General features: G+C 33.5%; 32 protein-coding genes and 2 non-coding genes across 37 annotated transcripts; 15 read left to right on the top strand and 19 right to left on the bottom strand.

Moving 5' to 3' along the window:
• Positions 1-6,678: 6,678 nt before the first annotated feature.
• Positions 6,679-6,834, bottom strand: LOC125821345 (5.8S ribosomal RNA). Its single transcript, XR_007442579.1, has one exon. It is a non-coding gene; the product is annotated as a 5.8S ribosomal RNA (ribosomal RNA).
• A 1,990-nt stretch (positions 6,835-8,824) lies between these two features.
• On the bottom strand, positions 8,825-11,167 carry LOC125821173 (protein IQ-DOMAIN 18-like). The gene is made up of 5 exons (XM_049500585.1): positions 11,074-11,167; positions 10,846-10,977; positions 10,471-10,689; positions 9,888-10,016; positions 8,825-9,798 (listed from the first exon to the last, which is right to left on the bottom strand). The coding sequence occupies exons 1-5, from the start codon at positions 11,164-11,166 to the stop codon at positions 9,046-9,048; spliced, it is 1,326 nt and encodes a 441-aa protein (XP_049356542.1). The 5' UTR covers position 11,167; the 3' UTR covers positions 8,825-9,045.
• Positions 11,168-15,959: 4,792 nt separating this feature from the next.
• On the bottom strand, positions 15,960-16,032 carry TRNAV-UAC (transfer RNA valine (anticodon UAC)). Its single transcript has one exon. It is a non-coding gene; the product is annotated as a tRNA-Val (tRNA).
• Positions 16,033-16,498: 466 nt separating this feature from the next.
• On the bottom strand, positions 16,499-17,538 carry LOC125821297 (NAC domain-containing protein 43). Its single transcript, XM_049500713.1, has 2 exons — positions 17,346-17,538; positions 16,499-17,256 (listed from the first exon to the last, which is right to left on the bottom strand). The coding sequence occupies exons 1-2, from the start codon at positions 17,527-17,529 to the stop codon at positions 16,499-16,501; spliced, it is 942 nt and encodes a 313-aa protein (XP_049356670.1). The 5' UTR covers positions 17,530-17,538.
• Positions 17,539-35,963: 18,425 nt separating this feature from the next.
• LOC125821305 (uncharacterized) lies at positions 35,964-37,245 on the bottom strand. Its single transcript, XM_049500720.1, has 2 exons — positions 36,769-37,245; positions 35,964-36,169 (listed from the first exon to the last, which is right to left on the bottom strand). Exons 1-2 carry the CDS (start codon positions 37,202-37,204, stop codon positions 35,964-35,966), a joined length of 642 nt encoding a protein of 213 aa, XP_049356677.1. The 5' UTR covers positions 37,205-37,245.
• A 16,878-nt stretch (positions 37,246-54,123) lies between these two features.
• Positions 54,124-60,531, top strand: LOC125821266 (two-component response regulator-like APRR9). Its single transcript, XM_049500684.1, has 8 exons — positions 54,124-54,512; positions 55,962-56,123; positions 56,206-56,336; positions 56,427-56,570; positions 57,025-57,127; positions 57,206-57,608; positions 59,191-59,908; positions 60,406-60,531. The coding sequence occupies exons 1-8, from the start codon at positions 54,377-54,379 to the stop codon at positions 60,529-60,531; spliced, it is 1,923 nt and encodes a 640-aa protein (XP_049356641.1). The 5' UTR covers positions 54,124-54,376.
• A 1,328-nt stretch (positions 60,532-61,859) lies between these two features.
• LOC125821304 (NDR1/HIN1-like protein 1) lies at positions 61,860-63,030 on the top strand. The gene is made up of 2 exons (XM_049500719.1): positions 61,860-62,348; positions 62,581-63,030. The coding sequence occupies exons 1-2, from the start codon at positions 61,938-61,940 to the stop codon at positions 62,851-62,853; spliced, it is 684 nt and encodes a 227-aa protein (XP_049356676.1). The 5' UTR covers positions 61,860-61,937; the 3' UTR covers positions 62,854-63,030.
• Positions 63,031-64,078: 1,048 nt separating this feature from the next.
• Positions 64,079-66,212, top strand: LOC125821308 (protein CURVATURE THYLAKOID 1B, chloroplastic). Its single transcript, XM_049500723.1, has 6 exons — positions 64,079-64,480; positions 65,034-65,161; positions 65,259-65,345; positions 65,450-65,512; positions 65,770-65,807; positions 65,916-66,212. The coding sequence occupies exons 1-6, from the start codon at positions 64,312-64,314 to the stop codon at positions 65,971-65,973; spliced, it is 543 nt and encodes a 180-aa protein (XP_049356680.1). The 5' UTR covers positions 64,079-64,311; the 3' UTR covers positions 65,974-66,212.
• A 2,107-nt stretch (positions 66,213-68,319) lies between these two features.
• LOC125821288 (caffeic acid 3-O-methyltransferase 1-like) lies at positions 68,320-70,917 on the bottom strand. Its single transcript, XM_049500705.1, is given in 5 exon segments — positions 68,320-68,770; positions 69,142-69,191; positions 69,194-69,205; positions 69,432-69,742; positions 70,367-70,917. Coding segments are annotated over 5 exon segments (1,089 nt in total). The 5' UTR covers positions 70,786-70,917; the 3' UTR covers positions 68,320-68,473.
• An 8,369-nt stretch (positions 70,918-79,286) lies between these two features.
• On the top strand, positions 79,287-104,601 carry LOC125821264 (protein LATE ELONGATED HYPOCOTYL-like). 2 transcript variants are annotated; one of them, XM_049500681.1, is made up of 8 exons: positions 79,287-79,622; positions 79,781-79,806; positions 80,090-80,288; positions 80,375-80,486; positions 80,811-80,872; positions 102,096-102,323; positions 102,402-103,841; positions 103,925-104,601. In XM_049500681.1, exons 3-8 carry the CDS (start codon positions 80,250-80,252, stop codon positions 104,336-104,338), a joined length of 2,295 nt encoding a protein of 764 aa, XP_049356638.1. In that variant the 5' UTR covers positions 79,287-79,622; positions 79,781-79,806; positions 80,090-80,249; the 3' UTR covers positions 104,339-104,601. The 2 variants fall into 2 exon arrangements, with proteins under 2 accessions (XP_049356638.1, XP_049356639.1); XM_049500682.1 differs by lacking the exons at positions 79,287-79,622; positions 79,781-79,806 and having other exon boundaries at positions 79,955-80,288.
• A 373-nt stretch (positions 104,602-104,974) lies between these two features.
• Positions 104,975-107,557, bottom strand: LOC125821126 (putative pentatricopeptide repeat-containing protein At5g08490). Its single transcript, XM_049500532.1, has one exon. It carries the CDS (start codon positions 107,555-107,557, stop codon positions 105,002-105,004), a length of 2,556 nt encoding a protein of 851 aa, XP_049356489.1. The 3' UTR covers positions 104,975-105,001.
• Positions 107,558-112,543: 4,986 nt separating this feature from the next.
• LOC125821306 (plasma membrane-associated cation-binding protein 1-like) lies at positions 112,544-119,316 on the top strand. 2 transcript variants are annotated; one of them, XM_049500722.1, is made up of 6 exons: positions 112,544-112,556; positions 116,522-116,548; positions 117,236-117,381; positions 117,842-117,931; positions 118,589-118,673; positions 118,740-119,084. In XM_049500722.1, exons 3-6 carry the CDS (start codon positions 117,271-117,273, stop codon positions 119,066-119,068), a joined length of 615 nt encoding a protein of 204 aa, XP_049356679.1. In that variant the 5' UTR covers positions 112,544-112,556; positions 116,522-116,548; positions 117,236-117,270; the 3' UTR covers positions 119,069-119,084. The 2 variants fall into 2 exon arrangements, with proteins under 2 accessions (XP_049356679.1, XP_049356678.1); XM_049500721.1 differs by lacking the exon at positions 112,544-112,556 and having other exon boundaries at positions 116,367-116,548; positions 118,740-119,316.
• A 1,951-nt stretch (positions 119,317-121,267) lies between these two features.
• LOC125821280 (oxygen-dependent coproporphyrinogen-III oxidase, chloroplastic-like) lies at positions 121,268-129,655 on the bottom strand. The gene is made up of 8 exons (XM_049500697.1): positions 129,007-129,655; positions 127,303-127,378; positions 124,604-124,698; positions 124,055-124,138; positions 122,361-122,448; positions 121,829-121,953; positions 121,633-121,731; positions 121,268-121,537 (listed from the first exon to the last, which is right to left on the bottom strand). Exons 1-8 carry the CDS (start codon positions 129,574-129,576, stop codon positions 121,466-121,468), a joined length of 1,209 nt encoding a protein of 402 aa, XP_049356654.1. The 5' UTR covers positions 129,577-129,655; the 3' UTR covers positions 121,268-121,465.
• Positions 129,656-130,708: 1,053 nt separating this feature from the next.
• On the top strand, positions 130,709-138,375 carry LOC125821296 (jasmonate-induced oxygenase 4). The gene is made up of 3 exons (XM_049500712.1): positions 130,709-131,267; positions 132,694-133,015; positions 138,121-138,375. The coding sequence occupies exons 1-3, from the start codon at positions 130,810-130,812 to the stop codon at positions 138,343-138,345; spliced, it is 1,005 nt and encodes a 334-aa protein (XP_049356669.1). The 5' UTR covers positions 130,709-130,809; the 3' UTR covers positions 138,346-138,375.
• A 3,701-nt stretch (positions 138,376-142,076) lies between these two features.
• On the top strand, positions 142,077-160,127 carry LOC125821258 (endoribonuclease Dicer homolog 1). Its single transcript, XM_049500675.1, has 21 exons — positions 142,077-142,330; positions 142,420-143,452; positions 143,538-143,651; positions 146,515-146,725; positions 147,034-147,428; positions 147,521-147,749; positions 151,198-151,370; positions 151,456-151,578; positions 152,350-152,510; positions 152,601-152,834; positions 152,910-153,060; positions 153,130-153,312; positions 155,982-156,143; positions 156,265-156,360; positions 156,458-157,083; positions 157,351-157,451; positions 157,543-157,742; positions 157,819-158,745; positions 158,857-159,021; positions 159,139-159,506; positions 159,620-160,127. The coding sequence occupies exons 2-21, from the start codon at positions 142,505-142,507 to the stop codon at positions 159,807-159,809; spliced, it is 5,757 nt and encodes a 1,918-aa protein (XP_049356632.1). The 5' UTR covers positions 142,077-142,330; positions 142,420-142,504; the 3' UTR covers positions 159,810-160,127.
• A 646-nt stretch (positions 160,128-160,773) lies between these two features.
• Positions 160,774-163,175, bottom strand: LOC125821267 (probably inactive receptor-like protein kinase At2g46850). Its single transcript, XM_049500685.1, has 3 exons — positions 162,419-163,175; positions 162,167-162,250; positions 160,774-161,858 (listed from the first exon to the last, which is right to left on the bottom strand). The coding sequence occupies exons 1-3, from the start codon at positions 163,173-163,175 to the stop codon at positions 160,774-160,776; spliced, it is 1,926 nt and encodes a 641-aa protein (XP_049356642.1).
• Positions 163,176-167,089: 3,914 nt separating this feature from the next.
• Positions 167,090-168,235, bottom strand: LOC125821286 (probable purine permease 4). The gene has a single exon (XM_049500703.1). It carries the CDS (start codon positions 168,233-168,235, stop codon positions 167,090-167,092), a length of 1,146 nt encoding a protein of 381 aa, XP_049356660.1.
• Positions 168,236-169,780: 1,545 nt separating this feature from the next.
• Positions 169,781-170,734, bottom strand: LOC125821125 (probable purine permease 4). Its single transcript, XM_049500531.1, is given in 3 exon segments — positions 169,781-169,956; positions 169,959-170,575; positions 170,577-170,734. Coding segments are annotated over 3 exon segments (951 nt in total).
• Positions 170,735-173,321: 2,587 nt separating this feature from the next.
• Positions 173,322-174,572, top strand: LOC125821124 (probable purine permease 4). Its single transcript, XM_049500530.1, has one exon. The coding sequence runs from the start codon at positions 173,322-173,324 to the stop codon at positions 174,570-174,572; it is 1,251 nt and encodes a 416-aa protein (XP_049356487.1).
• Positions 174,573-177,842: 3,270 nt separating this feature from the next.
• On the top strand, positions 177,843-182,900 carry LOC125821302 (ycf3-interacting protein 1, chloroplastic). The gene is made up of 6 exons (XM_049500717.1): positions 177,843-178,198; positions 178,282-178,326; positions 179,099-179,212; positions 180,402-180,482; positions 181,698-181,862; positions 182,670-182,900. Exons 1-6 carry the CDS (start codon positions 177,893-177,895, stop codon positions 182,757-182,759), a joined length of 801 nt encoding a protein of 266 aa, XP_049356674.1. The 5' UTR covers positions 177,843-177,892; the 3' UTR covers positions 182,760-182,900.
• A 919-nt stretch (positions 182,901-183,819) lies between these two features.
• On the top strand, positions 183,820-184,743 carry LOC125821300 (uncharacterized). Its single transcript, XM_049500715.1, has one exon. It carries the CDS (start codon positions 183,820-183,822, stop codon positions 184,741-184,743), a length of 924 nt encoding a protein of 307 aa, XP_049356672.1.
• A 4,033-nt stretch (positions 184,744-188,776) lies between these two features.
• LOC125821271 (galactan beta-1,4-galactosyltransferase GALS3-like) lies at positions 188,777-191,927 on the bottom strand. Its single transcript, XM_049500688.1, has 2 exons — positions 190,762-191,927; positions 188,777-189,362 (listed from the first exon to the last, which is right to left on the bottom strand). The coding sequence occupies exons 1-2, from the start codon at positions 191,925-191,927 to the stop codon at positions 189,017-189,019; spliced, it is 1,512 nt and encodes a 503-aa protein (XP_049356645.1). The 3' UTR covers positions 188,777-189,016.
• Positions 191,928-202,372: 10,445 nt separating this feature from the next.
• On the bottom strand, positions 202,373-204,863 carry LOC125821293 (uncharacterized). Its single transcript, XM_049500709.1, has 5 exons — positions 204,392-204,863; positions 204,248-204,305; positions 203,835-203,918; positions 203,594-203,729; positions 202,373-202,932 (listed from the first exon to the last, which is right to left on the bottom strand). Exons 1-5 carry the CDS (start codon positions 204,861-204,863, stop codon positions 202,663-202,665), a joined length of 1,020 nt encoding a protein of 339 aa, XP_049356666.1. The 3' UTR covers positions 202,373-202,662.
• An 8,624-nt stretch (positions 204,864-213,487) lies between these two features.
• On the bottom strand, positions 213,488-218,827 carry LOC125821261 (uncharacterized). The gene is made up of 7 exons (XM_049500679.1): positions 218,084-218,827; positions 217,582-217,697; positions 215,103-216,425; positions 214,224-214,641; positions 213,980-214,133; positions 213,767-213,860; positions 213,488-213,653 (listed from the first exon to the last, which is right to left on the bottom strand). Exons 1-7 carry the CDS (start codon positions 218,825-218,827, stop codon positions 213,536-213,538), a joined length of 2,967 nt encoding a protein of 988 aa, XP_049356636.1. The 3' UTR covers positions 213,488-213,535.
• A 2,910-nt stretch (positions 218,828-221,737) lies between these two features.
• On the top strand, positions 221,738-226,219 carry LOC125821317 (uncharacterized). The gene is made up of 3 exons (XM_049500730.1): positions 221,738-221,924; positions 222,009-222,146; positions 225,997-226,219. Exons 1-3 carry the CDS (start codon positions 221,834-221,836, stop codon positions 226,011-226,013), a joined length of 246 nt encoding a protein of 81 aa, XP_049356687.1. The 5' UTR covers positions 221,738-221,833; the 3' UTR covers positions 226,014-226,219.
• A 1,076-nt stretch (positions 226,220-227,295) lies between these two features.
• LOC125821290 (transcription factor MYB86-like) lies at positions 227,296-228,907 on the bottom strand. The gene is made up of 2 exons (XM_049500707.1): positions 228,778-228,907; positions 227,296-228,221 (listed from the first exon to the last, which is right to left on the bottom strand). The coding sequence occupies exons 1-2, from the start codon at positions 228,905-228,907 to the stop codon at positions 227,296-227,298; spliced, it is 1,056 nt and encodes a 351-aa protein (XP_049356664.1).
• An 11,064-nt stretch (positions 228,908-239,971) lies between these two features.
• On the top strand, positions 239,972-243,371 carry LOC125821268 (uncharacterized). Its single transcript, XM_049500686.1, has 2 exons — positions 239,972-240,051; positions 241,349-243,371. Exon 2 carries the CDS (start codon positions 241,350-241,352, stop codon positions 243,003-243,005), a length of 1,656 nt encoding a protein of 551 aa, XP_049356643.1. The 5' UTR covers positions 239,972-240,051; position 241,349; the 3' UTR covers positions 243,006-243,371.
• A 1,348-nt stretch (positions 243,372-244,719) lies between these two features.
• On the bottom strand, positions 244,720-252,654 carry LOC125821279 (polyadenylate-binding protein RBP45-like). Of its 2 annotated transcripts, none has more exons than XM_049500695.1 (7): positions 252,250-252,654; positions 250,444-250,912; positions 246,014-246,066; positions 245,809-245,939; positions 245,639-245,735; positions 245,373-245,552; positions 244,720-245,135 (listed from the first exon to the last, which is right to left on the bottom strand). In XM_049500695.1, the coding sequence occupies exons 1-7, from the start codon at positions 252,553-252,555 to the stop codon at positions 245,133-245,135; spliced, it is 1,239 nt and encodes a 412-aa protein (XP_049356652.1). In that variant the 5' UTR covers positions 252,556-252,654; the 3' UTR covers positions 244,720-245,132. The 2 variants fall into 2 exon arrangements, with proteins under 2 accessions (XP_049356652.1, XP_049356653.1); XM_049500696.1 differs by having other exon boundaries at positions 245,373-245,549.
• Positions 252,655-253,762: 1,108 nt separating this feature from the next.
• Positions 253,763-260,446, bottom strand: LOC125821319 (tobamovirus multiplication protein 1-like). Its single transcript, XM_049500733.1, has 11 exons — positions 260,266-260,446; positions 258,847-258,937; positions 258,716-258,768; positions 257,868-257,960; positions 257,719-257,790; positions 256,515-256,587; positions 256,367-256,412; positions 256,179-256,242; positions 255,151-255,204; positions 254,195-254,272; positions 253,763-254,119 (listed from the first exon to the last, which is right to left on the bottom strand). The coding sequence occupies exons 1-11, from the start codon at positions 260,395-260,397 to the stop codon at positions 254,027-254,029; spliced, it is 849 nt and encodes a 282-aa protein (XP_049356690.1). The 5' UTR covers positions 260,398-260,446; the 3' UTR covers positions 253,763-254,026.
• A 724-nt stretch (positions 260,447-261,170) lies between these two features.
• LOC125821281 (pentatricopeptide repeat-containing protein At1g61870, mitochondrial) lies at positions 261,171-262,940 on the top strand. Its single transcript, XM_049500698.1, has one exon. The coding sequence runs from the start codon at positions 261,206-261,208 to the stop codon at positions 262,412-262,414; it is 1,209 nt and encodes a 402-aa protein (XP_049356655.1). The 5' UTR covers positions 261,171-261,205; the 3' UTR covers positions 262,415-262,940.
• A 680-nt stretch (positions 262,941-263,620) lies between these two features.
• LOC125821294 (cardiolipin synthase (CMP-forming), mitochondrial) lies at positions 263,621-268,184 on the bottom strand. Its single transcript, XM_049500710.1, has 8 exons — positions 267,622-268,184; positions 266,181-266,247; positions 266,027-266,101; positions 265,737-265,788; positions 264,465-264,550; positions 264,304-264,378; positions 263,965-264,059; positions 263,621-263,888 (listed from the first exon to the last, which is right to left on the bottom strand). Exons 1-8 carry the CDS (start codon positions 268,095-268,097, stop codon positions 263,798-263,800), a joined length of 1,017 nt encoding a protein of 338 aa, XP_049356667.1. The 5' UTR covers positions 268,098-268,184; the 3' UTR covers positions 263,621-263,797.
• A 621-nt stretch (positions 268,185-268,805) lies between these two features.
• Positions 268,806-271,306, top strand: LOC125821285 (probable serine/threonine-protein kinase PBL23). The gene is made up of 5 exons (XM_049500702.1): positions 268,806-269,136; positions 269,769-269,950; positions 270,213-270,402; positions 270,528-270,919; positions 271,018-271,306. The coding sequence occupies exons 1-5, from the start codon at positions 269,019-269,021 to the stop codon at positions 271,300-271,302; spliced, it is 1,167 nt and encodes a 388-aa protein (XP_049356659.1). The 5' UTR covers positions 268,806-269,018; the 3' UTR covers positions 271,303-271,306.
• Positions 271,307-272,726: 1,420 nt separating this feature from the next.
• LOC125821287 (N6-mAMP deaminase) lies at positions 272,727-277,171 on the bottom strand. Its single transcript, XM_049500704.1, has 11 exons — positions 277,022-277,171; positions 275,928-275,998; positions 275,737-275,828; positions 275,588-275,647; positions 274,617-274,859; positions 274,450-274,526; positions 274,271-274,340; positions 274,068-274,181; positions 273,301-273,367; positions 273,071-273,175; positions 272,727-272,990 (listed from the first exon to the last, which is right to left on the bottom strand). The coding sequence occupies exons 1-11, from the start codon at positions 277,096-277,098 to the stop codon at positions 272,866-272,868; spliced, it is 1,101 nt and encodes a 366-aa protein (XP_049356661.1). The 5' UTR covers positions 277,099-277,171; the 3' UTR covers positions 272,727-272,865.
• A 3,349-nt stretch (positions 277,172-280,520) lies between these two features.
• On the top strand, positions 280,521-281,003 carry LOC125821122 (vacuolar protein sorting-associated protein 28 homolog 2-like). Its single transcript, XM_049500529.1, has one exon. The coding sequence runs from the start codon at positions 280,521-280,523 to the stop codon at positions 281,001-281,003; it is 483 nt and encodes a 160-aa protein (XP_049356486.1).
• The last annotated feature ends 6,385 nt before the right edge of the window (positions 281,004-287,388 follow it).

Raw genomic sequence — 287,388 nt, 5'->3', positions numbered from 1 at the left:
CCATTTTCAAGGTCAAACGAGCCCTAGAGCAGGTAAACTATTCATTTTGCCGATTTTCGTATGCTATAGGTCATCATCTTTTTTTGTGATCCAGAATTCCAACCTCATTTTTGCCAAAATTTTACCTGGACGTCCGTTAAGACCTTATCTATAGAGCCAGTTAGCCCTCACGGCCAAAATGGCCAATTTTCAAGGTTAAACGAGCCCTAGAGCAGGTAAATCCCCATTTTACTGATTTTCGTGTGCTATAGTCCACAGATTTTTTGGTGATCCAGAATACCGACCTCATTTTTGCCAAAATTTTACTTGGACGTCCTTTAAGACCTTATCTATGGAGCCAGTTAGCCCTTACGACCAAAATGACCCATTTTCAAGGTCAAACGAACCCTAGAGCAGGTAAAACCCTCATTTTACCAATTTTTGTGTGCTATAGTCAAAGGATTTTTTGGTGATCCAGAATTTCAGCCTCATTTTTGCCAAAATTTTACCTGGACGTTCGTTAAGACGTTATCTATGGAGCTAGTGGGCTCTCATGGACCAAATGGCCCATTTTCAAGGTCAAACGACCCCTTGAGCAGGCAAACCCCCCATTTTACCAATTTTCGTGTGCTATGGTCCATAGATTTTTTGGTGATCCAGAATTCCGGGCTCATTTTTGCTAATATTTTACCTGGACGTCCGTTAAGACCTTATCTATGTAGCCAGCTTGCCCTCACGAACAAAATCACCCATTTTGAATGTCAAACGAGCCCTAGAGCAGGTTAATCCCACACTATATCGATTTTCGTGTACTATAGTCTACGGATTTTTTGGTGATAAGGAATTCCGACCTCATTTTTGCCAAAATTTTACCTGGACATCCATTAAGACTTTATCTATGAAGACAGTTGGCCCCCTCGGCCAAAATGGCCCATTTTAAAGGTCAAACAAGCCCTAAAGTAAGTAAACTCCCCATTTTACCGATTTTCGTGTGCTATAGGTCATCATCTTTTTTGGTGATCCAGAATTCCGACCTCATTTTTGCCAAAATTTTACCTGGACGTCCGTTAAGACCTTATCTATGGAGACAATTTTCCTCAAGGCTAAAATGGCCCATTTTCAAGGTCAAACGATTCCTAGAGCAAGTAAACCCCCCATTTTATCAATTTTATTGGTGACCCGAAATTCTGACGTCATTTTCACCAAAAAATTGCATGGACCTCCGTTAAGACCTTAGCTTTGGAGCCAGTTGGTCACCACGACCAAAACGTCCCATTTTCAAGGTCAAACTATCCCCAGAGCAGGTAAACCACATATTTTGCTAATTTCCGTGTGCTATATTCCACGAGATTTATTGGTGACCCATAATTCCGACGTCATTTTTGCCAAATATTTACATAGTGGAGCCAATTGGTCACCACGACCAAAACGTCCCATTTTCAAGGTCAAACGAGCCTTGGAGCAGGTAAACCCCCCATTTTGCCAATTTTTGTGTGTTATAGTCCACGGGATTTATTGGTGACCTGGAATTCCGACGTCATTTTGTAACACCCCGTAAGTCTAACGTCCTAAACTAGAGCCTTATATGATGTCTAGTAACTTAAAAAGGATAAAAATAATGTTTTAAGTCCTTATCTGATGTAATTAACTTATTAAGAAAGTGTTAGTGCATGAACGTCAAGAAAACGATCATGACATCCGAAAACTAGTAACTTGAACTAGTGTGGTCTTAGGTCTTGTAGTAAGGTTTCGGAGTGATGTATGAGGACTAAATCTTGTAAAAATGGTTTATAGAAGTAGAACCTCATGTTTAGGGTCCAAACGTCTGGGTACGACCCCCCAAGGACCACCCTAGGGGTCCTTGAGAAGGACCCAACCTTTGGCCAAAAAGTTGTTAAAAATAGCAGCACCTATGAGACCCAAACTACTGCCAGTAGACTGGTCTAGGTCGTAGGTAAGGACTTAGCTTGGGGAAGCTTAGCTCCCCAAAAGGGAGCCTCAGTCCCAAACGACGAACTGCACAGCACGGTCCGTAGGTGGAGGGCCGTAGATGCTGCTAGGTTTCGACTTTTAATTTTAGTTTAGGGGTCTTAGTTTTAGTTAGTTAGTTATTCAATGAAGGGTTAGGAGGGGCAGTTAGATAATTAATTACCTTTCTAAATCAACTATAAGACCCTAACCCTAAGACTTTATGTCATTAAAACTAAACTCACAACTCAAATATCAAATACAACTTCCTTCTCTTAAAACCCTCTCTAAGAACTCCATTGAAGAAGGAGACCAAGGTTCATCTAGGGCACCAAGATCTCAAATTTCTCCATCAATTCTCAAGGAATTAACTAAGGTATGGATGCTCTGCACTCTTGGGATCTTTTCCCCAAGGGGCCCTCTCAAAATTGGATTTCAAAGTGCCCCAACTTCTAGGTTTTCAATCAAATTTGTGGGTCTCTTTCTAAAATCGTTTCCATTGATCTATAATGGTTGTTTATGATTATATATGAAGGTTTGTGGATGAATTCATGTAATGTTTATGGTTTTTGAGCAATTCCCCACAAGACCCATGATTTCCCTTCTTTCTCAAATCTAAACCCTAGTATGCTTTGATTGATGAATGAAGGATGAGAATCTCGTATGTTTACATGTAATTCATTATTGTATCATGATGATATCCTATATGATGTATGAATGTCAAGAAATTAGGGTTGAATCTTGAAGAAAAGCCTTGAAGGCTATGATGAGGGCTTTCGATTGGTGAAGGTTCTTATATTGAAGTGTTGATCCACTTATGGTGGAGGTGCTTACTTGATTTATGTATTGTGGAGTTGAATCATGATTTCCTCTCCCCCTACAACCCTAAATATGGTCAAGCATGTTATGCTACGATATGAACATGTATGTTATGTTATGATATGAACATGTATGTTATGTTGTAATTATGATAGTGTTGGTATGTTGAATGAAAGGTAATTCTCATAAACACTATATGACTATGATATGAGGGAACATTCTCACTTGTTCTTTATTCTTAGGATGAAAGGCTTTTCTCACCTAATGAGTCCTTGAGCTAATATGATGTAATTTGGGATGAATGCCTAAGTGCACTCTCCTATGAACAATAAACTTTAGTAAAGACTTAATGTTACTTAAAGGGAATTGTGCTTAGCACCGAGCGGATATGAATATGAGATGGGTTCTTTCATGTTAGTAGTTGGGTTCACATTACGGTGTCTCATGAAATGGGAACCCGCACGCTAGTAGTGCAAGGTTTCTAGTAGCAATCTCCATATCCCTTAACTATGTGCCCACATAGGTTTTAGCTAGTGGATCCACTTAGAAGCTATTATGCATATCCTACCTTAGGCAAGTAGGACACTTTCTTTTCGGTGTGGGAATAGAACACCGGATTCCATGTAGCTCACATGGTCTATGTCGGCTATTGATAATCTCCCTATGTTTAAGGAATATTAACTAAGAAATGAATATGACTTATGAATATGAATATGAACTCTAGCTAGGGCTTCTTGAGGGGTACTACCTGGAATAGGTAAGGGTATGGGACTTTACCTAGACATTTCACAAGTGGATTCTTCGAGGAGTTCTTGTGTGAGTCCTTTATGTATGGAAACTTATGAATGATGTTAAGGTTGGTTTCACCTATTATTATGTTGATTAAGTATGTGACTACACTTAGGTCTTCTTGATGGTTTTACTTAGTATATGTGGGGGTATGCGACTTCATATGTACATTGCACAAGTGAACTTGAAAGGGGGTCTGGGGTGGTGTCTTTACGGTATGATGTTAATTGAACTCAAACATGTAAGATATGAACTTTGGTTAAGTATGATGTTATCTTATGGTATGGATTGATTCTGTATTACTTGAATGTGCATTGTGGCTTTTAACTTGAAATAACATGTATTCAACAAAAGTCCCTTTTATTGCATGTTTTAAATAGTTTTAATTGCATGGCTTCCATACTTAGTACAATTGATTGTGCTAAACCATACTTCTTCCATTTTTCTACTAAGTGTAGGTTCCGGCTAGTAGGTTCTCATTGTAAAGAAGGGAAGGCTTGGATTGCATTCTCCAGGACTTTGATATGTCCTCAAGTTCCGAGGACAACATGATGCCACTTATGTTTCTTTCTATTGTAATAGACTAATAGACTTCTATGTACTTCCTATTATGAGACTCTTTATTGTAAAGGGCTAAGGTCCCTATTTGAGACTTCTATGTTGTACTTAGATGGTTAATGAGACGACGTCTAGACACTCCATTTTCTATTGTGAAAGAGTTTGGCATTGACTGTGAAAATCTTCAAATTCCACATTATTCAATGTCTTTATGCAATGATGATTATGCTAAGGGATCGTATAAGACCCCTTCGGGGTCAACTACGTTGTGTTACGACTAAGGGGTGCTTTCGGTCATGACACATTTTTGCCAAAATTTTTAAAATTAACATCCAAAATTTACCAATAAATATAGTAACCTTAAATGTAACAATTGAGTAAATTTTAATTTTTAAAATGTGATGTAAAACATAATAAACCGTAAAATTAAATTATAAAATGAATAAAAGTCAAAAAAATGAAAATGCTCGAAAACACTTCTTAATATGTGAAACTAATGATAGAGTACATATTTGTACAAATAAAAGATATTTCAATATCGTACGAACCATAAAAGTAATGAAAATTGGTACGAATGAACCATGTGCGGCAGAAACGTTGAGAATAGATGATATGTTGTTATGCATGAAGGGTGTTTCACACTCTTTAGATTTTTGTACGGCATGGGCATCCGCATGTTGTCCAGTAGACCTCGACCAATATCACCGCATGCAACGCGCTCGTCTAACGAGTGCAAGCCATATACTATGCCGGCAGGCGACGTCCTACGTCGACTGAACGATGCGTGCCGGCCACGACGACGCGGCCAGGCCACGTCCGACGTCGATTGACCGATGTGTGTAGGCCACGGACGATGCTCGCAGGCCACGTCCAAAGTCACCTAACCATTGTGTGCAGGCCACTGATGATGTGGGCAGGCCACGTCTTACGTCAGCTAACTGATGTTAGCAAGCCAAGGACGATGCGGGCCGGCCACATCTGACGTCGGCTGACCGATGTGCAAAGGCCACAGCCGATGTGGGCAGTCCACGGCCTATGTCGCCTGACTGATGCGTGCATGCCACAACCTATGTCGTTTTGCTGATGCGCGCATGCCACGGACTATGTCAACTTGACGATGTGTGCATGCCATGGCCTATATCGCCAGGACGATGCGTGCAAGCCATGGCCGATGCGCGCAAGCCACAGTCAATGTCACCTAGCCGATACGCACAGGCCACGTCCTACGTCGGTTAATCGATGCGTGCAGGCCACGGATGATGCGGCCAGGCCCGTCCGACATCGGCTGACCGATGTGTGCAGGCCACGGACGATGCTGGCAGGCCACGTCCGACGGCGGCTGATTGATGTGTGCAGTCCACAGACGATGCTGGCAGGCCACGTCCGACGTCGGCTGACCGTTGTGTGTAGGAAACGAATGATGCGGGCAAGCCAGGTCCGACGTCGATTAACCGATGGAGCAGGCCACAGATGATGCGGGCAGGCCACATCTTACGTGGGCTGACTAATGTACACAGGCCACGGCCTATGTCGCTTGATCGATGTGCATGCCATGACCTATGTCGCCTAGCTGATGCGCGCAGGCCACGACCGATGCTCATGTCACGGCCTATGTCGACTGGCCGATGTGTGTATGCCACGGCCTATGTCGCCTGACCGATGCGCGTATGCAATGGCCTATGACGCCTGGTCGATGCGGGCAGGCCACGATCAATGTCACCTAGCCGATGTGCATAGACCACGTCTGATACATGCAGTCCTTGGCTAATGATGCCTGTCGTTGGCCGACGTCGGCTGGCTGATGCGCACAGGCCACGTTCTATGCGTGTAGGCCTTCGCTGATGTTGTCTGCCAATGGCCGATCGGCGGATCGGCTCGTCATCGTTCCACATCTAATCGGGGCACATCGTCGGCCCCCATCTTCTTCCCTCCCGATAATTTCAAGCACTCTTTGACTCTCTTTTCAGAGTCCTTTTCATCTTTTCCTCGCAGTACTTGTTCGCTATCGGTCTCTTGCCCGTATTTAGCCTTGGACGGAATTCACCTCCTGATTTGGGCTACATTCCCAAACAATCTGACTCGTAGACAGCGCCTCGTGGTGCGATAGGGTCCGAACACAACGGGGCTCTCACCCTCTTTAGTGCTCCCTTCCATGGGACTTGGACCCGGTCCGCCGCTGAGGACGCTTCTCCATACTACAATTTGGACGACAGAGCTGCCCGATTATAAGATTGGGTTGTTCCCGGTTCGCTCGCCATTACTAAAGGAATCCTTATAAGTTTGTTTTCCTCCGCCTATTGATATACTTAAACTTAACGGGTAATCTCTCCTAACCTGGGGTCGCGGTCGGAGTGCCATTCTTAGTTGGTGCAATAAGGGTCTGGGAGTCTGGACGCACGACGGGCTGTAGCTGTGACAACAAGAGAGGGTTGAGTTTCAACCACCACTTATTGTGACGTCCATTGACGTGGACTCACATTTAGGCCAGCCACGCGCTCGGGCTGCACGAGAGCCAGCTTCTGCCCCGCGTGACGCCTTGCGGTGTGCTAGGGGCGACGCGATGTATGACGCTCAGGCAGACATGCCCTCGACCTAATGTCTTGGGGTGCAACTTGCGGTCAAAGACTTGATGGTTCACGGGATTATGCAATTCACACCAAGCATCGCATTTTGCTACGTTTTTCATCGATGCGAGAGCCGAGATATCCATTGTCGAGAGTTATTTGTGTTTAAATAGCAGCACACTTCCCCCCGCACACTCTGCGAACGGGGCACAAAGGGAGGGCTGTCAATTTTTGTATTCCTTGGCGCTTTCCACACCGAGTTCATTGGTCGCTCGACAAGCGTGCGGGCGCTCACGCCGGGGATGGGAGGGAGGTGCACGACGAGCGCGCATCTCCCCCAAGTGTTTAAAATGTGTTCGCAGGTCGTTCTTCTTTGCAGGTTTTGACAATGATCTTTTCGAAGGTTCACCTACAGAAACCTTGTTACGACTTCTCCTTCCTCTAAATGATAAGACTCAATGGACTTCTCGCGACATCGCGGGCAGCGAACTGCCCACGTCGCCGCAATCCAAACATTTCACTGAATCATTCAATCGAAAGGAGCGACGGGCGGTGTGTACAAAGGGCAAGGACGTAGTTAACGCGAGCTGATGACTCGCACTTACTAGGAATTCCTCGTTGAAGACCAACAGTGTCGAGCCTATGTCGCCTAGCGGATGGGCACAGGCCTTGGCCGACGCCTGGTATTAAAATGGACTTCACTTATGTATTAAAATAGTATTTCCAACTCCAAATCCATTTTGTTTAATCAAATCTTTTTCACATACCTATTTAAGGAACAAAAATCCTTATGCAAAATTGGGGGAAATTTAAAATATTCAGGATAAAAGTTATTTATCAGAAAATTGATTATCTAGCATTAAAATTGACATTCATATATGCATTATCAAAGTATTTCGAACTCAAAAATCAATTTTCTTTTATCAGATTCTTAGCAATAAAGAATTACAATTTTCTTCAAAATTGGGGGAAATTCAAAATTGAATGGGTTAAAAGATGTTTTTCAAAAAATCGGCTTGATGGTCGCATAGATATAAAAAAATACCCAAATTAAAAAAAAAAGGCCTGAAAAGGACATCTGAGGCCAAAGTTATGACCGTTTGAAGTTTCACCAATTTTCAACTACTTTTTCAAGTTTCAATCTCTAATTTGGTGAAACTTCAAACGATCGTAACTTTTGCCTCGGATATCCGTTTGATGTAAAAAAAAAATTATCATGGGTATTTTTTCGAGATCTATTTGGGGGCAAATCATTCAATGGATTTTGTTACAAGTGTGTGTATTTTTTATTTAAACAAGCAGAAAACAAAGTATCTAACTAGTAACTACCTTACAGGTGGCAATGAACTAACCAATTGAGTGATGACTAACAAATGGCATTTAATTAACTAATCTAATCTTAATAATTTATACTATAGCGATAAAATAAGTTATCACGTAAAACCAACTATTCTTTTCTTGTCACTATCCAAAATTACCTGACACATTCACCATATCGATCCATACAAAATATGACCATTTTCACTTGCTGATAGTTTTAAAAACAATATTACTATCGATGTATATTGTTTAAATTCTCACAAAATAAACGAGATGGAAAGGCTAGGTAGTCCCTTGTTTGATGCATTTTTTCATGCTATATGTATTAGTAGTCCCTTGTTTGATGCATTTTTTCATGCTATGTCTAATTAATGCTTGCATTAGTTATACACTCTATTGTGTATTGAAGAGTGTATTACTAATACCATGGATTTCTAGGTAGTAGCAATGCGAAGGATTTAATACATACATTATTATGGTTACAGACTCAATGACTCCTCAAAAGCACGTTTACATCTTTGCACCATAATTGTGAAGGATACTTTTGTAAATAAATATTTTTATACAATGCATACTATTTTAACACACCAAACCAAACAATGCATAAGAACTAATCTATGCATAACTAATGCAAGTATAACTAATACAAGCATTACTAATGCAAGTATTATTAATACACTCTATTGAGCATTATTTTTATACACTCTACCAAACGACCCCTAAGGAGAAACTGAATCTAACATAACATGAAAATTCAGACAGTCAATCATTATTATTGGTGAAAATTCAAATTGTTAACCAACTGAGCTATTAAAATCCGCAAGTGTTATTTCACTAAATAATGCTTGAAGAACTAGTTACAATATGTTTGACTAACACATCAATGGGTTCAAATACATTACAAGTTAGGTAGGAAATCTCAAGGAGCAAGGGATTTAAAAAATAACACTCCAAACAAAGCTAAAAAAAATAACAAACAAGAAAAAGGCAGTACAGTTACAATATGCATTAGCATGTACATTATTGATCACTTATTTTTGCCGTTTGGTCATCTAAAATACCTTCGCAAATCGCTAGTTGAAGATGGAGAAATCTCGCCACCAAGACTCTCTGTGTAACACGAAGAATAGTTAGACTGTTGTTCATATCTGAAATGTACTCCACTAAGGCTCTTAAAGCTTGGACTCCTAAGACTATGTCCATAGCCTGATGGGACATTGCCATAACGGAAAGGGACAGGGAAAGAAAGTCGTTTCTTAGCTGATCCAGCTCGATCCCTTTCTGGAGTCGATGGTCTCTGTCGTGGGGCACTTTGTGAACGAATTCTTGACAAAGCAGACTCGGTAGCAGCCATGTAGTTAGGAATTGCTGCAGTACTAGAAGTTAGTCTATTACGTTGGTGTGAGGAGTAGTTATTATTAGACCTCAGGCTTGGAGTTTGAGCTTTTTCGTCTCTTGGACATCGAGGACTAGCAGAGCGGACTTGAATAGGTCTTGATTTGGATGGAGAAGGTGTAACGGGGAATTGAAAAGATGTATGAAGGGGTGAACTTGGTCGTTGGTGTTGGTGTTGGTGTTGGTGTTGGTGTTGGTGTTGATGTTGTCGTTCGTCTAATCTTCTTAAATTAGGAGGTAAAGGTTGTGAGGTATCCATTTCGACAGTTTTAACAGGATCAGTTGATGCTCTGCCTCTACTACTGTCCCATGATTTTGCAGCCGTCCAGTACTGCTCCATCCTTCGATGTTTTTCTCCAAAATCCGCATCACTTCCTATCGAGGAATTTTTGCCACTTCTCCTCGTCTGTCATGTCATGCCATGCATAAGAAAAGAAACGGTTGGCAAAACTAACTTACACCAACAAAGTCATCACAAGATGGAAATAGAGAAACCTGTTGAGAAAAGGCAGTCCTTTGGCATTTCAAAGCAGCTTCTTTTCTCTTTTGCAGCATTGCTTTTACCTCTTCAATAGTATGAGGCCTTTCATCCCAATCATCAGGAATAGTGCTTCCGTCTCTTGACTGGTATATACAAATTCAAACGAAAAATATACTAGCTAATCAATGCTCGTTTGGACGACCTCTCTATAACAACATTTCACTATAACGTCCAAGTTCTCTTTGAAATGGATTTTAATGTTACTAATATGCATTTTGCTATAACAACCAAAATATATTCAAACAAACGAGATTTGACTATACAACTAAGCACACCTATCACAATGCCTATTTGGTGCTAATTAAAACAACTCCAGAAGCAATGCAGGGTCCTTAAATTTTACAATTAAATCTCCGAAATCAACTCCAAAAACCACCAAAGGCGGATTTTGAAACTAATTATTTTTTGTTTTGAATCTAAAACCAATGAAAAGGACATTTTCCTTTCCAAAACCAAAATTACTTTAAAATAATGAACTCCTACTACACTATGTTGCCTGGATATATAGGAAAGTAAATAAATGAGAAATGAAGTTACCATATGTTGAAGATAGTGGTAGCTACTGGTGTCGCTAAATGTTGATTTTCTACTTCCTTGCTCCGATTGCCTAAATCGCTGGTCCAATACCCGCGCTTGAACTCTAACAAGAGCTTGCATGCATTTGAGAGTCATCTTGGCTTGTTTCCTAACATTGTGACCTCTCACTAAAGCTTGCAATTTCACTAGACCTTTTAGTGCTTTTAGAGCCCTTCTTGCCTTGAAAATTCACAACAAATTAGGAATTAGTGGAGTCTGGAGAGCGCAGAGTTTGTTTGTCATACACACTTGGCTTGGCTCAAAAGAATTCAATCAACTCCACAAATGCGTGAATTGTATATATGAACCCAAAATTTATTTAATAATATGACTCACCAAATATCCCCTGAAAGCTGTTTGAATAATAGTGGCAGCCTGATGCAGAGGCAGTGGAGGCACAGCTACAGCAATGGCATGATTAGTAGTATGTTGCTGCTTCCTGAAAAGCCACCTTTGATTTTCCTTCTTCTGAAAACACACAAGAAGATGGATGGATTAGTTAGTAAAAAGATGGATCGTCTAATTAAACTGAAAAAAGGTACTTCAATTATAATTAGCTAGTGCCTTTTCTTCTTCATTAATTTGTTTCTTTGATCTAAAAGCTCTCTTAACAGCACTCAACCAAGAAGAAGATGATCCTTTTTTGTTATTTCCCATAGAATTAGGAAATCATGAAACTGAGAGAGACATTTGAATATCCTTGTTTATCTTAATAATAATTTGTGTAGTGTGTTATCTAATGGTTCAGAGGACAATGACACTAGTGGGTGGGTGGGTGGTGTCAGCCAGCACTGCAGCTTTGAACGCAACATTATTATTTATTACTTTTAAAAATACAAGAGTTGACAGAGACAACTAGTACACTCTCTCTTCAATGTTTTCAGATCTAGGATAATATAAATCACTCGCTCAATATAAATCTAATTCTAAATTAGACAATACTCAAATATTTACTAACTTTCTATCCTAAATCTTGTCCTCCTTACCCTCCTATCCAGAATCATCCACTCGATAAGTTGTAAGTGTGCAATATGTATAATCACCTTTCCGAAATACTTTTTCGGTCAATTTTTATCTCACCCCATGGCTCAAACCGACACCTTCTTATTGGGGTATATGTGCATCTCCTCTCTTCACATGCATGAACCATCTCAGTCTCACTTTTCTCATCTTATCTACCACGAAAGTCACTCTCACCTTATCCCAAATATTCCTGTTTTATCTTATCTCTCCTAGTATGTCAACATATTCATCTCAATAGACACATGTTTTATGTTTTCATCCACATATCGGCAAACACTTCGGCCCCTTATGACATACACTACAACAAAGATACCTTTTAGCAGCAATAAATATGCATCTTAACAAAGAGTGCTAAAACTTTAATCAATATTAGCTAATTGTCATTGGATCCAATGTCACTATAAGTTTTAGGGACATTTACAAAAAGTGTTAAATGTCCTTAAAAAACATATTTAGCAATAATTAAGCTATTGACGTTAATTAATTATTGTTAAAGAACATTTTTTATATAGTGATATATGCTCTGGCATATTATTTTTCTGAGATGTTTTAAAAATAGCACTCTTTATAGTTAGCAATTTTTTAATTTCAACATTAACATTTTATATTATATGTTTAAGATTATAACATTCAAAAAATTGGTCAAACATAATTTATTTATCAAAAATATTTTTCAATGAATTAGTTAAATACAAATCAACTTTTTTTCAAAAACTATTTTGAAAAGATACTTCTAAAAATAAATATTTTTTTAGCAAGCAATGCCAAATGGTCTCAAATTTATCCTAGTGGATGCAGCTTTCACTCTTCTTTTTAGTTTCCTCCTTTCTATTAGCTTTCTTCCATTTCCTTTTCTCCCACTCCTCCAACCATAAAATAAAAATAATAAATCTTGATTACCTCTCATGGTGTCACGTGATGCCACCATTCACCAAAGCATTTATTTACTTATTTTATTTGTTACTTTTATTTATATCCTTTATTTAATTCTGTTACATCTTTCTTTTTTTCTGAATTCTGATTCAGATATGTTTCATTTTATTTTCTTAATGAAGAGTTCTGTTGATGACGTACAAGAATGGCAATTTCCTCACAAATTTAATTTACGCATGTTGTGAGTATAAAAGAGGTTTGATGCACACATCTAAAATATCTTCAATCGTTTTTATTATATGTAGTAGTTGAATATTTTAACTTGACAATTGTTATGGATAGTACGAGAATCTAATTATTCTTTTTACTTCATTTTTATGTAATAATTTTATTATTTTGACCCGTTCAAAAGAGAATGACAGTTTTATATATAAGAAAATAATTTGACATTGAACTATCATATTACTAGTAATTATTATATTTAATTTTATAACTAATTTTTTTTTTTGATATATTTTAAGTCATAAGTTTTGACAGACTTTTTTCTTTTTAATTCTTGTGTTCAAGACTTCCGTCAATAATATCACTTGAAAGAAATATTATATAATCAAACCTATTTCTAATTGTCATTCTTTATAACAGGTAATAACATGTTACTATAACAATTATTGTCATTCTTTATAACATGTAATAACATATTACTATGACAATTAAGTTTTTTTTTAAAATAATAAACAGAAAATTACATTACTATAACACTAACAAATTAGTACAAACTATGAACATCAAACCTCCCTCCCACCTTTAGGTAGGGTGGAAGAGACTTTAAAATGGACTTTAATATTATATAATCTCTGTTTCTTTTTATATGTCATAAAATCAATGCATAAATTATAATATTTTTTCTATTTTTCCTTGTGAGTTATTAGCCTCAAAAATATATATTTGACCAACATAGAAAAATTAAGTGAATAATTCATGTTTATTGATCAAATTAATTAATCAAATTAATTAATTTATATTCATTGATTGAAAAGTTGATTTCAAAAAAAAATTAATAAGAATAGAATAGTAAACTTGTTTAATTTCTTAAGACAGGTGAAATAAAAAATGGTGATATATAAATAGAAATAGAGGGAGTGCGTTATATTGCCATCTTGCTAATTGCCTCGGCAACTATTTTAACATGTCGGTTGATTGTTTCAAGCGAATGTTGAAAAGTTTCACAATCGTGAGGTGTGAGTTAAAGTGACTATATGTTGGTGAGAATAATAAATTTTATGTCGGTGAGAATAATAAATTTTTAAAAGTAATGATGTGATTATAAATTTTATTTAAATATGAAACAAATGGTTAGTAGATATAAATGTGGGGTTGTTTTAACAAAATATAAACTCATAGATCAATTATTGTATTAAAAGATCCCAAATCATGATATGGAATCACCATATAATTCCATATCATGGTTTTTGGAGAATATGGTATCACCTCTCATGATATGGAATCATGAGATGGAATCAGCGTAAAATCGCATGTCCAAACGCTGATTCCATCTCACAATATCATATCGTGATATGGTATCGCATGGCCAAACGCCTACTAAATCTATTTTTCCAAGCTCCAAAAGTCCGTTCAATCACATTGCGCAGATATGAATGCCTATAATTAAATAGTTCTTTGGCATTTTGAGGCTCTCTTTCACTTCCTCGATAATCTTGCAAATGATAGCGTAGTCCTTTGTATGGAACTAAAAATCCTTTTGTGTTTCGGAAACCAGCATCAACAACATAATATTTATCTACCAAAAAACATTTTATAAAGAATTACTAAAAGCATATGTGACGTAAATGAGACAGTTTTGTGTAGATAAATAATATTTATTCTAAGGATGTAATTTAAAGTTACCATGTGGCAAAAATATATAACTAAATACTAATAACTTACACATAAAATATAAATGTGCACCTATTAAGGCCATAAAATAAATTTATTAATGTGATTGAAATTTTACCTTAAACCAAGGCCAAAATCGAGTATTATGTCGAATTTTGGAATGTACACCAGTCATATTTTTTGGTTGTATAAATGTTTGTGCTATCTTACTAATTGGCTTGGCAACTATTTTAACATGCCGGTTAATTGTTTCAAGTGAAAGTTGAAAAGTTTCACAATCGTGAGGTGTGAGTTAAAGTGACTATATGTTGGTGAGAATAATAAACTTTATGTCGGTGAGAATAATAAATTTTAAAAAGTAATGATGTGATTATAAATTTTATTTACATATGAAACAAATGGTTAGTAGATATAAATGTGGGTTGTTTTACCAAAATATAAACTAATGGATCAATTATTGTATTAAAATATCTCAAATCATGATATGAAATCACCATGTAATTCCATATCATGGTTTTTGAAGAATATGGTATCACCTCTCATGATATGGAATCATGAGATGAAATCAGCGTAAAATCGTATGTTCAAACGCTGATTCCAACTCACAATACCATATCGTGATATGATATCGCATGATCAAACATCTACTTAGTATAAGATGGTTATAAAAAGGTTTAACTATTCCTCCGATAAATATAAAATACAAGCACGCAAATCCACGTCTAGTTTTGTGAGGGGTATTGGAATTTTATAAAGTCAAAAGTACAACTGTACTATTGAAGATTGGTCAAAGTCCAAACTGTTTTTTTAATTTAAAATTTTCATATTGGCAAGGCATATTACACTATTTGAGATTCTTGTTATCTGTCAATGAAGTGTCATGCTCATGTTATTATAGAATTCCTTGTTATTAACAAAGGAAAACTTACATAAATATACAACATTAGAAAAAATATTTATCATTTATAGCAATAACATTTTATTTTCATTTGATCACTTTCAATACATTTAATTTCACAACTCTACAGAAAGAGGGGTGGGGTGGATAAAAAAAGTTGGGCTCCAATCCTTTATGATCCAAACTAAGGCTGGAGAGTGGGCCGGAAAAGCCCAATTCTGCCCTGGTCCACCCTATTTTGCCCCGGAAAAGGGATGGGGTTGTTTACATAACCTTAGAGAATACTTTTCCAGATTCCATTTTTTCCTTTTCTGATTTCAATTTTGTGTAACCTCAATTATGAACATTTTGAATTTGAAAAAAGAAAGATATATCTCATTCAAACTTCACACTGAGCTTTTGATATATGCATCCCAGTACTAATCCAACGAAGGAGGATAGTAAAAAAGAAACGGGAATTGCTTAGTTCCAAACGCAAACACAAGCATACGTAAATCACCTATTAATTAATATAGTTATCCAAGACAAGTATGTAATGTTCAATTTATGATCCAAACAAGCACATGGGTGTTTTTAAAATCATCTCGTTGACGTTTTCATAACATTGTTATTTTTTTAGAGCTATTGCTATAATCAAAATCTCCCTGATCCCCTTATCATCACCAAATGGAAAATTCGTAAGAAAAATGATAATCAATATATATATATATTATATAACAAAAATGAAAACAGCAAGACATATTTCATAAATGTTTTAAAAAAATGTTACTGCCCAGGATCGAACTGGGGACCTTTAGTGTGTAAGACTAACGTGATAACCACTACACCACAGCAACTTATATGCCTTGATATTAACTAGTTTCAAATATTATCTCTTCAATTTAAACACATGGGTGTGTTTGGTACGTAACCAAAAATATATCATCTCAAAAGCATTTGTATGTAACCTTGCAACACACTATAGGGGTTGTAGGAGTGGGATATATGGTCACGGCAAGGAGTTGGGATTGTTTGGTGGGTGAGAATTAAAGATATAATAAACATAGAATGTCACTTATAAAACTTGTTTTTCTAGAAAAAAAAATCAAATCTTTTGTCTAAACAAACATGGAAAGTGGCTTATAACATGATGATAAAAGGCACTCCAATCAGCTTTTGATAGACCAAACTTTAGTTGTGTAAAAGATTGTTACTAGATACATGATTAATTAGATTAAAAAAAATAACACATATAATTTCATGATTAAACCTTTTGACTTTAATACACAGGACATGATTATTAAGTATATATTGTTGTCATCCTCAAATCATTCCATTAGACACGTGGCATAACGAGTCATTGGTTGATGAAACTGTTGCAAAACTCCAAAGATCACATTGATCTTGTTGATAATCATGATTAGAAGTGGCAGCTCCCAAAATATTAGTATTGTATTGGTGGTCATAATCATTAATTGTTTGACCATTAAGATGTGAAGCTACAAGACGATCAACGGCAATCCAATTATTCAATCCCCCTTCACATGAATTTGAATGTCCACTTGGGGTATCTAGGTTTGGAAGTTGCATGAATTTGTCATGTAAATTAGTGTCATGATAATTATTCATCATGACATGGTTTTCTTCCTTGCATGTGCTTGATCTCATGTAATGGAGTAGTTGTTCTAAGGGTCCTTCATCATTAGGATAAAGTTTGGTATTTGAAATTGACTGACTTGTTGTCTCGAATGATTTGACATGATTTTTCTTCTTGAATATACGACAAATAACCCAACCTTCTTCTTGTGTGGAGGCAATAGTAGTAATATGATCATCGAATCTATACTCATGCATGATCCAATCAGATTTTTGGCCATGAGGTGCTCTACCTTTGTAGAAAACCAATGTCTTCCTCATACCAATCCTACGAGAATTTGAATATATGACTTTGTCACGCCCCGTAGCTTTCCAAAATCCAGCAGCTGTTGCTCTATTTGTCCTTGTACCCGTTGGATACTTTTTGTCCTTGTGACTAAAGAAATACCAATCATTTTGTGGAGTTGATCCAATTTTACACTTGTCTGTAAATTATTAGTTACACAAAAACAAAACTATATTATATATATTATTACCTTAATGTGTAAATATGTGGGGGGAAAAAAGTACAAACCTTGAATATCCCAAGGCTCAAGCTTATTGAGATCAACTTCTTGGATTACATCCAAATCAATCTTCTCATTTGCAACTTTCTTCTTCAAGTAATATTGTAATAGCTCCTCTTCTGTTGGATGAAATCTAAACCCTGGTGGGACTTGAGATTGTCCATTTACAGAAATACTCATTTCCTCTGGCATACAAATATAATTTAATTTTTTAAGTGTGGAGAGATTGAGCAACGTAACTTATATATGTCAAGAAAAAATGAAGATATGGTTAATTAAAAAAATAATTATATAACCAAAAATAATGTTGGAATGTCATTTTATGTAGTTATGGTGGGGGCAATTTTTACTATGCATAGAGAAGAGCAAGCCACCTGCATAGAAAAAGAGAGATTACTGGTATGGCCCAGAAATAGGTACAATATGTGGGATGCCACAAAGAAAGAAAGTAACAAAAAGTACCACTATATATATTAATTAGTTAGAGACTGGTAGTTTCGTGTGGTACTAGAGTCTTATAGGCTATACTTCTATTAAGGGAAAGGCTAATGTGACTTAGATTATTATATATAGAATAAGAAATTAGACATAAAAATAAATATAAAAAACCCTAACAAATAAAACTCAACTCCTAAAATTCAAATTCAAATAAATACTATTGAATTTATTTGAAAATTTTAAAGTTAAAGTTTAGAGTTGTGGTTGCAAAAAATATATTTAGAAATTGAATTTACTTTTTCTAAATGTGATTAATATTCCCCACCCTCTCCCTCCAATTTCAAAGAATTAGTAAAGTTACTCAACCTAACTAATTTTTCTAAAACATACCATCAAATTTGTTCTAAAACAGTAACATCTCAAAATAAATAGCCAGATATCATAAGTCATAAAAAAATAGTTATTTGGATGTACTTTTTCCTTAAAAAAACAAGAAATATAATTTAAATAGGATCATTTTTATAAAAATAAAAAAGGGTAAATTGAAATATATAAATATACATAATAAAAATGAAAACAATTTTTTTGATATTTTCTAAATTCCAAATATAATTTGACCAAATTCTGATTTTTAATTAAAATGAAAAAATAATTCCAACAAAAAAGAGAATGATTTTCATGACCAAAACAAATATTTCAGTAAGTATTTTAATTATTAAAAATGCATGAACCGTTAAAAAATAAATAATAGGTGCATTACTGTTTTTTGATAATGATAAAAGCAAAATAATCAAAAACAGAAAAGAAGAAGAATATCAAATGACCATGATGATTATTGGAGTTTTGGAGGCACTGAGCTTTCAGAAGGCCCTTTGAGATCTGTTAGAGGAAATATATTAATACTGATAGGATGGAGATAGTTGGATGGTATTGATTGATCTAGGTCAGATTTTAGGTCGATTTCATTTAAATTCAGTATTTTAACGTAATAAATAAAGTTATATATATATATAATTTTGAGAAAATTCAGTTCATGTCGATCCCCTTGTAGCAAAAAAAATTCATACAAATACTCTCTTATTGATAATAGTGATAACTATCAATCATTGAAAATTAGGTCTAAGAAGGTTACTAAAATATACTTGAAACTGTAGAGACTCATAGTTAAAGCTTCTAGATTCTCTATTATCATCCATCGACCATAGTGAATGGAGGAGAGGTCACCCTCCATTAGAATCAACTCAACAATCGTAAAATGGGAAGGAGATCTAGAATTTCGATTTCATCGGAACTCAACACATAAAGATGGTATATTCATATTAAATGATATCATTATAATATTCTAAGTTATTCAATGATACATGGTGATATTACCATATTATATTCATATATTATCATGATATTAAAATAGTGTAATTGAGTAACAACTATTATTTCACAAAACCAATTCTCAATCTTTAATGTGGAACTTCTAAATCCTTAATGATACGGTAACATACTGTTATGATATCATTGAAGAACAACCATATATTTGAAAAAATTGCGCAAATGATATCAACCATATATATATATATATCATAAAGATTTTTCTAAGTCAGTCGATGGTACATGAATGATACCACCACAATATTGATACTGAAATGATTTAATTAAGGAATAACCATTGTTTCACCAAGTCAATCATCAATCATTAATGAGGCGCTTCTAAAATCTTCAATGATAACATAACAATATATTGCATAACACGAAATTGCACAAATACTAAATGATACTATCATAGTATAAATATTACGTGATGATATCATAAAGGTTTTCCTAAGTCATTCGATCATACGTGAATGATACTACCACGGTATATTCATATATTATCATGATACTAAAATTGTATAATTGAGGAACAACCACCCTTTCACCAAGTCAATCCTCAATCCTTAATATGTATTTGTGTGTACCAAATAAAGTAAAGGCAAATTGGGCCTAGGTTAGGAAGGGGGTACGTCGTGTAACGGTTGAAGATGAAGGAAGCTGATGATTGGAACATGTCAAAGGAATAGGTCCAACGAAGCTGACTAACGAGTCTATAGCAAGTGCTGAAGATGAAGGAAGTTGATGATTGGACATGTCCAACGAAGCTGACTACAAGTTTACAGCACTGCTGTAGAATTAGAGTCGCACTAGAATTAGACTACTTATATTAATTAAAATTATATTACGACTAGGATTAGATTACGACTAGGATTATATTCCAACTAAGATTAGATTATTTATAATTATTTTATTATTATAGTAGTAATAGGTATTGTAATAGGACTCTAAGTATAGTTAACTTAAGACTCTACAATTCTCTCCCTATATAAAGAGTATGTACTTAACAATTTTAAACATCACTACAATTCTTGATTTCTCTAATCCATTTCTACAGTAACTACTTGGGCTAACAGGACATAAAGCGAGTTAATTAAGAAGGATAAACTACCTTATTAGACATACATCACTACTATATATACTAATATTATCTTTACTTTCAAACAATTACATATATTATCACTTTTAATATTTTATACCATATATTAATATATTATTTGAATATACAATTAGATTATTAGATACCCACATACCTTAAAACTAGGATTAATTAATTATCTGCTTACTTAACTCTTTTACTCCAAATCAACCACTATCTCTTAATTCTCCCTCCCATATTTATCACTCAATTATGTCTCCTCCTTTATGATTCAGGAATTTCATTGTACAATTTCATTCCAACAATAGTTAATCTACTCTCTTCTTCTCAAGATATCATCACCATGGCCGACAAATTCTCCTGAACCCAAATATTATTTTGTATTGTTCATTTATAACTAGATCAAATCAAAGTAACTGCTACAGAGAAAACTTTAATTCAGAGTGGGTCTTGATTGTTTGTCTCCGGAAGAAATGGATCTTAGTTTTGATTATGTTATGCCACAACGCAAAAGGATCAAAGGGAGTATTGTAGAGAGTTTTTGTTTGCTGGTGTTCTTCTAAGGCTTTCTTTGGTTACCGTGACATGGATTTGGTAGTACCAATATTACTTTGATATAGCCCTTGAAACATGTGTATCCAATAAGTAGTAATCTTAATTAAGATCTGAGTTGTATTTTTAGTAATGGGATGTCTGACCATATATATGTATCCACCATTAAATTTTAAATACATGATTTTTAACAACACGATGATATTAATGATACGACATATACTCTACAGTCGTGATTTGTTCCTAAATTCATGTGATTCAACTACATTTCATATTTAAATACACATAATTAAATGTATATGCTTATTATGTATTTGAGATACATGTTTTTGGATATAACGTATGAAATTTAAATACACATAATTAGATGTATATGCTTCTTCTTTTTGTATATTCCATATTTAGATACATATAATTAGATGTATATGCTTACTATGTATTCGAGATACATGTTTTTGAATATAACATATGCAATTGATACTTGATACATCAAATTAGTACTAGATACATCTAAAAGATACATGAAATTAATATTATATATATATATATAAATAGATACATAAAATTAATACTAGATACCTATAACAAATACATGAAATTAATGTTAGATACTTGTATGATACATATGAATGTACTTGCAGGACACTCATGTATCTAAGTGTTTAGTTTGTTGGATACATCATATATTGATATAGATACATCAAATTAATGAATTTATTATTTTAAGAGTAATAATTTGAAATTAATCAAATTGCATTACCAAGATATACATGTTTTTATCTTATATTAATAATATTAATGAATTTACTATTTCAAAGAATAATAAAATGAAATTAATTATCTATGTATTTTGAAAATCCTCAATTACTCCTCTAATTAAGGAAATCAGTTCCAACCAATTAATTTAAATAAATAAATTTTGTATCTCAATTTTAAAATTCGGCAGATATTGCATGTATCTCATGGATTCAGACTCATGTATCCTAAGCATAGAATATGGTACAGGAAGTAATATTTGAAACTATTGAGAATCTTAATAATTAAGACCTAAACTAGTGGGATTTATGTGGTTTGCCCAATTAAGAATAGGCTATGAGCGAGTAATTAATTTGCTTTGTTTGTCCAAAAAGTGCATTTTTTCCTATAATTTTTCAATAACTTGATTCAAATTCATAATTTAAAAATATGATAAAATGGAGATAATTATTGATAAAGATTGGCCTAGATTAAATAAAAACTCGTGATTTCTAAAAGGCTAAACTTATCAAGAAATATCTAAATTGACACCATATTCCACTTACACACTTCAATTAAGACTACCTAAACACTTATAGTAGGGTATGATTGTGTCATTTGACACCTTTTTTTTATGGGTAAACTACATATATCCCACTACTTTACATCCCAATTACTAGGAATCCCATTAGTTTTCAATATTACTTCCTATACCACTTTTTATTCCTAAGATTCATGGGTAATAATCGATTCCAATACAAGGTTGCAAGATCCGACAAAAAGAGGTTAGTCATGTTTGTTGTTTTAGTGGTTGTATCGTTACTGTGTATCTGATATTATGTGTAGAGTCATAATTTATATTGTGTATCTCGGACAAATAATTTATACCACATTATTTAAAGTAACGATCTAATGTTTAAAAGTAATGAAGATTAAATCATATGGATCCTATTATGCGTGTATCTAATATAATAATGTTGAGCAGATATATGAAAATAAATTTGCCATAATTTTATAGTGTATCTCGAACAACCAAACGACCTGAAAATAATGTAGTACATATGCATGAGAAAAATGTCTACAGATTTTATATTGTGTATCTCGTAAAAATATTATGTATCTCGAATTTGGGTAGCATATATGATTAGTTGGGCATGTATCCTTTTTTGTTGTGAGTAGCATTATAGTGAATTCAAAAAAATGTTAAGTTTCATCAGTTTGTATCTTATATATTTAATAATGTATCTGGTAGCCTCAACTATTGTAAATGAGTGCCTTTGTATGCAGTTATTTTTTGAGATGTATGTTTGAGGAGTGCCAATGGGTATTCAAAGCATCATGTTTGAATAAGACAACTATTTTTCGAGTAAGGCGTTTCAATAACGATCATACATGTCCGTTAAAGGATAAAGTGATGTCACAACGTCAAGCAATAGTTGGTTTAATAGCTGAAATGAGATACAAACTTTTTTTGTGATAGGGGAAGGAAACGTTTAATGAAGAAGAAGAAGCGGTAATGGTGGGATACGTGAGGTATCTGTTTTGGGATTGGGGAGGGAAACGGCTGAAAAGAATAAAGAGAAATTAATTTGAATTGTTAGTGTCCTACTAATTGAGGAGATGTAATTTTAAGATAATTATACATTATCATATTTAAAGGAATTGTGTATCTGATTTTTATTTTTTTTAAATATAGTATATTTTTTAAAAAGTGGTATTCTATATAATATTTTTAAAGTAGAGATAAAATATGTATATGTGGTAGTTAAGTATGTCTAGATAGTTAGTTTTTCCTTTTTTTATATATCTAATTTGGGTGATTTTCTCATCAAATAAGTGGGGTGAAGAGCAAAAAAAAAAAAAACAGATTTTTCATTTATTTATATTCATTTAATTTCCTTCTTGTTGCTTCTTTTTCTCTCTCTTCTCCGCTTAGTATTTGACCACTATCAAACTTTCCAGTTTCCATCATTACTATCTTGTTCACTAAAAAATATATATGAAATTTGTCACTATTCACTAAGAACATCTGAAATATTTTTAAATGAATTTTAAGTTTAAGAAAAAAGGTTTTTTAGCTATAAAAAAAATTTAAAAAAAATTATCCCACCTCATCCTCCATTCAATCTTCTTTTCCATCGATTACCCCATTTTCTCTTCGTAGTAATGATATGAATAAATATGATTTTTTTTTTAAAAAAATTATGGAAGAAACTTTTTGACAAGTATGTGGAGTTTGTTTAGACGGGAGGAGAGGCTAGGTAGGTGGGGTTTTGGGGTTTAGAACATATATTTTTATTGATATTTTTCCCCTCATAATTCATTTTTATTATATTATTTTGGATCAAATTATCATGTATCTTTATTTAATTTGTTATTTTGGTGTATAATGGACCAGTGTGTTACACATTCTTTAATTTTTAAAAATATAATAAATTTAATAAAATGATCAAATTAAAATCTTAAATTCGTTCCGGGACTGATCAGAACCTGCTACCTAGCTTGTCCTAGAGGGCTGCTTGAAACACAACTCCCCCACTTATTTTTCTTGTCATTTTTAAGGTCCCAGAATAAAGTAGTGAGTCTTTACTTGTCTGGTTGATAGTTCTCTTTTCTATTTTCCATTATAGGCCTTCTCATTAAAGGAGTAGCCATATTTGAAAATTAAACTACCAAAAACCAAGGAAATGCAATAATAGGCAAGACCCTTCTTCTTTCTTTTTTTTTTTTTTTTTCCTTTTTTTAAAATAATAAAAATAAAAATTGGGAAGGGGAAAGGGGATTACAATGTGGGAGAATCGAACCCTCACAAACAATATGGGGAATCTAATAAATTTTATTGTTGTCTCTTTTTCTCTATGTTTGTAAACGTTTTTCAAGTTTTTAGTATGTGATAATCAAGACAAATTCTAATAATAGATTTTTGAATATATATATAATATGTGTTATGTGTTGAGTCCCACATCACATGCAGAACAAGTTTCCTTTTGTTTTACATTATTATTTGCTGTTGTATAAGAATTCTTCCTCCTCTTCTTAATTATTGGATAAATTCGTGACACCCCACCATGCAAATTAATACAAAATTCAGTAAGATTTAAGAATAATCAACTTGATGAATAAAGATTTGTTTCCTCAAATTTTCAAAATCTGAATTTTATGACAAGTACTTTTCACAAAAAAGTAACATTGGGGAATAATATTTTATATTTAGGCAATCACTTTGAAAAACACTTCTGCAACGAGGTCAACATCAATTTATGTCTAATCAAGATATTAAAAGTGTTTATAGAGAAAAACTATTCTTTTCACGTTTCTGAAAAGCAGCTTCTACTATTACTCAAAATACTTATGTTTTCCCTAAAACAACTTAATTCTCTAAAACGACGACCGATAAAACACTTATTCTTAATTTCACTAAAAAGTTGATAAACACTTCAACATTTGTACATTCATCATACCTTGATCTATATGCTGATGCTGCCAACTTGAAAATCTGAAGAGTAGTTTGGGAGCTATGGTGTGTAAAGGGCAAAAATTAAATTTTGTCTTCCCTCTGTGGTTCCAGAACTAAACATAGTTTCCACAAGCAATAAAGACATGTATACAAATGAATTTATCATACTACACTACAACAAAAACAACTTTCAACGGCAATAAATATGCACATTAACAAAGAGTGCTAAAGTATTTATCGATATTAGTTAATTGTCATTGGATTCAATGTCGCTATAGGCTTTAGACATTTACAAAAAATGTTAATTGCCTCTAAAAAAAGCATATTTAGCTACAATTAAGTTATTGCGGTTAATTCATAGTACTCAACTCTTTAGCTAAATATGGCCATACATTTAAAAATCCACAAATTTTTGGGAGCTATTTATATGGATCATACCAATTATCTTCCCACACCCACTCGTGGACTCTTTAATTAGAATATACTTAATTAATGCACTACCCTTTTGATAGAATTTAACAATTAGAAAATACAACTTTAAATAAAATAAGAAAGACTAAATTGAATTTAATGCACTAACACAAAATAGCACATATAGAAAAAGGAAAATCCTTTCATTGGCAGTGGGTCATGCAGAAGTTAAATTATTTATGTGAGTGTTTAGCATGATTATTACGAGTTTGATAAACTAAGTTTAGCTTAAACTTTGTGGGCCAAAGATGGTAACACTCTAACAGATGAATAAAGTGGAGTATATGATTGAGCTATATACCTATAAGTTCTATTGGGAAAATTTCACGTGTAAATGCATTTTTGAGTGATCTTCCATTCACATTGCAGATATATATATTGGTACGTAGCCATGGCGGAGCCATAAATTTTATTAAGGGTGCCCAAGAAAATGGTGGGTGACTGTCAAAATAAAACAAAAAAATATTATACTATTTAGAGTTTGAACCTGGGACTCCGTCATTCAAATGGACACCTATTATCACGTCAAGTGTGTCCAACTTTAAATGTATATTCTTTAAATGTAGAATTTGACATGTATATACAACGTAATTTTTCGACGAAGAGTGTCCAATTGAATACCCTGGGATGGCTATAGCTACTCCACTGGACTAGGTAGGCCGAGATACAATTTGAAATTTATGAATTCTCAAATTTTAAAATGTAATTACTTCATCAAAATTTGCCCTAGTCTGACGTTAGGAGTGACATAATCAGCAAGTCATAGTAGGAATGCTCCTATTTTAAGGTAGTCTTTATTTTTGTCCCTCAAATTTGTTCCCTTCAACACTGTCGCACCCTAGCAATCCAAGTAGATATAGGGAGATTAAAATTGGGTGTCAATCAACACTTTAAATAATTAAAATGCAAAAAATACCCCTAATATTAAAAAACAAAAAAACTTTCAAGACATAAAAAAACAGCTCGCTAGGCATAAGTTATGTCCTATAAGACATAATTTTGTTTTAGAACATTATACCTTGAGAAGTTTATACAACCAGATAAGATACATCACGTTATATGTAAAAATGACATATTATCATTTATCAACAGACATCTAATTATTTGAAAATTGCCGACTAAAGAAGAAGTATAAATTGCGTAGAAAAATGTCATTTATATTAGTAGCACTACAACATTTTGAAGCAACTTTAATCCTCTTTTCTTCTTCAGGTTCTTTTTTTCCCAAATAAGAAGTAGCAAACAATTTTTCTAGTTAGTTATGTTGAATCCATTACAAGAAGTTTATGGTTTTGCTTGATATTCCCTCCGTTCCATATTAATTGATCACTTTTTATTTTGTACGATGCTTAAAAAATCATAAATAAGAATTTACTAATTTACCCCTTAAAAGCTTCATGGGGATTTTATAAATAAATGTAAACATTTTCAAAACGAATTAATTGCAAAGGTAATACTCCCTTTGTCCCTAAATATTTGTCCACTTTTGAATTGGCACACCTATTAAGAAAATAATTAATGACAAAGTGAGTTTACCATTTTACCCCTATTAATTATGAAGTGGATGAAAAGTTCTACATTTTTCAAAATAATTAGTCATTTAATTGAGGGTATAATAGGTAAAAGGAATTTATCCTTTCTTGATTTGTCAAAATGGGCAAGTAATTAGGGACAACTATAAAAGAAAAAGTGGACAAGTAATTAAGGACAGAGGGAGTATATGTGTTCTTTATTTAGTAAGGCCGACAATTAATATAAAACAACCATTTTTAGTATAATGATCAACTAATATGAGACGGAGGAAGTAACAAAAGTGATCAAAGTGTAGACATTTCAATTTTCGGCTAAACATTATCTTCTTGGTAAAATGCATGTTTTGGTAAGGGAAGTTATGTAGGTCCAAATAATCAATTGCCTTTAAATTCATTCTTGAAAAAAGAAGTGTTTTCCAACTTCCAATACTTGGGATGTTATCATTAGTTATGTGAAAATATCAAGTTTTTTGCTAGGTTTCTTTCCTACATTAATTTGGTCTAATCTTCTCTATTTCATGCAAGTGAAAAACAAAAACCAAAGTTGTGAAGGAAGAGATTAACCTTTATACATTTTTAGTCAATGGCAAAGCTAAAGGGATTCAATTGAGATCAATTATCTTTGGAAACTAGACTGTATTCCCTCCATCTCATATTAGTTATTAATCACTTTTCTTTTTATACGCATATTAAGAAATCATAAATAAGAAGATAATTTTACTAATTCACCCCTTAAAAAACTTCTTAGAAACTAGAATTAATTATACTCCATGCGTCCCATATCAGTAACCCGTCCAAAGAAAGGAGATTAATTAATCTAAAAATTAAGACAGAATACTATAAGTTAAAATATATTATAGGATAAAATTTTCTTATATGTATATTACAATTTAATTAATCATCTGGGACCCAAAAGTGCAGTGAAGTGTCACAAACGTGAATAATGAGATTTGTATACTATATATTTGCCCATCAAAATAACAACAATTATATATTAATCTATAATATACACAATATATGCATATTTTATATGTAATAATATGTAAATTTTATATGTATAACTAGCAGATATAATTATTTTTTATGGAACAATTAAATATATAACTTGTCTTTAAAGGTATGGTACAAGATTCTTTTTGCTAAGGCCAAATTTCGTAGATCATTGTCCCATTCATTGTCAATTGACTTTTAGCGTTAAATGTTTAGAATTTCTAACACATTTTTCATCCATATGCAATCACTCGAGACAAAAATAGAGAATTGTCTCTTAATTACTAGGAGTCTAGGACCAACGTCTTCTTTAAGACATACCTAAACTTTGATGATTGAATTGAAGAATACTAATTACTAAGCAACAGAGTTTCACATCTATGATCTATATATACTCTACCATCTCACTTGAGTTACACTGATAGTGACAACATATTTTTTATTTACTTTTCTAATTTTAACTTGGGTCAGGGTCAGGATCAGGATTCTTGTCAATTGGGAGTCAGAGCTCGAGTCGGGATATCAAAAATTGAGTCCGGAATCGGGAGTTGGATCTAGATTGAGTTACAGGTCTTGTGGTGGGGAGTTGAGTCCCAGACCGGGGTCGAGAGTTTGGTCCAGGTTGAGTTCAAGAGTCAGGTGTTGAGTCTCGTGTTCAAGGTCGGGATCGGGAGTTAGGTCCCAAGTCGGGAGTTGAGTCCAGGGTCAAGGTTGAGATATGGGTCCCGTGTTGGGTGGGGGTCATGGTCGTGAGTCGGGTCTTGGGTTGAGTTCGGGAGTCAATTCTGAGGTCTAGATTTGTTTTGAAGTGGTAAGCTTGAAAGAGAGTTTTGAAAAATGTTTTTCTTACTTTATGTAAGGGCATTTTTTTAGATTAGTAGAAAATAAGTGTTTGAAAAATATGGTGGGAAAGACAAGGCACTAACAAGAATGTCAGACAGGATAGCAGCGGAATAATACCCAAATCTAAACTTTCCCTTTCAATTTGAACCAAGAGAAGACAAACCAAATCAAGCAATATGAAGAATGGACAACAAGTATATCAATCAAACTAAAGCAACAAGATAAGAATAACCCAATCACACAAGACACAACGATTTACGTGGAAAACCCTTCGATGTGAAGAGTAAAAAACCACAAGACCAAAAGCTCTACTATAAACACCAAGAGTTACAAAATTGTTCTCCAAAATTGGCCACAAAACAAGTGCCAAACAACGAGCAACAACAAATCAAGATTGCACCAAAACTAGAGAATTAAAGAAGAGATTTCACCCAAAAACGCGCTACTGTTCACGCCCCAAAACCAGAAGCTACAGACCTCCAAATCCGATCTCCACCATTGAATTGCAACAACCAGATTCTGAGAACTCCCAGTTCAAATTTGAGCACGATCCAACGGTTAACTAAGTTGCAAACACTGTCTGAAGCGGACTGCCTGAGCAGAAAATTTCCAGAAGCAAAAACGAAATTTTTCTCATTTTCTCTCAATCTCTAAAACAAAACTCTCTTGATTCTTCTCTCTTGTGTTTCTGAAAATAAGACCAAATAAGTCTTATATATGCCACATAATATTTTGGGTTATGGGCTAAAGTGGGCTAGTCCTAATAAGACTTTTATTTATCCACATAAGAAGGGAAAAAAAGATCCTAAACCCAACAATTCTCCCCCTCACAACTATGTGGAGGAGACCGCCATCCCGGCGATCATGCAACAATCCTCAAACTTCCCTCTTGGCAAAGCTTTAGTCATCATGTCGGAACCATTATCATTGGTATGGATTTTTTCAAGTTCAAGCAACTTAGAATCCAACACATCTCGAATCCAATGATACCTCACATCAATGTGTTTAGACCGACCATGAAATGTAGAATTCTTGCCAAGATGAATAGCACTTTGACTGTCGCAATAAAGCACATACCTCTCTTGAGCACAACCAAGTTCCCCCAAAAATCTCTTCATCTAGATCAACTCTTTGCAAGCTTCAACAGCAGCAATAAGCTCAGCCTCTGTAGTAGATAAAGCAACACATTTTTGCAACCTAGATTGCCAAGACACAGCTCCCCCTACAAAAGTAATCAAGTAGCCTGAAGTAGACTTACGAGTATCAACATCACCAGCCATGTCTGAATCAGTGTAACCACAAAGAATAGGCTTCCCTGTACCAAAACACAAACTCAAACTAGAAGTGCCACAAAGATATTTCACAATCCATTTAACAGCATTCCAATGCTCTCTTCCCGGATTAGAAAGAAAACGGCAAACAATACTAATAGCATGAGCAATATCTGGTCTTGTACACACCATCGCATACATCAAACTACCAACAGTTGAAGCATAAGGAACTTTCTTCATATCTTCCTTCTCACCATCACTGGAAGGACAATGTCTAGTACTCAATTTGAAGTGCATAGCTAAAGGTGTATTGACAACCTTAGCTTTGTCCATGTTGAATCTACGAAGTACTTTCTGAATATACTTCTCTTGTGACAGCCACAACTTCTTAGCATCTCTATCACGGACAATCTGCATGCCAAGAATCTGTCTTGCTGGTCCTAAGTCTTTCATAGCAAAAGACTTATTCAACTCTTGCTTCAAATCTTTAATCCTGCAAGCATTATGACCAACAACAAGCATGTCATCAACATAAAGTAAAACGATAATAAAGTCACCATCAGAGAATTTTTGCACAAAAACACAATGGTCTGAAGAAGTCTTCTTGAAGCCCTACTGACTCATAAAAGAACCAAACTTCCTGTACCATTGCCTGGGAACTTGTTTTAAGTCATACAAGCTCTTCTTCAATTTGCAAACATAATTCTCTTTTCCCTTGACTTCAAAACCTTCCGGCTGCTCCATATAAATTTCTTCATCTAAGTTACCATGGAGAAAAACAGTTTTAACATCCATTTGTTCAACTTCCAAGTTCAGACTTGCAACCAAGACTAGAACCACATGGATGGATGCCATCTTTACAACTTGAGAGAATATCTCATCAAAATCAATCCCTTTTTTCTGGCTAAAACCCTTCACAACTAATCTAGCCTTGTACCGTGGAACTGGATTACCATCTTCATGTTTCACCCGGAAAACCCACCTGTTTTTCAAAGCTTTTCGATCTTTAGGTAACATAACCAAATCGAAGGTATGATTATCATGTAGAGACTTCATTTCATCCTCCATAGCATCAAACCACTTTTCTTTTTCTTCACTTTCCATGGCCTCATCAAGACTCTTTGGTTCTCCCCCATCAGTCAAGAGCACATACTCATTAGAAGAATAACGAGATGAAGGTATTTTCACTCTAGTAGATCTTCTGAGAGAACTCTCTGGAGCATAAATAATAGTTGGTTGCAGACCAACCACATAGTCTTGCACTGGAGCATCAGCGGCATACTGGTCATTCTGAATATGATCACCATCTTCAATATCAACTTGATTTTCATCATTTTGAAGATTTTCACATGGTGGAATAGTCAAAGGCACTGGATCAACTTCAACTAGACTGTCACTACTCTAAGAATCAACTTTCTCAACTTTGTCAAGATCTTCAATTGTTTGGTCTTCAAAAAACACAACATCATGGCTTCTAACAAGTTTCTTCTCAACTGGATCAAAGAAACGATAGCCAAATTCATCTTGATCATAACCAACAAAGATACATTGCCTAGTTTTAACATCTAACTTTGATCTTTCATCCTTAGGAACATGCACAAAGGCTTTACACCCAAAAACTTTAAAATGATCATAAGAAACATTCTTACCAGACCAAACTCTGTCAGGGACATCACTATTCAAAGCAACAGTAGGAGATAAATTGATAGCATATGCAGCAGTATTAAGTGTTTCTGCCCAAAAGGAATCTAGCAGCTTAGCATCTGAAAGCATACATTTAACTTTCTCAACAAGAGTTATATTCATCCTCTCCACCAAACCATTTAGTTGAGGAGTCTTTGGAGGAGTTTTCTGATGCCGAATACCCTGCTCTCTGCAATATCTATCAAAGGGGCCAATATACTCACCACCATTATCAGAACGAATGCATTTCAATTTCTTCCTTGTTTGTCTCTCAACCAAGGCCTGAAAACTCTTGAACACATCAAGTACCTGATCCTTAGACTTCAAAGAGAATACCCAGAGTTTGCGTGAATAATCATCAATAAAAGTCACAAAATAAAGTGCACCACCATGAGACCTTACCTTAAAAGGACCGCACAAATCAGAATGTACCAACTCCAGCAAATCAAGCTTTCTTGAAGGTAGATGACTCTGAAAAGAAACTCTCTTTTGTTTACCTGCTAAGCAATGAACACACTTGTTCAACTTTGATTGTTTCACTCCATAAAGCAAATTCTTCTTAGCCAAATTGTTCATCCCCTTCTCGCTCATATGACTTAGTCTTCTATGCCATAACAATGATAAAGTATCATTCTCCACCAAATTTATTGAGCCTCTAAAAGTGGAGCCCTGAAAAACATACAAGTTAGAAAACTTATCACCACGGGCTACAATCATCAAACCTTTAGTAAGCTTCCATTGGCCAGCACCAAGGGTATTAACATAACCCTCATCATCAAGGTATCCCACAGAAATCAAATCCAAGCGAACATCTGGAGCATATTTGACATTATTGAGAACTAGTTTGGAACTATTGTTACTTTCCAAATAAACTGTCCCAATACCAAGAACTGCAACCTCATGATTATTACCCATTTTCAACATCCCAAAATTACCTGGAGTATAAGAAGAAAATAATTCCTTCTTGGGCGTGACATGAGAAGTAGCACCAGAATCCACAAACCAGCTAGACTCATCACGAACAAGATTGACGGCATTTTCATCACAAGAAACAAGAAGATCATCATTAGCAACAACATCAACACGATTTTCATTGTCACCTTCTTTCTTTTGTTGTCTCATATCTCTCTTGTACTTAAAACAAAATTTCTTGATATGCCCATTCTTGTGGCAATAGTCACATGTAACATTCTTGTATTTAGACTTTGACTTACCTCTACTTTTATCTCTGTCACTCTGACCTCTGAACTTGTTTCTCCCCCTATCTTCAGTAACCAAAACATCGGAGTGTGAAGTAGAAGAAGTTAAGCCTTGAGATCTCCTTCTCATCTCTTCATTCAAGGCACCACTCTTTGCATATTCCATGGTCACAACACCACTAGGAGCAGAATTAGTCAAAGGAACTCGAAGAGTTTCAAAAGAGTCTGACAGAGTATTAAGAAGTCATAGTCCCTGTATTTCTTCATCGAATTTTACATTCATTCCAGATAGCTGGTCAAGAACACCCTGAAAATCATTAATATGGTCAGAAATAGGAGTGCCCTCTTTATACCTGATATTCATCAATTGTTTCAATAGAAACAACTTATTGTTTCCAGTCTTCGAAGCATAAAGCGTCTCGAGCTTGTCCCACAAACTTCTGGCATGTGTCTCATTCACAATGTGATTTCGAACATTATCTTCAACCCATTGTCTAATATAGCCACAAACCTGCAAGTGCTCAAATTCTCATTCCTCATCCGTCATGGATTGGGGTTTATTAGAGGTAAACACAGGTAAATATATTTTCTTGACAAATAGAAGATCTTTCATCTTGCCTCTCCAAATATGATAGTTACTACCATTCAAACAAACCATCTTGCTCATATTTGCCTCCATAATTCAAATCAATAATGAACAACAACCAATGATCTGATACCACTTTGTTGGAAAAGACAAGACACTAACAAGAATATCAGACAGGATAGCAGCGGAATAATACCCAAATCTAAACTTTCCCTTTCAATTTGAACCAAGAGAAGACAAACCGAATCAAGCAATATGAAGAATGGACAACAAGTATATCAATCAAACTAAAGCAACAAGATAAGAATAACCCAATCACACAAGACACAACGATTTACATGGAAAACCTTTCGATGTGAAGAGTAAAAAACCACAAGACCAAAAGCTCCACTATAAACACCAAGAGTTACAAAATTGTTCTCCAAAATTGGCCACAAAACAAGTGCCAAACAACGAGCAACAACAAATCAAGATTGCACCAAAACTAGAGAATTAAAGAAAAGATTTCACCCAAAAAACGCGCTACTGTTCACGCCCCAAAATCAGAATCTACAGATCTCCAAATCCGATCTCCACCGTTGAATTGCAAGAACCAGATTCTGAGAACTCTCAGTTCAAATTTGAGAACGATCCAACGGTTAACGAAGTGGAAAACTCTGTCTGAAGCGGACTGCCTGAGCAGAAAATTTCCAGAAGCAAAAACGAGATTTTTCTCTTTTTCTCTCAATCTCTAAAACGAAACTCTCTTGATTTTTCTCTCTTGTGTTTCTGAAAATAAGACCAAATAAGCCTTATATATGCCACATAATATTTTGGGTTATGGGCTAAAGTGGGCTAGGCCTAATAAGACTTTTATTTATCCACATAGGAAGGGGAAAAAAAGATCCTAAACCACATTAATATTCGCCAAAATATTAAGTCAATTAAACATAAAAATTTTGTAAAACATTTTTTACTTTATACCCAGTACAACATTAATAAGTGTAATTTTTTAGAGGTTCCTACACCCTGATTTACTTTAAGGGGAGTGCACTTGATGGATACCCAAAATTTATTCATATTTGAGATGAATAGATTAATTCATATTCAACCCACTTTTGAATAACCATAAATTTTAACCATTTTATCACCTCTAAACTTAACTAAACACCAATTAGAAAGAGTCATCAATGAGAGAATTTTGACGTCCTTGTTTTTTTTTTATAATTCAAGCCAGATTCACCTTGGGCTATATTACAAATTGTGAATTGAATTTGTCGTATATGTGAATCGTTTTAAATAAATAATATATCAAAAAAAAATATTGAGAGAAACTCATATTTAAAATTTGAGTTGTTTAAAGGAAGATTTAAGTTGATGTCCATACCAACATGGGTTGTGGTGCACTGGTGAGAGTGTTTCACCCTTAACCAGAGGTCTCAGGTTCGAGCCCTGGGTATGGAGAAAATCCTGTTGGGAGCGCCACCCCCGAATGGGCCCTGCAGAGCGCAATCCGGATTTAGTTGGAGCTCCAATGTGGGCCCTGGACACCGGGTGAGAAACCAAAAAAAAAAAGTTGATGTCCATTTAAATCCGTCATTGAAGAATTTCAAAGCTCATTTTTTAAAATTCAACCTGCTAAAAATATGTGAATCATTACGAGTGAATAAATATATATATAAAAAAAAAAAAAAAACTCAAACTATCAAGAGAAGCTAATATCTAAAATTTGAATTATTTTAAGTAAATAATATATCAAAGATTCGAAAGATTGAGAAAAGATAATATCTAAAATTTGGGGCAGTTTAAAAAGAATTTGAGCTTGTGAGGATTAGGAAATTTGGTTATTTTATGCCATTTGTTTGTTCGTGTTGAATTCTTTTTTTTTCTACATCGAACTTTTAAAATGGATTTGGGCCCGATTATATTTTTGAGCCATATTGATCAATCGCATGAGCATGAGAAGGTACTTGCAACCCCTTGTGGTGTTTTCTAAACCTGGCTAGTAGTATGGTATTTTCTCCGTTTATTTTTATTTGATCATTATATTAAGAATATATTTTCACTCTTACTTATTATTTTTATACATATTAAAAGAAATATATATTTTTTATATGTTTATTCTCTCAATCATTTTTTAAGACCTAAAACTAAACATCAACTAATATGAATATTACCATAGAATTCTCATCTCAATCACTGCTATATTCACACAAGAACATATAACTTTATTAGCAAAGAAAATAACATTTTTTTAATTTCTTATTTGATAGTTCGATATTTATATTGATGTCTGGCTGAATTTGAATTTACGTTGAGAAATTCAACATTGAAATTAAAACCTATTTTAACAAAGACGACTCGATCTGTACTCGACGGAACTCGAATCCCTGGAAATAACACTATAACTCAAACATGATGAGTAGTCAGATAGGAGTGGCTGCCTTCCAATTATTATTATTAGTGCTAGAATAACTCCATTTGTCTGAGTGAGCAGTAGCCATAGAAGAAGCACCAGAACCACATTTGGCCACTGTCCTAACACTCTCTATTAGTGCCTCTGTACGTGCCTCATGTGACAAAATTTCTGACAATTGTTCAGGGCTAATAAGTAACTTCACTTTCCACACACCTGCATATATATATATACATATAGTAAAGTCAGAAATTTCGTTAAGCGTATTTAAATTTTAATATATGACTTATATTACTTTTTCTATTTTAATTTATGTGAAGAAGTTTAAAGTACAAAAATCAAAATAGTTAATTTTAACTATGTATTTGAATATAGATTCTTCAAAAATTTAAAATAAAATACACATATTTGAAAATTATCCGAATAATACAAGTCAACTTAGCTGATGATTTAAAGTATTTTTAGAAAATTGTAGTCAAGGAAAAATTGTTTGACTCTCTAAATAGTACTAATATTTTTACATAATTATAGGACGGATCATTTATATACATATATATAATATTTCTTTGTCTCAATTTATGTGTTTGATTATGAATTCAAGTATAAGTTCTCTAAAAAATTGTAATTATTAATCTACACGTGCGAAAAGTAGTACAAGTCAACATAGCTGATGATTTAGAATCATATTGAAAAGTTTAAGATGACTAAAAAGTATTATTTGACACTCCAAACAATTACACTTACACATAAACTTAGATCATATTTGACATGTAATTACACGTTAATTATTTTTCGATAAAGGGTGTTCAATTTACCTGTACTATTGTAGGTAGGAAAAACCTCAGCTTCTGATCTCTTTAGCATCCTTTGATTATCAAATGACATCCTATAAGGTGTTGGTTGAGGCAAATTGCTTCGACTACTATCACAAGAAGTAACATCATCAACATCACTTTTTTCATCTTTTTGACCTCTTTTGGATTTAATAATAGGATGGTTTAGTAAAGGAAGGAGATAGTATGATTCACCAGCATGAAGTTCCTCATTAGGAAAAAGTGGTGGAGAGAACATGTCATGGCTATGATAAATGGCATGTCCTGGGAATTCATTAGTGATGCAATGGGCTGTGATGGGTGCATGGAACTCCATGATGCCACCATTACAAGTCACCACTTTTATAACCATCTTGTTGTTTTCTTCTTCTTCATCAACTTCACCAAAACCAAAACCCTTGAACACACAATTCCCCATCTCAACAACCTAATTTTAGCAAAGAAATATGGATTCTTGGAGATATATATGTATATGGATCGATATTACTTGGATGAACGGAGTTATCAGATATATGTGTATCCGTGAAAGGTAGCAAACAAAACAAACCAAGAGATGTTTGCAAATTGAACCTAATACAAATTAGGATTCTTGGAGATATATATGCCTATGTTTTCGATGATCAAAGGTACCAGATATTTATACCGATGAAAGATAACAAATAAAACAATCGAAAGATCAATAGGAACAAATTGAACCTAATTTACAAATTAGGATCCTCGAAGATATGATTATCACTCAGATGAACAAAGTTACCAGATAGTTCTACTGACCGGTGAATGATAGCATATAAAACAACGGAAAGATCGATGCGTGCAAATTGAACCTAATTTTTATATATGTACTAATGAAAGATAGCAGATAAAACGGATGAGCCAAAATATATATGTTTGAAAAGGAAAGACTATGGTTTTTTTTGTTTTATAAATAGGAATATAGAGGAGTCGTCGGTGGGAAGTTTCTTGAGAGTGAGGGGGTTCTTTTCTTTTTGAAAAAACATACAAGAATGTATCTTATGCTATATCATGATGAAGTATCCCTTCCTTCATGGTTGCAAATTCTTATAATAAATATTATGTGTGTAGTGTTTTGCTATTTATGTAAATTGTGAAGTGGTGGACCAACTTATGCTGTCTATCTAAAGAGACAAAAAAAAGGATGTGTTGTGAATTATGTCAAAGAATTTTTATTGGTTCATAATAAAGGTGGTGAGGTTACAAAAATAATACTCCACTTATATGTAGTATATAAAAATAAAATAAAATATACTTAAGCACTCAATCTTGTTTGATGATTCGGTACCGTTAAGATTTTACCTTGATAAGGAACAATTAAATAGGAGTGATTTGAAGACGTTTTATTTTTTGTTTGATTAGGTAATTAATGAATTATCTTAATCATAAATAGGTGATACAAAACGATTATTACATTATTAGTGCGATAAAAACGAAAGAAACAGATCAAAGTAATCGGATTCGGTGATTAATTATTTAATTAAAAAGCTGTAGGATTTCAGTCAACATTCGTCATAATTATGGAGTAATCAAAGATTATGGCTCATGTGAGAGATCAATGGTCAATTGTCGTAATCAATTTGTCCCTTAATTTGTCTTTTTCTTCTTCTTCTTTTTTTGGTATGTGTGAGCATGTCTTTGATATGATACGATAGATAGCAAATATTATATTAAAATCAATTTTCTTAATATCGTTATTTTGATAATATGATAATTGATGTGTTTTTTTAATTTATTTGCTTATATTCGATTTGATATTGCATATTTATAACAAACCTTTCTTTCTTAATCAAGAGTACAATCGAACCCCTTTCTTTGAAAAATATACTTTATACACAAGACTTGATATTTTATGTTGCAATCTAACTTATCGAAGAATCAATCTATTTACATTGAGTTTTGGCCTTGAACAGTCTGGCATGATTATCGAACATAATGAACTGAAATCAACTTTATCTCTTCACCTGTGATTTTACTCAATATCATGAGTGAAGAGATGAGTCAACGGTCTGACATGAATATCGAACATATTATTAGAAGCACTTTTTAAAATCGCTTTTTAAAAAAGTGTTTTGGAAAATTTAAAATAACTAGCTTTTCTTAAAAAGTGTTTTTGAAAAGTAGATTGTGTTTGGCTAATTTTTAAAAAAAAAATACCTTTGAGAGTTAAATTACAAAAAAAAGACAAGTATTAATGCATTTTTAATATTAAGATTGTTAAATAAAGATAATTTTAAAAAAAAAGATAAGTTATTTTAAATATCTATTATAAAACTTTTAATTAAATTTTATATTTAAAAAAAAGTAAATTATAATATTCAAATTTTCAATCAATATTATAATAAATGAATAAAAAATATTTATATAAAATTAACATGATGATTTAATATAATTAGAAATATCAAGTAAAATAAATTTAAATGTTTTCACAAATTAAATCATTACATACGAAAAATTTACTACAAAAATAAATAAATAGAAAAGATATACTGGTAAATATGTATATATATGGCAGGGATATTTTAGTCTTGAAATAAATAATTTTCTGCTTCTGCTTTAAAAGAAAAACATAGATTTTTAGCTTCTTCTCAACAACAGAAAAGATGCTTCTGTTTTCGTTTAAAACTGATTTTACTATTAGTCAAACGCCTTGATTTTTTTAAGAAATAATATTTTTTTCTCAAACAAGTATTTTTAGCCTTCCAACAACAATGTCAAACAAGCTCTTAGAGTCTGTTTGGATTGATTTTTGACCTTTAATTTATAAGTCAAAAATTATAAGCTAGTTATTTTTATTATTTTAGCTTAAAACTAAATGCTTATATAAGCTTTTTTTATTTGTCTAAGGGCCCGTTTGGCCATGCGATATGGTATCATGATATGGAATCATGATATGGTATTATGATATGGAATCATGAGATGAAATTGAAGGTTTGTTTGGACATGCGATATGAAATTTTTGAGTTCTATATTTTCTCATAAGCATAAAAATCCCATAAGTTGTAAAACTATTAAAATAGCCCCAATTGTTTATTCAATCTTATCAAATAAACAAAAAATTATAAAATCGCATAATAAATTATTACAAAGTTATTTGTTCTCCACACCAAAATTTGATACGCTCAAATTACACCTCCTTACAGAAGCATAAGCGATCGTTATCAAGTAAAGAACCCAACTTGTAGATTGGGATTGATCCCACGAGGAAAATGGTTTAGACTTTACTTTTAACCAACAATTATATTCAATTAGTCAAATTATTTCCAGAAACAGGTAATAAAAGGGGGGTTGTGCTTGTGTGAAACAAATAGTAAGAACTTAATAAGTAATCAATAATCAAACTCAACTTTGGTTGTTATCAAAATAAGATAAATAACTAGGGTATACGTGTTCCCCACAATCTCATAACGCAGTAATCCTAATAATAGCAATCATTTTCTAGTGTATTACATGCAAAGTGATAAGTTAAGTATCTCTAAATCCCTGGTCCGGCATCTAGAGACTTTCACCCCGCACCTTGGTCCGGCTACGTGTGTATAATTTACTAACCCTTACATTTACCTCATATTAGACATCATAATCGATGTTTGGCTTAGTTCTTACTTCGCACCAATCGACACTAGCCTATTAGATAGTATCACACTAAATCTATGTTGATAATTCTTTTCTTGTTGGTTACCTCCTTGGTCCAGCAAGTAGCAACAAGGCGAGTTCTAACGTTGGCCACCGTTAAAAAGACTTCTAAACGAAAGAATTATCAATACATGCAACACACTATTCAAAAATTGCTTATTTACTATTCATACTTTGTTAATCAATCATGGTTCCCACAACCCTAGTTGTGGATTTAGTTACTCATATTGGCAAGAACACAATTCATAATTGTAGATGAAGAAATCATGAACTTACGTAAAGAGAATAATAAACCCAGAAATGTTACTTGAATTGCAAAGCCAAAATCTTCAAAACGAACTTGGAAAATCAATAATTGCTAGAGTTGCAAATTAATCTCCAAAGTTACAAAGCAAAAATAGAATAATAGTGTCTAACCCCCAAAAACGAGGTTTACATGTCCTATTTATAGAAAACAAATCCTAAATAAAAAAGGAAACAAATTAAGGAAAGTTTTGTTCAGGTACGCGTCTTCAATCCACGAGACCGACTTACGGACCGTCGATGGATCTACAGTCCGTAAGTCCATTCCGTCACTCGAGACTTAGTAAATATTTCAGCTTCCAAAAATCAGCTTCTCTGAAGCAAACGACGGACCAGCAGTACGGACCGTAGATCGACCTACGGTCCGTCAATCCCCTCCGTAGCTCCATACTTAGAATCTTCAAAAATCAGGTACTGGAACCCTCGCAGTATCACTCTACGGATCAACAGTACGGTCCGTAGATCAATCTACGGACCGTCAATGGGCACCGTGGTTCCACACTTGGTCAGATTTCCCTGATTTGTCCTCAATACCATGCCTGCTGATCTACGGTCATAACCTACGGACCGTGAATTGACCTACGGTCCGTAGATCACCTCCGTAAATGCCCTGTTTCTGCATTTCCTTCAGTTGTCTTTAAACTTCCGCGCCTGAACACCTTTCCTGCAAAACATGATAAAAACACATAAAAACCAATATAAAAAGGCCATAGACACACACAACTTGTAAGTGAAATGTATTAGAAATACCGTAAACTCACGGTATATCACACTTAAGTAATAGTTTCATCTAACTTTAATTTAATAAAAAAAATTGAACATAAATTGTAGTGTACTAGTCTTTAATATAATCCTCCCACATAGTACGGACAATTTCCTCACGTTGAACTTGCATTTCTCGATCATGTGACCGAGAAGACGAACCAATATTGTTACTTTGAGTCATTTGTTGGTCAATATCCTCCGCAACTATATCTTCATGTTCATACACCATAAATATTTCATCACTACTTTGGTATTCTCGCAAATAATTATGTAACAATGCACAAGCTATGACAATTTTCACTTGTGTATCAATATCATAATGGTTCATGCCTTGTTTCAGTATTCTAAATCTATTTTTCCAAGCTCCAAAAGTCCGTTCAATCACATTGCGCAAAGATGAATGCCTATAATTAAATAGTTCTTTGGCATTTTGAGGTTCTCTTTCACTTCCTCGGTAATCTTGCAAACGATAGTGTAGTCCTTTGTTTGGAGCTAAAAATCCTTTTGTGTTTCGGAAACCATCATCAACAACATAAAAATAGTGCTTCCAAGGCAATGCAAAGTCATAAAATAAATATTATCTCTTTAAACAAAGTTGATAGGAAATATGTAACTAAATACTAATAACTTACACATAAAATATAAATGTTCATGTATTAAAGCCATAAAATAATTTATTAATGTGATTGAAATTTTACCTTAAACTAAGGCCAAAACCGAGTATTATGTCAAATTTTGGAATGTACACCAGTCATATTTTTTTGTTGTATAAATGTTGGTGCAATCTTGCTAATTGCCTCGGCAACTATTTTAACATGCCGGTTAATTATTTCAAGTGAATGTTGAAAAGCTTCACAATCGTGAGGTGTGAGTTAAAGTGACTATATGTTGGTGAGAATAATAAATTTTATGTCGGTGAGAATAATAAATTTTAAAAAGTAATGATGTGATTATAAATTTTATCAACATATGATACCATATCACGATATGGTATCGTGAGATAGAATCAGCGTTTGGACATGCGATTTTAAGCTGATTCCATCTCATGATTCCATATCATGAGAGGTGATACCATATTCTCCAAAAACCATGATATGGAATTATATGGTGATTTCATATCATGATTTGAGATATTTTAATACAATAATTGATCCATGAGTTTATATTTTGTTAAAACAACCCCACATTTATATCTACTAACCATTTGTTTCATATGTTGATAAAATTTATAATCACATCATTACTTTTTAAAATTTATTATTTTCACCGACATAAAATTTATTGTTCTCACCAACATATAGTCACTTTAACTCACACCTCACGATTGTGAAACTTTTCAACATTCACTTGAAACAATTAACCGACATGTTAAAATAGTTGCCGAGGCAATTAGCAAGATGACACCAACATTTATATAACCAAAAAATATGACTGGTGTACATTCCATACTCGATTTTGGCCTTGGTTTAAGGTAAAATTTCAATCACATTAATAAATTTATTTTATTGCCTTAATAAGTGCACATTTATATTTTATGTGTAAGTTATTAGTATTTAGTTACATATTTCCTATCAACTTTGTTTAAAGAGATAATATTTATTTAATGACTTTGCATTGTCTTGGAAGCACTATTTTTATTATTCTTACAAACATTATTTTTATGAAGTGCATTCTATAATGCTTCCAATTTATTTTATATTCACTAAACTAATATTGATGTATTTTTTATTTGGTAGGATTGTGTTGCGATTGATGAAACATATATAGAAGGGGAGGTTCCTAAAGCGGTGCAACAAGCATATCGTAATCACAAAGGAAGAACATCACAAAATGTCTTATGTGCTTGTGATTTTGATATGCGATTTACCTTTGTTGATGTTGGTTGGGAAGGTACTGCACATGATAGTAAAGTACTTGAGAATGCACTTGTTGAACCAACGTCACAATTTCCATATCCGCCACATGGTAACTTTAAATTACATCCTTAGAATAAATATTATTTATTTATACAAAGTTGTCTCATTTACGTCACATATACTTTTAGTAATTCTTTATAAAATATTTTTTGGTAGATAAATATTATGTTGTTGATGCTGGTTTCCTAAACACAAAAGGATTTTTAGCTCCATACAAAGGACTACGCTATCCTTTGCAAGATTACCGAGGAAGTGAAAGAGAGTCTCAAAATGCCAAGGAACTATTTAATTATAGGTATTCATCTCTACGCAATGTGATTGAAAGGGCTTTTGGGGCTTGGAAAAATTGATTTAGAATACTGAAACAAGGCATGATCCATTATGATATTGATACACAAATGAAAATTGTTATAGCTTGTGCAGTGTTACATAATTATTTGCGAGAATACCAAAATAGTGATGAAATATTTATGATCTATGAACATGAAGATATAGTTGCAGAGGATATTGACCAACAAATGGCTCAAAGTAACAATGTTGGTTCGTCTTCTCGGTCACATAATCGAGAAATGCATGCTCAACATGAGGAAATTGTCCGTACTATGTGGGAGGATTATATTAAAGACTAGTACACTACAATGCATGTTCAATTTTTTTTATTAAATTAAAGTTAGATGAAACAATTACTTAAGTGGAGAACAAATAACTTTGTAATAATTTATTATGCGATTTTATAATTTTTTGTTTATTTGATAAGATTGAATAAACAATTGGGGCTATTTTAATAGTTTTACAACTTATGAGATTTTTATGTTTATGAGAAAATATACAACACAAAAATTTCATATCGCATGTACAAACAAACCTTCAATTTCATATCATGATACCATATCGCATGACCAAACGGGCCCTAAATATTCCAAATATGCTTAAAGTTTGACTTTAAAATACTTAAAATAAATCAATCCAGATTCTAGGGACCCAAACCAACATAGGTCCCTTTTGAAAAAAAAAGGAATGAATTGAATCTTTTTAAATCCATAATAAATATAAGTATTTTATTATAATAATTATATTCTAATTAATCTATAGTTTTAGGTCTCGTGATTTGGGAAATAAATATCAAGGGTAAAGAGATAATCTCTTGTCAAAATGACAAATAAAAAATGAAATATTTTGTTTTGTTGTTGTCGGTAAGTTAAAATGGTGAACAAGTAGCAATAAAAGTGAAAAGGTAGAGTTATTATGTTGTCGGTAAGTTACTTTCCTCGAAGAAAGAAAAAAAGAGGGATTAATTTATCTAATGTTGTAATCATTAAAGTTTTTGTAGTTACAGTATAGGCCAATTTTTTTTGAGAATTTTAAGCAAATCTTAGTGTTTAAGAAATAATTATATACTATTTTTATTTTTATTTTAAATTACAAAAATCACTTAAATTTGATGAAATCCGAATACATCTTAAAATATTTTGATACATCGCGTTCCAATTTCGGATACATCCTTTAATGTCTCGATATATCACTCGATATATCAAGTTTCGCTTTCGGATCTATCACTTAATATTTCAATACATCGTGTACGCCCTGATACATCTCGTAAAGTGATGTATCCTACCGAGTACCGATGTCAACCATAAAAGAAGATCTTGTCCTTCAAAGATCGATCTGATAAACTTAAGTAAGATAGTCGCTTCTTTTTGCAGTAACCGCAATGTGAGTAGAGCGAATTAACATAAATCTTTCGAATATGAGGAGAAAAGTGAGATCGTTGTCCGGTCTTTATTGTTGAATCCCCAAATGTGCATCTTTGAGTGTTTCAGTTGATCCCCGATCTCCCAGACAAAAATGGTTACAACGGAGCAGCGGATCTTTGTCCTGTTAATCCCCGATCTCGTCAAGGTGAGAGCTCTCTTCCCATAGCAAGCGCTACTTCACCCTTGGCTTCGCAACTGTCGTCTTTTAGCTGATTGATGAGTGTCAAAGATAGACGTGTCACGCCACATGAAGAAAGTTGTCAAGCATTGAATGAAAGGAGAGGGAGGCTCGGGCAAGGTTGTCGGAGAACGTCCGCTAAACTGATGTATCCGAGAATAGGAGAGTGTAGTGTTCTTTGTAATATTTTTAAATGGTAGGAAATTTTAGAGAATATGGTAAAATAAGTTGTGTATTTAAGTATTTTTTTTCTTTTTTTTATTATGATTGTGATGTTTGGGTTAGTTATTGCGCTACTCGACTAATTATAAGAGATATTTGCTATCTTTCATTAGTAATAAGTATTTCCTCCATCTCATATTAGATGAACATCTTACTAAAATATTTGTTTCATATTACTTGATCACTTACTAAATCAGAATAGAATTAATTAAAATTTTCTATTTTACTCCTACAATTAATATGGCATTTGAAAATTTAAACAAACTTTGAAGACTTAAAAATTTCTTTTTTCAAGAGATTAATTTATTTATTTTTGATAAATATCCCCATTTTATTATCAAAAGTAGTTCTTTACGGCTCAAGGGAGAAAAAAATATGCTTGTTCCTCAATTGGACATGCCCAGCTCGGGAATTAGTCTCTTTTCGACTATTTCTTGAGCAAACATATAAATATAAAGGAGAACTAACTAGCTAGCCCGGATAAATCTTCTTCACGACATAAGCCTCTTGTCGCCTTTTTATTTGAAAACTTATGATTCTTTAACATCCAAAGCTTGTAGACTGTAGCAATAAGTATGATTCTATAGATTGTATAAATAAATATAGCAAAATAGTAAAATTAATCAATCTATTTATGATTTTTAAATTATCGAATAAAATAGAAAATGTTCATCTAATATGAGACAAAGAAAGTACCAAATAACTCAATTGTTTTTATCCAATTTTTAATAATGTTTATTTTGGGACTTTTTTAATCTGAATTTATATCAAAAATTCTATTACAGAGGACAAAGTAATTTCTATCAAATATTTAAAATTTAAATTTGAGACTTCTAGCATGAAAAAGTAGTTAAATGACTCCATTGATTTTCTTATCTTAAATAAAAGTTAAAAATAAAAGGTAACTCTTCGTTTAGATCGAGTCACAAGTTACAAAAGCTAAAAGCCTGAGATAATGTTGAATGCATCAACCGAAAAAGTTAAAAATTTATGTATTCCAGTATAATTATATGTATTTTAGCATAAACATATTACATATATATTATTTATTTTTTATATACGTAATATATTTCTTAAATGCTTCCGTTATACATATGTTTTCTAACCATCCCTTTATTTATAGTGATGCCAAAAAAATACTAGTTCTAAAATGGTGTCTTTGATGAATTTGATCCAACAATTTTATCTGAGATCGAGCGCCAATAATGACACGAAAAAAAAATCTGTAATCCTCCATTTGAAGCCACAAGTTGCGAAGCTAAAAGCCTAATAATGCACCAACCAAATAAATAAATAATTAACTCAAGATAATAATATGATAGTTAGCATCAAGTAATAATTGCAAATAATGGCTGTAAGCCATGCTCCACATATTGACACTTTAATTGGTATAATAAGAATAATAATAATAATATTCTCTATGATCTTTTTGAAGAGATTCTAAGGTGAAAGCTTATAGTCACATCTGAAAAAAGTCACAATTCTAGAGTGGATTTTTCACCTCAATTACTACTTTGTAGTAGTGGTTCACAAATCAAGAATATGCCAATGTGCCAACATGCACACATGAGACCAAGTATTAGGCATAACACAGTAACACACCTCATAAAGTATGGACTTCCATATGTGGATATCCTCATCTAGTTTCCCATTTATGATGGGATAAATAAGAAGTACATAGATTAATTATAATCAATAAGAAATTGAACTATCACTATTAGAAATAAAGATTTTTTTTTCATCGTGAGTAAGAAATTTGTGTTATAGATTATGATTTTTCACTCATTTCTCACCAAACCAACTCACTGGAGAAATGCATGATAGAAACAGATGATTTCCATATGGAAATATTATTATTATTATTTATTTATTTTTCCTACAAATTCAATCAAAACATTTATGGGAATAGTTATCGAACATTTTTTAGTCGAAAATTTGATAAAGAAAAATTGTGACTTTTAGCCGTGTCACCTAATCAAATGTAGATTTTTCTTTTCTATACTATTCAATCCTTTCATTAGATAAACGAGAGCAACTTACGTTTTGGATTGAAAAATTGTTACCCACAACAATGATGGAGGCAAAAGTTTCAATTCAAAATATAAAAAAGTAGACACGCGAAATCAAATGAAGTGGCAAAGGTATTACCTAGAAGAGCTTTTTTATTTTTATTCCTAGACTAGAAAGATGAGATTGCTTGGTCACTAGGGCACACATATATAGAATATTCTTGGCTGCTGGTGTGTATGAAGCATATATTTCTTATCATGCCCCATTTCTTTCTATTTTTATCCTTATATCCATCGACCTCTTTTTAAAGTTTTCTGTATTTTTATTTTTACACTTTGCAAGGTTTTATTTTACTTTTGTTTGGTGTTGGAAATAAGTTATTTTAGGATTAATTATCTTAAAATTAGCTATTTCAATTTTTTTATCTTACTGTTAATATGGGATAAAATAACATTACAATTTGGGGATAACTAATATATCTCAAAATAATTTATTCTGCAATTTTATTTGCCAATCAAAATATGAAATAAGTTTATCCTAAAATTAATCATAAAATAGTTATTTCTTTATCCCTTATACCAAACGAGTCCAGGTTTTAATTTTTTCTTCTGAATTAGTTTTCCTTCAATTATTCTAAAAATCATTAATATCTTAAAAAAGGATATAATGATTGAATTACTAATATTGAAATATATATTCAATACTCAATATGTTAATAAAAAAAAAGTATAACTGAAAATTGTGAGGCATGCCGAAGCTAAAAGGAAAAAAATAAACTGTAACGAGCTTGGGGAAAATTTCAATCTTCTTACATTGAACTAAGCTTTGTCAAACGAATTCACTATGGGATGATACGCACAAAATTCAATTTTAAATAGAAAAAAGTTATATTTATCTTTTTACTTTGAAAAATTATTTATATTTATCTTGAAGACATGAGAGACGAAAATGAGTTAAAATCTGATTAATCCATGTGTTTTTCTTAATTGAACATTTTATAATTACTTAACACACATAATTAATTAACATTAAAATTTAAGTTGATATACCTTTAATTTATTTTTTCTTGTGAAATAGAGTCAATTTATTTATTTTTCATATACAATTCTTTTGGCTTTTTCCCATCCATTTGTAGAGCTCCGAGAGAATTATTTTTTTCATTTTTTCTCAAACATTTTACATGAAATATATTCACTAATTTTATCTTGGCCAAATAATTTTTCGTAAGAGCAACTAATAATTATTTTTCTTTGTCATTTTTTGGTGAATAATTTTTTAATCTTTTTTAATCCAAGTCCATCGATCCCAGCTTTCAAATTTTTTTCAAATTAAAGATTCAATTTTGAAGTATTAGCTTCCATAGAGATTTTGAAACTATTTTTTTGAGACTTATTTTATTTGTTTTGTTAGTCACAAACTTCAGTTGGACGTAAAAGAATATTTAAGAATCAAGTTCGTATAGTTTGAGTTTTTTTTTTAGGATTGAAGTGATAATTATGGTAAGTGATAAAATATACGATTGTGCTTTGATTTTTGGAGGTGGAAGAAAGAATTTGATGGTGGTAATGAATCGAATTTGGTGGTGATTAGTTATGATATTTTGTAGTAATTGTTATGATTTTTTATGGTGAAAACAATAGGTTTAGTGGTTATGTAGTGGGTGCAATAACGTATTGAAAGAAAAGAAATCAAATTACATGAAAAATATAATATTATTTTTAGATATGACAATTTATTAATGTGGCATCGATATAATAATGATGTGGAGGCGAGTGTAGAATATCTTTCATTAGGTAAGCTGTTATATATGTCTTAGGGGGAGTTAGGGATGCACTTTTTACACTTTAAAATAGTTCAGGTGGGTAAAATGATCCGCGTAAATGAAAAGTAAATTTCTAAAATTGCAGATATTGTTCAGGAGGTATTAATATATTTGATCGCTAGGAACTCAGATTGTGACTTGATAAAGACAATATTGATGTCTTGATATCTTTATTAATATATATTACGTGAGTTAATTATGAGATTTCGAGATATCACTTCAATGAAATATGTTATTATTTATATAAATGTAAGCTAAGGTTTATAGTAGAGATGCTTCGAAAAATTCTAATAAAGATTTGATGAAACTCAAAAACAAGACTTGAAATATCCATAAAAGAAAACTTCCATCTTTGTAATTTTGTGGCTCCAAACTTGCAGATCTGATTTGTGAGAGAATAAATGAAGGGGAAGTTTGGTTCCACTGGACAATTCCAATTTGTTTGCAATAAAATTTAAAGAGATGGATAATTGACTACAATCACAAATAAAACATGATGAAATAGAGATATTTTATTGTGAATATTTCTGAGTATATTTTGTTCCTTTCTTGATTCTACTCTTTGAATTTTCTCTGTGATTGGAGAGTCATTAATGTTGTATTTCTCCATTGTAGAATAATTTCTTGTGATGCATCTGATCGCTGGGAATATCGGGCAACTACTTTGACAAAGACATTACTTGATACGTTGATTTTTATGAATATCTCATAAGTTTATGAGATCAAGGAAATATGATACCCTTTATATAGGCGCGAGCTAAGATATATGATAGAGTACCCTTCAAGAACTTGAACAAAAATTGGACTTCATCTTGTAGAGTTTAATAAAAAATTTGATGTCTACAACCATGAAAGAACTACTTCACCCCACTGCACATATTCAGAATTTGATTCCTAAAAGCGAAGTGAGCGACCTACATTGCATAGGATTTTAACCACCAATTTTCATTAACTTCTCAAGAGCAACGTTTCAAATTACAAGTATGAATCAAAGAGACTTACTCTAGTACCTCAACTCAACAATTCATTCAAACTGTTCTAACTACTCTCCAAGAAGTCAAACTCGCTTCTTATTACAAATTTCACCCACACGGCTATTCTCTTCAATCTAGAAATTATTACAACTCAATAATAATTCTAGGACAACTCAACAAAGATTAATAACCCTAGCCTTTACCTACCCAAACATCACACAAAATAGCTCATTGATTCACTACGACTGGCGAACTCAATAAAGGCTAATAACTCTCTAGTTTTTAACTGATCAAACTTCAATAGTACGTACTTGAACACAACTCATTTATTTCCTTCTTTGTGACAATCTTCCATATATGTAAAGGTTGTCCGCATTCGCGTCTCAGAAATCTGGTTCTTGATTCACCTGATAGAGTATACATAAGACAACAAATAGTAAACTAGGTTCACTTTGTCAATCATCAAAACTACATACATGTTATCCTATTTCTCAACAAATGATATTATTAAAGACCAAAATAGTCCAATCAGTCTACACTAACATTTTCCTTAGGTCAAATACATTGATTACTCCTTCTAATTTGCCTCCATTTTTTAATTTAGACATTCTATTTTACCCTTCAATCTTATTTTTAAGTATCATTTTAAATATAACATACTGAGTTATGTCTCAATTTTTTTTTATACTCTTAAATTACATTTTTACACTTAGAAAATCGATGAACTTTCTGTAAAGAGATTGTCTACACATGTGACCTTTCTCAAATGATGAATATCTTCATAGGAGGCTTGAAGAGCACAACTTTTTTTTTTTTACTAAGAGAAATGGAGGGGGCATATGTTCTTGGGGGTGGGGGTTGGGAGTGGGGATGGGGGTGGGGTGGGTGTAAAAGAAAATCAAAATGAGTGATGAGAAAATTGCCAACTCATCCTGGCCAATAACAGGACGCCTATTGATCAGCTTTGAATACTCTCTCCTCCTTTATAATAGTTTTTTATTTGATATTAATATTTATATTAAAAAATTTATGATTAATTTAAATTCGTATCATAAACTTTTTCATATATATCAAGATTCATTAGTGATTGGAGAAATTTAATTCCACGTACCACAATATTGGTTTAATTAAATATCTCTCCATCATATCAACATGTGTTAAGATGCTTCCTAATTTTCCATGGCTATAAAGCAAAGTCTATAATTTGCTTTAATTAGAGAGATCACATATCATCCACTAGTTTGCTGCTTTATCTTAGATATTTTCTTCAACAAAACCATCAAATATTGCACTCATCTTGTCTTTTTAATTCTTCTTTTACACAAAGTCGTAGAGGCCGGTTTTGTGGGACATCCACATCTTCCCGTGATTTAATGGGTTCAATACTTAGGGCCCGTTTGGCCAAAAATTTTCCAAATAAAATTTGGGAAAAAATTGACAAATAGTTTTTGTCTATACAATTTATTATTTTTGACAAATAACCTAAATTTTCAAATACTAGAAAAAATTAGTATTTGGGTCAAATCTCATTATTTGAAAATTTTTAATAATTCAAATTCTACCCCAAACTTATATCTTTTACAAGAACACCCTCTATTGTAGTTGTTTGCATTGTTTTATATAATTTTTTACATGAACATCAAAATAGTGATGGAATATTGAGTAAATATGAAAGTGATGATATGGTTGTTGATGAAAATGATAACAATCGGCTTAGAGTAACAAAGTCATGTGCTATGTAATGAAAACACATGGTTAGTTTTGATAGTTTTTTAAAACTTATGGATATAAATCACATTTCTTAAAAAGGTGAAATATATTTCCCAAATACTATGGCCAACACATGGTGATATTTCACCCAAATTTTCACCCAAATAATATTTGCCAAAAATATTTGAAAATCTATGGCCAAATACTAGCTTAATTAGCTTTATTTTACTTGAGTCCATTCCTCCCCCCCCCCCCCCCCCCCAAATTAAGAACAATAGATTGACATATACTTCCTCTGTCCCTAATTACTTATCCACTTTCCTTTTTTAGTTGTCCCTAATTACTTGTCCATTTTGACAAATCAAGAAAGGACAAAATATTTTTACCTATTATACCCTCAATTAATTACTTTGAAAAATGTAGAACTTCTTGAAAATCTTAAGTTTTTAATTCATCCACTCCATAATTAATAGGGGTAAAATGATAAACTCACTATGTCAATAATTGCTTTCTTAATAGGTGTGCTGATTCAAAAGTGAACAAGTAATTAGGGACAGAAAGAGTATTATAAATGGAGTTGAAAAAAGGTAGAATATATATAGGTCTTATCATTATTTAGTGAAAGTAAAGAGGCTGACTTCGGCTCAAGTGCAACAATTTCAGATGTAATGAAGAAGAAAAGAGTGAATAAAACATAAAATTAATTTTTTTTAAAAGCAGTGCAAAACCTACGAGAAAAGATTATGAACAACAAGAAATAATGTAATAGTCAAAACACAATAAACATATGAAATTGGTATAAAAAACTAGAATTATAATAATACGACTAGTACAATTTCAGACACCAACAAGCTTAAACCTTCGAAAGCAAGGCAACACTCCATTATCTACTAACTGTGTACTCTAATATGCGACCTTCACTCCCTCATATCCAAGGTCATGTCCTTAGTAATTTGAAGTTTCTTCATGTCATGTTTAATCATCTCTCTCCTAATGCATTTTCACCCTACCACTACCTCTCTTCATGTCTACTAAAACCAACCTTTCGCACCTCATCACTGGTGTATCTGTGCATCTCTATTTCACATGTCCAAACTATCTCAATCTCTTTTCCTCCAGTCCTACTTGTTTTTCAAATAAATCAAGGGATTCTTGTCCATCACGGAGGTTACTCCTACCTTATCTAGGATGACCTCATTTCTAATTTTATTGTTCCTAGTATGCCCATGTATCCATCTCAACATCCTCATTTTCTCAACACACATCTTTTGAATACGAGAGTTCTTAATTGGCCAACACTTTGCATGTTAATGGTCCAACCACCACTCTATAGAATCCTTAAGTTTTGATTGTACTTTTTTTTTATCACACAAGACTCCGGAGGCAAGCATTCTCTCCATCCGCGCCGTACCAATACGATGTGTGATATCGTTGTTGATGTCCCCACTAGCCTAGATAAGAGACTCAAATTACTTGAAATTCTCTTTCTTGGGGATAGGTTGTGTGTCAAGCCTCACTTCCACGTTTAACTCATGCATCACTATATAAATTCGCACTCCAAATATTCTACATTGATCCTGCTCAACTTGAACCTCTTAGATTCCAGAGTTTGGTCTCCACACTTTCAACCTAATATTACATATCCGCAAATTACATACACTAAGGCACCTCATCTTGAATATATACCACTTCAATTAATCCATCAATAAGATAAACTAAAACGGGTTAAAAGCTTATTCATGATACAACCCCATTTCAATATTAAATTTTATAACAACAATATATTCAATTTGATTTTAGTAGTTAAATACAAATAAGACTTAAATTATCTAATTTTTTATTATTATTTTTATAAAGTAGATTGACGGTTTCCGATAGTGGAATGATGGAAGGGAAAAATAAGAGGTAAAATTATTTGTGGCCAAGTGAAATTTGTAGTATCTACCCACAGAAACGTGGCAATGGTCATTGAAAATATCTGATATTAGTAGGGTCGTTTGAGAAGGCTTTAACACCACGATTTTGAAGAAAATGATTCTATGGAAAATCAAATTTGTGGACCAAAATGGAGACAACTCATCCACTAACCAATGATGACCCGTCTTTAGATTTACATCCCTCAAATAATCTTTACCCAATTTCCACGGACAAGAATCAAGACTCATTTTTTACAAAAACCCCTTCATTCACATCTGTCCATTAGTTTTAGGCGGGCTGTTAAAGATATTTTTTCTTCAAGAAAACCAAAAGGGGTTGAAGTTTTTGACAAATATTGGATTTGGTGGTGTAAAATGGGTGAAGCATTGATGGCAGGTGAAGGAGATGGTGAATGTTTGCCAAAAATGGTGCTTAGGGTTTTATTGGTTGAAGCTGATGATTGCACTCGTCAGATTATTGCTGCTCTGCTTCGTAAATGTGGTTATAGAGGTTGGTCATATGCGGTTTCAACACTATTGCTCCTTTAATGTTCATTTGTTTCCATTATTCTTGATAATTCAGCAACAAAACTTTGTGCAACTTAAAAAGGGGTTCTTCTTTTGAAAACATGCAAGTGATCTGTTAGTTGTTGAGTTCTTCTTTTGAAATAGTCCAAAAGAACAGATTTTTGAGCAAAAACTTCTTGAAAATAGTTAATATAAACTTTCTCTTTGTTTTTAATATACTCATTTTTGTTTTTTTTTATTATTATTTTGGTATGAAGATGTCTTCAAAAAAGTTTAAACAAAAGCCACCTTTAGTCTTGAGCGACTGCACTCATTACATTAAGGTTTTGGGGTTGATAACTTGATACTAAGCTCCCGTTGAGCTATAGATTTTGAAGTTTGAAACTTGAAAAAATGAGTTTATGAAGTTGTGCTTTGACATGCATTTTGAAGTTTTGTGATGGAAGCTTGTTTTTGGTTACTTGAAAATATTTGAAGATTAGATTTTCAAAATCTACTTCCAAGATTCTTTGTGTTAGCTCCAAGTCATGTTAAGGATGGTGTTTGAGTGCTATATAGTGTCCCTTATACATAGAGGTATTCAAAATATTTACTACATAAATCACCAAAAATACATAAAATTGGTAAGTCTCAGATTGAGCTTACTACCTTAACATTTGGGTTGGATTATCTGATCTTCTACCTAAGACTTGGACAGTGATTGTAGTGTGTTTGGATATCAAGCAGATTTGAAATAGAAATGTTTCTTTATTTGTAAGGAAAATATATTTTTGTGTCCTTTTTTCCCCTTGTTTTGGGAATGGATACCTAGGATTTTGTTTAGACTTTTAGCCTGCCCGTGTCTTCTATAGTTTGTCGTCTGTAGAGCCATTTTCAGCATGAGCCTTTCAGTTACTGAGAATACAATCCTTTCTTTTACTTGTCCTCTTATCTTCAGGTTATAGCATGGAGGATATAATATCACGCTCATCCTGCACCTGGAGATTTCTAGTGGTATTATAACTCCATGTATTCCTCCTAGACTATGATTCTGCATTCGCTGATGCCCCCCCACCCTGCACCACCCCTTAAAAGAATATGGACGGATGTAATGTATCTGTTAAATTCCAACCTGCCGTGAATTTCATTGACTGATATCATGGTGGGGCTCAAGAGTATTACTTAACCTTCATATTTGATTGTTGACTAATGAAGACTTAATCTACCACATTTTACCAACCCGACATCCACCCCTTACTTTGTGCGCTTTGTAATTGGTTGCCTGAGAGGCATGTATTAACTTTATGTTTCAGCACACTGGCAATTCTTGTGGCGTGAGTGTGTACATAGCATCTTGTAAATTTTTTACACTTAGTTTTTTGGTACCAAAGAAATAATAAGTTGTGTTTTGTTTTTTGGTACCAAAGAAATAATAAGTTGTTTGACAAAACAGTTGCTGCTGTTCCTGATGGTTTGAAGGCATGGGAGACACTTAAGGAAAGGCCTCATAACATAGACCTTGTATTGACTGAGGTTGAGCTGCCATCAATATCCGGATATGCACTGCTTACTTTAATTGTGGAGCATGACTTGTGCAAAAACATACCTGTTATAAGTATGTTTTCTTGATCTCAGCACTTATTTTAATGTAATATTCACAGGGATCGTAATGCTTAATATGCCTATTTATGATGCAGTGATGTCCTCCAAAGATTCCATTAGCACAGTCTTGAAATGCATGGTTAAAGGAGCTTCCGACTTTCTCATTAAGCCTTTAAGGAAAAATGAGCTGAGGAACTTGTGGCAGCATGTTTGGAGAAGAAAAACGGTATGTAAAGAAAAGAAAACATTTGTAAATGGTTATCAAATTTAACCAATTGAATTAACACAAATTATTTTGTTTCTCTTGAATGATCAGCAAAGTGCTAGGAGCCATCCTCGGAATGAAGTTGTTGAAAACCAGAAAATTGTAGCAGCTTCTGAGAATGACACAGCAAGTAACTATTCTAGCGATAATCTGACTTCTGTTCATCGAGGAAATGACAAAGGTTGCCAGTCACAAGTAAGTGATATCTTCTGTGTTAACCTCATTTGACTGAGATGTATGAGCTCCATCATTTTGCACTTCATAGATTTTGATGTAACATGATTGATTATCTATATGTAATTTTATATGCCAACTTTAAGCTATTTTTTGTTAAAGGTCATCTTTTTTCAAGAAAATAAATTGACTAAGTGAGATAAAATGCTGATCTTCTTTTGCACTCCATGCCATCAAGTGCCTTCAGTTTTTCTGCGGATAGTTGATTTACGTCATTTTAAGTTTGACAAGTAATATACTTTCCAAAATTTATGATAATGATGCATTATGAAACCATGTAAAGAAGAACGTATTTTTAGATTAGACTGGTTTCATCGGGTTTACATAGAGATGACATATTTTGCCAACTGTTGTGCATAACTCTTGTCCCATGCCTTTCTTGTTAGCTGATAGTGTGTGTATGCCAAATATGCAGGGCGTTACAGATATTAGACATAAAGATGATTCAAATATGTGCAGCGATGGAAGACATGAAGAATGTGTTGAAAGATCATTTATGCCAGAAAGTAAACCACTAGGTATGGCGAGCTATCCTTCTTCTATCAAATTTCGGAGTTATATGTCTAAGATTTGAACTGACAAACTATCATATGTAGAAAACATGACAAACTCTGGAATGGGAACTTCTTCCGGCACTACACCTGACAGCTCAGTTGCTATTGGTTCAGAAGATGCCACTCTTTGTGCTGGACCAAGGGTTACGGCTGATGAAGTGCAGCATGGATGTTTTAGTGCAAATACGTGTACTGCTGATGAAGTTGATTGCCAGTTGAATGAACTCTATTCTGCTCCTAATACTGCTGAAGCTATTGACTTGATGGGGAATTTTGAAAATTACTTGGCTCACAGTGACGGCCATTCTCATGACAGTAGAGAAAAATCAAATCTCGCTTCCAGGCTGGATCTTTCTTTGAGAACCTTTAATCCCAGTTGCTTAAACGATGAAGCGTCGTGGGAGCAGAACATGATAAGTCATTCAAAAGCATCCGCCTTTTCTAAGTGAGTTTTGCATTTCTGTTCTTTGGCATTCTATTGTTGAATTGTCCTCTTTGCTTAGCGGATTCCTCAAATATGAAGGAACAGTTCTCCATCGGGACGAGTGCCCCAAAATTGTATCATTGTCTCTGTAGGATAGTAATATTTGTTCTCTTTAAACACAAAAAAGTGTAAATAGAGTGAGTAGCCACATTTCAACTACTGCATACTGCTGTTGCAGCAAGTTGAGATTTGTGACAATTCTTTATCAGGGGATGCTGCCTGTTTTACTGGGTTCACTTTTAACCCAGTATTTTGAGATAAGAGTGTAAATAAACATTTGAAAAATTACTAAAATTTCAACAATTATTAATTTATGAAACCATAAATTCAGTAGTGCAATGAATTCAATTGTAAAAATTTAAAGGTTGAACCAATTAAGTTTAAATTCTTTATTCTCTTCATGAATTAGTCACACTACATAGCTTATGGTAGTAGCAATTTCTCTATGACAGTTGTGATGCAATTCTTGTGGCAGGGCCGTTCATGCATATTATACAGTAGGGAGAAAACTAGTATAAGACATCCATTTAGGAAGCTATATGGTAGGCGTTGTTCCTTTCTGTTGCTCATCCCTGACTCTATTCATGGCTATTTCAGAAATCAACATCTAGAAAGTATCAAATTTACGAAGAATGTGCAGTATATTTAAATTTGAAGGCCTTTATGTGTGTGTTTTTGTTTCTAGCTCTAATTAATGACCAAACCACTGCCCAGGAAAATTTGAAGATTTGGATGGGTATCTCTTAAGGAGTTCACTATCTACTCAACCATAGTGAATGCATGTAATACTTGTATATCGTGATAGGTTATTAATTTTATCGATAGCATGAAGGAAGAAATTATTGTACAAAACTAACACAAGGGACAACCAGATATATGCTGTAAAAGTGTAGTAATTCTTTGTCCAGGAAATATTTTGAGGCTGAATATTATTATCTTGTTGTGGTATATGGTAAGAACCGCTATTAAATTCTTATATTTAAGATATACTAAACCAAGTCAAAGTATAACTGTTTGTATTCACGTTAAACGTAGCTACTCATCTTTCTTTATTAGCACTTTTAAGTTGAAACCCCAAAAGATCAAGATTGGAAATTCACCTTTACTGTTTTGAGTGTAATGAAAGGTGACTTAGAGTGTGTAATGATGCCTTCTACTTACAACGTCACAGTTTTAATGAAATTATCTTACCTTGTCACGAAAAAAGAATACTCAGGATGCCCTTATTTGCTAGTTTAGTTATTTATTGCTTTCAGGCTGATAATCTTTTTTTGAAATATTACCAAGGCTTCTCATATCCTTGATGGTCTCCCTCCCTCTAGTTACAAGTCCAATCGAATGTGTTTCTCTGCATGTCTTCTCTGTGAAAAGACGTGAGTATATTATACCTATATATGAACACTAGGACAGCAGTACCTTGCAGTGTGAACAATTGAGATAATATAGTAATTTATCTGCCTAAACTATCTTACGAAATACCTTAACTGCTTAAATTAGTTTCCAGATGCTATCTGAAAATTGACTAAACCTTCTTTTATGTCAGATATGAAAATAAGATGACGGTGCAACCTCTTTTCTCTGGATTGAGTAGCAATTCAGCTCCATTAAAGGAAGGCTCTAGTGCCTCTACTTGGCAGCATGATGCTTCATTGACTGAGAGTCAGGAAAACGAAACAGCTCTGGTTATGCGCCAACCGGGAAATTGTAAAGTATCACTATCGGGCAACCAAGTAAGCTTCATTCCAGTTGACAAGGTAAGGTTTGGAAGTATGGCTGCCAGTGACATTCACATAAATGCTTCAGTGCACAATACACAATCAGGTTCTCAACAAGTACACAGCCCTCGATCACAGTCTACACTTCCAACAAGTTCTTTGACTTATTCAACTTCCGAAGGTCAAAATATGGAGCATTACAAACAACCATTTGATGATACTACAGTTCACTCTGAGGATAATGCGGAAGAAGAAGATAACAGAAATTTAGTAACAGTTGAAAAGGCAAGATATGATATTCCAATTTGTGAATCTAGTGATTTGGGAAGTGGCGTGAAAAATAAGCTCAGTAGCTCTCATTGTGGAAGTATTTCTGATGAAGCTGTAGAAAGTTCCTTTCCAGTTGCAAGTCCAGAGAGAGCTCCTGTTTCTGAGAGTGTGAATTACAATGATAAGACAAGATCAGAGAATCACAGCACCAGCCAAAGGGAAGCAGCACTCATGAAGTTTCGGTTAAAACGGAAGGATAGGTGCTATGAGAAAAAGGTATATATAACTTTAGTGCTAGTGCCATTATCTTATTCTTCAATTCTATTACTACTACTGTTTCTTTTACTTTGGTCATCTTTACTTTTTTCCTGCCAATACTTTTCTGCCTTTATTATTTTCTTCAAACCGTTTTCTTGACCTGAGGTCTATTGCAAACAGTCTCTCTACCCCACAAAGGTAGAAGTAAGGTCTAGGTACCCCCACCCTCCCCAGACCTCACTTATGAGACCACATTGGGTATGTTGTTGTTGTCGTTGCTAGTGCCATTACTCAACTTAGATATATTGCATCAATTTTAAATGAGTACAGCGTTAACTAATCTCTATATTCTAGGTAGTTTAGTGGAAACGAATGCCATTACTATTGGTTTTTGACCTTTCATATGCTTGAATGATCAAATAGTAGACATAACTACAAAACTATTCAGAAGTAGCCAACATTTAGTTAAGTATCTTCTTTTTGTCCTTCATTATACTGATATCATTTTTGCACAGGTTCGATACGAAAGCAGGAAAAGACTTGCAGAGCAGCGACCACGAGTGAAAGGACAGTTTGTTCGTCAGCTACAAAACGGAACTCAGCCTAAGGACAAAGACGAAATGCGAATAGTCCATCAATGAGAAAAAAAATAGTTTTTAGGCAAATTAATGTAGCATAGCCATTAAGATAGATATACAAGTTTGTAGTTTTTGTGTTGTGTTATGTGTGTATGTCTTGTAAGCCTGAGAATTAGGGGATTGATGATAGTTGCAACCCAAGATGTTTCAATTTTTATTTAGTTATTGGTTTATTATGTACTTAGCTTAGTAGGTGAAACTTGTCTTGCATTTGAGAGAGTTTGAAACGTTTAATGGTGAACTTTGCAAGTATTTGTAGTTTGGGCAAGGCACTTGAGAATTCATTTGATTTGTCTATTATGTAAATATATAGTTGCACAAGAATATTTAAAGGAGAATTCTTCATGTTTTTAATACAGTATTTACCATTTCAAATATACATAAAAAAAAAATCTCTACTTAGCTTTGTCGGAAACCACCTCTCTATTTCACAAAGGTAGGAGAAAGATTTGGAAACACTTCATTCTCTTAAAATTTTACTTATGAGATTAAATTAAGTATATGTTATTATTGTTATTGTTCCAATAAAGGCATAATCCATGAACAAAAATTCAAATTTGGTTATAACTAGCAAGTAAATACATTAATTTTGAGTATGCACATTTAGACTAACTGAACTTGTCTCCGTTGTATCATTGAACACTTTTAACTTAAAAAATGATCATCCACGGCAACTCCAAAACCAAATGTCATGAAACTAAGTAGCAAAAATGGTGACAAATGTATAGCAATTCCATTTTCTAGGTGTCATCACATCATAAGACTCCACCGTTACACATAAAACAAAATTACATATTAGTCGGCAGCTACTAGCCAAGAATCTTCTTCCTAAGCTAAAGTAACAAAAAACAAAAGAATTTGCATTGAAAACAACTAGCAAAGAGAGAACCTAATTCCCTTCTTTTTTTTCTTTCATAGATTCTATCTTTTTATTCCACCTTTTCTCACCACTATCACTCAATTAACAATTCAAACACTTTGTTGTTGGTTTTAATTACACTTGATCATTTTATTGTTCATGTAAGCCTCTCTTATAGTTTTCTTTCTTTTCTAGTGGTTACATTAATGAGGTCTTTTTCTTTTCTTATCATGTATCTAACTTTATATAACAGGTCAACATCGACTTAAAAAAGCACAAATGACTTAATGTTTGGAGCAAAAGAAAAGAAAATTAAGACAAGTATACAAGATTAGCTAGAAGAAATTTTGAGGTGAGCTTTTTTTTTTTTTTTTTTTTAATTTATAAAATCTTCTTCTACTAGTTACTAGTTAGTGCTTTTATTAATTGGGAAAATTTACTTTCTTTTTCGATATGTAAAACTTATATACAGGTCAACATCGACTTAAGAAGCATCAAGCAAGTTCTAAGTGGAACTAATTAATTTGTAGAGAATATTAATTAAGACAAAATGAGTGATTATGACCAACAAAAGATTCAAAATGAAAGTGTTGGTTATCCTCAAAAACCTTCTCCTTTACCATCCTCTAATGATCCAAGAAAATATCCATCATCACCTACAAGAAGTCCAGCCAAAACTTTGTGCACTTTCTTGTTAATTTTAGTCATCTTGGCTGGCCTTGTTGTGCTCATATTATGGCTAGTTTATAGACCCCACAAGCCAAATTTTAGTCTAGTTGGTGCTGCCATATATGATTTAAATGTAACATCCCCTCCTTATATGTCAACCACCATGCAATTCACAGTGTTGGCAAGAAATCCAAATAGGAGAGTTAGATTAGATTATGGCCAATTTTCAGCTATTGTTTACTACAAGGGTCAAGCAATTACACCTCCAGTGGTGCTTCCACCTTTATTTCAGGTACTCTATCCGTTTCAATTTATTTGTCTGAGTTTGACTTGATACAAAATTTACCAAAATAAATAAGACTTTACTTTTTATTGTGACGGAGGGAATACAAGTTGTTTTCGCCCATATAATTATTGTATATTTGCATATAATCATTGTGTATATATGTATATATACCGTGAATAAATCCCTAGCCAAGGCTCGCACAGAACCATGAGTTAATTTTGGACGTATTTAATTTCAGAAAACAAAAAGCACGGTGATATTATCGTCGTTGATAAGAGGTGCATCGGTACCTGTGTCGGTGGAAGTAGCAAATGGATTACTGATAGATGAAGTTTATGGAGTTGTGGGATTGAGACTAGTTCTTATGGGGAAAATGAGATATAAAGCTGGAATTGTAAAGACTAAACACTATGAAGTTTATGTCAAATGTGACATGTTGGTTGGGTACAAAAAGGGATTTATGGGTCAAGTTCCTTTGCTTGGTTCTCCAGATTGTCAACTTGATTTATGAAGTTTTTTTTTTTTTTTTTGAGAATAAAAGAGACTTAAGTGTGTACTATGAACTTGGAGATTTGTTTCTTCTTATATCAAAAGTTGCAATGTTGTAATCATAGTTGTATGTTCTCATTCCAGCCACCCTTTAATTTGTAAGCAAAGTTTCAATTAGTGCCTCTTCTTCTTTTTACAAATTAAAGTGAGCTTTTCTTTAATAAGTCTACTCTTTTTTTAAAAGTTTATTATGCTATTGAAATGTTGGAGGGTTAGTTTGTTTCTTTTTCAACACTTCTGAATTCATTATTTTGATTCATGAATTTAGTTATTTTTATAAGTAAAATTGTAACAAATAGTAGGTGTAAATTTATAATTTTAAAAATCTAATAGGTTCAATATTAAAATCTTAAAGATTGAATTCAAATTCAAATTCTTACTTCAAAAGATAGATGTTGTTGCCTCGTGGCTCTTGTATTTATAACAGAAAATAGATAGCAAATTTCACTCGTCTTTCTTTCATCTTGCTCGCCATTCTCTCATGTATCTTACATACTAGATACATGTGAATCACTTCAGCTACATATAAATACATGTGTCTAGTGTGTTCTAATGTGATTCTCATATGTGATACTTACGAATTTCGCTCGCCTTCCTCCTCAATCTCACTCGTCTCTCCTTATTTTTGTGTATCTGGTAGCAAAAATACATGTTTCTAAGTGTAAGATATGTAAAAAACTCTTGATTAGTAGTAATATACATAATATTTTAAAAGTATAAATAATTATAGTATATATAGTAGTGAAGTATGACTAATTATGTAGTTTTTTCAATATTATAGATGTGTAGATATACTTATCATACATATAAATACAATGTATTTTATTATTATTATGCTTGTGAATACAATATATTCGCTACAAAAATATTATATACGTGCGAATACACTTGTTATGTACACGAACATAGTGTAGTTCACTATTATTAATTTATTATGCACATGAATTAGGTCATATTCTATTACATAGATATTGTATAGACACTAATACACGTTCACTATTATTATGCGTACAAACTATGTTTCGTAATTAAGCAAAATCTCATTATCTTTTTTTAAAAAAAAATAAAATCTAAATAGAAATAATATCAAACAAGTACATTTAAGAAAACCCAAATGTCCAATGAAATAGCACCATAAATTCCCTATCCAAAGCAGATGATGATAGGGTTCATCCCACAAAGGCATAAATGGGTGGTTCTTAATACTTTTGAGAGCTCCAAGAAATCTTACATTTCACTATTGACAATAAATATTTTTCAAAATATCCCAAATTTTATTTTTTCAGAAAAGATATACGTAATATTTTCTTCTTAAAATTCAAAAATTAGCCATTTATTTGGTACTCATCAGGAAAAGAAATCTTGTTTACTATTTTTTTTTATTTTGGGAGTTTTTGATTTTCAATTAAGTGAGAAGCAAATGGCCTCTACAACTTCCCCTTCACTTTCTCTCTCTTCTTCATCGACCCTCGTCGACGGCAAGACAACTCGTCAGTCCACTGCCGTGGCATCGTCGCAATGTGTGACACTACCCACCCTTCCGCCGCCGCCGGCCGTTCAAAGCCGTGCTGCCAGAACCACTGCTTACTGTAAGTAACATTATAACACCACTGGTTATGTTGAGCCATTTCTTCTTAAAATTGAAATGATGCACAACCGAACATTGATTTGCAAATAATATTCACTGGCCAAGGCATGACATAGATAGTAGACAGTCAATTATCTTAAAACTAGTTAATCTGATAGACCAGGAAGAGAGTGCTAGTTCAATTACCTGCTATGCAATAGACGGAGGATCTTCCAATCCTATAATAAGGAAGTAGCTTCTCTGTTGTATGGGCTGCTCCATTGATAACATAGTTTTTAAAATGTTTTGTTTATGTTGTATTATAGGACAATTTATAACAAAAGTTAGTTTGAAATTGTATAAGTCGTAAAGAAACAGACTGGATCAAGCATTCAGAAAGAATGTATAAATTAGATTGGACGAAGTAACTTGTAGTTTATACTAAAAAGTTAATAGTGTCTTTTGTTAGAGAATGTTGGCTACTCCATTCACTCATTGCCTTAAGGTTTTACGTTGGATGTTCAAATTCTTTCATACCTTTGTAATTTCCTTGATGTGGATGTGCTGTGATGCAGGTAGAAAGATTGCAAGGAATGTGGCCGCAATGGCTACATCAACTGGAGAAGTTGCCACAGCAGAGGCCACAGCTGAAACGGCAACCACTGAGCTACCATCAGAGCTTGTCCAAAAAATTCAAGAAGTTGTAAGGACATAATACGTACTACTAGCTTTTTCAACTTTACTTGTTTCTTGATTTTATCCCCCCTGAATATTGATACCTATCTGATTTCTTCTTTTAGTGGGACAAAGTTGATGATAAGTACGCAGTCAGTTCATTGGGTGTTGCTGCATTTATTCTGCTTTGGAGCTCCACTGGAGTGATCTCGGTACTGCTACTAATTGCTAACTTGGCACTTTTTTTAGTTCCATTTTAGTTCAGGTGTTGCAAACTATAACAAACTTGACAAAGGGACTTGCTTAATTGTGGCAGGCAATTGACAGGCTTCCTTTGATTCCTGGTGTTCTTGAGCTTGTAGGAATTGGTTACACCGGTGTAAGTTGAAATATTTTCACTCTTAGCCACTACTCTGTATGTTGTAACCTGAATGCTCTATAACCAATAATTACACTGATAGGGTAAAAAATAAACGTTACACTTAAGTTAAATCCTTTCTTTGAACCATATTGCATAGGCATTAGCATCAGATTTCATCAATGCTTCTTTTGGTTAAGCTTTGAACTATATAATCGATCACCATGTTATCTTGAACTCATTTACACGTTTTTGGGGGATCTTCCCTTCCTCTGCAGTGGTTTGCCTACAAGAACTTGATCTTCAAACCCGACAGGTAATTTCTGATTTTTTGTATATGAACTAGTGGAAGCTAAGTTTATTATTCATTCCTTTGTGTTCATCCTACCTTACCTCTCTTCTTATTACCTTTTGCTGCTAACAGAGAAGCTTTGATAGTAAAGATCAAGGAATTGTACAAGGATATTCTTGGGAGCAGCTAAACGGAAACAGAGTCCCGATGCTGCTGCAGAGACATGATCAAAATAGATTTCAGTTGAGCAATCTTGCAGCTTTGCTCTTCAAAATGTAAACTCTGCTTCGTTCTTTTGCTATCTTTTTATTCTAACAGAATAAAATCCAACTGAACTATGTCTATATTATGTGCTTATCTGTATATTGTCTTTTCATTTCCTCACCTTCAATATGTTTTCATTAGCAGTTGGAAGTTAATGTATATCAATGCTTTCAAGTAAATCCATATCTTTGGTAATTCAATGGCTTAAAAGAACTTGGACAATAAAACATGTTACTATGGTTATTTAGTCAATAGCTATACATTCAAATCGTTAAGAGGCAATGCCTCATCCTAGCAGGGAGATTGTTGACTACGGGCTCAGCTGAACCCAGTAACTTTGGCTCAAACTCTATGTTTGTTTCTGAAGTTAATTGAATTTGTACAAATTACTCCCAGTAACTTAAAAAGATTAGAATCTAGAACCCAACAACAACAATATATCCAGTGTAATCCCACAAATGTGGTCTGGGTAGGGTAGGGTAGGATTGAGTGTACCTAGACCTTACTCGTATCTCGTAGAGATAGAGCGGTGGTTTCCTAAAACATCTCAAAGCAGTTTGAAAAAGGAAATATGAAAATGAAAGTAGTAACAATAATGAAATAATGTGACATGGACAACAGTAAATAGCATACATGAAAAAAAAAAAAAAAGAATAGTAACAACAACGAAATGATGTGATACTGAACCACAAGAAACACAGGTGGCAACAACAATTGAAGAACAAGAAATTACGAGAATAGTGTTAGTACTATTGGCAAGAAAGTAGGAGATACGACCACCTAGCCTATCCCATAGGGAAGAAAGAGAATGCTCAACTACCAACTAACTTTCTATTCTAATTTGCGACCTCCAAACCCTCTTATCTAAGGTCATGTCCTCGGTAAACTCAAGATGCGAGATGTCCTTTTTAATCACCTCCCCCAATATTTCTTCGGTCAACCTCTACCTCTCCGAACACCCACCATTGCCAACCTCTCACACCTCCTCACAATGACATATATACTTCTCTTCATATACCAAAACCATCTCAACATTGCTTCCCTCATCTTGTCCACCGCCACCAAGGAAGCCACTCTCACTGTTTCTCGGATATCTTGATTCCTAATCTTATTTTCTATTATGCCCACACATCCACCTCAGAATCTAGAACCCATATACATAATCATAAATCTTCTATCAATTTGTTTACCAAACAGAAAAACAAACTTGTAAATCCAAATCATGTTTCTGCATGTTCTCTCCTGAATTGGCAGCAAAACAGTACTAGCTAAATGCAAAATTCTGCAGCAACCATGTAATCCTGTTTCCATACATAAGTCAATTTTTTGGATCTTTGTTCTTGAGCCAAAACACAATTGCATTGTGAACGCATAAGTTTATTGGAATTAGTTGGAGTGTCTGCCACAAAACTATGAACAAGAAACATCATTAACTCGTAGATATATTCATTTAGCTTCTCCTTCCCCACGAATGTGGAGAACAAGTTATGTCTTTAAAGCGTTTACTAACTTATGTCTTTCATATACCCCTCATGTGCATGTCTTTTTCTTTTTCATTGGCAAAGCAAATTCTTTTTGATAATAGTTAGTGGGAGACTCAAACATAGGACCTCTGCTTACTCTGATACCATGTTGAATTGTGCGATCATCTCAGCTAAATGTCTTAATGGTTTGAGATAGCACACTCTTATTTACTGAATTGTGTCTTCAACAAGTCTTATATGATGGTTGGCAGATATAAGAAAAACTACTAAGTTACCCTTTCATAAAATATATAAGAAAAGCTTAAGTTACCCTCTCAAACAAAAATATAAGAAAAACTTTTCTTTGATCGTACTTCCTCTGTTCTTGTAATGCTTCTTAACTATAAACCAAACTTTTACTAATTAGACAGCACCGTATGGATTAGTACAATTGACAGGTTCGGATTGGACGCGATCAGTCCAGAAATAACCGCCATAAAAACTTTAATCATACTAGAGTAAGTTGCCATTTTAGTCCCAACTGCCTGTATGTGGATGTGGAGACTTTCTATACCATTACTCCATCCATTTCATATTAAGTACGTGTTTCGGGCACAAAGTTTAAGAAGAAATAATAAGATTTTTAGTATTCGTGGTCTTAAACATATCATGGCATTTTTGTTTCCAAATACAAAAAAAAGTGTTAAATGAACTAAAAATGAAGGTATCACATCAAATGGAACTGGGGAATATATAAATATTACATATTAGGAATACTAGGATATCAATGAAATTTGGACAAAAGTTACAATGACATCCTCTCAAACTAGAGAAACAAACAAGTAGTAATATAAATATTATTAGGAATCAATGTCAAACATTCAAGCTGGGCTAAGTTACAAATTCCAGTCCCAGAGTGCCATAAAAATACATAATCATAAGAGCCAAGTAGGTTGTGGAAATCTACTTGTAAAATTCCATGACCCAAAAATTACAGACACAACATATTAGGTTAACGCCTTTGAATCCAGCTTCACTTGCCAATGCCCGAAACTCCTGTTCAGAACGCTCTTTGCCTCCCGGATTCTGAGCCATCATGATCAAATCACATTGTGAAACTCCAACAACTGTGGTATCAGTATCAGGTTTCACTGGCAGATTGGCCTCCACAACAATCACCTTTCCGTTGTCCGGTAGAGCTTTATGGCAGTTCTTCAGCAATTTGAGGCAGTGACCATCACTCCAGTCATGAAGGATCCACTTTTCATCAATAAACACATAATGTCCTTGTTAATCACAGGTTATAGATACCATTGGTGAAGAACAGGAATGCAAGACTATGCAAGTAGTTAAGTTCCAGCTGACACAAGTTGTATAAGACTTTTTTTTGTTTCACAAATTGGTCAACCCAAAGTTTGTGAACCCAAAAGTATTTGGATTTGGGTCCGCTAATTTGTGAAACAAAAAGAAGTCTTACATAACTTGCATCGGTTTTGTGAGGTACAGAATAAAGTTTCTTGAAGGTGTTTGACTGAACATGAATTCTAAGAAATTAAAGAAAACTTTCGACATGTAAGCCAAATATATGCACGGTACATAAATACTGCCTCTGCTAAAGATTTGGACATTACCTTCATAAAAATAGCATCTCCTTGTGGAACACTTTCAAACATATCCCCCCAACATGATCCACCCCTGCAATATTTATCATTACAAATTCAGTTCATGTTAGGAGGAATTGACAGAGCTCTACCATTTTAGAAAATCTATCGATTAAATAATCTCGTCATTATTTAAACCTCATATTATAATCTTTGTATAACTTATTTGCAAACCAAACGACCCATTGGTTTGTAAAATAAATCTAACATTGAACCAAAGTATCAAAGAACAATAAAACAAGAATTAGGAATGAAGGTACCAGGATAGGAAGGTGCATGTTGAACAACATGAGGCAAATCAAAATTAGTGCCCTTAATTGTGGGGTATTTAGATGTAATCATCTTGAGATTAACTCCGAGACCACCTCCAACATCAACCAAAGTTTTGAGATTCTCAAAACCTTTGTAATTTTCAAGTATTTTTTTCATGACAACAGTTGTGTGGTTGATCATTGCCTTGTTGAAAACATCATTGAACTTTGGGTCCAATTTTGGATATTCAAATGCATGTACACCATGCACCCTGTCAAATGGAACTCCACCTTCAAGTACTGCATCTTTTAGTTCAAACCTGTAATTTAAATTAGATAGAGAGGGTCAGAAATACAACAACTATAATTACGCCTCAGTCTCATATGGAAGCAATTAATTCCCAACCATCTAGCATTCAGTGTAATTCCACGAGTTCGAGATTGGCAACATATATACCCTAACTATATCCATCAATTTCTTGAAATTATATTGTACCCGTGATCTTTGGCAATTGAGTGGACATAGGCTCATGCAAAAGTGTTCTCTTAGCAATTTATATGCTAACTTGAATGATGTATTTGTTAACATGATAATTGTAATTAACTCACAAATTCCATTAGTCTCATGATTTCTCTAAGTTAGTGTTAACTTTGTATCATATATATGAGATCACTTCACACTTAATTAGAAATCTCCAATTCGAGCTAGGAAATGGAGCCATTCACTCTGTAATAGGCCCTATGCATCATGGATTTGCATTAGTCGGCCTAGTGAGTTTTGGATACTGGATGGTTCGACACAAAAGCTCTAATATATTCTGAATTTGTTTGGTTATACTAGGATGGACCACATACAATTGACACGATAAAAATTTGGTTGAAATTTAAGAGTCTTGTGATAAAAAAAAAAGGTAAGATTGCCGCAGTAAAAAGACAAAACTGACCAGCTGTTAATGAATACTTTATCTTGAAGCAAAGCCAACAATGGCCCCATTGATGCACCATCTTGATCACGTACAAAAAATTTCCCCACTCCCGACAGACCATAGCGCCTTTCCATCACCCCATTTCCCTCCTCAACAACAGAGCAATCGAGTAAAGAATAACTAGCTAGGACATAAAGCATCCGGTCTAGCATGGTAGCGGCATCAGAGTTCTTACAGTTAGGAATGTGAGACACAATTTCTAAAGCAGATAGTTTAGTGGCTTTATCTTTTGCGAGTATCTCAAAAACATCCAACTGGATCGTTGAGTGCAACACGAAGGGAAGCACTGACGATGAGAGTAGTTGCATGGCGTACGTGCAATTACGCTCTTCGTCTTCGGATTGTGTTGGTAACTGGATATTTGCTGTGGATCCCATGGCTGAAAAAGCCTTAGAGATGAACAAGAAATATGAGTTAAGAGTTGATGTTTTGGAGTGTTTTGTTAGGCCTCAAGATGATGTATAATGGGGTTAGAGTACCCTTTTATAAGTATCAAACCAAGAATTGTTGTTTTGTCAAAGATTGGTCATCATTGTTTTCTTGGTGGGAATATTGGTTGAATTATTAATGTGTCTGCTTCTCATTCGTTTTTGTTTTTGTTTTGTTTTTTTTCAATTGCATAGTGGTATTCTATTGGTAGCCATATGCAAAGGCGAAAGTATACCCCACTTTAAAAAACAAAGTGAAATTAATGACACTTAAAATTTTGTAGTTAACAAAAAAAATAATTTATGCTAATCTCATTTAGTTATAAATTAGTGGACGGATTATAAGAAAATTTAGCTAGGATCTATTTATGGCTGGATAAATTATATAGCTAGTTTTTTTTTTTTCTTTCTAGTAGTGGTAATGTAGTGGTTCACCTAAATTCAATAGTTCTTTTATTCAAATGTTGAGTACTCTTTCTGTTCCAGTTTATTTTAAAGCTTAAATTGTTATTAAATATAGAAATGTGTTATTCTTTTTGTTATTGATTAAAAAGAAAAGTAATCATATAAATGGAGATAGATGAAGTATATATCGCTCCCTCTATCCCATACTACACTCCTCCATTACAAAAAACATAAAAGTGTCCCTTCTCGGGTTTAGCTCTTCCGATGTGAATTTCAGCCTTTAGGGCAAAAAGCTAGACATACAATCACCTTTTGAAAAAAAGGAAAAAACTTGAAATACACTCCACAATCAGTGACAACTACCAAATACAAACCTCTAAATAAGAAAAAATTTAAAAATTAAGAACTATCCTCAAATATCTTAGCAAATCCACCTTTGATTTTGAAATGGCCTGTTATCAACTTGATTCACACGTTAGCACTTAAGCTACAGTTTGATGCTTGACACAGATTCTTACCAGGGGTGGATCTAGTAAGGCCTAAGGGGTGTCACGTGACACGATTTTGTTGAATTTTTTTGCTATATGCATATATAATTAAGATGGATATCTTATTAAAAATATTTGTCTCATATTATTTTATCACTTACTAAATAAAGATAGAATTATTAATTTTTTCTCATTTTACCCCAATAATTAATATTACCTCTGTCCACTTTTAATTGTCATAATTTCCCTTTTTAGAGTCAAACTATAAAAACTTTGACTAACAATTCACGATGTATTTTTTATCATATTGATAATAAAAAAGATGCAATTTATAGTACTTTTCATATAATTTTTGAATATCTAATTTTTTTGTTTAAAATATCAAATTAATGTAATCTAATTTAACTCGGAAAATTAGTCAAATTGACTTTCGAAAAGTGCAACATAACAAATAAAAGTGGACGAAGGGAGTATGACCTTTGGAAATTTAAACAAATTTTGAACATCTAAGAATTTTTTCATAGAATCGCACTTATTTTTCAGGTTACTAATTAATTTTACATTTTATGAAAGCTAAAACTTATAAGTAGTTATTTTTGTTTAAGAAATGTATTTTAAACCTTATTCAGTTTTAAAAAATTAATTTTGAAACTGTTAATTACTAGTAATATTATTTTTTATCTCACGTTCTTGACTGAACGAAGTAGTAGTGGGTCGCTCCTTTTCCTTCTTCCATTGTGCACAGTTGCTTCCTGTATATGTGAGTTGGTGGTATGTATAGTTATTATCTTTTTGTTTTTTAACTATTTTTTTGTGTTTACTTTTTGGATTAAAAATGCTTATGGTAAAAGAATAATATAATTTGTAAAAAAAGTTAGTGAAGCACAAGGTCCACTAAAAAAAGTGGAGAGTAGGCCACTTAACATGTGGGAAATTAGTTGGTTTACTGGCTGCTTTACTGAACAAGACAATTGTCAAACATTTTCTTTCTTCATATTTTATACCACTATAATATGTTTTCTTCACCTAACCATCATATTAACATACAATTAGTTAATTGACTCTAAGATAATTAAATACATAAAGTTTGTTTTCTCTCTTGACTTTTAATAATAGATATACAGATTCCCATTGTGTCCTCTTTAAATTCTATTTATTTACTCGTCATTACTTTATTAAAATTGTGAAAAATAAATTATGAATACAAATAATATCATAGTCTACTTGAAGTACAATATCGATATTTACAAATTTTATTTCTTTATTATATCGTTTAATATGTTCACGGATAATATGATCACATTATATATGAAGATACATTGAATGTGTGATAGATTTTTTTTTTCCTTTGATAAGTTACTGCTGAAATTTGACTACATATTAATTTACTATAATTGGACAAATATTTGTTGTAAGAGATGAATGTATTACTAACCAACCACTTCTATTTAGTGATGACTTATGAAGATACATTTCAATTTCATGTGTGTTATTTTTTTACCTTAATAAGTTATTGTTGAAATTTGCAAGAAAGAGTCTTCAACTAGACATTTTTCCTTTTTTTTTTAAATAAATAAATTTAAATCTTTGTTTGGTATAACAAAATAACAAATAAAATAAATATATTTATTCTTCTCAACCAAATCATGAAACCTCCTTTATATTATTCTTTTTCAGTCCACTTTTTCTTTGTGATGATTTAAAGTTGTTGCACCTAACATTACTAGATTTGTTTTTCAATCACTTTCTAGATGGAAAGATATCTACGTAAGGATTTTTTTTAGCTCCGTAAGTGACGTTTACCATTTTGAATGATTCTCTCTTGTCACTCTAAATAATCCTATTAATGCTAATCTTTTTTTAATTCTAAACCAAATTCCACAAGAGAAACTTCCTCACGCTACTTATTGTCCCATAACTAACTAGTATCTTGGCTAATGTGCTTCAACAAAATAGTAAAAACACTAAATAAAGAACACATTATTTTTCTGTAAAAATATCCGGCTCACAAAAGATGTAAAAATCACAACATGTACATCTACAACATTTAACCACAACTTTATTTAACCATAATGAGCCTTTCAATCAGAGATTACAAACATATGTAACATAAAAAACTGTGAACTCTAATTCTTAATAACTCACAAACCTCTCAAGATATATGTTCTCAAGTCTTTAAGTTATCCCAACTTGAAGACTATAATCAAATAACACACTAAAACTAAGATTACATCAATATTACACTCAATGAACAACTCCTAATACATGAACGCTAAAACTTTTAGCCTAACTCTACATTAGGACCTGGTTCTTCAATGTGTTCCTTCAATATTCAAACAACATTGGGGCAGTCAATTTGCTAATTGTTTTTGCTCTGTGAATGCACACCTTGTTCTGAGTGACTGCACTTCTATTTAAGCACAACTCTTCAATTCAACACATGTTTGTTTCCTTGACTTAATCAGAAGTAACCATTATTCGTTCATTGATTTTTGTACACTTGTCTTTACTAATATATGATCTTGTTACGGATTCAGCTCCTTGAAATTGTATGTATCTGTGAACTAGCTTGACTTACCCGTTTCATGTCACTTTGTCAATCATCAAAATTTTATATAACCTAGCTAACATCACTTTGAAAATTCAAGTGCTCCTCCACTTTGTATTTTATACTTCTTCTTTTTTATACTTGAATTTATAATAAATTTTATCAAATTAGGTTGCACGATAATAACATGCTCAATGACTTTTACACCGAATTGATGGCAAAAATAAGTATTCTTCCATGCATTTGAAGCCACATAGTAAGTATTTGTTGTGGGACTCTCATTTCTATAAAAAGAAATATCCTTAATATAGTATAAATGAATACAACATATCCAACGGTGATCCTTCTAGTTCCCAGCAAGTTTTAGACACTGCAACCTTATTCTAAATTGCTAAGATGAGTAAGTTTAGGAGTGCACAATGTATCTCAATCCATCAATGCCTATTTGAATTGTATTAATCCCTGACAATATGTAACTCCTATCGTCAGAGGCATACTCATATTCATATTTTTGAGAGAATGGTGCATTATTACAAAATAAGTAACGGGTTACAAAAATCAAAGACCACTAGCAGAAATTAAAAACCACTTTAAAATAAGGCAAAACATGATAAAAAGGGCTTCATTCTTCTCATAAAGTAAGGTCATATGCAATTGTTAGCCCATATTCGCTGAGGTCTGGCCCAATTATGTTGGATTCTATTCCATTTTATTTTGGAAAGTTAATTAATGGCATCATATGGTAACTTAGCTCACTAAATGGGCTCATAAAATAATCTAAGTTAACGAAATTGGCACCCGATAGTATAACTATATTCATATTTCATGCTAAAAGATTAGTATTTCATATGCTAGAACTAAACCCGTTAAAATAATTGTACAATTTCAAAAACAAATCTCTCTTCTAAAGGTTTTATCCAAATACCTTTTCAAATTTTCTCTCCGAATGTCTTATCTTTATATCTGAATTCTTATGTTGAAATTGATGAAATACTTTTTTTTTTTTTTTGGGGGGGGGGGGGGGGGGTAGATTATCATACACTCAATGGATGAATTTTTCGAAATGTTTTCTTTAAGTTCAAATTAATAATGGAAAGGAGATTTGTATCGAATGAGGTTTTCAAATCCTCATCTAATCATTGTAGATAAGGATTATTTTTTAGTAAGGTGATGAAAACGTCTTACGGAGTTTGAAATTAATTTCGGAGGTGTTTAGATATTGACTTGAGGCAGAATTGAGCTAAATTTTAGATTGAAAATTGAGGTAGATCTAAAGCCTTATACATGCATATCAGTGTATATTACATTAGATATATATTCGTGTATGTCCTATATACCATGTGTATATGAGTATATTCATGAATGGGTAAATCACATAAATATGCAATATTACAAAAATATTTACCATCTATAGCAATATAATTTTTCTAACTAAATATAACATTTTTTTAGAATTAAAAAATTGTATTGTTTATCTTCCTTCGCCTCTTTCTCTGCCCTTTTTCTCTTCCTCCTCTTCTTTTTTTATTTTTCTTCTTCTTTGTCGTCTCTTTCTGTGTCATTCTTTCTCTTCCTCCTCTTTTTTTTAATTCTTTTTTAAAAAAAATTTCATTCAAATAACTATTTTTAAATCAGTTTTTGCTCATATTTCACTATTTTTATCCAAAAACACGACGAGAAGAGGAATAGAAAAATAAAAAAATTGTACAATATCATGTTCTCAAATAGAAATTTCAAATCTTTAAAATTATAAAAACAAGAGTTCACCATTGATGGTCATTATAAAGATTTATTTTGAATTCATTATTTGAATTTTACGAATTTGTGTTCAGTTTTTTTTTTTTTATGACAAGGGAAATCCCCAGCCGCTACCCTTTGGGTAAAACTCCCGCTCCTATGCAATAGCTCGCAAACCACATAGGAGAGGTAACTCACACTAGGCAAACCTGGTTTGATGAGCTCGACCCCGTAGGCAAACCCCTTGCTTTCGCTGGCAAGGAGTTTTGAACTTGAGACCTTAGCTTGGATAGGTTGTTCCTACAAATAGTTGAAAATATCGTTTGGAGTTTATATCCCAATTTTAAGAGGGTTTGGTTAAGTTTATAATTGATTTTTGGAGAAATATTAGATTAAAACTCGAAAAAGGTGAAGTTTATGGAACGGTATTGCGATTGTATTAAAGTTGTATTAGATATATTTCATAATTGTATTAAAATCACGAACAATACATTTATAATACATATTACAAACTTCACTCCTTTTTAGTGATATCAACCAAAATAATTTAAATAACACACTTGTAATACATTTATAACATATGCAGAATACATTTGTAATACATATTGCAAACATCACTCATGTTCTTAGTGATACAAACTAAAATAATTTATAACTCACATATAATACATGTTTTATTCATGAATAATACAAGTTTAATTCATGAATAATACAAGTTTAATTCAGTCTATAGATTATTGTCTTGTCTTTCGTTAGTTACGTTTTTCATTTATTGTTAATTTTCTCTTCTAATTCAACTTTAATATTGTATAATTTATTTTTAATGCAAATTTAATTCATTTTGTAGTTTATTATTTGTTACTGTTAGATTACTTGTTTAATTCATTATTGATATAAATTTAATTCACTTTATAGATCATTGTCTGGTGTTTCATTAGTTACATTTTTTATCCATGCTTCATTCAACTTTATTATTTGTGTATGCACTTTTAATACAAGTTAATTCATTTTGCAGTTTATTGGTTGATTTATTATGATTGAATTACTTCTTTAATTCATTATTGAATCAAGTTTTATTCAGTTTACAAATCACATAATGCTCTTTCGTTTGCTACATATTCGCTTCTAATTCAACTTTAATATGTGTGTAATACATTTTTTATTCAAGTTTAATTCATTTGACAGTTTATTATGTTTCTTCATTTGTTACAATTAGATTACTTGTCTAATTAATTATTGATACAAGTTTTATTCAGTCTACGAATCGTTGACTTCTCTTTCGTTTGCGATTAGTTTTGATAGGTTGTTCCTACAAATAGTTGAAAATATCGTTTGGAGTTTATATCTCAATTTTAAGAGGGTTTGATTAAGTTTAGAATTGACTTTAGGAAATATATTGGATTGAAGCTCGAAAATGATGAAATTTACGGAACTATATCGCATTTGTATTAAAGTTGTATTAGATATGTTTCGTAATTGTATTAAAATTGTATTAAAATCATGAACAATACATCCTACATTTATAATACATATTGCAAACTTCACTCCCTTTTTAATGATATCAGCTAAAATAATTTAGGTAACACACTTATAATATATTTATAATACATGCACAATACATTTTTAATACACATTGCAAACATCACTCACATTCTTAGTGATACAAACCAAAAGTAATTTATAAGACACACATAATACATGTTTTATTCATGAATAATACATTTATAATACGTATTGCACACTTTACTCATTTTTTACGGATACCAACAAGAATAATTTAGGTAACACACTAATAATACATTTATAAGATATGCACAATACATTTTCAATACATATTGCAACCATCGCTCATTTTCTTAGTGATAAAAGCAAAGATAATTTATAAGATACATATGATATAAGTTTTGTTCATGAATAGTATGAGTTTAATCCAATTCATAGATCGTTGTCTTGTCTTTTGTTAGTTACATTTTTCATTCATTCTTAATTCTCTCTTTTAATTCAACTTTAATATTGTGTAATACAATTTTAAAGCAATTTAATTTATTTTGCAATTTTTTTATTTATTTGTTACTGTTGGATTACTTGTTTAATTCATTATTAATACAAGTTTAATTTACTCTATAGATCATTGTGTGTAATATATTTTTAATTGAACTTTAATATGTGTGTAATACATTTTTAATTCAAGTTTAATTCGTTTTGCAATTTGTTATGTCACTTCATTTGTTACGATTAAATTATTTATTTAATTAATTAATTATTGATACAAATTTTATTCATTTTACGAATCATTCACTACTCTATGAAGAAAGTAGAGAGAGAAACAAAAGGAAAAAAAAGCAACAGAAAGAGAGAGAAAGAGCAGTAAAAAGAAAAAAACAAAAAAAAAGAAAGTAAGAGAGAAAAAGCAGCAAAAAGAAAGGAGCGAGCAAGAGAGAAATTAAAAAAACTGATAGAGAAAAAAAGAGAGAGGCGAGAGAGAGAAAAAATCTAATAAAATATATAGTATTATTTTATATTGCTATAAATGGTAATAATTAAAGAGTATATCTAAAATAAGTAATTATTTTTTAAAAAGGGTCCACTCAAGTAATTAATTCTTCATGAATCTACTTTTTATATATATATATATATTCTGATACAGTATGATATACGCATATCCTAATACATGATATATAGTATGATACGCGCATAATTGTTACTATTATACATACTTTCTCTATTATTTCTTCTTCACTACGGTAACATTTAGGAAATAATAAGATGCAGGTGTTCACTTATGTTTTCTTGGAGGAAAAAAACAATTCCCTAGGCAATAAACCTAAAAATAAGGTTGGATAATAAATTTGTTGAGTATTGCGTTTGGATTTCATTTTTTATTTTTTTATAAAATAAAAGGATATGGACACTCAAAGAAGATTCGTGAACTAAATTTTTTTCAAAAAAGCAGTCACCAAGTGGCGTCTTGTGCAACCACAATTTCTCTAGTGACAAAATTTGGATCTCACGAACTTCCTAATAAAGTAGCCAACACGCGCTCTACCCGACATTCCACGTCATCCATATGGCCCCACATTTGATTACGTGGCAGCACTTTTGTTACCTTTTTTCCTATAACTGAGCGAGTTAATCCACTCAACTCGATTTCCAATTGAGTCCAACCCAGTTTGTGGTTGAGATTACGATTTGTAACCCTTCCGCTTTCTATCGTTTCGAAAAAGTGCAAATTAGGTCCCATCGAATAGACACAAACCACTCATATACAGACGCGTGGAATTTCTTCTACTTGCTCTTCTCCCTTGTTCATTTTCTAGCCTCTAATTTATTTTCTATTTATTGAAATTGAATCAAGGCAGAAAAATACTAGTGGCTGAGATTTTTCTTTGAGATTTTATGGGAAATGAAAAAGCTGTTACCTGTCATAGTTTAGTGCTACCTTTGCCTCAAACCTGCTTTCTTCATCTTCATACTTTTTCTTCTTCAATTCTTCAGTTTTACTTGTGAAATGGTTTTCTCCGATCTACCATTGTTATTGGATGACTTTTCACTTCATGCATGACCGAAACAACAACTAGTGTTTGCTTACAACATGGCTATCTTCCAAGGTAAATTTTGTTTACAACATCAAATATCTAGGGTTTATGCTTTTTTTGTTGTTAGATTTAGATTTGAACTTGTTCATGATGAATTTTGCAACTAGTGAGTTGATGAGTTTGCTGGTTTGTTTATGACTGATTTGTTTTTGATTTGATTTTCTGTAAAGGTTTAGGCATCATGCGGTTCCTTTTGGTGAGCAATTCTGGATAAAGGAATTTTCTGTCTACGTCTATGCTGGTGGACTCTGATTTAATAAGAAGAATTTTATTTTACATAATGAAAAAAAAATTAATTTTGCAGAAAATAGTACTTGCTGTTATATTTTAGAAATCTGGAGGAAGGTCTGAGATTATTTATGATTTTTTTTCTTCAAATTTTTGAAATTAAGCTTATATTTATAATTTTGATTATGGAGAAAGGCAGGTGGATCATTTGTTTTCAATGTCTGTTTGTTACATGTTCCTCTCTTTTGCAGTAGTGTTACATTATCAGGTTCTTTTGTACAACACCACGGATAGACTATATTTGATAGTAACTGATGTTGTGGGGAGAATCGGAAGAAGATTTGTTCTGTATCCCCTGTTTGTCCCTGAGGATTTGAAGCAGAGATAGCTACCTTTGGTTCCTTTATTTTGATGGACCCTTACTCCTCAGGGGAGGAACTTGTTGTTAAGGTCCCTTGTTTTTTTGTATATGATTCGTAACTTTTGGTTGATAAGCTATTTATACAAGTCTAATGATTGTTGTTGTGTTATGGCAGACAAGGAAACCTTATACAATCACTAAGCAACGAGAGCGATGGACGGAGGAGGAGCACAATAGGTTCCTAGAAGCTTTGAAACTCTATGGACGCGCTTGGCAGCGCATAGAAGGTCAGTTTATGTTCATCCTTCATTTTATTTGTTGAACCACACTATGTAGCCTAAGTATCTTTCTGATAAATATCATTTGTGGTAACCAATATGCAGATAATCGATTAGTGCACGTGTTTGTGAAATACGTCTTTGTTTCTGCCCCCATCAACTTAATCTGATAACTCTTGTGATGTTTCTTTTATCGTTTACAGCTCCATCCACTGGATATCCCCTATTTCAGAAATTGGGGTCAACATTCTACTCGTTTTGCGTCTATGCCTTCTCTTACCTTGAGGCTTTTTTGTGGTTGTTTATTTATTTTGTTATTTTTCTATTGTGCAGAACATATAGGAACTAAAACTGCCGTGCAGATCAGAAGTCATGCACAAAAGTTTTTTACAAAGGTCATTAGCTACCTTTGACCTCATGCTTAATTATATCATTTACTTAATGGTTCCATGGTTTAATTTTACCGTGCATCACACTTACTTTATATACTTAGGTATTATTGTTTATTCTAAATAAATTGATATCTTTTTGTGTGAGTGATATAAATAACTAATATTAATAGTGGCAATGATCTTCAGTCTGATTACCACCTATGATAGAAAAACTTCCACATGCTTGACCCACAATTGTTTGTGTCAGGTTTAAGGGTACATGTTGGAAACTTAATATAGTATAAATAGGATTATGAATGATTGTCTGTCATGCCTGAAAAAGGAAGGCATGACTGTCACTTAGTGCCTTCAAATCCCACCAAGGGAACCACATTAAAGATAGCTATCCCAAATCCCACAACGATAGGTCAACGTAAGGGTCTGACATAAATATAAATTCGACATGAAAGCATCATTTCTTATTCAAAATGTATGTTAGGCCCATGTCCATGTTACATAAGTAGGGAAATGGTAACAACATCATCATTAACATTGACGAGAAATAAAATGATAGTTCCCATGTACACAAATAGACCTTCCACAATGTCATTTGAACCTCTAAGCACATACACGAGAATGACGATAAATTTCTGGCTCATCCTAAAGGGTTCTACCTGTACCATGCACCTTTCGGAGTAAAGGTGGGCCTACCAAAAGTAAACTAAAGGATGGAGAAGACTCCAAGCATGTACCATCCACTTCGAACACAATATGATCTAAAATAATCAAGTAAGTTTCCCCACAAGGAGGTTGAGTACAATTTCTATGAAATCGCACCTTGTAAGTATCATTGATACCTCACAAAAAGGTTTTGAGTAATGTCTTTGAAACTTTAGGATGCAATATAAAATAATATATTAGGAAATTTCATAGCAATGCACTGAATGAAGCTTTAAACAACTCATGTGAGAAATGACATAAGGCGTGAAATGTCAAGATCTGTGAAGGAGATGTTGTTCAGCCGGAAGAGTGGAGCCAAGAGAAGAAGGTACATGATGTGGAATATCACTCCTCTTGCGTTGATGTCGATCATTTGGAGAGAAATAAATAAGAGAGCTTTTGAAGGGGGTGAAGATGAACTTTGCTCAAATAAGGACTAGCCTCCCATTCTCTTATATTTTTTTGGTGCGCCCATGTATATCTTGTTTGTATAGAAGATTGGGTGTCTTTCGGGGAGGACCATATTTTGTAGGTTTTTCCTTTTTGGTATACCTCTTGTATATGGACAAATTTGGCCTTGTTGTTATTAATGAAATCTTTATTTGATTAAAATAAAGGTGAGAATTGGCATAATTTATGTCGAAGAGTAATTTAGCAATTTCTTCTTTAAGTTCAGGAGTTTCTCTAGGCACTGACATTATCATATCACCATGAGAAGTATCGTGGCGGACAATCGACACCTAATTGTAAAGGCAGCCTCACTGTATGTGCTATATGGGTCGACTCTCCGAGGGGCTAACAACCTAAATGTACCCTTTATTTTATGTTGGTACACTAGTAGTAACCATTTTGGTTTAACTACTAGCCTACACCGGTATGTGAAGTTTCAAGGGAAACATTTCAACTTTTGGAAATGAGTGCCCTCTCAATCATTTTAATGTTCTACCAAAAACATTAAACTTCGTCATTTGACCATTCTTTTGGCCCAGAAGTCACCAGGAGTTTGGCATAATTTTAGCACATAAATATAACAACAACAACAACAATATATCTAGTGTAACCCCACAAAGTGGCGTTTGGGAAGGCTAAAGTGTACGCAGATCTTACCACTACTTTGGAGGTAGAGAGGTTGTTTCCGATGGACCATAAATGATCAAACTAAATCATTGCTTAAATATTATCTTGAAAGCAATTTAGTACCTTCAAAATCAAGTTAAACATGTGAACATGAAATGTTAGCTCAACCTCATTTAATCTCATTGAAATTTCTCAAGTCATTATAAACTCATTATTGTGCTATCTCTAATTTCAAGGCAATCAATTAGCCAACATATAGAATATAAGAGATTAAAGCATATGCTATCATAATTATTTCAAACATGGAATGCACAACTTGTTTGTTCATTATATCCATTTGGGGTGGTAGACAACATTGGATCTTTCTCTTGGGTTTTGAATTACAGGGTTGGGACTGTCCCGACTAACTATCTTGGATTGCCGCTAGATGCTTCGAACAAGGATCAAAGAGTGTGTAATTTGGTTCTTGAGAGGGTCGAGAAGAGATCATGGGGGTGGAAGAAGAGGTATTTGTCCAAAGGAGGGAAATAAATGCTTATTATGAGCACATTATCGAGCATTCCCACTTCTCGTCTTTGTTTCATGCTCTAGCTTCGGTCAAAGGAAAGTTGGAAGATATCCAAAGAAATTTTCTTTGTATGCGGCGGACGAGGCAAAGAAGTATTACTTGGTTAGATGGGTGACTGTCACATCTCTAAAAAAAATGAGGAGGGCTTGGTATTGAAGACTTAAGGGTGTTTAATAAGGCCTTTCTTGGTAAATGGCTAAGGAGATTCGGGGTGGAGGTAAATGGTTTTTGGAGAGGGGGTGATAGTTGATAAATTCGAGACAATGGAAGGTGAGTGGAGAAACGAGGCAATGTAAGACGATTGGAGAACTAGAGATGTGGCTATGCCTTTTGGGTGGTTTGTGGAGAAATATCATGAATGGATGGGATGATTTCGAAGTAAATATATCATTCAAGGTAGGAGATGGAAGGAGGGTTAACTTTTCGGGACAAAAGTGGTTTGGGGATACTCTATTGAAAGATGGCTTTCTAGCTTTACTTAGAATATCTTGCCAATGTAACTTGACGATACTACAAATTAGGGGGTCATAAGTTGGAGAGACTTTTTGGGACTTGAAATTTAGGAGGAAGTTCCACGACTAGGAGATGGCCAAGTTGCAATGATTGTTGGCTATACTGTATACACAAGCTATATGTTGATAATCTTGATACTTGTGGTTGGGGATAGGGAAGAATGGTATGTTCTCCGTTATGTCTTATAATGAGAAACTTTTCGTCAGAGAAGAGGGAGTTTTCCCTTGTAACTCAATTTGGATACCTAAGGTGTCGAGGAAGGTGTTTTTCACTTGACTAACTACTAGAGGGGAGATCTTTTTTTTTCGAGTGGGTAACATTTTTGTGTATTTATAGCAAACTACACAAAGGGTGTATAGTCCCCCATATTTACATCCAGATTAGCAAAAAAATAAGCGGCAGAACGGTATTTTCGTCAGTTGGTGTGAAATTGCAAGGAGGCGGGAGAGAACGTGGATCTTCTTCTTCTTCATTGTGGTCGTGGTGGAATATGTTTGGGTAGTTTGGTAATTCCGGGGCAATGCCAAAAACTATGAAAAGATTGTTGTTTAGTTGGAAGAGTGAGTGAAGGAGGAAAATATGTAGATCATGGAGCTTGGTTCTTTTAACGTTAATGTGGGTAGAGAGAGAAATATGAGGGCTCTTTAAAGGGGGTAGATTCAAGATTTTCTCCACTGAGAAGTAGCCTTCGGTCCCTTCTTTTTTGGGTGCACCCATGGAGTTCTCAATTGTATAGAAGATCGGGTGGAGTCTGCAGAGAATCATCTCTTTTGTAGATTCTTACCTTTTGGCATATTACTTGTATACGTTTTTCTTAATGTTTATATATGGAAGTACGTTTACTTGATAAAAAAAATTGATTGTTCGTTGTTACGAAATTATACAAACAGTTTTATAAACTTACAATCATGTAATTTTAGCAAAATCGTCTTAAAAGGAAAATACATGTTAACTTACATTGCTATAGCCTTCCAAACAAGCTCAACAACGCTCCACACATCCCATTCAATTCAATCTACACAATTTTAATTGATTTTTATCAATTTGAGTCTAGTGGAATTCATTTCAACTCATTTAGAGTTTACAAAGTGGCTACAAGCTCTCTTCCAATCCAAGTTAGAGTTTTTCATAATCACACTTGATAATTCAACACCCAACAATTATTAAGCTATTGGAATCATTAGAAACAATTGTCAACTTATATTTCAACTATACAGTACTATTCATCTTCTTCAACCAACACACAACAACCTCCATTAATGGTAGAACCTAGGCTTCATTTATTACCACTTTCCAACCATCAATCAACACCATAATATCATTTACCTTTGTAAATAACCATAATAAATGAACTTGGAGTGGTGTAATCACCTTAGTAGACCAAATCTTGAAAGATCAAACTTTTGGGTGTTTTTGACCAACTTGAAGATTTCAGAAGAAATCTGTAGATTCGAGCTTGAATGATGTTATTACAAGTGTTTAAGAGTAGTATTTATAGGCTTGTACCAGTCAGGGTGCATGCCTTTTATGCTAAAGCGCAAGTATCTCTGTTCTGGCAACTTTTCAGTCAACTTTTCACGCTTATTTACACTTATGTGCTGCCTGTTGACTACATTACTACCCTTCGGCGAAAAGGCCATAATTTTTTTTAGGAATGTCAAAAATGATAAAACGGTTTCAGCCATTGGAATCTAGTCTTCAAGGGCTACAATTTTAATGTATTACTCATAGCCTAATTCCTTGGATATTGGGAGTAGTGCTTGTTTAAAGTTAGACCCTTGGGCAACTTTTTCCATGTTTTGTTTCTGTTGACCTTTCTACCCCTCCAAATCCCCAACACACACCATAACCTTGTTGACACATTCCAAGGATTTTACTACCCTTATGTGGGTCTCGCACACTTCAGAGCTATCTTAAGGACTTTGTTAACGTTTTTAATTGGGGTGAAAAAACCTCCAAAACTTACGGGGCATTACATTATCTCTCCTAAGAGCCTGCAGCTTTTAAGTAGCGGTGAATTCTACTATTTGAGATGCTTTAGCCAGTGCTATTGGTTTGGATGTTCCTACTCTGCATATGTACATCACCTTGCCTTTATGACATGAAGCTAAGAATCAGTATGATATTCTCATCCTTGTTTCCTGGGTTTGTAATGTGCCTTGTCATGTAATAGTATGTATGTGTATGCAAACATTTTCATGATTATTAGAGTAGTCATAGTCTCAAGGTATGTCGAGGCTGAATTATCCATTCTTTTTGCATTTTTTTAGAGCAGTTGTTTGTTTTATATCCGTCCATAGCTTGAAACTATATCTACGATTAGATTTTTGTAAAGTGTGACAGTAAATTAACTTTAACAATGTGGGAACTGTGGGAATGAATTCAATTCATGGAAAACTGCAAAAAACTCCATCTATTCAAATGAAGTTCATCAATTCCAGTGCTCCACCTTAACGTGCCTGCTTCATGATTCCAATCATTTTTTCGGTAGACAAACTTCTCTTTAGAGAGTGACTTGGTTAGTATGTCGGTTAACTATTTATATGTTGTGCAATGCTCAAGTTAAATTAGACCATTTTTCATAAACTTCTAAGATGAAATGGTATTTTATGATTATGTGTTTTTTTCTATCGTGATTACTTTGGTCTCCACTCATGACTATGGCAGATTTCTTCTTACCATGGATCACACTTCATTCGCCGTCTTTTTACACAATATCTTTACGTAGAAAAATAACTCATGGAGTTTTTTAAATAGAAATATCTTCTGTTTCAGAGAATAATTAGCAACAATCTTTACATTTATTTTTTGATAACCAAAAAAATATTCCTCATCCAAGTGCAAATAAAATTTTGGAAGTGCTTTTCACATCATCCTGACTTCCATCCCAATCTCTGTCTGCCTAACTAATCAAGTTAACATCATCTACACACAATAGATATTCCATAGTCGAGAACTTTCAAGTATCTAATGAAATTTCACTTGGTTCTGATGTTGACAGCAAAGTTGCTGCAAATGCTAGGTAAGTTTTTGTAGTAATAAGGTATAACAACTTGTCTATCAGGCTTCTATGTTGAAGTAACTGATCTTTTCACATTATTCTCTTTCGATTGTCATTCAGTTCCTGTGGGGTTTCCGCTGCTTGCGGTTCTCCGTTTTGAGTTGATTAAGGATATTGCTTCATATTCCTATCAGAATGAACATCTTCTCCGTTATTTGAGACACTTCAGTCTCTTGAAAAAATAATGCAGGATTCACATATCTGTCCTCTCGTAAGTTCTCCCCCTGTCGCATTTGTATTCATTCACAGGGCTGGATTTTTACTGAAAGCCAATCATCTACATAGATGCAGAGAATAAGCACCTAAATCCTGTTGATCAAAACATTTAACTTATGTTCAGATTTACTTTATGGAAAGCCTTGGGGAAAATGGAGAAAACAATTATTGTCATTGTATCAACATTTAGGAGCTTCTTTTAACCCATTGCCCTATTCAACCTACAAAAACTATTTCTTTTGTAAGAAACGAGCTCTATACTCTCCTCCTATCACCTACAAACCTTGAGATTTGTCAACATAAATTTTCTAATTGATTTTTTTTTTAGATAATTAATTTCCTCACAAATTCCTAGAAACATGGTTCTTTTTTAATGGAACTAAGATCAAGTCGAGAAGTCTACCATTTATTTTGAGTAGCAATAAATCAATAATCGAATGGCTTCTATCTGCAATAGGTGAAATCAATAGCAAAGTGCTCTGTATTTCCAGGAATTCTCCTGCCACCAGCCTTGCTTTATTATCTGCATAGAGTCATTTTAATCTAACTATATTTTGTATATCCATCATTGCACACTCATATTCTTCTTAAGGTAGATAAACCACCCTGTTGTTTGTTCTGGTCAATTATATGTATCCCTTTGCATTGCCTATTTGCCTTTAAGGCTTCTTCTTTCACTACTTCTGCCACATTTCTGGTGGTTCAATTGTTATAAAAGTTTCAAAACTCATATATTTCACTCAGACTCTCTCATTTTTTTGGAGGAGAAGTTGAATCTTGTTGGGTCTTCTTCTTCGACTGGATTGGAATTTGAAGTTGAGGGAAATAATGATGTTTCTTCAACTTTTGCTTCCTTGCTTGACCTGACCTGCACTTTACATCAAATTCTAATTATCATGCTCATGGAAAAATGACATTGTTGTTAACAACAGGATTCTAGCATCAACATTAAGCAAGAGATATTTTAGTTTCACAAAACTATAGTTACAACTTAACAGAAAGAATCTTCACTTTTCCCATCAAATTTGCTACTTTTTCTCTATATGATTATGAGCATAACATATGCTGTCAAAAACTTTATAAAATAAAAGAAAAACAAATGTGTGGAAAATTCTAAGATGACTTGCATATGGTTTCACTCCACTCTCGCTTTTGGAGTCTCTTTTGTCATAACTTTGGTAGGACAATGATTCAGGATGTAGACTGTTGTGTTTGCAATCTACTGCCGGAATTGTTAAGCCTTTCTAATTCAACATAGCTACCACTAGGTATGGTACCGAGTCGTTCCAGCTTGAGATTTTGCTCAGCTCAGATTCAATTAAATGTTAGCTTAATTTATCTCCGTCTAGGTCAGAATGCAGCTAGGTGCAGTAACTGTTCTTGGTCATGCTGGGGCTCAACCAAGTAAACTAGGCTCAAATTTATATAGCCAAGTTGAGCTCAATCAAAATTTTAATCACATTATAACTTGAGCCTACTTTATGATTGAGGTGAAATATAATTACTTATAAAATACTGATGAAGGTGAAAATTGTTATAATCTTGAAGTTGAGAATTCTAAATTAATGAAATCAACTTATAACAAAACTTTTTGAATTTATTACTAATTTATTTTTTGCTTTGAAAGTTCAGTTTCATGTTTTACATTTAATTGAGGTCATTTGAGTTTAAGCACTATATATAAACTAGTATCTTATAGAGTTCAATGACATGAATTCAAATATCAATTAAACTATAAATCTTGTACTTCTTTGTTCTTATGTCCCATTTCATGTGGAAAACTTTCCTTTCTGTTTTCTGAAAAAGAATGACACATATTTGTATTTTTATTTATTTATTTTTGATAACCTAGAAATCCGTCTGTGACCCGCCCTTTGGACCAATCACAGCTTTCTAAACTCGGTGGATAATGGGCCCGCCCCTCTACCCTTCTCCACTTAAATACCGGGCTTCGCTTTGCATGGTGTGGGGCTTGAAGATAGTTTAACTTTAAACTTCCCATTCTAGCCTTAATCACATGATTTTATTGCCACATACATGCCGTGACATGTTTGAGGCTACAAGTTTTCAAAGGCAGTCTTACTTTGTTTCTTAAACTTCGTACCAGTCAAACACCCTTACATAAAATAAGACAATAAGACAGAGGGAATACACCTTTTTATAAATCCATCATTTTTCTTGTCTTTTCTTAAGAAAACAATTGGAAAAGTAAATTTTCATCAAGTAGTGCTGCACGGAAGCAAAAGTTAAATAGTCGACTTAGACTTAATTATTTTGATGAAGTAAGAAATTTCATATAAAAGGCATCAAGAAGATGCAATAAGGTACAAAAGAGGGAAGGAGAAGTCAACTTGGTACAAAAAGTGCTAAGCTAGAGCAAAAGAGCCGACAATAATTTAAATTAAATTTTAAATATGTTTTCCCTTTAAAGTTGAAGATTTGGGTTGAAGATCCCGAGGGCTAAACTTAATCAATTCCTCATAAGTTCTCCATATTTTCACCATCAAAATCTACGCATGATCACATAATAAGCTTATACAAAAGATTAGAGTCATTACCTTGATGCTTTGGAATGAAATCTCTATTATTTTCCTCCTCTTTTCCTCTCTTTTTCCCCCCTTTTTTTTCTCTCTGCGCATAACTTCTTTGTTTTTGCCTCTGGTTCTTTCTTTCCCTCTCATTGGATGGCTGCTAATTCCATCAGATTTTGATTCACTTGTTTTCTTGGGCTTGACCAACTTGTTTGTTTTTCCTTATTTAATTATTTTTCCCTCTCTCATAGTCAAAATACTATTACCCCAATTTTTAAATTGGGGTAATTACAAATTGGGGAAAAGACTAGGGGTGGATTAGTGTAGAGAAATGTTTTATTTTTACCGAGATATGATGGAGGCACTTGAGCCAAGATCCGTGAGCCAAAAGATGAAGACTATGTAGCCTAACACGAGTAGATTTCCTGGTTGACCTATACAAGTAGTAGATGATGATGATAATGATGATTGCCGTGTAACTATTTGATGCTATAGATAGTCATCTTACTAGCTTGGATCAAGTAATAGAGTGACTAGAGGTAGAACATAATCTTCAATACCCTTCAATTTTACAGAAGCTGATGAGTAAGGATGATTTTTATTAGGAAAGATGAGATTCAACAGAGGATGTTGAGCTAGAATGCAACAAGGCCTAGCCGACCTGAGTCACTGTGCAGAAAAGCTTCGGTTGAACCATGTAGGATGACTTTGACTAGGAAAGAAGATTCAACAAAGGAAGTTGAGCTAGAATGCAATAAGTGGCCTAGGCAACCTTGGTGAACAGGTTACCGCTTAGTAAAGGTTGCCAGACAAGCTTCAGGCACTGGAATGTGAGTCATCAATGAGAAGAAGTGGCATGTGAGTCGAGGCAAGACAAAAGAAGAAGTTGTGTGCTGAAACTGGTGATTTTGAGCTAGAGTGCAACAGGAGGCCTTAGCGACCTTAGTGAACTGGTCACTGTCTAGACCTGTAGTTACATAATTAAGAATATTCACAATTATTGTTAGCATATCACAAAACACTCAATAAGTTATACCCCAGGAGCATGCCTTTTTAATTGAATAAATATGAGAGCTTCATACAGCAAATGGCTTTGGGAGGCTGTACAATTTAAGAAACAAGAAAGACTTCTTCTTATATCAGTATGTCTTTACATCCCATGAGAAGCAGTATTTATACAAGTGAATCCTGAGAGGTTATGGAAAGACAATTAGTTATAATAAAAGAAAATATTATATTCCTATAATTACGCTAGAAAAATGGAAAATAAAGTCTCCTAAAATTATGCTAATTAATTAACACAATCAATACTCCCCCTCAAGTTGGAGCAAAGGTATCGTACTTTCCCAACTTGCAAACCGAAGTATGAAAAATCCTTTTGCTGAGCCTTTTATATGCACATCCGTGATTTTTTTTCTTGATGGCACATGAAGCAAACTCAAAGTGCCACTAGTAACTTTCTCTTTGATGAATTGCCAATCAATTTCAATATATTTTGTTCGGTTGTGTTGAACATGATTCTGAGCTATACTAATTGCAACTTTGTTGTTGCAGTGCAAGGAAAGTTTCCCCTTTTTAGTAATCTCAATTCTTCCAGTAACTTTTGTAGCCAGAGAAGCTCACAAACACCCTGAGTCATAACTCTATCTTCTGCTTTCTCACTTGATCTTGCAACTGCACTTTGCTTCTTACTTCTCCAAGTAACTAGATACTCTCCTACTAGTGTACGCTAACTGGATGTACATCTTTTGTCTTCTCAAGATCCAACTCAATTCACATCTTTAACAGCTTCTCTGTGGAGGTGACCTTGTCTAGAGAAAAGCAAACCTTTCCCCTGAGAAAACTTAGTTACCGTAAAATGTGAAAGACTACTTTCTTATGAGGTTCTCAGGGATCATGCATGAACTGACTCACCAAACTAACAAAATATGTCATGTGGTGGATCTAGTTTGAGACAGATAAATGAGTCTCCCAACCAACCTCTGGGAGAGTAAAATGAGAAGAGTGAGTTTACACTTTTGATGTCTTATTTTTTTTGAGACAAGTAACAGTTCTATTTAATAAAAACTTAGCCACCCCAGAGAAAGGTGCTAAGTTGGAAACTTTACAAGCATCGAATAGGTACTTAAACCCCTGCCCAAAACCCTATACAATTATATATTGCCAATTTAATATACTTTCCTACTTCCCCCAACATTTCTGTTTACACCACAAAAAGAACAAGCTAAGACAATGCATCCTAATTTTCTCGATAGAACTGCTAGTGCCTTCAAAATGTTTACCATTCCTTTCCTTCCACACTGTCCACCAATTGCAAGCAGGAATGATCTTCCACCAGTCCTCCTCCCCACCTCTATTCCCAATACTCCACCAATTGTTCAGCAATGCCAAAGTAGAACTAGGTATTACCCAAGTTATTCCCAAAATACAAAAGAACATGTGCCACAGATTTATAGTTGTCCTGTAGTGTAGGAATAAGTGTTCATTGTTTTCACCCTCCTGTTCACACAAAAGACATCTTGAACAAATCTGAAGACCTCTTCTTTGTAGCTTATCTTGAGTTAGGCAAGCTTTCCTAATCACTTACCAGACAAAGAATGACGCCTTCATAGGGATATTCACTTTCCAGACTTGTTTCCAATGCCAATTCTCCTTTACAAAACCTCTTTTGATTCAACTGCCAGTACACTGATTTTACTAAGAACGCCCCTTTACTGTTTAGTTTCCACTCTAGCCTGTCAGTAGAATCTGTGCATCCACCAAAAGCACCCAATATCTGAAGCATTGTGGCGAAACTCTCTACTTCCCAGTCATTGAGAGCTCTTCTAAAGAGGGTGTGATTGGCATTTTTTTGTTGGTAATCAGAAGAGATCATCACTTTTGAGAAACCAAGCTCTATGAAATTGCTTAATTCCATACACTGTTTTGTTCGGTCTACACACCTTTCCCTGACTTTATTCAGTATCAAATCCATGAGGAATCTCTACATATATACCTCTTCCTCTAGGTCTGTATGAAGGAATGTATTCTTCACATCAACTGCTACAAGTCCCAATCAGGATTAGCTGCACATGACAAAAGAAATTTGATAGTGTTCATCCTTACAACTGGGCAATTGTCTTCTGATAATCAACTCCATAAGTTTTAGTGAATCCCTTAGCCACTAATCTTGCTTTGAATCTTTCATTCGAACCATTTGCAGCCTTAAGTTACCAGTTTCAAAAAAAAAATCCATTTGCAGCCAAACGACCTTTTTGTCCGGTGGTGAAGTAACAAGTTCCCAAATCTCATTTTCTAATAGGACCTTCATTTTTTCAATCAGATCTTGCTTCCATTTAAGATCTACAAAAGCTTCCAGTAATTATGGGGAATAGACACTGAAGAAGTAGACAAGTCAAATGCTTTATAGGAGGGAGACATGGAACAATAGGAGAATAAATTAAATAAAGAATGTTCGATTGAAGATCTTACTCCTTTTCTAGGAATGATAAGCAAAACTAAGTCATTCAGAAACGTAGATGACTCACTAGTAAAAGAGAATTCAGTTTCGGCAGATTGTATAATGGCTTTTTCTACTCTATTTCTCTTTAGTAAGTTATCTAATTAGGTCTATGCAAATTTCTCCCCAAATTCTCTCCAGTTTCACTTTCCCTTGTGGTAGTGGGTTTTTTTTTTTTTTTTGATAACCGAGAAATCCATTTGTGATTCGCCCTTTGGACCAATCACAGCCTTCTAAACTCGGTGGATAATGGGCCCGCCCCTCAACCCTTCTCTACTTAAATACCGGGTGTGGTAGTGGTTTTAACCGTGGAACTAGGGAAAATCATCTCTTCCTCTTTACTGCTCTTTCCTGGAAAAGGCGTAATACCGAAATAGGGTTCAAATTCTCGAAGGGTAAACAACTATATTTTAAAGGATCTCTTGGAGGGAAGATGATAACATTTATATCCATTATGTGTGGGAGAATATCCAGTAAAGACATACTTGAGGATATTAGAATCAAGTTTCCCAGAAAAAACTCTAGTGTGAACAAGACACACACCCAAACATCTTTTTAGAGGATTCTGCAAATTGAGGATTTTAGGTGACATTCTATTGATACGATAGGCAGTAACTAGAATGGCCTCCACTAGTAGTTTTTGGTAGATTCGTGGTTGACATAGGAGATCTTGCCACTTTTAACAAATGCATATATTTTTTCTTTCAACAACCCCATTTTGTGCACTAGTGTAGGGGCAACTAGTTTGATGGATTATCCTATTGAACTCCAGATAAGCACTAAAGCTTTTTATCCATGTATTCTTTTCCATTGTTAGTTCACAAGATTTTTATATCAACCTCAAATCAAGTACAGATCATCTTGTAAAATGACCGAAAGCAAGAGAAAACCTCACTTTTGGCCTTTAACTACACCAAAATAGGGTTTGTAGTATGTTTTTCATTCACAAGCCTCGCCAAACAAAGAAACAAACTAGGATATAACTTTTGTAAAGTAAAAGAGGGTGGCTTCCCCAACTGCTTTCCCTCCTACATTATTTCTTGGTTGACATCCTTATTTCCTCCCAAAAAACGCTTGACCAAAGTATCAAATCCCCTCCCCCCCCCCCCAAACATGAATAAATCATCATGCAATTTACAATAGAAATTGGTTTCGGAGACTGGGCTAAAGAGCCATTGGCTATTTTGGCTTAATTTCTTTTGGGACTAGGAGAGTAGTTTTGTAAGCCTTTAGAGGAGCCTGTCATGTATCCTTTTTTTAATAAGGTAAAGAGGTCTATTGACTAAGTACCAAAAAGGTACCAAAACCAAAAGTTACAAAAAACTGATGGGAATATCCATACAGTCAATTACAACATCTCCCTAGCAACTCCAAAAACTCCTTATATTGATCTATATTATCAAGGAAACTACTTTTACACCAACAAAACAAATTATGTAAACACTTGTTTTTAACTCTAGAAATATGGTCTTTTTGCCCATCAAAACAAGCTTTATTTCTTTCTAGCCAGATCGTCCAGAATATGCACAAAGGTATAGTTCTCCAGATTTGCTTCAAAGCTTTGTGTGTGTTCTCTCGAGCCTGTCATGTGTCTATTCATACAAGAATCAACAATCCAAGAATTAAGGTGAGCAGTAAAGACAGTATCTGATTGCATATAATTAGATGTCGTAGCAGAAGGTGAGTCAAGTTTTGGTTAGAGGAGTTGGCGAAGATGCTGAATTTCTTCCGAAGTCAGTTTCTCTCGAAACCATCTCCCTAGGTGTCTCCACATTCTTTGCAATATTAGCCAGATCCCTTGATGGACCTACGCGCATTTCCCCATGACCTCTGGTTGGTCTGCCATGTAGTTTCAACATGTCTCCTTTGTATCACAATTTAACAGTGCAAGTGATCGCATTTTGTTGTTCATGAGAGACAATTAAGCCAGGCTTTTTGATTGGAGCCTAATACAATATGACACCTCGTCGGAACATAGGAGTATGCATCCTCAAGAAAAGGAAATTGAACTTTGCCAAGAACTTGAACCCTGATCTGATCATACTATTGGTTCAAATCACCCAGAAAATAAAAACCTTTCCTTTTTAACCAATTGTTGAAAGAAAACTGCATCGTTGGTACGCTTTGCTTGTAAATCCTAATAATAGTCCATCTCCTTCCATAACCCACTTAATTTAGAACAATAATCAGATAGTCATCTCACAACCCTGAGGGGTAGCTCAGCTGGTAAAGGCCTGGGACAAAGTCCTTCAGGTCGCCGGTTCGAGCCCCAGCAGGGCCACTGGAGGCATTACAAACCGGCCGCGTCTCCAGGGCCCCGTGGAACTAACCGTGGTGGACCCGCCTTGAAACAGCGGGACCCGGTGGGTACAGCTAGTCGGGTTCGCAAAGCGACGCCCGGAAACCACGGTAAAAAAAAAAAAAAAAAAAGATAGTCATCTCACCTTGCTTAGTGACATAAATTGTATTTCTAATCTCAAATATTTGGGAATCATTATCCTTGCAAGAGTAAGTGTGCTTAGTTGAAGTCCAGATTTGTTCAGCAGTATCAAACTGTAAAGATATGACACTTGGGCCTAACTCAACCCCAAAAGCTAGCTCGTGAGGGGAGGATTGCCCAAGTCCGTATAAGGAGACCACCAGTCCATTCCCAAACCAATGTGGAACTTTTACCCACTCTAACACCCCCATTCACGCCCAGACCCAACTGGAGCGTGGACCGGGTGCCTAAACGGGGATGGACCTGGCTCTAATACCAAGTAATCGAATAGAAGTTGATGTCGTATTCCAATAGATAAGCAAGATATAAATACAATATACTAGGTGCTAATTTAGGAAAGAAAATAAAGAGGGATTCCTACAAATCTGCTAGCTAATTATGAGGGATTCCTACAGATCTACTAGCTAAAAATATGCCTATGTATACTACTAAAATGATGTTTATATACATTTTGTAACACAAACAATAAATATTGCTCAGAGATTTGGGGGTGCATAGTATTCAAAAGTCATGTCATAACAAGTGAATTCTCAAGATCCCATAGACCATTATCAGATGAGTACATTGTTTTCTTCTCTCCATTAATAACCAAGCAAAGTCCTTGCCCAAATAAGATAGTACCAGCTCCATCTAGGTTCACAACTCTGTTTTGTGGAAGAAAATTGTTCTCCACTGCCTTTGTATCCCCCATAGTTTTAATAGGACTCCATATCAGAAAATTTCCTAGAACTCTAGAAAGAGATTATCTTGAAATCAGTCCCATCGAGAAGAATGAAAAATGGGGAAAACCTTTTGGTGGCGCGTGATGATGTGCCAGGTGTCGTTTTCAGCAGCGGATGGCTGGGGTTTGGTCGCCGTCATCCAGAGTTATCAAAAGCAAAAAGCGCAAAAAAGCTCTAAGGTTGATTGGGGCTTTAAGTGCGAAGTGCAAAAAAAACGTGAGCTTTAATGAAAAAAGGTGCAAAGGGAAAGAAGTACAAATATATATATGTTTAGTCCAAGACTTAATAATTATAAGCATAAATGACAAATATATGAACAAAGAAATTGGAAAAAGTTTACGAAAAAGTGAAATATCAATTGTTTGGTGTCTCCCTTTCATAAGAGGTTCATTGGCAAGGAAAAGTACGCCTTAGAACCTTGATGACACCAATGAAGTGTGCATTAAGTGAGGCGAAGCGCTCAACATGTTTTGAGCCTCACTTCAGAGCTTAAGCACGCCTTACAACATTGCCGTCACCTGCTGGAAGCTGTGTTGTTCTTAGATTTTTTTAGAACACTGACAGAAATAGAGTTTTAGTCGCCAGACAACTTCAAGGAGGGAGAAAACCCGACCTCTTTTTTGAAAAAATGAAACCTTAATGCTGCGGGAGAGAAAAGCTTGCCTCAAAAGGCAGCAAACTGATACCATGTAGAACTTGAGAAAAAAAGAAAAGGCTTTTTTATATTTCAGTATGTAAATACATCCCATGAGAAGGGGTAATTATACTAGTGAATCCTAACTGATTAAGGAAAGACAATCTGTTACAATAAAAGGAAATATTCTATTCCTATATTTATGCTAGAAAAAGCAAAAATAAAGTCTCCTAAAACTGTGCCTAATTAATTTACATAATCAACAAAAGGAAATGCCGATTCTGATTTTTTCAAAGCTGTCATTATTGCATAGAACTATCCTATGTATCTATGGGCTCATTGAGTTTTTCACTTAAAAGTTAGTAATGATTGGTACCCAACCTGGGTCAGCCACAACCCGGGCTCTCAATTTGGGCCCACGCCACTGTTCTAAGTCATGGTTTCGGTGTTGATCAACCAACTTTGGTATGAGGTTGAATTGTGTGATTACCTCATTTAAATTGATCCATTGGAACTTTCCCTTAGCTTACTATGTTTTGATGATCTTGTTGCACATGAACTATGATACCACCTTATTAGCACGTTGAATGTCATTCATGTATATGATTTTAGCCTTGTCCTAAATTTTGCAACAAGTCTGACAAGAAGGAAAAAATTAAGTAGCTTGGGAGGAACTTAACGTAGATATTTTAATTCGTGTTGTTCAATCAGAAGCTGCAACATCAGTATAGTTTTTTTGCAGGGTCATCATAACTCTTGACATATGATCCATAATTACGTAGAAGTCATCCAGGGAGCATAATGAATATTATTTTCTAACTTTATAGCAGCAATAATAGAGAGAAGAAGACAAGAATCCACTCTTTGTTTTGGTGTGAACAGAATTTGGGGGTTGGCAATATATAAGTTTTCATCTATTGAATAGGGGCTCCTGTTTTGGTTGTAAGTATATTTTTGTAAAGTTCTTGACTTGGCATTTTTTTCATGTGCTAAGTTATGGTTTAATACAATTGGTTACCTTTGAGGCTTTGACTCAAAAAAAAAAGAATCCAAAGGATTAAATTTTCTATCGTCATCCTCATTAAAATTAAAGTTATTTGAAAAAGGAAACTCAGATAAATGCTGAAGCAAATAACAGCATTAGCCTGCTAGAGCAGAGAACAAAGTACTGACAAGGACCTCAACACCAAGATGATGGGAAGATTAAGGAAAGAGAGAACAAGAAGTGAAAAAGAAAGGTAAATAACTGAAGAATTAAAAAAAGGAGGAGGAGAAAGTGGTGAAGAGAGGAACCTGATCCAAGAAGGTGTTCGTTAGGTTCAGGGTTCAGTTGACATTTTGAGAGTCTACGGATGACGGTGTCTGGAATGACAGGGAAGCCTATTTGAGTCTGGTTAAGTGATAGCTAGCAAGAGAGGTCGTTGAAGTTGGTGGCACATGCCAGGGTTTCCATCACCAATGAAATGGTTGAATTGGTGCCTTTGATGTGCACGTGCTTCTAAAGGCAATTGGAATGCTGCTGTTGGAGTCACCAGAGTGTGGGTTTCTTTTAGGTTGGGAGGTGAGACTTGAAATTTAGCTGGTAGTTACAAATCAAAGCATCATCAATCTGCTTCTTCACAAATCTACGATCTCTTCCAAATGTCTTTTGAATGAAAAGGAAGTTCAATGATGGACCAACACCATGTCTCTGATACCAGTTTGAAAGAAAAGGAAAAGAATAAGAAATTTTATGAGAGTTAATTGTTTGATTATTCCCTCAAGCTTTTGAGGATTAAATACCGTCTATGAATGATGGAAAACCAATATTATATCCCTAAAAGGTTCCTAATTATGTATTTACAGGGTTTAGAAATTTGGCCTCTGCTTGCATTTTAGATATTCTTTCCATATTTACATTCTTGACAGAATCATGAAAGTACATAGCTTTGGAGCTAAGTTGATAACCCCTATAGTTGAGAGAAAGGTCATTAAGTTACAATGAGAAGATATAACGAGTTCTACTTAAGAAATAAAGAGAACCTTGTAGACACATACATTAAGGAAACATTTGTATACGAATTCATTTCTGAAATCAATCCCGATCATCATCTACATACTGTGAATACCACATGTGCATTTTGGTTCCCCCCTGCCATCTTTACTAAGACATGCCTCTCCTCTCCTTCAAACATTCAATGATATCTATCATATCTTACTGTCCGCATGATCTCATTTTCCCCTGCTTCTGCGCCTAAGTTTCCAATGTCCCAACAGTGTCTCAACAGTATTAGGAATCATCCAGTTCACCTCAATAAACTTCAATTTTAGATCTCACTGTTTTGTAGGTAATAGGTGGTCATCTACATATTCCCTCGTCTTTTAAAGCACCATTTGTGCAGATTCTTTTTTTCTTCATTACGAGTAGAACTTTGGTTCTTGATTAAGGAAAAGAAGCAGGTTTATGCCAAAACAAAATTGCACTAGTAGATCTGGCGTTTCTGATGGACTTCTGAGTAGCAAAACAACTGTTGAATTTTAGTATGCTATACTTGACATAGACAAACCCTCTCTTTCCCATAATGGTATGCCTTATCAGAATGCCAAATTAGGAAGTAAAGAAGTCAATTATCTATATATATTCTTCAGTTCCACCAATATAATAAATTTTATATTGGGAGAAGAGGAAAATTCTAAAAGAGAAAACTGAAAGTTGGAGTCTATGGAAAGTGGATATATCCATCAAGAAGATCTAGCAAATGGTACCAGCCTGTATATTTTGGTGTATATAGATGGAGAGAAATAACAATTGTTTTGATGGGACTTCAACTCCTAACTGCTCATTGAAATCTATAAGTTTGATGAATCTTTTTAGTTGGGGCAATCTTTCCCCTGTAAATGATGTAATTTCCCTTTAAGATTCCTTTAGCTTCCTCTCAATGGCTTAACAGCCTTGAGTTTTTGCTACAGGTTTTAACTCCCAGATCCTACTCGTTCTGTTTTGCTTATCTGTAATTATTCACCTATTTTTTCTATTTTCTATGTAACTTTCTTGCATCTTCTTGATGCTTTATAATACAACCACTTCATCCAAAAAAAAAGTAGTGTTAGCCAATCGGACAAGGTAGTTAGATATTCTTTTAAGAGAGGGAAGTTAATGGGGTTGGTTTGGCTGTGCAATTTGCTCAGCCAAACCAGCCCCGTTTTTTTTTTTCTTTTGGAAGGATGGGAGTTAAATAACTTAGACATTTTTAGTTTAGTTAGGACAGCTGCTCCAGTCAAGAGATTAGTAAGACCTCCGATGCCCAAAATTGAAATTGAAAGTATTCCTTCTGTTTCAATATATGTGAAGATGTTTGACTGAGCACAAAGTTTAAGAATGAAGGGAAGACTTTGGAAACTTGTGGTCCAAATAAAGCCATAGAAATTTGTGTGGCTATAAATCATCTCATCAAGGATAAAATGGGAAGTTTTAATAAATTGTAACTTAATATAGAAGGTGTCATTCTTTTTGGTACTGACTAAAATGGAAAGAGTGTCGCATAGAATTTGGGACGGAGGGAGTATCTGATTGTTTTGTTATTTGACTAAATAGCTCTTTCCATTTCTTCTTGGTGTCTACATCCTTGTGGCTCGGAAAGTACCTCAGTTCGCTGGAAAATTATGAAGGTAGACCTCAACTTGAGAAGCTACAATTTTATCTTCATTGTCATGTTTTCATGTCTTTAATTTCAGACATAAAGAGTAAAGACTATCTCCAAACTTGAAACTTCAGCTTTAACGTTTCAAATTTAATGCTTCATGCCTTCACCAGGAATTGGAGCTTCTCTAGGGAAAACAATTTGATGGCCATTGAGTTCCCAGTTAAAACTTTCACAGGTCAATAGATATACTCTTGTCCAGGTGGGGACTCTAGAAGTTGTGGTGCATGGTTGGCGAGTGACAAGGAGGCTGGGAAAGGTAAAGGGGATTGACTGGAGGTGATGGGAGCTGGAGATACAGAAGTGAAGAGTGATAGTAGTGGTGGGGAGAGGGAGTAAGGGAGTGATAAGTGGCCGGAGAAGAGTGGATAAGTGCATGGGAATGGAGCACCTGAAGGCGGAAAGGGAACAGCTGGTATGGGGTTTGTAATGGATTGGAATTTTGTCTTAATCTTGAAGCCTAGTTCTTCTTTCCTTGTTTTCTCTTTTTGCCATTTGGTCTTTTTGGGGAATAACAGTGACGAGGGTTAAATAGGAAACAGTTAGCATTTAACATCACTGCTATATGACTTTTAATATTGAAAGTTAATGACTGCTGAGATTCCTAAACTGACAGTTAGAGGGGAGGTATTATGTATTTCCAATTTAGAGGGGAGGTCTATGTAGTTGCACTAAATTACAAGAAGTAAAAATAATTGGCTGTTTTCTGGTTGCTATTTGATTCATCTAAACATTTAAATCTGAATAAGAGAATCTACAAAGTAAATAGACTATCAAAGACGATTAGATGAAAATGCTTTTTGGATGCAAGCTCTCGTAAAAGGGTGATTTAGAGGCTGCAACTCATGGACATGATTGAAATCTTCAAATGAAGACAATGACAGAGAATTGGCTATATTAGGCATTTGAGTTTTATGACTTCACAATATGCAGACTGTAAGATCCCGTGGTGAGAGGTCATTTGGGCATCTGATAACAGTTTTACATCAAGAGTCTATTGAAGGACCATTGTACATTTTTCACATAGAACTATAAAATTTAGGAGAAAATGTTGATACAGAAAGAGAACCATAGACCCATATTTCTGAAATATATAAATGCTGTTGCCCTGCTTCAGTTTAGGTTTCACTGGAGTGTTTTCACATATATGTTCTGAGGGTAGTATCTGTGCATTTTCTTTTGTAAAAGATCACCATTTCATGTGCAATTAAAAATATTATTATGCGACTTTACATGAGCAGTTTCAGCACCCTGTGTACCACACTAGTGACTTTCTGTAGAGACATCCAGATCCTAGCACTAGTCTCTGTTTTACTTTGGCAGCTATACATGGCTGTCAGAATTTTAGCCAATCGCATGTAGTTAAGATAGATCTATTTGATAGAATGTACAGATGATTCAGCTATATGCAATTCCAATGATCGTAAACCCTGATTGCTCCTCTTTTCATGTTGAAATTCTCATATAACCATTGTTTTAAGTAACTAGTCTGTGGACTGACATTTTAGTTTCCTAATCTGGTCCAGTTAGAAAAGGAGGCTCTTACAAAGGGGGTCCCAATAAGTCAAGCACTTGACATTGAAATTCCTCCTCCACGACCTAAAAGGAAACCAAGTAATCCTTATCCTCGTAAGACGAGCGTAGCAGTTCCCTCATTACAGGTGGGAGCAAAAGATGGGAAATTTTCGACACCTTTTTCTTCCATCTGTGAGGAAAGGAACTTATTTGACCTGGAGAAAGAACCGATTACTGAGGTATGGGTTTCTCTTGATCTTGCACATCTTTTACTTTGTTTTCTTTGAAGGCCTAGTTGTATTCTTGTTCTTTATCAGAAATCTGGCAGAAACGAGAAGCTGGGCAATGTACAAGAAACCCAGAACAAGAAAAATTGCTCCCAAGGGTTCACTCTTTTCAAAGAAGGTGCTTCTGCAGCCTCTCTGTCTTCAGGAAAGTCCTTGCAAACACATGTGGCACCAACAGATGCATGTGCTTTTAGTGAGTCTGTGCCTGTCACCAAAGGAGAGGTTAACCATGATATAGCAAATAAATCTTTTCTCACTGTTGAATCCAAAGAACATCAACAGTCAGAAATACTCGATATCAGACAGTCCTTTCAAGGTAACAGCTCCTGTAACATCTTCGACGGGGGGAAATCTTGCCAGTCGAGTGAAAAGTTGGCACAAGGTGAGAAAAAACATCCACCGAGTCAGCCAGATCATTTGGGGGAATTCTCAAGAAATGATATGCAAGTGCTACACAACTATCCAAGACATGTGCCAGTGCATATTCTTGATGGAACAAATGGTTCTCAAATATCCCCAGATATGTTTAATCATGAATCTACGAGTCAGCAGATAGGTGGGGTCCCGGCGCTCCCAAATTTGTATTCTAACCCTGCTTCATCCGCCACATCTGAGTACCATAGTAATTCTCCACAGTCATCCATTCATCAGTCATTTTCTTGTTTCCACCCCATCTTCACCCCTATTCGTGATCCAGACGATTACCGATCGTTTCTTCAATTATCCTCCACTTTCTCCAGCCTTATTGTTTCTGCTTTATTGCAAAACCCAGCAGCACATGTTGCAGCAAGTTTTGCCGCTAGCTTTTGGCCTTATGCAAATATGGAACGTCCAACGGATTCTCCAACAGATAACACCGCTAGCCAGATTAACTCAGCTCCTGGTATGGCAGCAATTGCTGCTGCCACAGTAGCAGCTGCAACTGCATGGTGGGCAGCCCATGGGCTCTTACCATTGTGCTCTCAATTTCAAAGCAGTTTTACCTGTGTTCCTACATCAGCAACATCAATGCAAGTGGATGCCTGTCAACCTAGAGTAGACAAGAATGAAGGAAGAGAGGGAACTCATAATTCTCCCCATGCTCAGGAACCCGTCCCAGAATGCTCTGAAGCTTTGCAAGAACAACAATCAGGTTCTAAATTGCCACCTTCTCCATCATCAGAATCGGAGGAGAGTGAAGGTAGGAAGCTACAAACTGGGTTAACGGCCACTGATACTGAGCAAGGAGCTGCAGTTACTAAAATTAATGAGCCAAACACAGAAAAGGGCGGGAAGCAGGTAGATCGCTCTTCCTGTGGATCCAACACACCTTCAAGTAGTGAAATTGAGACAGATGCTTTAGAGAAGGACGAGAAGGGTAAAGAAGAGCCTCAAGAATCTATTATTAACCTTCTTGCTGGAGAGGCTGCGATTCGGCGTTGTAGAAATTTCATCAGTCCAACTGAATCTTGGAAAGAAGTCTCTGAAGAGGTAATGAAAGCTTTGGTTCTTGTAAGTCCTCCAGTGACCATTTCTTGCTTTAATGAATTTCTGTCTGTCACCTTTTGTTACAGGGACGGATAGCTTTCCAGGCTCTTTTCACCAGAGAAGTGTTGCCTCAAAGTTTTTCTCCTTCACTTGATCTGAAAAATAAGGGAAAGATCATTCTTGAAAAGTTTAAGCAAAGGCCAGACGAGAAAGTTCAATGTGGACCGCAGTTAGACCTTAATGATCTGGCATCCAATATCTGTTCCAGTCACCAAACAATGGAAGACAATGCGTTATTAATTGGCAACAAAGAAGATGTAGAAAAATGCCTACCAATGATAGAACTTGGACAAGTAAGGTTGAAAGCTCGCCGTACTGGATTTAAACCTTACAAGAGGTGCTCATTGGAGGCAAATGATAGCAGGGTGACAAGTTCAAACTGTCAGGATGAAGAAAAAAGCTCGAAAAGACTTCGATTGGAAGGAGAAGCTTCTACTTAGTGTTGTGTCAATGTGCAATTCTACAAGGGAACCTGTCTTGTTGCACGGAGAGCTCTATTCTACCCTGTCATTATCTTTTCCCAGTTACGTTGTCTAGTTCTAATGTACACGAAACTTATCGTGTAGGTGTGTACCATATTATTTTTATGTTCTGTTTTAATTCGACTTGTATGCAAAGGGACTTTGAAGAATGAACTTAAATGTGGATGTCTTCAACAATCATAGCAAATTTAATGGACCTTGATTGGACCAGTTCCTCGGAAGATTTCGTTTGTGTTTATGTTGACGGTTTTTTATGTGAATTTGGCGGGTCGTAAGAATCAAGTTAGCATATTCCATTAATTTTTCTGTATAAATGCTCAACCAGTGAGAAGACACTTGCATGCCAATGTCACACTTTGACCTCTCTGGGGAGTGGGGAGAACAGTGTACCGAACTGATCTGCAGTTTGTATTAGTACAAAATGTTAACATAGCAGGCCAAAACTTTGAGAAAATCTCTATGCCTATCAGACTTTCTAAATTAAGGAATGCATATTGGAGAATGACAAGAAATTTCACCCTACAAATATAAAAAATTGCAAGACAAAGATGGACCACTTTCTTGTATAATGTAGTGATACAGTAACTAAGTGTTACTTCACATGAGCAAAATATTACGAGGCTACAAGTCATACTCATATAACTCTTTGATTTGTTCATCTAAGACTCTTAATGTTTCATATATGAGTCCTCTCTGTTGGTGAGAATAGTCACCAGCAGCAAATACACTTTTCTTCCTTTCCACTTCAATCCAACTGCAACCAACTGGCTTCTTAAGATCTCTCATTTTCATAGACCTCCTTATCTCTAAGACGCCATCCCATCTAGCATTTGCAGCATACAGATTTGACATGACTATATAATTCCCGATATCATTAGCATTAACTTGAAACAGGCGATTAGCCGCAGCACAACCCACATCAACCTCCTGATGGATTTTACAGGCACCCAGAAGCGTTCCCCATACATCCGCATCAGCTTGAAAGGGCATCTGGGTCACAAAGGAAAACGCATCTTTAATTCTACCTCCACGTGCAAGTAGATCCACCACACAGGCATAATGCTCCATGCTAGGTTTGATTTGATGCGTCTTTTCCATTGAATCAAAGATCTTTAACCCTTCATCCACAAGGCCAGCATGACTACAAGCAGATAGTACTGTAGTTATTATAACATGATCTGGTTTAAAGTCCATCTCAAGCATATGATAGAATATCCCAAGTGCTTCTTCTCCCATTCCATGCATAGCATACCCTCCAACCATTGCTGTAAACATAACAAGATCTTTGACCGGAGATGATTGGAAAAGCTTGTATGCATATTTTAGAGTAGCACATTTAGAATAAACATCTATGAGAGCCCCAATCAGATAAACATCATCATCCAGAAAAGCCCTTATCACATATGCATGGCACTGCTTTAGCAAGTTGCTTGAGGCCATTTGAGCACAAACAGGAAGGAGGCTCAAAATGGACATGGCATCAGGCCTCATTTTGTGATGCTCTAACTCGGTAAACAGACTCACCGCTTGATCAGGACAATCATTTTCAGCATAAGCTCTTACCATCAAATTCCAAGTGGTAAGATCCCTCTCGGTCATCCTCTTGAATATGCCATGTGCATCTTCATGCAGACCATATTTCACAAACCCTGAGATCATTGAGTTGCATGTGATTACATTATTGCTTCCTGATAAATTCTCAAATATTCTGTTAGCATATTTTAAATTGCAACACTTTGCATATGCATCAAGTAAGGCATTAGCGAGAGTAGGTTCAGTATAACTTAACAAAATACCAGATCTTACTGAAAAACCATGTGCTTCTTTAACCTTTTCCAGTCTGGAAATGTTAGCAAAATAGCGCACCACAGCCAGTAATGTGATGGAGTCAGCTTTCATCCCCTCTCTAAACATCTCCTTTAACAAGATAATAAATTGTTCGTGAAGTTGGTTTTCTGCTAAGGCATCAAGCATAGTGTTCCAAGATATCAAGTCTTTATTAAAAGTCAACGAAAATAGGTGACATGCCTCTTTAATGTTTCCACATTTTGCATAAAAACTTATAAGGGCATTAATCACAGAGATATCCTGATGGAGGAAACTATGACGAATTACATACCCATGGATCTGCTTCCCGATCAACACATTATTGAGCTGTGGACATACTGGAAGAATGCTCATAAGAGTAACAGAGTCTGGTCCACTCATCTCCTCTTTAGTGAATTCACGGAAAAAATCCAATGTCTTCAACCATTCACCATTTGCTGCATATCCAGCAATTATTGAGTTCCACGATACCAGATCTTTACTTTTCATATTCCGGAACAAAGTCTCTGCTCCTTCAAAATTCCCAACCCTCAAATAGCAGCTCAAAAGAGCATTGATGACAGTAGCTTCTGACAACAACTCAACCCGTCGCAAAACATAACAATGCATCTGCCTTCCCAAGTGGTAACCATCTATCCCTCCTAAACTAGGACAGGTAGGAATAATATTAGCAATAGTTGCATAATTAGGTAGAACAGAACCTCTCAACATCAACCTGAACAATTCAAACGCCCTATCTGTAAGCTTATTCTCTATCAAACCTGCAATCATTGCATTCCATGAAACAACATCTTTATCAGAAATTCCACGAAAAGTAGCTTCCGCATCTAAAACATTCCCAGATTTCGCATACATGGATACGAAAGCATTTCCTACCAAGGTTTCACATTCCAACCCATGCTTTACCGCGTAACAATGAAGACTTTTTCCAGCACCCAAAGCTCCAGAACGAGCAATCACAGGAACAACAATTGCAAGAGTAACAGAAGTTGGCTTAGGATAACATGCTCTTTGCATTAAATTAAACAACTTTTCCATCTCCATTTCATGTAACGGCGAACAAGCAAATCCAGACAAGACAATATTCCACATGACTGTGTCACTATAGTTAACCGTACGGAAAAGCTTTTGACAATCATCAAGATGTTTAGATTTAGCATACATATTAAGCAAGGCTTTTATAACAAATTGACATGAATGATGACCTAACTTAATAACACAAGTATGTAAAGCTTTCCCCAACATCCCATCTGATATGGAAGCACAACATTTGAGTACATTTGCCAAGATTTGGTAATCAGCAGTTGGATTTTGTATTTTTGGGATAAGGCTAGAAAGTAAGTAGTTCATTCTTCATGCTTAAAAAAACCCCACTTTCATGTTTTGATTATCCCCAAATATCAACATTAACACTCCAACTGTACCAATTCAATCAGTGAGTATTGCTTACAATTCCTAACTTCAAATTCCAACAAACTCAAGTCATAGAAACACTTAAATTCTGCACCCAATTTTGGTGAACTATATTTTTTCACAAATAAATCGATGTAGAGAAAAGTAAGGAACTTACATACATACATACAACAGAGGGAATTCAAAAACACTCCGGTCATACAAATATTCATAAAATTGAAAGAGATTACGGATAAATTAGTTAAGTTGGAGTAGTTTTTTTAATCCTTTTTTTTGTATAAAGTAGAGAAACCGAACAATTCAAAACTTGCGGATATATTGATTATTAGGGATGACAATTGGGTTGGTTCCATTAAATTTGGGCTGATCAAAATGGGTCAAGACAATAAACAGATCAAGACTCAATTCAACCCAAATTTATTTGGACAAAAATGGGTTGGGTCAAAACAGGTTAATAACGGGTCATATCCCAACCCGCTCAATTTTTACTAAGTTCTAATAGCTTTATTTGTTATTTTATAAGCTTCTAGTACCTAATAAAATTATTTTTTTCTTATTATATAACATAGAAAATAAAATAAAATGATTTTTAATAATATTTTGACAAGATTTCTCAAAAATCAATTTGGGTTACATATCAACCCAATTTTTAATGGGCTAAGCTAACAAATGTGTGGGTCAATAGCCAACTCATTTGGCGGGTTGGGCTTGATTTTGCCACCCCTAATATTGATCCTTCTCTCGATATACATAAGTTATGTAGCAGATACATAACTATAAATAAGATTTATACTTATTTAGATTTGAAATAATTAGAGTTATGTATCAACAATAACATTTGTACTGGATATATTGTACATAAATAAAGTTGTAATGTATATGACAAAGGTGGACTGATGTACCGGATGTTAAGAGAAGCAAGGAAAAAGGGATTTTTGTGATTAATTCAAATGATAGAGATTTTTAGAAATTATGTTATCTTAAATCGTGTAATTATACAATTTTCCCAAAAAAAAATTACCTTAAAAGGTATTAAAGTAAATAAGTTATAAGAATTGTTAAAAAAAAATTGAAAAAATAAAGGAAGCAAGTGTAATATTATAAACCACAAGGGAGGTTGATATGACACAACAAAACTTAAAGGAATGTCTATGAAATTGTCCAGTTTTTTTATACAAAACTAGTTATTTTAGAGTAATATAGTATCGTTTGGAGGTGATTTATATTTGTTGGCGGATCAAAATTGAGAATAAAAGTTAGTTCATTAAGGAAGAAAAATTGACTGGTCAACAATACATAACGTATACCAACCATCATTCTAATAAAAAAAATTTATTGCATGTACATATTGATGAGTAATCCTTTCTTGTACTACTTAACATAGTGTAGAACAATTTAGAAACATCAATTTAAGGGGGAATTAAACCACACCAAAATGGGATCATTCGTGCAAATGACCCATTAGCAATCTCCCAAAGAGCTCCTCTATGTGTGTGGGCTATTTTTTTTCCAATACAATCCAATTTTACAAGATAATCACAAAACTATTAATCATAACTCGTACTTTTACACACACTTCACATTACACCATTACATACACACAATCATATAGAGAGAGCATGAGAAAGACATATCACATACTCACATTTCTCTTCTTTTTTTCTCGCCCACCTCACACATGTGATCAGAACTTTCACAAGAAACCTTTGGATATAACAGTCATTAATATTGAAATTTTTTATCTGGCTCGATAATTTGATTTTCGATGATTTATGTTCATCCCTAGTTAGAAGTATACCAAGTCATTTCATAATAACTTCAAAAATGTTAAATTGGTTCATCGAAGAATACAAGCAAAAGTGTGGGGTATATATATGTGTATATTACATTGTATAATTATGTGTCCGCCCATATACCTGTATATATCCCTTGTATATCTGTGTACCTCATATATATATATATATGCCACGAATTTTGTTTATGATATACATTTTATATACATGTGATACACATTATTGCAGTGATGTTTTCCACATCAACTTTATATGATTATATCTGAATTGTTTTTCTTCAGTAACCACTCTGAATGACTTCCAATCTTCCTCAAATTTTGTATAATCTTCCTCAACGAATTCGTAACACATAAAACAATTACTAAGCTTCATTTGAGTCAACAATTTTGTGCTATCAACAAATTGTGGCAAAGTCAATTATATTGTTACAAGTGTTCAAGATTTTATATATATATATATATTTATATATATTTATAACGAAAAGTATATTTTAACTAAGGTAATCAATCAATTCATTGTATGTGGCTACGCCAAGCGTAAAATACCTCTAAGTAGGACTAAAGTAATATCCTGCTACTTGTAATTCTTTAATTGATATGAATAATATTTTTCATATGGAAGATTATTTCCTTTTTCTTTCAGATAAACTCAAACTAACACTTGGACTATACAAATGTTGGATGTCCATGTCACAGAGTTTGATACAAAAGGATTAAGGCACGTAGATGATGGTAAACACCAACTAAAATTTAAAATTTATGAATTTTATTAGCGATTTCAAATAAATGTAGAATTATATTTAAATTCATAATTAATTATATGTAATAAATATTTGAATACATATACATGATATATATATGGACAAAAATTATTAAGTTTCGTGAATCATAACTAACACGCTGAACCTGCCTAGGTAGACAAATGAGAGACACAATTTATGTATCACCATCAAGAAATGAAAGGATTTTGGTAGTTGCTACTAGCTCCCAATTAATTATGTTGTAGATTGATTTGGACTTGGGATTTAATAGACCCTTGAAATTGAATCTGGCTTAGAAATATCCTCGTAAAAACTAAAATCTTCAAAATAATAGAGGTGTAATAGCATTTTGATAATGACTGAAAAATTGTTTTTTATCTGATTAATAGGAATTTCTTCCCTCCCAAAGAATTTATTTAAAATTAGATCGAAAAGTAAGAATTTGTAATTGAAATCAAGATAAACATAATGAGAAGAATTCTCTTCACACATGATGCTAAGAAGCAAGTTTCTATATAAAAAAAAGAAATTTTGTTTGTGTACCACAAATTGGAATGGCTTACTCTTTCATTCTTAATTAAAAAAATTAAATTTAAATTTTATTAAATATAAAATTATTTTTATTAGAGAGCAAATATTTTGATATAAATTTAAATTTAATTGATTTTAATGCAAATATTGTACGAGTGGAAAAAAATGATAGACAGATAGATAGAGTGGAATATATTTGTGAATATTTTTAATTGTTTAATAATTAATTGTAGATATATATGAGTACATTTGGGTTGTCAATTGACATATGGTAATACAAAACAAATGAAAAAATCTAAAATATTTTGTGAATGGCTAAAATCAAGATCGCTTTCAAGATGACAGAAGAGCAATTAATGTGATACTACATAATTCTCCACTCAAATATTAAACCTACACCTCATCTTATTTGAAGATTCCTAGTTTTACATAATAATATTAGGAACTAGTAATTCATGGAGATGTGTTCTTTTATATATATATAAAGAGTCTTTGGATGCAGAAAATATTTTACCTTAGAAAATTCATTTAAATTTCTCTTGATATCACATAAAAAAATCCTTCTCTCTTCTTCAATAAAATTATTCTTTTTCCTATTACTTTTCTGAATAATAATTTTATACAAACTTCAGACTTCTAATCATTTAAAATTAATACACATATTTGGAATCAGAGCAAAATTACTTCTTAGACAGTAACTTGCCACGACACTATATATATATTGTGACAATTTACTTACTATTTTCAATTTTAATTCTATATCAATATTTTGTTAGTTTCCCAAATAATGTCCATAAGAAATGATATAGGGTAGAGTGATTGCTTTAATAATTATGATGACTTGTATTTCCGTTTGATCAACCAAAACAAAAAAGGGGGGAACAACTCAACAGCTCAAGTATATATATGCCTTCATAAATAAACTGGTGGTTTATTAAAAACACATACTGTATAAAAATACTAAAATCCAAAAATATTGAAAAGTTGGTTTTGGTAAGAAATAATATTCATGTGTTCAAGGTATACTCAATTTGCTGTTTACAGCAAGTTTCTCCAATGTATATCACACTTTGTGTTTGTTGGCAGGACTACAAAGACTTAGCTCAAATTATATTCTCAAAAAATTATTCTACTGTCAAAATATATTATTTTGCTACATAAAATCTTGTAGTAAATTTTTGATTTAGAACGAATATCAGTTATTTTAAAAATTAATTACAAATATTGGATGACTTATGATACTTGAATCTTTTTTATTATTAACACTATGTTTGGAGGTTTGCTTATGTTTCATCATAATGTATCATATTATATTGTATTGTATGATTCTAATGAATACAATGTTTGGATCATTCTCCGTCGTCACCACATATCTATAACTTGAATGATAAACCTACAAGAAAGTAGGATATGAGATAGAATTAACAACTATGAAAAGGTTAGATAAGGTAAATGATAAAATAGAATTGTTAAATAATAAGTAAAGACAAAATGAGAAGATAATATTAAGGTAATAACGCGATCACACCAAATCTATTGTTACATAAAATGGTTCTAACAGTGGATTTAAATGATATGAAACAATATAATTTCAGTAACAATCAAAACAAACATTGTATGGATCAAACTAACAATATAACACAATGGGTGTCAACCAATATCCAAACAAGGTGTAAAGCAAACCATTAAAACTATAGTCATTTAGGTGCCAATAAGAGTCGTGGATGAATATGATTCTTTCACTTTAGTTAAAAATTTCAGGTTCGAGTTTTAAACATGAAAAATGAAATCATATTAGAGAGAATGACGTAACTACAAATATCAAACAAAACCAAAAAAAAAGAAGAGAGAAGTTGTTAGGTGTCCTTCCTTGTCATTAGTCCTTGATTAACAAATCAATATTCCTTAATCACCTCTTTTATTTATAATCACCCCCATGTGCTTTGCCAACGTATTATCATCACCTCTATGGCCCTACTTATCAAATCATTAATCAAACATATATTCATCATTCAATTATTTTATTTGAATTATATTTGAATTAACCTTCCAATCAACCCCCATTCCTCATATATAAAACTCTATTTTTAGTCATTACATTTATGTATAAGTAGGTAAAAACACTATTCCTATCAATTATTGATGGATAATCCGACCTGTTTAATTTGTTGCATTTGTTTTAATTAAATTTTCCAATCAAGGAATAAAACCTATTTTTTTTCCTTTTGTCAATAAGTAAATAGGAGTTTGAATATGATTTGGTTGAAATTTAAAAATATATATATACTACTAATTGAAATTAAGCTGGGGAAAAAATATTTAGAAGTTAAAATCGTGTTTAGCCATTAAAATATAGTTAAAATTTTATAGGTGAAACGTGAAAATAGTTGAAAACCGTCTAGATCTTATTTTTAAATTTTAAATTGAAATAACCCCGACAAGACAATTGCTGACACCACAACAGACCCCATTTGGATTTAAAACATTTTGAAGAAGTTCAAAATAAAAACAGCCATTATTTTTTTTTAAAAAAAAAAGAGAGAGAGAGAGAGAGAGAAGTTATATTTGAACAAAATGAAATTTTCGAAGGAAACATAAGAGGTTTCATTAATTAAAGCTGACTCTATAAATGTTGTCGAATAATAATTTCTCCAAATATAATTCTACAACACTTTGTTGTGTTTGACACACAGAAAAATAGTTTTCATGAAAAATGGTTTTGTGAAAAATGAATAACTTATTATTTTTTTTTGCTACTCTTACGAGAGTAGTTTTTTTCTTAGTATAATTGCTAGAGAGATAGACCGATACCATTCTGAACATGTTATACTAACTTTGTTTTCCAAATATTAGGTTCACCCACCTTTGTATTATATATTTTGGACCTATAATTTTTAAAATTTAACAATTCACATTAAGACCTAAAGATTAAACTGATTAAATTTATATCTTAAATGCATTTTTTCGTAATAGTGCATCATCCTGAATACACCTCTGTAAAAAAGTATTCAAGTTAGTAAGAGAGCAAAGTTTGTAGATTCAAACCAACACATAATTGCTCTGGCTCCATGGTACGTAAACGGCAAACTACTTATCCTAAAAATCGTTATAGTTGAACTTGTATATGATCAAGTGAGAGCATGTGTCCTAATCTAACTCTTTTAGGTTTGTTTAGTAGCGATTTAAATATTACTCAATTATCAGTTAAAGCAAAATGAATATGACTAAATAGAGTGATGTAAAGAGCAGTGAATGTAAATCCATTATGTTAATGTGATTAGACTCAGCCTTTGCTCCAAGAGTATCCTTGTATGAATATGTTAGATAAGGTAAAAATAAAGTTGATGCTCAAGAATATTGATGTATATTCCTACAAACAAGATATAAGTTTCATCATTCATGCAAACTACAAACCATTTAATTAACCAACCAACCAAGCAGAGTTGAGTACTCATTAAATTGGATGGCAGTAATGTAATTTGGGTAGAACAAGGAGGGCAGATTTGAAAAGGGGAGATTTGTTTTGACGGCGTGATTTTTGTAGAAACCAGCGAAGCCACGTGAGCAAGTTGGATTTAAGGTCCCACGCCACCTATGATTGACCCATTTGCTAGCTGTCAATTTCTTTTACCCATTTTGCCCTCAATATTCTTTTCTAATTCATCAAAATCACCTACTCCAATCATTATTTCTTCAAATTAGTCAAAACCAACCAATTCATAACATGAAATGACAATAATACCCTTCAAGGAATCGTTTTGGTAGCTCGTTAGAGTTACGCCGATATTAGTAATGTAAGAATTATTTTTATGGGTATTAGTTATGCAAAGATTAGTTATTTCAGTTTTTTTATAGCATAAGATAATACATATATTTTCTCCTAACTTATACATGTATTAGTTATGTAGATTTTCAAACTGCAAACCAAACATCGTATTAATTTTATGCATGAATAATGACCTCCTAACTAGCTATCAAACATGATATTACTTGTGCATGATTCAATACTTACTTAACTGATCACCTTCAAACTAGCTATGAAACGATCCTTTATTATATGTATCTCAATTGTTCATTAGGTTCATGTTATTTTCCATCAGAGCAACTATGACAACCAATGTTTAACCAAATAAAAACTAAATACGTACTCAAGATGGTTTATCTCCGTTGAGAGTCGAATTTTAATATCTCATGGTTTTCATCTACTTATTGACTAGTAAATCACATTCATGTGAGACTTATAATCCAAGAAAAGAGATAGATAAATGATTTTTTTTGTCTTAGTTCAGTTCAGATTTTAAGAGTAAAAAAATTCTTTGACTACGACTTCTAAGTATCTTTAAACATTTTGAATTGATAATTATTATATGATTTATAGTACATTAGGTTGTTTTCAAATGCGTAATTTTTATCTTTAACACAATAAAAATTCCATGTTTAAATTTATGTTAAAAACTAAAACAAATGACTCTCAAAATTCATACCTTCACATAAATTAAGACGAATGAAGTATTTAAATTAATTATGTAAGGGTGAATTTGGTATTTAAATTAATTACTATTTTATTTTATTTTCTAAAAAATAAAAATAAACATGTGTGTTGTGCAAGTATCCAATGCTCAATTCTACATTCATCCCTGTTCACAGAAAAAGCCAGAGGTGAGAAAGCATGGTGGGGTAGGTCATTTTGGTGATAAACACAGGGATATATGAAGTGGTGGAGTCAGAATATTTTTTTTTAGGTCCAAAATATTAATAAGTAAATATATGAAAAATTTAAAGGAATTTAATATCTATTATATATATAATTTTAATCTTAACTATACAATATAATATTTCACACAAAAAAAATCGAATGAACCCCATGCACTCCTGTTGCCTGTGGGAGTGTGCAAAAAATGATTTAACTGATATACCAAGTGGAAAAAAAAAACATGATTGATTTATTGATATTGGGTTAATGGTTTTGTAAAATTTGTATTGGGTTATTGGTTCGATTTTTCAGTTTTATGATTTTGGTTAATGGTTAAATCGATAATTCAATAAGATTATATTAAAATTACTATTTTACTCCTAATTATATAATATAACATTAACATTTTATCGACCTTATTTCCTAAAATTTTAGTATTACTTTCTATTGTAGGCAACACAAACTAGCTTTGATATCTTTTTATTGTGACATTTTCTCTCTTCTCGACACAAACTAGTATTACCTTCTCGCTTCTCAATTTTTATTTGATTATGACAAAGACATACAATTAACATTTTTTCCGCAATTTATTGTATGAAATTTTAGAAGGAATTTGAACAATTTTGTCATAAACAAAAGTGATCAATGAGAAATTTGTATTGCACTTCTATTCTTATTACTATTTCTATTTTATAAGCATCGTGTATATATGACTATATGAACAATTGAACATTATTCTTATTGATTAAATCAAAAATCAAACCATTAAAGGATAAAAAAACCTATTAACCAAAAATCAATAATAAGTACTTTATTAGTTTAGTTATCCGTTTCGCATATTTACAAATTAATAATTTAATAATATATAAAATTGAACCGAACAGACCGATGCAATTTGGCTCCACACCTGGATATATGTGTAAATAATGAGAAAGAGAAGGAGTATTTGTAGTTGAAAATAAGTCTTTGTTGGTATAAGGCCTTGCCAGGTCCTTATATTTGAAGCACAGTTGGCTACAAATAGAAAAGTTATTTTATGAATTGTCCACTTATATATAACAACAGTTATCTGTTATTATTATTATTTGAGAGCAAATATATAATAGCAAACGAAGAAGAGAGAGATTTCAGTTTGCTTTCTTCATATTCATGTAAGTGAAACATACAATACTCAATTCTTTCTTGCTTTCTTACTACAAAAAGGTTATGATCAATTTCGTCGTTAAATTGTTTGTAGCTAAATAAAAAAAAATTATATAGAATTAGCAACGAATTTTGTTGTTTAGCTATAAAATTTGTCATTCGTTAACTCTTACTTTTCAGTAGCTTTTTGATAATATATTGTTAATTCATCGCTGAATAGGATTAGCAACGGATTTTATTGTTAATTAGCTACAGATTTTTTTTATCATTAATTCCTGTTTTTCAGTAGTTTTTTTTATAATATGTTGCTAATCCATCGATAAATAAGATTAGCAACAAAATTTGAGAACAGTAGGATAGACTTGAGGTCAATTCTTTCTTTTAGGTGTTCTATCTATTGTTAATTTCTATTTTTTCAGTAGTTTTTTTATATATAATATACTGTTAATCCATCGTTAAATATGATCAGCAATAAAGTTTATTATTTAGCTACAAAAATTCATCTGTCATTAATTCTTATTTTTCTCAGTAGTTTATTGCTAATTCATCGTTAAATAAGACTAGCAACATATTTTATTGTTTAGCTACATAATTTATCATCCATCTCTTCGTCTTACCTATTAATCTTTTATAGCAAGAATTTTTATCATGTTGTGTATTTAATTATTATTTTTCTTCCTACAAATTAAATATAGATATTTTGTGAGTATTTGATTTGAAAGAAATAAAGATGGGATACTGGAAAGCAAAGGTTCTTCCAAAGATCAAGCAGATCTTTGATAAAAATGGACCCAAGAAGACTGCTGCTGCTGAGGCATGCAAGACTTTTGATGAAGCTAAGGTAAAAAATAAATATATTTATCAAATATTTTAATTTGTTATAACAGATAATTAATATGTCTTTATTTAATGTTTTTTTAAAGCCTGAATAAGTTTATAAGTCTCAAAAAATAATAATCAAGAGAGCGAATAAAGGGTAAAATAGTAAATTATTTATTTTATTTATGATTTTTTAAGAGACGTATAAAGGGATAATTAATATGTGATGGAGGAGAATTATCTCATAAAATCATTTTTTTGTTAAAAAGAATTAGAATCAAGAAAAATATAATATTTTTTACACAAATAACTTAAATTTTATATATTGATGATGATGTAAAAATCCTTTATATTATCACATCATTTAAATAACTTTATTTGCTGGTATACTAATGATATGTAAAAAAAATATTATATTATCAGTACATATAACTTAAATCTATAAAAACAATTAATATGAATTATTGTCTGCTAAATTTCAGGAGGAGTATAGCAAGGAGTTTGAAGAGAAGAAGATTGAGCTTCAACCCAAAGTTATTGAAATTTATGAAGCTGCTGCAGTTGAGATCAAGGTTTTTTTTTTTAATACACTTCATTTATTTATTTGAACTTTAATATTTTGCAAAATTTAGCAGAATTATTAAATAGTATTCTTTTTGTTTCAAAATGAATGTCTAAATATATTTTTTATTAAATATTAATTCTTCTTAATATGCTATTTTAAAAAAATTATCTAATAAATTAGGGTAACTAAATTATACCATTACTAAAAAAAGTCACGATTTTCCACTAGAAAATGTTAATAGTTATTTCCACAAATATTTGAATTGAATCGTTGAGAAAAGAAAAAATGGTGAGGATTTCATACACAAAAATTAGGAAGCTTCCCTTATTTTAGTGAGAATCTATTTCCCCTCATGCATCTTCTTAGTGAGCTGGTTCGATGAAAAATGAGCAGAAGAAAATCATGTTGTAGCAAAAAATCTTTGTTTCTAGGGGTGACCTTACATTTATTATTTTTTAATGGAGGTGAAATGAATTGAAGTGACACTTAATAATTTTTAGAGGAATAAAGTATATACATAGTATGATTCAAGTTGTGATAACAATAATCGAAATATAGAATAAAATTATGTACGATAATAAATCTTAATAATTCAAATCTTACACATGTAGCAAAAAATGAGTGCACTGAACTAGGTCTTTATTATTATGATGATGATATACAGAGTTTAGTGAAGGAACCAAAGGGTGCAGGGCTGAAGAAAAACTCAGATGGGGTTCAGAAATTCCTTGATGAGCTTGTGAAGATTGGTAAGTATTTTTTTTTGTAAATTTAGAAATATATTTAATTGTGACTAAATTTTGGTGTACTTGAAGAATTTCCGGGATCAAAAGCTGTTAGCGAAGCAAGTTCAAACTTTGGGCCTTCATATGTATCCGGCCCAATTCTGTTTGTGTTGGAAAAAGTTTCCACTTTTATAGTCGTCACAGAAGATAAGAAGGGAGAGGAACCCGCAGCTGCTGATGTGGCAACTGATGACGTGCATGCAACAGCCACGTCAACTGAAGAGGTGGAGGTGAAGGAGAAGGAGATAGTTATTGAGGCTGGAGAATCAGAACCTGCTGACGTGACACCTGCAGTCAAGGTGGAAGCACCTGCTGACGTGACACCTGCAACTAAGGTGGAAGAAGCACCCAAGGCGTGATGATCCAATGTACTAAAATTATATCAGTATGTGCGGACCAAACACAATATGTATACTTCAATTTGTCTTTATTTTTATTTACTGTGAGAAACAAGACACAAACTTGATTTATTATTCTTTTGCTAGTGTTCTCTCTTTCTTTGTACAATATTATCTCATGAACAATGTCTTGTGTACCTATTTTTATCCTCAAACTTATTCCATTTGATTCTTCAATACTACAGTAAGTTGATTTGATTTGATTTCTCCCCTTCTTTTTCTCCTTAGTACAAAAGAAATGATATGGTTAAGAGTATCTTCTATTTTCAGTACTTAATTAACGTGTCAAACTAATAGTGTGGTTGGTGATAGCTGGAAAACTATATATACCTAATGATCATGAAAATTGATGATTTTAAATTTTCAATTAGTCATATATAGATAAATTAACCTTCAAGGTTAAAAGTTATAACTATAGTTGAGCCTCATATTATAAGATTTTTCTCCTCTCCACTTCTAACATTGGCTTCCGTCCCATTGAAATTATTATCATATGATGATAGCGGAGATAAAAAGAGGAAGATTTAGCTTATCTAACTTTTCTTACACTACTTTTACCTCGAATTGGTAACGGATAAATTTTGAAGTTAAATAAGATTAGCACGAGCGATTTAGCAATCAACTATTTTTGTTAGCATGTTCTCTATGAAATAAAACTAAGACCACATTGTAGTCTAAGTAATTAATGACGTGGCTAATTTCTCTACAACATAAAATATAATTTTTCTTTGATAATAAGATCAATTTTAGAGAAAAAATAATCTATTGCGTGTACATATTATGGTTGATGTAATGGTATCCAAAATGAATCGAAAAACTGAATTAATTCAATTTGATATAATATTTCGATTCTTCTATGTTTATCCTCACCTTATTTTTATTTTATTATTATATAAGTATAAGAGAGATGGTAAACATTTTTAAATAAAAGGTTGATGACACGTAGCAACTGTTTGAGGGGGACTTCTATTAATCTAATATGATTTTGTATCGTCAGTCTAAACTCTAACCATTAACCATAATTTTCATATTAATTTCAGATCAATAATTAATTATCAACATCAAGGATATGGTGGCTTATATTGAAATATAAAATACAACACAATTCTAATAATAATAAAATAAAAATAATATAATGTAAATTATTGAGAAAGGAAAGAAGGGATACATCAGAAAATTAAATATTGACAGATAATACAACTCATCAATTCTGATAGCAACCAAATTCGATTGCCCACACGCAAGAAACTATAAAGTTGGACCAATTATGTATAATAATAACATTTGAAATTGATGTATCAAGAAGAAGCTTGATTAAAGCAGCTAGGCATTAATTTATCACTCATAAAAAAAAGTTATTCATACATTAATTCTTGTATCATTTATACGACGAGTTTAGGAGATACACAAGAAATAAGTTATTCATGTATAAAATTAATATGACGTTTGGTTGATAATTTAGAAATCCACATAACTCATGCATAAATAAGTTATGAGGGAATCTATGTATAACTAATACCTAATACTTCATAACTCTAACCAGTTATTATCAGTTTGTTGATAAGAAACAATCTATCTACCTCCACGAGATAGTGATAAGGTCTACGTATACTCTACTTGGATTCAACAAGCATACTTGTTCACTTTGACCAAAACAATAAATAAACTAAAAATAAGAAAAGACGTGAGGGTGGTCTTGCAATCATTTTTCCATAGAGGTGAATTTTTTGTTGGCTCCTTCATGCAATTCTAGTCTAGAATATATAATTTTCTTGCTTTTCATTATTTCCCCTCTCTTGAGCATCACCACCACCACCACACACATATTTAACGAGATTAGAAATTCTCAATGTTTTGATAGATAAAGTTATCCGATATTTATACTAGTGGAGGTAATACGTATTTTGTAAAACTGATCAAGGTGCGTGAATTAACTAGGACATCACTTGGGAAAAAATATTGAACTACATAATCGACAGGACACCAAACCACGTGATTTTACTATGATTTAAGTAATGAAATATGAAGAGATATAACGAATTATGCACTCCCTCCATTCACTTCTATTTGTCCACTTTGAATCAGAGCTTTCAAGGATTGAGATATCTGTAGTTTATGCTTAACTTCATATATCACCGGTAGAGGCTACTAGGAATGAAGTTTGACACGTCTAGATAACAAACTTTCCTCTCATCACATCCTTATTATTAGGTTAAAAGCCTCAGTTTTTAGTTAACATTATGGATTCTAACATATTCCTACATCAACCATTTCCATCCTTCCTCAATTCCCTCAGCAAGGAAGAGGCTAAAAACAGGAAATCTAATCAAAGAAATGGGAAGACAACAAATATAGAAACTAACAGATCCATTCCTTAGGGTTGATACAAGCATCCAAGAGTTTCCATTCTTCAGACCCCTCTACTGGTTGCTGCATAGAACAAACAGTAATTTAGTTGAATTCGTGGTTTTTTTCTTAAGAAGAATATCAGCAGAATGGACTACCAAAGCAGAGAAAAAACTTACATGGTCGTACTCCCAACGTGCACTTAATGGAAGAGAAACAAGAATACTCTCAATCCTACCTCCTGTCTTGAGACCAAATGTAGTTCCACGGTCATAAACCTTCAATTACAAAGCAAAAAAGAACCAAGTCAAAACAGTTGTTTCTTATTTCATTTTATTTTTGGGAAATAAAAGCTTAGGGAATAGAGTAATCCACCAAGTTGAATTCCACATAGCGCCCCCTCCGTAATTGTTGCCATGCCTTGTGTTCATCGGTGAATGGGGTATCCTTCCTCTTCTCTATGATAGGTATATATGCTGGAATGACGGAGTTGGCACACTCTGCACTCAACAACTCATACATTAGGAGAGGGTATTTTTATCCATTCCAACAATTGAAAGTTTACTGTGCGTTAATTAACTTCCATCATCAGATTAAGCAAACAGTTTGATGTTTCTAATTATTCAGAAAAAGGAATGGAGTTAAGCTAGTCTCCAGCTATTTAAGGTTCAAAGTAAAATTTTCTACTTGGAAAAAGACCAGTCAACTAATGGAGAACTGAAAGTGTGGACAGCAGATCATTTCAGCAGCTCTTAATATCTTCGGAGCAAAATGTATTTTCCATCTAGGATATGCATCTAAAAGATGACAGATGCGTGAACATCATATAATCCCTGCTACAAACAAGCTTTCCAGACTAAGATAGGAGTGATTCTAAATTTACATGTGGTCTTTTCACACCATTTACCTGTAGAAAAGGAGAGAAGCATTTCCTGATCATAGTCGTTTAAATCGTCAAAAAAAATTCCTCCAAGACCCCGCCTCTCATCACGGTGCTGCAAAACAGTGAGCTCAGTCAAAACCTGATAGTGACATTACTTTAATTGGACAAAAAAAAAAGTAATAGGCAACCATGGAAGAGTAACCCCATTTAAAAGCTTCTGGTACTTTATCACCACTTAATAACCAGAATGCAGCATTACGATTCTTCACAAGAACTGTAGTCCTCACCAGAAATGCCAGATATGGAATGTGAAAAAGGCAAGACTGAATGCTTCCGCTCATGTTACAATAGATATAAAAGAATGCATAACTACATCTAAGAAAAGGATCAAAAGCTCCTAGAAAACAGAAAAATTCAACGCAGTCATGGATCAAACTCAAACAAGTTAACCTAGGAAAAAGATGATAACACAAAGTAGGTCTGCTTTTACCTAGACAGTTTCATTAAAGGCAGTGTTGTCAAAGGCACGCTTAAGCCCTGAAGCGAGACTCAAAACGTGTTGAGCGCTTCAGCTCGCTTTATGTGCGCTTCAGTATCATCATCAAAGTTCTAATGCAAAATTTTCCTTGCCAATGAGTCTCTTCGGAAGAAGTGACACTAAACAATTGATATTTCACTTTATCATAATGTTTCTCAATTTCTATGGTCATATATTTGACATACATGTTTATAATTATTAGTCTTAGACTAAACATACAAACTTGTATATTTTGTCCCTTTGTGCTTTTTTAATTAAAGCCCACGCTTTATTTGCACTTTGCGCTTAAAGCCCCAACGGACCTTAGAGCTTTTTTGCGCTTTTCCCTTTGATAACACTGATAAAAGGATCAATTTGCTTAGAAATCTCTAAGGTTTGTAAAGGTTTTCCTGAAACCCTCTGAATGCCTGGTTTATCTTTAGGAAGATAGCAGCTTTCAGCAAAGGGGGGCAGGCAATTCACATGTGAGAATCGTACTAGGTACTTAAGCAAGACTGCAATTAATTTAGATATTTGATCCTTACAGCACGCCTCACGGGAAACCAAAACTTGACTTACAATTTCAGGAATTAAATATGGAGAAATAAAAACTGATCAGAGGCAAACACAAAAAACAAAGAGCACTAAGGTACACCTTAATGAGGGGAGATGCTTGGAGGATTTTGTGTAACTTGACACTATTGTCCTTAGTGTCTGCTCAATATTTGGTTTATTCTAAAGCAAATAGTTTTTGAAAAAAAAATTAGACATTGTGTTGGATTTTCTTTTCTTTTTTGGAAAAAGTAGTTGTTTTCTGTTTTGGTTCTTCAAGGAACCTTTTGGGTTCTGTTTCAAAACAAAGTTCAGTTATCAAATGAAACATGATTGATTTCAGCTTTAAAGATTATTTCTATAATTTTTCCAATCCAAATGCCACAACTTAATACTGTTACATGTTAGACACAAAACAATGACTCTGATGCGGTTGGAATTGTTAAACTGTTTAAAATTCACAAATGATGGTTCAAGTACAGCATTTTCATGTTTGGTGGGTAGATCTCCACACCAGATTCTTTAACAGTCTAGAGCACAATTACCCTATTATTCCAGTTTCTGGCAGATTATGGGAATAGAAACTTCATATGGAAAAGAACTTCTATCTGCTAGTACTTCTATCTGCTAGTAAATGAAACTCGAATACCTTTATATAGAAATAATCATCACACCACTTCTTGAAACGAGGGTAGAAACTAGCATCAAATTTGTCACAAGCACCTTTTTGCACCTGCAACGCAGACAGAGAGTTGCAATCAATTTTAAACATCCAAGAGAAAAGTCTGTGATAGAATATGAAGATCTTTCATTCTAGCCAAGCATAGTGATGATGTTGGATAGGGGTGCTCAAAGAGCACTGACTACTTTGCAGGGAGTAAGTGTGTGGAAACACCAGAACAGGCAGGGAAGACTCCGCAAAAGATACGGATTCTTAGTCAGAGATGGCAGAAGAAATAAGCTCAGGTCAGATTGTAGGGCTGGACATACCCCAATGAAGGAAGCACTTTCGGACTTTAGATTTGTTGCCAACCAGGAAAGACCTGGGACTTTTCTGTCACTTTTGAGTGAATAAAGCAGCTTGTAAAAAAATCTCTCAATGCTTTTCTCCATGGTAAATTTTCTAAATTAGACATTAGAAATTTTGAACTAATGAAACAAAGATCTACAAAGGTGTAATTTTTTTGCATGCTTATACCGAATGGAAGTGCTTCACATCATCCTCGAAAATGTAAGCAGGTGTCAGATCAGTGCCACCTCCAAACCACCATTGCCTAGGTGCTCCTGGAGTATCTGCATTCAAATTAATCACAAGTAACTGATAATTAATATAGTTCAACTTAAATTAATCAAGATGCAGAAATCACAGACATGGACTTACCAAAGGTATACTTTGGCAATACTAGCTAACGACCTAAATACTACTACTCTCATTTTTGATGCAGACCCATATTATGCATTAATAAACATAACCAGTGAACAGATTCATAAAATGCAAGAAGCACACAAGACAATTGGGGCAAGAACACTAAATTCTAAACGAAATTTCTTAGTTAGTGATTTGGCATATTTTCCATCTTAAAAAGGTAACAAATTTTTTGAACAACTCTTTTAAGAATTAGCACTTCTGCGATAATATTCCCACTTTCAGCTTTTCTCAATCGTCTACTGGTGGTCTCATGCCAAAGCTTCCCCCACCACATAGCTCTGTTTTCTGTCTCCATGGTGTGCTGCTTACTGATGCAATGCTCTGGACCATAACTGCCTACTACCATAGCCTCTCCATAGGTGCAGCCACCCTCGCGTGTATCACCCAGTGTGCACAATAATCCTTCATATCTCCCTTTCGATGATGCTGCATGCATCATGCCTGGAGGCCCCCTTCACATCATTGCTTATCTAGTATAAAAACAAGCTTGAAGCTGCTATTGATTGGGTCAAGCTATGAACACCTTAGGCAAATCTTACATCAACAAAAAACATGGAGAGATGTGAAGTATATAAGGAAGCAAGCATTAGATCACAGTAATGCATTCTGAAGCCGTGCAGGCAATTGTGTACTAGACTGTAAAGATTAGTGTCAGAGCCACCCCTCGTGTATCCTTGTATGTTGGAGGAGCAATCTCAGCGATGAGGCTGAGTCCCTAAGGCAAATCCTATGTCGGAAAATGTAAAATAAAGTTGTTGGATGTTAAGGAAGCAAGCCTTAAGGTCTAGTGTTGTGTTCTTAAGCTATATATACTTTGATCCAATGTGGGTAATAGCACTGGTGAACTTGACTGTTACACACAGCCTCCAAAATGGTGGCTCAATCAAGCTCGAAATCGAATTGAGCCAAGCTAATAAGTAATGCTCGGGTTAAGCAGCATTGAAATTTGCACTGAGTTTGGATGCATCGTAAACAATAGATTGTATTAGATCCAATGACCAATAATATTAACCAATGAACAGAATAATAATATGAGGGTCATCAAACTAGCGAATTAGCCAAAAATTACACCTCATGAAAATATAATATAAGTAAATAACCGTGTTGACTCTCCAACAACTTAATCTTTTAGATGACATGGTCACATAATTCAAGATAAGCAGAGGTCCTTCGAGCCTAACCACCACTCACTATTAAAAAACAGCTTTCAAGTGTTTGGCCCAACAAAAACAAAAAGAATCAGGGTTGAATGTGAGGTAACTTGTTGTAGACCAACAGACCCAACAAGTGAATAAATGTGACATGTCTTTATCAATTTAAGCTTTTAGTTTGAGATAGTCACACAATTCAGCACCACTCATGTATAAATAGAAGCTGGGCAAACCCATTCACTCTTTTCTTTTCATCCTTTCCCCGAATCCCAGACTTCTGCCACTGCATTCATTTGGTACAACTCTTTTTGTCCATCTCAAAATAAGCAATACCTATCTCCACCCTCATCCACAATTCCAAATGTGCACCATCCACCACTGTTCTATTCTCTTATCCCTCCCTAGATAGCAATGACGCAATCTATTCTCATTACTATCCCAACCAGAAATCTATCATTCTACCCTCCGTACACTCAACCCTATGCCCGCCTCCCCCCTTGAAGCCCCTGCATTCGTCAAGAGATCTATTTTCATATCCATCCCTGGCTGCAATCTACTATCTTCCCCATCCCCAAACATTAGTGTATCCTTCCCATTCCCTGCACCCAATCCCCATGCACCAACACCACCGCCATCCATCCCATCCCCACGTTGTTGCTACATTGCTATGGTTTTACGTTCTGAATGAACCTCCTTCTTTCAGGTGCCGCTTCTTTTCTTACTTTTTTCTGTCATTTGAGGATATTCTAATGACAGATGGAGTTACTGATTGCACTAGAAAGATTAAATTGTGCAAAAAGTGCTTTCATTTTGAGAATAATGTTCTTGTGTTATTGTTACCCAATAAATAGGAAAGAATTATGATGGCATGTTACTCCATTTTAGAGAAATAACATTCCCAGAAAATGAACTACAAGTTCATTATGGCCCAGCAGGATATAGGAAGCAAAGCAAAGCAAATATGATACACCTTGGAGCTGAATTAATTTTGAAATCTACTCCAACAAGAATTACTCTGACTGAGGGAAAACTGCAAAAGTTGTAGATGTGCTTTGCATTCGTCAACACTACTAATTTCTGTGAAAAGCAGGATAAGTGGATTCTCTAGTCTATGTCTATGACTGCAATCCCTTTTTATTATTATTATTATTTTATTCCAAAATCTCAAAGAAAATTAGAAAAGCACAATAGATATCAATAACACTCGCTAGTCCTGCACAATCTCTTCTTTTCTCATAAACTCATAGTTTCTACTCCATTTAAATTGAAAGCAGATCAGCATCACTGAATAATAACCAAAATTATGAAGGGGAATACCTTTAGGAGCATCAGTCTCAAAGTAGCGATAATTGAAATGTACAGTTGGTGCAAAGGGGTTTTTTGGATGTATAACCTGGTAAAAGAAATAAAACCTTTATCAATGATGATAATGTTTGGCTTGTGGTTCAGTGACATATTCAAGTAAAATGGACCAAGATTTGCCCAGAGAACAATACTAAAAGAAGGTAATTACTCTAGTAGTCTAGTCCATGCTGATTCTTAACTAAGCAAGTGGAATCAATTAACTACCCTCAATCTCATATGAATCCCCTATATGTTCCACTCTCATCCGGCAATCATTATTACTGAAAATCTTAAGCTTTTGGGTGAATATTAGCGAGAGAGTGATAAATCATAACAGTAACTCTTAAGGGAAAATTTACTTGGCTCTTAAATTGATAGACACTAATCCCAAAAATAAAATGTTGATAAACAAAAAAAAAGGGAATTTTACATCGTTGGCCAACAGCAACCTTCTAAGTTCACAGGTGGAGATCAAGTAAGCAAGTGGAAACAAAAAGAAAACGAACTCAAAACTACTAGTGCAATATACTTGTCGAATGCCATAATCTTCCGAAAGACATTCAAAAATCAACGTGAATCCCTTTGGATAACTTTTGGTTCTTAATAAGCAAGTGAAATAGATAAATTAAGCCTCAATTCAGACCTAGTTTGGTTAGTCATTTTAATCTGTTTATATATTTCATTCTATTCGGGCATCCATTACTATAAGATTCATCATAAACCAACTGGTACTTCATATGAATAGAGTTTATATTAGTGAGTGGAGACAGAAGGAAAACAAAAACAAAACTACTAAATGCAATATACATGAAGAATATCATATCCTACAGAAAAGCATCACAAAACCAACATGAATCCCTTTGAATCACCAAATCTGAATGACACTTATAACAGCTTGTTTGATGGTTGTTACTTGTTGTATTGTATTGTTAGTTGATATACAATTTTGTTTTGATTGTTAGATCGTTAAATCCATCTTTGGGTAACAATGGAAAATCCCACTTTGTGTAACGACAGATTTGGTGTGATTGCAACATTGTATTCATTAAAATAATACAGTATGACACAAAACAATACAATATGATACATTATGAAACAATATGCCACAACAATCCAAACAGAGTGTAACCAAAGTAAGAAATGTGGAAAGAGTAGCTGAATTTTATGGCACCATAAATCAGTATTCAGGACCAAAGATACTCTCAGATAGAAATGCCATAACAAAGACTTTTTCACAGTCAGCTCTGCTTATAAGAATTTGAATCAGATGGGGTCTCAAATCAGTTTCTTACCCTGGAAGCTTATATGGAAATTGAAAATCCCCTACAAAGTGGCCATCTTGACTTGGCTAGTAGTGAAAGAGGCTGATCTAACTCAAGAGAACCTCATGAAGAGGGGCATACAAATGTGTCCAAGATGTTATTTTTATGAGCAACAGGCAGAGAGAATTAACCATCTGTTTTAACATTGTAAAGTGGTTAACCAGGCACCAGCTATGGATCCTGTTTACTAATTTCAGAGGCATAAGGTGGACTATGCCTGAAAGGGCAGATCAGGCTCTTGTAAGCTGGAACAATGAGGGTAGTGGTAGCACATACAAAAACAGATGGAGAATTTCCCAGCCGTGATATAGTGGTAGCACATACAAAAAAAAATTAAGTCATGTGAGAAATTTACCGAGCTAACGCCAGCAGCAAAAAAGGGGATAGGCCCAGGTTTAGTATCTCCATTATCAACTGGTCTAGCAGCTCGATAAGCTTCAGGAGGCATAACACCATAAACAACAGAAACATTGACACCAGCCTTCTCAAAAACATCCCCATCTTGCAAAACCCTACTAATCCCACCACCCCCACCAGGTCTGGACCAAACATCTTCCTTGAATTTCCCCCCTCCATCCACATCTTCCAAAGCAGCACAAACACTGTCTTGAACCTCCCTAATCATCTTCTCAAAACGTGCTCTAACCGAATTCGGCTTTGATGACTCATCCCCCGATGACCCTTCATCAGATTCTCTTAGAAATGTATGTGGCCGTTCAGTTTCTGGGGTTTCCTTCTCAATCATCCTCGATGACACTTGAACTCTGATGGAGCAGTTGTTGTGTGTTGATTTTTTACTTGTTCTTCTGCATCCAATGGTAAGTGGAAGTGATGAAAGATTGGTTAAGGATGAAGGAGAGGAATATCTGAGGGGGAAAGTGGAAGTGGAAGAGGATGAAGGAGAGGAGAGAATTGCAGGAAGCATTGCAGATGAATTGAATTGTAAAGAAAAAAATTGAGAGAAAAATGGGGAAGAGAGAGTAGTTGCCTAAATTGGATTTACAAAGGGTATGACCAATGGGGAGAGAAGAAATGGATTATTGGGATAAGAAAAAACCATACAAAGGGATAGCCAACTTTGCTATATTTTTAAAACAAATATTAGAAATTATTATTATATTATATGATCCAATTCATAGTAAGTTTATTTTTTTGGCAAATAAGTGGAACATTTTATTCACCAAATGGTTGCTTTGAGAGGTTAAAAGTTGGTTTTGTTTCGTCTAAATAAGATTTATTCTGTTTATTCGAAAATCTGTTATTATTCTTATTGGATGGTTTGTTTGATGTGCATCAAATTGGAGTTTCAGTAATTGCAGGACTATACATGAATATTGGAGTTATTTAGGTTCCAACTTGAGCTTCAAAAAACAGAGATTTGTTGTTCACTCAAATACTAATTCTGAATATATGAATTTAGCTGCTACAACAGCTGAAATAATGTGATTGTAAAACATTCTTCAAGAGTTACATGTTTTGTCTACTACTACAAATTTTTGATATGATAATTTATCAATTGTAAATCTTATAATTAATGTTGTCTTCCATGCTCGCACTAAGTATATTGAGCTTGATTTTTACTTTGTCAAAGAAAAAATTGGTCCAAGAAATTTTTAGGTTAGCTACATTAACTCTGTGAATCAAGTGACAAACACATTCACAAAAAAATGATTTCAGTTCTCATTGACAAATCTATTATAATAAACTCACAATTTCGCTTGAAGACGGAAGTAATATCATATATTTCCAAAAAAATAATAATTTAGATATAAATGTGTGATTATTTAATATTTATGTAAATATTTGAACATCATTTTCTTGCTAAACGTAATACACTACACTTGCAAGTGTCATCTTGTATACCTTTGTATCAACATTATTATTTTTGCAATAAGAAATAATTCAATGGAGTTCGTTTGCCCTTGACTTAAAAGTTTGTGGGCTAAATTGTAACCAAAAGAAAATAATGGACCTTTTCATACAAGTGATTTTCTCGGGAAAGTGTACAAAATTTTACGTGATTAATTCCAGATTCAATCTCAATCCTCCGTCGCTCGCGGCCGTTCCCGGTGACCGTCTCACCTCAATCACCGGTCCTCAACCACTGAATTTCAATATTCCGATCATTCCTACCTTTGTAAATTGTAACTAAAAACTCATGGAGACTCTGAGAGTACAATTATTGGCTGAAAAAGGTGAGATCGCAGTACCATCACAGTACGTACAACCACCGGAAACCAGACCACAAATAGAAAAAACTAACGTCAAAGCAGCTGTACCAGTAATCGATCTCAGTTCACGAACGAACCTTCTCGATGAACTGAAGAAAGCGTGCAAAGAATGGGGAGCATTTCAAGTGATAAACCATAAGGTTCCGATTAGTTTGTTGGATGATATGAGGCGTGTTGGTCGCACTTTTTTTGAAGGTCGCACAATGGAAGAGAAGCTTAAGTATTCTTGCGATTCTGCTTCTCCTGCTTCTGAAGGATATGGCAGTCGCATGCTTGTAGCATCAAATGACACGGTTTTGGATTGGAGAGATTATTTCGATCACCACACTTTGCCTTCATCACGTCGCAATCCTTCTCATTGGCCCGAGTCTCCGGCCGATTACAGGTTTTGCTGACTTCTTCTCCTAACTAATACAAATTCTCCCTCCGTTTCATATTAATTGGCCTCTGTTGAACTGACACAGCACACCAAACGTATAAATTCTCTTGCTTTGCTAAAATGAACAAGTAAAATGAAACATCTATATTTGAGGTGCTTGTATGCTGAATACTAAAGTAATGCAAGTGCAAAGATTTTGCCAATTTTGGAGGTTTCAAGTTTGCTTATTTGATCAGTAGGGAGAAACTTGAGTCCTTTTACCACCTCCTTAGCGTCTCTGTTAAGAGTCTGTAGTGGTCATTTTATGTTTTTAGGACTGCTTTTCTGGAATGTTCACTTCCTTTTTTTTTGTAAACATAACATTATATAATAACTCCATTGCCGCGAATTGAAAGGTAACTGATAATTTCTCGGAATTCCTGCAGTGCTAAAATGTCTCTGACTGTCTGTATAAGTGTTAATAAAATCTTTTACGAGAAACTAATCGAAGAAATAGTGATTGGAAGTTGCTCAGGATATGAGTATCAATTATTTCCTTTCTAAGCTTGTTTCATGCATAAAGCTCGCCTAAGCTATTAACAAAGTAAAAACCTCTTAATTCCAACAATTTCCAACCCCTATGAGCCCTGATCTGCATTGTCTTGACCCTAATGCTGCCGCACACTTTGTCCCAAATCACCATCATCAGGCTGCTTTAGTGTACTCATGTCCCTACATTTCCCTCACCAAACTAAATACGAGTGAAGATTCTTCTCTTCTTCCTTCATAAAAGAAGTTTGTGTACAGAGTAGAGCAATATTAAGCTCAAATCTGCAATAAATGGCCCCTAAAAAAGTACTTGTTGCAGTCAATGGCAGAACCAGGATTTTCAATAAGGGGGTTCAAAATCTAAAAAAATAGACACACAAAGTAGCCGAAGGGGGTTCAACATCTACTTTATATAACTAAAAAATTATTTTAACCATGTATAAATTATATAATTTTCCACCAAAGGGGGTTCGGATGAACCCCCTCATTGTAAGGTGGCTCCGCCACTGGCTGCAGTTAGTTCTTGAGCCAGAGTTACAGCCACATCAACTGAGAAGTCTAAACTGAGAGACGAAAACAAAATTGAAAAGGCCAAAGTACAAGAAATAAAAAGAGGCAAAACAGTCGAATCCCAAGCCTTGTCATCCTTACATGGATCTTTCACTTGGCTTGATATACCCTTGCTGAAAGGATGTGACTTTGGTATGAGTAGGTTTTGTGGATTCTCCAAAATACACTAAAAATTAGTAAAAGAAAAACTACACATATCTAATGCGGATATTTACACATGTCAGATATGTACTAGTAAACTTCTGCATTGAATGTCCATCTGTTCATGGGTTTCCTAATTCATCTTTTTCCTGATTATCACTTAAATTTGACTGACTATGTCAATTTGTTGCAGAAAAGTTGTGGCAGAATACAGCGATCACATGAAAGCTCTCGCACAGGAACTTCTTGGTTTAGTCTCTGAGAGTCTAGACTTGACATGTCAGTGCATAGAAAATGTTGTTGGGGAGTTTTACCAAAATATCACTATTAGTTACTATCCACCCTGCCCTCAACCAGAGCTTACTCTTGGACTGCAATCACATTCTGACTTTGGTGCTATTACACTTCTCATCCAAGATGACGTGGGGGGTCTTGAGGTTTTCAATAATGGAGAATGGGTTTCTGTAAATCCAATGTCAAATGCTATCTGTGTGATCTTAGCAGACCAAACTGAGGTACTGTTTCTCGCTATGGTTACTGATTAATTCATGCTTCCTGCATGCCATGTTTTGCTTTAAAAATTCAAAATACTACGATCATACTGAAAAACTCAATTTAGTTGTTGATCAATGAAGAAAAAGCTGTACATATGAAGCTGAAATTATTTTCAATAATCGTGTATAAGTGAATTTGTTAATGTGTGTGCTAGGGTTGTTTGTGACTTTGTGGTTTCTGTTTCGGTTACTTCCACCCTGCTGCACCCCAACCATGTGACAAGCTGGTTAGGGGGTTAACCCTAATCCGGTTGACGTTCAAATTAAGAAATTTATGGTCCTCGACCAGAATTTGGAGGAAAGGTATGGGTACCTGATGCTTAAGGGATTACTAATAAAGGAAAATGTTGTTTGTTGAACAAATGCTTTCCATTTGTTTGTATCTATTAACCCTATTCCAGTTGACTTTTCTATTGAGAAATTCATGGTCCTGGACCAAAATCCTGAGGAAAGGGGTGGGTATCTGTGCCACTTTTCAAGCGACATTTTATAAATGTCTGTTAGTAGCTGTGCTAATGTTTCTTAATCCCAAGTGGTCATGTTTGTTGAATTTGGCCTTGGAGAAAAGCTAGAAAATTTACAGTTCCTCAGTCTGCTTTCTATTTTATTGCATCTGTTAGCATTTTTTTGGTCCCCTATTTTTTCCTTTGGTGGGGGGTTCATTTTGTTTGTTTCATGTGTAAGTTTTAGGACTTCTAAAGTTTCTAGAGAGGATTGAGGGGATAAGACGTGGTGAGTCTCGAATTAAAAAAGAGACGAATTGACCGACCTTTTTTTCTTTTACACAAAATATCACCTTTAAACACTGATTAAAAGAGATGGGGGCTGAATTATAAGCAACTAAACACCTAATAATATATAAAATACCCATGTCTCCACACCCAAGCCCACTCGTTCAAAACTCCTCTTCTGCAAAACTATTATTCCCAGGCCTCTCGTTCCCTCTTCTCTTTTGTTGTTGCGATTTTCATCTTTCTTCTACCATGTGAACTTGATTGATGACATTATTAACTTTGATCACTTCAACAAATTTCGTCAAGGCACTGCTAAGGTAAATTCCTTCTTCTTCTTCTTCTTTTTAAAAAAAAAAAGGTTTTAGTTCTTTTGAACTGATAGAGGGGTTTTTTTTTTTTTTGCCTAGAAACAACAGTTTTTGCCTCCCACAGAGGACCCTCCTTTGCTATAGAAAATATATATCCATTTTAGAAATGTTGTTATGAATATAACTTAGCTGGAGGACCTACGTGAGAAGATGTCAAATTACATTTGGGACCCTGGGAAGATTCCTATATATAGAAGAGGGAAATACTCAATTAGGATTATGCTATGAACTTATCTCTTATTTCTTAGTTTCTTAATTTAATCTGGAACCTCCCTCCATTCTTCTTTTTTATTTCTACTTCTTCCCTTGGAAGGATTTGTTACTAGTTTTGGAGTAATTAGAATGATGAACTCTTATAGTTGTACGTGTAATTCCAATTATCCATTTCAATACAATATGAGTTCATTACATTGGTGCTTTAATTATTCGTACTCCATGCCTCTTTACCCTTCTGCCATGCTTGATGATCAATTCAACACCCTCTCTGAATCGTTGAAGGTGCTGCAAGAATCGATGAAGGAGCTAGAGGCAAACAACAAGTGTATGCTCTCTTCTATTTGTCATGTGCGGTCATTGCTGCAGGAGGAGATGCGATTGGACTCCATTTTCACCGATACTCCAGAGATTTTAGATGATAAAACTATCACCTCTGTGCTAGAGTCAACTTGCGATGATAATGACACCGAGATTGCTGATACCGTGAAATCACATTTGGATTCTCAACTTCCCATTCTTGATGTTGGATATACAATACAAAAGACCATTTCTCCCTCTGTTCTGTTCAGTGCTTCTATTGACACTACCGAGCTTGAATTTTCTAGTTTGTCCTTCTCAGTTAAGGAACTGACACGGACATAAGCTTGACATGGAGTTTGACTGCAAGGTGTTCGATATAATGCGGAAGAGAGATATTTTTGCAGAATTTCTTTGCCCTCATACAGCTATTGGTTCGCTTGGTTTACACATTTGCGATTGGTTTGATACTGGGCGGGATATTGGGGCTTGCTTTGATAAGGTAAACTCGGGTGTGCATTCACTCAACCGAGTTCTTCTTTTTAATTGTTCGAATGCCTTTCCACTTCTGAGCGTTGACGATACTTCAGATGTAGGTGAAGTATCCTCACTTACCATTGCACACAAGGTGTTTGTTGATATGTTGGACAGCTATGAATATGCTTACTCTTTTAATCTCGACTCAGCTAGATCGTACATTGAATCTGAGAGTGACATTCTGATTATGGATAGAATCACATTGGTCCATATGATTAAATGTTTACAACTTTCATTTGATCCCGGTGTATACGTAGCACATGAGGTCATAGTCCTGTGACATATGTAACGATATTAGAAGTATTACGCATATTGAACATCATTGCATAACTGCTAACCATGCTGTCGGGGTTGTTTCTTCTGGTGAATTAGAGAAGTATATTGATGCATATGACTTCATCCAGTACTTCTATTTTTGCAACTTCAACTTGTCCTGGCAGCCATACACTACAGTTGCTTCCTCTCATGGAGAAAATAGTTTTATTGTGCTTAGGTTGTTGGAGCAACTAAATACCATAGCCCATAGGTGAGAAGCCTGTTGATTTATGGTATCGATCTGATGTCGCAATTAATCGAACAACATGTGTTCTGCGAAGTGGCAATTGGCCTGGGTTTACACTCTTCTCTGCTGACCAAGTATTGCATATTTTTGTGACATGCCAATATGCAAGAACAGTATTTGGACGTTTAGGGAACCCCGAATGGTCTTGCAGCAATGATATAAATCAGAGAGCTGGTGTAAGCTTTGTCTGTGATGTTCTGAATGATGACCCCCAATATGAGAAATGGTACAGTAGTGTTTTTGGACCAGCTCCACCTACTGGTCTTAACCACCTTCAGATGTCTAATGGTCACTCAATTGTTGAATGGGTTGATGACTGCTTAGTTGTAGTCTTATGGATCATCTTTGCGAGTTGTATTCGACTCTTTTATGGGTTAATGTCATTAGGATATCCCGTCACAACCATTTTAAAAAGGAGTAGTCACATCTTTTCTGATGCCAAGGTTAGCTTGACTCCTGATTGGTTTGAGCAATTTAATCTCAAAGTTCAAATTTGCAAGTTTGATCACTGTTGGATCAAAGATGGAATGATGTTTGAGGTGCTTGTAAAAAAGGCAATTTTATTTAAAAGTATTGCTCCTGAGGTTGAAAGAGCGAAAGATTTTCTTGGTGAACAAACAAAAGAGCTACAATACCATATTTGCAAAAGCAAATGCTCTATGAACAGCAAGTCAACCAGCTTGAAAATTTCCATTTGCCTCTCGTGATCAAATGTTACTGTTAGAAGGTGCAAACACCACGTCAAACACAATTATTGATGCTTTGGGAATTACAACTGCTGCGAGGGAAGTCACGCAGAAGGCACCGCCTATTGAGGATATTGACAAAACAATTGTTGCAATCAGTGAGCTGACGAAAATTATGAAAATGCTACAAGAAGCATTCTCTTCGCATGTTTGTGCAGCTGCTGCGTTTGTCAACCGTGAGTTGCAGGCAGCAAATAACAAAAAGGTAGGCACACATAACATATTGAAAATTATGTTGGCTGGATATTGTCCAAAAATTGCTCAATGTGTGTTCTATGAATTGCTAGGGAAAGGTAATTCTCCTTCTGCATTCACTTTTGCTCAAGTGATACAAGCAAAATGTGTAGTCGATGAGGTAGACTCTGGTAGTTCACTTCTTAGAGACATGACAAAATTGGGATGTGTACCAAATGCTTTGAGTCACCATTGTTGTACTCTTACACCACCACAGTCTGCCAATGCTCTTGTTCATGAGTTTATTTCAGAAAATTTACTGACATCTTGTTCTACAATGCTGGATCTGTTGCTAGTTGGTGGGGCTCCCAATAGACTAAAGATGTGGTCTTGCTCTCAACACAAGATCAAGTGTTTGTTGGATGTTTCTGAAATCGGGAAGAGATATGTAGTGTTGGTTACATTTTTTGAAGAGTTATCCCCTAATGAATGTAAGCTACTGGAAGTTGGTTCTGTGGGTGCTGGAAGGATTTGGTTCAAGTTGGTTGAGAAAGTGGTTGTCCCTTGGAGTGCTTTTTGAACTACAGAGATCTTACAGGTGCCAGTGCCATCATTTCATAATATTTTAGTGGAGTTGGATCCAACAATTCTCAATGCTCTCAGATCAAAGCTCCATAAGGTGTTCAATGTCGGTCCTTTAGTTCTGCCATCTTCATCTCTCAAGCAACTCCTTGATGTTAATCTTGTTAGACATGGATGCATCCTCTGGTTTAAAAAGCAAAATGTTATTGAAAGTTTCTTTGGATAATGAAGTGTTAGAAGAATTCCTATGGGTTGTTAACACTTATAAAGAGGAACATGACAACACTGTGGTCTCATTACGACTATACTCAAACCTTGAGGACAAGGTTATTATTGAGGAGGGGAGAATTTTTATGAATATAACTTAGCTAGAGGACCTACGTGAGAAGCTGCTAAATTACATTTGGGACCCTGGGAAGATTCCTATATATAGAAGAGGGAAATACTCAATTAGGATTATGCTATGAACTTGTCTCTTATTTCTTAGTTTCTTAGTTTAATCTGGAACTCCTTCCATTCTTCTTTTTTATTTCTACTTCTTCCCTTGGAAGGATTTGTTAATAGTTTTGGAGTAATTAGAATGATGAACTCTTATAGTTGTACATGTAATTCCAATTATCCATTCAATATGAGTTCATTACAAATGTTTTCTTCCTTTTCAAGTTAAATGTGTTATTTTACACCTATCCTCCCTAGACTCTCTACACCCATCCTCCCCAGACTCCACTTGTGGGACTATGTTGGGTATGTTGTTGTTTAGTGAGGGGTGTGTTTGGTTTTTTTTTTTTTATCTAATATATGTTGTATTTCCGTGTTAGTACCGTTTTGAATGAAAACTATTTTCCTGCAGATCATAACTAATGGCGAGTACAAAAGTGCTCAACACCGGGCAGTGACGAATGCTGGAAGATCCAGACTCTCAGTTGCCACATTCCATGACCCTTCCAAGACCAGGCAAATTTCTCCAGCTTTCCATCCGCCTAGATATCGTCCAGTGATTTATGGCGACTATGTCTCCTCATGGTACACTAAAGGGCCAGAAGGGAAGAGGAACCTTGATGCACTTCTACTTTAATTGTTATCTCTCTTTCTGCAATTATTCATTTTTTTATTTTTTTTTACCGTGGTTTCCGGGCGTCGCTTTGCGAACCCGACTAGCTGTACCCATCGGGTCCCGCTGTTTCAAGGCGGGTCCACCACGGTTAGTTCCACGGGGCCCTGGAGACGCGGCCGGTTTGTAATGCCTCCAGTGGCCCTGCTGGGGCTCGAACCGGCGACCTGAAGGACTTTGTCCCAGGCCTTTACCAGCTGAGCTACCCCTCAGGGTTGCAATTATTCATTCAATGTAGAAAAAAGTGATCTTTGTGTTACTTTGACCAACATTTATGATTCATGCAGATTTTGATGAATAATATTGTGCAATTGTTAGGTCAAAAGATGGACTGAATCAATAAATGAGTCGTTGGCAAATTTTGCCGGAAGTCTACTTGAGCTAAGATAGTTAGATCAAGATGGGCTAAACACCTCAACTTAACACAACTTTTGTTCATTTTTCTCTAATGATATCAATAAATATTCACAAAAGTTTTCTTCCATATTACCCTACATACAATTTATGTAGTCCTAAATGGTTTCAGGAAAAACTTTTTTGAATCTATTATTGTGATTGTAATTGAACAACTCTATGCGGCGCAAACTTTTTGAGCACTTCCCCGGAATAGGGTCCTATGCGGCATGAATTCGAACTAGTCGGGGTTCAATGCAAACATCAGATACTAGATGAAAATAAATAAATAAATATAAATATATATATATATATATATATATATATATATATATATATATATATATATATATTCAAATTTGTTATGTTCAATATGTCTTGATTTATGTGTCACTTTTTATTTTTCAAATTCAAATTATATAAATTTTATTTGGCATTTTATAATATATTTTTTATCATATTGACATGAGTAAAAACTATAGCTTATAGTACTTTTCATATAGTTTTTGAATATATAAATTTTTAATTTAAAAATATTAAGTTCATTTAATCAAATTTAGCTTCAAAGATTAGTCAAATTAACTCTCAAGAAGTAAAAAATACCATATAAATTTAAACGAAAAAAGTAAATTTTATTAAATGTACTTTGAAGTAAGATGCAAAATTTCATAAAATATGTATTTGTACTTAAATCTATTATCTGTATGATACTCTTTATTTATGAGATAGTAAATTTTTTATAAAGATAACCATCAAAAAAGGCATTTAAAAGGCGCCAAACATGTTGTGTAGTTGCAAGTAGTTCAAATTTCATCGGAGTTGAAGTTTGGATAGTAATAAATTGAGTTTGGATTATTTTTGGGTCAATTTTGAATCTAACTTTTGTCATGGATTAGATGGATTGTGCTCAAACTCACCTTATCTATCAGGTAGATTTTAGGGTAAATAATACAACCCCACTAGTTAATTATCTCTTTTTTGTGAGCTTGTGATATAACAAATACTATCATGATTTGCACCTAGAATACATGTATATGGCACATTCAAATACATGTATCTCATATACATGTTAGCCAAATATATATAATTAAGTGTATTTTAATAAGGAATGTAACTGAAAAACATGATTTGAGGCGCGAGTAACAATTTTGAAGTATCTCACGGTATCATTACTCCTATAAATTTCAAAACATTCGAAATCCTTCTAAAAAATTTTAAAGAATCATAAAACTTTGCACTTCTTTTTCTCCAGAAACCTTCTCCAATAATTTCAAGCTTTTGACTCAACAATGGTGAATATCACCATGTTGTTAAGAATTATGTATATGAGATTTAATGACATGTATTTATACATGTTCAGATGCCCCATTATATGAGTGATACAACTCAAATACACAATTAAAGTTATTGTTTGCCCTATTCATAAGCTTTTACTTAGATACATGAGTATACCTGACAAATACATAAAGACTTATATCATATACACATATACAATTAAATACATTTACTCTTAACTCAGATACATTGTGACAAAAAATATATATGGATATATACCATGTGCGTACCTTCTTGTTCAAAATACACTAAATAAGTGTATCAAACATCATATAATGTTAGTTAACATTGCTACATATTGGATACATTGTGAAATTTCTTTTTTTTTCTCTCTCTTATTCTCCACCGTGAAGCTTCTATTCATTAGCCATTATCATTGATATGCCTTTTAACTTCCTTCAATGGTTTACAACTGATTATCGAAGATTCTTTCTTTTTAAGTGCCTTTAAAGTTGTGTAAGCACACAATGACATGTTTTCTTCATTTATGTTATTTCATTTATCATTTTCTTCATTTATGTTACCTTTGCTCGTCAACTCCTCTTTCTTTCATTATATATTCTAAAATCATTTTGGGCCTTATGGGCCGAATTTATTTATTTGTAATAGATCAAAACAAATTCAACAAAATACAATGTAGTTCAAACTGATACCCGACCCAAATAAATAAAATATCTATCCTACTGAAATATAAATTATGATAAAAATCATTCGTATTGTATCTAAGTCTAGAAGCTCCTTCCTTCATCTTTCTCGTGTTCTCCGTCGTGAAGCTTTTAGTAGTCATCACCATTGATATGCTTTTCAACTTCCTTCGGTGATTTACAACTGATTATCGAAGATCCTAACTCTTTTAGTGCCTTTAAAGTTACGTAAGTACATCTACTCATCTTCTTCATCTATTTATCATGTTCATTTACTGATTCACGTTTTCCTTTGATCTTATATAGCGGAACACCTCTGTTGGATTCGATCTTTGAGTTTCCTTCTTCGACTGGTTTGAGATACTTACTATTTGCTTGTTGTAATTTATATTCCTTGTGTAAGTCCATCCTATTTTATTTTGTTAGATCAATGATAATTGTATGATATATGTGTAGATCTATACTTTCTGAGCGTTTCTTTTTAATGTCTTCCTATTTTTATGTTTTAGATTTTTCTCCCTCACTCGACATGTATTAATTTTACCAAAAGTGTTTTTATCCTTCCTCGAATTATTGGTACTTGTATCATATCTATATTTAAGCCCGTTACTCATCATACAAGATTTTCCTCCCTCGCTTTACATGTATTAATTGTCGAATCTTTCCTATTGGTACTCAAATTATTGATATTTGTAGCTTATCTATGTTTAAATCTTTTACTTATCATAAAAGATTTCCCTCCCTCTTCGTTTTACATGTATTAATTTTGCTCAATCTTTTTATCTTTACTCGAATTGTTGATTGGTATATCTTGTCTATGTTTAAGTTTTTACTTGCCAAAAAAGATTTTCTTCCCACGCTCTACATATATTAATTTTGTTGATTCTTTGTTATCCTTTACTGAAATAATTATACTTATATCTTGCTTTTATTAAATTTGTTACCTATGTAAAACTTAAATGCTCGGATAATAATTGCTTATTCATAAAAAACTTAATTTTATTGTTGACTAAAATCAACTTTAAAACTAAATATTTTTTTAAAATAAAAACATAAAATAAAAGAGAACACAATATTAAAGTCCGAAAGATGATTTGATCATAAATAAAAAATCAATTTTTTTTTAACAAGGGTATAATTATTGAAGAAAATTGATTCAGTGAGTTGAATTATTTTTTTATTTTATAAAAGAAACTTTGAAGAAACTAGGTAAAATATACTATAATTTTAGGTATTCTTTTCACATGTATACTTTTATAAAATACATTTGGATGAATTACAGAAGTCTATCTTATCACTAACTATATGTTTTGACTTACATATGTCAATTTGAAGAAATTACATAAATATTTTGCCTTTTTCCTTTCATGCATTTTTATTTGTTTTGTTGACATTTTGATTGCTAGGTCTACAGGTGCAAACAGTGTACTTTCCTCCTGACTTGCAAAAAATCAAGAACTCGCCGCCCCTTTTTCCCCCCTTTCCAGAGAGTCCACTGAAGCTGAAGAATCTGAACAAAGTTCGAATCTTTGAAACGAATAAATTGAATTGATCTTTTTAGCTCCACTATTTCGCAGGTTCTATTCTATCAAGCCCATTTTATTCTAAGTTTGTTCTATTTTATATGCGCATATTTATAAAGTTTTGATTTTTTGGTTGAATACAGGATCTGTGTTGGCCTTATTTTTGTGTTATTGTTGTTTTTACTCATTTGGGGGTTCTTGAATTGGGTAATATCATAGTATATTGTAATGGATGGTGATGGTGGTGGAGTCTCTGACAAACCTTCTTATTGGATTGATGCTTATGAGGACATCTCATGTGATGATCTCATCCAAGATTTTGTTGGGTCGAACACTGTACCCGTTGCGCCATTGAATCAATTGGGTCCGGATGGGAGTCTTGATCCTTGTTTCTTTGGTGGTATTGATGGGATTCTTGAGAAATTAAAGAATGGTGATGGTTCTGTACATTCTGTGGATGGAAACAACAGTAATGTACATAGTGAAGCTTTAGCTGCACCTGGAATTTGTAAGGACAATGGGCCACAGGCTAAAAAGGATGTGGAGCACAACAAAGGTGATTTGGGGAAGAAGTCTTTACAAGAAGGAAATGGATTTTCCAGGCATAAGGAACGAGGTTGTAATGATAAAGAAGAGAGAAATGGAAAAAGGGCGCGGCTAGGTGATGATAGCTACCAGAGGAGAGGCTTTGATAGACCTTTGGCTAGGAAGAGACTTCGTGAGAATGATGAAATCAATAGAGTAGGGAGGGATCAAAGAAAAAGAAGAGAATATCATGGTGGTCGTGGTGGAAGAGATAGGAACTGGAGGGAAGGGAGTGGCTTTTGGGAATGGGACAAAGAAAGGAAAGAGATGGTCTATCGTGTGGGTTCATGGGAAGCTGATAGGAATCGAGAGGGGAAGTTACCAACTGAGAGAAGCCGTGAACCTTCTGGAGCTATTGAGAAGAAAGATGACAAATTAAAGGAACAAGCTCCCAAGGAGGAAGCACGCAAGTATCAGTTGGATGTACTTGAGCATGCCAGAAAGAACAATACAATCGCTTTTCTTGAAACAGGAGCAGGAAAAACACTTATTGCCATCCTCCTCATGAAGAGTCTATGTAGTGACTTGCAAAAGAAGAACAAGAAAATGCTGGCAGTTTTTCTGGTTCCTAAAGTTCCACTTGTATATCAGGTACTTCTTTAGCACATCTCCTGTTTCCCCATTTTCACATCTGTGAAAACTGGAATTAAATGTGATTTTTTGCTTTGGAACACAGCAAGCAGAAGTTATTCGTGAGCAAACTGGCTATCAAGTTGGCCATTATTGTGGTGAAATGGGCCAAGATTTTTGGGATGCACGAAGGTGGCAGCGTGAGTTTGAAACTAAACAGGTTACGTCAAGCTTCTCTCTTCTAATCTTGTGCTTATCATGACTTGTCTATGTACAAGTTTGTGTTTACTGAATTTAATTATATTCTTATCGACCTCTTTTTTACCACTTGGAAGTAGTAAGTAATAGCTGCTTGTGAAGTCATATTGGTGGAAGTAAGCTGATCAAATGTTCTTAATATCTTTTATATTCTTTTTGGGTGATTGTTTGTGAAATTTCTGTAATTCTGTTTTCCTTTTGAACAGTTTCCATAATCTGCTTCTTTGTATTTTTTATGGTAAAAAATTAAAGCTTTCCTCATTTCCGATCATTACATTTTGTGAAAACAATAAAGGTTTAATCAGCATGTAAGCATTCTTCTGTTTTAATGTCTGTATCGCACATTGGCTTATCGTCACAAACATCAAATATAGCCATGAGTCTTTATTTTTGATGAAGTAAAGGTTTACATTGCTGGCAATGGAAACTGGGTCTTGCATCTATTTCCTATTGGTTAGACCCATGGCTATATTTTTTTTTTTTTTTTAAAATTCTCAAAAAAAATATAGCCATGGGTCTAACCAATAGGAAATTGATGCAAGAACCAGTTGGGAAGAATATAACAGTGTTATGGTACGTTGTACATCAAATTGCAAATTGCATTCACTGTTATATTGGACCTGGTATGATCATATTAATTCATGTTCAGATATCTTACAAACCACATACTGATACTCCTACTAAAGAAAACCACATATTATGCTATTACAGACACTTTTGTGACAGGTGACGATAGCTTCATCATTCTTTGTGCTGGCAATCATATTTTCAATTCAGAAATAATCAGAGACCATCCTTGTTCATCTTAGAAGGAATCTAACAACTCTTAACAAAGTTTCAGCTTCATCTACATAGTTCTATTTACGCCAAAAATAAAAAGTCAAAATGCAATTCATGTTGATTTTTGTAATGAACTACTTCCATTCTCAACAGACCTCCCATTTCTTCTTTCTACCCGGTCCACTGTATCCATCTTTCTTGTCTTACAATTCCTCCCACACTGTTCTTGATTAAAAGGAATTCCTCCTACAATGTTCCAGCACCTCAAAAGATCACGTGTATTCTTAGGCATGGCCCAGCTAAGACCAGGCATACATAAATAGAGCTGCCACAGTTGGTCAGTGACTCCACAATGCAGAAATAGATGACTATTATTCTCTGTATCTGCATGACGTAGGAACCATCTACTGCTCAACTAAATTCCCCTTTTCTGCAGTTTTTCTTGAGTCAGACATACCTTATTAGCTACCAAGTACCCAACCAGGAGAAACAAACCATTGAAAGGAGCTTTAACTTTCTAGATATGTTTCCAGTGCCAGCTTGTACTGTGCTAACCAGTAACAGAAAGAGAGTAATACTTGTGATCTAACATGCTTATGTTCTTCCCAAGGCCAACACCATAAGGAGTGTTGGTCCTTCCCTATATCCACCTACTATGCATTGACAAAACTGTCCCTTGTTCGGTGCATCTGCAGAAGTATGTAACTTGATGATCTTAGTGATACTGGAGAGACTGCTGGTGGTGGAGATGATGGGTGTGTTCAGTATGAAGGAATATGTTTTCCATGGAAAATAAGTGGGGTTCTTACTTATTTTCTTGTGTTCGGTACGTAAGCACAAATATTATCCTAAAAACATTTAATATAATCTAGATAAATATTATGAGAGGTGGGTGGGGGTACGGGGGTGGGGGAGAAGATGAGGTGCGTTGGATGGTGGTGGGGAGGAGACACAATCAATGTGGAATGCCACTTGTGAAACTTCTTTTCCCTATTTTCATTGGGGAAGTTATTTTCCTCATTTTCAAGGAACTTGTTTTCCTATTTTTTTTTAACCAATCAAACATGGAAAAATTGGTAAACCTCCATACTAAACACACCTGATATGTCTTCAAATTTGCGTTTTACGTGACAATGACTTAGCAAACTTTTGTTTCTTGATCTCCATGCATACTAAAAATTGGAACGAGGGATACACATCCATTGCAATGTCTTCCTTCTGTTTGCTCCTTTAAAATCTACTTTGATATGTGTTAGTTGGGCCGAGAGTCTTTCGAAAACAACCTCTCTACCTCCACGGGGTAAGGGTAAGGTCTCGTACATTCTACCTTCTCTAGATCCCACCTATGAGATTTCATTGGTTATGTTGTTGGGAATTCACATCCAAAGGTTGGTGGAATTCAAACTTATTAATTCACTTGCTGAAGAAATAATGCACCAAAGTCCTTATAAAAAAAGAAACAATGTACCAAAGTAATCTGGATATTCTACTTCAGAGTCACTCTTTTTTTTCTTTTAAAAAATGTAATGTGTACTAGTGCAATATGAACAGTGTTACTGAATCTGATTGGGGTGTCTTCTCTTTCTCTATTAGCACAAGCCATATTTGTGTTACTGGAAGGCTGATCTGCTATTTGTATTCTCGATCTATATTCCAACCTTCTGAAGGATCACAATTGCTTCAATTTTGTCCCAGTTCTTGTTTTCAGCTAGAAATCTAGCTAGAATTTTTCTTTTGATAAATAAAGATCCACTTTTGATTGATAATATATCAAGATAGTGTCAATTTTATTTAAGAATATGGATGTTGGTGTAATCTCATTCTTCAGTGAGCCTACCCATCCATGCAAAGAGGTATCTTTTCTTTAGTCTTAAGTTGAACAAATAGCTAGAGTTGTTTGCTGCATGCATCAGTGTGATCTCATTTTCAGGTTGCTCATTAACCTCTGTATATGAAACAAGATGGAGAAACTGTCACATCACTGTGTTGCGGGAGTTGGTTGAAATTCCCATTCCTTCTCACTCTAGTACTTCTGTCTTTTGCAGGTCCTGGTTATGACTGCTCAGATTCTCTTGAACATATTGAGGCACAGTATAATAAAAATGGAAGCAATTAATCTCCTTATTATGGATGAATGCCACCATGCTGTGAAGAAGCATCCATATTCTTTAGTAATGTCTGAGTTTTATCATACAACACAAAAGGAGAAAAGGCCATCTGTTTTTGGCATGACTGCTTCACCTGTTAACTTGAAGGGTAGTCTTTCTTTCCCTAATATGGTTTGAACTTGATTCTATCGAAACTTTTTATTTGCAGTTGAAGTTTCCTCTTCACTACTTGTTACTAAATCTCAAACTCGGCTTGGTCATGCTTTTTCCTTTTCTATTTTTCTGTATTTCTGGGATGCATGAATTCTTTCGAAATTGATGGCCTTGAGACAAAGTTTCCTCTTCCTTTTTTGTATTAAATATTAAATTTGGCTCTATTCATGTTGTTTTTCTCTGTATTCTTACTGCCAGTTAGCTACTGCATTTTATAAACTTGTCTTGTATCGATTGATGCAGGTGTTTCCAGCCAAGTTGATTGTGCAATAAAGATTCGTAATTTGGAGACTAAATTAGATTCTGTCGTCTTTACCATAAAAGACCGCAAGGAGCTGGAGAAACACGTGCCAATGCCGTCAGAAGTAGTAGTCGAGTATGATAAAGCTGCTAGTCTGTGGTCTTTTCACGAACAAATAAAACAAATGGAATCAGCGGTTGAAGAAGCTGCTCTGTTAAGCTCCAGAAGAAGTAAATGGCAATTTATGGGGGCTTGTGATGCTGGAGCTAGAGGAGAGCTGCGCCAAGTCTATGGTGTTTCTGAAAGAACTGAAAGTGATGGGGCTGCTAATCTAATTCAAAAGTTGAGGGCTATCAACTATGCTCTTGGTGAACTGGGACAGTGGTGTGCCTATAAGGTAGCAGATGTTACCACTTTTGTTGTGCCTTATTACCTTGTAAATGTGATGTTCTTGCATGCAGCATCTCCTGAAACTCCTTTTCTGTTTAGGTAGCACATTCTTTTTTAACAGCTCTACAAAATGATGAAAGGGCAAGCTACCAGCTTGATGTCAAGTTCCAAGAATCCTACCTGGATAAGGTTGTCTCTCTCTTGCAATGTCAGTTATCAGAGGGAGCCGTAGCACAAAGTAACTTGAATGGAGAGATGGATAAAGGTGACAATCCAAATAGTGATAGGCCTGACGAGATGGAGGAGGGCGAGCTTCTTGAAAGTCATGGTAAGCACCTATTACAGTCAATTTAATTTTGTGTCCATATTACAAAAATTGTTTACAACTTTTTTTTTTTTTTTTTTTTTACCGTGGTTTCCGGGCGTCGCTTTGCGAACCCGACTAGCTGTACCCACCGGGTCCCGCTGTTTCAAGGCGGGTCCACCACGGTTAGTTCCACGGGGCCCTGGAGACGCGGCCGGTTTGTAATGCCTCCAGTGGCCCTGCTGGGGCTCGAACCGGCGACCTGAAGGACTTTGTCCCAGGCCTTTACCAGCTGAGCTACCCCTCAGGGTTAAAAATTGTTTACAACTCATACATTGAATTTTGTGAATGTGGAGAACATATATTTGATTCTTAATCAGATATTTATGTGTTCGAATTGGACTTCAGACTACACACCACCATGAAGAAAGAAAAACTAATCTCAATTGGAGTGTGGAATCCTCGTGATCTTGCCACAACAAATGGTTGCAAGATGGCCCATCTTCTGAAATATTTGGAGTTTCCTTTTGGTAGGAAGTTTAAAGACATCGAATTTTAAAATCATGTAATTTATACGATCGAGTAAAGATCAGAGAGGATAGAAAATACAGTACTCCTTCCATCCCATTTTATGTGAAGGTTTGGACACGTAGTTTAAGATATAAAGGAATTCTTTGGACGCATAAGATAAATATATGCAAGTATTGGAATTGCCCTTATTACCTATAATAATTAAATGTGTGATGGTGAGAGTTCCACATGTCTATTTCATTTTCTCTCTTCTAGTAAAAGAACGAACTTCTATATCAAGTGGGTCCAAACAAGTCTTGTGGGTAATTTGGGACGTTAATTTGAAATGGTTTCCTAATAGAGAAAGGTGTCGTTTTTTGGACAGACTAAAAAAGATAGTATGTCACATAAAACGGGACAGAGGATGTATTGTTTTAAAAAGAAAAGTTCCTTAATAGTGGACACTCTCAAGTATAAGATATGTACTTCATGTCTTCGCTTACTATTCCAACTTCATTTAGTTAAAGAAATTAATAAGTTGATTAGGGAATTTTTTATGAGGTAGAACATATTATGAAGGACGTTACCATAGGCATCCTTAGATTCTTTGTTATGATCTTCAATTGTAGAGATCCCTTCCCCAAGACATTATTGAGAAAGGTGATTCTAGCAAAATTATGGGTAGTTCCTTGAGGAGGTCACAACCTCACATGAATGAGTCTTTATTAGAGGTATTATGAAGGGGAACTCATAGACATTATTCCAAATATTTGAACAATATTTGCAGATTATTCAAGTAAGTGTTTGTTTAGTAATTTGATCCATCATTTCAACCTCAAACTTAAATTGAGAATTTGATCTATGAAAGACAAGTTTGAGGAGTTATCATTCAAAAGAAAAAAAATGAGGAGTATCTTAACTCTTAAGTGAATTAATGATCTTAACTCACAGAACTTCAGTATATTTTCCCATTGAATTTCATGTCCAACCATAACTCACTTCGAATCCCTTTTTCAACTTCAAATACTCTTTATTTTCTGAACTTCAACCAAACCATGTCCGTTTGCCTACTTGTTGTTTCACATTAAAGAATGACAGTGAAATTTGTTTTTGGTTGGATATCGAGTGTGGACACTCAACATTGAATGATGAGTCATCTTCTTTATTTCTGGTCACACTGTAATAGAGAAGTCACAATAAATAGCATCTTGGTTCAAAAGATGTATGCCATGCGACATGGATGTATCTTTCACGGGGGCCATGCAAGATTGGAATGAGATGGCATATAAGATTGGGTGTCCTTTGTAGAAATCCATATCTTTTTGTGAGGCTTCTCTACTTTTAGTATAATTCTTAGTCTTTTTGTGTACGTGTATTTACGTCCTTCACAAATAAAATCTTATTACTTAATCAAAAAAAGAAAGAAAGATTGGGAATGACATTAACATTTGCGGAACTTTAGTAAATGTACCGTCATACTGATTTTGGGGAATTGTCATATTTATGGTGATTTCATTCAGAACGTTCTTTATTTAGTTGTATTATGGGTATGTCAATTTATTTACTACTGAATCGAGGCTAGTGTGGAGATCGGTACAAGGAAGGAGACTTGTCAAAAAAGTAAAATGCTAAAAGGGGATGCTTGAACAGTTGATCTTCTTTGCCTGGTATGCAGGAGGAGGATAAAAGTTAGTTGGTGCTGCCTATGCTAGAAGGATAGGAGAGATGCAAACTGTGCTTTTGTTCTTCTAAACTTTTGGTAAAACTTGATCCTTGGTGTAGGCCATGTTTGATGTCTTCTGAGTGCTCCCTGGCTCTGTGACAGAAGCACATATCAGTGGATGATGAAGAGACTGAACGTCAGGAGAACTTCTTGCTCCTCATGGCTCATTGTTCTTTTTTGGTTTATACGGAGAAAGGAATGGAAGAGTGTTTGAATGAATTAAAGTTCCTGTAAGACCTGAACGCCTTGACCAACATCATTAGGTGTAAGAATAAACAAATCAAACATGCATCAAAACAATACGACTTCTAGTGTTGGATTCTGGAAGCTACAGTAAACAGAATGCAGGGACAAGGAATAGGAGAGTCAAAGCAATATATGGAGATCTATGTTTACGTATATTTTGGACGATTTGGTTGGGAGGAACTCTAGACTTTTAAAAATGCCTTATCTTTGTCTTTTGCTGTAAATGATTTAGAAAAATGTGTTGGAATTCATAAAACTCCTTATAATAGGAGTGAATTCCACAATACTTTTGTCAACTACAGTACCTTCACGGTGCTGTAGTTTGTTAATCAAATTTTACCTTATCTAAATGAGAAGGAAAAGAAGTATAGGAGCGAAATGTTAACATGAGTTGTTTCTAAAATATCACACTATTTCTAGTAGATTTATTATCTTTTGTCGCAGTGAACATATTCCATCAATTGGATATTAAGTATATATGCCCGTCTGTACTCATTTTGTGCTTACTTCATTTCGTATCTTACCATTTCACACAGTACTGATGTGCCTTAGCTTTAACACTTGTGCTTAGTATGCTCTTACATCAAGAGAAACTTAAGTTTGTAACAAATACTAAAGAGTTCATTACTATGACCCAAGGGTGTGAAGTGGGTTGAGAACCAATGATGTCTCAGGAGACAAAAACACTAGTGATTTCTTCCCATCTGTACTGTCCTAGCCTTAATGGACAGAGTTACCTGGAACTTGTTGCTGGTGGTAGGCGGAAGGTATTCCGTGAAATTAGTTGAGGTGCGCGCAAGCTGGCCCGGATACCATGGTTATCAAAAAAAAAGTTACATTACTGTTTTTTCTGAAAGTGAGATAGTGGCCAATATCCTTATGCGCTGAACTTTTGTTCCTTGAATTTTGTCTGAAGTCTATGCTTCTCGCGTCTATGTCTTTTACCAAACATGTAATTGTGATGTTTGACATAATTGGAGATGTCTATTGCAGTTGTATCTGTTGGAGAGCATGTAGATGTGATTCTAGGAGCTGCGGTGGCTGATGGGAAAGTGACACCTAAAGTTCAATCATTAATTAAGATTCTTCTCAAGTATCAACATACTGAGGATTTTCGTGCTATAATATTTGTTGAACGCGTTGTGACTGCATTGGTTCTTCCAAAGGTGCATTGTTGCTACTTTCATTTTCTTACCAGGATAGTCAATTATCGTAGCACTATGCTATAACAAGTTTTGGTTAAGCATGCAGGTTTTTGAGGAGCTCCCTTCCCTAAGTTTTATCAATTCATCAAGTCTAATCGGGCATAACAATAGTCAAGAAATGCGAACAGGTCAAATGCAGGACACAATAGCCAAATTTCGAGATGGTCGTGTATGTCTCAGTACCAAGCTATGGACTCAATTTCTTTGTTATTAGTTTTACATCAGTGACCTATCAATGCCATTTAGAGTGCTTGCTCTGTTTTGTATTCGTTGTAGATTGTTGGAATTATATGATATTTTAGATTAGTAGCCTTTACTTATTTATGCATTTTCAAGTTGGAGTCAACTTTTATGTGTTACATGGCTACTTAAAAGCTTTACTGCCTGCCTTGCTACTCTTGAGTTCTTTGCTGAAAATGCTGTTGAATTTTAAATGTAGAGTTTTGTTTTGTTTAATGCTTCTTCTTCTTCTTGTAAGTTCCTGTTTGGAGTGGCATATTTTAGGTGCTTTAAATCAAAATAACTTTTAAATAGGGTTTGGGTAAGATAAAAAATGCTTTTAAGTACTTGTTTTTTTAAAGCCAAAATAATAAAAATATCCAAAAGCCATAAAGTTATTAGCCCATCCAAATAGTCTCTAAGTTGATTAGATACTTCTAAAACAAGATATAATTTGAATTATATGCTGCAACTTATTCGATGGCCAAATATTATTCAAATTATGCTCTCATTATTGCATCTTACTGTTGAGGATTCCTAATTTCATGTGGTCAGCTCTATGCACAACTGAAACTCTGGAAATTTTTTGCTTTAGAACTTTGGCTGTGTGCCAAAAGCAGCTCGTTTATAGTTGATAATTCTATTTTCTCCTAATTGCTTTCATGCTTTTGTCAGATTAATTTGTTCTATTTTATTCTAATTGTTCTCATGTTTTTGTTAGATTAATTTGTTAGTCGCTACTAGTGTAGCTGAGGAAGGCCTTGACATCCGGCAGTGCAATGTTGTCATTCGGTTTGATCTGGCCAAAACTATTTTGGCGTATATCCAGTCTAGGGGCCGTGCCCGTAAGCCTGGATCAGATTATATTTTGATGGTTGAGAGGTATCTGCATCTTTATGTATTCCATCATGTATATTCCTCTTCCTTGTGCACTATGTGGATCCTAAACCGTTATAATAAATCATTGGGTAGAGATAATTCATCACATGAAGCATTTCTGAGGAATGCCAGAAACAGTGAAGAAACGTTGCGGAAAGAAGCAATTGAGCGGACTGATATTAGTCATCTCAAAGATGCCTCCAAGTTGATCTCTGCAGAGGCACCAACAGATTCAGTTTATCAGGTGGAGTCCACTGGAGCTGTTGTGAGCTTAAATTCTGCTGTTGGGCTGATCCACTTTTATTGCTCCCAATTACCAAGTGACAGGTGGAATTACATACATACACCAGTCAGAAATTTATTTTTAGTGATCGGTTTTACAGGTTTTCTGTCTCATTCCAGGTACTCGATTCTCCGTCCTGAGTTTATAATGAAGAGTCACGAGAAGTCAGGTTGCCCAACTGAATATTCATGCAGGCTTCAACTGCCCTGCAATGCACCTTTTGAGACACTTGATGGCCCTGTATGCAGCTCAATGCGCCTTGCCCAGCAGGTCTGTGTTTCCTTTTGTTCTCAATTACCAATCTTGATATAGCAAGTATTAGAAGTAGTTTTGATGCAGGCTGCTTGCTTGGATGCTTGCAAGAAGCTCCACCAGATGGGGGCATTTACGGACATGCTCTTGCCTGACAAGGGAAGTGGGGTGGAGTCAGAGAAAGTTGAACAGGATGAAGAAGGTGTTCCAATTCCTGGAACTTCCAGGCACAGGGAATTTTATCCTGAAGGTGTAGCTGATATTCTGAGGGTTAGTGCTTTAATTCTTCTCTGATGTATTATTCTTTTATTTATTAATTTTCTTGATAAGGTATTCATTATTAGTTATTTTGCTGTATGTTTTTCTTGTTTGACAAACAAAATTATCAAATGAGAGAACTCAACTGGCATAGGGGAAAGGAAACCCCAAATAGTTGTCTCAGGCTCAAGTATATTTCAGAACTTGAGGCTTTTGATTGGAATGCCACTTTTTGTAGGTCTTCAGTTTTTCAAAGAAGTGGACTTTTTCGAGTCTGAGCTTGGCAAGTTATTTACTTTCTTTTTTCGGAAATCTTTGCGTACAAAGTTTGCAGAAGTTGAAAAGCTTTGTGCAAAAATTTGTATCATCTTTTCAACCAAATGTCAAACTTTTTTGGTCAATTTTCAGAAAATCTATATGTAATTGGTTGCGTGTATATGAGTACTTTAGAAGGAGGTCATAGGTAGAATAAGACAACAATCGACATTTATAAGGATGGTCAATACATCAGGTTTGGATGGTTATATGATTACAAAGGTATGAATAGAATAAAGCACAAGTTTTAGCACTCATAAAATGAGAACGTAGGTGAATTTTTTTCAATTGTTGGTAAACTATCATACAAAATTTTTTGTAATAACCGATGGAGTCCCACGTCGGTGGGATAAGGGATCCTTGGTCTTGTTATTTGGTTTTGGGCAATCCTCCCCTCATGAGGTAGCTTTTGGGGTTGAGTTAGGCCCAATGTCCATTTCATTTAATATGGCACCAGAGCCAGACCCATCCCAATCATTATTCACCCAATGTTGGGGCCCATCTTATATTGTCTACGTTCCAGATGTCCAATCCTAGGCATGAGGGGGAGGGGGGTGTTGAGTCCCACATCGGCTTACTTAGGGATGAGAGGTCTCTTTATGTGGTTTTGGATGATCCTCCCCTCATGATCTTGTTTTTGGGGTTGACTTAGACTCAAGATCCATAACATGGTATTAGAGCAAGCCATACGTCCAGTCCTGGGCATGGGGGAGGGTGTTGGAGTCCTACATCGGCGGGATAACAGATTGTTGGTCTCCTTATAGCCTTTGATAATCCTTCCCTCATGTGCTAGCTGGGGTTGAGTTGGGCCAAAAGTCCATTTCATTTAACAATATCTAACATGAAATATACATGCAATGCATGTATCCAAGTGCTCATGTAAAATTGAAAAACCTTTTTACCTTTCAATCAAACGTTACTTCTATGCATTTTTGTACAATGAAGCACATATTGACATTTTTGTACAACGAAACACCTATTAGAACAAACTGACAAAAGAATCACTGGAGAGGATAAAACCCCTAAACATGATTAATATTTATTATTTTGGAACTTGCAAATTTTTATTAACTTCTATGTTATAATGTAAACATATCTTTTAAATATTATTTATACTGTTTTAGAAGTTTTTCCTCATTGAGAATGTGTGTAAACTGAGACTAGTAATTAAATAATTGCGAAAAAGTTTTTCAGAGAGTTTGTGGCAAAAGAAACGTGTTTGAATAGTTATAGTTCTTTTCTGATTATGAGTGTTTTATGTGTACATGAAGATTTCTCAATTCCAAAAGTGCCTCAAGGCACTCTTCCACCCAAAAAAGGATTCTGTTTTTTTTTTAAACACAAGTATTTTGAAAAAACTTTTTCAATTATTTCAAGAGATTCTTACACCCAGATGCCACCTCCATCTTTGTAAGACTTCAAATATGAACTGTCAATTCATTTTACTGTGAGCATCATATCATATTTTTAGAAGAATAATCTCCCTATCATTTTCTGGCATCCTTTTCCCTTGTCGAGACTCTTTTCCTTCCACTTGCTTGCCCTGTTAATTTAAGGGATTCTGTTGTTCACAGTTCTCCTTTGAGAAATAGTTTCTCCGTGCTTTCTTTAGATGATTTGCAGGTTCTTCTTAGTTCTCTGTAAAGGATGTATTGCGTCCTACTCTGCCTGTCACAAAAAAACAGGAGAGCTATGTTAAACAAATTAGTAGTGAATGATAAAGGCGTAGATTCTATTCTCTTGTTTTAAGAAAGCAAATACTTTTGTGGGATGTGTTGAGATAGTAAATAGTAAATATAGCTGTAGAAGCTTCATTGGAATATGCTAGTTTATCGACAGCTTCAGACACCAATTTAACTGGTCCTAAAGTTTATAGTCTTCTATTTTGTAAAATCTGGGCATGGCAATGTATGAGTGGAAGGAGTGATAAGAATGTTCTTTCATCAGACCTGTAGCATTAATTGAGGAGCTTGTAGAAAAAAACAATTATTAATAGTCATGTCTAATCTTTCTTATTTTTTTTCTATAAGATCTAATCTACATATTGCATCCATGGGTGTGGCCTACTAGTCAAACATTGGGTACCCAACGGAATAGTCGAGGTGGCTCACACACTGGCCAGGATACAACTGTTATAGAAAGAAAAATCTTATCTATTCAAGGATCCTGCTAACACGGGATGCTTTGTGCACTGGGCTATCCTACTATGTTTTTTTGTTTTGATAACCAAAGATGTAATCTATATTTGTTTTGACAAAGGAATAGTTTTTATACATTTTTCTCACTTGGGGAACAAACTTTCATCTAATCATTGTCTTTCAATATTCTCCACACACTTATGGACAACTCATTTTTTTTCCCTGAAGGGTGATTGGATTTTGTCGGGAAAGGATTCTCTTGTCAGCTCAAAGGTCATTCATCTTTATATGTATGCCATCAAATGTGTGAATATTGGCCCCTCGAAGGACCCATTCTTAACTGATGTGTCAGAGTTTGCAATACTGTTTGGCAATGAGCTGGATGCAGAGGTTTTTTCTTTTCTTTTGCCTTTCATATCTTAAACATGAACATCTGTTTACCAAATATGAATTCTGTTAATATTTCCTCACTTAATAATCATTTTGATCTATTATCATTTATCGGGTACAGGTATTATCGATGTCAATGGATTTATTTATTGCTCGAACCGTAGTAACAAAGGCGACTCTTGTCTTCAGAGGGCCAATAGATGTTACAGAGTTTCAGGTTGGGTTTCCTTTTATTATCTTAAGTTATAATGAACTATTGTTAAGCTTAGCATTTAACTACCTAGAAAAAAATTCTAATTTCTGCTGATTGGCAGTTGGCGTCCCTTAAGAGCTTTCATGTAAGAATGATGAGCATTGTTTTGGATGTTGATGTTGAGCCGTCCACCACTCCATGGGACCCTGCAAAGGCATATCTATTTGCCCCTGTTACTGGTGATGAATCTGGAGATCCTATAAAAGATATCAACTGGGATCATATTAAAAAAATTACTGAAACTGGTGTATGGGGAAATCCTCTTCAGAGAGCTCGCCCAGATGTATATCTTGGTACCAATGAGCGTGCTCTTGGTGGAGACAGAAGAGAATATGGCTTTGCGAAATTGCGACATGGCATGGCCGTCGGACTGAAGTCTCATCCTACATATGGTGTTAGAGGTGCTATAGCACACTATGATCTGGTCCAAGCATCTGGTTTGGTCCCTAACCGGAGTAGCCTTGATGATGTTGAAGTTGATTTGAATAAAGACAAGATAATGATGGCTGATTGTTCTCTTAGAGCCGAAGATATTGTAGGAAGAATTGTCACTGCAGCTCACTCTGGAAAGAGATTTTATGTTGATTGCATTCGTAGTGATATGACTGCAGAGAACTCATTTCCAAGGAAAGAAGGTTACCTAGGTCCTCTTGAGTACAGCAGTTATGCTGCTTATTATAAGCAAAAGTATGTTTCCACTATTATCTTAGTGTTTCCTCTTTTTCAGTATGTTTCCACTAATATCTTAGTGTCTCCTCTTTTTCCATGTCCTTGAAGTTTGAACCACATTTCTTGATTTCTGCAGCTAACAAATACTTAATTATTTGCAAGGATTGGGTGGTTCCAGTGCACCTTGGTTGTACTTGAATAACAAAAGGCTTCTCATGTAGAAGGTTAAATTGTTTTCAAGTACAACCTTGGTGCAATTGGCTGTCCAGTCCAATTTGTATGCAGGTATGGAGTTGATTTGGTCTATAAAAAGCAGCCTCTAATAAGAGGGCGCGGTGTTTCATATTGCAAAAACCTTCTGTCACCACGATTTGAACATTCAGAAGGTCTGCTTATACTTGGCATTCCCATTTTTTTTTAGGACTGAGCTTGTCTCTTCTCATGCCTTAAAAGTCTTAAATTTGGAACTTTTTGTAGAACATGAGGGTGAACTCGAAGAGGCAACTGACAAAACGTATTATGTTTTCCTCCCTCCTGAGCTCTGTGTTTTGCATCCACTTCCTGGATCCCTTGTTCGGGGTGCTCAGAGATTGCCCTCGATCATGAGGAGGATTGAGAGCATGCTGCTTGCTGTTCAGCTTAAGGAAATGATCGGTTACCCTGTCCCAGCACTGAAGGTAAAATAAACCTCATTATTTTCTGGAGTTTGTCTTGCAATTTCACTTGATTGCCTAACCATTTTTTTTCTTACAGATCTTGGAAGCATTGACCGCCGCTTCTTGCCAGGAGACTTTCTGCTATGAAAGAGCCGAACTTCTTGGAGATGCATATCTGAAATGGGTTGTTAGTCGGTACCTTTTCCTTAAGTATCCCCAGAAACATGAAGGCCAACTCACCAGGATGAGACAGCAAATGGTAAGCAACATGGTGCTGTATCAAAATGCCTTGAGTAAGGGAATCCAGTCATACATCCAAGCAGATCGATTTTCTCCATCGAGATGGGCAGCTCCTGGGGTGTTGCCTGTCTATGACGAGGACCTCAATGAGGATGAAACATCAATATTTGATCATGAAACAGCAGAAAATGGTACTGTAGCAGCAAAGGCTCTAGCTGGTGATGAGTTTGAAGATGAGGAAACTGAAGAAGGTGAGCTTGATAATGATTCAGGGTCATATCGTGTACTCTCTAGCAAGACTATGGCTGATGTTGTGGAAGCACTGATTGGAGTATATTACGTTGAGGGTGGAAAGTATGCTGCAAACCACTTCATGAAATGGATTGGGGTTGAGGTTGATTTCGATTTCAATTTCAAAGAGACAGAATACTCTATTAGGTCTTGTAGCATTCCTGAGAATGTACTCAAGAGTGTTGACTTTGATGCATTACAAGGTGCTTTGAACATCAGCTTCAATGATAAAGGCCTACTGCTAGAAGCAATTACCCATGCTTCACGCCCATCTTCTGGGGTCTCCTGTTATCAAAGACTGGAGTTTGTGGGTGATGCAGTATTAGATCATCTCATCACGAGGCACTTGTTCTTTACATACACAGATCTTCCCCCAGGCCGATTGACTGACTTGCGAGCTGCGGCTGTCAACAATGAAAATTTTGCACGTGTTGCTGTTATGCACAGTCTTCATTTACACCTTCGTCATGCATCCAGTGCTCTAGAAAAACAGGTTCTTTAATTATGCTTCCACTTTGCATGCTCATTTTTCTAGTCAGTATTGGGCTTTCTATGGTTGCAAAGTATATTTACCAATGACTTCTCTTTATTACATCTTTTCCAGATTCGTGACTTTGTGAATGAGGTTAAAAATGAACTATCAAAACCAGGTTTCAACTCCTTTGGCTTGGGAGATTGCAAAGCTCCTAAAGTTCTTGGTGATATTGTTGAATCAATTGCTGGGGCTATTTTTCTAGACAGTGGGTGTAATACTAAATCTGTATGGGAGGTTAGTTTCCAAGGGCTTTGTAATATAATTTACCTCGGTGCTGTATCCAGCGATGCAGTTATTGGCAAATGAATTTGAGTTGGAATGTCGACTCACTTGATTTGTGAATTTTCCCAGGTTTTTCAACCACTGTTGCATCCAATGGTTACACCAGAAACACTGCCCATGCATCCAGTTCGAGAATTGCAAGAACGTTGTCAACAACAAGCTCAAGGCTTAGAGTACAAAGCAACTCGAAGTGGGAATATGGCTACAGTTGAAGTATATGTGGATGGTCTTCAGGTTGGAATGGCGCAGAATCCTCAGAAGAAAATGGCACAGAAGTTGGCGGCCAGGAATGCCCTTGTTGTGTTGAAAGAGAGGGAGGAAGCTGAAGCTAAGAAGGCTGATGATGCAAAGAAAAAGAAGAATGGCAACCCGAGTTTTACTAGACAGACACTAAATGATATATGCTTACGCAAAAATTGGCCTATGCCACTGTATCGGTAAGGAAGAGTTTTTACAATTTTAGCATTCTACCTTACATGCTATGCAATTGCTGGTGAACGTCCCCCGACTATGAATTGCATACTGAATTAATAGTTTGGTCTTTTTTCAGATGTGTGCACGAGGGTGGTCCAGCACATGCAAAGAGGTTTACATATGGAGTACGCGTAAATATTTCAGACAAAGGATCAGACAAAGGATTTACAGATGAATGTATCGGGGAACCTATGCCGAGTGTAAAGAAAGCCAAGGATTCCGCAGCAGCTCTTCTGTTGGAACTCTTAAATAGACGGTACTCATAAAATCTTTTGCAACTCCAGTCTTGTGTTGTGGTGGCGCGTCCCTACATCTTTGTTCTCAGTTTCTACCAGATGCTGCTTGACTAGCCACTTTTCTCTTTAGTTATAAATATCGTATTCAGTTCTCTATACAACATTTCTCATCTCCAATTATAGTGAATTCGTTTAACTTTATATGTATTCCATAGTGCTTCTCTTTTCACATTGAACAATTATAGTTTGTCTATATTGGAGCTCTCCAAGTTTTCTATAAGAAAGAAAAGACACCTTTTTGATTGCACATTTCTATCGAATCCTATAAATTTTGATGTATTGATATTATCGAGTATCTGTCCCCTCATTTCTACATTGTTCATTTTGTGATTTGCTCCATTTTCTGGCACTATGAAGTTCCATTAACGATGAAGGTCAATATTTATGTCCAGATAAGGCAAGCATATTAGGATAGAAGGTTATTAGGTAGCATAGCATATACAATATGAAAGTAAACAAAGTCATTTTATATACCGTACGTCTATAAATCTATTAAGGTGATTAAGAAGACATTAATAATGTTCTTTCGATTTTAATTATATAAATAAAGAGAGCTTTAACTAATAAAGAAACTATTATAGAGCTACATCTTTTTATTAAGGGTAAGTTGGTAAGAATATATCTCACTTTCTAGGATACGTAGTTTTCTTAAGGAGTGTGCCCAAACTAAAAACATTACTCTTATTTTGAAACGAATGGAGTAATTTGTTAAAATACAAACTGCAATACTATCAGGATATATTACCATTTTTCAATGTGATTTGGAAGTTTATTGAAACAAAAATAGGATTGCTTGTTTATGCATAAGAAGATGGAAATAACAGCAGCAGGTAGGTTAATCATTACTGTACATAATTACAGCATGTCAATAGTGTGAGAGCCTTCCTCTTTTTCCAACTAATTTAATGCACTGACAGGCGGCCGTTGACATAGCTTAAGAGAACCCTCTGGCTGCAGGGACATGTATTGAATCAGGAGACATAGATATCATCTGAAGAAGGCTTGAATTGGAAAAAGTTTCTTCAAGATTATGAGTTGATGGACATCTCCTACTTCTACCATCAATTCCATCTTTTGTTATGTGAACAAGTTCTCTTGAAACATCTCCAATGTGAAATTTCCCATTTTGGCAACCAAATATTATGCATCTTGTTGCAAGGTCTGCAACTATCTCTATCTGTTCCCTCCGGAAAATAGGCTGCTCGTGATAGTAAAGACGTGGATCGACTATCTCTTCTAGCTTCCCGCTTGTTATCTTCTGTAAAGCTATCTTTGATGGAAGATGATCTGAGCTGCTACCTGTAATAACCTCCAAAAGAACCAACCCCAAGTTGTAAACATCGCTATGCTTTTTGTTATCGGTGTTTGCATTCGTGGGGAGCTCTAGCCCAAAAAGTTTTACGGTCATGTCCTCATCTAGGAAGATGCAACTGGCGTTGAGTTCATGATGTACGATGGGGGGACAAATCTCACACTGCAGGAATGCAAGAACATTTGCTGTTTCAGCAACAATGTTTCTTCTGTGGTGCCAATCGAGGCCTCGTTTAGTTTCATCTTTAGTTTGAAAAAGATGTTCTCCGAGCGTTCCATTAACAGGATACTCATACACCACTAGTGGGGTGTATCCAGAATCAACAGACCATCCAAGAATGTGAGGAATATTCTTGTGTGATACAGCATGTAAGGCCTCCACTCGTGACAAGACCTCGACGAGTTCTCTTTCACTGTCACATTGGAGTCTGTGTACAGCTATCCTTGATCCATCCACTAGAGCTCCAGAATATAATGTAGCTTTGCCACCACCATGATCAATAAGTATTTGCTCATCTTGAAAACCTTTTGTGGCCTGTTCTAGCTCATGGTAAGTAAACATTCGAATTGTACAAGGTTTCTGGAACGAGACGTTACCCTGACTCCGTGTCATACTAGAATGATCAAATATGTCCGTCTTCATAGGCCGTCTTAAAACACAGAAAAGTGCTGTCAAGGAGGTAATGGTGAGTGCTGAAGTGAGAACTCCTGTGGGATATATGTACACACAATTGCTATGAGTTAAGAATTACGGCATAATACATGAGTAGACACTCAAACTTAGCCTCAACTGACAAGTAAGCACTCCAACTTTGAGTATGCAGATCTAGACACCACAACTAATCTCCACTGTATCAGTTGAACACTCCCAACTTACAAATTGATCATTTAGTAAACTCCAAAAATTTTGTCAGTTGGGAGACCAAGTTGAGGTGTCTAGATGTGCACTCCCAAAGTTGGAGTTAAAAACGTGCCGAATTCAATTGAAATTACAGTCACTAGTACAAAGTACAGACCAGCTAGAATTTTTGTTTTCCTTGTGCCATGACTAGTTGAGTAACATGCTTTGCCATATGCTTCCTTTCCTTCTTTGATGCAAGCTGTCAAATAACTCACATTCTGTTACTAGTTAATCATGGAAAATAAACTCTATCTGTTGTGTAGGTATGTTATGTCAGCATATATAACTTTTTTACACCATAAAGTTAAGATGACCGCGTATAAACAGTTATACTCGTTAAAACAACGTTAAAGTTAAATGAACTCACATTTGAGGCAGCCTACTCCAATAGCAAAACCATCACCTACATATCCATCTTGGCATTCACATCTAATCCCGGAACGAACAGTTGTGGCATTGATGATATCTGCATTGGCAGCACAACTAGCTGTGGTTGAATTTCCTGGAACAGCCCACTCCAACTTAACACCGCGTTTTCCTATTTGATTGGCAGATATGTCAACCCAAGACGAGAATCCCCTGCATCCAAACTGGGAAAAGACAGAGAAACCATCTGCACTCCAAACACTCCTATCAGATAACGGATAGCAACATGAAGGATAGCTGTTTCTACCTGGGGATCCATCACAATGAGGCATTATGCTTTTCTCGCAATCTGGTTTACACAATGATGAATCCTCACAGTCATACAATCCTAAGATATTATCTCGAGATATACCAAAGTAGTCATTTCCATTAAATCCAAACGACTTTAAGTCGTTGTACTGACGACAATAAGTTGTGTTTGGGAAGTCGAGAAGCACTCCATCGGAGAAGAAGTGGAGAATTCGATAACTTTGAGAAGCAATGTTGAGGAAAGGTGAGGTTGAGTTGATGCACGAAAGACGAAAATCATCTGAGAGTGATGAATTACATATAGATATATTCATGTAGAATGGAAATGGTATGTGAAAATTCCCACATTTCTCACCACAAGATGAGAGGGAATGAGCAGTGGTAAAGAGAATAGTGAAGTAGATTTGGACTAGAATAATAAATGGGAAATTAGAATGCAGGGACAACATCTCCCCGGTGCAAAAAACTCTGCTCCAACCAAGGGTCTGAAAAAGTTCACTAGAACTCACAATAGATTCCTTCTTTCAAATCGAACCTAGTCAAAAGACTATTCTAAACACAACCATACCAAGTCCCTCCTTTCCAACAATAATCATTTCATCAAAAACCAATTAAAATGGCATAGTAGACACACTGACTACTCTAAACGATATTGGCAAAGAAGAAATCACTATCTTCCCTATAAACTTGCCTATACATTACCTTGCTACTTTTCTTGTATAGATCACCAACACACCATGACTAGGGATCTTGTACTAAAAGAATATTTCACGAATATATTAATTACAATATATTCAGTTTAGTTTCATAAATATGGTCCATCGAATAATATGCTAATGGCAAAAGATATTCACTATCTTTCTCGTATGTGTGGAAATCTTGAATTTTAACTTGAAATTGAGGAGTCTATTTGGAAGAAAGGGCCTTGAAGACAATTGGTCTGAGTAATGGGGTACATTTTTTTAACTGGACACGTGGCTAGTTGGGAGACTCACCAGCTCGAACAACCAGGTCTCGTTTGAAGAAGAAAAAAAATAAAATATACTCTCTCCGCTTAAAATAAGTGTCGATTAACCAAAAAATATTCCCAAAATAATATAACCAAAATTAAATATTAGACACCACATATAGTATTATATACACTAATAACATATACGCACGCATACAAGAATCAAGAATGTATCAATATATATTTGCTATAAATGTAAAATATATATAGTTATGTTTTATAATTATTTAAGAGCACCACATACAAGAAGAACATACTCGTTCAGTTGTTCCTTATTTATTCAATATATTAATAATAAATATTACTTATTAATTAGCAAATTAAGAGAGAAGTAGTTTATAAAAAATCATCATTATTGTTAAATCACAAATTTTCAAACTTATTGGAACACTAGTAGTCAAATTTATGTTTTCAAATCATGGTTAATAAGGTTCATTTTAATAAAAGAAACACTTTGATTAATATAGGGAGCGCAAATTACGAACTAGACAAGTAAAATAGAAGGATTAAAATAATACTTCTTTTCAAAAGAAAATCTATCTTAATTTCATGTCTATTCAAATATCGTCATATAAAATGAGATAAAGAAAATAAACTAAGAAACTATATGATTTTCTTAAAAAAATGTAGCATAAGAATAATTTTTTTAATTAAAAACATTTAACCAAAGGAAAAACTATTTAATTTCTCAAACAAGAAGTCATATAAAATTACAGTTGATTAGTGTCTCTGATATTATATGCAATAATTACTTAATTCCATATTTGAAAATTTTATATTGGGGACAATAATTCCGTATTAAATTAGTAATATGTACTCTCACGTTGCAGGTAAATCTCTTAGCCATTTACAAATTGAACAGAAATAAATGATTTTTTAAAATTTCTTAACTGTAAAAATAAAAATATCTTATGTAGGAAAATATAAAAATTAATTATAAAAAGATCATAAAACTAAAAAATAAAAAATATAAATGACCTACAAAACCAATTCTCCTATAAAAATATTATTTTCTCCATCTCAAATTATGGACTTTTTTGTTACGTCTCTTAAATATTAGTAATTCGGAAGCCGGCTTTTGCCTAGTTTACCTTCATTCATGTTGTCTATTTAAAGATATAGATCTATCTTCATTTGGCATTTAAGCTACAAATTAGGATTAAAATAATAATAATAATTTTATCTTTTGCAAATAATAAACAACTTAAAATAACTATATCGAGATTCGTCTTATTTGAGTATTACGGTATGTTAGGGTGGCTGTATTTACAAGTAAATAAAAGGTAAATAAATGGTAGCACATATTACAAACCAATTAAGCCATACTATACTTTTTACGCATTAACCCTTCGTGTGATCATTTAGGTGTCAAGGTTACCACAAAAGTTTAGCTCCATATATAAAATATTTTGTGTTTGCATAAAATTTGAAAAAGAAAAACTGCATCATAAATAAATATTAGTAATTGCAATATTCTTCTCGACTCAAAGTGTGACCACGGATTGACGTGAGGGCTGGAGCGAACTCCGGACGAATATGAAGCGCATGGATACAAGTTATGTCTTGGAATGAAAGACAATTCCAAATTCGCTTTGTCTACGAACAAGGAAGCTATAAGTAATGCAACTATGAATCTCATGGAGAGTTCGATCCTGGATCAGGATGAACGCTAGCGGCATGCTTAACACATGCAAGTCGGATGGAAAACACGAAAAATGGTGTTTCAGTGATGGACGGGTGAGTAACGCGTAAGAACCTGCCATTGGGAGGGAAACAAACACCATTTTTTCCCAACAATATCCTTATTGCAATATTACATCTCGACTCAAATGCATTTTATTTATTTTCATATCATCATTTTGATCCATTCGTACCCAATTCGACCTGCACTTTACCATCCTTAGAATATCTAAAAAGAATTTAAAAAAAGAAATAAAGAGATGGTTTATATCTTATATTATTATAATAATTATTATTGCTATTATTGTTATTATTAATATTGGTAGAGGAAAATTTGATTTATAAATGTATGTTAAACATATTTGTTTGTAATATATTATTACTTCAGATCTGGTTGTAGAAAAAAAGTTACTATATTAATATGAATTATGGTTTACATGATTTATAGTATTTGAAGGAGGCAATATCTCTTACCTTTTCTTGTATTGTTCATCGATTTTTATCCGTTATTCTATTCATTATTTCGATTGTTATTTATTAGTTCAATCACTTAAATCAAAGATCATTTCATAATATTTATATTACTGTGCTGTTGATGAGCTTTTTCAAATAAATTCATCTGGCCATATATACTTTTTAAATTATCTATTAAGTTAATTTCTTGTTTAGCCACTTGATAATTAATATTGATGATGATTTTTGGTACATTATGTTTGTGGTTTAAGTCTTCTTTTACTTTTTTTTTTTAATTTCTATTTTCTGATTGGTTTATTCGTACAAAGGATCGTTATATGTAATATTAATTAGTCTATGTTTATTTGTCTAATTACATATAAGTTTTCTTTCATTCAATACAACTTTGAGTCATTTCGAACAATAAATATACTGTAAAATACTCATATTATCATTATTTTTTAAGGGATATGTAAAGTTAGAAATGAACAAGTAAAAGCAAACCTAGGAGTATAAATTATATTCATACCAAATACATTCTTAATGGTGTATTTAATTACTACAAGCGATTAGATAATACAATAAAAGTGAGGTCAAGTTTAAACTTAATTATACAATAAAGGTGAGGTCAAGTTTAAACTTAATGGCCTTAATTATTTTCTACAGTTTATTTTGGTCATTTGTGTTAATACTAATAATATCAATGAAGAAAAAAAAATCCTCAAATTTAAGTAGATCCTCTTTTATTATACTTGTTGGTGCTTAGACATTAATAAATATGATTACACACATGTCATTTGATATTATTTCTTTTTGATAATAATTATTCGATATTTGATAGCTATTGATTCAAATATTTCAATTCATAACTAGTAATCTTGCTTCTGCAATAATGCCGTAATTTGATCTAAGAATGTGTTAGTAAATTTCAGTGAAATTACTAGAAATGAAAAGTGATAAGTAATATGAGTATCAATCATTTTATCACCATGCGTTCGATTATTTTAAATAAAATAAAAAGATAGATGTAGAATAAAAAACTTTTCTTTCTTAATATTTTTTCCCCAATTCTCCCTTTTGCTTGTTACAAGGGATTATATATCTTCTAATGAAGATTTGGGTACATGCATGACAATATTAGAACATTGACTCATAAATAAATAAAAATAAATGATGACATGATCTATCATCTTCAGACATTGCGCAGCGTTACGATTTGTTTCATGCTACAGAGTGTTGATCATCAATGTCTGTAGAATCCTCTTTCTTCTTCTCCTCGTCTTTTTTTTTCATATATATTCCATACAAATACGAACCAAATCCCCAAACACATAATATAGTTGAAATTATTTTCATAACACCAAAATTATCCCCAAACACTATAACCCCACCCAAAACATTAACAGCCATTAACGCCGTCATGCAAACTCCCCCTGTCAACGAACTTGTTATAAACACCATCCCAGCAGTACCCATAAAACAAAACTGCCACGTCAGCACGTTTAACATTACTGTTATCCAATATGCTTTTTCACCCAAATCAAACACATTTTTGCTCTCTTTTATCATCTCTGAAAATCCACTGTCTATAGCCATTCCCAACATTGCAAAAACGGTAGCTGTTAATTCCATCACCATCTGCATGTCCATAACCATAGAATAGCAAGAAACTATTTTATATATTTTTTCCATTAATGGAAGATAAAGAGAGAATAACAATCCAGCACCAAGCGTTGAAAAAAATCCTATGAAATATTTTGTTCTAGTAATACCCTTTGGTTTGTCATGATTCGAATTCAAGCCAAGTAGAACTGAACTAAGCGTTAGTAAAACAACACAAGTGAGATTTGCAAATGTGATTTTTTGTTTCACAATAATGACAAAAGTGATAAGAGTAAATACTAACTGTGACGATAAAACAAGAGAATTAGTCGAAACGGAGAGGTAAGAATTACCCCAAGAAAATAAAAGGTTGTTGAGACCTAAGAAGAAACCAATTACAATAGAAAGTAACAACATTTTGGGAGTGAAATTTGTAAATGGTTTTCTATGAGTTGATTTAAAAACATAAAAAGGTATATAGATAGGGAGAAGGAGAAGAGGGAATCCAGCAGATTGGACCCAAGTTGAAACCCAACGACTATCACCTTTGTGGTTAAAATAGAATTTTGACAGTAGAGATGATGAAATCGAACCACTAAAAAGTAACATATAGTTAATTACTAGAAGAGATATGTAGCGTTTATTAATGTTTGAAGTATTACTAGCAGTACTACTACTTGTTTCTTCGAGTTCATGATCAATTTGGATCATCAAATCATTTGTTATTTCAGTTTGATATTGATGATCATGACCTACAAACTCCATGGAATTTTATTATTAACAAAAGAAAAGAAAGAACAATGAAACTTTGGTGGATGAATATAATGGGGGTTTTGGTGAGGGTATATATAGTGGTTTCGCTATCAAAAAGTTGATGAAAGTCAAACAAAAAATAAATAAAACATTATATTAGATGTATTAGTAATCATGTTTATTAATGGTTATGTATGACTAAAGAGAAAACCTATTTAATGCTTTCTTCATTATCATAAATGACCAGTGGGTGGGGGGAGGGTACGGGGTTAATCGAATAATCGGTTTGAATTTGCGCAAAACTTAGTAGAAAACTCAAATATTGTCACATTTATGATTAATGTATATCTAGAAATTCAAGTATAATTTCCTGATATTACATCACATATTTGGCAAACTTTCACCTGAGCTACATTAACCTATATTAACATAGGACTAATTAAATAAGTAACAATGTACATAAATTAACTAGCAGGGTTAAATGATAAGGAATTTAAATGCAAATACATGACATATATCTATTGGGTTGATGATGTAAACGTGTAAACTTTTTTTTTACACTGAATTTCTCAATTGGTAAAGCCACTTTTTTTCACTTTAAAATAGGCATATGTTTTAAGTATATGCTATATATACTATGCAATTAAAGGACCTAAATCGTGTTGAAGAGATGATCATTATATTCCACACAGACATGTTCTCTTTAATGTAAAGGCAGATTAATCTTGTATTTTCTATTTAAACGTTGTGATCGAGCCCTTTTATGAACCTTGTGCATAGCAGGAGTTTTAGTGCACCAGACTGCCCCTTAACTTATTTGTATTCTAACTAAATTGATCATGGTCATCACAATACGCATCCCATATTTGGTGGTAGTATATATATTAATATACCATGGTATGGTATATAAGACTTTCAACCTCAACACAGGACCCCATTTCCTACCCGAGACTTGAATCTCGACTCAGGATTAGAAACCTAGACCCAAGATCCAACCTAGGATCAGACTCCTGACCTTGAACCTAATCCGTAACCTGACTCTCAATCCAAGATTCAACTCCCAATCACTTATTTTTCTGAAAAATATTATTTTTATTCATCTCAAACATACCCTAAAAAGAGAAAAAGATAATTTGGGAGTACTCATTCTTTTATAATAAAAAAAGTAGTAGATATCCATATTATTTGTTCGTTTACCCATTTTTTATTCCTATTGAATATGGACTAATAGAATATTTTATCAATTTTTATCAGATCCATATTTTATCCTCTATTATCCGACTCAATCCACCTGTTTGTCACCACAACTATCTAGTACCTTAAATACAAATTACTACTATATATATATACCTATTGATGTAAGCCAAAATAAGTAAACAAAACCCTAAATCTTGGAACAACAATAAAAGATAGAAAAGATATAGATAGATTGACAAGTCCTTGTTTCAAACTGAAAATTTTCTTCCAAAAGTCATAAACAACAAAAGAAACTAGAGAACATTGTCTCAATAACAAAAAATTGTAGAGTGATAACTTGTCAAATGACCATTATTATCCTCAAGCTACAAATTGTTGTTCTTCAATCTCTTTCTTTTTCTTCTCCTCCTCCTTCATTTTCATATACATTATTCCATACAAATACGAAGAAAATCCCCAAATACACAGCAAAGTCGAAACCACTTTAATTCCACCAAAATTATCTCCATACACTATAACCCCTCCCAAAACATTAACGCCGTCATGCAAACTCCTCCTGTCAATGAACTTGTCAAGAACACTATTCCAGCAGTACCCATAAAACAAAACTGCCACGTCACCACGTTAAACATTACCGTTAACCAGTATGCTTTTTCTCCTAAATCAAACACATTTTTTCCCTCTTTTTTCATCTCTGAAAATCCACCGTCAATAATCATTCCCAACGTGGCCAAAATCGTAGATGATAATTCCATTACCATCTGCATTTCCACAACCATAGAATAGCAATAAACTTCTTTATATATTTTTTCCATTAATGGAAGATAAAGAGAGAACATCAATCCAGCACCAATTGTCGAGAAAAATCCTATAAAATACTTTCTTCTCGTCAAACCATTTGGTTTGTCATGACTCGAACCCAAGGCCAATAGTACTGAACTAAGCGTTAGTAAAATAACACAATTGAGATTCGCAAATGTAATCTTTTGTTTAACAATAATGACAGAAGTGATAAGAGTGAAGACTAGTTGTGACGATAACACAAGATAATTAGTCGAAACGGGGAGGTAAGAATTACCCCAAGAAAATAAAAGGTTGTTGAGACCTAACAAGAAACCAATCACAATAGAAAGTAACAAAATTTTAGGAGTGAATAAATAGGGAGAAGGAGAGGAGAGGAGGGAATCCAACAGATTGGACCCAAGTAGAAACCCATCGACTATCACCTTTGTGATTAAAATAGAATTTTGAGACTAGGGATGATGAAATTGAGCCAATAAAAAGTAACATGTAGTTAATTATTAGAAGAAACATCATGTCACGTTTGTTACTAGTGTTTGTTTCTTTTGAAAATTCTGTTTGATTTTGATGAACTTGTTCTTGACCTAAAAATTCCATTGAATGAGAAAAACAAAGAACAATGAAAATTTGAACTTGTTATAGTGGATGAATATTGAGGGGTTTTGGTGAGTGTATATATATAGAGAGAGACTGATCAGTTATGATATATATAAGAGATTTACTTAATTAGTGTACTTTGATATATATTTTGGATTAAATTTTAAATTTTATTTTTAAATATTTATTTGGTCAAAGATTTGAATCAGGTCATAGATTTTGAAGATTTATCTTACATAAAAAATTTAACTTCGCAGATCAGTTTTTGAGAGAAACGTCACTTTCCATTACAAGAGTTTTTTTTAAAAAAATTCAGGTAAAATGCAAGTTCAAACATAACTTCACAAATTCTAAAAATAACAAATTTAAAATCATAAATTTTTAAATTTCAACTTTAAAATCTATAGTCAAAGGAGGAGTTTAATGTATTCATTCAACAACAATTTAAATTATGCTTTCACTTTATTTAAAAGGTTGCAATTATATAATTTTACCCTTAACAAAAAAACATTTAAATAATTTTCTGTTTTGCTTACAAGAGTTTTAGTTTATTCATAATTACATAAATACTGAGAACATTATGCGAGTTTGATATAGCCCATTTGATACCTTCGTATCTGAGAATCAACAAATGCGACTCCGCATTGTTCACAAAATTTCGGGTCTTCTTTTTTATCTCCGATTACTCGATAATTTCCACAAGCACAAATTCCGCTTTTTATAGTACCAAAAATTCTTTCACAAAATAATCCATCTTTTTCCGGTTTATTTGTTCACTTAACTTTTATTACAATATCACTATATCGTCCCTTAAAATAGAATTTCAGTTAGGTTCATAGGCAATACTCTTAAGATGCAAGAAGCGAGATTTAAATGGTTTGTGCATGTGAAGTGGAGGAGCATAAATGTCCTCCTGAGGATGGGTGAGAGAGGTTGATGCAGTGATAGATTTGAGAAAAGATCGGGTTAAATTGAGGAAGAATTGAAAAGAGTTGATTTGATAATATTGCATGATATCTTTAACTGGTCATAACTTTTAAATAGGATAACATGAATCAGTACAAAATCAAGACATGACCAAAAACCTTTGTGCTCTTCATAAATGGACTACGTAAGTATCCAATATCACAATCAACGTGTATTCATAAGCAGACTAATCATATGAATTTTTATCAATTGTGTTGATTTATGGTCTTAAAATATCTTAAATATCTACCTTATTAGTAGGCAAAAGGTAGAAAATAAATCCAAACACTATATCCTAATTATATTTTCTTTTTTAAATATACGATCCCTCGGTCTCTTTTTATTGGTCAAATTTTGACTTGACACACATATTAAGAAAATTATGATTGGTATTAGTGAATTTACTATTTTATCCCTATTTAATAGAGTCTTAAACATATTTACTCACTACATTTTTTAAAGACATTAACTCAATGTTAATAAATTGAAGGTATCATATACAGGTAGAAAAAAATTGTTCTTCCTTGATTTGTCAAAAATGACAAGTAAAAAAGAAATCAAATTAGAAAATATGTAACAAGTAAATATATATAAACGGATGATGCATCTTTTTGCACATATCATTTGGTCATTACTCACTAAAATGTGCATTAATCATCATCATCATCATGCATATGCTCATATGTTATATTGGATACTCAATTAGCCTATTTATGATTAGCCGAAAGGTTTTGCTTAGGCTTGTTTTTTATTAGATTTAAAATTTAAATTTTATGAATTTTATTATTTTTAAATAAATAAATTTTCGCAGATAATTTTGTTTGTGTTGAAAATATTGAAGTCAAATAAATTTGATATCGCAAATTTGTTTCATGAGACTTGTACCTAGGTAATCATTTTTCATTTTGTAACTCAAATTTTTTCGTATCGACTCCCGTATTTCTTTTTCCATCTATAAAATATATTGTTATGAATCAAGTCTTGAGAAGAATGTGTATGCTATATTTTTTATTCTCTATCTTTGTTTTGTTTGTTAAATTTTCTCTCTATAGACTTCTTTTATTTATTTATTTTTTATAAAACTTATATTTTTATTTGGACTATAATTTAGTTCAAATTCTTAAACTTTCAAAGTATTTATATTTGTTAGCATAAAATACACGTGTGTTGCACGTGTATGAGAACTAATATTTTAGAAAGAACAAATAAAATGTTTATCTTTTGAAACTCATTAATAAAAAATAAAATTATTTGATAAAATATATCAGCAAAAAAAAAGTAGTGGAAAGAATCCAAATCCAATACAAGGGGTAAGAGTAGAGTTTGCCTAATATAAGGGGTGTAAATTCTTAAAAGAATAAAAAGAAAAATACCACTTTAATATCTGTATATCCTTACTAGAGTCTACCTTTATATAGCGATGCCCCTATATATATATATATATATTCACCAAAAGCATATTTTCTCTATATAAGAAATCCCCCACCCTCCACCCCCATCCATCCATCCATCCAAACCAAATCTAAATTTTCTTTCAATGGAGTTTGTATCCCAACCCCAACAAGAAGAACATGATGATGAGAGAGGAAATCTAAAAGAGTTGATGATCAAAAATAGTGATGAAATTGTCCAAATCCAAATGCATCATGACCAGATTGAAGAAACAACCATGACTAGTAGTGAAACCACTAAAAAATGCTACATGTTTCTTCTAGGTATTAACTACATGTTACTTTTTATTGGCTCAATTTCATCATCTTTACTCTCAAAATTCTACTTTAATCACAAAGGTGATAGTCGTTGGGCTTCAACTTGGGTCCAATCTGCTGGATTCCCTCTTCTCCTTCTCCCAATTTATTTACCTTTTTATCTCTTTAAATCAACTCATAGGAAACCATTTACAAATCTCACTCCTAAAATGTTGTTACTTTCTATTGTAATTGGTTTCTTCTTAGGTCTCAACAACCTTTTATTTTCTTGGGGTAATTCTTACCTCCCCGTTTCGACTAATTCTCTTGTGTTATCGTCACAACTAGTCTTCACTCTTATCACTTCTGTCATTATTGTCAAACAAAAAATCACATACACGAACCTTAATTGTGTTATTTTACTAACCATTAGTTCGGTCATGTTGGCCTTGGGTTCGAGTCATGACAAACCAAAGGATTTGACGAAAACAAAGTATTTTATAGGATTTTTCTCAACGATTGGTGCTGGATTATTGTTCGCTCTTTATCTTCCATTAATGGAAAAAATATATAAAGAAGTTTCTTGCTATTCTATGGTAATGGAAATGCAGATTGTCATGGAATTAGCAGCTACCGTTTTAGCCACGTTGGGAATGATTATAGACGGTGGATTTTCTGAGATGAAAAAAGAGGGCAAAAATGTGTTTGATTTAGGTGAAAAAGCATACTGGTTAACAGTGATGTTTAACGTGGTGACGTGGCAGTTTTGTTTTATGGGTACTGCTGGGATGGTGTTCTTGACAAGTTCATTGACAGGAGGAGTTTGCATGACGGCGTTAATGGCCGTTAATGTTTTGGGTGGGGTTATAGTGTTTGAGGATAATTTTGGTTGGATTAAAGTAGTTTCGACTTTGTTGTGTATTTGGGGATTTTCTTCGTATTTGTATGGAATGTATATGAAAATGAAGGAGGAAGAGGAGGAGGAGAAAAAGAAGGATGATTCTTTAGAGAAGTTGATTAATAATGATAAAGATGAAGAGGAGAATATGACAGAACGCACAATACATGATGGTTTCGTGTTTTGTTTTTGTTTTTATTAGTAGTAATAGTTTGTCATAATGCATTTTTATTTTTGTTTTGAATCAGTGTTTTAATATTGTCGTGTATCTAAATTCTAAATCATCCATTTGAAGACAGACGGTCCCTTGTAACAAACTAAAAGGAGAATGGAAAAAAAAAAGTTCATTTTGCATCAGTAGCCTTTGTTTCTTCTCATTCTTAATTACATGGTTGATTTGAGTTCATGCAACCAGTGTGATAATTAATATGATTATAAGAGAGCTGACGACTGTTTATTATCTATGCGATCATGTCATATCTTGACTAATAAATATGAGAGAGAGGTTTTAAGGGTAAACTCTCTCTGACAAAATGATTAATACTCACATAGTTCTCATTTTCAGTGATTTTGCTATAGTTTATAATCATAATTCTAGGTTAAAGTTACGAGTAAAATCGCTTTGTTTGTGTCTAAATTTCTGATAGTGAATGTTTTCTTCTTTATTACGCATTGTGATTATTGAAACTATAGTGATATCGAATACCAGATAGTGTATAAAATAAAAACAAATCAGTTTACATGTTTGTGTTATCATGTTTATTAATGACCAAACACCAATAAGTGGAATTATTTAGATCTTTTAATAAAAGCAGATCTACTTTGAGGATTTTGTTTTCTTCACTGATCTTATCATTAGCACAAATGACTTAAATCCAAATCCATCAGTTAGAGAAGAAGACAGAAGAATATATAACTAAATTTTGTAAAAACATAATTAAGTCCATTAAGTTTAAATTACCAGTGAAAAAAAGATAACTCTTTTTTGAGTATTAATAGGTTATAAATCGATTAGTGGTGTCAATTAAATTGGAGATATATTAGAATGAATTGAGTTAATGAATATGTGAGTCATTAAGTGGATCAAAATGAATTGAATTAAAAAAACTAATGGCTCATAATTTTAAGAGTTGATTTGTCTCCCTGAAGTCCGTAAATATTTCTTAGGATGTCTTATTTTGGTCGCCTCATTTAAGTAATACCCACCGGCCACTTTAATACATAAGTTTATTTTTTACGAAAACCTAATATTAGACAACTTTCAGGTAAAATAATATATTTATTTTTGCTTTTGCATTCAAATATATACCACTGATATTATTATAGTCAAGTTTAACATGTGTTTCAATCATATATGAATGAAACGAACATATATATGAAAAAATTGAAATGTTGTTAAATGGTTAACACACGGTCTTTCATTAAGTATATAGTTTAAACTTGACCGCACCTTCTTTTCCTTTTTAAGGTATAGATTAAATATTAAAAACTTACTTTTTTTGTCAATTCTGTTGAGGGCCTTTAACTTTTAATAACGTGAAGATAATTGTACAAGTCATATATATGTGTATAATTAGATAGGATTAAAAATTACTATATTTGACAGAAAGTTCAAGTTATGCACATAGATAATAAAAAGAGATTATCATGTTGTAATAATTTAAACATATTGCATTATAATAAAAGAGATATTAAGTGGTAATAGAGTTTCTTTTTATGATAATATTTATTGTCGTAAAAATATTTAGCGGCAATTAAATTAATGTCATTGCATCCAGAATCGCTAAAACCTTTAATAACATTTATATATATAGAATACTACAAATATTTGTTTTATATTTTCACCGGTAGATAATTGTTCTACTAAACAATTGTCGTTAAAAGAAAAATTTACTATCATAAAATGTCTAATTTTGTTATAGATTGTAACTACTTGATTTTAAGGTCCAACCCAGCTAATTTGTGAGATTAGTCCAATATATTTCTAAGTGGTTTCTATTTATTTATTGAATAGAGATTATAGTTCGTAGATATCATGATCATGAGTTAATTATGATCATATGAAGATATAATCATTGAGTGTAGCTAGCTGAGTAGCTAGCTAGTGCTTAATATCATAACTATATATTTAATATGATATTATTCACATGTCGTAAAAGTTTCTCATGTCAATCATATCACACAATTAGTTAACAAGTTATTTATTATATATATTTTGATTCCAAAACTTAATATAGTTTTCGAGTACCCTAGAGTTCCAATTTTGATCTTTTCAAAGTGATATGTATCCGATTTGTTATCGTGATTTTGTATATTAGACATGTTGATAAATATATTTGTTTTCTGTGTTTCTAGGGTTGGGATCCTACACATCATCGTGCCATCCATTTTGGAATTTGTTGTTTTGTGGCGCTATGATTGTACGAAATTTTATCACTACCTCTTGTATTTTTAAATCCGATATTTTGTGGCGTTATAGTTATGCACGCCCTAAATCTTGCATGTGATAGCACATTCTTTGGTTAAAACATACAATCATTATAACTTTTTATATCGACCTCGAATTAACAAACTGATTTGATATTCTAAAAACTAGACTTTTAATAAATTTTATTTGACATATATCTCAAAGCTCAACTCAATATATACAAGGAAATATATATGATCGCTTGAAGTTAAGTCATGTGAGATTATATGTGAATCATTTTCTTTCCTTCAATATTTTCTAACTTATTTCAAATTACATCTCCACTACTTTACACATGTAAAGTTGTAAACAATCTTCCAAACATAAGATTTAGTCATTACATCCCTTTATATAACACTTCAAATAAGATCACAATTTTTTTTTTGTATGGTTGGTGATTCACAATAGACTATCCACTTCTCAATTACTTAATAAAAGACATTAGTGAATTTGGCATATGTGAGATAAAAAGGGAGGACATACATTGCGGAATTTCTTGGTAATTCTAGCTAATCCATTGCTAAAACGCTTCTAGTTAATTGAATTTTTATTGGTAAAAAACTTCTAGTTAATTGAATTTTTATAATTCATTCCTAAATAAAATTAACATAAAATTTTTGTGGTTTAATTATGAATTTTTGTTCATTGCTAATTTCTCATTTTGAAGTTGGAGACATCAGTGAAACATGTTTTCAGGGAAGCTAATAAAATCACAGACATCAATTTAAAAAATGGAAACAATCTAGGTTATTTTGAAAAGTTAGGGGTCGTTTGGCGTGATAGGTAAAAAATAATAATTCTAGGATAAGTTTTTAGTACATCTCAATTTTTTGTTTGGTTACAAAGTGTGAGATAATTTATTTCATCATTAATTATTATGATCGCCATAAATTATACGCACTAATCTCGATTAATAAAACTATCATCTTAAAATGAATGTTTTATATTTAAAAACAACAAGGCATAATCATTTTTAAGGTTATCCATTCTGTTACCAAATCTTAACCGCAAGCAAAGCAAATGCTCTATCTCAACTAAATATTCCACTCTCTTCAATGGCGCTTCAGCTGCCATTCCCACTGCTCTCTTCCTCCTTATCATCACTGCCATTGTTAACTTCTTCACACTGCAAAATTTGCTCAATTCCCATCTCACCCTTTACTCATAAACCTCTTTTATCTTCTTCCAATGTACAAATTCTTGGATTTAGTAGCAGAACCACTTCACTGGGGCCTCTGTTTGTCAGTAAAGAAGACACCCAATTGACTAATGAGGAAGAAAGTTCCATTTCCACTGCTACCCAACAAGATGACGATGACCCAGATCCTGAATCGCTTGAATACGTTTCTCAAATTAAACGAGTTTAGTCTTCTACTTATTTTTTGGCTTTTACCCAATTCGGATTGTGCTGTTTCTGATGTATATATGGTTGTAAATTTTGTAGGCGTTGGAGCTTCTTAAGAGGAATCGGGATATGCTTTTCGGTGAGGTGTGAATTTACTTTTATCTTTTGAATTTTCCACAATATTAGCGAGGCTGCCTACTAGTATAAGCTCACTGCATTTACCACGTTTGTAGTGCTTTTTGCATATTTTCAGTGTTTCTTCAGCTAATAATAATGTTATCTGATAGATGTTGGTGCCTCTCCCTTTTTAGTACCATATCGATTGTCTTAGTTAGAGTTAGAACTAAAGCTTAGTTACATTAGCTTCCTCTTATAGAGGCTTGCTTCTTCAAGTTCCGTTTGTTGCTTTACATTTTGATAGAAATAGGTGCTCGCAGCTGGCTCATTATCTACTAAATGAGCCTTCATTGACTGCTTGCGATTCCCTAATTAAGTAACCAAACCAATACCTGTCATTTTGAACAAACAATGGTATATTTTGAGCATTTGAAGTGGACGAACAATCAACGTGCACAATTGAGTTTCGTGCCATCATGTGTACCAGTCTGGTGTTTATGAGGAGATCTTTTTCTTCCAATCGGGGACATGTAAGTCCATGTAGGAGTAAGCGTGAGATTTAGACAAGTGTAAATTGAAAGAGACTTAATTTGTTTGTTTTGTCTTTCAGTACTGAAATGAAATGGACTTGAATACTGTGGAATGGATACTAAAGATTCTCATAGTCAAACCCAACTAACTTGGGATTGAGGAATAGTTGATTAATTAATTGGTAGACTGTTTTAGTTAACTATCTCTATGGGGTAATTTAAATGTCAAATTGTTTCTAGATTGACCAACTCCTTTGAGTTTATTACAGGTTAAATTGACTATAATGATTGAAGATCCCAGGGACGTTGAGCGAAGGCGGCTGCTTGGCATTGATGATGAAAATGCTCCAACAAGGGATGACTTAGCTGCCTGTTTAGAAGAAGTAAGTATTTGCTCCACAAATGCCTCAAATCAATGCTGACGATTTATATGGCTTTTTACTCGGGAGGCTTCTCCTGAACTATATTTCTTGTTGTTGCGATCAAAGTTGTAATCTGGTTCTGGAAGTGTGACCTGGAGCTATGATTTGGACTACTAAGCCCGCATATCTGCTGATACCAGATGTTACCTGAAATATAGGACATCTAGTTAGAATGATCATCTGCTTGTGATCCAAGCGTAGTTGATAAAATGATTGATGATAAGAATAGAACAAATGAGACCTGTGTTGAAGATTTCATAACATCTTGAATCAGATAGATATTTGAATCACGCGGATACAAAGTTTGCTCAATTGAACAGAGGTTCTCGATGACAACGCAATACCAAAATTTCCGTATATGGACCGATAGAAGATGTTATTTGAGGTTTTGTTTGCGAAGAACAAACTTGATAGCCATAGATGGCATTTACATGCAGATTTCTAAATATTAATAAAGATAAAATTTCAGCATGGTAGATACATATTCATATAGTCTGACAATGTGATAGTTGAGTTAAAGTAGAAATATGGAGAAAATATGAAAATGAACCTAAATAGGTATCAGCGAGTCATCATAAGAAAAAAAAATTGATGCTCTCAAGGAAGATAATTAAAATATTACTATCTCGGTCTCAATTTATGTGATGGTGTTTGACTAGCCACGGAGTTTAAGTAAGAAAGATAGACTTTTGAAATTGTAGTCTAAAATAAGCCATAGCTATTTGAATCACGCTGATTACATACACTGATATTGAAGACCTGTGTCGAAGATTTCATAACATCTTGAAAAGGGAAATATGTCATAAACAAAATGAGACAGTGAAATAGCAAAAAATTTAGAAGGTCTTTTTTTTTTTTCTTTTTTCTTGCTTACCTCAATAGGTTCTCAATGAGTTTTATATGCACAGCTATAGATCAAATTGTTTCTAGTTGAATGTAATGTAAAAGAAGCATCTTTGTTGGACCAAATTACTATCTATTCAAATTCTAAATGTTCCTTGATCAACAATCGGCTGAAGGATCAAGGCTTTGGTTGTCTTTAAAGCGCTCATTAATTATTTCTTTCTTCTTAATGTTGCAGTACATGGTTCTAAGTATATGTTTCCTAAGGCCTTGCTAAATCCTTTATTATTATTATTTCTTGTTGAAGATAAATGAAGGAAAAGTACCAAAAGATCGGGTTGCTCTGCAGATGCTTGCAGAAGAGATGAATTCATGGCCTAATTTGGAGGTATTACTGTGACCTCAAACATTCTTCTGGACACAATTTTACAATTAAGCATGATAGTAAATGCTCGCAGTTCATCTTCCATTCTGTGCGGCAGAAAAAACACTTACTTTTTAGTTTGGGAGGGGCTGTGAAGTAGTAATTCAATTCTCTATAAGGTTGCTTGATTGTTTTCTTCCTTAGCATTCGGCCAACAAATGCATTACTAGGTTCACTTATGTCTCAAAGTCATCCATAAGCATTCTAATATTTTGATTTCACAATTTTATTCAACTGCACTGCATAGTAGGTTGACAAACACACTATATGCTTTTTGAAGCAGGTTTATGCAGTTATCAGTCATTCTAATAAAATGTGCCAGTTTTTAATAGCCAGAATCAGATTGACCTACTTAATATTGGGGTTGGGAGGTGGGGAGAGACTGCAATAGTATTACTCAGGTTTTTATCGAAGATCGAGAAATGTTCCAATCCAGACCATGGATAAGAAGTGGTCTTGATTTGCATTTCAAATTAATAAAAATTCAACAAGTTACTACTTCTTTAGCAGACTCCTTTTTAGTAGTGAGTCAGCTAAAAGTAAATGAGGTGCCTCTGATAAGAAATTTAATTTTCTTATGTTTTAAATGAGGGATGTATACTGCTCAGGGAGAAAAATCTCAATAATTTGACCTTTAGGTCGAGTTTTTTTCCCTAATAAAAGTTAGCTTGAATGGCTTGGAGATATGTTAGTGAAACTTTATCAGTTTACGCCAATCAACAGAAAGCAAATTCTAAACCATCCAGTCCATGGTGAATTTAAACCTTTCACTCCCAAAGTCAAATACGCTGATCAAAATGAAATCTTTTAATCGCATTGAAATTTTTAACACTGATTTATTGGTTGAATAGTTTCTCCTCAAGTTTTGATTTCTGGACAGTTTTATATCTTTCCCAAACAATTTTCTGCTTTTCTGAAAAGTAGCAGAAATCATTTCTTTTTTCTTTTCTTTCTTTTTGAAAGTTCGTACACCAGTACTATTTCTTTCATGTATTAAGCTTTTACTTGATCTGGACAATTCCATTTACAAATAATCTTGATTTAATTTTTTTCATTTCTTGAAATCAAAAGAGCCTATTTGATTGATTGTACATCCCCTGGGAACGCGATGTCTTTGTAGTGGCACCAATTGCATCATTCAGACAATTAGTAGTTATACTGTATTCTTGTTGGATTTAGGTTGAAGCCTCGAAGCAAAATAAGAGCAGATCCCTGTATGCAAAAGCCACAGACACTGGTATTGATCCAAAAGAGGCTGCTAAGCGGCTCAAGATTGACTGGGATTCAGCAGCTGAGATTGAGGAGGCAGCTGATAGTGACGAGCCAGACATTCCTCCAGTTCTGGTTAGTCGACGATATAAATGCTTAGATATTTCTCTGGTTATTCCTCATGTTCTGATTGTTCATTAGGCTGGCTAAGTTCTATTCCCGATAATCAGCTTGCAATTTAATGGAGTATGTTAAATGCACCAATTTTTACATGTTATTGAGTGAATACCTGGCAAAACAACAAGTTCACTTTTCTTGAAAAGTTAAAAGTATCAGATCATGACTAATCCTGTTTGGCCAAGCTTCTGGGAAGCCAAAACCCAAAAGTACTTTTTTTATTTTAAAAGAATGCTCATTTTAGATAGTAAAGGTGTTTGGCCAAGCGAAAAAGGTAGTTTTTTTCCGTGAGCACTTTTGGAACATTAGCATGCACAAATTGTTGCTATAATATGCTAAAATTCTTTCTCAATTTATTAGTCGAGCACAAATTGCTATTTTCAACGGTACTTTTTTCGAAAATCATTTTTCAAAATAAGCTGTTTTGGAAGCTTGGCCAACAGTCTATAGATCAAGTTTAGCTGGTAGCCCAGAAAAATGTTAGCTTCATGAAAGAATACGATCCTGGTAGAAAAAAGCATCGTTGCAAAGAGCTCAAATCTTTTCAGATGCATTATAATATAGCTCCATCAAGTAGTAATTATGGAAAATTCTCTTAACTGTAGGTTTTAGTTTTAGACTATGTGCTTGATTAGGGAGATCAGGTGCTTATTGAGATAAAACTTAAATCATAAAATCTAATTGTAATATAGAACTTGGCTAGATATGTTGCTGTCATTACCGCTTCATTTGGAGCTGGTTCTGACGAGGGACATTTTCATGCAGGGATATGGAGCTTTATACTTGGTCTCTGCATTACCAGTCATCATTGGCATCTCTGTTGTGTTGATTCTGTTCTATAATTCTCTACAGTGATACACCTTTTGGCATTTTTGCAGGGTCGATAGTGTACACGATTTGTCCTTCCAATCATAACAATAGTGGAAACTTAAATTTTGTCATAGAAAATGTATGTTTGTATCAGTTCTAATATAGAGCTCATGATGTATTTTGAGTGAATGTGTGTTTTAGCTATATGTAAGTGAATCAGTTAGATCTCTTGCATACGCGACGGTGTTTTATCGTCTCATCTCAATAATTTAGTTAGTTGTATAATTCCATTATATTATATTCAACCGTGTGATTGCACGTTCATTTTATTAAACTTGAATTTAAAACTCTGAATTAAGTTGTCTAAAATATAGTAGTCACCAGACATAATATAAGAATATTTTGAGATTTTCTTTATTCTTTTTGAGTTGGAGGGTACAATAAACATTGAACCTTTGATGCCGGTGGAAATGCTAATATAATTCTTTTTTGCTTAGGCATCCGGAATCTAAAATTCACTGGCCTGACTAATTCAGCTTATAGAGTCAAGTAGGTCCATTGTTCTTATTCACATGACTCGAATCAATATATTTAGGTAGGGCAATAGAGGAATGTTAGTTATAGAGCAAGAATGTTAGCAATGGGTTCGGTAGAACTCAATAGCTTTGGATCATTGATGGTATGCTTATATGAACTTGAACAATGATCTCCTCTCAAGAATTAGATTTTGGGAATGTGTCGGACTTAAATGTCATATTTTTACTGGTATAAGAGTCAGGTTTAAACTCTTTCAATTAGGTTTGTGCATAAAGAGGGTATTAGAGTTTGGTTTCACTTTTGTGCTTGGTGGTTGGTTACTAGAGAACTTGTTGTCCACTTAGTTGATGCTAGGTCAAAGTATGGCATAGTATAATATATTAATGAGATTTGTTTTCCACACACGTTGGGACAAAAAGACGTGACAATCATAACTAAGATATAATACAATACAAAGACATGTCTCCCACAATATCTATGTTTAGCTTTCTCCCCCCTTAAATACCTAAAATCTATAGTTGATGGACATCTCAATTCTCACTCAACTTTCACACTCCAAACTTCAAATATGCCTTCATTCATAAATGTTCAAGATTCAAATGAATCTGACTTCCCTATTTCCTTGAAAGAATCAACAAATACACATAAAAAATCTGACATTTTAACAATTCCTCTGCCTAGGCCACCATCAAAGAAATTCTTGAGCAACAGCCTTCCAAACTCAACAACTTCATCACCTAGATTTGCATCAAAGAAAAAGTCCAAAAGCCAACCTTCTCCTCTCTCCAACAACCCTTTGGCTAGGCAACATTCTGTGGCACTGGCAAACCTCCAACGGTTGAAAGAAGATCACTTAAGGAGGAGCAAGTCATGTGGTGAAGGAAGATCAAGTGCGCCACCGGATAAACATGTTGTTGGATTAATCACAAAGGTAATGAATAGTAGTAGTAGTGTTAAACATGTTGAAGAAAGCAAAGTAGATGATAAAGCAGAATCTATTGATCAAAAGTTCAAATGTGGTGCTATGTGTTTATTTATTCCTGGTTTAGGAAAAACAAAACAAGTGAGAGCCAGGAGGGTAGAAATAGAAACTGAAATAGTACATGATGTTGGACACAATATTTCAAGAAAAGTGTCATTGGAGAAATTTGAATGTGGATCATGGACATCATCAGCTATAATCAATGATGAAGAAAATGAAAATGATGATTCCAATCTCTTCTTTGATCTACCAATTGAGCTAATCCAATGTAGTGATGATAAGGACATGACTTGTTCACCAGTAACAGCTGGATTTGTTTTTGACAAGGAACCAAAAGGGGTCCTAAAGAACACCACCACACCAAAAACTAGTGACTCCACAACGCGCCATGTTCGCTTTTCTACCTCTGACCCTGACCCTGACTCTGGCTTGCCTACGTCCTGCATGACTCCTCGCACGCGCAAGGCAAGGGAAGATTTCAATGCACTCCTAGAAGCCCAATGTGCATGACCCGAGCCTGATCCAAGTCCAACCACAGGTTTTGGGTTCGACAATGTTTTAAGCACGAACCCTACATATATATACTCTTATTTCAATTTGTTTGTCTTACTTTTCTTTTTAAGTCCGTTTTAAAAAGAATGTCTCTTTCTTTGGCAATTCTTAACTTTCCACATGACATGTTTAAGATCACATACAAACTTGAGATGTATATGACATGATTCTTAAGGACATTTCACCAGTAAAAATGTATTTCATATTCCAACAAACTTTTCTAATATAAACTAAAGGCAGATAGAATAGAGACTAAACAAAAGAAAACCTAGCACTATACAAAGAATAGTTTGTGATATCAAATCCATTAACATGATATTAAGAGAATTAACTTAGACATGAATTTTAAGACTTCTTTTTTCGATATAAAAGTCATTTTTCCAACAATTCTCCATATATTTCAAAATAGAATAAAATAAAATAAAAAGTTCGGTTGATTTTCATAAATGAGCAAAATACATTGAATTGGGTGTTTCTTGGATTATGAATCAAACCTAGACAAGACATATTTTTGTATCTACGAGCCAATCTTTAGAAATTATGCGATTTTCTTGATTTTTCGTGTGTGCCCATAGATCTGGCGCCTTGGAGCATCCAAATTTTTTTATGAGGACTTTCGTAATGAGTTGGGAAAGCATTACAAATATAGTCCCAACATTTTTTAAGACATATTTTTCGCATTTACGAGCCAATTTTAAGTCAACTTTCTTGATTTTTTTCGTGTGTGTTAGCCCATTGATCTGGCGCCTTGGAACACCCAAATTTTTTTAAGGCACCAGATCCATGGGTATACACACTAAAAATTAAGAAAGTCGGCTAATTCCTAAAAGTTGACTCATAAATGCGAAAATATGCCTTAAAAAAATAGTGGGACTATACGCAATGTTTCCCCAATTCATTATAGAGATCCTCATAAAATTTATCAAAAAAAATTGGGTGCTCAAAGGTGCCAGATGGATGAGCTAATACGCACAAAAACCAAGAAAGTCGGCTAATTCCTAAAAGTTGACTCGTAAGTTGTAAATGTGAAAATATGCCTTAAAAAATTGTGGGACTATATGTAATGTTTCCCCATCTCATTACGTTGGTCCATATATAATTTTTTCAGAATTTTTTTTTGTGTGCTCCAAGGCGCTAGATCCCTCGGCTAATACATACAAAAAACCAAGAAAGTTGGCTAATTCCTAAAAATTGACTCGTAAATGCAAAAATATGCCTTAAAAAAATATGGGACTATACACAATGATTCTCCAACTCATTACTGAGGTCCTCATAAAATAATTTTAGAAAAAAAAATTTGGGTGCTCCAAGGCGCCAGATCCATGGGCTAATACACACAAAAAAAATAAGAAAATCGATTTATTCCTAAAAGTGGGCTCGTAAACGTGAAAATATGTCTTAAAAATAATAGGACTATATGCAATGTTTCCCCAACTTATTACATTGGTCCTCATGAAAAAAATTTGGTGCTCCAAGGCGCCTGGGCTAATAAACACAAAAACCAAGAAAGTCGGCTAATTCCAAAAAGTTGACTTGTAAATGCGAAAATATGCATTAAAAATGGTGGGACTATACGCAATGTTTCCCTAACTCATTACGGAGGTCCTCATAAAAAAAAATTAGATTTTTTTTTGGGCGCTCCAACGTATCAAATCCATGGGCTAACACACAAAATATCAAAAAAGTCTGTCAATTTCTAAAAGTTGGCTCGTATATGCAAAAATATGTCTTAAAATGGTGGCACTATACGCAATACTTCCCCAACTCATTACAAATGTCCTCATAAAGTTTTTTCTAGAAAAAAAATTAGGTGTTCCAAGGCGCCAGATCCATAGGGTAATACACACGAAATACCAATAAAGTCTGCTAATTCCTAAAAATTGGCTCGTAAATGCGAAAATATGTCTTAAAAATGGTGGGACTATATGCAATGCTTCCCCAACTCATTACGGATGTCCACATAAAGTTTTTCAGGAAAAAAAAAATTAGGTTCTCCAAGGCGCCAAATCCATGGGGTAATATACACGAAAACCATGAAAGTCGATTAATTCCTAAAAGTTGACTTGTAAATGCAAAAATATGTCTTATAAAAGTGGTGGGACTATACGCAATGCTTCCCCAACTCATTACGAATTCTTATAAAAAAAAATTAGTATTTTTTTTTGGGTTCTCCAAGGCTCTAGATCCATAGGTACACACGAACAAAATTAGCTCGTAAATGTAAAAATATGCCTTAAAATGGTGGACCATACACAATGCTTCTCCAACTCTTTACGGATGTCCTCACTAAGTTTTTTCAGAAAAAAAAAATTGAGGTACTCTACAGCGTCAGATCCATAGGCTAATACACATAGAAACCAAGAATGTCGGTTAATTTAAAAATTAGCTCATAAATGCAAAAGTATGCCTTAAAAAATGATGAGATTATACACAATCCTTTTCCAACTCATTTAAAAATAAAATTGAAATACTCCAAGGCACTTGATCCATAAACTAATACACATAAAATACTAAGAAAGTCACATAATTCTTAAAAATTGGATCGCATACGAAAAATATGCCTTACCGACTCATGAAAAATGAAATAGGTCAAATTAATTTTCCACCAAACTTATGTCATTATCCAAAATCTAAACTGTGCATATACATCTATATCCCTTTCATATTGTGTTTTAGGCTATTGAGTTTCACACACGTTGACAGACAAATGGCAACATACTTACACTACACCAAAACTTCACAAACACATCAACACTTTTTTCCAAATGAAGAAATTGTTCGTCTGATGACGAGAATTATTCATTTTAAAAAAATATATATAAATCACTTTAAATTAGTTACAAAATTTATTAATATATTTTTCAAGTTATATTCATATGCAAATAACTTCCAATTTCTGAATATTATTTTTTAATACTTTTTTGTCTCAAAGTATATAGTATTATTTATGTCCAAACATCCACTTATTTCTACCTTTACTAAAAGCATCATTATTAATAGGCACATGCAAATTTAAGCAAAGGTGATAGATTAAAAAAAAAAAAAAGTTTAATTAGAGTAGGCTTGTTTACAAAGTCAAGAAATTGCTCATCTTTTCTTTCCATGTCAGGTTTAGTTAAATGATTTAAAGAATTCCAATAAAGCTCCTTCTGTCATCCACCACTTTGATAAATTATCCATTTTTTTGCTTTATAACATGAAAACTAACGGGTCGCGTAAGGTGTAGAATAGTGTTGAATATAGTCTATATATTAATAATGTTAATATTAATAATATTTGTATCAATTATGTTAACATTATTTTTTATATATAATTGATTTAATATATTAAAAATAATATGAAGTAAGGTATTTTTATTTACAAAAATATCTTCTATAAATATAGTAGAAAGAATAGAGAAAAGATTTTGAAAAATAATTAAATCTTTAATGCATATATTAAAATTTGTTACATTATTAACATCATGTATTAATTTTATATATATATATATATATATATTGTAATACCAAATAAAGTAGGTAATTAATGCTCAACACATAATGCATGAGTTACACATAAGTATAAATGATCTCACATTAAATTAAAGAAAAGAGATAAAATCAACTCATAGTTTGGTAATTTTTTAGTTAATATATTTTATTAAAAAAAGCACTAACTAAATCATGATGATCAAGAATCCTAAAAGAATGAATATAAAGTTAGTTGAGGTCCCTTTCGCAAAGCAAAAAACGACAATCATAACATAACGTCTCCATCTTAGAGCTCTTTCTAAAAGAAATTATGTAATTCCCCGTCTGTAACTATCTTTAAAATTTTCATTTTATTTTTAATTAAATAATTTTCAACCACACAAACATTTAAAAAATATTTTAAATTATAATTTTTTTAAAAAAATTCTTAAATATTATGTCAAATCAACTGATATCACCTAAAATGAGACTGAGAAAATATTTTTTTTTTAAGGGCATGCAGTTGGACCACCGACACTATTACCCAAATTTCAGCCAATTATCATTAAAAAAGAAGAAGAAAAGGAATCACTTCAGTGCATTGGGAAAAACCTTATTACTATTAAGTACAAAACACCAATGTAATCCTATAATATTATACCAAAACATGTACCACCTGTCTCTGTTGTTTCTATATCTTATCTTAAAATAACATAAAAAATTATCATACAGAGAAAGAACCTCAAAAAAACAAGTGGAGTAGTAAATATAGACTTCATTCACTATTGTCTAGTTTTTTGTAGTGTAGATCCAATCATCTTGAGCTCGAATCTCTTCACAGTTCCAGCAATGTCTCTCATTGTTGAGTCCACTTCATACGGGATTTGGTCAACGGTGATCGTCGTGGCGTTGACCAGCTGTCGACATGGCTCCCTGTGTTCGGCTATCGTCCCGTGATAGTGGAAATACTTGATCCTTCCCTCCGTCTTGTGAGTCGTCTTGCCCACCGTGTTTTGTGACATGTGCACCCCCGTTGCTATAACGTTGCGCGGTTGCACCGCGTATTTCCTGTCCCTTCTTATTCCTCTCTTCACATCCTTGTATACTAGCTTCTCAAATCCCCATTTCCTGCGGTCACATTAAGGATGAAATCATCACGAATTGACTGGTTTTACGTTTATAGTTAGGTTGCGTCCAATCATTTGATTGGACAACAATATAAAAGCATCCATCAATACTAAAGACATTGTCCTTACAATAGACAATTTAGTGTGTAATTTAAGAAATTAAAATAGTATAACTCAATAATTTAAGATTTCAATAATACTATCAATCAATGCAAACTGACAAAGGGCTACATATTCAAATTAAAATTAATAACCTCAAAGTTAGGTTAGTTCAATTCACTGCAAATAAATATTGCTCTAGTTTACAATAATGATCAAACATTGGATTCTCATCATGTTCTAAAGAAGCTACAGCATATATAGCTGCCACTTGGACCACAAAAGAACCAGAAATACAAGAATATACTTGTCTAATCTCTTACCCGATACCTATTTTGGTGGAAAATCATGAGCACATGATATAATAGTCGAGATGCATGTAAGCTAACTTATTCCCTCCTTGGCACCTAACTTCTGTAACCCATTAAGCATCTCAATTATTCAAGATTCAACCACCAGAGAGGTTTCATCACTAGAATACATGTTCAAAACCTACTTGTGGTCAAGTCTCTATCAAAGCATTTCATTATCAACCATCAAAGAACCTTTAAAGAAATACGAATTTAGAACCACCAAAATAGTCCTACTACTATACTATTCCTTCAACCAATAATTTAAGATTTCACCTATAATATTTAAAAATGTAACTATAGAATTCGGAAACAACTCAGACCACAAACTAAAATCCAGACACTTTTATCTATTTTTCGCTTAGAGGTGTTGGGCAGATGCTAAAGTCGAAGTGTTATGGGGACAAGAATTGATTGACCGAATAATCACAGTTGTCAATTATTAGATTCAGAAACATATCACATCTAGTATTTGGCAAATGAAAAGCTAGTTACACAGTGAATTCAGCTGAATTAACTTCTTCTAAATGCCAAAATCAACTTAATAATACTTTTATTGCCAATTGGTATTATTTCAAAGATCCCAAATTCTTCATATTCCATTTATTATACAACACGAGTCAATTTAATGTCCTGCATTGGGAATATTAGCTGTCAACTTTTGAAGAAGAAAAATTGACCAAAGAAATTAACAATAATAATGTTTTATGTGGAATCGATCTTCCATATAAGATGTTCTATAATAACATTTCAATACAATAATCATGCTTTTCGTAGTACTAATCTTTCATGTTATGTTATATTATATGTTTTCAGTAACACTATTTCTACAATCACATTTCACTATAATAATTGTGAAATCGATCTTTCATGTTCCGTTATATATGTTCTTTGTAACACTGTTTCGCTATAGCAACCAAAACAAATGATGTATTGAGAATATTGTTATACCTGTAGGATTTGCCACGGTCTTCTTCTAAACAGAGCTTGTTGGACATTGGCATTTGTTCAATGGTGAACTGTGTATAATCTGATAACGAATTAACCACAGACTTAATAGTACTCTTTTTAGGCACAAATATGAACTCATCCACATCGAAGAAAAACATCCATTTGGCTTGAAATCTGTATTTATGCAAACAATCATTCACAATGAGAAATTGATTGTGATAATAGCCATCAAACCTTTCCTGATCTCTGATATCCTGTAGCGTAACATATCCTTTCTCAATCCATGGCTTCAATACCGCCATTACTCCTTCGTGTACACCTCCAGCATCATGGATTACAAAATGAGATTTCACCCCGAACAATCTAACATGAAACGCAAGCCATTCCCGTACTCTCTGTGGACTCAAATTACCATACAAAGACGAACCGCAGTACAGGAAATCGTACTTTGGTGGTTTATTGAATGTTGAAATGAAGTTTGTGAAATCTTGCTCTGACTCTGTTAAAGCCAAAAAAGTGTCGGTGATATTGAATTTACTATCACCACCGCCATTAGTAGTAGCGTGAATCAGTAACTTTCCTCCATCACCAACTGGGATTGGGAAAGTGCAATTTACAACTAACACAGTATACACTCTTCCATATCCCCAATCTGGAAGGATTTTGGTACCGGTAACATTAATGTGTTTCTGCATAGTACTATCATTCGTTTTGGGGATCCATTCACACAAATAACTGGGTTTTCCATAAACATGAAGAGGCTTCGAAGCTAAACCCATAACAGCAAAAGTATTAATTCCACCTCTATAAGCAGACATCAATATAAAATTATACGCAGCAGAACCAAATGGGTTGAAAGCACGCTTAATAATTCCATTTTCCATTAGTTCATCTTTGGCCAGTGCAGGCGGTGGCGGCGGCTGAACAGCGGTGGAGGCGTTAATAGCTGAAATTGAAACTGAAACAGAATCGATAATAGTGGAACTGGAGAAAGATGGAACAGAAATACAAGTAGTGGCTAGATTGTTTGAAAAACGAATAGGCATGAATTGAAGAATTGTAATAAGGGAAAAAAGAAAAAGTAAAGCAGTAAGGATAAATTTGAGTTCAGCTGCACAATTCCAAACAATACCAACAAACATTTTCCTCTCTTTCTCCTTCGTCATTGTACTAGAAAGAGAGAAAAAAGGCAGATAACAGAAATAGTACAGAGAAAACAGAAAATGGCAGACAAGGAAGAAGCAAACAAACAAAATTTTCTCTTTCTTTTCTGTCTGTTTTTGTTTCAGAAATCTCTCTCTAATCAATGCTGTATTTTTGGAATATGAAAGAGTGACTAGTGAAGGTTTATAATCATGTATTTATGGATTTCATATTGAAAATTGAAAAAGGACTCTGATTTTATTTTATTTTATTTTGGCTTTAATGATGGTATGGATAGATTCTTGTCTAAGTTTATTTTATCAATTACCATATAAAAATGTATTTAGACAGCTAGATCTAATTAAGGTAAGTATTATACTTATTTGTAATAAGCAATTAAGTTACTAATTATTATAACCATATAATTTTTTATTTATTTATCTATTTCAAATATCTCAAGATAGAGTTATTTGTCGAATAAAAGAGATAGATCTAATATTAAAATTTGCACAAAAATTCTAACGTTTTCGGGTAGGAATTCAATTCATATCAGGTTAACTCCTCAAATTACTGATCGTGATATAGTCATGACAGAGCAAACTCTCGATTTGGTCATTAAAATCTAGAGAGTTATTTTTATATTTTATCCTTAATATTAAAAAAAATTGACATCAACTAAGAGACAAAATTGACATCTATTATTCCAAAATTGGTACAAAATGGTCTCTCTTTTTTAATTTTTCAACCGATAGAATTAACAAAGAATAACCCATAAATATTTGAATAATATAGCATATAGAACCGATATTTTCATTCAATCTTCCTATCTTTTCTCCTAAAATATCTCCATTTAGATTTAGAAGCTATAATAGGTTGAAGATTATTTTTTATTTTTTTAAAAAAGAAGAAGATATTGACTGTTATTTTAAAAAACTATATAATTTTAATTAAGGAAAAAAAATTATTAAATTTTTGTCTAATCTAGACTATTGTGTTACAAGAACAACAATTAAATGGATTGGCTATAATAAACTTTATTACAAAAAAAATTAAAATTTAATGCTTCCGTTCGAATTTGACTTTAGGTCACTGATATATTTGAGTTGTTCTAGATTGAGGTTGTGCATAAACTAGTTTCAAGTAATATGTATATAATATATGAATATAAATTTTCATTTTTTTAGATACATTGTGTATGTTTAAATTTTATTATGTGTGTTTAAAATGTCAATAACATGTAGGACTTGTACCATCGTGTCAATTCTCGTAATATTAGTTACTTATTTTTTATATATATTAAAATTATATCTCAATTAATATAAATATTGTGTAAAAAAATATAAAAATAAAATTATATATATACTTTATTTGTTATTTCTTAATGAGAGTGTAAAATCCATTAAAGAAAGTATTTAGACAATCCCATATTTATAATAAATAAACAATTACTAGTTAGTCTGGTTAAATATTTAATAGGTTAAAAGTGTTATTTTTTGTCAAAAAAAAAAATTGTTTGAAAAATACTGGGGTATTTGATGAAGCTTTTGAGAGAAAATAAGATGTGAGAATTGAGAGATTGTTCATAAATATGAAAAAGAGATGTATTAATGCCTCAAAGTGAAGATGTGGTAATTAAACAGAATATATATAACTCAATTTTACTAAATCGATGGTATGCTTTAAATAAGAGATTGTGAAGGCTATAAATTTAAATAAAAGACTAGTAGGTAACAATACGTTGGCTTGTTAGCTATCCTTGGGTAGTTATAAATTTATAATATTGCCTTGGTAGTTGTTCATTCATTAATATTTGTTACTATATGTATGTTTTTTGCGCTTTGACGACTATTATTTTATTTTGTTATTATTATTTTACTTTAATAGTACAAATATTATTATTTTTGGTCCAGGATACAAAAGTTTATCTGACCAGCAATAATGCAAAGAGTCAGAGGCGTGATGTGTATAATTTCGCGTAAATTTAAGAAATTACAAATGATAAAAAATAATTCATTCTAAATTAATCGTCATATTTTACTATGTCGTCATCAATTTAATTAAGTATTTTTTAAAAAAAGTTTAAAAATTATATGAAAAATGTTTAATAAGTAATAATTTTTTTCATAATAATTTGATAATAAATATGGCTTAAAACATTAATTTTTTAATATAATTTAACTTTCAAAAATCGAAACATGTCAACTAATTTAGAGCGGGTGAAACATTGATTAAAGTTAAGAAAAAAGCCTTTAAAAAAACAAACAAACTTCTCATCCATAAATATATGTTTTGCTTAATATAATCAATCTTAACACTTTTTATGATATTTCTTTTAAACATTCAAATTAAATTATATTTTGATTGAATACCTTAATTTTTAATAAAATATTTAAATTAGATCTTTTATTTTTAATATTGAATTTCCTTTACATATATTCTATTTTTATTTATTTATTAGATAGTTAAGTATATATATAAAGATATTAACCTTTTAAATTATACACATCAATGGTAGTAAAAAAACTTGACTATTAAGTTATTTTATGGAAAAAAAACAATTCGATGCTCTAAAACTCTTTCTATAAGTTGGATTAGAAAAAGAATCAAATCATAAAAAAATATTATACGTGATTTTATCCCATATTTTTTTATGAATGCTTTCCCCTTCCATTAAGTTATTTCAAAATATCATTAAAATAGAATAATTTATTTATGAAGCATATTATTTCGAACTAATTGTACGTGCTACTATACTGAATAGTAAATAATACGTCACTTCAATTTTATGTACTTTTTTAATACAGCAATTCTATATGTTTATATTATCATCACAAATTTTTCCTTAACTTATTGATAGTGGCAGAGCTAAGATTTTTAACAGGGAGTTCAAAATCTTGAAGAAGTAAATACACAAACTAATCAAAGAAGGTTCGACATCTACTATATATATGTAAAATAAAAAATTAGTCATGTATAAATAGTAATATTTTCCATCGAAGGGGATTTGGATGAACCCTCTGAATGTATCCTGGCTCCACCCCTGCTTATAAATATATCGAATTGAACACCACCATAACTTTTCCCCTCTTAACTTATTAACTTGTCATTACGTTCCTCATCACCTTTGTTTTTTATCGTTTGATCAAAGGAATATTAACAAATTGGACATAAAGTCTACTAATTTATAAAAGATCGAGCTCTTTGGAACCAATAAAGAACACATATTATACAGAGTACTATTTACTTATCTCCTTATACCTTGGTTCAAGTATTTATATTAAGATCTGATTAAATTTAAATTTATGTATTGTAAGATTTATTTTCTATGGACAATACTCTGAATAACTTTTTTTCAATTTTTATGTATTCGAACCCAAAATCTAGTTAATTCAAAATGAAAGAAACTTCAAACTATTCCATCGTAATTCATATTGATTCTCGATTTTAATTTATACGCGATGTATGTAACTAATGTGTGTCTCTCTAGACTCTATACATGTATTAAATTAATTAATAACCTATGTAGTTGTAAAATAAATAAAACCTATTAATTTTCTTGGCGGTGGAGAATTATCACCTCATGCAATACAAATTATGTACCACGTTTTGGCCAACCCAAGTCCCTATCACCACCTCCCCACTCCCACTCCCCAACCCACGTGTAACACCCCGTAGTTTAGTAGACCATCTAGGGATAAATTGAGGGCTAGAGTCAAGTCCAAGAGGGCATGAGCCAAGGCAAAGGGGCAAGAGCCAAGGCTGCCCCAAGCTTGCCATGGCACTGCCTTGGACCACGAGAGCCTTCATGGCTCGTGGGGCCATTCGTGGTGATGAGGCAGTGTACCATCTAAGGCTGCCCAAAATGGCTCATCTTTACGAGCCACTTCACGGCTAGTGGTGAGGACCATGGCTCGTGGGAAGGCTCGTGAAGAAGCCTTAGTTTGTGGAGGCCAAAAGACCTCAAGCCTTAGCCACTGCCCAAGGACCACGGCTCGTGGTCTTGACCATGGGCTCGTGAGACATGTCGTGGTGCTTGGCACCATGGCTGCCCAGTGAAGGGTCTTTTAGTAAATTCCTTTTTAGTTGGTTTTAAGTGGGGGTCATTTTATATGGACTTTATACACCTCTATAAACTATTTAGAGTCATTATCCACCCCAACTAAGTCATTAACTCAAAACCCCCAAAAGATCCCAAAGTCCATCTTCTAAAAAATCCTCCATTGTTGCAAGCTTTTGTGAGGGCTTTGAATCGAGGTATGTTAGCTTATTCATCTATGGATTCTTCCATCCATAGAGCTCCCTAGATTTCCCCCAATTGTGAAGAAAAACCCTCAATTCTAGCTAGGGTTTCTTCATATATTGTGGGTAGTGTTGAGCATGATTCCAATTGAGTGGATGGTACTTTTTTATGATTGATTTAGCATTGAATCATGATATTATGATGAATTTATATGTTTTCCATGGTTAACCCTAGTTTAATTGATGAAAATGATATTATGTGGGTTTATGCCATGAAAAAGGAAAATTGAAGACTTAAAGATGATCTTCTAAAATTGATGATGTCTATAGTAATTGTTCATGAATGAAAGTTTGTAAACATGAATTGAATTAGATTATAGCATATATGATGGATCTTGACTAGTAATTGATGAGATTGAGTTTTTATGATAAATCATGACTAGAATTGCTTAAAGATGAAGCTTGTGACTTGAATGTCTTGTGATCTAGATATGTATGATGACCGAATGAAGTAAAGCTTTGATAGTAAGGCTTGTAGTCATGGATGTTGATCACTAGGGTTTTGAGAGTAAAGCCAATGTGATGAGTTATGTATGCTAAGGCCTTGATGAGAGTAAAGTCTAAATGAGAATAGAGGTCTAATAGGTAGAATTGTGGTGAAAGTCCTATACTCACCTAACCTATCTTATGAATGCTTGAATGTATAAAGTGATAGAATCACTTGAACATAGATTGATTGTTAAAGACATCCTTTCATGAGACATGAATGTTGAGTAACGCTTAATAGTGAATCTAGGGGTGTATGCTTGGCCCCTAGTGGATATTGACAATGAGATGGAGTATCACACAAGGTAGGGTCCGGGCTCCAAGTTGAAAGGAGAACCACACCTAGTTGATGTGAGGACTATCCAAGTTAAAGGAGGAACTCTTACATAGTAGAGTGCAGGCTTCCCCAAAGTTAGGTCTCATGAGGTGGAAGCCTTCACATAGTCGAGTTAAGGTTTCTAGTAGCAATCTCCATATCCAATGAACTAAGACATACTTGAAGGAGTATCTCTAAGTGTTCAAAAGCATTAATGGACTTAGACATGCTTAAGGAAGTATCTCATAGAGTCTATTTTAATAATGAACCTAGACATGCTTAAAAAAGTATCTCATAGGGTTTAACTTAATAATGAGCTAAGATGTGCTTAAGGAAGTACCTCATAGGGTTCTAAGGTTTAAGGAGAGAGACTAGTTTCCAACCAAGAAGCATAAGAATGAGGACCTAAAGGAATACTTAGTGTGGGTACGATTATGTGGTCTTATTTATGCATTGCACAAGTATAACTTAAGGTTGCCTAAGGAAGTGTTCTCATATATGATGTATGTTTAGATAGGATTGTGTTATAGTTGCCTTCCTTTTTATGATTAACTAAATGTGAGAGATTCACTTGGTTATGAGAATTAAGCTAAGGATGAGATCCTAAGATGGTGAGTATGTATGATGGCCTAAAAGTGGTACTTAGCCTAGGTGGGATTATGGGGTCTCATCTATGCATTGCACAAGTATAACTTGAAGGTTATTTATTGAGATTCTCTTGTTTGTGAGAAGTAAGCTAAGGGTATGACCATAAGATGGGAAGGATGAATATGATGACCAAAGGGGATACTTAGTATGAATGGGATTATGGGGTTATTCATGCATTGCCTAAGTATGCTTTGAGGTTACATGAGAAGTAGTTATTTTATGATATGAAGTACTAAATGTGGAATAATGCTTATATGATGTTTATGTTGGAGACTTTGCTTATGATTATGATATTGTCTCTTATGCTTATAGTTGATGTTTCATGAAGTATTGGATTATGTCTTATGTTGACTAACCCTTGTGATAATATGCTCTTATGATGTTATGCTAGCTATCATATTTAGTACTTTTGTACTAACGCATACTTTGCCTACGTTCTCATCAAATGTAGGATTTGAAGATTTGAGTTTCATTCTTGAGGATAGTTTCCAAGGAGCAAGGAGTTGAAGAATTGGTGAGTCCTCATAGCTTCCAGGACAAAGCCATTATTTCCTTATGTCTTTTATTTTCATCTTTTGAGACTATTGTATGGGTTATATCCCAAGAGTTGTTCAAAGTTGTAATAGATGGTTTGAGATAAAATGTAGTAAGACTTCCACTTGCTTTTATAAAAGACTTCAATTGTATGGATAAAGTTTTTAAAATTTTTGTACTTTTCTATTATCTTATGTTATAATATGCTAAGGGCTTGTATGAGACCTCTTCGTGGTTAAGTACACCATGTTACATCTAGGGTGTACCCCTGGGTCGTGACACCACGGTGGCGTAGCCACATAACTCAAGACGGTTAATTGAACACTCTTATCAAAAAATCATACTATATATGTAAAAAACTGTATGAAATGTATAAGTTAAATTTTTTTTTTTTATATATATATATTATATTAAATCTTGGACACCTTTAAGAAAATTTCTAATTTTGTCAAATTTACCTTTTGGAGGCGATTAAAGTTGCCACTAATACATACTTTTAGTGGCGACTTATATACGTTTTAGCGGCGATAATTTTTGTCACTAATGCTAGTTTTTAGTGGCAACAAATATAGCTTTTAGCGGTGACTAAAGTTGCTACTAATACATACTTTTAGTGGGGACTAATATATGTTTTAGGGGCGATAATTTTAAACACTATGCTGGTTTTTAGTGACAACAAATATACCTTTTAGCGGCGATTAAAGGTGCCACTAATACATAATTTTAGTGGTGACTAGTATATGTTTTAGCGGCGATAATTATTGTCACTAATGCTAGTTTTTAGTGGCAACAAATATAACTTTTAGCGGCGACTAAAGTTGCCACTAATATATTACTTTTAGTGGCGACTTATATAAGTTTTAGCGGCGATAATTTTTGTCACTAATCCTAGTTTTTAGTGGCAACAAATATACCTTTTAACGGCGATGAAAGTTGCCACTAATACATACTTTTTAGTGGCAACTTTTTTTTTTTTTGGCTGTTAGGCCATTTTATTTAGCATAATAACGAAAAAACAATAAAGTTCGACCCAAATACAAACTTCAAATCTGACTAACTTTGTACTAACTCTTTACTAAATGTGTTAACATCTCTATGGATGATGTTGTAATATCCTTTTGGGGTGACACCTTAACGACGGAATTTGCGGTTTTTCCATGCTTATAATCTTTCTCTCCAAACTCGACAACTGTTAGAATGAGCTAAACGTCTTCTTTTCAGTAGAGTTAATTTCCAGATTAGCTAAGTAATCTGCCAATTTGTTGCCTTCTCTGTATATGTGTTGTGTCTTTACCTCAAGGTATGTCATTTCCTATTTTAGCTCATCAAACTCCTGTGATATTACCCATGACACTTTCCAAGCTTCATTAATAATTTTGACCATTAATAACGAATCTTATTCCAAGATTATTTTCCTCATTTTCTTGTTGACGCAGTATCGAATTGCCTCTAGAATAACTCTCATTTCTGCTTTTACATTGGTAGTGATACCAATGTTCTCCGCCGCAGCATGTATTAAGTCGCCATTGCTATTCCTAAGACAGTAGTCGTATGCACTGATACCTAGATTTCCTTTACTTGCCCCATCCGTGTTGCATTTGATCACGTCTTCATGAGATGTGTCCCATCGAACTATACAGTGGTACAGTCTTGATTTGTTAGCATTTAACCTCCTGATCATCTCCTCCCAGTTCTGCCCTCTCATTTCAATCCATGGAAACTTCTTTTTAAGTATGAATTGTACATTTTGGAGTACTTGAGAAATCATGCTTTGTAAAGATATATCACCTCCATGCTTCCTCGAATTCCTTCTCTTCCATAGTGTCCATGTAATCAATGCCGGTATCACCTTATATATTTCCATCACTTTGCTTGGTGCCTGGGTATGCCACCATACCTTCATCAAATGATATAATTTTTTTCCTTCGATTACTATCCCTGCAAAATTAGCAAAATGCTTCCATATCTTAGTAGCTATGGAGGCTGTTAGAAATAAATGCTCCATTGTCTCTTGTTTATATTGCTCACAACACCAACATCTTAAGGGCACATTAATCCTCATGATTTGCAAATTATCATCTGTAGGGACTCTTCCTTTCCATACCCTCCATAAAAAGAAGTTGATTCTCAAAGGAATCCCCTTATTCCATATGAACTTGAGATTCTCCCTTTCATCTCTTCTGGGTCGTAACAAGTCCCAAGCTGATTTTACCGTAAAGTTTCCAATTGTATTTCCCATCCACCATGCCTTATCCCTACCTGTTTCTATCAGTACAGGGCTGATATTCTCTGTGATATATTATATCATCTCTTTCGAAACATATTGATTCAGCTTCCCCTTATTCCATCTCCCTTCTTGTATGAATTGCTTCACCTCAATCTCCTCTTCCCCATGGTTCTTCTCCTCTAGATAGTACAAAGCTCCTTGCTTTGTCCAGTTGTCAAACCAAAAGCTTGCTTCTCCTTCTTTGACCTGCCACCATATATTATGCTCCACCTCCTCTCTGATTTGAATCATCTTCCTCCACGAGAAATTCCTGTCCCTTGAGCAATAACTGGATGCTGCTTCTTACAATATTTATTCCATATATAATGACTCCATAGTGAATCTGATGAAGTTCTAAAATTCCAGCACAGTTTCGCAAAAAACGAGTCTGCAACTGTGTGTAGTGATCTCAAACCAATTCCCCCTTCCGCCTTAGGCAAACATAGGTCTTCCCAAGCCACCCAATGCTTCCCTTTTAAACTACCAACCTTTATATACGTTTTAGCGGCGATAATTATTGTCACTAATGCTAGTTTTTAGTGGCAACAATATAGCTTTTAGCGGCAACTAATGTTGCCACTAATACATACTTTTCGTGGCGACTAATATGTTTTAGCGGTGATTATAGTTGTCACTAAAGCTAGTTTTTAGTGGCAACAAATATACCTTTTAGCAACAATGAAAGTTGCCACTAATACATACTTTTAGTGGCGACTAGTATATGTTTTAGCGGCGATAATTATTGTCACTAATGCTAGTTTTTAGTGGCAAGAAATATACCTTTTAACGGCGATTAAAGTTTCCACAACTACATACTGTTAGAGAGGAATTATAACCCCACTAAAGACAAAACTATTGACATTTACACATCGTCAGCTTCCATAAATAAACGAAGCTATGAAGATCGAACAAAGGAAGAAGACGAAGAGAATAAGAAAGTTCAGACACAAGAGATCAAAGTTCAATAAGGTCTATGTTTATCAAGACTTTGTCTCTTAGTGATATGGAAGGATCACAACCCTTGATAAAATTACCTGATAAACACTTGTCCATTTGATCAAGAGACAGCTGGAGGAAATAATAAGCTCAAGGAAGCTTCACTCACGTGACTTACATGTGAAAACAAGAAGGGAAAAAGAAAAGGAAAAACAAGAAAGAGAGGAATTTTTCACATATTGAGTTTTTTTTTAAAAACGCACATATTGAGTAGTTTAATTAATTAGGAAAAAAGGTGTAAGAACTAATGAATACAATATATAGTAATGTTGGTATAAATTATTTTAAATCTTGTAGGACTAATATCATATTTGTTAATATTTTTTTACTATATGTAATATTCAACACATCTAATACATGTTTGATATGCATGCAAAATAGGTGATAAATTAATTAATACACAATTAACTAAATTTTATATAATTACTCTTTATATAAAAATAATATATAATTTTTTTATAATTAATCTTTAGATTTTTAATACAGATATAACTTTTAACAACTTAACAAATGACCCTAGATTGTTTTTTTTTTTTTTAATCTTGAATTTGACAAGTTGTAGGGAATATCAAATGGCAAGTGTGGACAATACTACTTTCATGGAAACAAGACTGAATTTGTTGTTTTTCATGTTTCTTTTGCTAGTTTCTATGCAATAGGTTCATTTCATAAGTCCCTATTTATTTACGATATAAATAAAAAATGTTCATTTTTAAAAAATAATTGTGAACTATTTTCATTGGCAATAAGTAAATTAATACTACAAACTAGAGAGCATTTAAGAAAATAAATTAAATTATTTTCATGAACAATTTTAGAGAGATCAACAATATTATTCAGACACGGAGGCTGGTAATCATGTTCATAATTGAAAAGAAAAGCAAGCCACAATAAATTAAAACAAAAAAAATATATAAAACTTGTTTAAGGAACAAATTATTTTCATTCACATATCCAAACATAACTAAATCATACTTCCAATATCTTCTCTACTTTTTTTTTCAACTACAACCAAATATTGTACAAATAAAACACCTACTTCTTCACACACCTCTAAATTAACCACCAAAACAAAAAAAACAAAAAAAACTAAAAGGGTATATATATGTATTACAATCTTAACAACTTATATTGGTTACTAGTTAAGTCAATGTCTTATAAAACTAAACAATACTAGTAATATATTAATTGTTGATGTTAGTAGGTGAAATTTTCACATAGCAATTGGTTTTTGAGTAGCACATTGGACATGTCTTGGACAAGTGATAATGTGGTCATTGGTAAGCCCAACTGCCTGCATGAAAGAGTGTATAATTGTTGGGCCAACATATCTAAATCCTTTTTTCACCATATCTTTGCTCATTGTTTCTGATTTTGATGTCTTTACTGGGATTTTGTTGCAAGCCTTGTATTGTGTTTTAATGGGCTTGTTGCACACAAATCCCCATAGGTACTTGTGGAATGACCCAAATTGTTTCTTCATCTGTAAATTCAAGAATAAAATGAAACCATTATTCGATCGCAAAATTAGCTAATGAAAATATGATTTATTCAAATTTGAGGCTAGGAAATGACATGCCTATGTATTAATTAACCCTAGGAAATTGCATCAAATAAGTAAGCCTCTAGACATGAGAAATTTTAGTTGCTCAGATAACTATCTATCAAAATTTAACCTTATTAGTGAGGACTCGGTTTATCCCGTATCTCCCCCCCCCCCCCCCCCCCCCCTCCCTCTTCCATACCCCCACTATTATCATCATTATTATTACTTTAATGATGGTGGATAAGTTATCCCAAAACATGTCAATCAAACAAGACATCTAAATTTTATCCCAGAACTATTTTTTTATCCCAGGGCTATTTATTCGTATCCATCACACCAAACGAGCCCTAATTTTACTAATGTATTGGTTACTAAAATTCCAACAGTTGGCTAGGTCAAGGCCAGATGTGTTATTCAGATTCCATGTGGCCCACCATGTGGTTATGTTAGTACTATTAATTTAGTGGTGTTAGCTTCATGCAATGATTGACTAAATACAGCTCAAAAAGTTAGTACAAAAAAAGTATTTGGAACCAATGGAAATGACAGTTTAAAAGTTAATTAGAGATTTGTGTTATGCTAATATTGTATTAATTACCTCTAAAATTCTTTTAGAGTTGTCAACAACCCCTCTAACTTGGCTCAACTCAATTCCATATTCAATGCTTGTTGAATTTATCTTCTTTTCATTGTATTTTGCAACAATTTCTGCATCAAATCCTGAAAATGCATCCCTAGAACAAAGTAAACAAAGCAAATTACATCTAAAACCTCAACGGATGTGTGTCAGATTCTCCAAAAATAATATATTTTTTTAAGAATTCAAAGCAAATGCCTACCTGAAATCTTGCCTTCTCTTTAACAGTGAAGTCCAGTCTGATCCAACTTGAGCCACAGTTAATACCAACAACTCAAATAACAGACTGCATATGATTCAATAAGGAAAATTAGTGCCCAAATGCTTCTGATAAAATATGGAGTTGATTTAAGTTATATATATATAAAAAGTGTAAAAACACACACGAAATAATCGAGAGAATTCACTTTTATCTATACCATGTGTGTGAATTAGAGTAATTTTTATTGGACAAAGGTGGCTCCGCCACTAACTCAGAAGAGTTTTTATGTTATATAACAAATTATTTAAATAACATAATTATCTAAATATCTTTTATATCATCCGTGCATAGAACTTAAACTGGAGAGGACATGTGAAATATAGATGAAAATGGGAAGAAAAAGAGGTACTTACTTATCATCATGGAGAGGAACTCCCCATTCTTCATCATGGTATGCAATATATATAGGGTCTAGAAAACAGAACAGTTAGCTTCACTCATCCTAATTGAAATTAAAATGAGATAATTGAACGAACGATTAACTCAATTGAAATTACCAGAATTAGGTGTGATAAAGCTGCATCTTTTGGCTTCTCTAGAAGTTGAATCAACAGCAGCAGCAGCATTGAACTTAGCTGAATTAGTTCTTCCATAATGTGCAATTCTCTGTTTCCTCTGCACTTGCATATTAGCAACTTGTTCCCTTCTTGCTGCTGCTATACTTCCAGCAACTTCAACAATCATAAAAGAAGAGTCATTCTTCACTTTCTTGATAGGTGACTTGATTTTAGGTGAAATAGGAGGACTTGATTTTGGGATTTTCTCATTATTTGTATTCAACACATTAACTTTCTTGATTTTGGGAGAGATAGGAGGAGGTGAAATCTTGAAATTACATGTATTATTTTTTTTGTGGGAATTGTTGTATGGTTGAAGAACAGGGCGACCATTGATATGAGAGAGTACTGATTGTGATGAAATATCAACAACAACTCCTCCTCCTTGTTTCTTGAACTTGTAAGAACACATTTTTTTGGTCAAAATTAATTGTATTCTTGGATAATGGAAGTGGAAAAGACTTTTGAGGGTAATGTACAAATGAAGGTGATTAAAAAGCCAAGGGAAATGTGAAGGATTTTATAGAAAGAGATGTAAGGGGTTAGTTGGAGCCTTTTTTTGAGGATATGTGTGGAGGTAGGGTTGGTGGGGTGTGTTAAGGAACATGTATGAGGGAAGTTGATTGGAACATGGAGGATGCCATCATGTGAGGGACACTTTTTCTTTTTTTTTTGTTTAACATAACCACGAGGATGAAAGTGACACAAACCTTCCTAGAATCTACATCTTCATTTGCATACAATATATTTTATATTCAAAAGTATAGGTAATAATACAAGTATGTCTAATTATATAGTTTTTCTTATACTTATTTGTTTTATCATATGGTGTTTTATACTTATAGCATGTATAAGACTTGTCACTTTCGGCTAAAATGCAAGCAAACCGATCAAGTATGGAAGAAAAAACTTGCCTTTTCTATTGATTAACAAGAATGCAATATACTATACACGTTAATTGAGATCGACAAAAACTTATTTTCAAATCTTTGTAATGTCGCATCATTCTTTTTTATGAAAATAGTCGAAAGTAATATTGTATTCTGGTTCTCCATTATTCGTAGTTGTTTGTGTTGAGCTTGCCGAGAGTGCTTGTAAAATCATGATCATTGATCAGTGTCTCGTGACTTATAGCCTCTGATAATAGCTTGTAGGATCTGCTTTGATCAGTTGCTTCCTTATTTTTTATCCATCACGCTCTGACACCGCTTATTAAATATTTATGGTTGCACAAAATCGATGGCTCACAACTTAAATTTTACCCAAGTGTGAGTGAGGGGAGTGAAAGTGGTGGGTGTGCCAGCAGTTGAGGGACCCTCCTTTACTGCTTCATTGGTAGCCAGCTCTGTCTCTTTTTGGTTTCAAATACCCAAGCTGGAGTGAGGTTTAGTTTTTTGGGGCCAGAAAGTGACCAATCATTCTTTTTCCCTTTAGAGCTGGCTTCATTTTTATTTTCTTCTCTTTATCTTTAATATTCCCCTCTACGAAGAGTATCTTTCTAAGCAAAAAATGAATGATATACTGATTAATTATAATTTATGAAATTAGTTGTAATTCAGTTGATGGAAAGTAGACAACTGCTTTTATACAGAAAAGTTAATCTCAACTCCAAAAGAAAAAATGGGCTGTAATTCTTACTTTTGACATTTCAATTCAAGATTCAGTATTGTAACAACTATATTTTGCGTGTCCAATTAAAGATGAATTCAGAATTTTATTTGATTTTAGATAGATTTTATATAATAAGTGAGTTTAAAATGTAAATATAAGATTCAAGTGAATCTATTCGATTTTGTCCAATTCGTAACTTTCTATACACCGTACACGATCGACGTATAAAATCTAAACTCTTACTGGTATCAAGCAACAAGATCATTTTGCAATAAACAAGCTTAGGTCTAAAGTATGACTTTTTCAAGTTTCATCCCTTTTAGGGTAAGAATCTTATTCCCCTCATCTAGTGGCCATAGCCAAGTTCCTATCACTAGTCATGACATTTAAGACACTACCCTTTTGTGGATTTATATGTGCATTATTGAGACATATCACAATGTAAGATTACCATACAATTTTGTGATACAAAGTAAGGATAATTGGCATATGGAGTAGAAGGTAACAATAAAGAATATATACAAGACAATATTAGAAAAGTTGTTGGTAACGTATACAATTTTTTTTTTTTTTATAAATAGCCTTGAAATATACATAACAAAAGCTTAATATATCAGACTGTTCTTTAATTTAGTATCGTCTATTATCACAATTAACTTGTAAGGGAGCTTGGATATGATGTTGTGGAGGTTCTAGATAAGACTTTATTTTTCGCTCAATTTTTATTACTTTGAATCATTTTCAGGTTGAGTTTACATTCTTAAACAATATTTATCAAACAACATGGAGTCTGGGTAGGGTGAGCGTGTACGCATACCTTATCTCTATCTTAGAGACAGAAGTTATTTCTAATAGATCCACAACTCAAGAAAAAACAGTTCAAAGTATTCCACGAAAGAAATAACAAAAATACAAGAACCAATAATTTAATAACAAAAGATAGCCTTTAGTAACATAACATAAACTACAATAAAACAATACGAGGTAAAATAAACAATACATAGTAATAAAATTGAGAAATATTATATATATATTTAGTGACCAATCTATTTTTTGGTGCTTTGTTCCAATCACTTGTTGGTAACGTATACAAATTTTTTTTAATTTTATAAATAGCCTTGAAATATACATAACAAAAATTTAATATATCAGATTGTTCTTTAATTTAGTATCGTCTATCATCACAATTCAGGTTGTTAGGGAGCTTGGATATGACGTTCTGGAGGTTCTAGCTAAGACTTCATTTTTTCTCCCAATTTATAGCTTTGAATCATTTTCAGGTTGAGTTTACATTCATAAACTATATATCCAACAACATGGAGTCTAAGTAGGGTGAGTGTGTACGCATAGCTTATCTCTATCTTAGAGATAGATAAATTATTTCTAATAGATCCACAACTCAAGAAAAAACAATCCAAAACAGTCAGTGAAAGAAATAACAAAAATACAAGAAACAATAATTAATAACAAAAGACAGCCTTTAGTAAATGTCAACTTAGTGAATGTCAATTCACTCACCTAATTTAATTAATACTTGGTACTAATTTTAATGGATGGTAATAATATCACATGTAAGTTACTTTGGATTTCAATACAAAAAAGAAAGACAAGCCATGTGCAAATCCATCAAATAATGAGACGCAATTCTTGGCAAAAACACAAGATGATTGACATCTATCATATCAATTCGTAGCTCCATAATTTTTATTTATTTCAGGTTCGATATTTGTATTAAAGTTCGATTAAATTCAAATTCATTTTAACGGGGCATGCTTCCAACATGACTTTTTTTCATTCCTAGAGACTCGAACCTAAAATCTCTAATAATTTCAATCATTTCACCACAATCCATATTGATTCCCCATAAAATTTTTGTTATCAAACAACAATTTTGTGAACCTTCCTCGAAAACTCTTTTTCTTTTTTAAAATTGTATTCTTATTTATTTATTTATTTCTAAAAGAATCAAGAAGGACACAAGGAATTTTCACGCTTAGAATCAATAAGACCTAATAAAAATGTTTAAAAATAGAAGTTTTTATCCAATAAATTACATGAAATGGGGTCTATATATACTCGTTATTTGTTAGTTTTTATAAATTGTTAAGTCAACATTTTTATTTCCTATTAGTTGATTCACTTTTATTATTTCCATGTTGTAAAAAAAATTTAAAAAATAAGAAGTTACAAGAAAAAAAAACAACAAAACGAAAGAATTTTTTTTAGAAAACGAATCTCTTGACTAGGAAAAAGCAATTTGATCATACAATTATAACATATCTAATATAATTCGTTTTTTTTTTTTGGTTATCCAATGCTTTTAATTTGGACATGAGTTGGACTCTGTTTGTGGGAATTTTTTTTTTCTCCTTTTGTCTTATTTTCTCTCCTAACATACAAAAAGAAAGGGAAAAAAAATTACCTTATAGGATTATGTACCAATTATTATTATTGGGTACGTACAATCTAAAGTCACTACATCAAAAATGAATTTTAGCAGCAATTAATTAACAATTGCCGCTAAATATATATTTTTAGCAGCAAATAGCACTCTTTGTATATGTCCCTAAAGGCTTTAGCGACATTGGATCTAATGACACTTAACTAATGCCGGTAAATAGTTCGGAAAAGGGTCAAAATTGCCCCCGAATTATATGAAATAGACCATTTATATCCTTCGTTACATATTGGGATAAAAAATGCCCCTGCTGTTATCCTAAGAAACCACAAATACCCTCAAGAGTTAACACCCCAAATTTGTGTTGATGTGGCAAGCCACGTGGGACTAATCCTTCCACCTAAGCGTTGCCAACTAGGATTCACTACAAAAGAACTAGACCTTTAGCAGCAACAACAGTCGCCACAAAAGCCCAGAAAATCGTCACTAAAAGTTTTTAACATTAAATTCTAATTTTGTGTTTTTTTCTTCATTGTTTTTAAAAAACCAAATATGATATCGATTAAGTAGGAGTTTGAAGACACTATATGTTTTATTTTTATGTCATATGTAAATGTATAAAATGTACAATGATGCATTATATATATAGTAGGAGATTTGAATCGAGAAGTAATTTTGATTATTTTTCGTAATAATATTGGATGTTTTTAATATGGATATTGCAAGTTATTTATTTTAGAAAATTAGGTCGCATTCGAAAATTAATTATCATATTTTTTTGTTGAAAAAATAGGTTTTACTAGCGAATGGTTGTTGGAGCCTTAGTCGCCACTAAAAATCACTCATAACCTTTAGTGGCAATATTTTGGGATTTTGTGGCGACTTTGTCGCCACTAAAAGTCAAGTTTTTTTGTAGTGAATCTTAGTTGGCAGTACTTAGGTGGAGGGATTAGTCCCATGTGGCTTGCCACGTCACTAAAAATTTGGGATATTAACTCTTGAGGGTATTTGTGATCTCCTGGGATAACTGCGGGGTATTTTTGATCCCAAAATGTAATGAAGGGTATAAGTGGTCTATTTTGCATAGTTCAGGGGAAATTTTGACCCTTTTCCGTAAATACTTTAACACTTTATATTAATGTGTCTATTTATTACCGCTAAAAAATATTTTTGTTGTAGTAAGTGGAAAAAAAGCTTTTTGTAATTATATGGAATACACATGCTACATGGCTAAATAATTATTTTTATTGTTTCCCTCAGTTTTCTTCCTCCAATATTAGATTATTGTATTATAACAAAATTTCAGAAATATATAACAAGATAAAATAGAGTGAGTTAGGACAGGTGCGTAAAGTAAGGTAAATGTTAAAATGAAACGAAACTGTTCAGTGCGCGTAAATCGCATTTGTCCAATGCGATTTACGAGTAAACTTCTCATTCTCATTTCTAAACCGAATGGCATTTTGGATAATGTTTCTAACATTTCCGTTTTTCTTTATTATTATTTTTTTTGTTAAACTTTAGTTTACTACTTCTGAAGAAGAGGCTACAAACAGGCAGAAACTCAACATACCTGATTGTATGCCAGGGGTAATTTGGTAATTTTTATGTTTTCTTCTATAATTTTTTGTGCAATATTTCTTTATATACGTAAAAATTATATAAAAAGTATTATAAATGACATGAATTAGCAACTTAAACTATCTAAAACAAAATTGTTCAACTTAATACGATTGTTACAATATTTTTTTATTTATTGTGTACGTATAACAAAGATAAAAAAGTGTGTTGACATGATGCACGCAAAGTAAGGTAAATGTCAAAAAGAAACAAAACTGTTTAGTACACTTAGTAAAGCATAAATCGCATTTCCTAAAATGCGATTTATGAGTAAACTTCTAATTTCTAAGTTGAATGGAATTTTGGATAATATTTCTAACATTTCCCATGCCTGTTGTGTGCCATGGGTAATTTGGTAATTTTCATGTTTTCTTCTATAAACATGTATTTTCCGTATCTAGTATAGGCATAATACATAAACATGACCTTTAACTTGGTTTCAATGGACAACTATGACCTTCAACTTTGAGTGTGCACAAGTAGACACTTAAACTTGTATAAAATTGAACAAGTAGACACATGTGTCCTACATGGCATAATACACATAGGATGCCACGTAGAATACAAAATAGCCATGTAGAAAGAATATGTCTATTTGTTCAATTTCATACAAGTTTAAGTGTCTACTTGTGCACACTCAAAGTTAAAGATTATTGTTGTCAGCTGACGCTAAGTTAAGGGTCATGTTTATGTGTTATGTCTCTAGTATATATATATATATATGAATGATGTGATATAGTTATGAATGTGCCAATATATGTGGGGTGATAGCTATGACCTACATGCATGCTTAATTTTGAACAAGTACACAATGATATCATAATGAATTATTGTAGCACTGCAACCACAAAAAGCAACAGTGAAAAGTTCTCTTATTTTTGTCTCACATGCTAAGTTAGAGATAAATATAATTTATAGGGTCCCTAATATCCCTCAGCCAACCAACAAATATATATAAATAAAAATAAAGAGTATTACTTACAAATTTCCAGCTCCTAAGAGGAAGGAGGGCCAAAGGACAACTTGATCAATTAATATCTACATTAAAGATGATACATGATACTCATTGAACATTTATTTTTAATGGTAGAAGTAGCTAAATTAACTCTTTTTTTTTATAAAAAAAAAAGAAGTAATTCGTTTAACTCAGTCAAGTTCCAGTGGATTTGGTCTTGTTCTGTTTAAAAACTTAACCTAGTGAGTCGAATATGAAATGACTCAATGAATCAAAATAGTGTAATTAAACGGGTCAAAATCAACTTGAAAATTGAAAATCATAAAAAAAAAAATTGGAACAACAACTCGAGCTAATAATTTACAAAGAAGACTTTCGATTCTATGTTGGGCAAATTAAGTTATAACATGTTAGTTGATTCACTTTAACCCAAACAAACTTTGATATATATACGACCCTTTATTGATTTTAACTATTTTGACATGTTCAAAATTGACTCAAAACTCTTAAATAAGTGGTGAAGTCACATATAAATGATCATCGAATATTCTCTATCAAAATTTTATACTAGCTATACTATACAAATAATATATATATATATATATATATATTTGACACCTCTCTCTATATATATGTGTGTGAGAAATGTTGAGCATGTGTATATGCATGTGACAACCAATTTTGTGAAATTGACACATAAATAGAAATGTTGTCTCTCTTGGTTGGTTTTTGCAAGTTCATATATATTGTACTAGTGACTAGTGACGGCCATAATGCTCTTAATTAGCACCAACTCTTATCCGCAAGACAAATTAAATCCCTCACATGCATTGCTAAGGGCATTAAACTTTGAGCAAGTGGGGTTGGGGGACAACACGCAGGAATGGACGTTTGATATTTTGGTTTGATTTTTAAAAAGTTTGATTATAATATTTTGATTTTTGATTTTTTTTTTAATGATATTTACCAATTACCAGACTGTAGTTTGTTTGATTTGATTCTATTGGATTTAGTTTAGTTTTTTCTTGTTCGATTTAATTCAGTTCTTCGATAAGAGATTGAGTTATTTTTCTATTTAAAAAATGGGCTATTTTCAATTCGACCTAAAAATATTAATTGGTCACTTTCAAGATAAATCATTGTAGTTGACCTGTCTGTGGTTTTGGGATAAATATAAATAAAATAATATATGTCTTAATTTATATGATATTTTGAGAGTCAATAGTTTAAGTTTGAGCAAGAATTTGCACGTGAAATAGTTTAAGTCTATGTATATCATAAGTACTTATCAATTATGTATTATTTTTCGAAAATAATATCTCCACCAATAAAGATAGAGATAAAATATGCTTACTTTCTATCTTATTCAAACTTTGTTTGTGGGATTACACTAATATAAAATTCTTGGCTTCACTCTTGCTTGAGCTCATGACCAAAAGGAGGAAATATAGATTTTTCTTTAACTTCTTTGTGTATAAAAATCTTAGTGTAAAAATTAATTAGAAGAAGCCAGAGCTGAACTTCACATTTTTGTTATATTGTGAAAATTAAGGTAAAAATAAATTATTTCTTCACTAAGGATTTTTACCTTATAAATCATTGAATCTCCTTGATATATAGAAAAAATAAATCTAGTGTAGTTATAAGGTGGTTCAAAAGTTGCTTTAGGTTACTTTTTAATACCAATACAAACTAGAGGTTGACTCTATTCAAAATTTCAACCTGAGGTTCCATGTTTAAAGTAAAATCCTGAATCCGCCATTGCCTACTGTCTCACATTTTATGCAGAAACTAAGAAGCAAAGGCCAGAGCTAAGTGAAAAATCTGTTAGCCTCCAATTGATGGATTTTGTTTCCAAATTTACAAAGGGAAAGGTGTTGGAAAGTAGCAAACATATAATGCATATAGAATCTAACTAATGGAGAAATTCATTGAGTACTGGTAGCTTTTGCCTTATGCTGATTCTTGTTCACAATGGCTCTTCTCTACTCTCTAATCTAGCTAGCGTTCGATTGCCATAAGTCGACTAGTGCTCTGGAGATCATCATCTGAATGATTTTCAAGTAAGGATAATTAGTTATACTTTATATTATGCTAGTCTTGCATGTTGGAGATTCTTCACGTTGCGAAGAATCTCCAAGTAAATATAAAGAAACTTGAAAGAAAGACACAACTCTACTATCACCAGAAGGGAACTTCTCTTTCATTAATCTTATCATATACAAAGGATGGTTAGTGGATAGTAAATTAGCCAGAAAAGGATTTCATGGCTAAGACAAAGGGTGTCTGGCCAACCTCCACAACTCTGCTTGTGTGACCTTGCTCTCAAATAAAGGAAGAGGGTTGACAACCAGAGTAAACTAGTAAGTTATGATTGGTCTACACTGGGATGAGGCTTGAGTGCAGTGACCTTAACTTACTCAGAATTGAGTCCACAGTTGCAGCTTTTTTTGGTTGTTGTCTGGCAGACCTTCAGAACAAAATCAAGTTCACATGTACATCATGAATGAGCATATGCACGCACGACATCCATTATTGGAGCTTGGCATATTGGACATTTTCCAATACCGGAAATCAATTCATGTGCACACAAGAAACAGGTGCACATATGTCCACATCTGCAGCAAAAAAAAATAGACAAATGTATGAACATGATTAGTATTGTTTATTTCTAGTATAGTTTTTCAGTTACGTACTTAGTGTGGTTAAATTGATATCGATATATCAGTACCTGTAAAGAAGAGAATCAACTGGCTCCTCATTGCAAATACAGCATTTTCCTTTGTTTGAACCCTTTTTATCTGAATTCCCCCTGCTGTTTTGACCTGTATTATAAAAAATCATAAGTCCCTTCTTTACATAATTAAAGAATACGGTATTTCCCCCTGTCAAATAATCAAATCTATTAGAATCTCATATCATGATATTTGTTGTTCCAACTCACCTAACTGACTGATTGCAGCTGCAACGTCCTGCTTAATCGAATGTTGTAACTTCATTTGCATGTTCATACAACTCTTCATAGATCTTCGTATTTCAAAAATCTCTTGGTGGAGTTGCTCCATATGTCCTCTCATTTCATATATGAGTTCCATTTCCTGTTTAATGCAATGTCATTAGGTCTAATGATTCTAATCCCATATTTAACAAGAATCTCTGTTAAGTAAGTCCAAGGATAGACAACTCACAGTTGAAGGGTGTCCAGTGGAGGAAGAACATAGTTGGGAGTATATATTAGACGATTGAGATTGCAGTGAAGAAGGAGACGGGAAGTGATATGAGTCATCAGTAACTTCCTGGTATGGATTTGTGTTCCATGACTGTGAAGTCTGTGAAGGTGTGTTCTGAAGAATTAATACTTCAGGTTCATTGTATCGTTGTCTGCTCGGGATAATGTCATCTTCAGAGTCATCGTTATATCCCCATTCTACTTCTTCTTCTTTTTCATTCTGTTCCACTTCCTCCTCCTCATCTTCAGCCACTTGTGCTGGTACTTGTTTCTCAACATGGCTGCTCCTTGCATTTGGTAGTTGTTGTGAGCGAGACGCCATAATTCGATCAATTTGCTCTCTCAAACCACTCGTAAGAAACACTGAAACACTTTTCCTGCACGAATATGAAAATCAAAATCAAAGTGCAAGTCATGAACCATGTTTTGATTTCAAAAGTTGAAGGATGAATATCATAGGCGTGAGCAAGGACATAGACTCAAAGGCAAGCAGGACTGTTTATTAAAATGTTGCATTTCTTTTCAGGTTCTTAGAAATCTATATGTTTGATTCTCATCTCAAATCAGACGAGTCTTTCACTACAACATTGAGAGGGACAAAAACCGATAAGCACTTGCATGCTTTAAGAAGGAAAGTTTACTTCAAATATTAAGGAATCATTTAAAGATGCTTCAAATTTGCATGTCTATGTATAATTGAGACTTTCATATTTTCGCTACACTAATGGGATAGATAACGTATATTTATGTATGTGGATGGTTAAGAAGTAAACCTAAATCACAAAGAACAAATTTATAGGATTAGTATCACAATAAATTTGAAGGAGGTTGCTAATACCGGTGAAGAAGTTGTTGTATGTCATGATTGTTTGAGAAAGGATCAAGCATCTCTTGGTATCTTTCTTGCCTGAGACCTTCCCACTCTTTCCGTGGACGAGAAATATAACTTATCCAATCTTCATTGTCTTGCTGATAGTTAGACTGCAGTTCATCCCATCCACTAGTTGTGAGGGAATAATCACTTACCGAGCCACTGTAACTTTCAACTAGACACTGGTTGGTTGCTTCCTCCTCCCGGTAGCTTTGAGGATTCGTGCAGTCACTAGTCCCTGGAAACTGCTTGTTTTCGCCTCTATGCTTAGGAGGTCTTCCTGAATCTACAAAATCCAACAAGTTGCTATGGCTGGCTTCGGAACTTGTGTTTCCCCAACTAGCTTTTTCAGGGATATCATCTAAGCTCTGTGCTTGACAAGTATAGCTCGGTAAGCTGGTAAGGTTCATGTCATGTTGATTTAATATACAAGAACCTTCTGATTTTTTCGCGCTACATGCCATCTCTTTCTGATTTTCGGACAAGTTAGTAACCTGTATGCTGGTTGCCATAATTCTCGAGCTTAATTTCTTACATAATTCCTCATAATGATTCTCTTCACACGGTTGATTGGATATACAAAAAGTTCCAACCTTTGGGATGTTATCTACCACCTCTTTTTGGTTGTTTCTTGGTTTATGATGACTCTCTTCTTTAGATGTGCAAGGGTCTCGAGCCTTTTCTCCCGATGCTGTACCAGGCTGCATTTCAGCTCTCTCCCTGACAAGCTCCTTATGTCGATCCCCTTCTCCCTGCTGATGTGATGAAAATCTGTTTCCAACTTGTATGCTAGGCGCCACGTTCCTGGGGCTTACTTGTTCGGGTACTTCCTCACGATGATTCTCTTCTTGTAGCTGATTGGATATAGCAATAATTCCAACTTTTGGTTTGTTATCTAAGGCCTCTTTATGGGGGCTTCTTGGTTTATGATGATTCTCTTTTTTAGATATGCTAGGGTCTCGAGTATTATCTCCCAATGTTATAGAGGTACTTATTGAGTCGGCTAGTACACCATGCTGCAGTCCTGCTCTCTCCTTCACATGCCCCTTAAGTGGATCCTCTTCTTTCTGCTGATGTAATGAAAATCCAGTTCCTACTTTCGCGGAGTTACTACGAACTAGTTCTCTTTGGTGGCTTCTTAAGCTTTTAAAGTCCCGATAACTATTCTCTTTATGTTGTCGATTTGGTGTGGAAGGGAGGCTTCCGCTCTCATGGATACTTTCTGCTACTTCTTTTGAGGTGTTTCTTGAAACAGCAAGACCATGCTGTCCTACTGTGTTGAACTTTTCCCTGAAATGAATTAACATTATGGTTTAATGCATTGTGCACTAAATAGAACTATACATCAGAAACATCAGAACTTTGTTAAACAAAAGCATAGTTGAGTTCCTTTCAATTACACAACTAATGAGGAAAATGTGCTTTGGATCTTCTTCTTAATGTGTTTGGTATGAAGGAAAATAGTAGTATTAAATAAGTGATTTTTTGGTGTTTGATTAGTAAGAAGAAAATATTGTCCAAAGGCATAATCTAGACAAATACTTGACACCGAACCCGAATCCCCACCCTTTAACACGGACCCCAACCACTATCCAGCCGGGAACCCGTCCTTACCCCAACATCGACCCAAGAACCGACCCCTGCACCTAACCTCGACCCCGCCTCAGAACTTGATCCTCGGACTCACCCTAGTCTAACCCGAACAACCGACCCCAACCACCACTCAGGATCCGATGTTGACTAGAGAACTGAACCCCACCCTGATCTCAAACCGAGACCGGAGACTCGACTCCAAGCCAAGACCCGCATTGACTTTGAGATGGGGTCGGAATCAGTTCAAGTTCGAGTCATGGTCGAGATCAGGAGTCGGATCTCTAGACGAGGTCAGATATCAAGTCTCATATCGAAGTCGGATATCGGGTCTGAGGTTATGTGGTGAGGTTGAAAGAGCATTTTGGGAAGAAAATTCATTACTTTTTGGTAGGAAGTCAGTTTCCTTAAATTTGAGGAAAAATAAGTCCATTTGAAAAACATTTTAGTGAACCAAACATGAGAAAATTGGAAAATATTTCCCTTCAAGTGCAATAAAGAAGCCTGATACAGAGGTGTCAAGACTTGAAAATTAGAAATATTTCGTGGACTATTTTTACCTCATAAGCATCCCAAAACGAATCAACAACTAAAAGATGTTGCATTAGCAATCACTATGTGATCTAATGGTTTCAAGAATGCTACTTAGCGAGAAGAACCTCTCGACTTAGGAGAACCTGAATCTATTCTTTTGGTGTCACCATTCCGTCTATGTTAAAACATCCGCCCATTCCTCAATGAAAGGAAACGCTACTCAGGGATCAAAAAAAGAAACTTGGTGCCTTTCCCCAAGAATTGGTCATTCAGCATTCACACATGGAAGGAAATACAATGAAAACAAAAGGATGTACTGCACCTGAGATGCATAATTGCAGAATGTTTCGATTTATTTGGTTCAGACGCTGAGCACTTCAATGAATGGCCTCCTCTAACTTCTGCACCATGTCGTATGAGTCTAACTCGAAGCAAAGCCTAGTCAGGAAGTTGAATTATAAGGATCAATCAGTACCCACAAATACAAGTGTTCAGTTCTAACATTGTTAAATATGTGCAAATCCCTTAGAATTGATATATATACATACATCAAGAAACCTAAATGGTATCTGCTCTTCAATTCAATTAGATACTCTACATCATCTTCATTTTTTTTTCAAATTTTGACTTGTCGATAAAATTCAATATTTCAGGTTGTTCTACAGTACAATATAGTTTAACCAAACAAGCAAAGCAAAATGTGTAAACAACAACAACAAACATACACTACAATACTGTCTATCCAAACATTGTTTCAACATCACAATATAGCAATACAAAAAAAATAAATCAAGATTACAGTCAATATTAGAGGAGAAATGTACCTGAATTCTGCCTCTTTGTTGGAACTTGGAAACCGCCTTACGTTCCACAAGACCTTCGAGTTCCCTCCTCCTATCGCGCTCCATTTGCAAGAGCAAATCACTGAATGCCTGGCGCCCCCTGATGAATCGAGGTGAACTCAAAACCGGTGAAAAATTACACCTCTGTCCTTCGGAATGATCCTTTATTGATGATGTCCTAACACGAGGCAACGATGATCCACCATTGACAGCAACAACAACATTACCACCATTATCAAATTTGAGTTTCTTGATTATATCAGCAACTCCCAACCTCTCACTTTCTTTGACTTCAGAATCAGAATCTTTACTTATATCTGTTTTATCATCTGATTCCCAATCACATTCACTTTTCATCGCAATGGAACAAGATTCATCATCACACACAAATCCCAAATTCTCATAATTATTAACCAAATTCAAACTTTTCGATTCTGTTTCGAAATCTTTCCATTTTCTAACAAGAGAAGAAACACCCCCACCACAACTTTCTTGATTCTTGCCACCAAATTCTGTTTTTTTGCATATGAATAAATCAACATTGTTTTGCGAATTTTCACAACAATCAGATGGAAAAGCTTTACAAGAATGCAAATGGGATTGAACCAAATTCTTGAAATTTTGTTTGAAAGAATTGGAATCTCTAGTACTAGTAGCACAACATCTATTATTAAGAACATAGCCAAATGGAGAAGAGGAGGCAATTTCTACTTGTGAAGAAGCCATTTTCTTTTCTTTTTTAAAATTCTAATCCTCTCTTCTTCTCCACAAATCAACAATGTTTTTTTTTAAAAAAAATACTATTCTAAATTAGAAAAAAAAAAATATGAAATCTTTGAACATGTCAAAATATCATTTTTTTCAACAAGCCAAAAGATTTAAGAGAAGAAGAAAGAAGAACAATGTTTCATAAAAATAGGCAAAATAACAGAAACAATAAAATTGGAACAAGATTTTAGGAGGGGCATTAACCGTTTAATTTAAAACAATGATCATCAATAATCAATAATAGTAACAAACTATTTTGCTTATCTATATTTTTGGTTTTTATCCAATGATTCAGTCAAAGTGTAGAAATTTGAAAGAAAAAAAAACACTTAAATTTTGGATGAATATTTAAGGTAGAGAGAATTGTTCTATTGGAGGGAATTTGAAACGTCAACTGATTAATTATATCTCAAACGCACGTTACGTCTTATATTTAAAACACCATATTTAATATTATGGGAGTGACACTGTTTGTCATTCTCTATAATGTTATCATTTGTCCAGTACTTTACAAATTTGATCGTTATAATATGTAATATATAATTTTTTGATAAAGTAACATCGATCGACACCCTTCAAATATACGTAGCTCAAGCACTATTGACTATATATCTACATATGAAAATGTTGAGCAAACAAACAAAAAATAGAAGCTTCCCATAAAAAAATTGAAAGTACCTTTAAAGAGAGAAAAGCAGAAAAAGAAAGGACTATGACGTATTTGATGTGGATTGTCGTATTGTGAGAATGAAACTAACAACAATGTAAAACTCTTATATGATCTATGACGTATTTAATTAGAAATTTTAGGTTTAAATCTGAAAAAATTATTTAGAGCATTGCCCTTCAAAAATAAGTCTTATAATAAGTAAATTTAAATTTAATCGAATCTTAATAGAAATATGTTACAATATTGAGTGGATTTTGTTTTTTACAAAAAACAAAATAGGGACGTTATGAATTTATTGGGACCTTAAGTAACCATAAAGAGAAATTGTTGAAAGAACAGTTGTAGCATTAAGATGCAAAGGCCGGCTTGTGGGCTACTCGTTTTTAATCAATAAAATTTGAAATGATAAAGATATCACTGCAACAGTTTTTTTTTTTTTAAAAATCATTGGATGTTAGATATTTGTGTTAGATTCTCGATTAATTTAAATTCAATCCACATAAAGCCTATTAGAGGGGAAAGTACTTATAATTAGAAAAATAATTCATATAGAAAATTTATAATCGCAACTTCTAATGAAAAACGAAAAAATCTTATTTATTCCATCACAATCCTGATAGATACGTATCATTATTAAAATCTAATTTCGTACGTGCTGCTAGTTGTCTGCCACGCTAAATTTGAATTGTTACTATCATTTATAATTGTTCATTGATCAATTCCATATTTTAAGGGCTTCTTCCACTTGTCTCCAACCCTTTACTAATTTAAGTAAAGTATGTGTTTTGTCATTTCAAACACTATTCATAACATGATTAATGTGGACCAAAAAAATATTTCCATGTGTTATTCAAATGAATGTACATATATATGGTTTCACCTTATTATAGCGCTAAAATATTCATAGGTTTAACATACACAAAAAATTAAGAGAGTCGTTTAACTTCTGTAAAATATCTCTTAAATATCCAAAATATGTGCAAAAAGTGATGAGGCTTCACATACTTCTCCCCCAACTCCCTTCAGAGGATACGTAAAATTCTTGCAAAAAATCATCTGAAAGTCATATCACCAAAATTTTCATAGGCTAAAACACATGAAAAACTAAGAAAATTGCCTTATTCCTGTAAAAATGGCTTCTAAATGCCCAAAATATATGAAAAAAATGATGATGCTTCATGTACTACTTCCCCTACTCCCAACAGAGGGTTCCGTAAAAGTTTTGCAAAAAAATCTTCCGGAAGCCATATCACCAAAATATTCACATGAAAAACTTAAAATATCACCTAATTCCTGTAAATGGATACTAAATGTCCAAAATAAATGCAAAAAATAGCGAGACTTCATCTATTACTACCCCAACTCCCTATGGAGAGTTCCGTAAAGAGTTTGCAAAAAAAAAAAAAATCTTCTGAAAGTCACATCACCAGAATATTAATAGACTAACACACATGAAAAACTCAGAAAATTACCCAATTCTTGTAAAATGGCTCATAAATGCCCAAAATCTATGCCAAAAATGGTGAAGCTTCACGTTCTTCTTTCCCTAATCCCTACGGAGGGTTCTGTAAAAGTTTTGCAAAAAATAGTCTAGAGGCATATCACCAAAATATTAATGGGCCAACACACGAAAAACTGAAAAAATTGTCCGATTCCTCTAAAAGGGTTCTTAAATGCCCAAAAAATGGTGAGACTTCACGTATTGCTCCCCCAACTCCCTACGGAGGATTCCATAAAGGTTTTGAAAAAAACTGTCCGAAAATCATATTACCAAAATATTCAAGGGCTAACACACACAAAAACTGAAAAAATCGCCAAATTCTTGTAAAATGACTCCTGAATACACAAAATATATGCAAAAGATGGTAATAACTCATGTACTACTCCCCAACTCTGAGGGTTCCGTAAAGATTTTGCCAGAAATTTGTTCAAAAGTCATATCTCCAAAACATTTACGAGCTAACACACTTGATACAGAAAAAATCACCTAATTCCTATAAAATAACTTCTAAATGCCTAAAAATTTTAATTCCATCTTATTATTTATTTTGCCTTATTCATACCAATTAAGCAAATTTCCATATACAAATCACATATTTTAATCATCTCAATTTGCGTGTCCTCGAGTCGCACTAAATAAATTTTAACTTTACAATTTTATGGGTTTGGCCCAAACCCGACCTAGTAGAATCCGATACTATTGAAAAAAGGGCAGTGGAATTTCTCAGCCTATACTCCTCGCCTGCTGCTGACTGACCATTTCTTCCCCGAAGAAGAAGAAGAAGAAGAAAAAGATGCCGTTGAGTGCAACAATGGTGGGAGCCCTTTTGGGATTGGGTACCCAGATGTACTCTAATGCCCTTCGAAAACTTCCTTACATGCGCCGTATTCTTCTATTCTCCCCTTTTCTTTATTTTTTTCTGTTTTTTCTTGGGATTAGCTGCTGATTTTTTGGTTTCAATTGTGTAGATCCATGGGAACATTTGTTGGGTATGGGACTTGGTGTGGTGGCTGCCAATCAGATGGTGAAATGGGAAGCTAAGAGCAATGAAGATCTCGACAAATTGCTTGAGAAATCTAGGCTAGCTAATGAACGCCGTTACTTTGGTAAGTTTTCATATCAACCGAATTTCGATTGAACACCCTTTATTGCATTTCACTGTTTCTATCTATTAGCAATTGTGCAATCACTTTGTAAAGACACAAGCTTTGAAATTGATAACCCAGATGTGCTTAAATGAGGGTCTCTACTACTGATTACTGCTAAATATGTTTTGACTTGGCATGAAATTTAATAAAATTTGAAAGATTTTTGAATCTTGTGGTCGGTGTTGAATGTAGCAAAATGCCCTTTTAGTCTTGTGGTCTTACATGTGCCATGTAAAAAATTGGAGTGAAAGAGTTGCAAAAAGGGAAAGAGGCATTCTTTTAATGTAAGACGAACAAATTGAAATGGAGGTAGTAGTATTGCCCTTAAAATTTATTGGAGGATATACATACAAGATGGCTGATTTGAAAAAAGGATTCTTGTTTGGGTTGGTCAATGTTATTTGTGGGTAAAATAAATCTTTGTTCTTCTAGAGGAAGTAGTCGGGCAATGGGAGGTCAGTGCAATTGATAGAGGAATCCTTAGAAAATGTGGGAATCATTAGTGATTCCATGCCTTAAAATTCTTAGGGATGTCTTTAAATAGTGAATAACTTGTTTAAAACTGTAGAAAAGTTGTCTTTAAGGATATTGGCCGTCATTGCAAATCGGGGTCCTTTCTTGAAAAGATCCTATTTTTTTGTGTCTATCTTAATTCTTTTCTTTTTGTCTTAAAATATGGTGAAGAAGTTTATAATTTTGATTGTGTTTCAATGGATTCTAGTTTTACTTTTGGGTTGCAAGTATCTAATTCTTGGATGTTAATGGATCTTGTTGTTCATTTAAAGCTTCCCAATTCATCATGTAATTTGCTAGTTTTACAAGGATAATTGAGTTGACCTTAAAGATGAAGCGTGTATTGTGAGATTTAACCGAGATCTAACAGTACCTCTACTAGCCTCAAATATCTGTTATGCATTTGGATTGGCTTCCCTAGTATTTCCAGTACCATGTATAGTTTTCTCCTTAGATGACTATGGCACCTTAAAAGGAAGTTACGGAGCAAAGAAAAGATACTGGATAAAAGGTCAACCAGAATTAAGTTTTTGTTGTGTGGGTTAGGCACACGTCACTGGTTAGAATACTGCCATAGACAAAAGCTTTGTATTTAAGTGGAGAACAATAGAAGAGAGGGCCCGTTATCCATCAAGTTTCAAGCCATGCGCCTCCGGCGTCAGGAATTTATCGGTTATCAACAAAAAAAATATTTGCTTAGTTCAGCAATGCAGATGTTTACAGTTATCAACTGGGCCGTTATCTCTTTTGCTCCCTTGCTACTTCTACTGATTCACTTTCTCCTTCCAGAAGCTCTTTTCGGGCAAAACTATTATTCCTATACTCATGGGAAAAAAGGATGATCAATCTCGGTTGCATCTTTTTCACACTTTGCCACAAATTCCACACCTGCATATTCTTTGAAACCCAATAACAAGCAGGTGGTTTCCTCTGGGATGTACCACCTTTAAACAACTTTTGTCCCAAAACAGGTACTCTGTTACCACCATTGAAGTAAAACGAAAAGGCAATAAGTAGTGGAATAACAGAACCAAGAATGATGAATTTAGAATTAGATCAGATTAAAATTCTCATGAAATATAGCTTCCATATGCTATTAATATTTCTTTTATACATGACATAATTTGGTTGTCAAACTATGAAAAGAAAAGCTTTAAGAGTTATACTTGATTATATTTTGTTTTCACCCGACATCGGATGTGGTTTGTGTTAAATGGCCTTAGGTGTTGGTTAGTTTAAATGTGGTATCGGGTTTATATTACTGATAGGTTTTGGCTTGGGCATTTGGTTTATTTTTGAGGGTAAATGTGTCTGGGTGTTATATCTGAAGGTAATTGATTGGGCTCTGGTAAAAGAACATTTGACACCAACCTCATTCTCACATTTTGAATTAGAGTTGACGGTAGCCTTTTTGACTAAAGAGGCAAACCAAGGGGGGCATTCAATCTTTGATGCAACAATCTGTTCCTTTTTTTGGTATGGATATGTTGCATGAAGTATTTTAATGTTAGTAATTTTGTCTAATTGATTACCTATGCAAAGAAAAATGAATTAATAGGAAGTAACCACTACGAGTACTTACATGCTCAAACACATTCCAATAATCCAATCATGTTCACACCCAACAGAGCTAGTCGTTAAACCCAAAAAGTATAAATTCCACCATTCAATGGTAAAAAGTACTTTGACAAGAATTATTTATAATATAATGTAACGATGGTATTAAGTTAAATTTTAAACATAAACTAATAATTAAGAATTTAGATGTTAATATTTTCACATACCAAGCTTGTCGTTTTAGATATAATCTTCTCTTGTACTTCAGTGCTTGGAACCAATTTTTCCATACAAGCATACAACCATCTCTTACTTCTTTACAATTTTCAGTACCTTAATTTTGACAGAAGTACTCTGTACTTAGATAATGTCCAACAACCTTTGTCAAAATCAGTTTACCCTCAATACAAGGACCTTAAATCCCAAAAATCAATGAAAACCCTTTCCAAATTGACTTTCAAATCAACAATTTTTGTTCTCTACGTTGGGGTTTAAAAACTCCACTTTGTGGATAGAAATTGCAAAGTATGAAAGGAATATTCTTGGAAAACGAGTAAAATAAGGTTAGAAATACGTACCCAATGATTATAGGAGAAAAATAGATCAATTATCACTTGAGATGGATCTTTCTAGCTCCCAAAATGTCAAAAATACAAAATGAGTTCGTTTAGATTTTTAACTCAGCGATTTTGTCGCTAAAACCCATTTTCCGTCACTAAAAGTATGCACTAGCAACCTTCAAACATCTTTTTGAACCTCGAAACTCATCTGGAAGCATATAAACATGAACCGACAGTGCAAATTTATCATAAAATATGTTTCAAAGCCAATGGAATTGTCGGATTTAAAAAAAAAGGATTGTTATGATAGAAATACCCCCTCGGAACGCCTTTAGGCCAAATACCCAAATCACAACCTAAGGTCTCGAGAATCAAACCAACCACCCTACTAGACCAAACTTGACGTTCCGAATTCAACGGAAGTGACAGAATCACCATCCAATGCTCTGATCATGAAATGTTGACCAAAGTTCATCATTTCAATATAACTCAACTCTAAATATCAAAACCACTAAAATCTCACCCGATCGCATCAAGAAACGTGCCAACCATCACACAACACATAATAAGCACAAAAAGATGTTTTGATTACTTTTGAAGGCTCCTTGTCAAAATGTTGAAAGTCCAATTTTTTACTTTGTCAAGAATAAAATAAAATGGATGGGAACATTTTGGTACGCAGTGCATGAAAATGACATGTGAAACTTATATCTAAGATCATGGGAACCATTTTAGTAACTATGTAGGAAGAGTAGAACCATGAGTTAAGGTCTTAGGTTCAAATTCCAGCGGAAGCGAAAACACTAGGTGATTTTTTCTCATCAGTCCAAGCCTTGGATGGACAGAGTTGCTTGGTACCTATTCTGGTGGAATTAATCGAGGTGTGCGCAAATCGACTCACACACCATGGTTATAAAAGAGGAAGAGTAAAAGCATACTACAATACCAAAGGCTCAACGAAACTGATGGAGAAAGTATCCTATTGCCCCTATGTTCAACCATCAAGTTTGTGCTCCATGTTTGTGTCTGTATGCTTTGAGGTGTGTGCCTCCCGGAAGTTACTCTTCTGCGCTCTATTATTTTTGCTGGAATGGCTTTCTTTTATGTTTTGTGTAGTCTATTTTAGTTTTTTTTTTTTTCAACTCTTGTATCGTATCTCACTGGAGCTTTTGTTGCAGATGAAGATGAAGATTAATACAATGGATGGTTTCCAGAGAGTACGTTGCGATAGCAGCTGCAATGAGTCAAATTGTTTGCTTAAGCAGTTTTTTCCCCTTTTATAAGATTTGCAGTACATTGATCTTTTGTATCGGTGAAGAACACTTTGCAATAATCATATTTTGAATGTCTTGCAATTTGTGTTTTACCTAATAATGAGATCATCCATAGTCTCCTACAGTCCTTTGACTATTTTGGATCATTTTATATGTTATAAACCTCAACTTTTTAACATTTAAAAAACAGAACTATGGTGTTTCCTTTACGTGCTCCTATGGCTAAATTTCGAGGTCTATCTCAAACAACCTCAACCTCTCTGTCCCCAAGGAGGTAAGGGTAAGTTTTGTGTATACCCTATCCTCCCATGCTTCCGCTTTGTAGGATTACATTGAATATATTGTTTCTTTTTCAAAGAAACATGAGAAACCAACTTTCAATTATAACAATTATTTTTATAATAACATTTTATTGAAGTGGTCTGTTTTTGTGGAACTGATATTTCATATTATATGATCTGTATAACAACATTTTGTTATAATAGTTGAAAATATTTATCAGAGTGATTTAATCGTGTATCACTTTGTCCCAAAAGTTCTTTTTTGCTAATGATCCCAATTTTGTAAAGTTTATTCCACCTTTTTAAACTTGTTGACTCTTTCTCATTTGAACTTTATACATGCTTGATTTTTAAAAATATAAAACAGAGTTTCAAAATCTTATAAATGAATTGTTGGGGGAACTCAGAGAAAAGAACCCCTCCAAAAGTAGACTATTTGCGGCGAACACATGGTATTCTTTAATAAATGATATTAAAAAAATATGGTATAAAAAATTTTCATTAAGAGAATAATGGAAAGTGTAAAAGTAAATTAATTTTAAATTGAAAAATCACATGTCTTTTTTTTTTTTTGGAACAGATCAACAACGAGTGTCATATAAAATAAAACAGAACAATATACAAGCAACATTAATTCTAGAATTGGTGAATGTCTCTATTGGACATCACCACTAATAGGAAAGAATTAATCATGATAATAGTTACAACAGACATTGTAATCATGTTTTTTTTCTTTTTTCATTTCCACAAGTTAAACATGAATTAATCTTTTCAAAATAATCATGATCATTTTTGACATAAAGCTACAACTACCATTTTCCTTTATAACCCCCCCACCTCCCAAAAAAAAAAGTGTAATACAAAATAAACATGCAAGAAAGATATACTAGGAAACTAAAAAAATTGTTAAAAAAACAACTTCTTAACAATCCCATGAAAGTTGATCCATAGAATTAACATTGGTGTATAATCCACAAGGCACGAATGCAGAATCCATAAACTCAAAATCGAAGTTGGAGTTGTCGTTGAACGTTTTTTCCACCGTTTGATCATGGTCATTAACCACCTTGTAGACATCTTCTTGATCATCACAAAACTTAGTCTGAATAATTGGCAATTGTTGATCACCTTGTAATTGTACTACTTGCATTTCTTGATCTTCTTGTCCATTGATAGGATTTAAGGTTGTTGGTTCAAGTCCAGTTCCATTCCACATGCTATTCTCATTTATATAAGATGACACATTAATATTAGCCGCGCTTTCCATTAAAGAACAACTCGTGAAATCCAACATGGAATCTCGAGTAGTAACAAGATTTCTCTGATCACTTGTTTGAGACTGAAGCGTAGTAGTTACTGTATCATGATTTCTCTGTTCGCTCCACGCGAAAGTAGGGTTTTGGTATTCAATGTTAGGAACAATAGGAGTGTAATTGTATGTAATATTATCACAATAAGGGAAAAGAGTTGATTTCAAATCCATTGAAATTATATCTTTATTTGTTGAAGTATCAATAGTGAAAATTGAGGTGGAATCTTGATTATGATAAGTGTAATTGTTGGATTTTTTGGTTGAATTGTTGGATTTGTTCTTGAGGAGATTGTGAGTATTTGGATCTAATCCTTGAGCAATGAGTTTTTTCTTAATGCAAGAATTCCAAAAATTCTTCACTTCATTGTCTGTCCTACCTGGTAAATGTTTCGCTATTTGTGCCCATCTATTTCCCAATATTCTATGAACATCAATGATTGTTCTTTCTTCTTGTTCAGTAAATGAACCTCTTCTTAAATCTGGCCTCAAGTAATTTATCCATCTCAATCTACAACTTTTTCCACACCTTTGTAGCCCTGTAAATTGTTCGAAAATATAATTAAGTGAATAAGAACATCGTCGTACATATGTTTAACTTAAATGAAATAGTATGTATCAGATCGGATTATAAAGAGAGTCTGATCAATTCAACTTTCACCGTCACACATTATAATAATAATAAAGGTCTAACGATGTCCTTTATAGATCGGAAGCCTTTCAGCGAAATATGAGAGAGAGGCTGTAAATGCATTCCTTCCTTCTCAAAAAACACTCTTTGAGTATGTTGACCGAATGATTGACACTCACATTTCAAGTGATTTTGTCACTACAATTACTAGAAAATTATGGTGCTTGGCTCATGAAAAAATAATCAAATCGCACAACGGGAAGAGTATTGTATATATAATCAAGTAAATAAAAATATGTACATACGTTCTCTCTCTAGCTATGCATGGTATAACAAGATTGATTTTTTGAGATAAGACAATCGCACAATTCAACACAAAACTTGAACCATAAAACAAGAAGCCTTCCATTAAAGAAAAATATGAGAAATCAACAAAAATATGTATTATGTCATGTATATGAAACCTGCTAGTTTAGGAACAGAACTCCAACAGCCATGGCCTTGTGTGGTGATATGTCTCATGAGTTTTTCATCTTCTTCTGGAGACCATAGACCTCTTTTCACTTTCTGTTTGCTGCAGCAGTGATGTCCCATCCCTATTTGTCCTTAGCTTAAATTATAAGTTGCATAATAATCTTCATCTATATTTATATATAATATATGTGGTGGCTTCTCTATATGAATAATAATAGTTTAATTAAAATACAATTAATGTTTTCACTACACTACAAAAACATAGATAGACTAATGTTTAATGTTTTCTTTCTCCAAATATTTGTAATTACTATACGTGTGCAACAAAGATGAAGTAGACGTCTTTCTCAATGACTATAATAGAGAGAGAGAGAGAGAGAGAGACTTAGCTTTAACTTGGAGTGTACTCATTAGAGGACCACCTTTGGTTCTCATTGTGCGATATATCAGTGTAATTGATAAAATTGTTATCGTGTGATTGTCAGAAAATTATGAATTTAAATGGTAAAAATAGTCTCTTGTAGAAATATAGGATAAAATTATATACATTATACTTTTACGGTCCAACCTTCTCCTGGACCCCAAACTATAAGGAAAGCGCGGTTAGTGCACCTGATTATCTTTTCTTTCTTCTTATTTTATTTTTTGTTAAATTTTTTTAAAGTTATGTTTTGTCGGTGTGTATATAAATAAATCATATTATTTATAGGGTGATTATAGTGTAAGTGCTGGAGGGTGGAAGTGAATCTCATATTAGAATGAAAAGAAAGTAAATTTTTTTTTTATAAGATTCAAATGATACGTGTGCTTTCGGGGTCGGTAATAATATAGTACAAGTGGACAATTTACGTGTTATGGACTTAATATGGTCGTGACAAATTGTAATAAATTTATACAATAAGCATTAATAATAATAATTATACCTGCTGCTATAGTATGTGAAAATTAAACTATAATAATGATATCGAAAAAATATTTATACCATCAGAGTAGCTTTTAACTTTGTTTTAGCATTTTCAAATATTATTATTTTATACATGAAGATCGTCATGAATACAAGAAATGGATTTTTTAAAATCATACTCAATATTACTATATTTTGTTTCATATTTCTGTATTGATTTGACAATTTCTCAAGTGAAAAGAAATAAGGCACACTTTATAATATATATATAGTTAAAATAACTATAATATTGTATACACACACATGCGCATAATATTCTACAAGCTTTCCTATTTTGTTCCAAATAAATTTAATCAGTGTTACAAATAAAAATAAAAGTAACACTATCAATGTAGTTTACATGTTGTAACACGTGATCTTACTTGATTTTGATTAGGTTATTTATAAGGTGACCTGATAATATAAAAAAAATAAAATCATAAGCACACAATTTGACGCTTGTGACAGCAATTGAGTCACATAGAAGGATTGACAAGACTTTTAGACTAGCAAGCTTTTGAAGAATAGATGAACATGATACCTTAGAGGAATCCTACATTGAAATAGAAGAGAGAATGTGAAGGACTTTACAAGACATGATACAAAGTTCACATGGTACATACAGGGGTGGCTCTGCCTTATAAAAGTTAAGGCATGTGCCTTAGGCACCCAATTTTGGAAGGCCTCAAATTTTTACAAAGAACAAATTATGTGTTATTTTTTTATTAAAAAAATTAATTATTTATAATAAAAAGTATATATATATTTTATTATATTTCTTTCTAACATTCACATTATTTATTTTTTAAAACTCATTTTTGCTTAAAAGTTTGTCAACCTGTTGCTTATAGAATTGTGTTAACAATTCATATAATGATTGCTTTAATAAAATAATATTTTTCAACGTTAATTGATAAAATCTTACCTAAAACTAATCATTTTAAATAAAAAGTACTCGAAAAAATCATCTATAAAAAAAATTAAAGTAATAATTTGCATCTAAATAGTTATAAAAATAATTTTTAAAATAAATATATATGAAATTTGTTAGACCTCAATTGAAATTTTGTTTTAGGCCCCCAATTACATTGAGCCGCCCCTGGGTACATATGTTTTTGAGTTCGAAGATGACCAATTTGTGAGTTAGTTGGGCCGTATACGTGCTATAAACTATATATACATCACAAGTTTACATAATATACGTACTCTTTAGGCTTTATAACTAACGAATAAATTCGTAATATCAGTCGAGCCAACGCAGACAATACATGCCATAAGTTTAGGTCGTGACACACCACTTATTTGTATTTCTTTTGTGGACCAATAAAGAAGGTATTCTTAGGGGGAAATGATGTCAACAAACAAAACCCTAATACAAGAAATCTCTTAACCATCTGAAAGGTGAAAGCATAAAATAAACGACTAATTAATGAAAACCATATTTGTCATTATACAATTATTTTCGACCTACATCAACGGCTTTTTCCAAACATTTATATAAATGTATATTTGTCTCCAAAAAGTTGAAACATACTCAAATAATTACTTACTCCTTCGAATTCAAATTATTTGTAGTATTTTTCTTTTACACGGTTCTTAAAAATAATTAATTTTGAGGTCTTTTTAAAATTATTTTACCCTCATAATTTATACTCTATTGAAATATTTATAATATTTAAGAACAACTATTAGTGTTATCTACTACAGATAAAATAAGAAAAAGTAATTAATTTTTTTTACTAACTTTTAAAATGGCGAGTAACTCAAAATAATTATTTTTTAAAAATTACGACTGATAATTTGAAACCAAGGAGTAAAAGGAAAACAAACAAAGAGTACAATTATGAGTCAAATATGTAAAAGACACAATTTTACTTTTAATGTTCTAGTTTCTATTGATGATATTGACTTTTTATTTATTTATTTTATTTTAGACATGTTTTGAAAAAGCCAACAAATTTACCAATCAAAGCCTGCCGACGGACACGAAATTGTTAATTTTTTGGTGTTATGATGTTATTTTCTTGAAAATGCGTGCAAATAATTCTTATTATTTAAAAAAAACAAGAAGTTATGATGTTATTTAGTGAAAAATGTGTACAAAAAAATCTTAAAATATGTAAAATTGTATGATTTTCATACTTTAGATCATTTGCAATAGTAATTACCTTGTTGAATAAAAGACAAGTCATTATTGTTGGAAATGAGTGATAGTACGTATGGCCATTTAGGGGAAGACCTAATCATTAGACCTCCCATCATTTTCCTAGCATTCAAATTCAACATAAATTACTTCTCCATATTACTTTACATGTCGTTCTTATTAAATATAAACAAATAAAAATGAATAAACGAAGTAATAATTATTCTTTGAAGTGATATGTATTGAGTTATTAACATAGAAAAATGTAAGTGAAAAGCACAAACATGTACTCTAACATTGTGAACAAATCCAGGATTTAAATTTAAGAATTCTTATACCTATCCGAAATTAATATAAGAAAATAAATGAATTTTCAATATTTATAAATATTTAATAAACTTTTTAATACTAATACATTATTTGAACAAAAGATATTTTGATTTTGATGATAAAAGGAATCCCACATTAGTGAGGAATGAGATTTCAGATTCTTTATATGGCCTGAGCAATTCTCCTTCTTTTAAACCAACTTTTGAAAAATGCTTTAGGATCAAAATTTATTTTGACATGCTATTGAAACTAAATTCGATCTGATGTGGATGATCATCAGAGTCCAAAATAATTGTTGGGAATCAACAAGTTTATTTTATTTTTTGAAATTTAAAATTATAAACGTAAAATTCTGATTCCACCACGATGGTTGCTTGGAGTACCAATTTTTTTTGGTGTCAACGAATTAGATGAATAGATGATGATGATTGGGCTATCTTCCTTTAATCATATTTTACCCTATACTCTCATTTTCCTCCTATTCTTTCACTAAACTTTTTACAAAGAATCTTCTACATTTTTTGTTTTTAATTTTTTTGTGGTATTGTTTATGTGGAGGAAATCACGTTAAAAAGCAAAGCCTAAAAGAAGGGCATATCAAAAGAAATTCAAACAACTTTTTTCCTACTTTCTTTCTTAATCAAGGTTTTCTTAAAAAAGAGTGTCATCACACACATCTTTAATAAATAAATAAATTACATAATGTGTGTGAATAATATAGGGAAAAAAGTTTATATATGTTATTGAACTTTTAGAAATGACTAAGTTATTTATTTTGTTATGCTATCATCTTGATTTTAAAAAAATGAATATTTGTATCACTCTTCACTAATTGCTCAAATAGGATTTTAAAAGCCGTATTGGACTCGTGGCCAACAATTAAACGAACCACATCACTAAGCAGTTCTTTTTTTTTCCAACAAACTGGCTTTAATTTTTAATTTCGACCAATTTAAATCGAAAGTGATTTGAGTTTTAATTTTAAAAATCAATAAAATTTGATTTAATAATTTAATTTTAGGGTAATCAACAATAAAAATAATTGAGGCGGACATAAAATGAAACAAATACCGTTAGTATTAAAGAGGGGCAAACAAATTGATGTGACACTGTAAATCTTCATGGGAATCATAATAAAATGTGTAATGATAAGCATATATAATATAATTAATAGAGAATATTTGTTTTATGTCAACATATGTTTATTGATTATGATGATCGATGTGATGGAGGTTAAAAATACATAGGAGTAATATAAAGCAAAATGATGCTCTAGAAGGTAGGAAATCAATTAATCTTTTTCTGTTATTGATTTATTAAGACTTTGTTGTTAAAAGTATTAAGAATTTATCATCATCATTAATTATAATGCTAATATTATCATTACTTTCTAGATCAAAAATGCACTTTGCCGACAATTATGAAATCTAATTACCTTGGTGTTACCATTTTTATTTTTACTTTACCTTAGAGTAAAGGATTAAAATTGTTTTCAATGTGAAATAAGGTTGATCGGAATTGAACCGAATTGAAACTAATAGTTTTAATTATAAAAAAATCTAGAATTTGAATTTTCAATATGGAAAGTTAAAAATACTATCTTCTTAAATATAATGAATTTTATGTAATGCAAATACAAACTAATCAGGATCCCAATAAGAATATCAAATATCGAATAAAAAATAAAAAGAAAAGACAATAGTCAAGAGTTCATGATTCAAATTATATATTCAAACGATTTGGAATTTCAAAATTCCTGTCCCACTATTGCTTGATTATGTCTTCCTTATTTTTCTGGTAACTTCGTGGTAGGAGATCGAACTTTTTGGCGACGTTTAGATTTCATTAAGTTGTTATAAATAAAAATATGTAAAAAGTTTGTTTATTAAAAAGAAATATATTATTAAATAAAAAATAAAAAATGTATATCTATAAAAAGACAAACACAAGTAGATTTTCTTCGTGGAGTTATCATCATAAATCATAATTGATAGGTATTATTTAATTTGATTTGGGCTAATTATTTAATTTACCACTTAGAAGTGAACGAAATATCAATATTAGCGATTTAGGGGTGTAAATTAATTTAATTTGAACTTATTTATCTTAACCACATACATATATGGACAATGGGCACAAATGGTATGCTCAAATCTGATGTTAAAAATAAAAACTATGGTAAAAAGAAAAGAAAACATATAAAATATATTATAATAATTTCTATTCGAAAATAATTTTAAAACTTATATATATATAACGTAGAATTCATAAATTGGATGGCGTGATTCATATTTTTCCAACCAATAAGAACATCCATCACTTTCACTATAATTTATATCTTATCCTTAATTTACTATCACTTTAAACGAAGCTTCCCTTTCCTTCTTTGTTTTGTTTTCCGGTAGAGTTTTGTGTTTTGGCCACCGCTTATTGAAGATATGATTTTATATATGACGATTGAATATTAGGGTAGAAAGTAACGGTATAGTTGAATACTATTGTTTCTTTATTAACATTGTTAGGTTTACTCTCATACTATATTATTCTTCGAATTTAGTAGTAATTATCAAAAAAAAAATTTGCTATAGCTATTATATTATTTGTTGGTTATTGGATCTTTTCTTTCATATGTTCAGTATGACTCCTTCACTAATGAAGATTTACTTTGTGTACTACTTAATTTTTAATATATTTTATTTGAGCTGAGAGTTGCCTTTGTACAATTTATTTACTTAAGTTGCTAAATGATTTAGTCACACACTTCAATACGGTAGAGCATACTAGAGATTCTAGATATGAGTCTCACTTTCATCATTACCCAAAATGATTTTTCACGTGCTTGACTAATGAAAAAGAATCAAGCTTGCACATGAAGAAGCGTATTAAATAATAATCAAGTACATAAAAGTACAATCAATCTAACTGCTTAAGTTTTTGAATGAGTTGGTCACACACTTCAATATTTGAGTCCATTACTCTAAAAGTTGTTCAAAGTTATAACGGAATACTTCACACATTGAGCAAAGTGTATCAATAATTGAGATTATGTTAAGAGCATAGAGGTCAAACCAATAATAAAAGCTTAAATATCTGCATTAATTGCTTGATTAAATTATGTTGCTAAGTGCACGTCAATGTCTAATCAGATGTTAACCGATATTTGTTATGTTATGATTTTGATTTGAAATTTAACAATTATTATATTACATAAACATGTTATATAAATACTACCTTGTCAAAATGTCAATTCTTAGGGTATGTCCCATAATGGAGTAACACGTTTTTCACCAAAATAAGTACGTACTAGATTTTTACTTATTTTCTATTGTTCGATATCTAAGTAAAAAAATATATTCTAAAAATAGTTATATATAAGTGTGTTGAAAAGTGAGGGAGAACACAATCAACGAAAAATATTATTCTCGTGAAATTTGTTTTTCCTTACTTCTAGCTTGTTTGACCAAGCAAGCTTTTTTTCAGAAGTGTTTATTTTTTCCCAAAAATGATTTTTTAAAAGAACTATTATTTTTAGCTTATGAAAATTAAAACAACTTCGGTTATTCCCAGAAACACTTTTCTACCAAAAATTTGACCAAATACCATATTTTCTAAAATAAGCAATTTTAATCTTCCAAAAATAACTATAAGAAAGATTATAAGAGTAATTAAGTTGAATTAATTATGTTTATGAGGTTTGTTTGACAAAGTCCAATAATTCTTCCAGCCAGTGAGAGAGGAAAATTAGGAGGTGAAGTGTATAAGTAGAATATCCATGTTTATACTTCAAATAAATCAATACGAAATAACAAACTCCTTAAGTACAATAATTTGGGATAATTACAACTGTATCATTTTGACTAATTAATTAGAGTAACTTGATTTATATTGATGGAGAATAAGTTACACAATTGGCCGCTTGGCTGAAAATATTAACATGCCCCTAATCGATATACATAAATTATACATTAACATACATAATTGCACACATAAAACGGAATGAACAAAGCCAAAAGTCAAGGTGCATAGCGGTCTTTTCAAGAATAAGGGGTTTGAAAAAAAAAACACAATCCATAGAAACCACAAACAAGTAATTTAACTCAATTCCTTTTCTTGTAGGTCGAGTTTCTGCCTTTTCACCTTGTTCAGTATATATTATGTATATGTTGGTTATTTAGTTTTTATTTATTTTGGATGGGTGGCAAAACTATGTAAAGTCCCAACTATTATCTTTTAATTGGGAGAAGATAAATTTGTCCATTTCTTTGTAAAGGGATAATTGAAGGGTTATGGAAATGGAGAGATTAATTTGTTACTTTTTCTAAGTAATGAAAGTTAGTCCAATTAGAACAAAGGAATACATAGGAGAGTTAGAGAAATGGAAATGATTTTTTTTCCTAAGAGAAATCACTAATTAATTTGAATTAGAAGAAAAAAGTTTCGTGTAATCATACCTAAAGAAATTTGTGAAGAATTGAGCTGGCAAAGGATATGTAAGAAGGTTGAATTGCATATAAGCAAGGAAAAAAAGTAAAGAAAAAGGATTTCTATTCAAACAATATCTTATGACAAATTATATTTTAAAATTTTACTTATGTATCTCTTGTACTACATTTGTGATGATTGATTATAAATTATAGTATCTCCCTCAATTTGCTTGGGATTGATGATTAATTGTTATTGCTATCATCCTTTTGGGCAGAATTTGTATATTAAGACTCTCACTAACACTCATCTAGTTCACATTGCCTTTAAATGTATATACATTAGATAATTTAGTTGTGTATATATTTGTAATTTTATGTATAACATCACTACATAAAAAATGATCTTTATCGGCAATTAATTAACAGTAATAGCTCAATCGTTGCTAAATATGTATTTTTAGCGGCAATTAACACTCTTTGTATATGTCCCTAAAGCCTTTAGCGACATTGGATCTAATGACACTTAACTAATGCCGGTAAAGACTTTAGCACTCTTTATTAAAGTGTCTATTTATTGCCGCAAAAAAGTTGTTTTTGTTGTAGTTAATGTATAATGGTCGGTTATTCGCATGAATGTCCCTATTTTGAGGTGGTCTTTAATTTTTAGTCCTCAATTTTTTTCTCTTAATTTTTTCTCTTCAACACTTTATGTAACATGAAGTGGTCGAAAATACCCCTGACATCGGGAAAAAAATTCTCAAGGCAAAAAAATATTCCTAAGGCACAAATTATGCCTTACAAGGAACCCGCAAGGCATAACTTAGTTCCTATAGAATTTATATAGATAGAGGCATAAGTTCAGCTTCAGAATCCTCAAAGTTATGTCTTAAAGACTTTAAAGAGTCAGAACTTGCTCCTAGAGAACTTTTCTTGGACTAAACTCTTGACATACAAAGCAAAAAAATTCTAGACTTATGTCTTGCGAATTAGTTACTACTACACAATTTATGTCAGATTAGGTAAAAGTTCTCTAAGTTTTTACCTGGTGAAATCAAGTCATAGTTAATGGTATTTTAGCCCACAAATTTTCATTAAATGATTAAAAGCATGAACAAATATTAAGAACCATCCATTTTGAGTGGAAAAAATTATAGACCATCTTGAAATAGGAACAAACCGTATAAAAACTTGATATATAATTGCATGTAGACATACAAATAAACACGAGTCTTCCTTCGTCTGAGTCGAAATTAAAGTAGTATTTAGTATATATATATATATATATATATATATATATATATATATATATATATACATATAAACTGTATCTATTTATTTAGATATGAATGTCTCTCCCAATAACCATTAAAATAATGAGCTCTCATAATTATACAAAGTTATGCAGAAATATATATACATATACCTCTTTGTATATTTTCATTTATATATGATTATCTCTTTCCGTTAACCCTCACAATTATATAGATTGGTTATACACAAATATATACTATTTGTGTTTTTATGTATATTGATCCTCCTAAAAAATGATATAAATATGAGCTATGAGATTTGTCATTAATTTGTCGCTCAATAACCCGTAGTGTTACCGCCCAACATTACAAAACTTGTTATCTCTAGTTAAATATATACATATATACCCAAAAATAATATTAGTTTAGTTGTATTTTTTCTTACATATTTCTTGTTTTTAATATAGTATTTTTAAACGATATTAAACATTTAATTCACATAATAAATTACTCATATTATTTATAAAATAAAAATTAATTCTAGTTAATAAGATGTTAATAATTTGTTTGTAATTTACTAACTTTGTTCTAAAATATTTCTAATAAAAAAAATTCTTTTTTTGTATCTTTTTTTTTTATAATGTTCAATATTGTTTCGTGAAATTAAAATATCAAAATTCAGGCACCTCAATAGGGATCTCAAATTTTTAAAGACGAAAGCAAACATTTTACTAGCTAGCTTGCCCTCACCTTGAATCACCTCTAGCACCCGACACCATTATACAACTACTCCTATTTGCACGTGTAAGTGGTTCAAGATCCTTGTCCATCCCAAACTCGATGGGTAAAATGATGGGAATGGTGTTAGCTTTTCGATAGAACCAAAATCATACTCTTCACAGTCTCAATCCCTAATATACAACACGTCCCATTCCCTAATATACAACACATTGAAGGTGATGTTAGATTATCAACAAAATCAAGATCCTTACCTAATGTGTGAGATGGTGGAAGTAATGATAGCTTTTTGATAGAATTAATATCCCTATTATATCTTTCTCTCATTTGTGAAACACTTTTCTTTCTTTTTATATGGGAAACACGAAAAATGGTGTAATGTTTTTGATAATTATTGACAAATTATTTTTTTTAATTTAAAAACAGATTTAGTCCGATGAATATTGAAATATTAACTCCACCGAAAACATATGTATTAAACTTTTATTTATAGACTATTCCTCGAAAAATCTTTTTTTATAATGAATAGTGTTGGGACTTGAATTAGCATCTTTATCTATTTTGGGAGAGGTCTATTATGAATTTGAGTTCACAATCCATTATTTATGTTTACATCATGAGTTTTTTTAACACTAGTTACATGGATATAAAGTAAGAAAATGAATTCTACTTGATAAGAGGTTGGCCATTTATTTGCAATATAGTACCTTGCATGTTGTTGTAAACATTTTACTTATTAATATAAAGATTTGAGTGTTTAATTCAATGTTCTAAAATATTTCTGATAAAAAGTAGATAGTTTTTTTTTTATTATTATTATTTATAATTTAACTTTTGTATCTCTTATTTTTTTTTAAATAGTCTTCAATATTGTTTCAAATAAAAATAAAATCACAAACTTCAATCACCTTTTGCAATCTCAACAAAAAATTATATCTATCGACAAACTACCATTATAGTTGTTGTGGTTGCTAACTTTTGGAGTTTGTTTCATCAAATAATATAATTTTCACAACTTCATAACATTAAAATACTTTTGAATGTTATGCGAATGAAATATATATATATATATATAGTTATGATATTAATTATTACTTATAAACAAACCTTCATATATTGAGAAAATAATCTTAATTACTACGTAATTTGATTTAAAGATAACGTCTTAATAAATAGTTATAGTCATACGACCATTTGGATCTTTTAGAGTAAAAAACAAATCGCCCATTGTTGCATGGTTACAATTTCAACAAAAATTTCGCCTTTATTTCATTTTCCTCTCTCATTATTCGCATGCTAACTCAACTGAAAAAAAATATTAACAAAAAAAAAGTCTAAAAACCAAAGGAGAAAAGAAATTCCTTCAAGGCAAAAAAAAAATTAGATCTAGAAAAGAATTTCTATTGCCATCAATTCTTTGGGAGATTTAGAAACAGGTAATTCTCATTTTCTCCATATATATTATCCATGATTTTTTTTTTCTGATTAAAAAAACTTAGGAGCACATGAATATCAAACATCATGTGTGCAATGAATTGATGGATTAACAATCTTTATTCATAAAAAAAAAACATGACATAGATCTAATGTAAATGGAGTTGTTTTAGGAAAGAAATGTGTTTTTGGGATATGAATTTATAACTCTAGCACATAGGTAAGATTGGTTGTTTATGGAAGTTATTCATCTTTTATCTTCTATTTTTCAAGATCTAATCAATGTGTTTCTATGTAAATAATCATATGATTGATTTGTTCATTCAATAAATTTTTACCTCTCCCTCGGACCAGGCGTTGGAAATGATGTTAACTTTTCGATAGAACCAAGATCCCTATCTGTTAGCTATTTGATGGAACTAAGATCACTACCTAATCCTCGATGTGTGTGAGACGTTTGAAATGATCGCTTTTTGATAGAACCAAGATCCCTACCTGATCCTCGATGTGTGTGAGATGTCTTTTCAATAGAACCTAGATCGCTACCTAATTTGAAGTGGTATTAATTTTTCGATAAAAGCAAGATCCCTCAATCCTCGATGTGTGAGACGATGAAAGTGATTTTAGCTCTTCGATAGAATCAAGATCCCTATTATTTCCATCCCGATGTGCTACACATTGGAAATAAGGTTAGATTCCCCATCTCCCTAGACACGCCCCACTCCAACCAAGTCTGGAGGAGCTAGAGATGTGTCTGGAGAGGCTAGAAGTGATGCTAACTTTTTGATAAAACTAAAATCTGTTTCATATCCTCTCCGTTGTAGACACCAGAAGTGGTGTTAGCTTTTTTATAACTATTCACGAAAAGTAATTATTATTTTTTAATTTTGATTGCGATCATTTTGTATTTCTAATTAAATATCCTTAATCTTTTACTTTGAAGACGGATACAAAAGGATCATGATGAATATTGAAAATTCATTTTTTTTTTAATCCAACGCAGTAATTTTATTTTAAGGTTCACCTTTTGCTATGAAATTTGTTTACTTGAAATTTCCTTTTTGCTTTATTTTTATCTTCCTATGAAAATAAAGATTGAAAGTGTTGTGTGTTTCCACTAAAGATGACTTTTGGTGAAGTACAAACTTTTTTATTAATTTATTTATGTATTCACCACTAAAGTTAAGTGAATAGTGATCGATCATTTGAGAAATCAACCCTGTCCGAGTCATAAAAGCCCTTTTATTACAGTACAATACAAAGTGCTTGTACAAAACACTCAAAAGTTAGATTTTTCAGGATGAATGAGCAAGCTACACAAGATAATAATCCCTCTGGTCCAACAATCCTTCCAGCAAAGAGAAGGCGTGGACGCCCGCGTAAAGATGGAGGTGTTGCTAAGAGAGGGAATTTGCAGTCTCCAGCACCCGAAAGTATCAAGAAAGTTCAACAAAATGCTGTTGAAGTGAACCAAAAAGATGGCATTATTGGCAGTAACAACGGTGTAGGACAGATGGTTTCTGGTGTTGTTGATGGTCGTTTTGATGCAGGGTACTTCATCACCGTGAGGGTTGGTAATAGTAGCACCACGCTCCGTGGATTAGTCTTCCAGCCAGGGAGATTTGCCCCAATTACACCAGCAAATGATGTTGCCCCATCAGCTACAATGTATCACAGGAATCAAGTTGCTAGCCCACTCTTAAACCAGCTTCAGCAAGAGCAGCAGCAGCCAAATGTGGCACCAGGACAACAAGTTTTACCTTCTAACCCAATGTCAAGTGCTCCATTTATACCGAATACTAACCAATTTGCTCCTGTTATGGCACCTAACGAGGGACGATGCAATGTGAGTTCTCCTTTGGGTGAAAAAATCATGCTGCAGCAGCCAAATCAAGATCAAAGAGTCCAAATCCACCAATCCCATCTGACCATTCCGGTGGAAAATCTTAGAATGGTTGAAAAGGATGAAGTGATGCAGGTATATGAAATCTCGAACCAATCAGAAGGGACTAAAATGGTTGCAGAATCCATGTTGGAACCAAAAGGTAGTGACGGAACTAGCAATCAGGTACAAAAAGCTCAAAACCAACTCATGGGCTCAATGTTTCAGTCTGACATTCTTTTTCATGGTAACCTTAACAGCCCAAGTGGTGAAATTCATCATAATCCTGTTGTTTCTAAGTCTCAAGAGGCGTCAGACAACCAACTGATTGAATCTGAATCCAAGAATGATAAGCAACCAAATCCTGAGCAGTCGTATATGCAAACTTTACTCCAGTCTGGAGAGTTGGCTCACTGCGAAGCAAAGAAACTTGAGATCCATCGATCTCCTCCTGTAAACACTCAAACTCAACTCTACTCCTCCCAGGGGCTTCCTCCAATGAATGAAGAGATTCAGCTGAAACAATGGACTCATGGTGGACAGGAAAACCCACAGAATCAATTCAATCAAAGTACTCTATTTGCTGAACTTAACTCTGTTTCCCCTGCTGCAGAAACTCAAGTTCAGCCAAGCAATGAACTAAAAAGCACATTTCTTGAACAGAATTATGTTCAGATGACTCAAGCTCTAGAGGTTGGAGCTAATGAGAATCCGACTCCCGAGATCAACCAAGTACTGGTTGCTGGTGAAACTCAAGTTGTGCCTGAAGAGTCGATTAGGACTACTTCAATGGACTTCATGATGGAAAATCTGAATTATCCAAAGAATGATGAACCACAAAGCATTCATATTGGACCTGAAGTTGACTTATCAAGAAATGTTGAAACAGCAAATGAAACTAAGGAAGCAAGTGATCCTCCTGGTGACAAACTTGTGCTAGGTTCTCAATTATCACCACAGCAACAAGAGGTGGAAACCGATAATTCTGATCATTCAGCAAAACTTGAAACTCAGAACAAAAGTTGTGATGGTGGCAACATCAACCTGGAGATGTTTCACCAAGTCCAACCTTGAAGCTGATCATGAATAAGAGCAACAATGTTATAGATCTTTAAGTAGCTTGCAGTATAGGACCTTATCTTCATGTTAGACTTTGGTAACTTTTCTTTTTTATTTGCAAGAACGTATCTGGAGTCACTGGACCTTAATCATCCCAACTATGTATGTTTTCCCCATCAGTATGGCAGGTCCCCTTTGTTAGCTATAGAGGCGGAACCAAAATTTGAAGTTCATGAGTTCTAAATTTGTTACCGAATGGAGAAATCTATAGCTTGCTTTAGTTACTAAGTTCGTAATTAAATATTTATACATATAATAGATTCCATGATTATAAATTTACAATATAATTAAGAGAATCAAAGGTGACACCTTAATCAAGAATGATTTTGACTTATATACTTTGACAATGTAAAGAATTTTTATATTATTCTTTACAATTGATCTCGCAGATACATGTAATTCAAAAAGAATATGTGGGTGGTGTGTGATCCACAACCTTTCATTCCTTTATCAAGGGCTCGATCAATTGATATGTTTTCAAAATACTAAAAATTCAATTTCTTGAACACTTGTAAAGTACTGAATTCGTCAAAATAAACTTACAAAATTCCTTGAATAGTATGGATTTGATTGAATCCAAGTATTGTAAACATTCCCAAAATTTATTTATTACAAGAGTTTGAACCCGAGATCTTGATGAGTTGTAAATTAGGTGCATGCAGTTGACATAGAAAGGAAGACCAAGTCAAGATTCCTCTGTTGTAAACAAATACCATAAACCTATTTGCCTCTTGAAAAAGGCAAAGGTTTGACATTCTGATAGAAGAAGTAGAACAGGTCTGATTAGAATGTCCTCTATAAGTTGAGATTGAAAGGACAGCACAGAGAACATATACTTGTGCTCCTCATGACAGGGGTAAGGCTGTGTACTGTATACACACCACCCTTTCCCAGACCCCACTTGTGGAAATACATCGGGTATGTTGTTGTTGTTGTCATCAAGCTATATATAAATGGAAGTTGTAGATCTGTTTTTGGTTATATTTTTAAGTTTTTTAGCTGCAGTTTTCACCATAATTGTCAGGGAGAATCTGCAGGAGTTTTGTGTTAAATTGTTTTTCCTAATCCTCCTCTTGATTTTCTTGCTTACTTACCCCAAGTCTTTTATTTTCGTCCTTTACAATTGTTTTCTGATTACCTGCATTTCTATGCTTAAAACTACCTTTAAAATTTTGTGGACCTTCATCTTTTCTTGATTTGTAATGCATTTTATTTTGAGAGTTAATTAAGTATTTGGATTTGAAAAGAATACATTTCTATATACGTGATTGGCATTGATGATGGGCTCTGTTTGTTTCATTTTATGTTTTTTTGGTTGTTCTGTCTTCAAAAGATAAGGGAGGGGTAAGGCTGGGTACTCACAACACTCTCCAAATCCCATTGTTACACATGTTTCGGAAGTTTCTCTTTCGAGAAATGCTTTATCAAAAACAGTCTCTCTCTATAGGGTAGGTAGAACATCCTACCATCCCTAGACCCCACTTGTGAGATTACACTGGGTGTGTTATTTCGAGACACCGTTGAATGTTTGAAAAATCAAGGCTGTCATATATCAACCGTTGTCCATCTCTCTCAAAATTGACTCAAACTCCAGGAGCCTTTAACTATGATGATATCTGAGCACCCATAAGCAGAATAAAACTAACAAGCCATTTGAATTCAAAGATGGTAATAAACCAGACACTAGATCTTATGATTGAAAGAAATGGTAAACAAAACCATATCCAGATAAGAAAATTAGAAAGAAGAGCACCATAATAGATCAAAATCAACATTTTGACAAGCCAAAACTATGGAAAGTATAAAAAGATGCGTCCTTGATCTCTCTGAGGTCTTTAACATCACTAGACCGCATATGACAAAAATGGCCAAGTGCGCAATAGGCCGAGAAAAAAGGAAATAGAAAAGGCAACTACAGAAACAGACAGCTGACCAGAACATAAATGTATCTCCAAGAACTAACCTACAGATAACAAACTACACTACCTCTGCATTCATCTGAAAATCTATGCGCTCCGATTTTTCAACATCAATGTTTTTGCCATGTTAGGAAGCCTCTCACCAATTCCTTTGACCAGCAGATTACTGCAAAATATAAGCCAATTTCTAGTCATGAGGAACAAAATGTGATATATGATGATGAATGAAATTGCTTCTGGGTAACCACTATTTTAAGTTCTACTTCTCAAGCAACTCATTTTATTCACACAAACTATGACAAAACAAACAAGCTGTACTCCCTCCTAGTAGAATGTGCATAGATTCAATGGCATTCCCTACATAGACAAACAAAATAAAGAGTTCAAAGGTTTTGGAAAATACCTGAGGCTGCTGTGACATTTGTTGCTGTTGATGTGGAGGTTGCGCATAATTCCCATACCCAGCATAGCCTGCATAGTACATATTTGGGTCCTGAGTAGGTTGTGCATAACCATAGGCGTCATATCCTGGTGTATACCCATAATAACCACCACTCCACTGGTTCGGATCACCCTGAGACTGCTGAAAAGGCGAACATAATATTTAAATCAGACACCTCACGACGGTTATAATGCAGTAATCAGAGAACATTTAGGTAAAATAATAACCTGCTTGTTTGAAGGACTCCGACCCCATGAAAGGCGGATGGTTTGTCCACCCAACTGAGTTCCACTTAATGCTCGTAAAGCTTCCTCAGCACAACTTCTGCATAACAATGCCAGCATGTTAGTTTCCTTATCACTGAATTTGATTAAGTTCAGAAGGCATGCTACTGTACCTATCGGTAAATTGAACAAAACCACAGCGTTTGCCTAGTGGTATTTTTACATGAAGCAATTGCCCGTAGTTCCCAAAAACCTGCCTGAGGTGATCATCAGTTACACTGGCATCCAAGTTTCCAACGAAAATCTGCAATTAAAGTTGTTTAATATGAGTACAGTTCGAGAGAAACATTGAATGCTGATATAAAGAAATGTACCGACCGTCGTATTAGTAGGGTCATCCTCATTTTGAGTTCCAGTACTTTGATATGAAGCTGCAAATGAAAGAACAAAGGTGAGGGTGGTTAGCAGAGATATATGTTAAAGCAAAGAAAAATGCAGTTGAAAAACAAAACTAAAAGCAAATGTCCCCATAAAACAGTAAAAGTTCACACAAAAGGTCAGGCATGTCTAATACTTAGACATGTTTTCATCGTCACCAAACTGGTGGGTACTCAACTCTGCATTCCAGATTAAACACAAAAGGTCTGATCGTCCGGAAGAAAAGTAAAATTAACATCTCAACTTCCTTAGGTATATGTTCAATTCTTTTTCTTTTTCTTTTTTGTTTGGGGGGAGGGTTGGGATGGGGATGGAAGAGAACATGTTTAAAGATGACGATCACTATTGGTAGGGCAATAGAAGTATTGTTCACAATGCAACATTTTAGTAAAAAAAGAGCAGATTAGAAAGACATCTTAGAAAAAGTTGGAAGAATAAAGCACCCTACAAGGTGGATTGACTAGTGGTATGAGATGCTTGCCTAACCCAAAACAAATTAGAAAAGAGAGGGATAATCACACGCAGTAGGTGTGTCCTAAGTGAGGAAGAATATGATGATGTCAATCATCTTTTCATCCACTGCAGATTGACTAATTAGCTGTGGAAAATGTTTTTGCTTACACGTGACCTGACGTGGTGCAGGCAAGGAAACCCAGACAACTGTTCTTATGCTGAGAAGAAAGAAGCCTCAACATCTGAAGCCCCTTTGGTGTACTGTCCCTGCAGCGATATGGAGGACAATTTGTAGGGACAGAAACCAGAGGTTTCTTTACTAAAAAAAAGAGACCAGAGATTTTAAAGGGAAACAAGAAAGCATAGTCAGACTAAAGTTCAGATGTATTTCTACAGTAGCTTTTTGGTGTAAAAAGATTGATGTACATGAAACAGAAGGTTTGGTCAATTTCCCTTGTTCACTACAAGCCTGTTTAGCCAAGCAGTTTAGAGGCCAAAAGCATTTTTTGGAAATTTGAGGTGTTTGGCCAACAAGTAAAACTACTTTTAAGGATAGGGGTTTTACCCTGTGCGCACCCAAAGGATAGCGGCTACGGGTTTCCCTTGTCATCAAAAAAAAAGAAAGTAAAATTACTTTTAAGTAGAAAGAAGTAGTTTTTCTTCATGGGGAGAAGCAAAAGTAGAAAATTATGTTTTTCAAGACAAGAAATATCCCTACCATAGTCCATAAATACATATTTACCAAGTATATCCCTCATTAATCCATTAATTTCTAATTGTACATATTTTGTATAGCAACTCATTTTGATTCCAGTAATATATTGGTCTCTAGATATATTATTGTGCTTCCAAACTTACAGAGAAGCGTCTATGGAAGTCTAAAAACAAAAATAGCATATTTGGTAAGAGTACATAGAGGGTGTTTGGATGAACTTTTTTTTAAGTGATTTTCATGTTAAAAGCCAAAAGCCAAAAGTAGGTAGCTTTCTACTTTTGACATTTGGCTTTTTTTTTGGGTAATTTTAAAGCCTAAAGTAAAGTGCTTTTAAGAACTTTGTATCTTTGTCAAACACCTCTTATAATTAAAAAGTTCTTAAAAACCAAAATCACCTAAAAATAAGTCAATCCAAACACCCTAATAATCTTTTTTATCAACATCAACAATCAAATTTATAAGGTTTCAGGTATAGATCATATTAACATATGATGCACTACATATACACCATGTTTTGATTAGTAGTGCGGTACATGAGATCTCAATCATAACAACTGATAAAAGTAAAATTACAGTTACTTATTTTTGTGATGAGTTCAGTTATCAAAGGTGAAAAGCGCAAAAAAACTCTAAGGTCCGTGGGGCTTTAAGCGCAAAAAAAGCGTAGGCTTTAGTGAAAAGAGGCACAAAGGGAGAAAAAAATACAAATGTACATGTTTAGTCCAAGACTAATAATTATAAACATGAATGACAAATATATGACCAAAGAAGATGAAAAAAGATTATGATATCAATTATTTAGTGTCACTTCTTCATAAGAGGCTCATTGGCAAGGAAAAGTTTGTCTTAAAACCTTGATGACGACACTGAAGTGCACAACACATTTTAGCCTCGCTTCAGGGCTTAAGCGCACTTAAAGCGCGCCTTTGATAACACTTCATGAGTTTCCCATATATAGTGATTTAATTTGTGGAATGGTTTTAAATTTTATTTTGGTTGATGTTTCTTAGTATATTTTTTTTTTTTGATAACCGAGAAATCCTTCTGTGACCCTTCTTTTGGACCAATCCCAGCCTTCTAAACTCGGTGGATAATGGGCCCGCCCCTCTACCCTTCTCCACTTAAATACCAGGCTTCGCTTTGTATGGTGTGGGGCTTGAACTTGCGACCTAAGCCACAAATCCTACACCTTTTGCCACTCGAGCTAGGCCTTGGGGGCGATGTTTCTTAGTAGATTTAGATCATCATGTTGATATTATATCAATATTTTTAATATTTTCTTTGATTTATCTATATCTTTATTGATTGAAAATTTTAATATGTACTTTCAAATTTTAATTCAATAAAAGTACAAACTTAATTAAAATGTTTCATAATAAATATTTAAAATAATTTCTCTATAAAATAATCTTAATAGTAGACACTCATTAATACTTGTCTTTTTTCAGAATTTAACACGCAAAAACACTTTTTTGAAAAGATTAGTCAAACACAATCTACTTATCAAAAGCACTTTCAAATGAAGTAGCCAAACACAATCTACTTATCAAAAGCACTTTCAAATGAAGTAGCCAAACACAAATTGGTTCTCACTAAAAGTATTTTTTTAAAAAGCCTTTATCATAATAAGCAGTTTTTAGCTGCTTGGCCAAACAGGCTCTACATGTCAAGCAAGAGAACTGAGTTTTTGCTCTTTTACAACAAAATCCCCAGCACTTGCTTTGTCCGGAGATTAATAAAATGAGACACTTGTCAATAAAGAAAGACAATACAGAAATGTAACTAGACTATATGGAGTGCTGTAATTTTCTGAACAATGTCATGCCTATGTACCCAATCGGCACAAGTTTTTTTTTTTTTTTGATAAAGGTAACTTAATCGGCACAAGTTTTTTTAATCAATGACCCAATCTACACGAGAATACCATATATTATCCGGACTATGATGCTTTTAGCTCTTCAGTATATGTCCATACAACAGAAGACAGAAATCAAAGACAAGATTTTCATAAGCCATAATACTTTTGAACTATCTTTCTGCCATATTTATGTCAAAACACGGTAAATTCGGGATCTAAAGGCATTATTTAAGTACAATGATTTGCAATCCATTCAAAAAACATTTGCCGGCAATCTAGAGATACTGAAAACATATCCAAACACCACCCTTTATATCTTTATTAAAGCTCTAGATGTCTTGACTACAGAAGTGAAAAAGAGATATAGAAAATTAATAACCAAAACTTATTTAAAGAACTTCAAAAGATTTATTCAAAACAAGGAAAGAAATATTGAGTTATTACACATCATGTTACAAATTATACACACTTGAATGTCAATCTACTAAAAAACCTAGCGGAAACAAACTATATGATGTATTGTGTTCAAAAGTGAAATGATGGATTATTGACTAGTAATGGAGAGAGGAAACCCCACAACACCGTGAAGGGAGATCTCTAAGACAAACTCATGAGGCAAATGAAGCAGATAAAGGACCAGGATATCTTAAGTTGACAATTGAAACTGACAGAGAGCTTAGGAGGCACACTGAAGACCAAAGTGACACTGGTGGCAATCACATGAAATAAACAAGAGTAAAATGTCTGAGTAGTAAAGATAAAGTAATCTGAAGAAACAAGAGCAGAGTAAAGAGAAAAAACTGGAGCTGTTAACATTAACACCGAAAGGACCCGATAGATGAAATTTAGCCACATTGAGATTAACAAGATATTCATTTCAGCTGAAACAAGCTCCAGGCCACTAAATGATAGAGCCTGCCTCCTATTTACCCTGCTTAGAGACAACCGTAGTTTTATGAGATTTAATATTTCAGAGAGAAGTTTTTAGTACTCAAGGAAATGACATCACAAGCTGGTACTTCTCTTCAAAAACTCAAGAGCACAACCTAAGGAAAGCAAAACATAAAAGCACTGCTTGACCGATTGAGGCCAAAACAGATAACTCTGGATCCCCAAAATAAGCCAATAGCACCTTCAAGCTATCTAAATTCAGACCAAAACAGACGCCAAAAATAAACCAATAGAATCTGCAGCTATCTAAATTCAAACCTCATGCTCTTTATGACAAATAAGCACAAAATCAAAGATTTCAAACTCTAGGAATAACACAAGTATCAAACTGCAAGCTAGATGAAATACATTGTTCTTAACAACTCGAGAACATTACAACATGACTGGATATACCTTGCATCTGACCACCAGCATTCTTCTTGTTAGCTGCAGGACCAATGCGCATGGGCCTAGTGGAGCAAAACTTTCCATTCATCTCAGTCATAGCGTGTAACTGCTCACTCTCATCCCCAAATCTAACAAATCCATAACCCTTTGTGTGCCCGGTTGCCCTATCTGTTACAACCTTAGCGCCCTTGATTGAAGGATAATTGGGTCTGAATGTCTCCTGAAGCATGTAATCTGTAACATCAGCTGCCAAGTCTCCAACGAATATTGTATATTCAGGAGTATTATCTGAACGCTTTTCACCCGAACCAAGTGATGCCCAATTGAGCCTAAAATTTTGCTCAATATTAGGCATCAAGGTGCCATTGTATGCTTGTAGATTCCTTTCCGCAGCAGCATGACTATTAAACTCAATAAAGCCATAACCCTCTGATTGTTGAGTTTGCTTGTTGCGGATAACTTTAGCAGAGACCACCTGCATAAAAAGTTAAAGTTAATGTTTTCTCAATCAACCACAAGCAATGGGTAAAGAAGAGGACTGAGTAGTTGCACTAATATGCACACTGAGTGTAAGAGGGTATTTGGATTGACTTTTTAAAAATAGTTTATAAGCTAAAAGCTAGAAGTTATAAGTTAGTCATACCCAACTTTTAGCTTTTGGCTTATTTTGTGCTTTTTGGGCCTAAAAGTAAGTGCTAAAAAGCACTTTTTATCTTTCCCAACACTACAAAAAATGAAATAAGAACTTACAATCCAAGAGCACTTAGAATAAGCCAATCCAAAAACCCTCTAACTCATGCACGTGCTTACAATCATGCACGCACGAGTGTGCATTTCAGACGCGAGATAAACTTGCATCACAAGTTGTATATCTGGATTCTCAAAATCTCAAATTTAGTGGCAAGACATTCACCAAAAAAATTGTTGGTAAGATATACCCCTCAATTCCCAGGGGAGTCCACCCATTAATTATAAAATCAAAGATACCAAACCAATGATAGGATTAGTACCATACTAAAAACTTAAAGATCAACAGTTTGTCTCATAACATATATACAGGTACCCCAGAACCAATGGACTTGCCTACTCAGAAAATTAGCAGCAATCAGTTACAAAGAAGAAATATGCACTTCCAAATGGTTGCCACTGAAACCTCAAGAAGAATTTTTAAGAAAATATTTTCCTGCACACTAATTACATGAATAGAGGAAATTGATATAAATATACTATGTTATAGCTCACAATAAGCTCTGCTTAAATTAATATATGGGGAACCCCTCTACACTTGTATTAAAGTTAACTGCTTTTAACCAAAAACATAATACAAGTTACTGCATATATAAACTCCATATTTTTAAGTGGTACAGAATCCTGCATATAAAAACCATTGGAGAAGTATTCACTTTCCTCGAATACACATACAAAACACTCTGGAGAAATCAGTCCAAATCATATGAACACTAAACAATTCTCAAGAAAAATTAAAAAAGATCCAATCTTCCCCCAAAAGACTTAGTTTTTCACATTAAATACTAGCAGCCATATCTAGAACATGCAAAAGTCCTTACCATAGCTTTTCAGTTGCTTATATTTTCTGGTATAGTCATTACCTTTATCAAAAAGAAATATTTTCTGATATAGTCTACACTCTACATAAACAACTAAATCAGCCTATGTGCAAAGCATAATTTGAATGTCTTGACAGAATCATTAGAAAACATATAAAAATGTCATTATAAACCGGTCCTTATACATGTAATTCTCTAATAACGATAAATGGAAAGCAATGTATTTCATGAACTTTAATTATACCTCTCCAGTTTGCGCGAAGCAATTATATAGGTACTGTTCATCCATCCAAAACTGTAGATCTCCAATCCAAAGCGTCCGGACTTCATCAGCACTGGTCGGCTGAGCTGAAGCCGTGTACTGAGATTGTTGTTGCTGCTGCTGCGGTGGGGGTACTCCGCCGCCCTGCTGCGGTGGTGGTTGCTGGTAGTAATAACCGGACTGCGGTGGCAGAACCTGGTACTGCGGCTGCTGAGCCATCCACTGCTGTTGGTACTGTGGTTGCGCCGCCATTGGTGGTGGAACCATTGAACTTGCCGCCGGTTGCATCGTGTTGAAACCCTAGAGGAAAATATGTGGATGATGTGAGAGAGAAAATTGGAAGGAGTGGGGAAGAGATAATTTGTAGCTGATGCTACTGTACAAGGGCACTATGGGCATGTAAAATTTTCAAACCTTCTAAATTTAGAAATACATGAAAATTCTTTTAACAATTATGGTGTTCAAAATTGAACCATAATCGATAATTTGAGCATTATCTGGTTCATGAATTAATGACTTGCAACTGATTTGAAATTTTATAAGTAATGGTTATTAATTAGTGAATAGATTGTCTGTCTTTAATAGTTGATCAATTCATAACTATTAGTTGTACTCTTCAACGATAGCAAAGATGACATCTGATGGATTCAGATAGTTCGACAATAAGTCATTAGTGGAGCACATAAAAGATATTCCTCTTTGATTTAATTTATATAACGGATAAGCTAATAGATCAATCGATAATCATTAAATTGAACCGAATCGATTGATATCTTATTGATTCGGTGACGGTTTAGCACATATAAAAAGTGATAACTAATAGTTAAATTGCTAACGGCAAAGACCAAATCGAACCATGTGATAAACACCTTTACTATAACCTGATTTTCAACACACTTGTCATCTTTCTAGCTGCTAGATCGTGTCAATTTGTTGGTTGAACTAGTTTCCTATTGTTTCATTGTGACCTAACATCAATTTAGTACTCACTTTGTTTTTATAATTGTGGTGTCTAAGTCAATATGTGTTAGCCTCAACTAATTAAATTGTTTGACTCTTGAAATTCGAATCGTGCCACATTTAAGGGAAATGAACTAAAATTTATGTATATTCTTCTTGAGATGCCAAGATGTTAAGTCAATTTCTTCGTTTAACATCAACTAAAAATAAAACCAATTGAGTTAATCTTTCCTTTACTGATCAAGAACCAGTGGAGATGCTTCCTATTAATGTTCCACACAATCAATGGCATAAATTTTAACAGTACACTAATCACAATGGTTTATGCTTGTATAGATTTTACCTTTGGCTTTCACGACGCAAATCCAAATTAGTCGAATCAGATGACTAGGTGGGAACCCGTTAAGAACAACTAGATTAGAAAGCAAAATGAAACTGACAACAACAATCTGAAATGAGTATATCAAGTCACTTCAAGGATATCATATTCATCACTTGGTTAATTTGGATGACAAAATACAAAGAGATACTATAGTACAGTACATGAAGCAAGGCACTAATTTTCCTAATTTTCTTTATTCAATTAGTACACAAAATTCTAAAATTTGTGTCTTCAAACCACAAAAGTAACAGAAATGTAAGCACAACAGCTATCTGCAACTGGCAAACCGCGCCTTTCCACAATTTATACTTCCTAGATCCTTTTCTGTGCGGCTCCATACCTCGTGCAGAACTACACTAACTTCAATTGCTGCAACCATTGGAAGGTTGTAGGATTGAAGATAAATGTCCACTGCAGCTAATGAATAGGGTGGTATTGAGCAGATACTCTTTTCGGAGGCAGTTTGCGCAGGATGTACAACACAAGAGCTGAAGGAAGAATTTCCACAAGCTGCCACAGGGAAGAATAATGTCATCTCAAGTTCAGAGGGTGTTCAAGGAGCATGGAAAAGGAAACGATGTGTACCATGTAGTATATCAGATTCAGAACTGGGTGGTCCAAGACATCTAGTGATGCATCAGCATCAAAAGTCGATAACACAACCTACATTGAGAAAGATTAGAAGCAATAAAGAAGCTCCACAGGTATGAAAGCTGCTGGCATAGAGATTAAAAACCTTGAGGTAATTTGAAAGAGGATTTGATCATTGGCTGAATAATAATAATTCTGAAGGAACTGTTTTTTTTCCTAAGATAAGATAGGAGCTGTTACTAAGGAATTAAAGCGAGTTTGACTCTAAAGATCAAAGCAACAGTTGCTATAAAACCCAACCTTTTTTGTAACAAATTTCTACTCTTGGTGCTATGTATAATGTAATAAAGAGTCGTTCTATTTTCTTTTCCTTCTCCAGGAGGTGAGTGGAAGGGTGAGCATAACTTGCATCTTGTTGTATTAAAATAGCTACAATATTTAACCTCCGGCTTGCAAAAGCAACCGATAAAAATCTTGGTACCTGTGCGAGCTAAGAGAGTTTTCTGTCATTATCTTATTCTTCAATTTTATTACTACTGTTGTTTCTTACTTTGACTATTTTTACTATTTTTTGAAATTGGTAACTTTGTCTATTCCTCAAAAACCAGTACAGTTTTCTGTACTGGTCAGTATTTACAACATGTACTTCAAATCCTACTATTTTTGCTGTCAATACTTTACTTTTTTCCAATATTTTCATCATAGCTTTTTCAGTCTTGTGTTTTTAAACCTGTTTTGGAAAATGTTTTTCCTGAGCTGAGGGCCTATTGGAAACAACCTCTCTACCCCATCAAGGTAAAGGCAAGGTCTGCGTACTCCCCACACTTCCCAGACTCCACTTGTGGAATCACACTTGGTATGTTGTTATTGTTGTTAAGAGGCCATTAAAAGGCCGAAAATAAAAGGCAAACAATATTTAGGGAGAAAAGGAGAGGGTAAAAGGGCCTTACCACAAAGCATCTAATGAGGAAACAAGTGAAACAAATGGCAGTTACAGATCCAACCTGCGATCATACGCATATGCCATGTCCATGTAAATCACCACATAATAAGAGATCTTGAGAACTACCATGCATTAATTATAACATTTATGCATGCATTTATTTATTTAACTCTAACATAAGTGAGACTTCACACCTGACAAAAGCATATCAAATCAACAAGAGAATAGTTCAATTGTTAGATGTAAAAGGGTTTAAAGAATAAGTAGGTAGGACAAGAAAATGTCTCATTGAAGTCTGTAGGTGTAGAAAATTTGTGTATGCATTTCATCCTCCAATTCAATTACAAAATACAGGCATTCCATTAGCTAACAAAGAACCTCAGGGAGATTCCATATTTATCAATTATAGTTTTTTATTGTTCAACCACTAATGCTTGGATTAGGTAGGTTGTCTACATCACGGCCCTTCTTCGTACCCTGCGTGGATGCGGGATGCTTTGTGCACCAGGCTGCCCAATTCTTTATTGTTCATCTGTAGATGAACAACCCCCCACCCCCACCCCCCCCACCCCCCCAAAAAAAAAAAGCACTTAAAAGTGGATCCATTTTGGCAAACAAGAGCCGAGGGTCTTTCGAAAACATTTCTACCTCTCAGGGGACTGTGGTAAGGTATGCATACACTCTACCCTCCCCAAACCCCACCTATGGGATTACATCTGGGTATGTCGTTGTTGTTTTTGTTATAGCCATAATCTGCAGAGAAGCAATAAACTACTTTATCTTGTTTTATTCAACTTAGGAAGATATTTGGGTCAAATATGGCTGTTATAGCAAGTTTACATTTTTGTTAAAGCAGAAAGTTCCAGAAGAGAATGAGCAAAACCATAACTACTCCTAGACTTCCAAGTTTAAAGAAAAGAATTTTGTTTTTTTCTGGATTTTTTTAAAATGCATTTACTGCACTACATCAGTTCAAAAGAACACCAAACAAGTTCTTTGCACCTAGTAAGAAGACAAATGGGTGGAAGTGCAAACCTCATGAAGCTTCTTTCTTCTCCCTTTAGATTCAATGGGGAAGCATCTCAACATAGAAAATAACCTGATGATAGTAAAAAGATGAAGTCCACAAGAAGACGTATACAACAAAATCAGTAATGTCTAAGCCACGGTCAATGACATAAGGTTGTTTGGCTTAAGAAGATAAATGTGTGCAGTTAGTTCACCTTTCTCCATACAGCAAAAAGCCTAATGCAGCTAGAAATGATACAACTGCACCAAATGTAATGAAATGCTAGATTAAGGAGAAAGACTAAACTCTGAAAACAGTTCTAATCCTTCAATGTATGAGAGAAAATGAATATAAAGATTCACCTGCTATGAATATCTTCCCAATGAATTCCACAGTGCTATTGTTGTTCATCCAGAGGTACACCCAGATACAAGCCTGATGCAAACCATTTTTTCAGGTATACATATTGAGATAGAGGTCTACAGACTCGATAGCACTTGGTGCAAGGGAGACGGGAGTTGGTTCAGGTATTCAGCTAGAAATCAAGAATAACGGACAATATTCTGTTCTTAGTGGAATGGGACGTACCAGGAATTACGATAATGTGAGCCTTGTTTCGAGGCCAAATTTGCCATGGTTCTCTAAATTCTTTACAAGATAAAGACGAAAGATATCCTCTGTTTCAGAAAAACAAAGGGGTACAATTTGAGCAGAGTGGTTAGACAGATTAGACAGGACTTGGCACATCTTGATCTTACCGAGGACATGACCTTAAATAGGAGAGTTTGGAGGTTGTGGATTAGGAGCAGAAAGTTAGTTGGTAGTTGAGTGTTTCTCTTGCCTCCCTGTGAGATAGGCTTGATGGTCATAAGTGAACCTTCCTTCTTACCAGTAGTATTAGTATTATTCTCGTAGCTTCTTGATCTTTGACTTCGGCTATCGCTAGTGTTTTTTTGTGCTCCGATGATAGCATTATTTTCTTCTTGTTACTGCTCTTACTCCTGTTTGTTGTGTATTACTCTCCATTTTGCATTATTTTGTTGTTTTTATTGCTCCCATACATGTATCCCCTTTTCATTTTTTAAGTTGAGGGTCTATCGAAAACAATCTCTCTATTTCTACGAGGTAGGGATAAGGACTGTGAACACTTAACCCTGCTCAGACCCCACTGGTGGGATTACACTGGGCATGTTGTTATTGTTGTTGAAAATTCTAAGGAAGGCATTGAAAGCGGAAAGGACATCTAGTTTTGTGTCGGGGAAAAAGAAAAAAAGAACTCCATTTTACAAAGCATGTTCATCTAAGATGAATAGGACCCAACATTTAAAGGACTGAGAAGCTCTTGATATTCATGAGAAACAACCACCTAAATCGAAGTGGTTATTGACTAGAACACAGCACCAAAGATTGATGGATTCCTTAGATATCTCAAATATATTTCATATCCCTAAAAGCAAAATAAATACATTATAAAAAGATTAATTACCAATATCTAGTCCAGCATATATCCCTACTAAGCAACTTCAAAGGCCATTAGTAAATGAGGAGGCGAAGTATGTTGCGAACCTGTATGAAGTAGATTGCACCATTTACTGAAATATAGGAGGTTCTCAGCTTATCTGTTGGTAAACTTCTAGCCTGCTCATTTATAGAAAGACAACAGTTAGAATTGATGGGTCAATACTACGCCTAGAGGATGCTACAAATTCACTTGCCTGGTGATATATCTCAGCCCAAAATAGAACAAGAAGTGTATATGCTGAGAAAAAAAGCAGGCCCGGAAGATCCAATAATACCAAAGTCAACACCTGATTTAACATGGAGTAAATGTTAACATGAATTGGGAAACAGTTAAGAAGCAGCTCAAATGGTGGTGGTGGTATGTATTAAATTCTTCTTCTCACATCATCAACACCAAAAACATAATAATGGATAAAACAGCTATCACAACAATGAGCCCTGGAGTTACATTTGCAAAATGAAATCTTATTCTAATGTAAATATCGCATGTTTTCTTGCCTTTATGACCACCCAACAGCTTTGTGTCAAGCTAGAGTTTGATGGTAGCAACTATTTATGCACCAATATAATCAAGTAAAAGATAAAGATAATTTCAACTTTAAGTGATGGAAAACCATGGTTATTGAGTTGCTATCGGTGGATTAATTTTCCCTTAGCATAATACATAGGGAACTAAAGATTTTAGAGCTAAATGTTGGAGGTAACAACTAAATATTACTAGCAGAGATGCAACAATTCGGACTAGTCCCTATAGTTGATACCCATAGAAGATGGAGTAAATATGACAACCTTCAGAAGTAATATGAAACAAAGAATTTTCAATCAAATAAGCTCTCACGTTAACATATAAGGCTGCCCGTTATTGACAGTATATTACTATTAGACTATAAGATTAGTCAGTACGGGGGGACATTAACTTCAGAAACAACAAAATTAACAGGTAAGAAACCTGAGAGGAATGAATATTAAACAGGCAATATATTCAAGTAAACACACATTGTCAAATGCTATTGTAACAAAACATGCACACAGCAGAACCTACCTTGGGATGGAACAGAAACACTTCTTTGTGAAATCCAAAGACAACGGCACGAACTGAGAAAAGTAGATTTACATTAAAGTTAATTCACTAAGGCAAAAAGTACAAGATAGTTACTTATGCAATTGTATTACCTCCATTTACAACAAAGTTCATGAGATGGAAAACCTTTTGTGTTGTCCAACCATATTCAGGTACTCTCAACTCTATTCTAATTAATTGAATCTGCAAATGGTCAACACATACACTTAACCAGAAACCCCACAACCAATAGAGAGTCATGGAGATACACCACCACGAAAGTAGGTAAAACACATCCATTAACTAATGGCATGCAACTGATAAGTCATGGTACATGAGAACTGTATGCTCATCAGAAATGATTTAAACCTCATAACACACACCAAACAACTTCACTATGTATCTTTTTTTTAATAACCATGGTGTCCGGGCCACCTTGAGTCCACCTCGATTAATTCTACGGGATACCATCTCCTCCCGCAAGCAACAGGTACCAAATTACTCTGTCCAACAAGGCTAGAATAGATGAAAAGAAATCACCTATTCTTTTTGTCTTTGCTGGGATTTGAACCTGAAACCTCATGGTGCTCAACCCACTCTATTGACCACTCAGGCCACACCCTTGGGTGCCAAACAACTTCACTATATACCAATCACAAACCTCAGAAAACACTAAACATTTTGACAATGAAATTATATCAGACAACTTACCAAAGCATTTAGAGAATAAATTGGTCAACGATAACTCGGATAACAGCTATCAAAAGCAACCATTTGCCACTAAACCATGTTTATATAGTGCGTCAAACAGAAGATAGCTCAAGGGAGCAAAACCGAAAAGGACAGAGTTATAAATTCTGATCTTAATTATTGCATTTCAATATTTATAAAGTTTACAATCTAATCTAACCTACATGTTCCCAACCCTTGCAATTAACCATGTCAATTCAATGTGTTAGAATCAGTTTGAGCCATGGACTAGAATTATTAAAAACTTTCTATATACCTTATGTGGAATCCTCAAGTACACTATACTATGCTCCTGCTTGGCCATTGATTTTGTCGTTCAAAAACTAGAAAATTTGAGCTTTTGAAGTTGTAATTTGGAATTTGAAGTTGTGTTTGGACATGCATTTTATTTGGGAAAAATTTGAAGTTTTGTGAGTGGAAGTCCCAAAAATATTTGAATATCATATTTTCAAACTATATAAACAACCATTGTCAATCCTACTTTTCATATGCTCCTAAAAAGAGAAAAAAAGAGAGTGAACAAAAAATAACAACAACAAAGTAAACAAACAAAATCAAAACTGAAAGTTAAACCCAATACTCAGATTCCACAGTATTCCATTCCAAGACTTTAGCCACCAAACATCCCTATTTGCAGCAAGTATAGAACTTCAAATCATCAACTAAACAGCAATTCAATCATAAACATGCTCCCTTTTCAACAGAAAAAAAAAAAAAAAACTAAGTTTTGACAATTACTCACAACCAATCCAATAAAGATACAGAGAGATAGTAATAATTACAAGAGCAACAGTGGAGACAAGAGCAAAAGCAGCAGAGAGAGAGTAAAAAATTCCATCTTGCCATTGAACAGATTCATTGATCTCATCCCACCACTTTGATGGCAGACCCAATTCAACTGTAATTCTTGTCATTTCAGCTTCTGTTCTCTTTTCTTTGCTTCCCACAAAGTCAAAAATGCAAATTTTAGGACTTTAATACAAAACTACTAGAAAAAATTTTGAAGAAAAAAAAAAAAAAACAAGAGAGAGATTTTATAGAGGAACGTGTTGACGTGCTATGGGTAGAATCATATGATGACAACTAGAAAAGAACAATGGACACAAGAGTGGGGTCCCAGGGGTAGGTGTTCGGTAGTATATTGGAGTTCGATTAAATTCATATCGGATAAAATGTTCTTTGTAGTTCGCCTACTTTGAGACATGTGATTAAGAATAAAAGAATATTTATCACTCCACTATCATCCTTATTAGTGAGAGATCCATGAATTGATTCTAAATTTTTTGATGATTATATATTACAACATGGAATTTCTTTGTCAACTTTTTTTTTTTTTTTTTTTGTGTGTCGATACAATATTAATATTAAAGCTTGCTTATTTATTAATAAATAGAAGAAAGATGAGGATGATTGTAAGTTAATATGCTTTTTATATCTTGATGACACATGCTATCATAATCGAAATAAAGAATAGTTATTTTACAATCACAAAGAATTGTTATCTATATATTAAAGATTATTTTAATTATTCTTTCCAAATCAATGTTTTACATAATATAAGTCTCTTGATTCATAAATTTAAATACTATACAATTTTAAGTAACAATTAAAATTAACGTAATATTCAAAAAAGGTGTAAGACCCCAACAAAAGAGGTCATATTCCAGTTCAGAGTCATAAAGTCTAAACCCCTAAACCCCAAAATCTGAAACCCTAACAGCCATGGCAGCACTTCGCAGCAAGCTCCGATTCATCACCTCTCAGCATCACCACCACCTCCGCCATTACTCCGCCGCCTCCATCCTTAATCCCGATTCCAAATCTCCACTTTCCGGCAAAGACAAATCACGCGCCGCCCTAACTCTCCTCAAATCCGAAACCAACCCACAGCGGATCCTCGACATCTGCCGTGCAGCTGCCTTAACCCCTGAATCCCATCTCGATCGCATTGCATATTCCAAAGCCATTTCCAAGCTCAAAGATCTCAATCATTTCTCCGGTATACGTTCATTTCTCCAGGAATCAACGACCCGACCTGATTTGAAATCGGAGCGGTTCATTTCCCATTTCATTGTTCTTTACGGTCAGGCCGGACTGCTTGATGAGGCTAAGAGGACTTTTGAGGAGATGGAGAAAATGGGTATTCAACGTACTGAGAGAACTCTGAATGCATTGTTGTTTGCTTGTGTTTTAGCTAAGAATTATGCTGAAATGAAAAGGGTATTTGTCGAATTCCCGAAAAAGTATGGGTTTGTTCCTAATTTAGATACTTACAATGTGGTAATCAAAGGGTTCTGTGAATCAGGTTCTGCTAGTTCTGTTTATTCAATATTGGATGAAATGAAGAGGAACAATGTTAAGCCGAATGCAGAGTCTTTTGGGAATTGTATATCTGGGTTTTATAAGGAGGAGAAGTATGAAGATGTTGGGAAAATGTTGGAAATGATGAAGGGATATAAGATGGTTACGGGGATTAGTACGTATAATGTAAGGATTCAGAGCTTATGTAAGCTTAAGAAGTCCGGGGAGGCTAAGGCGTTACTTGATGGGATTTTATCAAGAGGCTTGAAGGCGAATTGTGCAACTTATGGCCATCTTATACTTGGTTTTTGCAAGGAAGGTAATTTGGAAGAGGCGAAGAGTATGTTTCAGAAGATGGTTAATAGTGGATTGAAACCTGATGCTGAATGCTATTTTACATTAGTGTATTATTTGTGTCAAAGTCGGGATTTTGAAGCTGCATTGGAGATGTATAAAAAATGTTTGGCTGATGGATGGGTTCCGAATTTTTCCACCATGAAGTCTCTTGTTGAAGGATTGGCTAGCATTTCAAAGGTTGATGAAGCACGGGAAGTCATAGCTCAAGTGAAGGAGAAGATTTCGAGAAACGTCGAGAAGTGGAATGACATTGAAGAGGCATTGCCCAAGTAGGAAGAGAAAATAAACATGGTATACTACAGTTTTCTGGTTGCAGCATGCCCATGATCGTAATAAAGTGAAAAATTCAGAGTTCCTTGGGAACTTGGTTATGTGTTTCATCAGTGCTAAGGATATCATTTTATTGCATCTTATTTACCTGGTTCTCTTTTGGAATTAGCATTCGGAGTCTTTATTCATATGTGCTTTGCTTCCAACCAAGTAACATGTCATTTGGCTTAACGTTTTTGGCGAACAAGCTGTTTTATCGCCTATTCAGTAGCATGTGATATTAATATTTACTGCTGTATTCACATTTGTTTTTAGGTAATGAATTTAATGAGGGCTTTTATACTATACCATACTGTTTCTACAGCTGAAGTAGTTAACATTAGCAGATAGCATGTCTTTGGGAATGTTATGTTCTTAATACCCTTGACAACAGCTTGTCTAAGCTTTTGATAACTAACATGATCACCTGCATTCTTAGAAATGGAAAATTTGATAGTTACAGCAGGCGCTGTGATGCTGTCTTTACCTTATTCTGTCAGCCTGTAGGAGCGCGATCCGAAAGCTCTACATTTTCTCTATTAAAGCAATTGTGCACAATAACTGCTTTTGTGCCTTTTGGTTTCTCACTATCCAACTGTTGTTGCTGTTACTGCTTGACTGTTGTGTTCTTACTTTTACTTCACCTTGCTCTATTCTGAAATGATTATAAAGTTGATATTGATGAACTGGAGATTTATAGCCAATGTAGACTCTGGCTGGTACATATTAGAGATACTGTTTTAACATGAAAGCTTTTGCATTTGTCTTGTGAGTTTACCAACTTATCTAGGTTGTGATAGTTCTATTGGGTACATATAGATGGTAACAGAGTTAAAAGTATTTTATTTGTTTCTTGGAAAAGATTTATATCAGAATTTCATAATATTGTGTTCTTGAAAGTAGATATTTTAGAATTTCAATTTTAAATGTTAGGTCAACTAAATTCTTGGAAGTCAAAACTATTTAAATGTGCCAATAATTGATACTACTAGTACAGTTTAACTTTAAACAAACTGGTTGCCTTCTAAAAGTTCAATAAAATTGGGGAAAAAATGTAGAAGAGACTTTTAGGCGCTACCCATTGGGGTTTGCTCTTCCTTCTCATGTGATATAATCAAGTTAGCTGTTGAATTATATCATGCTTTGAGCTTATTTAAAATCTTTCAACGTAAATACGAGAGAGAACTTTTTATTTCCTGATAGAACAGTTCCCTAAGAATTGAGTGCACAACAAAAACTATAACATTACTTTGACATCTCATGTGGCAAAAAGAAAAGGAAAGAAACAAATCTGGTAGAAGCAGGCAATTTAATTTTTCTGTTTTTGTTAAGGTATTCGGTATCCAATTAGAGTCTGTTCTTCCATGTAGCTCCACCCCTAAGGTGTTGTGCTCCATAGGCCGCAGTTGAACCTACAGTTGTCATGGCTACTAGCCAACTGCAACAAACCAGAATGGTATTGAGTACTACATATTTGTGAAGAAATAAAACAAAGAGGTACAGTTGTAACTCACCTGAGGTAAGTGATATATGTTTGAGTTTCCGCATTACCCAGATCCGGTTGAAGGAGAGCTGCAGCAACAAGGGCCAATTGCAGAACTGTATTTACCTGTACATGTTTCAATTTAGTTATGAACTGGAATACTAGTTTGCCTCTCTATCTCTACAAGGTAGAGGTAAAGTCTGCACACACACCACCCTCCACAGACCCCATAATCCCAGATACAATATGTTGTTTTACTTATGAACCGGGAAATATATTGCAAAATTGTTCGTGTAAAATTACAAGCTATCCTCTCAGTTATTCCTTTCCAATGTTGCCTAAAAAGAGCTTCAATGAACATGTGATATACCTTGCTTATCAAAAGAGGCTCAACTTTCTGAGGACGGGCTCCATCAAGGTTGAAGAATTCATACCAGCTTGACCACTGCAAACAATGTTTAAACCAAGTAATATGAGCAAAAACAATACTGCAGATTACTATTACAGAATCTTCGGCAGACCCAACGTCACCTTCCACTCTAAAATGCTAGCTCTTTTATATACCGCACCACCAACAAGGGCAACATCACGCAGTACAACCAGGGAAACTAGTCCAGCTTCACAGCATAAAACCAAGAAAGTAAGTTTCTGAAAACAAAGTGCAACCTTTCCTCTTCATTTGGAAAATCCACAAATAATTAGAGATCCAACTAGGTAAGCAATACATCTAAACACTTTTGGCACTCAAATGTATTTTTTAGTAGATATGTGGGCTGAAAGGCCTCAACAAGCAGTAGCATCGCATATGAATCACTGACATATCTCTTATTTATATTTCGTTCAATCGAGCCTCAAGCCAGGGAAATTGATGTCATATAAGTAGTGTACACATTTCGAGAGCAAGACAATTGATCATCAGATAAAGGAAAATACCAAGACATGCCTACAGTCTACAGACCTGTAATCTTAACTTGAACTAGTCAGTACAATTAGAGGATCAAATTTTAGATCAGAACTAGGACTTAATTATCTATCCAAAAAAAGAATGAGAAATTCTCATTCCTTAACCTTAATAATGACAAAGACAAAAGGAAAAGCTATAGGTAAGTAAGGCGCAGATTTCTATGAACATATCAGGTTTGCCAAGTACGGGTATGATTTTTTCTTGTTTTTATAAAGGTCAACTAAGATGTTTATTAGCACTAAGCATGAAATCTAATGTTTAGAATATTATATTATGATCTCAGGGTGATTTGTTACAAGCTTTTCAACAATCTTTTTTTAAAGGTGAAGGTGGGTTAGTACAAGCTTATCAACAATCTAAACTGTGCAGCATGCTAAACTTGGGAGGAAAGATAAAGAGCTGAAGGGCATGCACACAGATGACTAAAACAAAATGTAATTGATCGATCATATGAACTTCAAGCATCGGATAGGATATTCAATAAAGCAAAAAGAAAGACCAGCATTAATTTTTTGCATGGATAACTCCAAAGAAAGTGAATGATCCACAGAGGAGATACTGAAGTAGTAAAAGAGTAGATTGAGCTGTTGTTGTCACACTTACATTAGGTTCCGGTTAAAGACTCGCATGACAACTTAAGGATAAGTGTGAGATTTAGAAAGACAAATTAGTTAGAATTGGAGTGAAATCTGCCTGCACATAGTAAATAGTTTCAGAGAATTCATGCAGCCGATTCTGTTTTTTATTGGAAGGCAGTCAGTGATGGAGAACTAAAAATCACTCTTTAGTAACCTGGAAAAGAGTCTATGCAGGTAAATCCAAATGGGATATGAACTTACGATGAAGAAGACCCTTGTCTACCATTGCCAGAGCAACAAATGCAATAAGAACCTGTAGGTATAAAAGGTATAGTGATAAGAAGGCCAAGAAATAAGTATCTGAAGTCCCAAGATAAGCAACATTTTATCCACAAAAGAAGCAAATGAAAAGAGAGAAACAAGAAAGAAACAGGAATGAACGAAAAACAAATTCAGTGAAACAATGAAGAGAACATGAATGAATCACAAATCAGAATTTTGGTCACTGGTTAGGTCAATGAACCGGATAGGAGAGCAGTTTAAATAGTTACCTTGTCAGCAAGAGGATCAAGGTAAGAACCAACAACAGAATTTATCCCCATCCTCCTTGCCATGTATCCATCTAGCTACAAGGCATAGAATGAAACTAAATTAGAAAGCTGAGCTTAATTCCTTTTCAAGGAGAAGTAGAATGGGGCCACACACCCAATCAGTTGCCCCAGAAACAGCTAGCCCAACAAATGCAGGAAGATACATATCATGTATAATCATCCTGCAATATTTACACAGCAATGGGAATTAAAGGAGTATATGTTTAATTTGTAGCTTAACTACAGCAGAATGATAACATTGTGTCAATTTGCAGTCTAAACGTTTTGTGGCCTTCACATACAGATTTTACCATGCAAGCTATGCTTATGGCATAGAAGCACAACCACATTCAAGATAACAAAGCTGATCATATCCAAAGAATCCACAAAATCTAATTAATGATGAGTAAACATAATGTTTGACCAAGGAAGATAATTAGTCTCCAACTACACCTCAATCCTAAGCACAGCCAGATTCAAGAAAACCAAGGTGATCATGTTCATGGCATTCACATGATCCAAATTATGATAAACAAACACAATGATTACAACAACAACAACTCGGTCCCAAACAAAAAATAATGCTTAGCGAAGGAAAATGCCAAACTCAATTATTGCTTGTCCTTGTACTAGTTCTTGAATACTTTCAGAGTTCAAATGCTAAGGCATACAGCAAAGTGCATAAAATATTTGTTGTCTTTTACTTTCTCATGTCTCTTTCAAGTTTCTTCTTCTACAAGTTCAATTACAGTGCTAAAATTAACTGAATTAAACACCCACAATTGTCTGAATCATGAAATATAAATGTCGAGAAATGAAGTTCTTCTGCATTCTGCAATAAAGAATTACTCATACTGCGATGATGAAAGTAAATGCCCACGAGGTTATTAAAGCACCATAGGCTCACTTTGTCTTTCTACAGTACAGGTGTATCTTGTATGGTGCAAAATGTTTTAGAGAAATGTTTTCCTTGATGAAACCATTTTCTAGTATCTGGTTATGGTAAATTTCCACCAAGAACAGAAAATAACTTCAGTCACTTATGGCCAGAAGTCATTTTACTTCAAAAATATCAGTTCTTTAACTCCATATCCAACATTTATTAAAAGTTGTTGTCAATTTTTAATAATATAAAACATCACCAAAATACTATCATTATACACACTATAGTTTTCCTTGTATAATTAGCACACACTCCAGTTCAATTTCAATTTGTTTGTCTTATTTCAAAGAGAATGTTTTTTTACTTGTTGGCAACTCTTAAATTCCAACTTTCCACGTGATATGTTTAACCACAAGATTAAAAGGCATTTTGATACATTTTACATATTTTAGTTTGATGACAAGAGGTCTTTTTTTTTACTTTCTTAAACTCTATGTTAAGTCAAAACTAGACAAACAAATTAAACCATTTATACAAGCCGTCACTGGCAAATGAGCCTGATATTTCAATGTAAAGCAGTTTCCACTTTCCTCCATACAAAAATGTAGGTTGAATAAACTATTGCAACCAATTCTCAGGTAAGCAAAAAGGGAAAGAGAGAGCAAAAATTTACCATGTGAGAAATGGACCGGATATCATTCTACTCAAGGATATCAAGTTGGGCAAATTGAGGAAACTATCCCTAACTTCAACAGCCAGCTGAGACTCTTTCCATTCCTTTTCATTTCTCTCAATTTGCAATCTCTGTGTCGATTGGAAGCATAACTTGTACGGAAATTGTAATCTAAGAGAACTCACTCTAGGAAAAACGAGAAGGAAATCGGATTGAAGATGTAGAGAAGTTGCAGACTGAGAAAGCTTACAGGGAGGTGAAGAAAGGAATAGGGGACAAAAATTAGCGGCGGCAGCGAACGGAGCGAGGAAGTGGCGGCGCCGGCGGTCAAAGTTAAGTAACGGCGTCAATGGTATCGTTGACGATGAAGAAGACGAAAATTGTTGGGTAAAGAAAATTGTAGAAGAAGTGAGATAGTTCGAATTGAGCTTACGATTTCGAGAAACTAGGGTTCCGATTGATCTGAAAATCGCCATTGATGTAGCAGCATTTTCATGCACATCGAGATGGAGTAAGGTTTTTTTGCGAGGGTTTAGCAGAGCGGTCCGACGAGGTAAACAAACTTGACACGTGTTATCGAGCTTGAATTATTAATTTCATTCTCCAATTTTTTATTTTCTAAAAAATATTATTTTATTTGATTATTTGAATTTGAATACACATATGATTTTTCAATACTCCCTAAGTTTAGAGATGTTTTTAACACTTATTTCGATTTTTTATTAGGAGTCTTATGTTCCTACAAAAGTTTGAGATTACAAGTTATGTCATGTGGCAGATCGAAAGTCGTTTAATTAGCTAAGTAGAGAGTGTTTTTAAGGCTGACAATAACTAATAATTTATATCAATTTCAAAAGTATTTTCAATACAAACCAAAAACGCACACATCACCTTTTTACACTACCTAATGAAGTATACTAGCTAAAATTAATGAGACAAATAATTGAATCTTAATTACATTAATCAATCACCTTGCAAAAAGTTAGTTAAGACAAAAGAGGCCTTAAATTCCATATAGTCCATATATTAGTACATAAATATCGGATTAAATTTTCTATTCCATTATGTCCAAATGACACGAGTCTTAACATCAATCAATCTACATCTAATTCTTTGAAATTTTCAATTAAAATACAAAATTGTAGTCTATTGTTTTTTTTTTTTTCAATCTTAAATTTTTTATAGAAGTATCCCTTTTTTTTCCATTGAAGTTGAATCAAATTCTTCACCTTCCCCTCTACATTACCTACTTGGATAATGTTGGATCAAATTTAGTTGGTTTTTTATTGCAAGACATAAAGGGATTGTCTTGCTAAAACCAAATAAGAGGGAATAGGAAAGAATTTGATCTTCTTTTTTTGTTTGTTGTTGTTGTTGAAGAAGCTACAAAAAAAAATATGAGGAAAACTCATTTGAAATCCTCTAGGAGTTCTGTATATGAGACAAGAACAACTAGTAAATATGATGATTCTAAGGGATTGGCTACCATGCTTAGAAGTGCTACTATGCATCCAGGTTGAGATATCTCGATAAGTGAATCTAAGATTTAAATTTAATGATATATTTGAATTTATGGATTTGAAATATAATATTTGTTGAAACTTTGGTAATTTTATCTCACAAGTATTTTTATTTATCTGTTGAATATACTGGGGTTAGCTGAGAATACACGATGATCTAGATCCTTTATATTGAGATTTAGTTTTAAAATATTGGAGACATTGATCTCTTTAACATGCCTTTTTGGTCATGTCTTGCATTGAACTCTAAATGCATCGGACAATATGTGAAACTGTGGTGATAGAAATCGTCTTGAAGGACCTATAATCTCTTGGAATCCATGAAATACTAACGAGAAATAGGATGTGATCGAAGAAACAAGATCTATATTGGCGATATCATATAACTAAGATTAATTTTTTTTAGTCATTTAGTATGTTTACTCTAGGTACAATGATTTCTTGGAGTCTTGTAGTAAAACTTACTTAAATGAAACAATACGGACAATGAGGATTAGTGTAGCTGACCCTAACTTGCTTGGAATTAAGGCGTATGTTGTTGTAACAGTAGTATTCTAGCCTTCATTGAGAAGTTGTTTGATTCTTAAACTTGTTCAGTAAATGTGTTGTAATTCAATTTCTGAGCAGGGGTCGGCAAGCAGAATATGATGGCTGAAGATATACTTAGATATGGAAATGTAAACATTTCAGCAGAAGTATTCACATTCCGCGAGTTAGCTCATGCGACAGACAACTTCAATCCTGAGTTTCTAGTTGGTGAAGGAGGATTTGGGAGGGTCTATAAGGGACACCTCAAAAGAACTGACCAAGTATGTCCTTATTTTTGTGTTAATCGTCAAAAACACATCTGAACTATTGCATTTTCGTGAGCTTCATACCCCAACTATCAATTGTTCCTTTTTCCTCTATGAACAAAAAGAAAACAGTTGATAGTTGGGGTGTGAAACTCGCAAAAAAGTGAGAGTTCAGATGTATTTTTTACCATGATTTCTTCTTTTATTGTGGTTATTAACTACTAGTAATAGAACACCTTTTTTCAGTTTGTTCATCAAATGAGTTTTTTGTCTCCAGGTTGTTGCTGTCAAACAACTTGACAGGAATGGGGTTCAAGGAAACAGAGAATTTCTTGCAGAAGTCTTGAATCTAAGTCTCATTAATCATCCGAATCTTGTCAATTTGATAGGATATTGTGCTGATGGCAACCAGAGAATTCTCGTCTACGAATTCATGCAGAATGGATCTTTAGAAGATCATCTTCTTGGTATGAACAGCTTAATTCGTATTGTTCTTACTCCATTGAGCTGAACTTAAAGAGTGTACTAGTAAAGTGCTCTATGAACACTTTGGTATTTTGTATAATACTTACTAATTCATATGCTAACTCAGATTTTCCATCAAATAAGAAGCCATTGGATTGGCATACCAGAATGAAGATAGCTAAAGGCGCAGCGCAAGGGCTAGAATACTTGCATGATATTGCCAATCCTCCCATAATCTATCGCGATTTCAAAGCATCCAACATATTATTAGATGAGTGTCTTATTCCTAAGCTCTCAGATTTTGGGCTTGCTAAGTTAGGTCCAGCGGAAGGCGAGGATCATGTTTCTACAAGGGTTATGGGGACCTATGGATACTGTGCACCAGAGTATGCTATGACAGAACAGTTGACATCAAGATCTGATGTATATAGTTTTGGAGTTGTTCTGTTGGAACTTATTTCAGGGAGAAGAGCTATTGATAATACAAGACCACCAGAAGAGCAAAACTTGATTTCTTGGGTTAGTTAATGAAGTTGCTACCTCTTTCATATTTAATATTTTGTCATCTTTATAGTTAGTTTCCCATACATAAAATGAGGCAATACCCTTTTTTTCAGGCCAAACCACTTTTTAAAGATAAGAACATGCTCACTGAAATGGCTGATCCGTTGCTCGGAGGAAATTACCCTGTATTGGAACTTCATCAAGCTCTTGCTATTGCAAATATGTGTATCCAAGACGAAGCCTACACGAGACCTTTGATTAGTGATGTTGTTACAGCTCTTGAGTACTTAGCCATGCCAAGAGATGATGAAGTCACAATTAGCAAGACAGAAGTAGAGTATAGTGCTGATGAGTTGTGTCTAAAGGACTTAACAACAGAAACTAATTGTGTGTCATAAGATGAAGTAACTCTTTTTTGTCCTGATTTTACCATTTTTCTCTCCAGCCAAGAAAGGCAGAAAAAAAGATGGCCTTTTTAGGTTATTGCTGATTGTAGACTTCTCTACTTTTTGATGTTTGAGATATACAAAAGATTTTGAGTTTTGATAAGAAAATCAGAAAACAAAGAGTAGAATCTAAAGAAAACTGATGGATCAAAGATCTATTAGTCTTATTTCATCCTCGTATCTGTTAGGACCGACCTCATGATTCCAGTAGCTACAGAGGCAATCCAGAATCTAGAGTCGGTTAGTTCAGAATGAGTGTGATCTTATTATATGTATGCATACATACTTACACAGTTTGAGCAGATAGTACAGGTTTAGTTAAAGCCATAGAACTTGTCCTAAATCCGTCTCTGAGTCACTGAACCGGATGATTTCCTTCTCTATAGAACACATTGCAGGTAGGCATTCATTGATTCTTCTCTTCTTTTTCCATTTCATCGTAGAGGATACAAAACTATGCCAACAACAGCAACCACTGGAATCCATTTTCATATAGCTATTAGTCTTCTGAGATTCAATAAAAGCCCAGTTACATTCTATTTCAAGTGTTCTGAAATACTCAATCTCTTTCCTCAGAAGTGATCCTATGCTTCCCCTTGTGCCAACCTCCACCAGATCACTTGTATTCATTTCATTTAGTGATGCTGCTAGCTTTGGTTCATGAAAATAAAGATGTTAGTTTAGGTGGTGTTGGGATCATATTGTTTTCACTTTAAGGAACATTATAGACATGCTTTAGTTAAAAGCTAAAGCTCTTGCATAGTTATGTCCAAAAAACAAGTACTTGTCAAGAAGATGATTTGGGGTAAACCTAATGTGTTGTGTTTTTGCTCCTTTGGCACTCAGTAAATTTGCATTCTTTACCTAATCTTTTTACAACAACCCAGTATAATTCCATAAGTAGAGGTCTAGAGAGGGTTGGGCGTACGCACACCTAGTGTAATCCCATCGGGTAGAGAGGTTGTTTCTGAATGACAATAATAAAAACAGCATACCTAGTGTAATCCCATGAGTAAGGTCTGAAAAGGGTAGAGTGTCTCACCCCTACCTTAGGAGATAGAGAGAATGTTTCCAATTAGACCCTCGGTTTTGAAAAAGAAATGACGGAAGTGAAGAAGGCATAGTAACATACAATAGAAAACATAACAAACTAATCTGAAAAAAAGAGCAGTAACTACAACAAATAATACAATAATAATTGAAATATAAAAAACAATAGATAGTGACAAAAATCAAAAGACCCTCGGCTCAATAAAAATATTATTCAAACCAGGTTTGAAAAATACTAAGGTAGAGAAGTAGTCGATAATTTGAATATAGAGCCAGTTTTGCTTAACTGATTACAAGTAGCCAATATGTATTGTTTCATAACCAACATATAATATAGAAGTAATAAGTGGCATAAGCAATGACAACAAACGCTTCAATCTCAAGCAAGTTGGAATCGATTATATAAATCTTCATTGTCAATATCGTTCCATTAAAAAACCCCATTTCAGTTTTCAGTATTCTTCATCAGAACTCCAGGGTCTTTGCAGCTAAATCAAATACTTGCTCCAGCTCCTGTTTTACTTTATTACCAGCAAAAATAAAATTAACAGCATTCCTAGCCAGCTGGAACATCTCTCTCTTTTGTATACCTTTATAATGTAAAAAACGAAAGTTAGTGAGACCATAATCTAAAACCAAACTACGCATGTTTGCATAAAGTAATACGTACCAAAACTAGAAGAGGCAAGACTATACTCGCCAGATACGCTGGTAGAGAATACCCCCGAGTCATCAGTGCAGAGGACAATTGGATGTCCACTATTATATAAATCCGCTGCAAGTCAAAGCTAAGGTTATGCACTCACTTCAAAGTAGTTACGGTTCATAAGAAATGCCTTTGTCAAAGATCATGAGTAACAACAGTACAAAGCACAATCTAGAGAGGATCAGAAACCTCACCAAAATGATGAATATCCAAAGAAGATATTGTTTCGGTCCTGATGTTGGAAGTCAAGCAAATTTCAACCTACAATGACAGAAAACAAAATGTGACAAAACTCAAAGGATCAGTAGGCCAACAGAACTTCGATCCATCATCAAAACATGGCAAGGCATAAAAAAGATTCTGCATCTTATCCATGATGGTGGTATCAGTGTTATCAAAAGCGAAAAGCACACATAAGCTCTAAGCTTTGTTGGGGCATCAAGCTTCAAATAAAGCAAGGGGATTAATGAAAAAAAGTGCATAGGAAGAAAAAAATTACAAATATATATGTTTAGTCCAAGTCTAATAATCATAAGCATAAATAACAAATATATGGACAAAGAATCTGGAAAAAAAAATACAATAAAGTGAAATATCAATTGTTTGGTATCTCCTCTTCAGGAGAGGCTCATTGGCAACGAAAAGTATGTACTAGAGTGATGATGACACTAAAGCACACATTCACTCAACATGTTTTGCGCTTCGCTTCAAGGCGTAAGTGCACTTTAAGCATGCCTTTGACAACACTAGGTGGTATTCTAGATGGAAATATCTAGCAGCTTTCTTTACCCAGCAAATACGTGGGGGTATCAAGGAAAAGGAGAAATCTGACCTTGCATACAGGCCATTCTAGGGGTAGGAAATTTGGTAAAGTATTTGCTCAATCATTAATATGTGTGATTGCATTGTATCAAAAATGGATATCCTAGAAATCTGGAAATACACATGCGAAATTTCTCACCGGTATTTTTAAGGATTTTAGCTTTGCCCATTCTTCTTCTCCAAAGCAACAAGCATGGCCAATTCTTGCGGGAAGAAAATCTAGCATTGCATGGATTTCCACCTGATTGGGTACCTAATAGCACTAAGTACCAAATACACCAATCAGAGAGATTACGGTGTGACACTGATAAAAGCTGGACAAACTAGTGAAGCCAGATGCACCTCGCCACAGTGAAGGGTAATCAGAAGTCCTTGCTCTTTAGCAAACTCCAAAGCAGGAAGAAAGGTTAGCCTACAAGAGAAAAAGTATCAAAAAAATTCAAACCTTATTTTATTAGTCTATCGACAATGCAAGACAAGAATAATATGCAATAGAAAACTTTTTACACGCAAAATAGTACCATTCACCAATTATAGGATTGCCAGAAAGGTCGATACCCACAACTCCCAAATGTCTCATTTCCAGAGCAAGCTTAACCTTCACCAACCACAAAAAAGTTATCAAGCCTTGGACTTTAAACTAAATATCAACTTTTAGCCTCTTTGTGCATCAGATTCAGAAACATACAGTTTCCATTGCAGCTTCTGTGGTTTCACGACGATCAATACTGAGTAGAAGTCTGACATATATTTTCTTTTTTCCTGTTCCATTGCTTGCACATTCATTGTTCCGAGCATAAATAGCGGCACTAGCAGGACAATCAAAATTAGGTTCACTAAAAATATCAACTTCGACGGTACTAACAGCCCTTAAACCCTCCAAAACTGCTTCCATGTATGACTTCTTGTTCATCCCTTTGGAGACATTTTTCTGCATTCAGAAAAGACATGTCAAAAATAAGATCTTTACTTATCATGATTGTCTCTTATGAATGAGCTAGAACAGTACTTATGTGAAGGATCCTTTTGCAGTTCTGAACTAGTCGATGAAACTGCTTCACAATACCATCAGGCACGAGGAGGATGGAAAAGGGAGATAAACATAAAGCACACTAATAATATGTACAAAACCCCACTCTTACATTACAACATTACAAAGTACGCTTTTATAGGTGTGAAGAGACCTTCTAGACTCACACCTAATATATGTTTAACACGCAAATCATGAACTTAGCCACAATAACAGAATACATGAGATCAAATGTGTAAAGATGCATTTGCATATTGTTAGAGTGAGTTAGAGTCCCACATTGGTTGGAGAATGGAATGATGGTATGCTTATATGGACTTGGGAAATCTTGAGTTAACCCCATGTGCCACATCTTTATTTCCTGTTTTTATACCCTTTCACCAAATAACTATATCGAAAAACTAGTGTATAGTTAAATGAAGCTAACATCAAAAACACAATGTCAAGTATCTGGTTCACTTAATTCAACCAGCTATGCTTGCTAAATTCGATTCTAAATGCCAAGTCCACTCCAGCTGACAGTTGACTTGTTACAATTCTCTCAATTTATATCCATTGTAACAACAAGCAGCACAATAATGCTCTAAATTAGGAGCCTACTGATCAAGCTGATGATAAAGTTCAAGTACCTTTGGAGTTGTCCTTAGCTCCAAGTATACAACATTTTCAGCAGCAAAATCTTCAATTACCTATTTTTCATGGTAATAACAAAAAGAATCAAATAATTGCAACATACATTGCATGATATGAAGTTTGGACTACTGCACTAATAGAGTACCTCTTTAGTAATTCTGGTTACAGTTTCATGGTCAGTTGTAAGAATGTGAATCAAATCAAACATTTTGAAGACTTCAGTAAGGGAGCGATCATCTGAATCACAAAGAGGTAAGCTCAAGGCAAGTTTCAAGATACTAAAAAAAAGGAGCTTGACATATTATTGGGAAAAGTACAAGAAGAAAATTGGCTTACGTTTTAAGATAACACGTTCCACATCAGGAAAATGTACAAGCCCCCTGTTACCCAAATCTCTAGCAAGTTCCCTGCAAAATAAAGATTGAATCCACATAAATTTTTGGAAAATACGACTAAAGCAAGAAAAAATGCCCACTCAATGGAATGACAAGAAAAAACAAGGTAATTGACTGAAAATTGAAGTTCTTTTTTATTTTTCAAAGGAATTTTTTTTTTGATCATTAAGAAGATTGTGTTTATATGTTCCAGCAGGAGAAAATAAACAAAATGGTCAGTATAGGGTTGATTTAATCATTAAAGTTGGACCGAAGAAGTATTGGAGAGAGGTGATACGACAAGGTATGATGTTGTTTCAACTTTCAGCTTACCAAGGACATGACCTTAGATAGGAGATTGTGAAGGGCACGGATTAGGGTAGAAGGTTAGTGGATAGGAGTGCCTTGTCTTGTTGTTCGTACTTACTACTAGCCCTAGTAATACTCTTATAGTTTCTTGTCCTTTGATTTTAATTACTATATGTTGTTTCTTATATTTCAACTATCATATTATTTTGTTGTAGTACTATCATGTTACTATTTTTTTATTCTGAGCTAGGGATAAGGCCTGCATACACTCTATCCTCTCAGACCTCACTTTGTAGGACTATATTGGGTATGTCTGACTTCTTTTTTTGGATAACCGTGGTGTCCGAGTCAGCTTACTGACACCTCGCAAGAGTCCAATAAGTTCTCCAGGTAAAAAAAAACCTTTTCCATATTATCCAACCAACACTTTTGACACTCAAGGATCCAATGACTCAACATGATGGCAAAGGTCAACCATTTGGACAAACAAGTGTAAACTAAACTCAAACCATTAAAAGGCGGAGAGGATTGTCCAAGGCATATAAATAAACCAAATCAACCCCATCACTTAGCCAATGTGGGAAACTCAATCCACAACTATAAAAATGGGGGCAACAAGAATAACACCCAAAAATCTGTTTTTTGTTTTTTTGTTTTTTCATGGAATCAAGCAAGAAGTCAACAGATAGGAATATGTAGTTAAAACTTTTCAACATACAGAAGTATTTGAAGAAAGAGAGAACATACATCAAAGTGGAGTCTCTGATGGAGCCATTAAGGTGGGCATGTAGTTCAACTTTTGGCATTGACACCCACCAATCCATCTTGAGAAAAAATGGAGGAATTTACAAGATTTGCACTTGGGGTTTAGGGCTGCCTGCACAAAAACAAAAAAACAAAAAAGAGTCTTGCAGATAAATACAAAGTGATGAAGACAATAGATATAAGAAGAAAAAAAACAAAGATAACAAAATCAACCATAAGTCATAACCATAATTCAACCTCAAATTTGACTTATTGGTTACCAATTAATCATTGGAAATGAATTAAATCTTTTTAATAATTAACACCTCGATGGTTGTTACTTGTTACCAGTTTGTATTGTATTTTTAGTTTAGATAAGTTGTTTGTTTTTATTGTTATTTCAATTTCGAAAAAACGTAATAATTGATTTTGTGTGATTATACTTTACGTTAATTTTTTTTTATCATTTTATCTAAATTTATTATTTAATAATTATGTTTCACTTTTATCCTACATTTTCATAGTAACTCTATCACATACCGATAAGTTCAGTAAAAATATATATAAAAAAAAATGGTTGGTTCTTTTCAAATTATCTTTCTTCTCCTCAAAAATCTCTCCGTATAAAAGTTCATTTCAATTGTGAATCTTCCTTTTTAGCTAACTTGAATTTCACATTAATTTTGTATATTGATTTTGCACGTCTTTTTTCCTTAAAAAATATATATACACAGTAAATATTATGTATATAAATTTGGTTATATATATATCAAAATACTTTGAATTAGGATGATATTATTTTTGATAGATACATCAATAACTTATAATTAATCACCTATAAAATAAACTTTATGTATACGATAACATTTAGAAACGCAATAAATTTTTTATATACATATTGAAGTTACCCTATCATGCTATCACAATCAATTGGTTCGAATCAAATCTATACACCAATGATCCAACTTTTCCTATTCCAAAGGAGTGCAAAAAGACACAATTAAAATTCATATGTATATAAATTAAATTAAGAATTGAAATAATAAATTCCAAATAAAACTATTTTTAAAAAAATTCCTAAAAAATATTACATTCCTTATAGGGGTAACTGCCCAAAAATAAAATAACTCAATTGCCTGCAACTTCTATAACTCTCTTTGGAAAATCAATTTTCTTTGTTTTTTTGAGACTCTCAGGTACACTTCCATCAATTGCCTAATTGTTTTTATATATGCTTCAATTCTCGCAGTTTTTTGTTATTTATTTTGTGTTTATAGTTTCTGAATTTGTTGTAGTTATTGAGTTCGTTCGAACACTGTAAACGTTATTTTGTGTTTATAGTTTCTGAATTTGTTGTAGTTATTGAGTTCGTTCGAACACTGTAAACGTTATTTTGTTATATTGTTCTCTACCATATATCAATATTTCTCTTTGTTCAAATCAATTTGTTTGGGGTGGGGGGTTGGTGGGTTTACGTTCTTTGCTCATGTAGATGGTGTGATTTGTTCTTGGCATAAATCGTTGCGGAATTAAGATTTTCACTATGTGGTGTGAAAATGCATAGGAGTCTACCATACGCGAGGCTGTGACCTAGTGGTGAATTAAGTAAGTTGAGAACCATGAAGTCTCAGAAGATTCAAATAGGCAAAAGCTCTAGGTTATTTGGTACCTCTTATTGGTGGGGGTTGACAGGATACATAGTGTAATCTTTCTGGCAACACCCCTTGACTGCACGTGGCCGGTACGTGTTACTAGTGGAAGGTGATAGATACCTAGTTACATAGTATAATTTTTAAGGCGATACCCCGTGAATACATGTGGCCCCGCCATTTGTGTTTGTTTGTGGGTTGATAGACTATTTGTTCAACTTTATACAAGTTTAAGTGTATACAGGGAGTTGGAGGGCATAAATGTGAGTTGAGACCAAGTTAAATGACATATTTATGTATTACACCCAAAAAAAAAATGTAGAACATTGTTCCCTAGGATGTATTAATGTTTGTCTTTGCTCAAATTAGGTTTCAATTTATTGAGGTTTACTTTCTTTTGTTCAAGTATGATGGTTAGACTTGTTCTTGACATTAGTGTTAGAGCTCATTATGATTAGATTTCGTTTTCTTTAGGTTCTTTTACTTCTTCACACTTCACATTTTCTTAAATAAGACTGGTGTATGAATTTGCTTGCGTGCACCTCGAGTAATCTAACACATACTTATTATATTCAACCAATACATATACCAAGTAACTTTGCTTGCCAAGGTTTAGATATTCAAATCCGGTTGATTCATTTGTTAATTTCAATAAGAACAGAAAAGTGAAGTTGACGGAGTATTATCCAAGTGAGTTTGGTAATACAAGCTTCAAGAACTCAGTTTTTAGCTTGATAGTTTCATAGTCTATGGTTGAAAGCAATAGCAAGTTTTCTCAATTTGAAGGGATTTAAGAAGCTTTGCTGGAGTGATGATGGCGGAGACAAAATTTAACCAAACTTGATAACTTGTTTATTTGCTTGTGAAGTTTGGCTTTGCTTTTATGTGTTGCTAATGCTATTGTGACAAGAACTTTCTCATCAATGGACTATATTAAAATGATCAAACTTAATAGCATTTGCGAATTTTTTCTGTTTCGTTTGCTATATAGTGCATAAGGTATTTTGCAACTGTGCTGAACCAGAGCATCCTTCAAACATATTGGGACAACTTCACGCAATTTAAGTCCTGTAGTTTTTCGTTTAGATGCTTTCTGTATTTCTAATCAAAGCTAAGAAAGCTTGTGGCTAGCAAGTAGAGGAATGAAATATACAGTACTTGTGGGCTGGTCGGAACATATTTGTCCACATTCAGAATTCTGGTGTTATAGATGGTCTTGGCATATCTGTTGTCCTGTTATTTACTCTCTTATCAATAACAATAGCTTCATGTTTCACCTTTCGGAACATACCAAATTTACTTATATAGCCAATGATTTAACTGGACTTCCTATTTTGCTGTTCTCAACGATATGATGCACTTTTCAATTACATAACATGAATATATATTAGCTCCTGTAGCACCCAAGGGTGTGGCCTAGTGCTCAATGAAAGTCGGTGAGAATCATGAGGTGTCTAGTTCAAATCCCAACAGAGTCAAAAACATTAGATGATTTCTTCCCATCTGTCCTAGCCTTGGTAGATAGAGTTACTTACTTGGTACCTGTTGCTGGTGAGAGGTGACAGTTATTTGGTCTGAGGTGCACGTAAGCTGGCGTGAACACACACCGTTATCAAAATAAAATATAGTAGTATTAGCTTGTTATGAATCTTATACATCTAGGTGCTTGTATGCATGTAATTAGTATGAGATGAAATTTTAGTTACATATAGAATATGTTGGTCATCAATTGACAGGATGTAACCTGAATTTGATGTTTATGCAGTAACAAATATTAGCATCTTTGCGCGTGTCCCATTCTCTTCTCTATTCGACAAAGGTTACCTCATTCAAAACATTACCTACAAACTCTTATGGATGTTAAGTTGTGGAATGACAAGCGTGAAAGGGAAATGTATGACGATGTTGCTGAGCTCTTTGCAATCATTACAGCAACAGAGAAGCTCGAGAAAGCATTTGTTCGTGACATCATTTCACCGGCTGATTATGAAACTGAATGCCAGAAACTGATTTCTCATTTCAAGATCCTATCTTTGATATTAAAGGATACTGTACCTAACATTAAACAATTTCATGATGTCTACAAAATGAACTGCTCTGCTGCCCTGAACCGACTCGTGACCTCTGGAGTGCCTGCTACCATAGAGCACCGTGCTACTGCAACCTCAATGGAACTGTCGTCTTCACTCAATAAGCTTTCGATTCTTCTGCCTGCTGATGTTGAGCAGAAGATAGAAATGAGAGAGTGGTTGTCAAGTCTTTTGTTGATAGTTTTGGTGTTTTTTGTCTCATTTTTTCTTGGAATCATATTGAAGGATATGAGAAAAGGATATTAATGTGAAAAAAGTATGTGTTGTAAATAGTGACTTAGCACAAGGCTTGCAATTCTATATTTGTTGGTACAATGGAAAATAGTTAAGACAATAATAAGATTAAATGTTATTTTGATACATTGTATGTTATTTTAATTTAAGACATATAAAGATTCAAAGATCTTTATTTTCTATCATTAGCTGGCGGTCAGAAAATAGCTGGAAATTATTATTATTCTTTTTTCGTAAAAGAGTCAAAATTGTTCTTAAATTATTAATTTGATCTGAAAATATCATTGTCGTCCATAGCATATTCTAAATATGTCTCTATTATTATTTAATGGGTCATAAATTCATTTTTCAAACACATGATTTTTTTTCTTTTTAAACACATTATTTTCCTAATGATGACTTCTTAATTAACTTATTTATCCTACTTCAATTCGGAAAAGAAGTAATCAAATATTTTCTATTTTATTAGATTTTTTTTATTGTTATCGAAATAAAAATTAATAATGGATTACTATCATCTAACTATATGACTTATATATATACTAATAATAATAATATAATCAATTAAAAGGTATATTGACTTATTCTCTTTTAATTGTTAGCCATAGAGACATTTTTGGATCAAATTATTGATATCAAAAATATTTTTCGACAAAATGATTACTCTAGGAGCATTTTTAATCAATGCCATAGTTTAAGGTCAAACTTGCGGTCATCGGCCGGTCTCCTAATGGGCCTGGACCGATCACTTAGCAGACCAGTTTTTGGAGCCCAATATAAGAAACCTTTCTTGAGCACCCTTCTAGTAAGCCCAACCCTGACCAAAAGAAACTTTAATCCAAACTTCACTTAAATCCGTTTTTTATCAAAAATATTTAAGAATCTATGGACAAACGCTAGATAAATTGTGTTGCCAAGTTTCAACATTACATAATAATCAAAAAAGTGTTTCCCTATTAATTAGGACCGTGGATTGGGATCACTACGATAAATAAAAGATTTTGTAGTAATTATTTAGGGACAATAATATAATTACAGTTATATTATATTTAATGATAATAATAAATATGAGCATTTATAATCAAAATTCTAGATAAATGGCGTTAAATGTTTTAGCAACTCTCGATGCAGTGACATTAACTCAATTATCGCTAAATATTTTACTTTGTTTTGTTGTAGCGGACGTCAAAGTGGAAAAATTACTATCTCTTCAAGATTGTCGATAAAATTAAAATGATATAGTTAGTATAGTCCTCCGTAAGAATATAACATACAAATTAATAATTCAAAATTTATTATTATTATTAACTAATTAATAAAGTAAATAACATAAACTATTTAAACACGATTAAGTGATTTAATGAAGTGAAAATATTATTAATATTTAATAGTTACTTAAGCGACTATTGCTATTTCGATGTGGCCGAAGGCAATAAAATTTGCTTTTAAAAGATTAATATTTCAAAAATATAGTTTTTACCTTTTTAGCTACCAAACTGTTCTACCGCGCACCAAAGATATGAACTTAATTCACATCATAAAATTAAAAGATCTTTTTAAATTTCGCGTTGACTCAAACTTAGACGATAGAAGAAGTAAAATGAGAATAAGGTCCCTATATGATCTATAATTTGATCTGATTATCCTTTATTACAGGAAGAAATTTCATTCACTTTAAAATAGGGCCCAATATGATCTATAATTTGATCTGGTTATCCTTTAGTACAGAAAGAAATTTCATTCACTTTAAGATAACTTGAGTCCTAAATAGCAATAGTTACTTACAAATAATCATAATTTCAGAAACTATTTACAGTATGCTCTTCACAGACATGTCTGTCTATTTCACGAGGGACATTTATCTCTCTCATAATCTAATAGATTTTATTAGCTTACAGTTTTTTGAGCTTCTTCTATTTTTGATAAATATAGTAAAACCTGTCAATATATTTAGCTTGATCACCAAAATGAACTTTAAAAATTAAGCAGGTCAGGTCATGTACACACAACCTTTTCAAATGCATTGTTAAATCTTAAACCAAATAAAAAACTTTCCAAATTAGTTAGTTTTGAGTGTATCAACTTCTCAGCTTATTAAAGATGAAAGAAAACTACAAGAATGGACATTTTCCTAAGAAGCCAAATGCCTATTGATACAGATCACGTCTTCATGTACCGATAATAAATTCTTGATTTCATTCAACTTCGTCAAACATTAATACTAAAATTCAATTCCAACTTCTTATGCACAAGTAAACACTATAAGTTCAATATTTTGGGATCAACATGCGTCTGACGGCAGATTTTCCGTTAGAAAAGCACTTCTATCATATATATATTAATAGAGGACTACAACATTAAATGGTAGGAGTATCACTCATTAACATATAAAGTGAAAGTCAAATTGGACTACTGCAAGCTCAGTACTTCAACAAAACCTACTTACTAAACTCAACTCTCAAAAATTAAATTTGAAGGAATGAAGCACATTGATATAAGTTGATTTGTTTCAATAAATTCAAATCATTAACATGAAATTATTAAATGGCCTTAGAAAATATATGAATGCTTGAATGAACCCTTCACCGCCATATCTGCGGTTGTAATAACGTTTTTTCTCTACTTGCTCGTATATCGAAAACTCATGGGTGAAAATGGAATTTCAAAATGTCAAATCTAGGGGAAAATAGAATTCATCCAAGAGGAGCACGTGTAGTGATACAAACATACATATAAAAAACGGAATATAGACGAATGATGTAGTACTGCCTACAGGTGGAGTGATATGTAATTGCCAACAAAGAAATAAGGGCACGTGTAATGCAATGTAGAAAGAAACATGGCTATTTAAGTACCTATATTGAAAGACAGAATTGTCCTCAATATAATTTCTTTTTACATCTAAGCAACCATGTTGAAAGTTGAAACTGTTACTTCTATAATATAGAAATTTGATAGTACTCCTTCCGTCCACTTAATTGTCATAGTTACTATTTTTAGAGTCAAACTATAAAAAATTTGACTAACATTTTAAGATGTATTTTTTTTATCATATTGATATGCAAAAATTACAATTTATAATTTTTTTCATATAGTTTTTGAATATCTAAATTTTTTTTAAAAATTATTGAATTAATGTAATCTAAATTAACTTTGGAAATTAGCTAAATTGTCTTTTGAAAAACGCAATTATGACAAATAAAAGTGGACGGATGGAGTAGCAAGTTTGGGCAAAACTTGTGAGTTCTTGTTCTTACTCCTTTAAAAGTCAAACCACGTGTCTACTCCAAAGTGATGTAAGACACGTATGTAACCCATAAATACACATTAGTTTGATAGTTAAATGACCAAAATAGTCTTATTTTAGAATTAATTGACATAAAACAGACATGTTGAAAAATGAAAACTGTCTCTTCTAATATAGAGATAAAAATATATAAAATTCAACATATAAAAAGCCAAGGGTGATGGGAGTCAAAACTTCGTAAAAGTTCAGTAGTTAGCAGTTAGCACAAATGACACACAACAATTTAACTTATATTAAAACGTGCAAAAAGGTGCTTCTTTTATTCGACTGGAAAAAGTTCCAACTTATGATGGGACGGGCGGCTCAAGTACATTTATGATTTAAGGTTAAAATTAAATAAGAGTCTTAACAATTATATTTTCATTTGAAGTTTGTTCTTTTAGATTTTGAGATATAAAATTGTTAATGATTTTTTTTATAATCATTTTTTATTAATATAATTGGGGGTCGTTTGATAGCTGATTGAAATTGTGTAAGTATTAATAAAGAGAAACTACATAATTAGACATATTTCACTACCATATATATTAATTATTATCTATATTTTCAAAATATTACGTATTTTACCATTAATTAAGAGTTTTCTATCATATATCGAGGAAGATACACTTAGATACATGTACTTTTGCTATCATATACACTAAAATAGGAAGAGAAGCGAGCGAGATTTGTTATCTATCTAAGATTCATGACGTATCTGCATGTATCTAGTGTTATTCGCATGTGTCTGGGATACGCAAATATATTGGAGAATGGCGAGCGAGATGGGAGAAAGACGAGAGAAGCGAGCAAGATTTGTTATGTCTCTCAAATACATGTGAGTCCACTTAGATACAGTGTTTCTAGAACAATTACACCTAATTTTGACTCTCTCTCTCTCTCTCTCTCTCTCTATATATATATATATATATATATATATATATATATATCAAGAGACATGTATCTGGACGTATCTGAACGCACCTAAATCTGGTAAGATACGTAATATTGCAAACTAGAGTATATATAAGTAATTAGGTCCTAAACTAATGAGATTTATGTAAATTTTCCTATTGATTATGCAAATATCAGTTGTGTAGGTATTAGTTATGCGCATATTAATTATGTTGGTATTGATTATTCCACTTTCTACCCTGCATGCATTAGATAAATACACCCAGTTTTCTCATAACTTATACATGATGAACTAGTTACGAAGGTTTTAAAATTGCAAACCAAATGTTATATTAATTTTATAATGAATAACTTATTTTCTTACTGGCTTTCAAACATTGTATAACTTATACAAAAATTAATATATAAACGCAAGTTGCCTCTTTAGTAGCCGGGTCATTTGCAATTGATGCTAATTACTGACCGATGAAATGATTCATTCGACTTTGATATCAATAATAAAGATACCCTACTTTTTATCCCTATATATGTTGATCTTTAAATTTTATCTCTTAAGGTAAATAATTTTTTTTACAAAGTATAAATACATATTTTCCCATTATAATATTTCAAAACTTATGCTCCACATTCTTAATCAACTTATTTTTCGCTAGATATAAATTCAATTGCTATAAATAAAAATAAAGATCAAACCATTTAAAAGATAAAAATTTAGAAAAAACTACTTATTTAAAGAACAAATCGTACAATTTCTTCAAAATAGTCTGCTTAACTTGCTGGGGGGGTGGGGGGAGAGGGAGAGAAATTGACGTATCTGCATGCATATGGTATTGTTGTGCCATTGTGCAAACTACTTCGTACTAGTAGTTTGCACAATAGCACAACAACAATTTAACTTACATTTAAAACGTGCAAAAAATTGCTTCTTTCATTTGATTCCTTTCAAAACTAACTGGAAAAGTGAATATAATAATAATGGCTTTATCTTCTGGTAGATGGGACATGGACAGCTCAAATACATGGTCTAAGGTCAAATTAATGAGACATCTTAGTTTTTTGAGATGTAAAATTATTAATAATATTAATAATCACTTTTTTTTATAGCTGATTAGAATTATACAAATATTAATAATATAAACATTAGTTATGCGTATATTAATTATGTTAGTAGTAGCTATTCTACCTTCTACCTCCATAAGATAATATATTATTTCTCTTATAACTTATACATATATAGATTATGCGATTTTCAAAATTACAAATCAAATGTCATATTTAATTTCTAATGAGTAACTTGTTTTCTAACTAATTTCAAATGTTGTATAACTTGTACAAAAAAATACATAAATAAATTACCTCTTTACTGTTGCTAGAAAATCTCCCCCCACCCCGCTAAGAGCGGCCCCTGGATAGGGAGTAGGAGACGAATAGTCAAATATAATTTTCTTGTATAAATTATGTTTCATGATATTTTTTCTTTAAAAATATACTTTATAATTAGAAATTATGATAAAACACATAGTAAAATTTAAACTCAAACTTTATTTAAATCTATTTTTTCAAATATATCTAAGAATCAATATTCTATAATTAAACGCTAGTTGAATTATTTTAACAACAATATTTCCACATTAATTAGGACCATGACTTGGCATGTCGTGGTGGAAACAATGTTATCTGTTTAACATAATCGATTAAATCAACATGGTATAAAACAAAATTAGAATAATCCTCCGTAAGAGTAACACATAAAAATTAATAATGTAAATTTATCATGATTAATTAATTAATGAAGTGAAAAAATATAAATTAATTCAACATGATTAAGTAATTTAATAAAATAAAAATATTAATAATTACTTAAGTGACTATTGCCATTTTGTTGTGGTCGAGAAGGTAAAGCTTCTTTAATTTTTTTCCATGAGCAAACTTTTAAAATTAAAAGTCAAAAATATCGTTCATAAAAGTAAATGAGTTCAAAAGTTTAAGATTACTCGCTTTCAAGATCACTCTAGTAAATTATTCTATTACTAATCAATATTATATTAAAATTTTCTTGGTAGCAACTAGCAATAAGCCAATTAGGACATTTGTGTTTTGCGTTACCTCAAACACATCTGAGATCACCAAATGCTCGAGAATTCCTCCGGTCAGAATAAGAAAACTTGTATTCTTTTAAATGTGGATAATTAAGTT

Source organism: Solanum verrucosum, unplaced genomic scaffold, assembly GCF_900185275.1.
Source record: "Solanum verrucosum unplaced genomic scaffold, falcon-dt-bn FXZP01000222.1, whole genome shotgun sequence".
NCBI classification, from domain to species: Eukaryota; Viridiplantae; Streptophyta; class Magnoliopsida; order Solanales; family Solanaceae; genus Solanum; species Solanum verrucosum.
Note: the sequence above shows the minus strand (reverse complement) of the source record. Positions and strands in the feature narration are given on the sequence as shown.

Bases quoted from the DNA above. Each gene is read 5' to 3' on its own strand.
- LOC125821173 (XM_049500585.1), bottom strand. From the start codon at position 11,166: ATGGGAAATAACAAAAAAGGATCATCTTCTTCTTGGTTGAGTGCTGTT. The intron at 10,017-10,470 runs GTAACTTCATTT...TGTATATACCAG, and splicing joins ACCACTATCTTCAACATATG to TCAAGAGACGGAAGCACTAT. The intron at 9,799-9,887 runs GTTTCTCTATTT...ATGACATGACAG, and splicing joins GGACTGCCTTTTCTCAACAG to ACGAGGAGAAGTGGCAAAAA.
- LOC125821122 (XM_049500529.1), top strand. From the start codon at position 280,521: ATGGATGTTAAGTTGTGGAATGACAAGCGTGAAAGGGAAATGTATGAC.
- LOC125821281 (XM_049500698.1), top strand. From the start codon at position 261,206: ATGGCAGCACTTCGCAGCAAGCTCCGATTCATCACCTCTCAGCATCAC.
- LOC125821293 (XM_049500709.1), bottom strand. From the start codon at position 204,863: ATGTGTTCTTACAAGTTCAAGAAACAAGGAGGAGGAGTTGTTGTTGAT. The intron at 204,306-204,391 runs GTAATTTCAATT...TCTGTTTTCTAG, and splicing joins CTTTATCACACCTAATTCTG to ACCCTATATATATTGCATAC. The intron at 203,730-203,834 runs GTAGGCATTTGC...ACTTTGTTCTAG, and splicing joins AAGAGAAGGCAAGATTTCAG to GGATGCATTTTCAGGATTTG.
- LOC125821297 (XM_049500713.1), bottom strand. From the start codon at position 17,529: ATGCCAGAGGAAATGAGTATTTCTGTAAATGGACAATCTCAAGTCCCA. The intron at 17,257-17,345 runs GTTTGTACTTTT...AATAATTTACAG, and splicing joins TGAGCCTTGGGATATTCAAG to ACAAGTGTAAAATTGGATCA.
- LOC125821287 (XM_049500704.1), bottom strand. From the start codon at position 277,098: ATGGATTGGTGGGTGTCAATGCCAAAAGTTGAACTACATGCCCACCTT. The intron at 275,648-275,736 runs GTACTCTATTAG...CATGAAAAATAG, and splicing joins TAACCAGAATTACTAAAGAG to GTAATTGAAGATTTTGCTGC. The intron at 274,182-274,270 runs GTGCATCTGGCT...TAGTGCTATTAG, and splicing joins TTACCCTTCACTGTGGCGAG to GTACCCAATCAGGTGGAAAT.
- LOC125821124 (XM_049500530.1), top strand. From the start codon at position 173,322: ATGGAGTTTGTATCCCAACCCCAACAAGAAGAACATGATGATGAGAGA.
- LOC125821258 (XM_049500675.1), top strand. From the start codon at position 142,505: ATGGATGGTGATGGTGGTGGAGTCTCTGACAAACCTTCTTATTGGATT. The intron at 153,313-155,981 runs GTTAGTGCTTTA...TTTTCCCTGAAG, and splicing joins GTGTAGCTGATATTCTGAGG to GGTGATTGGATTTTGTCGGG. The intron at 157,084-157,350 runs GTATGTTTCCAC...ATTTGTATGCAG, and splicing joins GCTGCTTATTATAAGCAAAA to GTATGGAGTTGATTTGGTCT.
- LOC125821306 (XM_049500721.1), top strand. From the start codon at position 117,271: ATGGGATACTGGAAAGCAAAGGTTCTTCCAAAGATCAAGCAGATCTTT. The intron at 117,382-117,841 runs GTAAAAAATAAA...GCTAAATTTCAG, and splicing joins AGACTTTTGATGAAGCTAAG to GAGGAGTATAGCAAGGAGTT. The intron at 117,932-118,588 runs GTTTTTTTTTTT...GATGATATACAG, and splicing joins CTGCTGCAGTTGAGATCAAG to AGTTTAGTGAAGGAACCAAA.
- LOC125821308 (XM_049500723.1), top strand. From the start codon at position 64,312: ATGGCCTCTACAACTTCCCCTTCACTTTCTCTCTCTTCTTCATCGACC. The intron at 65,162-65,258 runs GTAAGGACATAA...TTCTTCTTTTAG, and splicing joins TCCAAAAAATTCAAGAAGTT to TGGGACAAAGTTGATGATAA. The intron at 65,808-65,915 runs GTAATTTCTGAT...TGCTGCTAACAG, and splicing joins TTGATCTTCAAACCCGACAG to AGAAGCTTTGATAGTAAAGA.
- LOC125821302 (XM_049500717.1), top strand. From the start codon at position 177,893: ATGGCGCTTCAGCTGCCATTCCCACTGCTCTCTTCCTCCTTATCATCA. The intron at 178,199-178,281 runs GTTTAGTCTTCT...TAAATTTTGTAG, and splicing joins ACGTTTCTCAAATTAAACGA to GCGTTGGAGCTTCTTAAGAG. The intron at 180,483-181,697 runs GTATTACTGTGA...TGTTGGATTTAG, and splicing joins ATTCATGGCCTAATTTGGAG to GTTGAAGCCTCGAAGCAAAA.
- LOC125821304 (XM_049500719.1), top strand. From the start codon at position 61,938: ATGAGTGATTATGACCAACAAAAGATTCAAAATGAAAGTGTTGGTTAT. The intron at 62,349-62,580 runs GTACTCTATCCG...ATTTAATTTCAG, and splicing joins TGCTTCCACCTTTATTTCAG to AAAACAAAAAGCACGGTGAT.
- LOC125821285 (XM_049500702.1), top strand. From the start codon at position 269,019: ATGAGGAAAACTCATTTGAAATCCTCTAGGAGTTCTGTATATGAGACA. The intron at 269,137-269,768 runs GTTGAGATATCT...ATTTCTGAGCAG, and splicing joins AAGTGCTACTATGCATCCAG to GGGTCGGCAAGCAGAATATG. The intron at 270,920-271,017 runs GTTAGTTAATGA...CCTTTTTTTCAG, and splicing joins AGCAAAACTTGATTTCTTGG to GCCAAACCACTTTTTAAAGA.
- LOC125821264 (XM_049500681.1), top strand. From the start codon at position 80,250: ATGGACCCTTACTCCTCAGGGGAGGAACTTGTTGTTAAG. The intron at 80,487-80,810 runs GTCAGTTTATGT...TCTATTGTGCAG, and splicing joins CGCTTGGCAGCGCATAGAAG to AACATATAGGAACTAAAACT. The intron at 102,324-102,401 runs GTATGGGTTTCT...GTTCTTTATCAG, and splicing joins AGAAAGAACCGATTACTGAG to AAATCTGGCAGAAACGAGAA.
- LOC125821319 (XM_049500733.1), bottom strand. From the start codon at position 260,397: ATGACAAGAATTACAGTTGAATTGGGTCTGCCATCAAAGTGGTGGGAT. The intron at 258,769-258,846 runs GTAATACAATTG...TACTTTTCTCAG, and splicing joins GAACTTTGTTGTAAATGGAG to TTCGTGCCGTTGTCTTTGGA. The intron at 254,273-255,150 runs GTAAGGCCCTTT...TTCTCAATGTAG, and splicing joins TCCTCATTAGATGCTTTGTG to GTTGTGTTATCGACTTTTGA.
- LOC125821126 (XM_049500532.1), bottom strand. From the start codon at position 107,557: ATGAACTACTTACTTTCTAGCCTTATCCCAAAAATACAAAATCCAACT.
- LOC125821271 (XM_049500688.1), bottom strand. From the start codon at position 191,927: ATGACGAAGGAGAAAGAGAGGAAAATGTTTGTTGGTATTGTTTGGAAT. The intron at 189,363-190,761 runs GTATAACAATAT...ATGTGACCGCAG, and splicing joins GACCGTGGCAAATCCTACAG to GAAATGGGGATTTGAGAAGC.
- LOC125821261 (XM_049500679.1), bottom strand. From the start codon at position 218,827: ATGGCTTCTTCACAAGTAGAAATTGCCTCCTCTTCTCCATTTGGCTAT. The intron at 217,698-218,083 runs GTACATTTCTCC...CTTCCTGACTAG, and splicing joins AACAAAGAGGCAGAATTCAG to GCTTTGCTTCGAGTTAGACT. The intron at 213,861-213,979 runs GTGAGTTGGAAC...TTTATAATACAG, and splicing joins AGCTGCAATCAGTCAGTTAG to GTCAAAACAGCAGGGGGAAT.
- LOC125821294 (XM_049500710.1), bottom strand. From the start codon at position 268,097: ATGGCGATTTTCAGATCAATCGGAACCCTAGTTTCTCGAAATCGTAAG. The intron at 266,248-267,621 runs GTAAATTTTTGC...TAAATATTGCAG, and splicing joins TCCGGTCCATTTCTCACATG to GATGATTATACATGATATGT. The intron at 264,060-264,303 runs GTATATCACATG...AAACATGTACAG, and splicing joins AGCCTCTTTTGATAAGCAAG to GTAAATACAGTTCTGCAATT.
- LOC125821290 (XM_049500707.1), bottom strand. From the start codon at position 228,907: ATGGGACATCACTGCTGCAGCAAACAGAAAGTGAAAAGAGGTCTATGG. The intron at 228,222-228,777 runs GTTTCATATACA...AACAATTTACAG, and splicing joins TTCTGTTCCTAAACTAGCAG to GGCTACAAAGGTGTGGAAAA.
- LOC125821280 (XM_049500697.1), bottom strand. From the start codon at position 129,576: ATGCTTCCTGCAATTCTCTCCTCTCCTTCATCCTCTTCCACTTCCACT. The intron at 122,449-124,054 runs GTATTCGAGTTT...ACTGTTTTGCAG, and splicing joins ATGATTATTTCTATATAAAG to CACCGTGATGAGAGGCGGGG. The intron at 121,538-121,632 runs GTAAGTTTTTTC...TGTTCTATGCAG, and splicing joins CACGTTGGGAGTACGACCAT to CAACCAGTAGAGGGGTCTGA.
- LOC125821317 (XM_049500730.1), top strand. From the start codon at position 221,834: ATGCCGTTGAGTGCAACAATGGTGGGAGCCCTTTTGGGATTGGGTACC. The intron at 221,925-222,008 runs GTATTCTTCTAT...TCAATTGTGTAG, and splicing joins AAAACTTCCTTACATGCGCC to ATCCATGGGAACATTTGTTG.
- LOC125821286 (XM_049500703.1), bottom strand. From the start codon at position 168,235: ATGGAGTTTGTAGGTCATGATCATCAATATCAAACTGAAATAACAAAT.
- LOC125821267 (XM_049500685.1), bottom strand. From the start codon at position 163,175: ATGTTGTCCCTGCATTCTAATTTCCCATTTATTATTCTAGTCCAAATC. The intron at 162,251-162,418 runs GTGAGTTCATTT...GTTATTTGACAG, and splicing joins TGGAGTAGGCTGCCTCAAAT to CTTGCATCAAAGAAGGAAAG. The intron at 161,859-162,166 runs GTCTGTACTTTG...TATATCCCACAG, and splicing joins GAAAACAAAAATTCTAGCTG to GAGTTCTCACTTCAGCACTC.
- LOC125821296 (XM_049500712.1), top strand. From the start codon at position 130,810: ATGGAGACTCTGAGAGTACAATTATTGGCTGAAAAAGGTGAGATCGCA. The intron at 131,268-132,693 runs GTTTTGCTGACT...AATTTGTTGCAG, and splicing joins GAGTCTCCGGCCGATTACAG to AAAAGTTGTGGCAGAATACA. The intron at 133,016-138,120 runs GTACTGTTTCTC...ATTTTCCTGCAG, and splicing joins TCTTAGCAGACCAAACTGAG to ATCATAACTAATGGCGAGTA.
- LOC125821266 (XM_049500684.1), top strand. From the start codon at position 54,377: ATGGGTGAAGCATTGATGGCAGGTGAAGGAGATGGTGAATGTTTGCCA. The intron at 56,124-56,205 runs GTATGTTTTCTT...TTTATGATGCAG, and splicing joins CAAAAACATACCTGTTATAA to TGATGTCCTCCAAAGATTCC. The intron at 57,128-57,205 runs GTATGGCGAGCT...TATCATATGTAG, and splicing joins GCCAGAAAGTAAACCACTAG to AAAACATGACAAACTCTGGA.
- LOC125821268 (XM_049500686.1), top strand. From the start codon at position 241,350: ATGAATGAGCAAGCTACACAAGATAATAATCCCTCTGGTCCAACAATC.
- LOC125821300 (XM_049500715.1), top strand. From the start codon at position 183,820: ATGCCTTCATTCATAAATGTTCAAGATTCAAATGAATCTGACTTCCCT.
- LOC125821279 (XM_049500695.1), bottom strand. From the start codon at position 252,555: ATGCAACCGGCGGCAAGTTCAATGGTTCCACCACCAATGGCGGCGCAA. The intron at 250,913-252,249 runs GTATAATTAAAG...CTTTTTATGCAG, and splicing joins GCTTCGCGCAAACTGGAGAG to GTGGTCTCTGCTAAAGTTAT. The intron at 245,736-245,808 runs GTACAGTAGCAT...ATTGTTATGCAG, and splicing joins TTTGTTCAATTTACCGATAG to AAGTTGTGCTGAGGAAGCTT.
- LOC125821305 (XM_049500720.1), bottom strand. From the start codon at position 37,204: ATGGGGAATTGTGTGTTCAAGGGTTTTGGTTTTGGTGAAGTTGATGAA. The intron at 36,170-36,768 runs GTAAATTGAACA...ATATATATGCAG, and splicing joins TCCTACCTACAATAGTACAG to GTGTGTGGAAAGTGAAGTTA.